This window comes from Melospiza melodia, chromosome 3 (genome assembly GCF_035770615.1).
Source record: "Melospiza melodia melodia isolate bMelMel2 chromosome 3, bMelMel2.pri, whole genome shotgun sequence".
In the NCBI taxonomy this organism is placed as follows: Eukaryota; Metazoa; Chordata; class Aves; order Passeriformes; family Passerellidae; genus Melospiza; species Melospiza melodia.
In genome coordinates, this window is record NC_086196.1 from 69,279,076 (window position 1) to 69,566,477 (window position 287,402).

At 42.5% G+C, this 287,402-nt stretch overlaps 6 protein-coding genes across 6 annotated transcripts in view; 4 read left to right on the plus strand and 2 right to left on the minus strand.

Annotated features, from left to right (window-relative positions):
* Positions 1-8,726, minus strand: part of NSL1 (NSL1 component of MIS12 kinetochore complex) — a 9,646-nt gene extending 920 nt beyond the window's left edge. Inside the window, exons 1-7 of the mRNA XM_063152159.1 lie at positions 8,587-8,726; positions 8,283-8,478; positions 7,999-8,083; positions 6,205-6,335; positions 3,795-3,849; positions 1,157-1,224; positions 1-593 (exon numbers count right to left, since the gene is read on the minus strand). The exon at positions 1-593 is cut by the window's left edge and continues 920 nt beyond it. Coding sequence (XP_063008229.1) covers positions 315-593; positions 1,157-1,224; positions 3,795-3,849; positions 6,205-6,335; positions 7,999-8,083; positions 8,283-8,478; positions 8,587-8,726 — 954 coding nt within the window. The 3' untranslated portion in view covers positions 1-314. The remainder of the gene's footprint in view (positions 594-1,156; positions 1,225-3,794; positions 3,850-6,204; positions 6,336-7,998; positions 8,084-8,282; positions 8,479-8,586) is intronic.
* On the plus strand, positions 8,725-13,955 carry TATDN3 (TatD DNase domain containing 3). The gene is made up of 10 exons (XM_063152160.1): positions 8,725-8,778; positions 8,863-8,895; positions 8,976-9,049; positions 9,234-9,318; positions 10,055-10,117; positions 11,130-11,239; positions 11,630-11,685; positions 12,499-12,611; positions 13,382-13,462; positions 13,740-13,955. Exons 1-10 carry the CDS (start codon positions 8,725-8,727, stop codon positions 13,881-13,883), a joined length of 813 nt encoding a protein of 270 aa, XP_063008230.1. The 3' UTR covers positions 13,884-13,955.
* A 17,727-nt stretch (positions 13,956-31,682) lies between these two features.
* Positions 31,683-45,753, plus strand: FLVCR1 (FLVCR choline and heme transporter 1). Its single transcript, XM_063152162.1, has 10 exons — positions 31,683-32,318; positions 35,307-35,451; positions 35,973-36,113; positions 36,410-36,477; positions 36,720-36,823; positions 37,942-38,052; positions 39,084-39,189; positions 39,409-39,520; positions 40,038-40,105; positions 41,455-45,753. The coding sequence occupies exons 1-10, from the start codon at positions 31,683-31,685 to the stop codon at positions 41,515-41,517; spliced, it is 1,554 nt and encodes a 517-aa protein (XP_063008232.1). The 3' UTR covers positions 41,518-45,753.
* Positions 45,754-55,834: 10,081 nt separating this feature from the next.
* Positions 55,835-90,604, plus strand: VASH2 (vasohibin 2). Its single transcript, XM_063152164.1, has 7 exons — positions 55,835-56,146; positions 61,218-61,306; positions 63,605-63,661; positions 72,713-72,787; positions 81,320-81,701; positions 83,571-83,686; positions 88,178-90,604. The coding sequence occupies exons 1-7, from the start codon at positions 55,835-55,837 to the stop codon at positions 88,245-88,247; spliced, it is 1,101 nt and encodes a 366-aa protein (XP_063008234.1). The 3' UTR covers positions 88,248-90,604.
* A 1,102-nt stretch (positions 90,605-91,706) lies between these two features.
* Positions 91,707-107,041, minus strand: ANGEL2 (angel homolog 2). The gene is made up of 9 exons (XM_063152163.1): positions 106,963-107,041; positions 105,008-105,468; positions 102,634-102,887; positions 101,353-101,422; positions 99,183-99,604; positions 98,075-98,201; positions 97,362-97,422; positions 95,332-95,495; positions 91,707-92,185 (listed from the first exon to the last, which is right to left on the minus strand). The coding sequence occupies exons 2-9, from the start codon at positions 105,459-105,461 to the stop codon at positions 92,031-92,033; spliced, it is 1,707 nt and encodes a 568-aa protein (XP_063008233.1). The 5' UTR covers positions 105,462-105,468; positions 106,963-107,041; the 3' UTR covers positions 91,707-92,030.
* A 3,854-nt stretch (positions 107,042-110,895) lies between these two features.
* Positions 110,896-196,053, plus strand: RPS6KC1 (ribosomal protein S6 kinase C1). Its single transcript, XM_063152165.1, has 16 exons — positions 110,896-111,016; positions 115,612-115,647; positions 119,884-120,004; positions 126,945-127,060; positions 129,031-129,124; positions 132,805-132,864; positions 133,656-134,018; positions 148,184-148,302; positions 155,690-155,782; positions 166,480-166,527; positions 168,081-168,213; positions 176,222-177,799; positions 178,071-178,160; positions 189,412-189,494; positions 190,210-190,305; positions 193,440-196,053. The coding sequence occupies exons 1-16, from the start codon at positions 110,912-110,914 to the stop codon at positions 193,548-193,550; spliced, it is 3,246 nt and encodes a 1,081-aa protein (XP_063008235.1). The 5' UTR covers positions 110,896-110,911; the 3' UTR covers positions 193,551-196,053.
* Positions 196,054-287,402: the final 91,349 nt, after the last annotated feature.

Consider the following 287,402-nt stretch of genomic DNA (forward strand, 5'->3'; position numbering starts at 1 on the left):
ACTGCCCACATACATAAAGCATGCATATGAACTCTGAGAAGCACAAGGACTCAAGCTAAAAACTGCAATATAAGAGCAAAAAATTAGTTAAATGGCAAATACACTTGCTGGATATTGGATGCTACTGGTACATGTACCATATATCATCACATATCATCATATGTCAGCAAAACAGAAATATTTAAGAGGTCAAAGACTCATTAAAGAAGCTCCCATGTATAGCACTGAGGGGAGATGAGTTCTAAGAAAAAAGATGGAACACATGGAACAAAAGTACAACTGAGATTCCAATGTGAAAGCACAAAATGAGAAATTCATGCACTGAGAGTGATCTTCCTCCGCCGCAGTGGGTAGCGCCTTCTTCCAGGGGAATCTGCAGCTTTTCTTCTTTTCAGCAAAACATAAGGATTTTTACTGCAAACAGTTCCTGTTGGTGTGACTTCTCCTGGTGGTACTGAATTTTGGACATTGTTTTCCTCCTTCACCTTGAAACCAGAAAAGACTTCTTGCCGTAGCTTGCAGAGTTCCAAGGTTGGTTGCATAGTCAATGCTTGGGAAAAACCTTCTGCTTTTTCTATGAGTGCTGGAATACACTGCAAAACCCGAGGAGCTCAAGTTACATGGGAAAAACAATGGTCATAAAGCATGCAATATGCTAATGAGATTCTGACAGGCACAAAAGCTTCAGTGTCTGCAGAGATGATGCTCAGGATGGCAAGTGAGGGCTGTGAATGCAGAGCTACCACCCCAATAGTGAGGTGTCTGCACCCAGAAACCATGCAAAGAGTGTGCCAAAGTGAAGTGTTCCCACATGGTATCTCTAAGCTCAGGCAGTATCACAGGAACACCACAGCTCCTAAGCAGGTACTGAAGTAACAAATGTCATACTCTAGGTGAAGCCATACAAGTCTTCAAAAGATGTTTTTCAGATGCTGCAGGTTCCAAAATCTCAATGGAAGCATTTCCTGGGTAATCTCCCTTACTACCACGAGGGAGAATGTTTTACACACACAATGCTTTACCTGCTTCCTCAGTACACACACAGGCTTTTTTCTACCAAACTATAAGAAAGATGAGTTAGAACTCCTGTTTTGTGACATATTACCAGATCAAGAAGATAAAACCATATTTCTCTTGGAGCACATGGAGGTCTCACCTTCATGGCTTCGCTGATCTGTTTGGATGCCACCTCTGCCGCCTGCTTCAGATCTGCGATGTAAGCATCTGTAGACAAACACAGCCAAATCAACTTCTGAAATATAACCCTTTCCCCCACTGCTCACTATTAGAAAATGGACAGAAAACCAGTAAAGTCCCATATAAAACCTAAACCTGCAGCACATCCCTCTCACTGTAACACTGAGAACAGCTGCATGGTATATCTCACTAGTAGTACTCTGTATCACTCAAATTGCAGAGGCTAGCAGTCCCAACTACAGAAAACCCCAAAGTTCTTACCTAAAAAACACAAAGCCAGTATTTGAAATAAGAGAACAGTTGTAAAGAAATAATTACACAGGAAGATTTGTTTTCAAAACTTTTAAGCTCATATTCCATTTGATAAAACCCACACAGAACACAGAGAACAGACACCACTGTGGGGAACAGGAGATTTAGAAAACCCATTTTCAGAAGGGCAAATACTATAAAGGCTGGGATTTTTTTCTTCTGGTTTAATTTATCAACACCAAAAAGAACCAAACATAAATAACATGAACTGTATTAATTCTGCTGTGCTAACAAGAAAAAATCCCCCAGCTTTCAGGAACACTGAAGCAGGCAGCAGGTGCAGAACACCAGCATATATTTGACTCTAGTAGCAATGTGATAAGATCACCAATACTTTAATTCTGTATTCAAGAGTTAAACTCTAGCCTATTATGAAACTGTTTTGCATGTTCTCCATCCACAAAACTTAAAATGAGCACACTATCATGCTTCTTGGAAGTAAGGAGCCTCACCTCCACTACTATTAGTTTTCTGTAGGGTTTCACCAGTGCCTGCAGTAGGACACAGTGTCAGGTGGTGCACACACCTCTAAACCCTGTCAGGGTTAAACACAACTCTCTGTTTTGAAGTCAATCTTATCTGTGCTGCTGAAGGCATTTATAAGTCAGTCACAGCATTCTAGCTCAGGGTTACAGTGATTCCCTGCTGAAAGGTGGTAACCACCAAGGGATGGTGCTTGTTGAACTGTCCATGTATCCAGTGTGCTGCTCAGAGCTGGTTTAGGAACACATGATCCCTACATGAACATAGACACTAAAACACACCATCACTCAGTTTGGAAGAATCAGCAGTCCAGAAGCAACTTCTTTAGACTCATCTCAGAGCCCTGTGGAAGGGTATTCTCTAAAAGAAGGATATCTCTACAATGAAGCATTCTTACAATAAAGTATTGGGATGAGGAGGCTGGTGACCTTATGAAATGGTAAGGATGGAGTTAAGTGAAAGAAGAAATAATTATCTGGATTATTGTACAGAAAGACTGACACACAGTTAAATGAAATTTGCCTGCAAGAGTTTGCCTTGACATAGATGGCATTATATTCCTCAGTGTTCAAGGCTTTCCAAAACATAGGGAAACGAAACAAGGAAATGAAAGGTATTGAGTAATCTAAACATTTTTGGTTTCTGGCCACTGTACTTGCTAAACTGGGATACATAAACTTCCCAAAGACTACATAATACCAAAATGCTCCATAAACTCCGTGGCATCTTTGCTACAACTTTGCTGTTACCAAACCCAAAACCACAGTATCATAGTGCAAGCTGCTACTAACTTGCAAGCAGTGGACTGACATGAGAAAAGCCTGGGTTTGGACACTAGAATCCAGAAGGAACTCCGATACAAAGTGACCACTGTACTGCTGCTACTGGCTGCTTTGCTGCTGGAAGCCATGTCTCACATCTTAAAGGAGGAAATGATGTTTAGAATGAAGTCAGATCAGCAGGGTGAGAACTGAAGACTCAGCTCAGCTCCTCAAACTCTAAGCACCGCTGCTTGTTACATCATGTGCAGTAATTCATAGTGAGGGTGCTCACTTTTCAAATTAGAACTGCACTGCTGATATCTGTCATTATTCAATACTTAACAACGGGTAACACACAACTCCCCATTTATTAAAGCCAGCCTCAAAAGAGGACATCCCAATCATCCGCTGCAAAATCCACCACCTTGTTCCAAGGAGTCTGCACAAGGCATCTTTCCAATCCATGCAGCAAACTTACAAGGTTGTCTGCAGCTCTGTTCCCTCATCAACCCTCACAAGTGACACAGGCAGGATGAAATCTCTGTCCTAGTTAGGAGAGTCAACACCGCCACCACTGAGTCCTGCACAACAGCTTTCAACTCCCTGAAGGAAATGACTGATTAGGAAGAGAGGCTGAAGCATTTCTAGTACTTGTGTAAAATGAACACAAGAACAGATGAAGTTCAATGGCAGTGATCCATCAGTTCCTCATCTGGCACCACCAGTGATGAAGGAAAGAAGTAAGGAAGCCTTCTGGGGTAGCTGTGTGACAATTTCTCCCCAACACACACACACACACAGAGCTTTTTGCCTTCAAGTACAGTGCCTAACTGCAGGCAGCACTCAGAATGAGAGAAATGCACACAGTAAAATTCAGGCAGCAATACATTCACTTATGACAAACTTCTAGCTTTTTTGTTAATTTATAAACAGCCAATTTTAAACAAGCTTAAAGAAAGAAAACGTGTCAAACATTTACAGTTAGCCAGTAAGCGAGGCAGTGTTTCCTCAGCACAGCTGCCCTCCCCACAAAGTCTTTACCTTGCGAAGGCTGAGGTCTTATGTCTGCTGGTTTTACCACAGGCTGGTAGAGCTTCTGCATATTTAAAAAAAAAAAAACCCAACAATTGTGAAATACTCATTTGGTTTAATAGATACCTAATATATATATATGGATATTGTGGTGAAATTATTTAGATCAAGAATGTATTAAAGGTACAGATTATAGATACTTAGTTACTGAAAATAGCATTCTGGTTAACACAGTTACACTCACTGTAAACACATCTCCAGAAATCTGCTTTAGTTGGCAGAATTCTAATTATTAAAGCATGAAAACTGACATCCAGGGCATTTTGGAAGAAGCATTGCCACCTGCTGCATGACTGAGGAAAAAGAGCTGCTCTAGCTTCTCAAGAGCCATTCACAGAACCAGCATGCTTTCCCAGAGCCACAAACTCCAACAAAAGGTGCATTAAGACAAAAAGCTAAGAAAATGAAAAGTACTTAAACAAGTACACTCTAGCCCTGCAATTACTTATACAGAACTAAGAACACTCTGCTTCACACACTGTGAGTCTTGTGCCTTACATCAGTTAACTGAGACATGAAGAGAACTAGTAATAACTGAATATAACCCATTCTCAGTTGCATTAAAGGTGCAATTAGAAGCAGCTAACAGGGAAGAAGGACACAAAGCAAGGCCAAGGGAACAGAAGTTAGATCATCTGCAAGTTAGTGTTCTCCACTTCAGGAGCTGTCCCTCAACCTTCTTCAGGCAACATCAAGTAGGGGAAAGCTAATTATTCCTTGCTGTAGTTTTGGGAGAAATTTTTTTCACAGTCCACACAACTTAGCAAGTTTGCAGTAACAGCTCCAAGCAGGAGAGCAAACATGGCTTGCATTAGCCTCAAACTCTACAGACCACATCGACTGGAAACCCACAGGACGATCTTGTGCTTTGGCAGTGACAAGGAAATCACCACAATAAATGACTGGTTCTCTCCAGATAAATCACATCTTCATGGCTGCTTTTATGCCTCAGAAAGCATAACTCATTTAGCTATGATGATGAAAGAACACAAGAAACACTCAACCAAAACCAAAGAAACCACTGGTACCTTTGCAGAAATAGCTGAGAGATGAAAAAAAAAGGACCACTTACAGAGATAAACTAAGCTTTCCATATTTCTTACATGTATTTTTACATATTCTTACAGAGATAAACTAAACTTTTGCAGAGAATTTTAATTAAAATTCATCTAGTTGTGGTGGTGTAAACTTTGAAGAGATCAGCAAGAGAAAAAAAGGAGCATGAGAGGCATTCCAAATAACTAATCCACTGTGGCACTCAGGTAGCAGAAAGATTAAAAGGTCTTGTTAAATCTTGGGGTTATTCAATAGCATATTTAATTTAAGTTGATTTTGTTTGTTTTACATACTTAATATACTGACAAAACAGAGAGATCACAAAAAGCAATACATATCAGAAAATATCTCAGGTGTAAGATGAAAGTGCACCCGTGCACTTTTCCTTGCTGTAAATCATCTCTGCCTGGCTAACCCAGAGAGTTAACATTTGTCAATTTTAGTCCTCAGAAATACAATGCAGGCTCCTACACAACTTTCTAAAACATTCCCTGTCTGCTTTTGTATAGAATAGCTGAAGTTGGAAAGGACCTCTAAACATCCTCCTGAAGTTAGGCCAACTAGGGCAGGTTGCTCAGAACCTCATCCATGAATCTCTCCAAGGATGAAGATGGCACAGCTGCACTGGGCAGCTTGTGCCAGTGTTTGACTCTGCCTCAGCCTCTTGTATTTTTGCCAAAGGAATCCTAATTAATCAGGAGGTAAGCAAAAGGGAGGAACAACTTCAGGGAGGAAATCCAGCAGGTAAGGACACAACTGGCTTGTTTAATGCCAGTAATTACTTTACACTGTGTGTCAAAAATCCCACAGAACTGACTGTGCTGATTCATTAATCCACACTGCCTTTTGCTTTACTGAAAGTCATTACTCCCAGTATTTACTAGCTCCAAGAAAGTGCTTAGGAAGCCACTGACATTTTTTAAGCGGTACACTGCATGTGATACTATCTATCTGTATGTAGTGTAAGTAACATTTAGCACCTCAACCTCAGCCAGTCCAGCCCTAGGGCAAGGACTTGAGGAACTCGAAGATAATAGGTGCCTACTGGCTTGTAAATCCTGAGTCACCAGGCTGAAGCAATCTGCTGCAGTTTCTTTGTGCCACAGACCCAATTCAGACACAGTCACAATGCTTTGTAGCAACCATCAGTAAACTTCCTAAGTTTAACCCTTAGTTAATGAAAAAAAAGCAATTTCATTTTATGATAAAGAATCCAAAGCAATCATGGGAAGGAGCTTAAAGGTCAAGACTGGATGATTGATTTCTTAATGCAAAGGTTTTCTGGAAGTCTTAGGTTACTCACCAACATCTCCTGCTCTGCTTTCATGGTTTCAATAGCATGCACCAGGATCTTTTTAGGCCACTGTTTACGCCTAGTTGCTGTCTCTACTATTAATTCATCAAATTCATCCTCCAGAATTTTAATATTGGAATCTGAAAGTGACAAACACACATAGTTACTGTGGAATTCTCATATTTTTTTTTGAGACAAACCTGTCAAGAAAAAGAAGTTTCAGATCTCAAATAAAAAAAAATCATGCATGATTATCAACACAGAAATAAACGTATGTCTTGAATCTCCTTGCTAAGAGAGTATAGAGATTGGAGCATAACTTGATGTTGGCCAGTTATTCTGAAGTAAATGATCTGGCGTGGGGAGAGGGAGAGAACCATCCAGGGGAAAAAATAACAAATGTATTTCCCTATGAACTCTGAATCTGTGAAGAAACTCTTATGAAGCAATGGCTATATTTTAAGAAGAAAAATTATTTATCTGTGTGATTTACAAGCATTAAACAAACTCCAACTGCACAAACAGTAATTGGAAGCCTAGCTGATTTTACATCACGCGGTGCACAAATAAGCAGTTTAAGATTAAAATTCACTGTTCCCACTAATGTGCTGAGTATAACTTGCAAGCCATGCAATGTTTTCAATCTAGTGGTAAACAATGGATTTTGAGCACCCCCTGTGGGTAACTCTGTGCAGAATCAAGTGATTACAAAACTCAGAAAGGAAAAGCCAAGGTTTTAGGAGACTCTGTGAGTTTGTTTTGGTTGTTTGTTTTAAGATCACCATGAAACCATTTAAATATTGACAAGAAAGACTTAAGCCACTGATCAACATAAATATGGAAGGCACAAACTGACAGATCTCTTGGTGACCCAAACTGGATCAGAGCTAGGCACATGAGTAAATCTATATGGAATTAAAAACACAATACAGTCCTTACACCTGCTTTATGCAGCTGTGGGCAGATGACAGTGTCTCAGTTTTGCATTTTGCATCATGAGTTCTGTGCATTTTTGACCTTGTAGTCCAAGTACCTGGAGTTTTATCATTCTAGAACTACAACAGCAGACACTTCACAGAATCAGAGAATAGTCTGGGTTGGAAGGGCCTTTAAAAGTGATCTAGCCCAAGCCCCCTGCAATGAGCAGGTACATAGGTTCAACTAGATCACACTGTTTAGAGCATCCCGACCAAAAAAACGGTTCAATGCTTTTGGTTCAACAGCTCCATAGTTAGCTCAATGTATCTGTATTCTCAGCTCTATGTAAATGCAAAAAGCATTAAACTACAGGCAAAGACCACCTAAAGCCAACACAGGTGAGTGAATGAACCACACTGAAATTTTCTTTCACCAGACTACCAGACTACCAAGTATCTCCACTACTATTATTCAAAAGACAGTAATTATAAATACATTGTTTCCATTACATATATTTATATAGCAATAACTTTCAACACTTGATCTGTATATTCAATAGCAGCACAAGACAGTCTCCTAGGGTCCTCTGACAGATCTTGGTCACTGCCCCCAACACTGAGGCTGGAGGGGCCCTCCAGAGCCTCCTGCTCACAGCAGAGTCAAAGCCCATTTCAAAACAGGTTGCTCCAGAGGGTTTGTGGAAGCCTCAAGTGCTGGAGACAAGCTCTGGGCAGCCTTTTCCAATGCTCCGTTATCCTAGGAATGAGTTTTTACTTCCGTACATCAAGTCAGAAGCTCCCCTTTCAAACGGGCTCCTTTTACCTCCGGACAAAACCAAACCAAACCCAGCCCGGGGAGCGGGAAGCGAATGGAAGCGAGGCCTACCGCTCTGCAGCCGGGAGTCATCCGAGGCCTCCTCCCAGGGCTCCCCGTTAATGGTGACGTTCTCCCGCACCGCTGTCTCGAAGTTCTGCAAGGCACGGAGCAGACTGAGAATCCATCGGTCCGTCCGTGAATCCATACATGCATCCCTCAGGAAGAGCCCGTCTCGCCTGACTGCCCTGCCCACCCCGGTGCAAGCCGCCCGTCACCCCGGCTGCCGAGCGCTGCCAGCGGGGCCCGCCGGGCCCTGTGCCGGGACGTTCCCGTTCCCGCTCCCCAGAGCTCACCCAGATCGCGTCCGCCTCGGCGGCGGCCCCGCCCGGCTGTCCCTCCGCCAGGGCCCGCACGAAGGGCGCGCACAGCTCCAGCACGGCGCCCAGCCCGCGCCGCGAGCAGCAGCGCACCCGCGGGTCCCGCCGCGCCTCCTCCGGCTCCGGCTCCGGCTCCGGCTCCCATTCCGGCTCCGGCTCCGGCTCCGGCTCCCACTCCCGCTCCGGCTCCGGCTCCGGCTCCGGCTCCCGCTCCGGCTCCGGCTCCCGCTCCCGCTCCCGCTCCGGCTCCCGCCCCGGCCCCGGCCCCGGCCCCGGCCCCGGCCCCGGCCCCGGCCCCGGCCCCGCGCCCGCCGCCTCCGGCTTCGGCGGCGCCTCCATTTCCCGCCCGGGACGCGGGGAAAATGCCGGCCCGGAAGCGGAACCCGCGGCCGCTCGGTGCCTTCCCGCCGGGCGCGGCATGGCGGGGCCGGTGGACTGTCACTGCCACCTGGCCGCGGCCTGCTTCCAGCCGGTGAGGGGCGGCGGGCGGGCGGCCGGGGGCAGTCCCGAGTGCCGGTCGCAGCCTTGGTGCTGAGGCGGTGCGTGTCTCTTGCAGGACGTGGCGGCCGTGGTGCGGGCGGCGGAGCAGGTGAGGCGGGGCGGCCTGAGGGGACCCTCTGCCCGCGGCTCCGCCGGTCTCAGCGGGCCGGGGGTCTCTGTGTGCCGCAGGCGGCCGTGTCGGCGCTGGTGGTGGTGTCGGAGCAGGCGAGCGAGTTCCGGAGCGTCGTGGAGCTGTCCGAGAGGTGCGAGGCCGGCGGGGATCCCGCGCCCACCCGGGTCCGCGCCTTGGGGACTGACGGGGGATGCGCTGCCCCCCTCAGTCAGGCCGGCCCTTCTTGGCTCTAAACCTGCGCTCTCTGCGGGCTCTTGGCGTTAAACTTGGTTCTCTGTGGTTTTTCACACTCTCGCTATCTGTTCCGTGCCTAGATTCCCAGGGTTTGTCTTGCCGTGCCTGGGAGTTCACCCCGTTCAAGAGATTTCTCCAGAGGAGCAGCGCAGTGTTACTTTGAAGGTAAAACGCGGCCTCTAAAATACTGCTGGGACTTTTCAGGACAGACGACAGGATGCTCCGATCTGCCTGATTTACCTTCAGTGGTTTTTCTGCCGTCTGTCATGCAAGGAGACCCAGTGCACCAAATCCCAGGCTCTCTCAGCACATCCATTTGTCCCTGTTAGCCCTTAAAGCAGAATTGTTTTCTGGAGTCATCTGGCTGTATCACTGCAGTGAAATGGTTTTAGAAATCCCAAGCGTGCTTTGCTTACAGCAAACAACATGTGCAGATGTTCCTTTGTTAACATGGGAACTGGAAGGCAACTGTTTATTGCCTTATCCTGAAAATCTCAGGGAGCTATCTGCAGCTATTTCAGGTTACCAAGTTATTTTTGGGCCTTGTTTTAATTATCTCTGCTGCTACTGTGAAAAGTTAGCTCAGGAGTATTTAGAATAAGGTTTTAAGATATATACACACACACACACACATATATATACACAGAGGGAGAGAGACAGGTAGATATAGGTATAGAATGTAATAACAATATGTAATGAATATATGTAATGAAATGGTTATTAAGTAAAGAAGATAAATCCTTCAGACTTCTAAAATCTGACTGCACAGCTCACAGTAATGACAAGTTGTGAAGTACAGAATTTCAGAACAGTGAAGGAAACACCAATTTTATCATAATGCTGGGTTCATAACCCTTTCCCCTTGTAAGGGCAGTGAGAGTTGCATCTTTTATTCTTGCAGGATCTGGATGCTGCACTGCCTCTTATAGAACGTTACAAAGACAAGTTGGTGGGGATTGGAGAAGTGAGTGGAATTCTATAACTTGTTTAAATCTCTCCAGCAGCAGCTGTCACTGGAATTACAAAAACTGAGTCAATGCTTGTTTTTCTGTGTGTGATAAGAATTGCTGTCAGCCTGAATAAGCACTAAGGCTGATTGGTAGTTCTCTTAATGTGCTTTCCATTACAGCTTTGCTTGATTCCTTCTTTTTCTTTGTTATTGCTATTAGAAAATAGATGGAATTTATGTTGCTGGAGTTGTTGGAAGATTACATACTTATGCTCTCTCATACCAAAGGCAGGTCCTTGCTGCCTTCTTCTCTGACAAAGTTAGGCTAAGCTGTGATTTCAGTGACTTGTACAGTTCTTTTTTTTAATCCTTCATCTATCTGTATCCATCTGTTGTCTGCTGTCTTACATTTGTTTATAAATGAATTGAGGCTTTAGGATGGAGTTTGTCTCAATTTGTTTGTTAGTACCAGAGGGACTTGCATCTGGTTCTGCACTGGCTACAGAAAAAGCAGGTTTTGGCAGAGTTTGTAGCTAAATATGCCATGTTGTACTGTGTATGAAGAACTTCTCTTCATCTAACTGTGAATGGGACTGCTTTGACAAACGTTTGAACATGTTTAGATCAAAAAAGTATAGAACTAATGGGTAATTTTTGCTAGGGATTGGACTAAAGCTATGGGTTCAGGACAGAAATTTTGCTTATACTGGGGATACATATTAGAGACTTAATCTGACATAATATTCAATAGAATGTAAACCCCCAGAAAACCAGTTACAGACTAAAATGTTAAATACCCTTGTTAGTAGCTGTCTGCCCACAAATGCTGTCATTGTTGAAAAGTTTATGGTTGAGAATGCATTTTTTTTTTAATTTAAGCTGCAGCTGAGCTCATTTTAATTGAAATCTCTATTCATATTTTGAAATGTTTTGCAGTTTTGAATCATGGTATGCCTTTGTATGTCTAATTATGGTTCTGTTAAGTGTTAGGTCTGTAAAACTTTTCCCTTCTCTTCTTGTTCTGTAGGTTGGACTAGATTTCACTCCCAGATTTGCCAGCACTGATGAACAGAAGGAAGGACAAAGACAGGTTTTGATCAAGCAGATTGAGCTGGCAAGAAGACTGGATTTGCCATTGTAGGTTTTGTTTGTACCAGGAGGATTTGCCAGGTCTCAGTAACATGTTGAAACACTTCCAGATTAAGTGCCCACAGAACTTTCCTTAGATGGATTAAACTGGCATAGTTTAATGTGTCCTGTCAGTCTCCAGTTTGAGATTTAATTGTAGAATTTTCCTTATGTTTGCATTTCTGTACAGACATCTTATGTACCCTGTCCATGCTATGTTGTTCCTATATCTTCACTGTAGCTGAAAGATTAATATATACAACCCTGGGTTTTTTCCTTGATAAAAGTTGTAGTATGGAGTCATTATTTTCATCCCAAGATACTGTTAGTTTGTTGGTATTTGCAAGAAAAGGGTATTTGGCTAAATTTCCTAATGCTGGGCCTCTCCTTGCTGTGCAGAAATGTTCATTCCCGCTCAGCTGGAAGACCAACCATCAATCTCCTGAAGGAACAAGGTAAGGTTTTCAGGCATTTCCTCTGCCGTGGCTTTGGCCAGCAGGATTTCTCCAGTTGTGCCATGTCCTCACATCAGTTTGTGTGTGTTTAATTCAGGACTGTGAAAAACGCCAGTCACTTGGTTTTAAATTTTTAAAAGTTTAATAGTAATAAAATGGTTATAAAAATAGTAACACAATTAGAGTAATAATAATTTGGACAATTTCAATTAGGACAATATGAGACAATAGAGACAAAGAGTTACGGATGTCCAGGTACGTTTTTCTGGGAAGGACACCCGTTAACAGAGGATTAACCCTTAAAAGCAATAGCCCATTGAATATTCATACATCTCATACATGATGCATAAATTCCATTCAAACACAGGATTCTGTCTGGTCAGTGTCAACTTCTTCCTCTGAATCCTGACAGTGCCTTCGAGGCAGGAAGAAGTTCATTTCTTCTGATAATGGGGCAATAAATTCTCTTTCTCTGAAAGATTTAAGTGTCCTGTGGCTGCTATCTCACTGCAAGTCCTTTCTTTAAAAAGAGTATCCTACATAGCATAGTTTCTATTTTAAGATTTTGTTATAATCTAAAACTATATTTAACACACTACTTAAGAGAATTAATACAGCATAACTTTCTAACATAACACATATAATATTCATTTTAATATTTGCGAGAAGCCAATCATAAAATATGCATTTTTCACAGGAGCAGTAGTGCAGAGTTTCTGTGTTAATTCTGTGTGGGACCAAGGTGCCATGGGAAGCTGGCATGGCAGCCCTGTGTAACCCTGCTGCTGATGTGGTTTGTTTTGTTTCTCCAAGGTGCTACCAAGGTGTTGCTCCATGCCTTTGATGGGAAGCCATCTGTAGCCATGGAAGGGGTGAGAGCTGGATACTACTTCTCCATTCCTCCTTCCATTGTAAGGAGTGAACAGGTAATGTTTCATTCCAGCTGGGGTCTGCTCCTTCTCCATGCATTGCACATTTTTACTTTGGCTGAATCGCTGCCTGGGGCTTTTGCCTTAGCTGTGCTTTGGAGGGGGAATTCTGGCTAAAGCAGCTCAGCTATTCCTGAGAAACAAGGGGGATTTTTCTCATTTTATTGTGGTTTCCGGTGAGCTCTTCTTCAGAAGATTCTGTCACTGGACTGTTTTACAGCAGGGACATGGCACGTAGAGAAGGAGTAGTTTTTGTGATAGCACTGCTTTCTGTGATAAGCTCGGGAAATATAAGAGAGGAAAAAGTTTGATTCAAGTGGAGGGAGCATGAGGGGTGGATATAAATTATATAAATGGGGATGAGGCTAGGTACTTAGGAGGAAGGGAAACAAACTGGGGTTGAGAGGTAAAGCAGAGAGGAGGAAAAAGTACACAAATATTATATGCACAGAAACCAGCAAATTAGAATTGCACTGGCAACTCTGTAACTGCAATATAACTGCATGATTAAATAAATTACAATGAATTCAGCTTTGAGATAATGGTATTTTGGACATTTAGAGAACAGGAGAACCTTAATTTGAAGGGACTTCTCAAGCAGCTCTTGGTGTTATTGCTTCCATCCAGAAATTGTTGATAAAATGTAAACAGTGGCACCAAAGTCTTTTGATGCTGTCTCTAAATGTAGGGAATATCCTCCCTTCATGTTTTTCCCCCCACAGTTTGAAGTTCATAAAGCATTTAATGGCTGTCTTATTTTCTTCAAGAAGCAGAAGCTTGTGAAACAGCTGCCACTAGAAAATATGTGCTTGGAAACTGATTCTCCTGCTCTGGGGCCTGAAAAACAGGTAGGTGATGGGAGGGAGGGACTTCTGTGTGTTTGCATCCAGACCTACACCTTGTGGAGGAGGTCAGCTGCTGGCACAGGGTAGTGAAGTAGTCTTGAGTGTAGTTACAAGAGAGGAAAGAGGCTACCAAGGGAACTTCATCCAAGAGGAATGGATACATGTGATTTTTCTGCCACACGTGCCACAGTGTGACTGAAGTTGTGTCAGAAAGCACTGAATCTGAAACACTCGTGATCTCTAGGGGTCTGTAATTTGATTGGTTTTGTTTGTTTTTCAGGTGAGAAATGAACCCAAAAACATTTACATTGCTGCTGAATACATTGCCAAAATTAAAGGAATTCCAGTTGGAGAAGTTATAGAAGTGACTACACAGAATGCACTAAAAGTATTCCCTAAACTTCAGCACTTTATTCGGATATAGATTCAGAAACTGAAATATATGATGTTGCAGAAAGTATTACTTGTGGTGTAATTAATAAAACCAATTATTGTACATCTTGTGTTAAAGCGGAGTTTTGCAGTTGGAAGCTCAAGAGGCAAGGAGTGTTTATATAGCTGGATAGGATGAAAATAGGGAATTTCTCAAAGGCCTTTGGTGTGTACCATAATAATCTCATTAACATGATAAAGGCATGTTGTTCCTTTGCATCTCTCATGTCTCTGAACAAATAGTTTATAAAGGAGGGCACCATAAAATTGTCAGTTTAGTTTCTCAGGCTTCTTGCCAGCTGCTCCTAGTCTGGGTGATGGCCACTGTACAGTGCTTGATGTCCCCTTCACTCCTTGTTTCTGCTGACTGAAAGTCACAAGTTGTGGACCCAGGCATGGTAAGAAATTTCCTATTAGAACTGGCAGCCTGCACATCCCTTTCTGAGCCATTAAAAAACCCAGCTGGATGGACATTCTCTGTATTCTGTGCTGACTGGACTGAGGGGTGCAGAAGCAATATCTTTTCAAAATACAGTTAGAAGAATTATAGCCCTTCTCCTTTTCCTTGGCTACTTTAAGATGGATTTTCTTGGGTTTTTAAAATACTTTATTTTTTGAGTTGTGTTCAAAGCAAAAAGCCTGGGTTTGGTCTTAGTTCAAGGACTCACTTTTCTGACTGCTCAGTACCAGGAGACACAGGATGTGAAAGGGAGACAAGCTCAGTTTTGTGATATCTTAGAGGTGGTCTCTGTGGATTCAGCTATGTTGTCCAGTGTCCTAAAGCTGAATCTGTTGCTCTCTCAGCACCTCTGTGGATGTGGGCCTGTGAAATGCTGATCAGAACTTTGTTGATTATAAACCAGCAATTGAATGGGGTGGGTTTTATATTTCACCCAACTGTTCTGAGGGCCACTAAGAAAGTGGAGCTTTTCTCTCACTATGGAGAGTCTTACCAGGTCAGTGAAGAAAATACACAAGCATTAACTTAGTTCATGACCACCTCAGAGAGGAGAAGGGGCCAAAGCTTGCAGTGTAAGTGATGCCCCATCCCAAAGTTTTGTTTTCCTGAGTTTCTTAAAACCACATTGTGAAGAGGTTTTTTTTGCTGCCTTTATCAGAACAGCTGTTCTGCCTTTTGATTAGAAGTAGCTTATTAAGTTTAAACATGTGTTCCTGAACAGTTTTCAGCCTGCACCAAACAACCAAACTTGCACAATTTGTGTTTTCAACGTGTATTTAGAGCAGTAGGTAATTGGATCTCTGCTAAGTATTTGGTCCAGAGGAGTCGGAGCCGTTCCTTACCCTGGATCTGCAGGCGCCGTTTCCGCTAAAAGGGGCGAAGGACGGGGTTTGCCTGCAGGTGGTGCTAGGGAACAGGTGTGCAATAGTCAGAATACTAGCGTGATTCACTTAATTAATAATCATGTCATTGGAGATGCTAAACGTGTGGTAGATACCAGGCAGCCTCACATGTGCTTCCTGCTGCCTATGTGTTGGGAAGTCTCCCAGTATTGCTTGGGAATGCAAAATTCCAATGCAATTGCAACGTGAGGAGGTGCTCTGGGTGAGAAGTCAGGCGGCATCCAGCTGTTTGCAAAGTTTTGACCTAATTATTTTTCTCTGTGGAATCCTTAGCATTGGGTGAAAACACTGGTTTTGCAAGAAGGGGGAATATTAAGGAGTCTCCTTGAAATCCCTGTTTCTGCAGGGGTGTGGCATTGCTCTGTTTCAGCCTTAGCCTTGCAGTAGGATGATTCCTGAGTGTTTGAATCCCTTTTGCTGTGGCAGAAGCCTCCAGCACACTCTCATGCTGGAGCTCCTGTGTGGGCAGGGTTCTGCCGAGGGTGGGCAGCCCCGGGGCCCTGGGGCTCTGGGACAGCCCAGTTCCTGGAGCTGCTGCTGGTGGTGCAGGAGCGTGGCTGAGCCTGGTGAAGGAGGCACAGAGTTGCTTCCCCTGGGCCAGGGAGAGCTGGCATTGCAACAGCCACAGCAGGGCGAGCCTGGCAGGGGGCCATGGCAAAACAAACCAGCTCTGTGCTCTCCTTAGACCTGTGGCGCCAGAGCTAAGTCATGGAGTAGGTGACCTGGAGTCCCAAAAAGGAAAATGCAGTGTCACTCCCACCCTGCCTTGGCATCCCTGACACAACAAAGGTCAGATGCAGCACCCTTTTCCCAGTGCTGCTGGTTGGCCTGTGCAAATTGTGCCCCAGTCCCTGGGGGTACTGCTGTGCAGTGAGAAGTGTGGTTTCTGAGCTGGAAAACGTCACTGAGCCTCAGCAGTTGTTCTGTAACTTTACCTCAAAAGGGGGATTTAACAGAAAGCTTGGATTTCTGCCTGCATTCCCACGCTAACACCTGGCCTGCAGAGGCAGGGGAGGGCAGGATGGCTTTGGGGGAGCTCTGTGGCTGTGCACTGTGAAGCCCTTCATGGCCACAGAGGTTGGCCTTAGCAACATTATGGTGTGTTCTAAACCCTGTTGCAAGCCTCTCAGGGTGTCTGGATGAACCAGGCCTTCCCCTACATAACACAGGAGACGGAAATGGCCTAGGATATATTGGAGGAAGGACACAGTGCAAATTCAGTTTTTGGGAAAGTTAGTGGTGACTTAAGTCGTCTTTTCAGCCATGCCACCACTTTTGAAGGACACACACAGCCCAGGTGCCCTCCATCTCAGAGAGGGGAATGGCACAGATTGTCTGCAGCAGTGTGGGAAGTGGTAGGTCTCAATCTCCATCAAACCTTCAGCTTTCCTTGGGATGCTACAAACAGTGGATCTGATTGCACTTTGCAAGACTCCCCATGTCATTTTACCTTGCAGGATGTACATGGAGTGATTAAAAACCAAGAAAGGGCTCTATCTGTGCTCACTGAAATAGTCTTTGGAGGGCTGCAGGTGGATCACCCTCCCAGGGCCTTTCTTCTGAAATTTGTTTTTAGCCATGGGTTAACAGGGCCTGAATCTCCTGAACTCTGGGGCAAAGGAGTTTTTCCAGAATATGACATGGGAGCAAGTGAGGAGATGGTAATGAGGCCAAGTTGATGAAATGCTGCTTATTCCTGCTGTTCATCATGATAAGGGTTTAGACAAATGGACTAAAGACTTTTACTGAGGTCCTTCCAACAGACTCCTATGCAATGCATAGATAGGCTCTTAAGAGGCAAAAGCAAATAAATGAATGGCTGGAAATGCAACTTTCATCACTTATGAAGTTCTGCTTTTGTTTGTTTTTTCATTAATGCAGGCTGGGGTTCAATCCTCTGTTCCCATTACAGAGCAGGAAAGTGAATTTGAGAAAGTCACTGGCTTAGCATAAAGCTTTATTGTTCTCCCATTTGCTTTCTATATGCAGTACTAAGACACTGCTGGGATCAAAGAAAGGATATGAATTGCCATATCACCCAGTTGTCTCAACATTTTCCTCTTCAGCAGGTGGTTATCCATCTGCTCATTTCCCTGCTGGGGTTGGCTTTTCTGTCAGTGTGAATCTCTTGGGGCATGGGCATGCAAACCCTGTGTGCACTGGGTGGTGGCCCCACCATGCAGTGAGTGCCAAGTGCCTCCTCCAGGAGCTGGTGGATTTTTATGCCCCTTTGAGCTCCTGTGAGTAACAAAACAAGGAGGAACCGTAGTGAGATCCAGGTCCTGCTGAACCCAGGGGCAGGGGCTGTGCCCATCTCCCCAAATTCTTGGTGCTGTGCTCAGAGGGATGCTGCTTGTGCAAGCACAGGAGATCAGTGCCACCACCCTGCTCAGGTCTGCTGATGAAAAGAGAGAAGGGGTTCCCTTGAGGAAGAAGAAGTGCTGAGGCACTAGAGGACGTCTGAGACATGGCACTGAGGACAAGGAGTCTGGAGGAGAGTATCTGATGTCCTACCAAAGTGGCAGAATCAGTATATATGGATTTTGTCTGCAGTGTGTGGGTGAGGTAATATGCCTTGTACCCTGCCTCTGAGGGCAGGTGATGCAGCTGTGTGGTGTCTGTGGGCAGTGATTCACATGAGCCCAGCCTGCCACAGCAGAGCCCTGGCTGTGCTGAGGCTGGGCAAGCCTTCAGTTGCCCATACAGGGGTGAGTGCAGCTGCCTGAATGACCACCAAGCAGCAGCAACATGTGGGGAAGCAGGGCCACATCCCCCTCTTCTGGAAGTGTAGACATGGAAAAGTGACAGTATGGGCAGTGTGATTGAGGCCCTGCTGCCCAGATATCAGCAGCAGACAGGCTGGGTCTGTGCCTGGCCTGGCTGTTAAAGCCTGCCTGCAGTGCAGGGAGAGCTCTCTGTGCTCCCCACCCTGTCAATCCCTCTCACCGAGCCCGTGGTGCCTGAGCAGCGGCAGAGCCCTCCCTCCCCGTGGCCGATCTCCTCTCTCCTGTCTCCTCTCTCCTCTCTCCTCTCCTCTCTCTCCATGTGCTGCGAGGTCCCCGTGGCTGCCTGCCTGCACTGCGCTGGGCTGCCCTGGCTGCAGGGAATAGCAGCTGACGTGTCTCTGCTCCCTCAGCCCTCCGAAGGCATCCTGACTCCATCCTGTGTGGAATGGGGTTCATCCCACTCAGAGCAGAGCAGATGGGCAGCGCCACAGTCCAGCCCACATATATTTTGTATTTCTGCAGCAGAGCATGGACACTGGGTTTAACTTGTTTCGTGTTCCCATATGGGCTTTGCATCTGCTCTTTTGGCTGTGCCAGGGCTGTGTGCTTTGTCACCAAGAGTGCAAATGGGTGCTGGGTTCCTTGTTGGTGCCCAATCACGCCTTAAAGTACATGATGCAACATTGATAGAAGTTGTTTCACAAGCAGCACAACCAATAATGCTTCTTTTTCCCCCAGGGATTTATGATCTCCTCACCACAGCGATCCCAATCTCCTACCCATGTCCTGTGATGCTCCCATTACAGCCCAGCAATCCCAGGGCTGCATTTCCTGCTCCCAGTGTTTCCCCCTAATCTCTGTCGTGATACAACCAGCTCCTCCATGTACCTTCTGGACTCTGCTTGTCACATCACCTTGGCTTTCTTCTGTGTCCCTGTCATCTCCTTGTAATTCCCATGTCTCTTCTGTGGTGCCTGCCCCAAGACTTAGATTGTCATTTAGGCAAGCTTAGTCTGGATATTAGTCATGTTTGGATAGTGCTGGCATCAGATTCAGCACGGGGTGTGTGACTCCTCTTGGTGGCCACAAGTGGGAATAGGGACAGTGTCACCTACCTGTCCACAAACTGCCACAAACCTTCTAGGGACTTTGTACCTCCAAGACGTTTGTCTCTCTGCCAGAATTTGTTGACCATTATAAAAAACCTCTGAGCTGTGGATGTGGACTAAGGGTCAGCATGTTAAATGAATTCCACAGAAATGTGTGTGCATGGGATGCTGCATCTCCTGGGTGGAATTGGACCTGTTGCTTGGAGCCTCCTAGGTCTGCTCAGCCTATGAGCACTGGTGAACCTGTGGAATGGACCTGGGGTTATCTAGCAGGAAGGTCTGTCTTTCTGAAGTGGAGAGGGCAGCTTTGAAGTGCTGCTTGGCACTGCCTTTATTGTTGTAACCATATAGAGAGAGTGTTTTTGTGCTCAGATCGTTTCTGGACACACAACAAAGGGTGAGGAAGCAAACAAATGGAGTGCTGTGGGAACAAGTTAAATGGAGCACCATGTGGGGAGCTCCAGTCACAACATCACCAGGTAATTTCCCGTTTCTCTAGGGTCATTATTCCTGCCTGGAAAAGTCAGGATGGAAACTCAGCTCTGTGCTACACAGGACTTCTGTGCTGGGTTGAAGCAATGGTGGGTGCACATGCTGTGGGCTAATGGGGTGTATAATGTGCACAAGCAGATGTCAGCACTGTCCAAAATAATCCCTCCTGTGCTCCTGGTGAGTGCAGCACATTCACTGACAATCCACATGTGTGACATTTATCCAAAGCTGGCATTTCTTGACCAGCACATGTAGGCTGCTGTTGTTCCAAAATGGTTTCCTACACTTTATTTCACCCTGCGTGCAAGAGGTCAATCCACACACAGAGTCGAGGTATTTGATTTATTTACAGCTCTGTGCAGAAAGCAAATCCAAAACACGGCCCTGTACCAGGCCATTTGAGGAAAGTTAACTCAAGCCCAGCCCAACCAGCACAACAGCCCACAGTGATGAAGGGCTGGCTGAAAAGGCAGTGATTTGTGGGGCTGGGCTGGAGGGGTGGCTCAGCAGGACCTGCTCCCTGGCACTGACCACTGCCTTTCCTCTGGAAAGGACACGGGACCAGCTGCCAGAGACCTTTTAAAAGGTTTCTCAGAGGTTTCTCAGCACTTATAAGATGAGGCTCAGTTCAGCCAAGTGACGAAGAATGGGGCCTTTCTTTGCTCACTAGCAGAGTTACCTGGACTAACATCCCTCCAACTTCCTTTGAATCCATCTTTTAATTCTGTTCTCAAAGGGCTGGGTAATTAGGTTATTTAGAAGCTGTCAGCAGCACAGGAGACTGGTAGCCTCTGTCCTGGACAGTCATTTTCATAGTCTGCTTTTCAAGTTGTGCCATAATACAGTTTTGTATTGTGGCCTTGTTTGCCACAGCTCAGCTGGTTTATTACAGGCCATGGAATCTGTCCTGCTCTTCAAGAAACACAAAGGTAAAGCTGGAGGCCATTGGTGAGGCAATCTGCTCTGATTTCTGCAGAACCAGAGGGTGCTTGATTCGGCTGTGTGGAAACTGTCTGAAGGTAACTCATTGTAACCTCTGACTGCTTACACCCCCCTGCATGGATAGATATGAAATGAGTTAAGATTAAACCCCAAAACTTCATTTTCTTGGCTAAACATCCATGCAGGAGTAAAATGAAAATTGCAAAATCCCACACAGGGAGCATATTGATAGATGTCTGAAATGCTAATGTCTTCCTGCAATGGAGACATTGTAGGGAAGCTACTGAAGCTGCTTTAATCTGTGCCAGGAGTGTTTTTGCAGCTGTTATCACATTTTCTTGATTTTTGTTATTTATGTGTTACTATATTTCAAGGTTTGTTGTCTTTTGAAGGATGCTGTCTGCTGCTCTGTTTATTCTCTGATAAAAGTTCCTGCCACTCTCCTGAGAAAATGAAGCTGGCAAAAGCTTTAGATCCCCCCATTTTGAAGTTCATCACATTTCACAAAGATGACTTTTAGATGACTTTTTGTGTGGATTGGGCTGGACTTCACTCCATGGGTTGTGTCCATGGCTCAGCAATGTGAGGAGCAGCAGAGAGCCCTGTGCAGCCCCTGGCACAGCAAAGCAGCTGGACTTGGGCTTGCCTGGAGGAGTCAGAACCTTTCAGGGTGTCTCCTTTGTACGTGGGACTTTAACGAGGCTCAACACCTGCTTCCTGCATCACAGCTCCACAGGCATCCCCTAAGGAGCACTGGTGATTGTTTTGAAGTTTATCTAAGTGTTCAGTGGTTTGAGATGAAAAGATAACCATACTTGTGAGCACTTACATCTAGGAGCATGCTGTCTTTGCCAAAAGCCAACTGGAAAACTGTCCCTTTCCAGCTGAGCTTCTGATGAGGACGTGGCAGACTTCCTAGCCCTTTCCTCAAGATTCTCTCTCCCAAAGGAGACTTCTTTTTATGGTTATTCATCTCAGAGGCTCAAGGGTGCTGGTTAGTACAGACCTAGTAACATAAGGAATCCCAAAATACACCTGAAAATTAGTGAAACCAGGACCAAGGAGAGCACTGTAACTTTGGGGGAGGAGTGGTGAAGGTAGTGGAGCCACTGCCACAGCATTACTCAGTATAGTGGATTTTTTTTTAATTATGGAAGAAAGTATTATTTTGTGAGGTATTTTTTCCCCCTATTCTATTTTAAGCAGATATGTATATGCCAACTTTTACTCATTTGATGGGGAAAAAGACATCCTTTCCACTCATTAAAAAAACAATATCTTAAAATGAAATGTGACAGAAGACAACAGGACAGAAAAAAGTGCCTTGGACCTGGAAGAGAGGCAGCTGAGCAATTGCAACAAAGACTTTTCCTGTATTTGCAAGTCCCATTTGGGACCAGGAAGGCGCTAAATGAGAAATGTGCCCATTGCCACTCCTCTGGTGGCTGGTAAGTCAATTTGGTTGTCCTTGCCCACCTACCAGTGGGTTGAGGGAATCTCAGCAGGCATTTCACCATGTGGAGGGCAGGGTTAACAAATCCAAGCTCTGCATTTTTCAGTGGCTGTAGTTCTGCTTAAAGTCTTCGGTATTCTCATCCTGCTATAAGGAAGTTTGAGACACAGGGTTTGGGCTGCTCAATTCTGCAGCCTGATCCCAGCTCCCTGGCTTTCATAGGTACACTGTGGGTGCTCAGGACATGCTGCTCCACAACTTTGGTGAGACACAGTCTGTCATCCTAGAAAAGGGACAAGCAGGTTATTATTTTTCTTTTATTATTTTATTATTATTATTTTCTTGCTAATTATTTTCCCTCTTGCCATTACAAGGCTTGATCAGGTTAATCCTTGCAGAGTTCCTGGAAGTTATTTTAGCAGGGTTATAATTAGATTGCATGAGCCTTCACCTTTTTCTCTCTCTTGCAAATATCGTTTTCCATTATCTGAATCAATGTAAAAGGAAAAGTAATACTAGCATGGATGAGGAATTGGCTGGGGCTGCCATTAAACATATCAATGCCCATGTTTCCCTTTGGAGTGATAATGAGACACTGGGATTTTTTTGATTTTGGAAGGAAAATCCCAATGAGAAAGATGAGTCGCGTATCAGTTTGAAGCTAAGCCTCCTATAAGCTGTTGTTTTGAAAAAAACCTGCCCACCTTGAAACTAGAGGCACATTTATTTTTCAGTATTCCCCAGATAAAAATGAACATTTCCACACTTCTAAAGGGAAGGCTCAGTATGACATTCTCAGTGAAACAGTTTGGTGTTTGTAAATAAATAAAATTTCCCAAACATGTGGGTATCTTCAGTTCCTCAACAAATGCAGCCCTTGTCAGGGAACAGTGGGAGCTCCACCTTCAGCACCGTCCATCCCAACATCTCCCAGCTCTGCTCTTGCCCCAGGCTCTGGCTGCTCCATCCCCTCCCAATGCTCTGAGGAAGGGGAACAAGGCTTTTGCTTCCAGCACTGACATTTATCCTGGCAGCAGCTGGGCTGACAGGAGTCACCAAGAATGCCAAATCTGCCTGGGTGAGGGAGGCAATCAGAGCTGTCCCCGTCCCTCCCCTTGGGCTGGGAGGAGGGATGCAGGGATGTCCCTGAGCACGGCACTCTGAGGGACAGGCTCTGTCCCTGAGCTCCTGGCTGTGATGGTCCTTCTCCAGGGTGTGAAGCTGCCCTGTGCCTCCCAGCAGCTCTGATTCTGCCTTCTGGCCCCCAACACCACGTCTGTCCTGAGCACAGCTCCCAGGGCTGCTGCACAGCCAGCAGAGAGGAGAGAGCACTCAGAGCACAGTTATTCCCAGGACCCAAGTTATTTCCACCTCATTCCCCTCCTAAGGTTTCTGAAAGCTTTGAACTGTTGGTACTGTCTGGGGTCTTAAGGGACACAAATACTCTGTTCACCCTGTGTTTGCAGTCCATTGGAGTTGTAGGATTATCTCCAAAGGCTTAAACAGTCTGAATGCCATTCTGGCAGAGCTGGGATGTATTTTGCATGTTGCTGTATGGATTGCTGTAGTGAGACTGCTTCTCATGGGCCATTCTCTCATGTTTATATCCCTGCCTGCGCTGGGGCAGATAAGAATAAATGGCCTCAATCTGCACCAGGGGAGGGTTTGATTGGATATTAAGAAAAACTTCTTTGCTGAAAGGATTTTTGAGTGTTGGAACAGGCAGCTCAGAGAAGTGCTGGAGTCACCATGCTGGAGGTATTTAAAAGACATGCAGATGTGGCACCAAGGGACATGGTTTAGTAGTGGACTTGGCAGTGCTGGGTTAACAGTTGCACTTGATGATCTCAAGGATCTTTTCCAAAATAAATTCTGTCATCCTACATTTAAGAGCCACAGGGTACTCACAAGAAAGATAAACAGTTTTTAGGTGGACACTATGTTGCCATGTTATTTTATGAAAAATCCTTTTGCTAGGATTTTTTTGCCTGAGAAGCTGAGAGGCCTCAGAAACAAAATGTCAACAATAATTATCTGCTACTGTGGAATGCAACAGGTGGATCTGTGATTGATCTCATGAGATTGTTTTTAATTAATGGCCAGTCACAGTCCAGCTGTCTCGGACTCTCTGGTCAGTCACAAGATTTTATTATTCATTCCATTCCATTCCTTTGCTTGCTAGCCTTCTGATGAAATCCTTTCTTCTATTCTTTTAGTATAGTTTTAATATATCATTTTCTTTTAATATGATATGTACAATAAAATAAAAAATCAGCCTTCTGAAACATGGAGTCAAGTCTTTCATCTCTTCCCTCATCCTGGGAGCCCTGTGAGCACCACCACAACACTGCAGCTGCTGGGCTGATACCCTCCGACTGCTGCTCCAGTGAAACACACTGATGAATGCATTTGTGGGCACTCAGGGGTGTCAGGAGCTGGGTGACTGCTGGAGGAGCTGAGTGCCCTCCATGCCCTGTGGTGCCACCAGGAGCTGGGCTTGGAGCTGAGCTGGGCTTGGTGCAGGCTGGAGGTGGGAGCAGAAGGCCAAGGTCTCTAAACGTCTGGATGGAGTAGGTGTTGTCACTCACATGCAAGAAATTCTGCCTGCTCTGGGGTTGTCCTGCCACAGGAGCTGCCCACTGATTGATGTGGGCACTAAGTTTGTCTCCCCTGGCAGTAAAAGAGAGAGAGTTTTCTGTGAAAGATTGTGGGTTTGCAGCTAATATGAAAGAGTTTATATCTTGTAGCTGTGATGCAAAAGGCTACTGTTCAAAAGGGTCTTTGGAGAACTCTTGGAGTGCTTTCCCAACACAGGAGATTCAACAAGGAGAGTCCCTGGTGTCTGTCTGTCTGACTTCCTTTTAGAATGATTAACCTTGCTGGAATATCAATGTATTTTCCATAATGTACTCTCACAGCCAGGGTCCTGGGCAGGAATCTTTTATTGTTACCCAGTCTAAACAAAGAAAAATCCTGCTGGTTTTTAGTGAAGCTGAGGTCAGCCAGACAGAATCTTCCCCATGGAATGCATGTAGACCTTTAAAGGCTCTCTTCCTGCTGATAACCTCTTCAGAGGGGAATTGGGAACTTCAAGCTGTTACTAAATATTTGGTTTTCCTCAACAGTAAAAGTAGCAGTGTTTCTCAAGCTTGGGTGAGCGATCTGCCTCTAAGACACATTTTCATACCAGGCTCTTTGCGGCTCCAAAATCACATGTCCCTTTCATTTAGTTTTCAAAGGATCTGTGTGCATGGACGGGCAGGTGAAGTGTAATGAATTAATGAATCAGGTAGTGAAGGAGAGTTACACCATGGGTTTTCAAGAGCAAGGTGCTTTTTTTTTTTTTTTTTTTGTAACTCTGAGACATCCTAGAAGTGAAGATTTTATTGTTGCTGCTCTGAAAGGTGGTTTCACCAGCTGCTTGCTCACCATTCCTATGCAGGTGTGCGCAGGAGCTCTCAGTGGACATTCTGCATCCACAGAGGGCTCCCTCTGACTTAGCCACCTGTGTTCCTGCTGCAGCCTACAGAGAAACTCCCACATTGCTGAGTTCTTGTAAGCTGAGTTGCTGAGTGGAGTGTGTTGGCGGAGTCCTACACATCTCCAGGTGTGTGTTTGGGGTGGGATGAGCTGCAGCCCAGCAGTTCCTCACTGTGGGAGCACACCCAGATGCCTCTGGCTGCATCTGCACAGCTTCTTCATCCCTCCTGTTCCACAGCCCTCTGATGATCCAGGCTGGTGTCACCTGTCAGCATTTTGGTGATCTTTTAGTAAGGAAAGGAACTCAAGGCATGAGGATTGCCTGAGAGCACGTTGCTGAGCTGGTGTATCAGTGGAGGGAATCTGTGATGCACCACTGAAAAGGCCTCCAAGCCTTTCCCCAGATTCAATAACCTCCCAGTGAATGAGTGCTGATCAAAAATGAGAATGTTCATCTAAGACAACCCTTCTACAGATCATGCATTTCATCAATATTTTTTAGTGGGCATTTACACTTTTCTTACTGTGCATAAAGAATTCAAATGAAAGTTACATTTTTTGTAATATATGAAGAGCCTGTTAATCTTGGAGAATAAGAACCCAATAAATTTTGCCAACTATATTTGTTGACATGATTATTTTTTTGCATTAAAAAATTATTTTGTGTCAGTAGTTTTTCCCCTGCTTGTTTTGCTAGGAAACTCAGGGGTAAAATTCCATTACATATATGAAATTGATAGCTAGCTACAAAAATAAAAGCAGATGGCAGCCAAGCAGAAGCGCCAGATGTACATTTCTGCATCTTTTGTATGGATCGAGATCAGGAACACAAATTTCTATTGTTTACGGTAGAGAAGTTAATTACCCATATTTTAAAATTCAGAACTTTTCTCTGCACTTATATATTCTTGTCAGTACATCAGAAATTGAACCCAGGTCATTGGCAAACATGCCTGCTGTGGGCAGTCATATTCCCAAACTGGGGTGGCCAGGCAAACTCCTGGAGCTACAACCAAATTTCAGGCAAATGCCTTGAGTTGCAAATGCTTTTTCTACAGTTGAGGGTTCTGGCTTTATCTTGTGGGAACACTTGGCAAATGTAGCTGGAATGAGGACAGCATAGGAGGAAAAGGATGTTTACATTTTCCCCTGAATTCTCTCTGAGCTTTCCACCAAGACATTTAGGCGTGTGACTCACCAACTCTTTATTTCAAGTCCAGCTTATTGAGCTTTGTTTAATATCCAGATAAAATTGTTCATTTCTAGCTCAGTTGGAACTTCAGATCTTTTTGTTGTGAAATCCCTTTTTTGAGCTGCTGTGATTTTCATTTTCAAACAACTCATCTGGGAGACAAGGACCTGGCGCTCTCCTGCCATGTAGGTTTTCTCTGCATGGAGAGATCAGCTTTTGCACTGACCATCACAACCAAGAAACAAATGCATTGTAAAATAAAGTTCATTTTTTTTCTTGCAGACTGATACATGGTTTGAAACATTAAAACCAGAAGATCTGGAACTTTTCACTGTGTGTCTGATGTAATAAAATTTCTTTAGGGTTTTTTTAGAATTGCTGGAATTTTTTGCAAGATTCTACAATCTCCATTTCAGACTCCTAACCTTGGCCTCATGTTTTCCAAAGATGGATGGACTTGTGGGGTTTTTATGGGGGGCTTAGATACCATTTTGAGGTTTGGAAGGAGGACATAACTAGGAATTGATATGACTGAGATAGGGGTGTCCAAAAGCTAATAACACCCTGAAAGCAGCACTCTACAGCTGAGTTTCTGTATTTTGTGAAATGCCCTGGATTGAATTTAAAAGGCTCCTTCTGAGCCATTTTTTTGCACAAACATGCAGTAGCTGCAAGATGAATTTTTAGTTTCAAAATAATTGTGAAGATACACTCCTCTTTCAATGGCACATATGCTACAGAAGGAACAAAATCACTACTGCAAGTAAGGATTTGGCATTTCTAATTGCTTTTGAACCTTCTCCAGCATAAAAATTTAAGTGTTAGGTCCCTGCCTGCCTTCTGGAATTTGGATACAAGGAAATAATTTTTGTGGAGTAAATTTGTATCACATACTTCCCAGTGACTGCCTGATACATAAGATGCATTTTGGCCTTTTCAGAGCATTCAGGAAAATAACTTTGTTACTGCTTGAGTGTACGTGAGAAATTTCTGGCTCTATCACCAATAGGAGTATTCAGGAGAGCCTAAGTTTTCAGTTAGAGGGTAAATTTAAAACAGATAGCAATTTTAAGCTAAACTGTGCTGTAAACCTTGATATCAGTGTTCTGTTTTTAGCTTTATAAATTGTCCATGAAATGCAGAAATCCAGGGACTCACATTTTAAGTGAAATGCTACAATGGATGTTTCTCCTGGGGTAACTCTCTTGCTGGGCAACTTTGTCCTTGGCCCTGCTTTTTGAACAAATGGCTATAAATCAGAAGTAATGCTCGTGAAACCTATGAAATACAGCAGGAGATAAATATCAAAGCTTTGCCACTATGAAAAAAGCCAATCACTTGTTTTTAAATTTTTAAATGTTTAATAGTAATAAAATTGTTATAAAAATAGGAATATAATTAGAGTAATAATAATTTTGGACAATTTGGATTAGGACAATATGAGACAACAGAAACAAAGAGTTACGGACATCTGGGTACCTTTTTCTGGGCAGCATAAGTCCAAAAAGTACATCACGTTAACAGAGGATTAACCCTTAAAAGCAATAGCCCGTTGAATATTCATACATCTCATACATGATGCATAAATTCCATTCAAACAAGGGATTCTCTCTGGTCAGTGCCAACTTCTTCCTCTGAATCCTAAATGGTGTCTTCATGGCTGAGCAAGGCGGGAAGAAGTTCGTTTCTTCTGATAATGAGGCAATAAATTCTCTTTCTCTGAAAGATTCAGGTGTCCTGTGGCTGCTATCTGGTGTGAATCCTTTCCTTTAAAAAACTATCTTACATAGCATAGTTTCTATTTTAACATTTTTTTTATAACCTAAAATTACATTTAACACAGTTTTAAAAAAATTAATACAGTATAACTTTCTAACATAACACATATAATATTCATTTTAATATTTGCAAAAATCCAGTCATAAAATATCCATTTTTCACAGCCATCATGTTGTAAATCTGCTTTGTCTTTTCTTTTCTTTCTTAGGAAGGTGCTGCTGGAGATAAATGTCCCCAGGATACAAAGGCATTGGTTGTGCCTCACCAAAATCAAACTCTGGGTTTGATTTCACTGAGACCAGCGCAGCGCAGCAAAGATGGATTTGCCTCTGTGTCCATCTGCTGTAAATAAACTTGCCTCTCTCTGGAAGAAGTCTCCTTCCCGGAGCTGGCTTGCATCCAGGGCCTCTTTCCTTGTCCCTGCAGTTCCCTGGTGTCTCATTGCTGCTTCTGTGCAGGAAGTGTGTGCCATGACAGCGAGTGTGCCGAGCAGTGGCTGGATAGCAAGGACAGACGATGCTCTGTGGGCATGGCAGTGGTGAAAGCCAAGATGTGCCGGCCATTCTTAGCACAGGAAGAGTTTGAGCCCTTCTCTGAGGTTGTTAGCTGGCAGCAGCTGAGAGCAGGCAAGGGCGCAACAGCAGGGAAAGGAAGAATCGGAGAACAGAGCCTATTTTCATCTGGTTTTAAGGAGTAAATGCTGTCTTTGGATGGACTTTGAGATCATCCAAATTTCGAGGGAAAAAAAATGTTAAATGAAGTCAGCTGTAGATCAGTGTTTGCACCTTCTTCCAAAAGAACAAGAATAGTTTAGGATGCTAACACTGCATCTATTCCACCAGCCAAAGTGTCCCAGACCTTTCCCTGACCCCAAGGGCAACCACAGCCTGTGCCAGAGCTCATGAAGGGCCAAGCACTGGCACTGACAGAGTCTCAGCTGCGTTTTCAGCCCACAATGTGCAATATGGATATACACTCCTAAAGTGAAACCCAGTTATTCTGTTGCTTTGACAATGTTTGTTTCAGTTCCCAATATACTTCTTCCTCTTGAGGTCCTGTTTAAAAAGAAAAAAGCTCTATTACTACAGTACTTAGAACAGGTCAGAGAGAGAAACTGAGAGAAATTTACCAAGCACCTGATCTTACAGAGGAAAACTAAAAATAAATCAGGCTTTTTTTTTTTTTTTTGGCAGGAATGAGAGAGGCAAAAAGGGCCTGAATCTGACATAGGTAGCTTTATTTTTAAGAGCAGATTTCTTGCACACACCTCCTGCCTGCAAATTCAGGACTACTTGCAGTAGTCTCTAAAATTCCATGGTGCCTGCAATCATCCGTGCTGTTGCTCAGCTACGTGCTCAGGGAAAGCAAACATAGGCAAATTAATAGTTTGAAGCACATGTTCATATTATTATCCATACTGTAAACAAGATTAGGAACTGTGGCTTACATAGGTCAACAGGTCTTGAGTAAAATACCAACTCCTAATTAGTGAGAGTACTTAGGACTGGTGGCTGAGTGTATCCACAGCCCAGACAGATCTGATTAGGCTCTGACCTACCCATGAACAATGTGCAGTGTGTTATTTGCTGAACATGTTCCAAACTATTTCCCACAGAAACCAGTAAAATACTATTAACATTGTTAGCAAACTAAAATATTTCTGTATTTTCTTATTATGCTTTGGAGAATAATCTGTCTCTTTATTAGGGGACACTGTCTGCAGCAGCAGAATTACCAGCAGTGACAGGGGCTGCCAGACACTGCTCCTGTGCAGACATGGACCGGGCAGGGTCTGGGGGAAGATTGCTTACTGAAGTGATATCCACATGAGCCAGAGGGCCAGTTTTCTGGGGTATGTGTCAAATCCAATTTCAGAGGTTGAGTGGAAACAAGGAATGTTTTGCCTGCGGCTCTGGAGGCAGTGAAGGACAGCGGTGGATGCACACGCCCTGATAATGCGCTGTACTGGCACCCTCTGCTGCAGTTTGGGCTCTGCCTCTACCCATCTGTCTCTTATCACTTCAGTACAATTCTCTGTATCACCACTGCAAAGAGACAAATCTTAACAGGGCAGGGAAGGCCCTGGATTTTCCCAGGATGTGCTGGAAGTGGTGTGGCCCATGTGTCCCTGCTCAGATGGAGCAGCAGCCGAGGTGCCCTGCCTGTGCCCAGGAGGAGAGGTGAGGGATGCGCCACAAAGTACCAGGCTGTGCCCACCCAGCACACCAGCCACCAAAAAGGTTACAGGAAGGAGGTGGCGCTGCTCCTTCCTTGGAGATGTTGTGGGGATGATTCACATCATTACTTGTCACCATAGGACACAAAACAACACGAGCATACACACCGCTGCTCTCAAGGTGAAGAAAAGGGAAGTTTTTTTTCTGACTCCAGCATTTGTAGTTTTCCAAAAGTGACAGTGGATTGGAGGGTTAAAGTGCCACCTCACAATGACACTGGACAAACTTACAGTCTATCAAATTTCTCTTCCTCCAAAAAAAAAACCCGCAAAACAATAAGTTATTTACAGAAAGTGAGTGAGAAAGTTTGCTACAAGAATATAAACATCAGAAGGCTTAAAAAAATCTTTAAAAAATCAGGGTGACATCTACTATCGCCCCATCATTCTCATGCGGCCAGCTAAAGTCACACAGTGTTTAAGTTCAGTTTAAAAGACTTCAAGAAGTGTGAGTCTGTGTGTGTGTGGGTGTGCACATACAGCACTCAGATGTTGGGATGTGGGGATTGAAGCAAAGCAGGAGTGCAGGGATTGTGCAGATAAGGAACCACGAGAAAGATGGACAAAGAAAATGGGAGCAGAGGTGTGAACAAAACATGTATCTTATCTGTCTGTCTATCTATCTATCTATCTATCTATCTATCTATCTATCTATCTATCTATCTATCTATCTATCTATCTATCTATCTATCTATCTATCTATCTATCTATCTATCTATCTATCTATCTATCTATCTATCTATCTATCTATCTAATCTCCACGCTCCCAGCACTCCCCAGCGGCCCGGACTGCCGTCCCTTCCTCCGGAGCCCCTCGCCCCGGAGCCCCCCGCCCCGGGCAGCGCTGCCGGTCCCGCCCTCCCGGGGCCTGCTCCCGCTCCCGCTCCCGCTCCGCCCGCCGGGCTCGGCTCTGGCCCGGCCCCGGGGCGGGGCGGCGATCGGAGCGGCGGCCAGGTGACCTTGGCGGGCAGAGCGGGGCTGCGCCCGCCGCCGGGGAAGCTGGGTGCGGAGACGGCCGAGATGGTGGAGGACGGCGGCGAGGAGGAGGCGGAGGGGGAGAGCGGGGAGGTGCCGGCGGCGCCGCAGCAGCAGCAGCGCTGCAATGGCTTCCTGCCCGGCAAGGAGGCGGCGGGCGGCGGGCAGCAGGCGGCCCCGGCGGCCCCGGAGGCCGAGGAGATGCTGGCGGCGGGCGGCGAGCGGCGGGAGGCGCGGCTGGAGACGCGGCTGTCGCGGCGGCGGCTGGCGGTGCTCGCCGTGTTCAGCTGCTACTCGCTGGTGAACGCCTTCCAGTGGATCCAGTACAGCATCCTCAGCAACGTCTTCGCCGGCTTCTACGGCGTGTCCTTCACGCAGATCGACTGGCTGTCCATGGTGTACATGGTGGCCTACGTGCCGCTGATCCTGCCGGCCACCTGGCTGCTGGACGCCCGCGGGCTGCGGCTCACGGCGCTGCTGGGCGCGGGGCTCAACGCGCTGGGCGCCTGGCTCAAGTGCGGCAGCCTGGCCCCGCAGCGCTACCCGCTCACGCTGGCCGCGCAGGCCGTGTGCGCCGTGGCACAGGTCTTCATCCTGGGGCTGCCCTCCCGCATCGCCTCCGTCTGGTTCGGCCCCACCGAGGTCTCCACCGCCTGCGCCGTGGCCGTGCTGGGCAACCAGGTAGGGCCGCAGGGGAGCGAGGGGGGCTTGGAGGAGTGGGCTGCCTTGGAGCTCGGCATCGAGTCGGAAACGTGGTGCTTGAGTGGGAGAAGCTTTCTGCAGGATGCGGTGTCGGGAGAGCGGCCGGGTGAGGAAGCGGGGCTGCCCCGGGCCGTGTGGCAGTTCCAGCAGCTGCCGGCAGCACAGCAGCCGAGAGAGAACCTTCTCACTCACATGTGGTCCTGCCCCACTTCCTCTGTCTCGTTTTGGCGCTTGGATTCATTTGACTGAATCCACCCCCGTTGGAGGTGAACTTTCATGAAGAGCCCCAGCGACATGTATTGGTTTCTACTTTTTAAAATATGGCCTCTAATTGCCAGGTGCCAGTAGTCAATACCCTGGTGACTCCTGAAGTTTTGTGTAACGCTGTGATAGTTCACATCACTGTTGGGAGCTGATAACTGAGTCACGGATTTCCTCAAGCTCCCTGGTCCTGGCCAGTTTCAGAGAGCTGGAACAGGTGCATCTGAAAGCACAGGTGCAGGTATGATACTTCTTCCTCCTATAGCCTAATTCTCACCTCCTGCCACTGTCCCAGCTTTTTTTTTTTTTCTTTTTTTTTCTTTTTTCTCCTGTGGCAAAAAAATAGCTGAGATTCAAATCAGCATCACTGATGCAGGCTGAGGTCATAGGTAGAGTTTGGTTAAGATAATGAGGAATTTGTTTTTTATCTTGTGAGTCTAATGATTTTATGTTTGTGCACTTTGGATTGTGACAGCAGTGGCATTCATTTTACATATTTACAGTGAGGGTGTACCTACACCTAGCCGATTCCTCATTAGCTGATACCTGGCTGTTCACAGTTCTTCAAAAACTTTTTTTTTTTTTGCATTGGAGGTTTCCAGTGGGCAAGTCAACTGTCTCTTTTGGACTGAAGATTTCAGAAATTGTTGGTGTTGTTTCAGCAGTGAGGCAAAAATTTTGGATCTGTATCCTGGTATGAGGTTAAAGGTTTCTTTGACATGCACCGATCCTCCCAGCAGCAAGGAGTTACTGGGTTTTCAGTTCTGCAGTAGAGTGTCAAGTATCCAGCTTGGAGCCCGAAACTGATGCTTCACTGGGATGCTGAGATGTGGGATTGAAGTGGTGCAGGACAGGAGCAGGAGGGCAGGACTGTGTGGATGGGAGCCACGAGAAGGATGGACAAGGGAAACAGGATCAGGATGTGAACAGAATAAGCCGTGGATATTTCTGGAGTGTATTCCTCTCCAGAAGCTAGGACTGATCTCAGTGTGCCTGTTGAAGTGTGTTAATAGAACAACAGAATTTCTCTATTCTCGCATTTTATTTCCTTAAAAAACCCCCTAAAACCTCTCAAAGGCTAGATTGAAAAAGTAGCAGGAATTTAGGCACTTGGAAGTTAGCAGTAATGTCTGTGTATCCCACTGCAGTTCCCTTCTGCATACACATTCCTGCTGGGTCTCCATGTCCTGATATCTGCACAGCATGAACTGTGTAACAGAACACTCACTGTACTGGGCAATTGCACAACCTGGACTGTGCCATAGAACACGTGTTTTTAACCCTCCCAGCTGCTGGTCATCCAATTCCTTATCAGATTGCTTATCACACAGCTTCAGACTGTGTGAAACTTCAGAGCTGCACCGGTCGGCAGGGACAGCGGGCAGGGGAGGAACAGAGCAGTTACCAAAATGTAGATCTCACTCCTTTGGGATGCTGATCGTTTGCAGCTGGAACACAAATCAGTGGGAATGCAGTGGTGTACCTGCAAAGGGTTGTTTGGAGTGCCCGATCTCCACAAGTATTTACCATCTTAAGTGAGGCATGCCAAACTCATTGGAACAATTTCTTCCGGCCCTAACCTCTCTAGATGTAAACGATGGGAAAAGGTATCACTCGACTTTCTTGGGACATTGTGGGTACTGCACCGGCTCCTCTTAGGGGAGGAAAAAATATACCTAAAGACAAAAAGTAACTGTGTGCTCAGTTCGTGTTTGTAGGGTTCATATAATGAAGAGTGAGGACAAAAAGAGACAAATTCTTCCAGTGACCTCTGGATACTGTGTCAATATGATGGCCTGGGAAGAAAAAAACTAGCAAAACTGTCATCAGGGTATGCGCAAAGGGGTGTTTTGTAAGCACAGTGGCACACCTCTAATGTGTGTGCTTTCTGATTGTTGGACTTGCCACTGTAACAGTCTTTGGTGCTCTTTTTTCATTTAATTTTACCTAAAATAAATGTTCCAACACTTTAAAATGCCGTTAAGTTTTGGGGGAGCAGAAGAGGGAAATAGGAGAATAGTCCAAGACTTGTTCCTTCATGTTTTAAAATGCTTTACATATGTACCCAAAATTTCAGTCTTTTTATGTCTCTTTAATGCAAAATCAGTTGTTATGTTGGCATTTACACCACACACAAACCCACTACTTCTTCATTCTGTGATTTTCATTTATTTCCTTAGCAATAATTGTTGAGTTTGCTCTTAATAAGGATATTCCTTTTCTCTGCTCTGTTGGTTCTTCAGTGAACCTTGCAGTCAGGCTTTGCTGTAGTGGAAGGAGCATGACATCAAATGAAGAGCATTTCTGCAAGAGTAGCTGTAATCTTGTGTCATCTGTAGCCCTTCAGCTGCAGGATGACTGATACAAATTTATGTTCATGCATGGTGTTTACACTTCCTGTGAAAGGTTCTTGTATGTGTATGAAGATTCTTGTACAAGTACTAAGTGTGGTGTAAATATATACACCAAGTGTGGTATTGTAGCTCAATTGAGAAGGGGAAAGGTTAAACCTGGGTTATGGAAGATCTGGTTGTAAAACAACATCGAGAGCAAGTGGCTCAGAAGTGTGATACTAAAGTTTTATCAATGCTTATTATGATAACAATTTTGAATTTTACCTGGTAAGACTTTTCACTTCTGTTGATTTGTATGTGCAGAGGGAAATTATTTTTGCCTTTTTTTTTTTTCTCTCTCCTTTCTTTACAGCTTGGTACTGCAATTGGCTTCTTGCTGCCACCTGTTTTGGTCCCAAATACACCGAATGACATTGATCTTATGGCACACAACATCAGCATCATGTTCTACGGAACAGCGATAGTGTCCACACTTCTGTTCTTCTTAGCAGGAGTCGGTAAGTGTTTAAATTACTGGGATTTATGTGCTGGCTACAGAGAGTGTTTACAATGTCTCGCTTTAAAGCAGCTGCCTGCTCAAAGTAGTTGAGGTCACAATTTTTCCAGTTTGTGTTCACTTAGGTGTTGTGCCAGGGTTAAGCAACAGCCAATTCACTGAATGTCATGCTTCACATGGGGTGATTTCTTTTAGAATATTTAGTTCTCTTAGTTTCTTTGCTGCAAGGACTTATGATATAATGTGAATTCACTCTGTTCATCTTACAATTTGTATACAAAGGTCCTGACATATTGCAGATTTTGGTAGCAATCAGATGTGACCACATAACACATCCTTTGTGGATGTGACTCAGTTCTTCCATGAGAAAATCTAGACTTTTTTTTTCATGGAGTTGTTAAAACTACAAGTCACTTTCCTGGAATTCATCAAGCTGAAACACTTCCAAAAACCTAAAAAAAAACCTTGCATATTAGTTTGGTAGAGATTAATCAAAAATTGTTCCTTCTTCTTTTTCCCCAGTGTTTGAAGAAAAGCCTAAATACCCTCCCAGTCACTCTCAAGCAGTCCTGCAAACTAAGCCTCCTGAGGATTACTCCTACAAGCAGTCCATTATTAACTTGTTCAGAAATATTCCATTTATACTTTTGCTAATCAGTTATGGTAAGTGGTGCTATCTGCTTGTATTCTGGCAGAAGGGTTCAAATGTGGGCCAGAAGCATGTAGAATTTTAGTTGTGGGGTTTTTTAAGGGGGAGGGAGTGTCAAACTTTCATTTACTCAGGTGCCAGTGCTGGAAAGTCCATAAGGATGCAAAATATCACTTATAAGTCCAGATTTTACCTGGCACATAAAAGGCTTTGTGTTGTGAGTCATAAATGTCAGAAGATGAATTCTTTAGGGTAACAAATCAGCATGTCTGCACCTGTAATGACTGAAGCTTTTTTCGTGGTACTGCAGGTATTATGACTGGGGCATTTTACTCTGTCTCCACATTATTAAACCAGATGATAGTAACTCATTATGAGGTAAGTTTCTTGGATCTTATCTTTCTCTTTTTCACTGTGCATTTGCAGAGGTGATATTTATTTTGTAGGTGCTATGTGTGCTCAGACACTTGGTTTCTTTTATACCTCTGTACAGTTTCTTGTGCCATACAGCTGTGGGAGTCATAGGAATGTTTGTTTGCACTTATGACTGCCAAGAGGTCTGAACTTGACTCTGAATGGAAGCAATTATTAATGAGCACCATATAAATATTTGTTGAAAGGGAGAAGAAGTGAACGCTGGGAGAATTGGCTTGACACTGGTGGTGGCAGGAATGGTGGGTTCGATTATTTGTGGTTTGTGGCTGGATTACACTAAAACATACAAGTAAGTGTGGGTAGGCATGTGTGGGGCTAGGGGTAGGAGAGTGGTGCAATTGCATTAGGAAAATACTCCAACATAAGGGCTAAAATGATTGGCTGATGAAATGCAGTTGGTCCCTGATCTTTTAGTGGTCTGCATGGAGAGAAGTTTCTGCAGCTACAGAGAAAGGTTGAGACTCTCACTGGTTATTGGCCAAAAGAAATGAAGGAGCACAATGCAAAGGGATTTGTCATCTACTCCTGTCTCTTCAGGAGTGTAAGGAAAGCGCTGTAGGTCCTACATACAGTGAACAGGTGGCCCAGTGGGCTGCTTCTCCTAGGAAAGCATAAAGTCTCAAAGCCTGCCCTGCATTGTTTTGTAAAATGGCCAGCTGATGGATTCTCCATTTTTTTATGCTACTCCTGATCCTATTAGTAAGTGTAATGTTTGCTTTAATTCAGGGGGTGACCATGGACCAGAGCTCTCTTCTGGGGCAGGAGCTCCTGGGTCTATCATCCATGGTGTGGTGCCCCCAGGAGTGAGCACTGCCCTGGAGCACTGTTTGTGATGGAATAGTTCTCCCCTGTGACTCAGTATATTATGTGCCTCTACAAGCCTAATGGATGTTAATGCTGTAGGTTGGCTTTGTTTCTGCGTGTGTTTTGGCTTACAAATATGTGCTTTAAGAATTTGGAAGAGATCCCTTCTTCCAGATTGAAAATAAATAGAACACTGCAATGAGATTTGTTTGACTTGCCTCTTGTAGGCTGACTTTTATTGCTAATAGTGTTGGACTCAGCTGCTCCTGTGTTGATGTATTGTGTAATGGGCAGCACTGCAGAATGGCCAAGAGGTACAGCATAGCAGAGAACTAAAATAGTCTTAAGCTGGTAATATGTGCTGTGATTGTCCATTCTTTGAGGGTTTGAGTCAGTGTCCCTAGCCTGGAGTGAAGCAGCCAGACAATGAAGGGTTCAGGAATGGGTATGTGCTCGCTGCATGCTGAGTTTGAGACAGGATTACATGAAGCAAATTTTATAGCTTTAGAATGGCTTATGTAATGTTCATGTTATCCTTCTATGCTTCAGCAGTGTGCTATGGCGTTCTATGAACTATGTTAATTTTTTGTTGTTGGGTTGCAGGCAAACTACTTTGATTGTTTACATTCTCTCTTTCATTGGGTTGCTGGTGTTTACCTTCACCCTGGACCTCGGATACCTTATAGTGGTGTTTGTGACTGGAGGAGTGCTTGGGTGAGCAATTAAAGAGCACTGCAAGACTTACTGCAGTTCTCTTCTGAAACAAATTTAAATGTTTTACCTAGATGATTCTGTGTATTCTGTCACCATGGTCTCAGCCTATGCCTTTAGCTCACAGTACAGATAGGGTTTCAGCTTCTGTTACATCAGAATAAAGCTAAAGTAAGTCACTTTTCAGTAAATTTCATTTACCATTTTATGGACCTGAGAGAGGTCCCTATGTGATCAGTTTGTCTGGTTCCTATTCAAAAAGCTGTCTGCAGTGAAGTTGAAGCTTTCTCTTGAGCAGTGTGTAGGTGATCAGAGTTTGAGCAGGTCTAGGAAGACTGCCTTCTCTGCATTTTCTATGTTCTCTGCATTAATCTGTGCTTTGACAGCCCAAGCAACATGCTGGTTCCTTTGTTTGCTGTGCTCATAGATACCCAATCTAAAAGCCTCAAGAGGGGCTGAGGGAATGTTGCTGTATTCAGACACAGAAGTCAAGATGAAACCAGAAATGTCTTGAGAGTTTCAGTCTAGAGACCAAACAACCTCAGCTGTATTTTAAGCTTTTTCTCTTTGGTCCTCTCAGCTTCTTCCACAGCATCTTCTAGCAGGTGTTCAAGTGTACAGCCTCACTCCCTACTCATGGCCTCCTTTTGTCCTCTACCATGGATATTTGGGCTGATCAAATGATGATGTTTCTGCATGGCTTTCATATGAAAGTAATCGGCTTCAAGTATGGAGTGGCTTGCAGACTCCTTTGCAAAGGTTGTTTCATATGTATGGTGGTTATGGGAAATAGGACAAACATGTTTTAGCAGCTTTGCCCTAAAGAGAAAGATGTGTGGCTAAAATTCTTGGACCATGCTGAGGGAATGAAGCAGTCACTATTGTTTGGAATTACTGAATTCTGTTAAGTCATGAACCCGTGACAATTCAGAATACCAGCTAATTCATAACACCGTGTGTGTATGTTAGGTTTTCTTAGCTGTAGTAACAGATGAAGGCCCCACCTATCATCCTCTTACTCTCTTCTTTAACAGGTTCTTCATGACTGGCTATCTTCCACTTGGGTTTGAATTTGCTGTGGAAATTACATATCCAGAGTCTGAAGGCACTTCCTCAGGTCTCCTCAATGCATCAGCACAGGTTACAGCATTTTATTTCTTCAAGTGAAGTAATGTTCAGGAATGCCACTATGCTCAAGTCTAGGAAGGCTTTCTTAGACTTTGCTAAGTCTCTGTTTTGTTGCTACAGTCCTGTTTTTTTTTTTTTTAATTTGATTTCTATAAGATGTGACCTGGAACTTTTAAAGGCAAAATTACTCTTTTCTGTGTGATCCTGATGCCATTACTTGTTTGTTTATAGATATTTGGAATTATCTTTACACTTGTTCAAGGAAAGCTCACAACAGACTACAGTCCTCGTGCAGGAAACATCTTTCTTTGTGCTTGGATTTTTGTGGGCATTATTTTAACAGGTAATTGCAAGTGCAAGTAATGGCTTTTATTTAATGTAAAAACATAGGTGCTTTTAGGATTATGTTGCTAATATATGCACAGCCATCTGACCACCATCTCTTGAGACGTGTCCTGAATTTGAGACAGATGTCCATCTCTAGAGTGGGGTGAGAAATTGAAACAAATGCACAAATGGAGGCAGTTTGCAGTTTTCCAAATGCAAGAAATTGCTGATGCACTCTGGAACTGTGCCAGTGTTTATACATGTTGACTCACAAATGTGCTGAAAGTGCTGAACTATTAAGCTTTTCTTTAAGTGCTTGTGGTTTAAAAGATTTTATTGTCATTGCCTTCTTTGTGTGCTTTGTGAGGAGCAAGTTCAAATTATCAGTGAGTTCAAATTGCAAAGAAAAAATAGGGGTATTTTGAAAATGTGCTGAAAGCAGCTTCTGTGTGCTTGCACCCTGCAAACATTTCCCTTGAATTGCATATCACTGCAAAGGTGTCAACCAGCTTTCCTTTTCCTTCTTTTCTCAGCCTTAATAAAATCAGATTTGCGAAGACACAATGTAAATTCAGGGATTATGAACTTGGACGTTAAAGCTGTAAGTGGTGACTCTTTTGCCATGATTGTATTACCTACTTGAATGCTTGACTTCTACTGGCAGAACAATACCAGCTGCAAAAGAGTACTTGACAAGGTCTTATGGCTGGTTCTATGTTCGTATTGAACAACAAAGCCACATGGCATGCTGCTCTCACATATCTGTTTTTCTCCTTAACTCCCGTGAAAAAAACTGAAAAAACTTCTGCTCTCAGATTTTTTTTTAATTTTTTGAATATTTGAGTTTTAAGTGGCAAATAATATTATTTTATTGCTTGAATCTTGCGTTTTCATAATAGCGGGGAAGCATTTTAAATTGTGAAGCCTTTTTGTTTATTGGGTTGTGAGGCCATCCTGTATACTATATATTTTATTTAAAATACCTGCAGTCTCTTCAGATGAAGTCAGTGTCTGATAAACAGAAGCCATGCTGGAGTTTCTATGCAGTGCTGCATAAAGAGCTGGGTTTGTTCTTCTGCTGACACTCTCAATTTAAAGGAAGAGTGAGCCTAGCATTTTCTGATCATCATAAGGCTCCATGTTTCAGCAGTTTTTCCAAGCTACTACAGTTACTAGTAGAAATAAAGCTCTCAGTAGAAAGCTTTTTCAATGCTGTGGGTATTTCATTGCTTGGATCAAGATATGAGACAGCTTTTTGGAGTCAGACATCACAGGATCCTCTGCCATGCTTATTTTTGTGTAGGTGTCTTGCATGCCCAACAGCTTTTGATCATCTGTGACCAATTTTAGTGTCTGTATGAGGTTCAGAAACTTTGAGCTGGTGCTGCCTGAGCCAACTTGAACCTGAAACCTGCTGGCAGCTGCGGGTGCTCAGTGTGGGTTTCCAGCCGGGGTTGGGGCTGTTCATCACTTATCTGCTTTCCATTATCACCTCGTTAATTAGCCTAGATCATCACCCGGCTTCATTCATATTAGCCAGGGTGTCAGAAAAGCTGCAGTCCTTGCCCTGATGTTGCCATGCATGATTGAGACCTGGCTGTGTTAATAGTATTCAGTATCACTTTGATGCTGAACCTTGATCAGGAATCTACTGTGGTTAAATGTAACAGAGAAAAAAAAGGGAAATTAATCTTCATGTGACAGATACTTATATGCAGTAAACAGATACTTCAGAGTTATACTAAGAAACTAATTTCTGTGTTTGGGCTCTCTTATTACAAAAAGAAAAGAAAATAGGGTTTCATATAATTTGCTTAACTGGGCTAATTAACTACATATACTGTTGGGGCCTAACCTAATAATTACCCAAGAATACTGAGTTTGAGAATAATTCTGTTCAATAACAGCCTAATTCCTGTTGTGTTTTTACTTTTTCATCTTCCTCTTCAGGTACCAGTTGACAGTCCTGTAGAACCTGAAAGCACTACATTAAAGATTCAGTCAGCCTTATGAAGCTGAAGGAAGGTGACTCAAAAATGCACAAGTTTGGTTAGATATGGAATGATATGAGCTAGTGTAATCACTGGATTTGTGTGTATGAGTAGTGACATGTGTTTGTTGATATTGGTGGTAGTTGTGTACTGGAAGCTATGAAAATGCTCAGTTCATTTTGCTCAAGATGCAAAGAATTCACCTTTGTATGGAATATTTATTTTAACATTTTCAAGTCTTGCAGTTTGATTAGTAAAGAACTGTGTGAGCACTCTCCAAAGTAGGGAGATGTGCATTCAGGATGCATACTTGAAAAAAATCAGGAGTCTTGAAGTACAGTTGTCATGATCAGAAGTATCTAATCATCTTTTATGCTTCATTCTTGCTGGTGCATTTGAAAAGTCAAAGAGTAGGGAAATGCACAGCAGGAGGATGTTCACGAGTTCATTTTTTTATTTTAAATGTATCTGTATTTGAATATAAGCCAATGATTCCTTCTGGGAAAGTGATAGCACAATACTGAAAACGAGAGATGACGAGTGTGTTTCATACTGGCATCTGACATTTCTTTTGCCTTGAAACTTCTTTATAGGTATCAAAAGGCAGATAAGAGAAAACACTGTTTTTGCTATAGCTTCATTGTAGCATTTCTGGGGAGATTCAAAAAGTTTCTCACTAGATAAGTTGGAGACAAAACATTTCTTATTAAATACAGTAAAAAGGAGGACAAAGGCCTTTGATATCTCTGCTATGAAATATTTATAAGCAATGGAACACTACCACACAAGTTTCCTCCACAGAATATTTTGAGTGCTTTCTCATTTAAAGAGAGAGAAGTACGTGTTTACAAAGAGCCAGTGCCTTTACTTTGTAAAGAAGATCCCTGCCTCATCTTGAGTTTAATCAGTGCTGCTGAAGAAATTCCATTTTGTGTGTTAAACCTCTGAATATTTGTGGAGTATCAGAAAATGTGTTCTGTCCTTTTTATGAATTGTATCACTTGTCTCGTGTGAAATTCTTGTGCTTGTGTAACTGAAATCATGTCTTTTACAGTTAGGTAAAAGCTGTAAGGATGACTGAAAAGAAAATAGTGATATTTTCACTATTTCTGATCAAATATTTTCTTTTATACCATTTTAGCTGCAAAATGAGCAGACATTATTAACAGTAACTTTTTGTTACTTCATTTTTCTGTATTTGGGATGGGGTTTTTTTCAGTTCAGTGCTTTTGAAAATTTTCTCCTTTACCTTGTGCTCTATCTACACACCCACAGAACTGATAGCACTACAATACTATTATTGCTGGGAAAGTCAGACCTGGGTCAGTGGACTTCTTGGAAACATTTCATTTTTAGCTCAGCACAGTGAGCCTGCAAGTTCAGTGGCATCAGTGCTGCTGTGTCTCCAAGTTCCCACAGATGCAGTGCCATCCAGAAGGTGCAATCCTGCTCCAAGTTTTCCACAGGTTGTTACAGCTGGGGATGGGGAATTATTTGACTCTGTGCTGGGCTAGTTGATTTTCTTCACAGTGGCTGGCAGGGGGCTGTGTTTTGGATTTGTGCTGAACACAGGGCTGATAATACAGAGATGTTTTATTCTTGCTGAGCAGGGCTTACGCAGAGCCGAGGCCTTTTCCGCTTTTCATAGGTCAGAAAAGGTGAGGAAGTTGGGAGTGCCTGGGATGCTGGGAGGAGACACAGCCAGGACAGGTGACCCCAGCTGACTGAAGGGAAATTCCAGACCATAGGACATCATGTTCAGTGATGTCTGGGGGGCAGAAGGAGGAAGGGAGGAATGTTTGGAGTGATGGTGTTTTCTTCCCAAGCAGCCGTTGCACTTGCTGGGGATGGCTGAGCACCTGCCTGCCCATGGGAAGCAGTGAATTAATTCCTTGTTTTTCTCTGCTTGTGTGTGGCTTCTGCTTCCCCCATGAAGCTCCTTTTTTTTTTCTGCCAAAGATACTTGGCTACCTTCTGAAAAGGTTGAAAGAAGATTTTAGCTGGCTGGAAACCCTGCTGGGTCCCTGAAAAGAAAATATTCCTAATAACGAAGGCTTAATTACATCCTGGATTTAATATTCCCCTTCTAAAAGAAGCTTGAAAGTTGGAAACCTATGAGCTATTTTCAGGCAATGATGAAGTATTTAAATGTAAGGCTCAGCAGCAGAATCAAGAGCAAATAAAGAACAAATCAGTATTTTTTATGCAATAGTCTTATTATCTTATCAAGAAATTAAAGTTCTAGATCATGGCAGAAATAAATTTGGAGTAGTTGAGGCTTTGTGGTTTTTGCTTTTAATTTTTGGATTTTAGCAGAAAACATCCACTCAATCAAACATAGAATCACAGAATGTTAAGAGGTTGGAAGGGACCTTAAAGACCATCTGGTCCCAACCCCCCTGCCATGGGCAGGGACACCTCCCACTGGACCAGGCTGCTCCAGGCTCTATCCAACCTGGACTTGGACACTGCCAGGGCTGGGGTGTCCACAACCTGCCTGGGCAGCCTGTTCCAGTGCCTCACCATCCTCACAGTAACAAATCTATTCCTGATACCTAAATTAAATTCCCGCTCTTTCCATTTGTACCCATTTCCTCTTGTCCCATCACTACAATTCCTGACACAGTCCCTCCCACTTCCCTGTAGTCTCTCTTCAGATAATGGAAGGTTGCTGTAAGTTCTCCATGCAACCTTCTTAGCCTCGAAATTCCACATGCATCTGGAATTGCAAATAGGGGTTCTGACTCTTAGCTTTCAGATCCTGGCTCAGCCCCCCAGCAAGAGTAGAGCTGGGGACTAAAAATCCTAATTGTTTAAAAAAGTAATTGTATCATGAATGGAATTGCACATCAGCTAGGAGAGGATGGTGCAAGAAACCAAGTGAGAACAGGCATCCCAGTCCCATGCATCAGCTTCTGCTTTTCAATTTGCTTTTTTTCTGAGTGTTTCAGGAGAGCTCTGGAGGATGCAAGAGAACACACACAAGGCACACAGTAGGGAGCATAAACAAGGGGACTGCCCCCCAGTAACATCTCTTTCTGTTGCTAAATGCCCATGGTTTATGAGGAAGAAAGAACAAGGGAGGAAGTAGCAACAATACATAGGAATAATTTCAGATTAATAGTGATGCCTTGAGAGGCTACCTAGAACAGAGGCTAGACAGTGTAAAAGGAATAAAGTAAATAAGTAGGTATTTGTTAAAAAGGCCTTCCAAGGAAGCACCTTGGGCAGTACAAGAGCCCAGCCAGGGCTACACCCAAGATGGGCGATGGGTCACACATTTTCACACTTTTGTAAGTTTTGGTCCATTTACATATTGGGGTTAATTGTCCAGTTACAGCTTCAGGTTATGAAGTCCCATCCTCCCAGATTGCTCTCCTCAGTTATCTCTTTTGGGCCCAAAACTGCAATGGTGTCCTGGGTTCTCAGGCTGGAAAAGGATTGTTTTGTCAAAGTAAACTGTGAAGAGAATTTGCTAACACTTCATATGAACTTCACAGTTATACACTAATGCAGTACAGAATCTGGAAAATATGAAAGTTAAAACTTAAGGCATCAATAGGGCTTTTCAAACTTCAGCCTCTTGGTTATCTCTTTTGTTCAAGGCAGTCTGTTGTTTCAGAGACAATCAGTGGAGTGTGTAATTAGAGCTGCCAACCTATGTTGCCTAATGAAAAAAAGTTTTTTTGAGAAATATTTGTACTACCTTGTGCATCTACAACCAAGTGAAATTTGGTTGAGATGTAAACATTTATTGTTTTCCTTTTCCATTTTGTGAACTCACTAGTTTTTCTGTGTGAATGGGAGTGTGTGACCTTTACAGTTGCTGTCTTTCAATACATGTATGTACAATCCCAAGTGTTACAGGCTATTGATGTTTCATGGAGCACAAGCTGTCATTGTACACAATAATGTGTGATTGCCCCAGCCCCACCATTCGGTCTGAATTCTGTGAAGAAGGAAGAAGTGATGTTAATGCAGGAACTGGAATGAATTAAGCAAAAAAATTTCCTAAGAGAAATGTATTTCTGTGTAAGACCCATGTTGTTTACTGCTTATGCCTTTGTTCTACTCATGAAGATAACAAATGTGTTTTACTGTAATATTTTGGTTTTGTTGATGTCCAATTCTTTATTTCAAGAGAAAATTAAAAGTTCTTAATGAATATTCTCTGATTGCAATACTGTATGTATGTGTATATGTGGATGGCATCATTCCTTCCCATTCTACGTTACTAATAAAGTGTATAATGCCTAAATTGATTGGAGCCAAGGGTAACATTTTTGACAGCTGGTAATACAGCTGCTAATCTGAAAGTGATTATTTTTTTTTCCTTAGAACCTGCCTTTTAATGTAGGAAATGTGTAAGTGTATGACTTACTGTGACATTAATAAACATACATGTACATGCAGAGTACATGCAGGGTATAGAAATTTATTTTGCACAAGAGTATTGGCATCCAGAGACATTTTCTTGGGGCACAGAATTAAAGTACTAGCATTGGTAGTCAAGTTGTACTGCTCTAGCACAGAGAATTCTCCTTGGCTTTGGAAGAGGTCTGTGAGGAAATCAAAGGGCGAGTTAACCCCTAAAGCAGAACAATCCAAAGGCAGCTTCTTGATGGTAGTGCAGACATTATTTTAATAAAGCACTTGGTTGCTGAGAGATTATCTGGGCGAGAGGGTAGGATAACTTCTGAGACAGGATAGAAGGGAGACATTACATTCAGTTATGGCTAGAATCAGAGGTGTCTTCAGTGGGAGCACTGCAGAACCCTTGTGAGCACTCTGCAAGGTTCTGTCACCTACCCTCAGGCAGTTAGCCCAGGTGTGAGCCAGGAAAATTTGAGGAACCTGCTTCAAAAAATGCAGAGTCATGGTAAGAAAATGTTTCTTTTCTTTTTTTTTTTTTTATCTCACTTTTCCACAAAGCTGGAATTCTCTCTCAGCTATTTTGGTATAGGAGATGCTTCACAGAAGGTGGCTGCAGGTGCTGCAGAGCACAGCAAACACAAGCCTTGTGTCATGAAGCAACACTGAGATGCAGTTCAACACTGGGTTGAACTTTCAGGTGAGTTCTTTGTTTTACAACCAGGACCACAAGGTCATGTTCCTCTTATGGTACCTCTATGAAAGCTGCAGGCAATATCCCCAGTTAGCACTGTAATTTAAACATTCCCACAGCTAGGAAGGAACAATCCCAGAAAATCATTATTGTCTAAAGTTTCTTTGGCATTGGAGTTTTGGGGTTGGTAATTTTATTTCTTTTTTCTGGTTAGATTCTCAGTCATTCAAAGAAAACACTAGAAACCTAATCAGGTAAATGGGAAATGTGAAGCCATCCTGCCTATTAGTCAGATAATTATTTCTATATCTAGGAGGAGGCTCTGTGATCCAAAGCTAACAATTATTACCTCTTCCAGAAAGTGATGTGGTTTGTGTATGGATAAAATAGGCAGATACCTAACAGTCCTGCTGCTTCCTGGGCTGGAAAGAAGCCCAGGAGAAGCCCCTTAGAAGTCTGCTGGATTTCCTTCTGCCTGTGCTTCACAATGAACTAACCCTATCTGACCATGCTCTAAATCAATATTTACAGCTCTATTAAACAACTTTTGAGAAAACAAAACAATAATATCCTGAACTTTGTAGAAAGGACTTCAGCAGATATGTCACAAAGGCTAAGTATTGGCACTGGTTAGGCATAATTACTGATTTGTGAGTAATTATATATTTGTGAGTAACCAGCTTATATCTGCTTAATGTCAGGGACAAAAATTCAGCCTCTAGGATGCTAACTTTCTGTGATTCCTCAATAAACTGCTTCTGCTTGTAACAGTGTTTAGACCATTAAAAAGGCAGTAAATCTAAAGGGCATTGTCAGTATTGTGGCCTTGTGTTACGAGTTTCCAGAAACAGAGACAAGATTCTACAAAAGCTACAAAATCCATGCAGATAGAAAAATCCTGGGGAAGTATTGAAGGCTTCAGAAGTTTTTCTAGCCTGCATTAGGCTGAACCAGAGAGGTTTCTTTTTCAGAATGGGGCAGTCCTAAGGCTTTTTAGATGTTGATCAGTAGCTTGGTTAAGGTAATAGAGGGACTGCAGCTGACTGCAGAATCAGTTATTCTTTTATAAATCAAATTGTCCAGCTTGCTGCCAAGAAAAAAAGAAGTTAAAATATAACAGTGCAGCTTCCAAGGCTCTGCATGGCATTTTCTCCACTAAATATTGGAAGGCAACTTGATTTTCTCAGAATAATTCATCAGCTGGTTCTGAACAACCCTGCAGGCATTAGACAGAATGTATATCCTGTGTGGAATGAAGAGGCTCTGTCCCACGGGAGTGAGAATGACTCACCCAGAGATCATTAGCTGGCTCCAGGGGACTTGAATTTGTGTTATCTTCTGCTCACAATTGAACAACTGAATTTTCTTCAGGCCCTCATGCTAAACAAAAAAAAAAAAAAAAAAAAAAAAATCACTTGGAGGCTACTGCCTAAAGTGCAGCCTTGTTTGATGAAATCATGATTTCTCATCTTGTCACTGCCCCACTGAAGCTTCAAAAGGGTAGAGAAGGCCTCAAAGGCTCAGAAGCTTGACAAAATTGTCCAAAGCAGCCTGTCACCAGGGGAGATACAGAGGTCCCCCAGCTTTTGGGGAACAGAAAGCCCCATGGTCAGTGTGATTTTTCTCTGACTTATTTCATCTGCTCTGAATGCGAGAATCTCATAAGAGTTGAAATGTCTGCATGCACTGAGAGCATTAAGGAGTCTACTCCAAGTCCACAGCTTGTGTGATTACACAGCATTCCTGAGTTTGATTCCAAAGACAGAAGGTGCTCTGTAGGCTTCAGTTTGCTCTGAAGATTACTATCACTCATGTCATGGCAAATAATGAAGATGGCTGAAATAAAGTAATTTTGCTCCAGATTACTGTATTTCCTCTAAGAGCTTTATTTTTAAAATGACTGTGATATTTGAATTTTACTGTAACCTTCAGGTGCTTCTGCAGCATTTTGATTACCCTTCAATCATTCTCTGGAGAGGGGAACTCAATCTGCAGAGCACTGTCTCCCAGGGATGCTTGAAGTGATGCTTCAGATCAAAAATTGTTTGATGAAGTCATCAGTGTCGTCATGACACCTTGCAGCACCATGGCATTGGGAACAGTAAATCACACATTTCTCTTTGCAGGTTTCATACAGCATCTCAATTCAAAGGCTTTTGGTGTTTGGGCTTGTGACACATTCTATTGCTAGGCTTAATAACTTTTCCAGTCTGCTTTTCTTCCTTCCTGGAAAGAAAATGCATTTGAGGAACTTTAATAATAAGGAAGAGATTTGGTCAGTGTTCCCTAACCAGCATCACACTGTTCCTAGAGGGCACAGGTTATCCCATAGCACAGCTAGACTGCTTAACTTATTTCTGATCAGCAACAACAACTGTGCTTCCAACCTCAAGCAGGCAGGGGTTTCTTGCAGTGCATTTCTCTCTCCAGGAAGGCAGGGATGACTCAGGTACTCACTTGGCAGCGGAGGTAAGTCCTGACTCTCACCTCTGGTGCCACCACTGGCAGCTCCTTTGTGACAAGGTCTGTGGGTGCTGATGATTGCTGAAAAGAAATCTCATTTCTAGGGAGCAGATTTTTTTCAGCTACTGCTGTTCTTTACTGCCTGTATTTTTATTATGCAGCTCCCCTGGGAAAAAAAAGAAAAAAGTGATTGTGCTGGGTAATTTACCCTGTGACTAAATGTTAAAGAAGTAATTAGTAAAAAAAAAAAAGAAGCCAATATTCATGGAAGGTTACATTAGTGTTTTCTTGTTTTTTGTAAGCAGAGCTTGCTGCAGAGAACAAATCATGTGATATGGTGTCAAGTAAGACATTCAGAGAAAACTGTATTGATGTAATTATTTTCCCAAGCTACTGCAATGTTTGAGACTGAGACTTTGGAACAAGACAGGAGTAAGGGAGGCTAATTGGGATGCTGATGTTGTACCACTCTGGAACAACAGTTTCACCAGTATCTGATGCCATCAGTTGTAGACCAGAGTGAGGTGACTGTAGGAAGTATGGAAAAGATTATTTCACCATCAGCAAGGGCTCAGTCAGGTTACTAGGACATGCTGATCTGCAATAGGGAGTGGAAAGTGAAAATTTGCAAACCAGTTTTGGGGAAGGTCTGATTTATGGGCTTTTCATGACACTTTGATTTTTTTTTTTTTAGTGCTTTTAAAAATCTTTTTTACTGCAAGAAAAGCTTGCCTGTTGGACTAGTCTGAGAACAACTGGAGTCCATCTAGCCCCATCCAAAATAAACACTGTAATGATTTGTTGCAGTAGGATTATTGCAGGAGATCCTGGACTTGCTCAGGCAGAAATCAAAACATGCTGCTGAAGTTCTTCATTGGGGCAGCCAAAGCAGCTGATGGCTGCTTTTTCTGCTAGACCATTGCAAAATAAACAGTGGCTTAAGAGTTCTCAGAAAGGGCTACCTTGGGGAAAGCTCCAAGGAAGGACACTCTCAGGCATTTCTTTTATAGCTTGCCTTTTTTTTGGTTTTTTTAAGTCTGCTTTAGATATTTATTTTCCCAGTGATCACAGGGAAATTCTATGAGTACAGAAAGTTTATTGGTTACGCAAATCGCTCCTGCAAACGTGTACCAACAGCCATGCCATTCCCATATTGCCATGGTTACATCCTTATCACAGTCTGACCTTTCATTTCATCACTGAAAAAATCCCATTCCAACATAATGTTCAATTTAGGAAAAAAGCCCCAAAGAAACAAATGTTATATTCCTTTCAAAGGATCAAATGAGGTCACTATGGTCTTTTCAGGAAATGGGCCAATATTTGCATTGCAATAATGCAATTTACTTAAAGCAGGCAAACTTTCTTGACCTGTGTTTCCTGCTGCCCTCTGCAAAGCTGAAGCATCCCTGTAGGATTATCCATTGTGGCCTGCAGCCGCTCTGCTGGCTGCTAAGTGCAGAGACAGCCATTGAGGTCACTTGGCCTGGCTTTGGCAGAACAGTGTGCCCAAGCTGGTGCCAGAAAAATCCATAAACACCAGAAGTTTATGTCCAAAAAGGAGGCAGAGGAGTCCTGCAAGTTTACTTGCATAAAGGAAGAGAGTCCACTGAAGCACAAGCCCACAAACCCTTCTCTCCCGAGGTTTTGGAGCGTGTAGCCTCCTTTTATCCTCAACTCCCGACTACATGTTTCTCCCTTCCTTTCCTTATTGGCTGAGGTACCAGGAAGGCACAGCCTTCACTAAATGCTTACCACATATTCCCCCCTTGAACCTACTATTTTACCCCAAAGTTCAGAAACTCCGGGGCCGGTGCAGACCCCACTTGTTTGGTTCAGTAGCTGAGCTGTCTGGGCTCTGCAAGGAACCTGCTGCCCACAGTTAGCAGAGACATTGAGCCCCTTTTCAAAGATGTTAGCATCCACACCTTCACCCATAGAATTGTTTGTAAGGACTCTTTCCTCTCACTGGGAAGGTATCCAGGCTTCAGGCTCTTGCACTGAGTGCTGCCAGCTGGAGGTGCTGGGCACATTTCCTGCTCCACCAGTAACTGATACTGGTACAGCGCTGGTGTCCACTTTTACTGACCTGGGAAACAGCCCAGGTCTGGATCTGTCCTGTTACCATCTGATGGAAGGAAGGAGTGTGAAAAATGTATATTTTATGATTGGCTTTTCACAAATATTAAAATGAATATTATATGTGTTATGTTAGAAAGTAATGCTGTATTAATTTTCTTAAGTAGTGTGTTAAATATAGTTTTAGGTTATAAAAAATGTTAAAATAGAAACTATGCTATGTAGGATGCTTTTTTTAAAGAAAGGACTTGCAGTGAGATAGCAGCCACAGAACACCTAAATCTTTCAGAGAAAGAGAATTTATTGCTCTCTTATCAGAAGAAACGAATTTCTTCCTGCCTCGAAGGTGCTGCTAGGATTCAGAGGAAGAAGCTGACGATGACCAGACAGAATCCTGTGTTTGAATGGAATTTATGCATCGTGTATGAAGTGTATGAATATGCAACAGGCTGTTGTTTTTAAGGGGGAAATCCTCTGTAAATGTGGTGCCCTTTTTCGGGCTGCACTGCCCAGAAGAAGGTACCCAGACATCCGTAACTCTTTGTCTCTATTTTCTCATATTGTCCTAATTGAAATTGTCCAAATTATTATTACTCTAATTGTATTACTATTTTTATAACCATTTTATTACCATTAAACTTTAAAAATTTTAAAAACAAGTGATTGGCATTTTTCACAGGAGGAAAAGATAAACAAGCTTTTGCTTCCCAGCACTGCCTTGGATGGCACCAGATTTGAACACTCCCTTCTTGCACAAAAGAAAACTTAATCTGTTCCTAGGAGGGTTGGAATAAAACGTGTCCTCTGCCCCTGCTGGCTGGGCTGGAGCATCTGCCCTCTGCCTGCCGGCAGAGGCATCCAAGCAAACGCACCAGGGCCAGCTGCGTGCTGTGGCTCTGAGAATGGTCCTGTTGTGGACTGGGACCCCGGGAATTGCTGCATGGCCTGGCTTGGAGGGCTCCAAGGTTGCAGAGCTGGGGCTGGTCAGGCAGGGCAGGGGCAAGGGCAATCTACTGACCAGCCCATGCTTTGCTGCAGTGCTGCTGCTAGTCTTGTTTCACTTCTGGGTTTGTTGCCCCCCTTGTGGCCCTGGTAGCACAGAGAGGCATTCCTGTTCACAGTGAGAAGAATTTTCACATTACAAGGTTTGTTGATAGTAGAGTCTGGACAAGGCATGACAAAGATCTTAGAAAAGGCTGGAGCTGTGCTGGCAAAAGATCTGCAGAGCAGAAAACCACTGAATATGCAAGCAGCAAAGCAGGAGCATGAGACCTCACAGGCCATGGGGCAGCAAATGACACCAGTCATCCCTCCCCAGCCTGGCTGCAGCTCCCTCTTCTGAGGCCAGGCCAGGCTGGAGCTGCTGCCCAGGAAAGCCTTCTCCTGCTGGCTCCTCGCACCAGAAGGGCTGTTTGGAAACAATGGGTAATAGAGGAAGCGCTTTCCCAGACAAGTCCAAATAAATACATGAATGAACTTCCTCTGCTCAACAGCACAGGGCGGTGAGGGTTTGCTGTGTGGCCAGGCTGAATTCACTTCTGTTTGCTCTCAGAGGGACAGGATAGTGGGACTCCTTGTGGGGGGGAGGGGGTGGGGTGGGGGGCACTTGGGAGAAGAAGCCTGCTTGGAAAAAGTGCCAATGCTGCTATCACCTTGCTGCCATGGTGCAAATTAAGAGCTATTAGGTTTCCTGCACTTGGTTGTGTAATTGCACTGCAGGGCCTTTTGAATGCTGCATTTAAATGAGTCTGCAATTGGAAATAATGAAGGTTAAAACCCTCTTACATTATGATTCTATGATCAAATTAGTTCCTTTGACCCAGAAAGCAGCTGTGGTAGCAATGAGCTCTGCACTAGGAGTAGGACTGTAGGTGGAAGTGCTGTTCAGAGCTAGCTTTAGAAAGGTACATCCATACAAAGGGACAGAATTTCAAAGTGAAATGGGTCTGGCACACTGGGACAGAGGCTGGGCAGGAGCCTGGTGTGAGAGGAAGACCTGCAAACAGAGCAGGGAGGAAGGCAGCTCTGCTTAGAGTCACGGTATCAAAATTAAGCGGCCCCACGAGGTGAAAGTTGGGGGCATGATGCATATCCCATCCTGCCCTTACTCATCTTGAGTATCTGTTCATAACTAATACCAGGGAGAGCTTTGGCTAATCCAAAGCAGCATTATTCTATTTTTACACCTCATTTATAGCTGGTGAGAGGGTTATTAAGACTCTCCCTTAGTTGTAGGGACTTAGGGACTCTACTTTTATTTCCTTAGGCTGTTGCTTTGAAGTCGCCTTTAGCTCCAGGACACCAGCTAACTTCTGCCCTGCCTGTCCAGCCCACAGCTGGCCTTGGACACACTGACTGACCTCTGGGAGTTCAACTTGTCACTCTTCACCTGAGCATCAGGGAGGAGCTGGTAAGAATTTTCTTTCTTTCAGTCCTGATTGGAAGTGGTCTGGATGCTGCACACTGCTGTGAGCAGAGCTGTGGTGTCCAAACCTTGCCAAGCCCCTGACCTGTCTGGCCAGGGCGAGTCCTTCCCTCTGGCATGGAGCAGGCCCTGACATGGTGGATGCAGGAGGCTTTGAACGACAAAGCATGTGGCATCACTCATCTTCACCCTCCCAGGGTGAAACATGATCTGAAGGTTCCTGGCTGCTCTGGGCAGCGAAGCAGCACTGAGCAGGGCTGTGACAGCCTCAGCATGGTTGCCTGTTCCAACAGGGAGCAAGGCTCTGGGATATACATGACAGCCAGCTTGTGTATGAGCATCCTTGAGGGTGACATTGTGCTGTGTAATCCCAGCACTCCAGGCTCTGGCACATGCAGTGTGCCCCTCAGCTGCTCACACATGGATGCCACCACCTGCACTGTCCCATTAGTTCTAAGATCCAGGTCTGAAGGACTTTTCAGGCTTTCCCCTGGCTCTGCTCCGGTGAACTCACAGGCTTTCTTGGCCTTCCTTCCCTTGCACTGTCTTGCCTGAGCCTCCCTTGGCTCCTTGAGAGCCCTCTCCTCTGTGTCTGCAGCCATCTGCAGCCTCTCCGGGTCTCTGTGTTTCATCACCTCCCATTGGGAACTCCTCTTGGTGCTCTCACATCTTGCTGATGTTCAGCATCATCTGTGCTCCAGAAGGAGAGACTGTGCTTCCCCTGGGATCCTGCTTCCAAACCCAGCAGGGTGTGGGTGTGTGTATCATCTCTGCCCAGCATGGATGCACATTTTCCCTCCATCTGCAGCGTTTGCTTGATGATTAGGGAAATGCAGGACATAGTGGAGAGGGTGAAGACTTCACAGCAGCTCTAAATCCACCCTGACCTTTGCCCCTTTCCCCCGGATTGTGTTGCCACTTACACACAGAGCCCCACATTCAGCTCTGGGGGTCTCTACACTGGGTTGAAAGCTGACACTGGGAGCCATGTAAGCTGAAGCCCTTGATTTGCTTTAGCTGATGGAGCAGCTTTTCGCTGTCCTCCCCTCTGTTAAAGCCCCTGGTGAGATTCTGGCATGCCATGTGGCTAGGAGACAGCAGGGAGGATTACTGCTAGGACTCAGAGACACCGGCTCCTGTGGAGAGTGATTAGCAACTCATCATGCACTCCTGGCTCCTGAGAGCCTTGGGAAGCTGATTAGGGACGGCAGAAATGTATTCCTGACTGGGAGCAGGGCAGATCAGAGCTGCAGCAGTGTCTTGAGCGCATGGTCAGGGGATGGGAGCAATGTTTTTCACACTATTTGTATCTGATGGGGGTCATTCACAGTTCTAGCAGATGCATTATTACACTGACACTGTTGTGCTTGACATGAAGAGCTGAAAATTCCCGTCCGAGGTCGGCCCCAGCCATCAGGGCACGGTGGGCGCCGGAGCGGGCAGCACGGCCAGGGCGGTCTGTGCCGGGCCGGGGGCTCCTCTGCCCTCCCCTCACAGGCGCTTTGCCTTCAGGATCTCACTGCCACCACCGCACCGCTGTGTGCTTAACAGGGATCTCCCAGCTCTGCTGGGAAGAGCGAACAGCCCGGCTCTCTCCGAGGCGGACTTCCATCCTCCGGCCTCCATCCCACACTGGGGACCGGGACACACGGCTGGGCTCGGGCTGCGCTGGGCTGGGTTTGGCTTCAGGGGATCGCCGCGCTCGGAGGGGCCGGGCTCGGCTCTGCTGGGTTCGGCTGCGCTGGGCTCGACCTGGCTCGGCTCGGCTCGGCTCGGCTCGACCTGGCACGAGCTACGGTTCGGTTCGGCCCGGCTCGGCTGAGGGCGAAAGCGCTCGGGCTGCGCCGCCCGGCTGTGGTGTCCCGCGCTGTCCAGCAGGGGGCGCCTCCCGGCGGCGTCTCGGCCAGTGGCGGCCCGCCCCGCCCCGCTGGCCCCGCCCCTCTTTGTTGCGGCGGCCAATGGGAGCGCGTCGCGGGCGGGCGGGCGGCCGGTCGCGCGGTAACGCGCGGCATGGCGCGCGGCGCGGGGCGCGCCCCCTGCGCGGCCGCGGCCGGTACCGGGGTCGGGACGGGGCGCCCGGAGCGAGCGGGCCGGCGTCGCTAGCGAGGGACCGCCCCCGCCCGGCCTCCTCCGCACGCCCCTCACAGGCGCACACACACACACACACACACACACACACATACATACAGACATACACACACACACACACACATACAAAGAGCGGCCGGGCGGCGGCGGCGAGGCCGTGGGGCGCATCCCGGCAGCGGTCCCAGTCCCGGTGCCGGTTCCGGGCATGGCCGCGGGGCCATGACGGGCGTGGCGGGCCGCGGCGGCGGCTGCCGCGGGAGCGGGCGGCGTGCGGCGGCCGGCAAGGAGGGCGGCCGGTCGCGGAGCGCTCAGCCGCGTGCGGCGGGCGGCGGCGGCAGCGGGAGCGGCGGGGGCTCGGAGGAGGAGGAGCAGGAGCAGCAGCGGGACGGCGGCTCGCTCTTCCTGGTGAACAAGAGCGGCTTCCCCATGGACGGGCAGACCTGGGAGCGCATGTGGGGCCACGTGGAGCGGGTGCACCCCGACGGCGGGGCCGTGGCCGCGGCCATCCGGAGCGCCGCCCGCCTGGCTCGGGTAAGGCGGAGCCGCCGTGCGTCCCTCGTGCGGGGCGGCGGGTGACAGCCAGCCCCGGGGCCGCGTCCTGCGGCTGCCGCCGTCCGCCGCTCCGGGGCCGGCTCGGAGGGGGTGACACCGCTGCCCGCAGGATGCTCTGGGACACTGCGGGGATGGACGGGGTATCCGCTGTCCCAAAGCGCCCGGAACGGGGAACGGGGCTGCGGGTGCTTAGGGGATGCGCTGGGTGTCCTGGGGAACAAGCAAGAAGAAAATTCCTCGTTTTAGCTTGGGGAGAAAAAACCAGAAAACAAAAGTTAAATCTTCAGGGACTGAGTGAAGCATTTTGTGCAATTTCAAGCAGGTTTTTGTTTTGCTTTTGGAACACAGGTGTTTCCTTAAACACAGCGTTGCTCCTCAAATGTAACAAGGGATTTGAAACTCAGACATTTCTTTTCCAGTATGTGGAAAGATTCCAAATGCTTTTGTCTGATATGTTCCTCAGTACAAGCCCCAAATAGCTCTGCCTCACCCAAGTCTTTTTCCTCCAGACAGCAAATAAAATGTTGATGTCTGCTGCTGTTCCAAGGCTTCTTGACACTGTGCTGCATTACTGCTCACAATGTCTTTAACACTCTCTGCTTTGGCAGATTTTGAGCTTGATTCACTGCTCACATCAGGCAGCATTAATGTGAGCTGACCGCTGGAGTCTGGCTTGGTTCATACCCCTGTGTGTGTTGGGGTGAGATGGTTGGGCTGCTGTTGTCATGGACCAAGCTGTCAGTGATACTGACATGAACCATATGCCTGTTCTATTCATGGAGTAGAAAGGAAATTCTGTGCACAGGGAAGTTGAAATCTTGTTGTGTAGGGCTGTATTGAGAAGGTGCTTGTCAAATAAGCTGCGGGCTGAGAAGGCCTTTCATCTCTCTTCTGCAATGTTCAGTCTAGTGTAGGTGCAGAAGGGACCATCTCTCTCCTCTCTGCTCTCCTTGTGCTGGAACCAGCCTTTGTTTGGCTGGGGGAGCACATCCAACTAAAGAATAATCAGGTTATGCTGAGTTTGTGGTTCCTTGCTGTGGTTCATCTTGTACTTACACAAGCACTTGAGGTGGAAATGAAGGGGCAGGGACTGGGCAGAACTTGTTCCAGCAGCCTGACCAGCTTATGCCAGTCCGGATGGCCTGCAAGCCCACTTGGTGTTAAGAGATGGCAAAGCACGTGCTAGACTTGACTTTCATCCTTTACTTCCCAGCTCCACAGCATGTAACTTTTACAGGAGACACCCTTGGTGACTGACAGAGCATCTGGTGAGGGACATGCCAGTGGCTCCAGTGTCTGGCCTGCACACTGCATTCCTGTGGGAATGTCCTAGAGAGTACTGCCCATGGCTTCTTTCTCAGTGCCACAGCTCTGGGATCACCTCTGTAGCATCTGTGTAAGCTGGGCAGAATAAAAATGTTTTGAAATCTGCCTTGCCACATCATTTGATGTTGATGCTCAGTGCCCAGTGCTGTAGGAGTTGTACTCCTCCAGCAGTGCCTGGATGCAAAATCTCTGTTACAGTGATTAGTTTCTTCAGGGGCAGGAGAACCTGGTGCCCTCTGTGACTAAGTAGCTGTTGCTGGCTGAGTGTGGCACCTCTGGGGTCAGAAAGTAGTTTGAGGACTGTCTGGTCCTTATTAGGGCAGACAGAGCTCGGGTGAGCAAATGAAGGTTAGGGGCAGGGGTTTTTTTGCCAAAGTGGTAGTGGATTACCAAAGTTGTGATGGTAATTTCTGGGTCAGAGTAGGAATGTGAGTGGAGACTTGTTCCTTAAATGGTGGTACAAATTATTTTAATTGGCTTGTGCTGCAGGGTGTGTGTCACCCTGCAAAAGACCAGGTGCTGCTGTTTGGGAGTTATGAGGGAAACTCGTGCCTGTGAGAAGATGATTTGTAATCTGCTTGCATGGGTAGTTGGTTCAGGCTGAGTGAGTGGCATGTGCAACTGCTCCATTTCTGCATCTGATCTGTTCCTAATCCCTAGTGATGGGAGAGAGTTTTCATCCCCTCTCCAAGAAGCTCCGCTTGATTGCTCTAATCATCTTGGCATTAGTCTCAGCAATCATACACGCAGGGTGTAAGTAGCTCCTGACTGTGTCTGTGAGGTTTGTCCTTACTGCAATGAATGCAAGCTGCAGAGGTGCAGGGCTGCATGTCTCTCAGAGGCAGAGTCCTTACACAAAGCTGGCTTGTCTGCAAGGGCACTTTTGGAACCTGTGGGCTCCCCACCTCTGGCTGTTGGCTTGAGGTCTGCAAATAGTGCAGGCTCATGGTTTGGAAGGGCTGTGCAATCCTTTACTTGTTCTGTGATCTTGGAGGTACTTGGAGATTGTAATAAATTAAACCTCTCAGCAGCTTTGAGAACTCATGCCTGTCAGCTTCATCTGTGCTGAGTAACAGAGTGCTTGCAGGGGGAGCTGGTAGAAAATTACTTTTTGGTCATTAAGTGAGACAGTGGATTTGGGCAAAAGGAGTTCCACACAGGATGTCTGTGGTAAAGTGAGACTACAGCATTTCCAGCCATGGGATGAGTCTCCAGCTCTGCCACGTGGTCTTGCACTGCAGCAGCTCCACTGTCTGGAGCTGCAATTCCTTGGAAAGACTGATATAAGGTCAAGGCTTTTCATCTGACTTGCCTCTGAATTTCACTTGCTTTTCCAATTCATGGCCTGTAGTGCTGTGTCTGCATTTCCTCTTGCCATCCATGACCTCTTGCCTGCTCCTTGCTGCTCTGGATGCATCCCAGGAGCTGGAGGGCTGCATCCTCAATGGAAACAGAGCTGTGCTTTTCTGCACTTGTATCGTGCAGCCCTGGCTTCTGCTCCGTGCAGAGTGGGTGCCCAGATCAGTCCTTCTGCAGCTGGGGCAGAATCAGGGAGGGAAACATGTTTGGAGGGAGTGGGAGTGGTGTGTGGCTCCCCAGTGCCTGGCCTGGCTGGCAGCATGGTGTGTGTCCTGCCTGCCCTGCGTGGAGAGAGGGGAGCAGTGCTGCCCTGTGTGGCATCAGGCTTATGGATGCTGCTCCCTTCTTGTCTGAGATCTGGAGGCGCTTGAGCCTTCTGGCCCAGCAGGCCTGCTGAGGTAACTGGAATGTGTTCTAGCCAGTGGGAAAACCCTGGTTCTCTTTTCTAGGCTGTGCTCTGGTATCTGACACCATCAACCTCCTTGGATAATGTGATCACCTACCTTGGAGATGGGGAGCACCTCACCTGGAGTGTGAACCTGTCCCCTTGGTGAGGGTGGCCTCTGTGGGTGTCAGGAAGGGCTATGTCTGTCCACACTGCTGCTGTCCCTGTGAGATGCTGTCCTGGCTCCCACAGCAGGGTGAGGGCTGGGAGAAGGATGGAATCCCCGCCTCTGCAGGCCCCTCTCTGGCTGGGGCTCCCATTGATCGGGTGTTGTGTAAGTGCAGGCATGCACCTAGAGCTTCTGTATCCTTGAAGCAAAGGACCGAGTGTATTGGAGCAGAAATGGCCCTCCCAGGGAGGTGTGACAGCCCTGCCAGAGTTACCTTTGTCAGCTCCTTGCTGCTTCTGGAACCTGAGCCTTATCTGGTGCGTTGAGGCCTTCGTGCTGGAAGGAACAGGTGAATAATTCATCCAGCCCAAAGGGGCTGGGTGGGAAAGGAACCTGTGGAACCAAAAGAAAATTCCTCTAATGAAGAGCTTAGGCATGAAAATCATGATTAAGAAGTGCTAATGAGTCTTGCTCATAACTCCCAGTGGTGAGAGGAGACAGCCCATGTGTGCAGCCACCATGTAGCACTGGGATGGCGGGGGCGAGCTGGAAGCCTTGCCATCTGCTTGCCACTTACAGTTTGTTTCTGTGTGCCAGGAGTGTAGGAGTCTCTGGTTTGGTGTTTTCTCCCTCCTTCTCCAAGATGTATTTACTGCTTTGCTGTAGTAACTTGCTGCGTGTAGTAAATTCTGGGTTTTGTTGCCTTGGGATTACCAGTGCTCATTCTCTGAAAGCAAACACACAATCTTAACAGAGATGGGAACTGGAGAGGACAGTCTTTGTGGCAAAGATGCCCCATACCACCTGAACTTGCTGTTCTTATCAGTAATTGCTGACTTGAAGTATATTAAGGACAGTGATATGTCACTTTATGAGCTTTAAACTGGTTACACCAGTGTGGTCCCACAGACACTTTTCTTTGCACCTTGTCACAGCTGCCCAAATTGCTGGTTCCTGAATTTGAGTCTGCATTAATATTCAAATTGCTTCCTCCACTGTGTTTGTGAGAATTGTGCTGACTTCTTTTTAGTCGTGCTGCCTACTTTAATATCTGCTGACCCCATATTTTGCAGTTTCACCCCTGAAATAAGTGGACTTGGGACAAGGCTGTGCCCCTTTCCTGCATGGCTGCAGGCTCAGGAGCCAAATAGCTGTGGGGATTAAACGTGGATTGAGGGCCTGCCTTCTTAAAATGCTTAGGCACAAGCAGATGTCTTATGAGATTTTGGAAAAATCCCATTATGTTGCCAGTCTATATCTTTAAGTGTCTTAATGTCATTAAATATTTGGGTCCCAGGTGGTCTTCTAGGTGTTGTGCTCTCCCTCCCCAGCAAGCTTGCTGCAGACATATGGCAGATGGGGAATTATGCAGCCCAGGATCCTTGTCTCCTTTTATCTTTCTCTTGTGGTAAAGGAGGCCAGAAATGAGACTTGAAATGGCTTCCAGGGGGAGGGAGCACAGCAGAGTCAGTACTGGGACTCTGCTCATCCAAACTGCCCTGTGCTGGGGGATGGGCATGGGAAGCAGAGGCTTTCTCTACTGCACTGCCTGCCTGCATAGGGGGTGTTTGAGGGATGCTCTGATGATCAGCCTGCCTGGTCTCTGTGCAGGGCAGGGCTGGCTCTGCTGCTGGGCAGCCCCCGTGGTCAGCAGGATGACTTTGCCTGATGCCTGAGCTCGCGTGGGGCTTAAGCCATCTGTGCTGCAGCGTGGTGTTGCACTGAGCACATGCCACTGCTCAGTAAATCACTTATCTGCTCTGCAGGGAGCCCTGCCTGTCTAACCTCTTCATCTTCTTTCTCGTGTCCAGCCCTCAGTGCCGCCAGTGCCAAACTACAAGCTCTCCATGTCAATCCCAGAATGGCTCCAGGCAATACAGACCTACATGAAGATGCTGCAGTATCCTTCTCCTATGTGTGTTCTCTGGAATGAAGGCTGACTTGTGCCTGGTGTGAATTAACAGAGCTCTACTGAAGCTTTAGCTGGTTGCGAGGGCTTGGGATCATTTGGGGGTAAAGGGATGCCTCCAGGGATTTGTGATAGCTCCAGCAGCACTGAGCTTGTCATAGCAGTCCTCTGGGAGATGTAATAGCTTTAAATTATACTGAAAAATTTAACTGGAGTGACATTGGTGGGAATAGAAGTGCTTATTTTGAAGTTGATGTATGAGGATATTATGATTGGATCATGATGCCTGGAGAAATAATATGGTATCTTGTCATAAAGCCACTAAGAGGGAGCCAGTGTTGTGTCAAACCCTCTCTCCTTGTGCCTGGGCAGCCCCTGGGGATTGCCTGTGTGCTCAGCCTGCAGGGAGTGCTTGTCACTGGGGTGGGGGGCACAAGCAGCTGTCCTGACCCCAAGGTGGGCAGGCTTGCCTGTGACACAGGAACTGACTAAAGGCATCTCCCTTCCACATGTTCCACCTTGCTTGGGGATTCATCAGGGATCTACACATCTGTCTAGCCTGTCTGTCACTGCCTCACGCCCAATTCCTGCCTTTCCATTGCTGACAGATAATTTCAGGGAAGGTTGCTGGCCCAGATGCTGCTCTTCTGTTTCCCTTTTTTCCTAAACTCTGCCTTTCTGTGTACGTGGGGAAACTGGGGGGATGAGGAATGAGTGTGAAGTGCTGGTAAGGATTAAGAAGGATATGGGAGGCAGCTGGAAGAGCATCCAGAAATAGCAGGCGTGGTGAGCTGGGGGCAGTCGTGGCTGGGATCAAGGCGGGCCTGGAGCTGCAGCAGCTGCCCTGGGCAGGGAGCCTGGGCCTGCCTGCTCTGCAGGGAGATGGTGCATTTCTCTTCTCTATGGCAGCCACTGGGCCAGGACAGGAGGCTTCTTGCTCCCTGGGATTGTGCCAGAGAGGATACCGTGCCATACAGAGCTCCAAAAATGACATTATCCCCTACCTCCCCCCACAGTGGATTTGAAATCCTGAATTCTGCTGTGTAGCAGGAGCAGGCCTTAGGCACAGGGTTTGGGTCTGTGTTCAGAAAAACTTCAAAGGGGGGCTGGGGAGCAGCGTCTGGGCTTCCTTTGAGGGCTGCAGGACGTGTGCTTTGTGCAGAGCACCCTGAGAGGGCCTCATGAGTTAGTTTTGAAGGCAGGAGGGAAGTAAAGCCTTGTTTGTGGAAAGCTCTGAACTCTAATTGAAGTCAGTTCAAGCATCCTGGTGAGAGCTGGAGTTTTTATTTAGGCTATGGTTATACATCCAGCAGCTGTGCTATTTATACCTTGCAAGCAACTCTCAGCTTCCATGGGGTCACCTGCTAGTGTCCTGGTAGCATCAGTTTTACTGGCATGAACATTCCGATGGGAATAGAATTTAGGTACTAGATACGAGGTTAGGAAGGAGATTCAACTGGAAAAGTAACCTATCAAAAATAAGGGCAGTGTGATTTTTTTTTTTTTTTACAAAACTTAATTGGGTTTTTTGTTTTGTTTTTGTTTTTACTGAACAGATTGTTTTCCTGGTCTGATTTATTGCATTGCTGTTTGGACAGAAATACACAAGGAGCAGGGAAGAGGCTGCTTCTGTTGATGCTGCTAGGAAGGTGGTGCTGAGATTTGGTTGACTGTCTGCTGGCATCATTTGTGATGAACTTTTCTGCAATTAGTGTTAACTAATGACCTTGGCTTGCACGTAGCTGGTTGTTTTCATTTCAAGAGCATCGTGTTTTTAGAGAATGGTTTCTATTTTTTAAGTGTGAAGGGATGCACCTGCAATGATTTTGGTTGACAGGTCACAGGTGAGCCATGAGGCTGATGGAGTTAAAAGACTTCTAAAGGAAATAAGTTTTTTCAGACCATGGATTATGTTGATTGGTTAGGGTAAGCTATGAAAGCTTTCTCTTGCCCATGTGGGAGACTTTTTTCCAAACTTGCAACCTAGTAGTGAGCAGGACCTAGTGCAAAAGAGAGTCTAAAACCTTCAAATGCTGAGTTTGAGTGTCATTTTAGATGGGCAACCTTAAAACATGATTCTGCACCTACTGCTGTTAATAAGTCATATAAAATGACAAGTGACAAGTTTTGCTTTATTTTACATGCCATATGTTTCATATCTGAGAGTCAACAGCTTTTACTGTCTGTTTTGTGTTTCAGCAGGACCTCAGAACTGAAATTCACCTTTTCAGCAGTGTTATTTTATTGCTTGGCTGTTCCAGTTCCTTTCCCTTAACAGGCAAAATGCAGATACAATCACACGGGAACACAGTTCTTCGAGATCAGAAAGAGCAGACCTCTGAGTGGGTAAGTGCCACTGGAATTGCTCTGGGGTCCTTGTCCCTGATCAGCTGGCATTGCAGCACATGGCATGGGAGGGCTGTGTCCTCTGTGCTCCTGTGGCAGGGCCAAAGCTGCCTCTGTTGCTGCCTTTGCAAGGAGTGTCCCAGCTTGCTGCGGGGTGCCAAAAGGACCATCGAGTGGAAGGGCTGCTCTTACTCAGCAGCTGTGTGGGAGCTGCTTGGCTGCAGGCCAGAGCTGCATGCACAGGGCTGGGAAAACTCTCTGCTTGTTGGTGTTGGGCTGGGAGGGCTGGGTGCTTTTCTGGAAACTGAGTAAGTCCTGATATTCTGGTTGTGCTGAAATGCCCTTTGCAGGTGTAGGAAGGGATTAGCTGTGTGAAGTGCAGCAGGAGTTTGGACATCCTGGGCACAGCAGTTTTCCCTGGAGGCTCACGATGGACTGTTTAAGTTGTGTCTGTGCTTCTGCCTTGCTGCTTATCTTGCTGTTTTGTCCATGTGGTGGGTTTGTGCTGGCTGGTGATGAGTTGTGCAGTGCAGCTATGAACATGTGCCCAGGGAGCCTGGCAGCAGAGAGCTGGGGTCTTTTGTGTGTTAGAACTGCATCATGCTTGGGACAGCTCTTTAACAGAACCTAATAAATTAGCAGGTTAGGGCAGGAAGGGTGTTGACAGCATTATGCTTTTATTTTAGGGTGAAATTAAGATAAGCAGAGTATAATTACTCCCATAGACTGCTCTGTCCCTAGCTCTTTCCATTTCTCTGTCAATAAACTAATGGTCCCTCACTCTAAAATTCCAGTTCCCATCTCAGCTTTGTGCTTCAGGTTTTCATCTTGCTGACAGCAATCTTTCTCACCTCCTTTATCTAATGTTCACTGGTCTGGTGGAACTTGTTTAAAACAAATCTTGTGCCTCGAATGATAGATGAGTTTACAGAAGCTTAAACCAATTTTCAAGCTGCTCACTCATTTTTAAATTTGTCCCATTACTTTTTTCAAAGGAAGTGAAGGATGAAAATGAATTATGCTCAGCACTTACCACTTAAAAGGTCGTTGTCTTCCTGGGCTGGATAAAAGCCTGGCTTAGAGGATGGTGCTCTTTCCTAGAAGGGAACAGATAGAGTGCTCACAGCTGGATATGTGCCTGTGGCTTTGAATCACCTCCCAAGTGGAGCCATTTCCTCTGTTTATCTGCCTTAGTGATTGCTTGGGGGCCAGTGTCTGACTCCTCTCTTGCTGCTGCTGGGAACTGCTTGGAATGGGGTGGCAGGACTTCTGTGGGGTTAAGGATGGTGCCCCTGGAAGTGTCCAACCCCTCAGGGGCTGCCAGCTCTCCAGGCACAGTTGCCTGAGCACGGTGTGTGCTGACTCAAACAGTGTTAAATCCTAAGAAGGGCTGTGCTGCTTTGCTCCTGGATTGGGTGGATGGGAGTGCTGGGAGGAGTGGAGCTGTCAGGAGCACGAGTTGCTGCCCAGATCTGCTGTTCTGCTGTAGGCTCTAACACTTGCCTGGGCTTGGTTTCTCCAGTTTTGAGGAGGAGAATGCATGCAAAGCTGCATGAAGTTCCTGTCATTTTTATGAAACCAAAATTCCAGTTGTTTTTATGAAACTTAGAGTTTCTGGTTTGGATTTCATATCTTTTAAAATTTACCTGGCCAAGTCAGGAGGATGGGACCAGACTATTTTTAGTGGTCCCCAGTGACAGGACAAGGAGCAATGGGCAGAAGCTGGAAGTTCCATCTAAGTGTGAGGAAGAAAATGTTCACTTTGAGGCTGACAGAGCACTTGAACAGACTGCCCATAGAGGTTATGGAGTTTCCTTTTGTGGGGATATTCAAAACCTACCTGTGCAACCTGCTCTAAATGAAACTGCTTTAGTAGGAGGGCTGGGCAGCTGGTCTCTGGAGCTCCCTTCCAACCCCAGCTTTGGTGTTTCTCTGTGAATAATGCATTGAGGTGTGCACAAAAGCTTCCCTTTCCTTCATCTGGCCAGTTTTCATCAAAGCTGAAAAATCACTCACACCTCCAAGTTATTTTTCCTGGGAGGTGTGTTCTGCTTTGCAAGAAATCTGCTCCCAGCGTGGCAATGACAGGTGTCCTGTGCTGAGGTGACAATTTTTGTGGTGTGAAAGGTCTCGCTTGCTGCAACACAGTGTTTGGGCAAGCTGATTGGGCAAGATGCTGAAGGCCTCCAATTGCCACTGGCTCTTGAAAAATGAGGCTGTTCCCAGGGCTTTATTGACACTAAACATATTGCTGATTTCATAATGTGAGGGCTCAAAGTGTTACGAAATCTTTGGCAGCCTCTCCTCAAGACAGCAGTGGTTGGACACAAAGAAGCTGAGTACTAGATGGAAATTGAATATTCATAAATTCATGTCAAAGTGTCCTAAAGCAGCTGGGGCATATTAATGAGTTTTCCTATTATGGAGGGAGGACTAGATATTGTAGAGATTTACTGCCAGCATCAATGTGATGTATGACAAAATAAAAATGTGTGGCTGAGCATAGGAAGAACAGCATAAATTATCTATGTGTGCTCATTAAGGGATATAGTCTTGCTATAACTCAGTATTTACAGTCTCTTTAAAGAAAGTTACTCTTATTATCAACTTGAATTTTAGAGTGCCAGACCACCACGTGGATTGTCTAGACTACAGATAGCACTTTTAGCAATGCTAGATTTCTGTTGGCGTAGCTGTGTGAGTCAGGGTGGCAGAGCTGTGAACCTGTAAACTTGGTGTGCTGTTCTTGTTGTGCTGGCAAACTGTGTCTGAAAATGTGCCTGGGTCTCACCTCTCCTGAGTTGGCTGTATTTGCATAAAATCCAAATTTATGGGTGTCGCTACATCCACTGTAGGAGTGCTTTGCTTACACAGTATCCTGGGAGTGCCCTTCACAGGCTTCATGATGTGCCTTTTTGTACTGAATAGGTAAAGGGCACCCTGTGAAGTTCAGCTCTGCTGATCTGTGTATGTATGCATGTGATATGAATGTTTCAGACACCAGTAGGACTGGTTCTCCTTTTCCCATGCAGGATTGTGCTGGCTAAACCTATATTAGACTTTTGTTGTTATGACCAGTCTGATCAAAAATGATACATTTGACTGACATAGTCCTTCTTTTAAAACTTCCAGGCTTGGATCATGTAAGAGCTTTAGGAAAAAAGTGAATGTGTGGATATCTAGTAATATCTGTAACTGTGAATTCAATGTCAACAAGCTGTTACTACTGGGTTTGCAAGGAGAGATAAGCCCTCTGGAAGCTTCTGTTCTAGGATGCAGGCATGAGGCACGATGAGGAGCAAATCCCTTTATCCTCCACAGAGGATCAGGGGAGGTGCAGTGTTGTTCTGTTCCCTCCAGTAAGTGCCAGCTGAACAGGGGGACCTGCAGCTGAGGCAGAAACTGGTGTTTGGGTGGGTTCTGTGCTCTGTGAGGAATTGGAGCCCAGAAGCTGCTCTGCGAGAAGGGAGAGCCCTTCAGTGGCAGCAGATATGATGTGTGATCAGTTGCAGGGAAGGAGCACGACAGGAGCTGTCACGTGGCAACAACGCAACCAAATAACAGGGAAGGGGACATGGGGGATAATACTGTTTCCACACACCATGTTATTAAGGAACACTGATGGGGCTGTAAAGAAAAATGGGCTCATAGCATTTCCAGACAAAAGGCTGCAGAAGGCATTTGAACATCTGCTTCTCTCTCTCACAAAGGGGATGTTACAGATACGGTGGGGTGTTCAGCATGTGGTGGAAATGCTTTTGCTGTTGCAACACTGTTTTTGAGAGGATTCACAAGATCCATATCTGCTCTGCTGTTTTATCTCCTTTTACTCCTGCTGGTGCCTTTCACTTCTCTCTCGGCTTCGTTATCATGAATGAAACTGTCAGGAGCCTTAAAATCTCCTTCTCCCGAGTTTTTCTATAGACCTCATGCAAATACATGGGTCTGTGCAAGGAGAATTTTGTGGAAAAATATACTGGAGGATCTCACTAATAAAAAAATTATTCAGTCTTGTAGGAGTCTTTCTGGTGAAGGTAATGGGGAGCCTCTCCTAAGCATGGTCATCCCTGAAGGGACTCCAGTGTGATCAGTGCCAGCTGGTGAGATCCTCCAGTTTTGGGCATGCTGAATGGTTTTAAGCTTTTTCTAACCTGTATATGAAATTGGGTGCCCCAAGAGAAAAATCTGGAAGCAAAAGGAATTAATGATTTGTGTGAGCTGTATTTAGGCGCTGCCATTTTGAACAGAAAGCATCCTGAAGAGGCAAAGTCAGCTCCTTTCAGGGCCTCTGTTACTGCAGGAAGCAAGGGAGATAGTCCTGCTTGGCTCCTGAAAACACTGAAAGAAATTTGAATCAATTAACAAGGAAGTATCACTATCTGCCAAGGACTAGGTTTGAGGGAGGAACAAGCAGCCTGTTCCTGTTGGCTACATTTGTTAAAAGGCAGAAGTGTTCCCTGTGGTCTGGAATAGAGATGTGCCTGGCAGACATCAAGAGAGTGGTGTCAATGCCACAAGGAGGGGAGCTGCAGGGTGCTGTCTTTGGCTGTAGCAGTCTCTCCTGGAAGAGATGGACTGCCCCCAGTGCTCACTGCAGTGTTGGGAAAGGGTAACTGTGGGCTAATTCCCAGCTGTCTGATGTATAAGACTAAAGAATAGCTATATATGGGGCTCTTTTCAGGTAACTGTCAAGATTTAAAGAAAACCCCAGAAGCAAACTCTCCTAAGGCAGGGAATTGAAATGCTTGATGCTGTTTTTTAAATTCTTTTCTGCCTTCCTTAAATCTCCTTTCACAAGTTTAACTCCAGAGTTTCTGGTCACTATTAATATCTGAGACAATGTGATAGGAATTTAGGAGTGAGGGAAAAGAGGGAAAGGACAAATCAAAGAGCACCTGAATTGTGCTGTTTTCACATGAGCTGAATGCTCTGTCATTTGCCATAAGTTGTTTGTCATAGATCCCTTAGAGAGCTGACATGCAGCCTTGACCATTAATATTTGTGTTAGAGAATGTGGGGAGGGTGGGTGCTGGGGAAGGCAAAGATAGCAGCCTTTAAAAAGAATAAGGGAAAAGATAAGTCTAGGAACTTTGAGTTTATCTGCAGTTCAAGGGAAGGGAAAGGCAACATTAATAGCGTTGCCACTGTTCGTTTCTGAGAATTTCCTTCTATGAGCTTTTGCAAACAAGGGAGAAGACGTGGATGTAATAACTCCTTGTTTTAGTGTGACTTTTGATAAGGCCACATCTTATCTCTGCAGATAAGGCAGGGACCTTGAGTCTAAATAAAACTATTTAATGGAAGGACCCAACTTGGTGGAAAGCAGCACGTAGGAAGTGGCACTTTACCAATCTTGCCTCAGAGATCTTGGTAAGGTGGCACTTTACAATCTCTCAGCTCAGAGATTGTCAGAGGTGTGCAGTGTCTGTCCCAGCTCAGTTTTTCCTTAATGGTATGGGTAGGACTAATTGTATCATGATTGCAGTCCAGGTTGGACAAGGTGACAAGGCTTTGACAAGTGGAACTGGGATATTCAGAGTGATCTCTTGGGCTGGAACAAATGGGAGATAATTTAGTGAGGACAAATGTAATAGGAGAGTTTGGGAGTAGCCAGCTGTGGAGAGCAAAAGTGGAGTTTGGCAAAGAAGAAGATGAGCTTAAAAAAATAAAAGAAACCAAATAAAATTTACCAAAAAAGCCCAGCCAAAAAATCCCCACCCCTAACAAAAAAACCTCCCAACCAACCAACAAAAAAACCCCACCAAAAACACCAACAAAAAAACCCAACAAAAAACCACCAGAACCCGATTCAGTGTGGGCCAACAGAGAAAAGCCAACACCATGCTGGCTTGGTTGCAAATATGCACTGAAAGATGGATTCAGAAGGAAATTGGTCTGTTTGTACTGTTGTGGGCTTAGCCAAAGGACTGTGAGAAGTGAGTTGGTTGAAGGGATTCCAAAATTGAAAGAAACAAACATTGTCCTAAAATCATAACCTCAGGGGGAGTGAAGGAGGAATTAAATAAAAATTGGTGTCTGCTTTCTTATTTTTACAGAGGAGAAGGTAGATTACAGTCTTTTGCATATACAAATGTCTGTAGCAAGAGGAGAGATGATGAATGGTCTCCATGCCCACTGTGGAGAGCCAAAACAGCTCCTCATTTGATTTGCAAAAAGGGAAGGATTTAGTTTAAACATTAGGGGACCTTCTTAGAGGCAAGATTAAGTATAGGATAGATTAGCTGGTGGGTTCCCAGGCTTTTGAGAAGCCAGTTGAAAGCAGACTGAAAAATAATCCGTGGGAAGTGATTTAGATTTGGCTTGTGCTACCTTGGGCCGAGCAGTGGCTTGGGGATCCTCCAGGGGCTCTGCTTCCAATGCAAACACAGGGTTCAAGGCCATGCTTTGACTCAAGCTTGTTAAAAGTGGAAGGAGAACTCTCAGTGGCTCTTGAACTGGGTCATGCACACAAACCCTGAGGTCTGTGCTGGAAATGCAGAGAGAAAGCAAACTGTTTGCAGAGTGCTCCCAGGGGTCCAGGGGGGCTGTGTGTGAGGGCACAGCCTGCCCAGACGAGCAGTGGCTGCTGCTTGGCTGACAGCTGGTGGTGCCTCCTGAGCAATGCTCCCTTCTCACAGACCCTCCCCACTTGTGGGAACCCAGGACATCCCTCTGGCTGTCCTGAGCAGCCAAGACCCCTGCCAGGGGGCTCAGAGACCCTGGCACAGAGCCCAGATCACCTGTGGTTTTGATTATGACCCATGGAGCAAGTTACCAACCTTGTATGAAGATCAGCAAGCCACAACAGTTTAAGTAGAATAATAGTGAAGTTATCATGGAGTAGAAAAGTAGATTTTAGGGTTTTTGGTATGAGAGTTCAAGAAGCAAGATGGAAGGGACTGGGTGTGTCCTGCCTTTCTCCTTCTTCTTGGCCTCCATCTTCTGCTGTGATGTTGGCACTTACAGATTGGTTTAGAGTAGAAGCTCACTGTCTAACATAGGTGATAGGTATTGGGAAGTAATTGTAGACATTGTATACGTAGTTTTAGTATAAAGACATAACACCACCCTGGGGGAAAACAGAGTGCCTCAAACCGTCTTGCTGAGCTGACCTCAGCAGAGCAAGAGGAAATTTTTTATAGACAAGAAACAATAAACAACCTTGAGACCAAGAAATGAAGAGCCCTGACTCCTTCTTCAAACGCTGAGCTAAGAAAAGAGACTTTCCAACTGTTCTCAGAGTCACTCTGACCAGCAGAGACCCTGACACCCACTGTCCTGCTCCACTGGTGTCTCTGAGCTGCCAAGTGCCCCTGCATCCCTGGATCCAGGTGCAGGCTGCTGGGTGTGCCTGAGGAGGGGATGCTGGCTCTGCCCCTGCCCCTCAGACTGTGTGAACCAGGCACAGGTCACACCAAGTGGCTTGCAGGTAAATGCTTTTACAACTCATGATGAACATTGATAATAATAATTTCTTTTTTTTTTTTTTTTTTTTCTTGTGACTCCCTTGTGGTTAGAAGATAGGAAATCCAGTGGATTATCTTGTTTATGGATACCTCCCGTGCCTCATCTGCACATAACAAATCTGAGACAGAGACAGGGCTTTGCAGTGTCCAGTGGGAGCCTCTGTGGGCGATGAAGGAGCCCCATTGTGTGCCCTCCCCAGGGCTGCTCTGTGCTCCCAGCAGTTCTCTGGGGTTCTGTGCCTGATTGTGAGTGTGGAGGAGGCAGGCAAACTCTAATTAGTCTTCTGAACAGCAGGCAATGTAAGGGGTGGTTGTTTACAAATGAAAAGATAATTTCTAACTTGGATAAATGGGACATGAAATGGCTGTGACAGGCTGTAATAGCAGTGGAAGCTCTGTTGTCACTTGCATTCAACACAAGGTTTTAAATGCATGAGGTGGGTGAATCAGAATGGGGGGGGAAACAGACTGATGTTTCAGATGCATATTTTCATAATCTTCTCTAATACAAATATTTTTGTCATTTGATCTTGTATTTCCTTAGAGTAGGGATCTGTTTACAAAGCTCTTCCCAGACAAAGGATATGGATAGAGAAAAAGAAAAGTTATCCTCTGGCTGAGTTTTCAGCTGTGCTTTTTTGGGGGGGCAGTTTTTTGGTGTGGCATTGAATGTGATTCTTCTGGCCTTTTTTAGGCTTTTCCGTTTTATTTTGTTTTTTTTCAAACTGTCCAGGATTTCAGGATCTGTTTGTGGAAGGGTATGGGTTACCTACTAGGTTAATAGTGCAGTGTCAGTCTGGCACAGCAGCTTTCTCAGCTGACCTTAGTTGGTTGTCACAGTGCTGTCCCTGTCAAATAATTGTACTCCAGAGATGGTGTCTAGATTGTGCCTAAACTTTGGGAACTTGCAAAATCCTGGGCATGTGTAGTTTCCTGCACTCCTGCAGGAAATTTTGTGGATTTTTCCACTTTCCCTGTCCGCAGGAGATGTGGGGCAGCAGCAAGACAATAACTCAGTTTGCAGGGATGTGAAGTGTCTGTGTTGGTAGAGCTTTCTGCATTGCAGGCTTTGATAAAAAGGCAATAAATTCTGGTCTGCAGCTGTAGCTATGGGATTATGGAGGCATTTGTAGCTCTTAGGGGGGCATGTAACCATCCTTTCTCTCTCCTGGTTTGTTTGTTTGTTTGTTTGTTTGTTTTTCCTGCAGAGGAGAGCCAGGATTATTTTGAAAGTAAGCTGAACTCAGTCCTGCTCTGGGATTTCCATGACTGCCAGCTCGTGCAGTTCAGTGGGCTTTGTGTTACAGTCTGAGGTGATGCTCAGGGAGTTGCTGCCAGATGCAGAGAGGACTGCATCCCTCCCATTCACCTTGAAATCTTTCTTTTTCTCTTTCTTTTTTTTCCCCCCAGTCATCCTCCAGAAGTTAACAGGACTCCAACAAGTCACTAAGGGGAGAATCAAGTTCCCCAGCTCTTGCTGAGATGAGAACTGGAGGTGCCTGGCTCTTGGTGTATGAGGGGACCTTTTGATTCCTGTCAATTGCTCCAGCCGGAAGGACTGAAAACTGTTTTGTTTTTGTTCTAGGTTAATGGAGACAGCAAGAGAAATGACCAGGGAGTCCTTACCTATCAAATGCCTTGAAGCAGTTATCCTGGGGATGTATCCTTTCTTGTGCCTGTGCCTTTTTCCACTGAAGCTCTGCTGAATGCATTGCCCCTCACAGATGGTGTTTGAGAGGGCTGCAGCCAGAGTTGAGTGCCAGCAGCTTGGGGAGCTGCCCTGGTAGTCATCACCAAGGTGCTGAGTTGCCTGGAATTGTAGGTGCGAGTTGGGATGCTGTGTGCCAGCTCATGAGTGTTGTGACTTGGCCATGCAGGCTTTGCCTCCTGCCCTGCTAATCTGCATAATGTCAGGATCTGACCCAAAGTGCCCAGATAAGTCCCTTTCTGCACAATCCTTGTTTTCTTTGTTAGCATTTCTCTGTTGGTTGTTGTTGGAGCTTGGTAGCACCCGAGGAGGTGGGTTCTGTTCTGTGTTTGTCTGATGTTGAGCTTTTGTCTCTGAACCTGCAGCTGTGCTTTGTGCAGAAACATGTGTGTGTTACAGTTAAACATTGGAGCTTCCCCTTCACATAATGCTTGCTTCCCACTCACTCTTCAGTCATTTAGACACTGATTGCTTCTCCACCCACTGGTGCTGTCACTGATAAATCAGCCTGCACCATCCTCAAACACTGGAGGAGGGCAAGGCAGGGCTGCAGGAACAGATTGCCAGACACATCTTGTCAGAAATGATCAAGTTTCACTTAAAACAAATCCCAACTGAAAATAAGCCCTGGAGCAAGCCATCTCCTGGGATGTCTCTGCAGTGTTGTGCTGGCTGCTGCTGCCCCCTCCCGTGGGACAGGGAGCTGGCAGAGCCTGGCAGGTGGTGCCTGTGAGAATCCATGGCTGCTAGGGCTGGGAAGGGCATGGGCTGGGCAGTGTGTGCCAGGGATAGGCCTTGGATTGCAGACTGAGAGGTGGCTCTGGCTCACAGGGTTTCCCTGGGAATGCTGACAGGCTCTGCATGAGCTGGAGGGATTGGGGTCCTGGGGGCTTGATGTCAACAAGAGACTCAAACCCCCTTCAAAGCCCTTCCAGAGGAGAAATCATAGAATTATAGAATATCCTGAGTTGGAAGGGACCCACAAAAACCATGGAGGTTCAGGCCCTGTGTTGTCCAAATGCTTTTTGAACTCTGTCAGGCTGCCTGGTGCTGTGACCACTTCCATGGGGAGCCTGTTCCAGTGCCCAGCCACCCTCTGGGTGAAGAACCCTTCCTTAATACCCAACCTAACCCTGACACAGCTTCAGGCCATTCCCTTGGTCCTGTCACTGGCACCACAGAGCACAGACCAGTGCCTGCCCCTCCTCTTCCCCTCAGGATGAAGGTGTGACTGCAGTGAGGTCTCCCCTCAGTCTCCTCCAAGCTATGCAAGCCAGGTGACCTCAGCCACTCCTTGTATGGCTTCCCCCCAAGGACCATCTTCATTGCCCCCTTTGGGATGCTCTCTAATAGATTTATATCTTTTTTATGTTGTGGCACCCAGAACTGCCCCAGCACCAGAGGTGAGGCTGCCCCAGGGCAGAGCAGAGCAGGACAATCCCCTCCCTTGCCTGGCTGGCCATGCTGTGCCTGATGCCCCCCAGGACATGGCTGGCTCTCCTGGCTGCCAGGGCACTGCTGGCTCATGTTCCCTCTCTGTGGTGCTGTTCTCCAGCCTCTCATTCCCAGTCTGTCCACACAACTGGGTGTGCCCTGTCCCAGATGCAGAATCTGGCACTTCCCTTGGTAAACTTCATAGGTTGGTGATCACCCAGCTTTCCATTTTGTCAAGATCTGTCTGCAGGACCTTTCTGCCCTTGAGGGAGTCAGCAGCTTTTCCCAATTTTGTGTCATCAGCACACTTACCAAGCATACCTTTGAGTCTTGCATCCAAGTAATTTGTGAAGATGTTGTACTGGCCTTAAAATGGAGCCCTGTTGAAGCCCACTAGTGAGTGGCTGCCAGCCTGGTGTGACCCCATTTGCTGTAAGCCTTGTATGTGACCCATGAGCCTGTTCCTTACCCATTGTGTTCTGTATTTCTCTAGCTGTATGCTGGATGTTTTGTCCAGGAGAATACTGGGAGTAACAATATTGAAAGCTTTCCTGAAGCCCAAAAAGTTTATATTAACTGATTTCCCTTGAAGTGATGTCAGTGGATCTGTTATACTTGCCCTAGTGTCAGGATTGTGTTCCAAACTATTGGAATGGGGGCAATAATCCCCAGGTGGAGTTGATGCTGCTCTGTAAGTCTGTATTTCTAGCAGTGAACTGATTATTCCACACATCACAGGAGCAAAGGGTGATTAATGGCCTATGGATAACCATGATAACCTGAAAGTGTTGTTGCTGGTTTTTTTGCTTGCCTCAAGCCTGACTTATGGGTTCAGTTTGGTGTTTTCGACATTGGTTTTTTTTTTGAGAAGTGAAGGAAGCAAAATAGTCAAAAGCTGTATTTTATACAATTTATTGTCATTTGAAGTTTCTTCAGACTTAAGATGTGTACGAATATTTCTGTCTCTAGATGCTAATTAAAAAACTCCAAACTTAGGGCAAACTTTTTTTTTTAATTTAGAAGGTTTAACCAGAGGAGTGTATGGGACAGGCTTGTCTTGCTAGGACTTCTGCATCCAGTCTTGGAAGTCTCTGTCTGAGAGCAGGGACTGTCTGCTGGCTGGTGGTGCAGTAACAGAAGCATGTAGGTTTACAAGATTCATGCACTATAAACCCCAGGTATTTTGCTTGAGATGTGGGTACACAAAGAGTGTAGCAGTGGTGAGGGGATGGGCCCCCTGAATTTGTGTGTCTGGGAAGTGGCTGGAACAGAGCCTGTGCCAGTATGGAACCCTGCAGTCCTGTGATGCACATGCAGCATGAGGGGTTTTGGGAGGCATCTTTGGCATGACAGGTCACAGACATATTTTATGAAAAGTCCTTTTGCTAGGATTTTTTCTCCTGAGAAGCTGAGAGGCCTCAGAAAGGAAATGTAAACATTGATTATCTGCTGCTGTGGAATGCAACAGGTGCATCTGTGATTGGTCTCATGTGGTTGTTTTTAATTAATGGCCAATCACTGTCCAACTGTCTCAGACTCTGGAGAAAAAATGCTACCGAAAGGATTTTTCATAAAATACATCTGTGACAGGGAAGTTTGCTGGTTTTTGGCAGCCATGAGATTTTGATGTTCAGCATTGCCCTCTGGATGCAGCCATGGTGAGGCCAGCAGCGTTCCAAGGTCAGGTCCTTTCCAGTGAAGATGTGCTTACCCTCTCCTGAGTTCCCAGCCAGTGCCTTCACACAGGCCTCAGCTGAGCAGCCCTGTGTGTGTGTGTGAACCTCTGGTTCCATTCCATGTGTCTGGAAGTGAGGTCCTGCTGTAATTTGTGCTGGCAGGCCCTGGGTGTTGCTTGGATACTGGAAAAGCTCAGCCCACTGAGCGACCCTCGGCGTGAGCCTTCCTTCAAAGGCCGCCTGGCGCAGAGCGGCTTAGCGAGATGTCGCTTTAATGGAGCTGCTCGCTGGCTTTTTTTAAAATTGCCTTTTACTGTGTGACTTCTAATAAAATGCTTCTATAATCCCTCTTGGTGCAGAATTAAGTTTTGCATAATTGCCTGTGCACTTGATCTTGGAGCGTTTTTATAGGGCACTGAGGTACCCTGTCTGCACACACCAAGGAAGCAGCTGCTCTGAGATGACTGAAAGCTCAAGCAGATCTTCCTGTATTATTTTGCAGCAGTCTGCACAACTCTTTTTCTCTGTGTAGCTGTCTGAACTGGGTTCATATCTCTCCTTACATGATCTGCTTGTCAGAGCCTAACCAGAAGCATTCCTCCTGCTGTCTTCCCCAGGGCATTGCTCAGTTCAGCTGTAAATCAGCTGAGTAATGGTGCATTCAGCCCACTCTTTCTGAGCAAAGATCCAATTGATTTGAGCTCATGAAAGGGAATAGTAAACCAGAAAGTGCCAAGGGAATTTTATCTGTGCTGCATTCACTTTATTAAAACATGGAGAGCAGAATATCAGAGGAGGAGAAGGAAGCTGCACACTGCATTCCTCCTCGGGGAGTCTTGCACAGTGTGTCCACATTGGCTGAGCATAAATCACAGAAATCACATCAATCACTCCCATTGCCTTCAGCATCCTTCTCCCAGTTCATGTGAGGTAACACTCAGACCCACACAGGGTATTAGAGCCCCTGGCCAATAATATCATTAAACAAGGAAGAGAAGAGCAAAAGTGTCTCAGGAGTGAGAAATCATTCAGTAGCTTCTGCAGTGTTCCTTCTGTGGATGCAGTCTGTGGAGGGTGTTTATCACCACTGGAGGCCTGGGTCCATCCATCTCCTCCAGGCCAGCAGGTACATCCCTGGGCTGGAAGTGAGGGTTTTCAGTAAGGGGGAGAATTTATTGCAGTCATTGCAGGCTATTGATGTCTGTGTAGTGCTCCTCTTTGCCTCCTGCATGCTTGTCTACAGCTTGACCCACTTGCTAACTGAAATATGGGAAAGAAAGATGGTGCTGAATGTCTGCAGCCCCTGTGGTGGCTGTGAAGAGCTGGGAGGGAGCTTTTAATTGCTTACATTGTCATGGTCTAATCTTTAGGTAGTCCCTCCTCTGACTGTAGCCAGGCACTGCAGAGCAGGTTTCTCAGTCTAAGGGATGTCACCCTGGCAGTCCTGCTTGGGGAAGCTGAACCAGCTGCTTGAGCCTTTCCTACATGGACCCTGGAGCTGCCAGGGGGAACTCTGGGCCCTCTGTAGACAGCATCCAGCTGTGGGCTCAGTAGCACTCTGCCTCACAGTAAGCAATCCCAAGCCCATGGGAAATGCTATCTGACTCCAGCTGGAAACCTCTCTGAGAGTTTATTGCTGGTGGTTGGGGGTCCTCTGAGCAGTTGCTTGGAAAACCCGTTCTTCTGGTTTTACTGAAGCCTTATTGATGGTTTTGAGATTTATTTTCCTCCTGCTCCACATGCTGCTCTGTGCTAGCAGCTTCAGCATTGCCAAGACCTAGAGCTGCTCCCTTCTCCCCAGCCTGCTGCCATCCCTCCAGCTCACTGCTGCTCAGTGGCACTTGCTCATGGCCCCAGCCCTTGGGAGTGGCAGGAGAGGGGGCAGCCAGGCACCCTGTAGTTTTCTGTGCTCATCTTGACCAGACTTCAGCAAAAACACCCTTGCTGGGCTCTTGAGGCATGAAGCACTGCCCCTTTTCAGGTCTGGATTCCAGCACTTGCTCTTGTTAAACCTTGTGTGGTTTGTGGTTGCCCATCTCTCCAATTTGCTGAGGTCTCTCTGCAGCACCTTTCTGCCCTTGAAGGAGTCAACAGCTCTTCTCAGTTTAGTGCTGTCCCCAAACTTCCTTTGAGTTCTGTGTCCATGTTATAATGAAGATGTTGAAGAGTCCTGGGAGCCCTGCAGACCCCCTCTGGTGACTGGACTCTGGGCTGATGTTACCAATTCTCCAGGACTTTCTTGTACCTGAGCTGTGAGCTTCTTGTGCTTCAGTTTCTGCCCCGTTGCCTCTTGTCCTGTTGGTTGGCACCACTGAGAAGAGCCCAGCTCCATCATCTTGACTGTCATGGAGACCCAGGATTAGGAGGCCACTGAGCTTTGCTGCAGCTGCTTTTGCCCTCTCCTGCTCTGCACTGCTTCTCTATTGTGACATGTAATTCACTCCCTGACTCTGGATCTGCAGTCACAGTCCCAGCTCAGAAGTGTGATTACAGCTGCAGCATTGCTGTGTGCTTGCCTTTTGTTTGCCACAATACAGCTCTCCTTGGGCAGAGCAGAAAGGAAAGCTGTAATAATGATGCAGGGACAGAGGGGAAGATCTGACATGCCTTTCCAGCCCATTTGCTGTGTATTTCATCTCGGGTGGGGACTCTCATTAACCAGTCCCTCAGCAGAAGCAACCCATACCTAAAGGTTAATTTCCACAGCAGTTGTTGCTGGGTTGTTTGATGGTGGGTAATTTTTGCCCTCAAAAGATTCTTTTACTCCTACTAAGTATTTAACGAGATTAAATTGCAACTTCTCTGAGCCCTTGTGGCAGAAGTGTGTATGTGTGGCAGGTGGCCACCAAAGCTTTGTATGGACTTAACAGAAAGGCACTTGGGGAGCAGAGTGAAAACCCTTTCATAATGAGGGGGGAAAATAGTGGTGGTGTTTGAAAGCTTCCTAGGTGTTAATAAAAGGTAGTGCTTTTTCAGTTACACAGAATGATAAATACAATGGGCTTTTGCAGGAATCAGTCTGTAGGACGCAAATGATTGTAACATGACTTTGATGTACACAGGATGCACCTTTTAAGGACCAAAGCAAGGTGACCTTTTAAATGAGGTGAGTGTGTGCTGAGTTTTCCAGTTGACATAATGGCGCTGGGCCCCATTCTGCCCTTGCAGTGTATTTATAATCTTTAATTATAAATCATCTACTGGTAGTGGGGTGAAGGTATTTTTCTTGGAGAAGCTAGTCCTAAGGCAGCAGTGATCCAGTGAGACCATCTAAGGCAAACAGAGCTGTTTCTGTTCTGTGTGGGTGATGTTGGGGTGGGCATTGATGCTGTAGGGTGTCTGTGTTTGGTGGCAGTGGGGCAGGAGGTGGGTGCACGTGGCCTTGCCTGGGTGACAGATGTGTCTGGCAGAGAGGTCTGTGCTCTGCTGTGCACAGTCTTCCAGACTCGTGGTCATACAGCCAGCATGAGCTGAGCCCACAGTGTTGTCTGTTCCTTTACCCTCTAATACGTTTTCTCCAGGCTGCTGAAGCTGATGACATCTAGCACTGAATACAGCTAAACATGTTGACATGGAACTGAAAATCTTCCCTGTGGCTGTTCCAAAAGTTCTGAGTCAATGTGGTTTTCTTGTCTGACTTTTTTTTTGTTTGTTTGTGAAACTCCTTGCTCTTGACTTCAGATTCTGGGCAGTTAATGGACCTCTTATTAGTTGGTTTGTGCATTTACCCAGAATCCAAAAGTTTGAATTTGTGAAATTCAACAAACACTGGGTGAAATATCCCCCTGAGAAAATGGTTTAGAGAGAGATGAGAGCCACTGGATACTTTTCATGCAACCCTATAGAAAGAAGAGGTGAAATGTGGGGTGCAGGCAGGGGTCAGCATCCCAGGGAGTCACACTGGTGGTGAGGTGGTGGCATGTCAAGCTGGGCAGAACCCAGAACAGAGTGCAAATTTTGTTTTACAGTCTTGATACAAAGGCTTTTTTGTGCTCTGTTTCCCAGCAGCTGTCTGGCAGCCGTGCTGTGCAGGCAGGGCAGGAAGGCTGGTCACAGTAACATCCCAGGATCTCTCAGCTGTGTGGTGGCTCTTGTTTCACTGCTGTTAAATACCTCCTTTTTGGGCATGAGGCATGGAGAAGAGGGGATGCTGGTGATGCCCAGAGCAGAATCCTGGACAAAGCAGGTTCCTGCAGCTTCAGTGGGAACTGAGCCCACTCCTCCATCTGTCAAGATGCCCTGACACTATCCTGGCAGTGCTGCCTTTTGGGTGGGGTATTTTGTAGTGGCAGCACCATGACCAGCTGACTCAAGGGATGGCTCCAGGGTCCCAGCAGGTGCCTCTGGCTGGAGTAGCCCCAGGCTGGAGCGTTTTGCTGCAGCCTTTTCTGGTCATCCCTGCTCCATCCCCAGGCGTGGGTGGGGGCCTCAGCTGTGGAGGGGAAGGCACCTGCTGTCCCAGGGCCAGGTGCCAGCACGTGGAGCCCGGCTGAGTTTCAGCTGTCCCAGGATTAGCAGCAGGGACCTGCGTGCGACGTAGGTGCTGACGCAGAGCTGCTCGTGAGGGATTCTCAGCCTGTCCTCTCCCTGGCACGGACCAGCAGCCTCCCTGGAGGTGACCTGCTCCCCTCCATGTAGCTCCCCTCTGAGCTCGCACACTGCACTGGCACAGAGCTTGGTCCTGGCCTCTGCACGTGGTGCCTTTGAAATGGTCAGTCCGTGATTCCAGGGACAGGGTTTGCTTTGTAAGAGTGTTTCTGACCATACCTCTGTGCTTATCTAATTAATTATTCATCTTGGACCTTTCCTTTGGTTCCTCTCAGCAAAGTGTTACAAGGGTAACATGCTGAAACACTCTGTATGAGGAGTGCAATGTCATTGGCCAGTTTACAGAAAGAAAGACAGACTGTCATCTTGGCGAGGAATAAATCCAAATTTCTTGATACTATTTGAAGACATGAGAAAATGAGGCTCAGTAAACTAAGTTGTATCAAACCCTCCAGAAAGGTTTTCCCTTTGGAAGTGTGGGAGTTTGATGTAGGTATCAAATGGGGAGCTTCCCCAGATCTAGGGAGGGTGGTCTGTCTTTGGTCGTGCTGACCTGAACAGTGTTGTGGTTTTATCTTTTTCCTCAGTGTGAATAAGAGTCATTTATTTTCCAAGCAGTGAAATGGGCTTTGGCAGCATTGGCTGTATCTGGGCACAGAGATGAATGTGAGATGAATGAATTCTCACACAGTGAGAATAAGTTTGTTTACAGGAAAGCGCTTTGCCTGGCAGTTAGAAACCCCAAACCTGCTGAAGAAGTCTCCCAGGTGTAATTGTAGCTGCTGCTCTCCCAGCACCGTTGTTGCCTTGATGCAGTGCACCCCAGCTACTTAACCAACGGGCAGCCCTCGGTGGAGCGATTCCCCATCAGCTTTAAAACCCACTTCTCAGGGAACTATTTCCATCACGTGGTGCTTGGCATTTACTGCAACGGCCGCTACGGCTCGCTGGGCATGAGCAGGCGCTCGGATCTCATGGACAAACCTCTCACGTACCGGACTCTGAGCGACCTCATCTTCGAATTCGAAGACTCCTATAAAAAGTACTTGCATTCGGTGAAAAAAGTGAAAATCGGCTTGTACGTGCCGCACGAGCCGCACAGCTTCCAGCCCATCGAGTGGAAACAGCTGGTCCTCAACGTCTCCAAGATGATGCGCACGGACGTCAGGAAGGAGCTGGAGAAGTTTGCCAGGGATATGAGGATGAAGGTAGGTCCGTGCACCTGGATGTTGGGCTCAGGAGGCAGCTGTGCCTTGTCCCATCCTGCATCCTTGTCCCCCTTGTCCCTTGCTGTGTGTCAGCCTGAGATCATGCAGGTGTGCTGAGGGGGTGCTTGCATCTCTCTTTTTGGTGTGCTTTCAAGCCCTTACAGCTATTTAGTTGAAGGATCTCCCCTTTAGCCTGGGAAACACTTGAACCCATACTTGTCCCTGGCTGTCAGGGAGCTGCTGCCCAGTTTGCTTTCCTCAATGACTTCAGAAGAAGGTGATTGGGAAGAATCAGCTTAGCTGGGGCTGGAACTGCTGGGAAGAGTGGCCTGGTTGCAGGTAGGGGGTCTGTGTTTTCCACCTGACCTGCAGGAGGTATCATGGGAAATCTGTTTCAGTAGTTGCCTCTTATAAATGGTGTTCAATTTGTGTTGAATCGGGGCTGGGTTCTTTTAATTATAACACTTGCAGGACATGCCAGAGGGCTGATGTCTACTACTCTCAGCTAAATCACAGAGTAGGTTATGTGGGACAGGCAAGTAAAGCAACTCCCTGATAGACTTCCCTGCTGGCTGGTTGGACTGAAGAGCTCATTGGGAAACAATGGGGAGACAAGGCAGGCTGCCAGGGGCCTGCAGGGTTTGGCTGCCCTTGGGCATGAGGGGTGTCCCTGACCGTGCCTCTGAGCCTGGCGTGGGCCAGGAGCTCTTTGTGGTCGTGGTGGAAGCAGATTTGGTGCCTGTCCAGCTGGCTGCCAGCAGCGAGAGCAGAGCAGGTGTGTTGCTAAGAATGGCTCTGGCTCTTGTGCAGAGGTATGTGGCATGGTGTCCAAGTTATTCTGGGTTCTCTCCCCTTCCCCACTAAAGGACGGCTCCTACGTGGCAGCCACGTGCCTTTTTGGCTGGGGCACCTGCCCCTTGCCCTGACCTTGGGGTGAGCCCTGCCAGTGGCATCGATGTTCTGCTGCCATCTCCCCTGCCCTGCCAAGGAGTTTTGAGGGCCACCTTGTACCATGCTTAAGCATATGGGCCTGATTACTGATGTAACCTCAAAACCCCTTACCCAAATGTAAGTTTGGGTTTTTTTGTCCTTCTCTATTCATGTGCTTTTAATGCTGTCCAGAGAGCAAACAGGCTTGAGTTGAAGAAGTCCACAGGGGTGGATGACTGAATTTTCTACTGTTTTTGATAGAGGGCCCAGCTCTCTGTGTGCACTGAGCTGTGACACTGGGTCTTGTCCCAGTGAGTGCCTCGGGGCCAGGACCACAGCCCTGAACCCTTGAAGGCTGAAAGCCCTGCATCTGAGCTTTCCCTCGAGTTACTACAGAATTCAGAGGGCTTCCATTGTGAGTGGGCTGGGTTTGGAGGATCAGGTCTTTAAAGCTGTCCAGAGTGTGAGTGTAATGCTGATTGCCCTCTGATGTTGGAGGGCCTGGAGGATGGGGACCTACTGAAAAGCCTCACTGTGAGAGTTCAGCTGCCAGCCTGAGAGATGGTCACCTCTGTTTGCTGAGAGAAAAGCTGAGAGGGTGATTTGGCTGCCTGAGTTTCTTTCAGCTGAGGCTCAAAGCCATTTTTCTTATCTCTTGCTGTTGCCAGCTCTGAAGAAAGCTGTGGATGAGACAGTATTCAGCTGGGAATTGAACTGGTGACACCAACTAATTCTTGCAGGGGGCCCCTGAACAGCTATCACATGATAACAGCTTTGAGTTCCTCTTAACCTGGGCAGGGTTTGAATAAGCCCCAAGGGACTGAAGGCTCTTTGTGTGCCATCCCTGCTACTGTATGAGGCCCTTTATTTTAAATTTTTATTTGCAGTGAATCATTGCCTTTATTGAAGGCACTTCCTTCCCTCCCCCATCTCCCACAGATTCTGAAGCCGTCCAGTGCCCATTCTCCGATGAAGGAGAGGCCCCGGGGAAAGTCGCTGTCGCCGCGCCGGAGGCAGGGCAGCCCTCAGAGACGGGCCTGCAGGAGGGACAAGTCGTGAGTATCCCTGCCACCATCCCTGCTGGCACAGGGGAGGCTGCTGCTGGTACTTTGCTGTACACAACTTCTGTGCTCACTGGCACAAACTGCACCAGGTGCCTTTGGTAGCAGAGGGGCTCCAGAAGCTGCTGGCACTGCTGATGTCCTGGCATTGCTTCCAGTGCTTCCTGCTGCCTGGTGGCCCCTCCGTGCAGGGTCCTTGCACTGTGCAGCTTACAGAGACAAGGGGAAATGTACACTTGTCTTTCCAAAGTGACAACATCACTTGAATTGTATTCTTTGATTTTAATCACCTCAGAAAAACCCCAGGCCTCTTTCCATGTGTGTCGTAGCCAGGAGTTGTTCTTCAGCTGTGTGGGGAAGGATGGATGCAATACCTCTAAATGGATAAAACTGTGCTTCCAGATCCACAGGCCTTTTACAGGCACTGGCAATTCAGACTCCCCTACCTTAGATGTGGAAGAGCTGAGTTCTAGCTGTGGTGCTCCATGCCAGGAAGCTGACAACTGTGAAAGCCTATACGTAACCCAGATTAGTCACATATTTATGATCATTGCTTTTTAAATAGACTCCCAGACTACTGTCTCAGCACTTATTTATTTATTTTAAAGCACCTAACAAAGACATTAGACTAACCTTCTAAAGATAACTTCAAGATACGTTAGCAGCAGATGATTTCACAGCAAGCTTTTATTTTTACACGTTCATTCACACGCAATCCACGATGCTGTGCTTTGGGCTTCGTCACTGAGAGCTCCTTGTTTAGTGCATAGATAATTATAGTTGTGATGGGCTCAGCTGCTTCAGGCTTCTCCTCCTAGATTCTCTTTGGGGAACAGTTTCATTTTTGAGTTTCTGATAGTGCTTCTGAGTTGCTGGAGTGGATCAAGTATTTCTGGAGAGGAATGAATGTCACTGGGCTTGGAGACTCTCCAGTTGAGGTGGTTTCCTGAAAAAGCTGCTGGGCATGTGGCTGCTCTGCAGTGACTGATCTCTCCTTGGCAGCTTTGCTTTTCCAGGACAGAAAGGCAGGGAGTGTACAGGTGGCCTTGCAGTGGCTTCAGCACCTGTTACTTGCTCAGTGGTTCTGCTCTGTTGCTCTGCATCAAGAGCAAATTATATGTAACTCTGAAATAAACCCTGGGTCACCCTGACAGAAGATGTAGGACTCAGACACAGTGTGATGAGCTGTGAGCCCTGAAGGGGGAATGGCATCCCCATGTCAGGGATGAGCTGAATGACAAATCTCAACACATGCAGCGGTTGACGTAAGGTGAGAAATAAAGGGGAGAAATGGGGTATTCTCTTCTCCATATTGGTGAATCTCTGAGAACCTGATGGAGTGAGAGGCCTTTGTGTTACACACAGAATAGGAAAGAGTCAGGTCGGCTAGGCTTTGGGCTGGGATCCAAGCTAAAGAATGGCTGTGCTTATCAACACTGTTTTGTTTCTTTGTGGATCTCTTACTCACATGCTGTAATTACAGCTTTCTTGAGCTGGCTGGGGAGGGGGAGAGAAGCCTTTTGCTCCAGTGTGAGCTGGCAGGGGCAGAATAACACATTCATTTGAAAGGCTTCACCTGCTGATGACAAGCTGTTATTACAGCTTGGGTTTTTTCAACAGTAAAATTATATGGGCCTGCTGGGAGAAATCTCCCACTGAAGGATATGGAGTGTGAACTAGAGTATCTTGGATGGATTGTTTCTGAAGAACAAAGGATGAAACTGTGCTTAAGGATGGAAGAGGATTTCACAGACACAAACATTTAACTTCTCATCCTTCCCCCTTCAGCTTTGTTAGGTAAATGTTAGTGGTGGCTGCCAGCAAGCCCAGGATAGCTTTTCAGCCTGGAAATGCAGCTGCAAGGCATGTGGGGCACATTGCAGGGCAGGTGGCAGTGCAGTACCCAGTGCATGCCTGCTAGGAGGCTGGTGTGTAGGCAAATTGCAGCTTATTAACTGAGCTGTGAGCAGTCCCTGTGCACTTAGCCCACAGCTGGTGTGATCCTGCATGGATACAGAGCATTAGATAGGGCAGTGTCAATCTCTCTGGTGAGTCTGAAGCTTTACTGTGTCCGCTTGCCCATCCTCTGAAATCCCAAAGCAGCAGGGTGCAGTAAATTGCATTCTTGTGCTGGAACAGGCAGTGAAGAGTTTCATCCTCACTAGGAGCTCCTGGAGCTGGAGGGGTTTGGGAGAGTTGCTATGAGTTTGGAAGGGAGGGTCATGCAGTAGTCTGGAGAATCTCTGCTCCTAAATGTGAGCTCACCAGATCCATTTCCTTTCAATTTCATGTTGAGCCTTAACATGCATGCTCTGTGACTGGCTGGCAACACTGGCCTTGTGTGCTTCCAGCCCAGTATAGCTGCTGAAAGGGAAGTTCTGCTAGTCTGTTTTATCAGGGTGTGCAAGGGGGCAGGAGTACATCAGGATGTATCAAATCAGGCAGCTCAGGTGCAGAGAGCTCATGAATGCTGTGTGCCCAGCAGCTGGGCACAGCTTGCTCACCTGCTTGTGGTCAGGGTGCCTTGGACAGGAGGTGTGATCTGATGGGCCAGTAAAGCAGAGGCCCCTGGCCTCTGCGGGCATGTCTGGCATAGTCATGTGGCACCAAGGAGAATGGGATCTGTGGTGCCTCTGGTCCAAGTCTTTGTCTTTTCCTGAAACTTATGGAGGACAGTCTGTTTGTAGCTAAAAGCTGCAGACAGTTGTGGATGGGTGGAAATATTCATGTCACCATGGGTGTACAGTGACTCCCCATCCCTCCTGGATAATCAGAGAAGGTACTACCATCCAGGCATGCTTTAATTAAAACCATATTGTGACCCTAATTAAAGGGAGGGAGAAAAAGGTGTGAAGAGAGTCCCTAAATTGGAATGAAGGGGAAAGGAAGGACACTGGAAGTCTCATACAGTGCATCTCTTGCTGGTCTCTGACTCCTACACAAGCTCTGAGGGATGCAGCTTGTAGCTTGTTTACTGGTTAGTCAAATCCCATCTGCTCTGAAGGAATAATGAGGAAAAATGCAAACTATCTTACAGTGATTTGTTGTAAGTGTGAACCCTTCCTGCAAATAAGAGAGACCAGTGAAGACTTCTTCTCTTTTGTGAATTACTTAAATTGAGACAAACACAAGGCATGGTGCAGGGCAGTACTGCAGTGAGGATGGTGAGGTTATTATGAAAGGTGCTTAGATAAATGGCAAAGCAACAGGTTTCATTCAATGTGCCACTAGGCAGAAGGGCATTAGATGCCTCAAATGCTGTGCAGATTCTCAGCAGGCATCTGGTGTTAACTCTTAAAAAGAAAAAAAAATCCTTGTTGAATTGAGCAATTAAAAAATATTTCAGAGGCTCTGTTGCACACATGCATGTGTGAGCTGTACACTCTCAGTTCTTGGGGCTGCAGCAGTACAGCTCTTCCCTGTGTGTGCCCAGCAGTGTGCCACGGCCAGGGCTGGGCTTTCCCTGGTTTCCAGCCTGCCTGTGGCACTGCTGCCGGCCCTGAGCTGCTCCAGTGGGAATGGGCTGGCAGCCTGCAGCAGGGAGATAAGGGCCAGCCTGGCTGAGCAAACTCAGGGGTCACATCTGCTGCAGAGGGAGCAGAGAGTAATAAGCACACAGAGCTGGAAAGCAGGGCTGAAGAGCTGAAAGCACTGGAGCAGCCTCCCATTGTACTGCTGGGGCTTTAGCTGTGTTTCTGCAGGGAAGCAGACATGCTATGGAGTACTAGAGAAATGTGTGCTTTAAACAATGTATGTCTTCAGAAAAGCAAACACATGGCTTAGTGTGAAAGCAGCCAAGAGCCTGCAATAGATTCTCAGATCAGACACTTCCAGACTATAAATCAGCTGAATAGTTTTGGTTTGACAACTTTGTTGCAGGACCTTTTCCATTGCTTGCTAAAATGAGAGACTGATAGCTCAAGGTTTCCTTTGGTTCAGGCTGTTGGAATACTGAAATGGTCCAACAGCATCCATGTGTGATTGCTCAGGTGAGTGGTATCAGAGTGCTGGATGCCAGGAGGCTGAAGGGAGTCCACCCTGTGTTTTCTGTTTGGTGGGCTCCAGCCCTTCACACAGAGCCAGCCAGGAGGAGGGGCAGGCTGGGGTTGAGCCAACATGCAGTGCCCGTGTGAGAGACCCTGCCTGTTTGCTCTCAGCTGTTTTGGCTTTGTTCTAAAAGCTGGAGTCCTGCTCCGGGGTGGATGACAGGTGGGGTGTGTCTAGTCTTAGCTACTCATTTAGGGCTCTCTCAAGTCAGGAGGAGGGGGTGCTTCAGGTTCGCATCCTAAATCCCAGGCACAGCTTGTCAGAGGCAACACACAGATAGCTCTATCACAGTAGCTCCTGCAGCAGATTGACCAGGATTGTGTTTAAGATGACAACATTGGCTCTATCCACCGTCCCTGTGGCTGCTGAGCCCTCCCCGGCTGCACGGCCGTGCGGGATCGCTGGTGAGCAGCGCCCTCTTCCCTCCCCTGTGCGCAGGCCGGCGGTGCTGGACAAGAAGGGAGACCTGGCTGCACTCAACGAGGTCGGCTACCAGCTCCGCATCTGACCCGTGCCACGGGCTCCTGAGGGCTTCCCGCTGCTGCCGCTGCACTTTACCTGCACCCCCTCGGAAGGAAAAAGGAATGGGACTGCTTTTTAATTTATGTACTCTCACAATAAAAGTTTGACCTAGAGAATAGGGGGTAATTGTTTTTGGTGGCAGTATTTATTTCAATTTACAGAAAAGGCATCAGTGAAGAGAACCTAAAATTAGATTTGCCAGGATATGAGATTTTTTTTTCTCTCCCATCATGTAGCAGGTGACTTCAGTGGTGTGAGTTTCTTCAAATATAATTTCCCTGTACAAGTATAAATTGAACTTGGCCTTGTGCTGGGTGGTTGCATTGGAGTAACTAACAAATCATATTCTTAGTATTAAGATGTGCTGGGGTGGAGTGCAATTAAAAAAAAATCATATTCACTATTAATCTTTAATTCAGCAATAAAAGCAAGCAGTGAAGAAGTGGCATAAGTTTTTAAAGTATCAGTATTACCTCACTAGACTTAATAGATATGCAAAACTGTCAGTATTATTGTTTTCTAACCGATTTGTACTGTTTCCCAGCATTACTGGGAGTATTAAAACAGCACTGGATGTTTTACTGCCACCTCTGTTGTTATTTTCTGTGCGTTGCCGAAAGATGTTAAGTAATAGTAATATGCAACTGTATTCTTAACACTGACATCTTGTTAGGCAAGATACAAGGGTTGAGGTTTTTTAAATGATGATAATTGATGAATAATGAATTTTTAAACTTTCATAATTTTTTTTATACTTCTGTCACAAGCTTTTAGTCTTTCTGAACTACACCGCTGAAGCACAAACATAGAGATTGGTGTTTTGTAGAGACAAGTCAGCTTTTTTCTCATATATGTAGTACCTGGAATAATGGAAAAACTGTCGGGAATTGCTAACCTGAGTCTATGTGCTTTTCTCTCCACATATTTATGTGCAAATTTGAACCTTGTCTTTGAAAGGCTGGGCAGTCTCTGATGGTGGTGCCTTGACACCTTGTATTAAATCAGGCATGGCGGGCTGAAGTCAAACCTGCCGTGCTGTGCAGGGAGTTTTCCTGCACATGTTGTAGTAACAACTGCTTAGTCAGACTTGAATAAGGAAGTATGACTGAAATAGATGAAAATCAAGCTTGTCTGCTTCCTCCCTGCTCAGCTGTATTGTTGTAAGACTTGGCTAAGGACCTGTGATGGACAGCAGTGTTCTCAAGTGACGCGGTAAGACTCGCTGGGGTCCACCATTCGACTTGGTGAAGTTCTCTGGAAGCATTTGAGTGCTGCATTCCTGGAATTGTTTCATTAGGTGCCTAAATATAAACTGGATTATTGTACATGTCCAGCCTCTACCCTTTGTGCTGTGCTCACAGATGATGCTGCCACGGGCCTGGTGTACCTCCCCTCCTGGGCACTTACTTTTTTGGGATCTCGATGAAGATGGACGCTGTTACAGACTGACAGTAATGCTTATTCAAATGGAATGATGTAAGCTCCTAGGACACTTCCATCAGCCAGAAAATGAAGGAATATAAAAGGAAAGAATTGCTTGTTCACAGACCTCATTGCTCAAAAAACTGTATTTCACCTGCCTAGGACAGGAAGAGAAAGCCAAGACCCAGCAACCTTCTACAGCCAATGAAAGGCTTTCTACTGATTAAGAGTTCAAAAGCTCTAGAAAAAGAACTTTTCAAAAGTGTGACACCTCTTTATCCAAGTTTACCATATCAATATCAGGAAGGCCTTTCCCATCCCTCTTTCTTTAAACTTTTCCACTCCTGTGTTCACAGCAAGGATTTTTTTGCTTAAGGAGTGAAGCTGAAGAGAGGGAAATACTCTTTTGGTAGAAATTCTTGTGTAATTTGACATCAGCTGCAGAGTTTTGGTTTCAAACTTTTTGCTGCCCAGTGTCTTGTGACCTAAATAATTTTTTTAATGACTTCTCATGGATAAAATGATGTCGAAAAACTTGATCAGCTGTATCCTATAGCACAATGTTACCTGATATGTTGCAACTTTTTTCTATGAAACCATGGTTTACTTCAGCTCAAATAATGGTTGTAATATAGTTTCTACCCTTGTCCAGCACACTTTATTTTCTCTTAACTGATACTGAAGCTTTTTAATGCTGTAGAGGTGTGTTGACAAATTGCTCTTGATCCTTGTTTAAAATTCTGCTGAAATATTCTCTTGAAACTTGCTTATGATGGCATTTGTCTTAAGTGTGGTTCAAGTGACAGCAAAGTGGTCAAATAGTATAGAAAAACATGCATGACTTTTTGGGCTTTTTCTCATCTCTTGTATATGCACAGCATGAAACTTCAATAAAAGTATCATGATAGTCTTTTTCTATGACTTATGTGTGGTTTCTTTTTTGTTTTTGCTCTTAGCAAGGGTTGCTACAACTGAGCAATGTTTTTACCTGTAATGTGGGTGTACCCAGAAATTTGTTGCCTCTAAGTATGCTGGCATCTATGAGGTTACTCAGATGCTTGAAGCCAGACAGTATCCAGGATCAAACAGATTGTCATCCTCAGCATCAATCTCACGGTTAACAGGCAGAAGAAAGATCTTCAGTCAGTTACAACTACCTCTGACTATAACAAAAGTAGCCCCCTCCAAATTCTCAGCAATGTAAGCTGAATGTTTTGGCAGGTGCTCATAGTTTGTAATGGACTGAGGAGCTTTAATTGCAGTTGTCTGTAGTCAGGGAAAGGCAACACAGATGAAAATTCCACAAGTGCTTCTGGGAGACAAATGTGTGTGAATGGGTGCAGGTTTTCCAGCACTACACTGAAAGACAATTCTCACTTCAAAGTTGGTTCTACATACACATCCATGTGTTGTTTGACCAAGTTACAAGATTTGTTTCCAGCCCCTCCACATTTCCTATTCAGGCAGTCTGGTTGTTTTTTAATTACTTTGTAAATTATATTTTATAGAGAATGTTTATGAGTGCATTGTGAGAGTAAATATAAAACCATGATAATTTAATAACCTCAGGATCTGTCATTTCAAGATACAACCAGACCTTTTTAATAACTAAATGGAAAAAAACCCCACCCTGTCACCAGTTCTTCAATAGGTAAGAAACCTTAAGATGTCAAGGGCTAATTTTTTTGCTCCTATATAGATCAGTTAAGTTTCCTGTGATGTGGTGTGCTCATTAAGCTTAGCTTTATTTCAGATATTTTTAAAAAGATTTCAGTGAATGCTACCTATATTTATGCCCTTAGAATTTTAAGCAGCAAATTCTTAAAGCATAAGTATTTGCCTTTCTTCCTTTGAAAGTTCAATCTTGCAGCCTCTGCACTGACAACACTGAGTAAATTCATTTGCAGAAGTGTTAAGATGGAAGTGACCACAAAGCACCTTTACAGTAAAACATTATTTTGAACTCATTTTAAAATGCTGCAGGCACAAAGACATGTTCACCTCTGCTTGAAGAAACACACAGTTCTCAGAATAGTCCTTTTTACTGTGATTTACAATAAAAATCATTTACAACATATTAATGAAAAATAATGCCATTTGGAGTCTGGCACAGATGTTTTCCTTTATCAAAGAGGAAGCTAATGTAAAATCCTTTTTCTCCCTAAAAGACTTGGTAAAGTAAATTAACCATCTTTTTTTTTTAAAAAAAGCAAGTCCCTTTAGAAAGTCTACTTCATACAACACTAATAAATCAGCATGCAGGCAAACTTATTTAAACTGGACCAGCAGTGCTTGAATTTTAAAAAAATAATAATAATCATCCCATGAGAGAGAAGTCCTTTGGATATTACCGTTCAATAAGCCTGAACTTTGCTAGCAGTGGCAGGTGGTCAGAAGAGTTCTTTTCATTGGGAAGACCATTAACAGTCCAAAGATCTTCCTCTGTTACAAGTGCCAGCCTGCCAAGAAGTTTCAGACCTCCACAAGAAGAATCCTCTGCTCCTGTTAGAAAAAACAAACCACAAGGCAATGTTAATCAGTGTGGGCTAAGTATCACATGTTCATACAGATGTAGAAGGAAGAAAGCAGTATGGCAGCAATAATGCACAGTTGGTACTGTTCCATGCAAAATCACCAATATGACAGTTCAGAAATTCTTTTATGATTCTCAAAATAGAGTTTCAGCAGTAGAGCTCAAAGGATTCCTAAGGACACTATTTTGTGGAAGGGTAAATAAAAATAAAAAGGAAAATGCATTTATTTGTTCATTGTAACTCCCCTGAAAAAGCCTCATATAATCCAGTCCATTACTTTAGACAACAGCATTGCTAAACAGAGCTGACACTTGTGAAGGTAAATATCTTTTTAGTTACTGGTCCACGTAACATTTTATTTCTGTATCCTCAAGCACACAGTTCCCCAGCAGGCAGGTCATACAGACACTTTTGCTCCTAAGGATGAAGGTATTCTAGCTTTCTATTCCCTTTCATCATAAGAAGGGATCTCCATTATCTCCTGCTACCTATTCCTGCAACTACCTAAGGAACTAATAATTATATTCCTATAATTCCTATAACCTAAGGAACCCACTCCCACCTCCTTCCCCAGATGGAACACCACACTGCTCATGCAAGAGGGAACACAACTCAAGCCTTGCAATCACTACACACTTACGTAGAATGGTTTGGCTTGGAAGGGATCTTAGGGACCATCAAGTTCCAATCCCCTTGCCATGGGCAAGGGACACTTTCCACTAGAGCAGGTTACTCAGAGCTCCATCCAGCCTGACCTTGGACACTTCCAGGGATGGGGCAGCATTGGTCCCAGTACTGATCCCTGAGGAATGAGGAACTGACCCCTGAGGAATGCCACTTGTCTCCACCTGGATATTGAGGCATTGATGGCAGCTGTTTGTTTCCAGCTAATTCATGTAGTGGTGCAGCCACCAAATCCATCTCTCCAGCTGCTGGGCAGGACCATGTCAGCTGCCTTGCACAAGCCCAGGGAGATGTTCAGTTGTTCTACCTTTTCCACAATTACTGTAACCCTGCCACTCAAGGCCACTGTATTTGTCAGTCATGATTTGCCCATCATCAAAGAGCAATCCGCTTCTCAGCTCAGGTGGAGAAATTTCACTGAAATCCTTCCATGATGTGTAAAATTTAGATTTCCTGAGCTATGTATTCAAGTTGGACAACTACTCAGCAACCCTGCCTATTGCTTTCAGAGTGCAGAGGTGATCCTGGGCGAGTTGAGTGCTTTCAGGACCAGTACAAACTGCAGCTGTAACTTGTGACAGAAATACTTTCTGTGTGAAAGTTCTCAGCAAATTCAGAGCTTCCTGGCTGACCCTGGTACTGGCTTCCCAAGAGATACTTTAAAGGACTATCCAGCAACTTCTGAACTCCTCAGAGAGTTCAACAGCTTCATCCTTTGCCATCTGCCAGCTTTCCAGCCCTTCAACAACCCAGCAGCTGTTTGCTGCTTTAAAGAAAAGCTTTTTTACTGTAAAGATTTCTTGGCAGCTCTAGAGCACATGTCCACCAGGTCTTGAGACAAATTTATCATTTATCAGCACCTGTATATCTACAAAGGAGCAGTTTGTTGCCACAGAGAACTTGGTCTGCATGCAGTGGTTAATGTCACTCAGAACACTCAGCAAAACTCAGCCCTGCAGGACTCAGGTAGATACTGAACCCTGATTACAGGAAATCCTGGCAGGTGGATTTTTTAATACCAAATATTTGGATAAACATGACAGAATAAAGCATGAATATTTTAAAATAAAACCCTTTAAATGGAAAAACCCAATCTGTGAGGCTAGACCACATTTAATATTCTTGTACAGACTTTGGCAGCTTTAAATATGGAGGCCCAGGTCATTAGAAAACTGAAAATCCAAACCATGGCTTAATTTCTAAGAGCTCATGAATAAAAACTATACTAGTTTAAAGTAGTTGGAAAATTCAAGTTTGGTTCCATTCTGTGCCCTGATGTGAAAACAATCTATTTGAAAAACAACTGCAAAAAGAAAAAAGTGCTGTATCTCTGCCGGAGCAATGATGGTGCTAATGATGCAAAAAATATGTAATGATGGTGCAAAAAATACAGAAACAGGTGAATCAGGATTAAATTCTGTGCAGAGATGCATTCTGCAATCACACAGCACTCCATTAAATTACATGGCATTCAGAAGTAATCTAAATACTTCCCATATTGTGGTTTTTCAGTCAAAGCTTTTGTATTTGCCATTTTATATTAAGGTAGCATTTACTGTGCACATTATGACAAGTGAGACTTCCGTGAATCGACTCAATGAATTTTAACAATTTAGTCTCAAGTTACAAGAGATGGAGGTGGTGTTTTCATGCCACATACTGAAAAGAATGTTAATTTATAAAAATCAGTGGCACTGTACTCTACAGCAATGGAATCCAGGTTTCTTTGCTCTAATGCAGAGTCATGAATGTGCAAGCACTGCACTGATGTTTGTTGATGGCATGACACACAGAACTCATGGGAACATGGAAAGCAAACTGCTCAGAAGCACCCACAGAACGAGTCCCAGGGCAGTAAAGCTTGGAGAAACACTGTGATACCCTTCACGAAATTCCCACAGAGGTACCGCGACTTTCTTGCACCATCTGGTGACTTTTAGCTGCAACTGCAAACCGGAGAGTGACAGCTGGGCCCGAGCCAGTGACCGTGCTCACAGCAAAGGCCTGTTACTTGGCACAAATTACTGCAAGACAAGCTGAGAAGTAAATTGCCAGGAAATGTTCGTTTATCAGTTTTAATGCACACCACAAATTGCTGTTCATTGTGTTGATCAGATGATTGGGAACACTGCCTTGCTGTAGGTCTGGCATGCATTACTGACAGCAGTACTTCCACTGCTGCTTTCCTGTACCTCCAGCTTGTCCCCATGCTGAGACAGGAACCACAGAAATGTTCACTCAGATGAAAAGGGTGGCCCTGTGTGGCACTACAAGTCCAGCTGTAGTGAGCTTACCATGTTTCTCAGGTAACAGCTGACATTCAAAGCACTACCACAAACCTCTGAGGAACTTCACATGGATGAAATCATCACTACAGCAAACAAATATTCTTGTTTAGCATTTATGAAAATGAAAAGTTGGTGTCTTTACCTGGCTGGTCAGCAGTATCATCTTTTGCTGCAGAATAGAAGATATAATCCACGGTGACAGCACTTCGGGAATGACAGGTTGTCACTTCTGGAATCCCAGTTTCAGGGAAGTAATGAGAATACACTGAAGACAATTTAAAATGGTGCCGCAATTTTGAAGACGACCTAAAGAGACATCAAAGAAAAGAATTTTATTTTCTTCCATTACCAAGAAGGAATAAGCAATGAAGAAATACCAAATAGTTCCTGGTTACGAACAAAATGAATTATCTGGACATGCAAACTAGTGTGTCTCTCCTGCAAGCCATCCTGTAGTCTTTTGTGTGAGAGGTCCAAAACTCTGAAGGCAAAATGCAGGCAGCATTTTCAAGTAAAATGCTGATCAGAACTGGTTTAGCTGACACTTTACTTAATAGATAGCTTTGAACTCCGTATACATTCTGTAAGCATTCACATGTCCCCACTCAGCAATCTCTCCCTGACACGTAGGCAGAAAGGTCCATGAAAGCAGCTCATATGAAAGCAACAAAACACAAACTCATCTAACCAGACCCTTCAGCATAAAGAGAAATTCAGATTTTTAGATGTTTTATCCTCCCCCAAGCAAAAGGTATCAAGTTCCAAGTTAGGCTATGCTTATGTCTTTCTTCCACTCAGGCTCCCATTTTCTGTCTCCCCATCATTTGTCTGTTCCTCTTCAGTTCAGCCCATCTTGTCTCACATGTCTTTTCAATCTTGAAAGAAAAATGCAAAACTGCACCTTTTAGCAAAAGAACTCCTGTCTCTCAGGAGTTTTGCTTCCATCATCTCTACAAGTCATCAATTCCTCAGCTGGTACCTGTCTCATCCTGCATTTTAAACCTAGGCTGCAATGTGTTCTGGTTGAAACACAAGCAATAAAAAAAAGAAAAAAAAAATCAGCATGTTACCTTGCCTGATTCAGAACAGAAACAAACATGCCAGTTGGTACAACAAAGGCAAGTAGTAATTTCTGGTTTTGTTACCTGACATCCCTTTTAAGATGAGGGGAAAAGCCCTGCAAGAAGCATTCAGCACGCTATGGATTTAAACCATAGCATAGGGCCTCCTGTTTGTTAAATACTTCTTCTCTCAGAAATGCCATGACATCTTTTTCATCACCAAGAATCACCGAGAGTTCTACTATGACCATCTGCAGTGATGCCAAGATCTCATTTCTGGTAAGAAATAGCTGACTTGGAGCCTACTATCCCATACATACATTTAGGGCAATTTTCTTCTTCTATGCCTTACTTTATATGCCTTTACCAGTTTGGTAAATGCAAATATATTCTTGCTTTCAAAAAGCAGTTACATTTTCCTCCTCAGCATTCTAGCCATGGCTTCCTCCTTCTGAGTGAAAGTTGCATTACCAAATCCATAATACTCCACATTTCTCAGACTCCAAGAACTTAAACACTCCCACAGAACTCATGACAAGGAAGATGTTATGACCTTTCCAGTTCCTTTCCCTCCTTCATCCCAGTTTCACACTGTATTTTAAGATTTTATACATCCATAAACCAGTGTATCAAAAACAATAAAAAGAGAGTGAAGTGCCAATACTTCAGCAGCTGGACAACACTGGCTTATTTTTTTTCTCTCCCTCTTTTAAAAACATGGCTTCTGCAACTGGACTCAAGTTCACATGTTTCTTGTAATGTCCCTACAGAGGACGATGTTCTGTTTATGTCAAGAAGTGATAAAAAATGCCAGAAGCATTCTTTTAATGAGCAGACAGAAAGTACCCTCTAGACAGCACTGACACCTGAGCCCTGCATTCTGAAAAAATATCTGCAAGTTCCTGGAAGATCACACATTCCATTATTGCCAGTTCTGGTCTTTTGCTGTCTGATCAGCCTTTTCATGTTTAAATGTACTGTTTTTGCCAAAAGGGCAGACTGGGTGATCATGAGGTACCCACAGCTGGAATCAGATATAAGTTTGGTCTAAAACCAAAACCAACCCCCAAGTAACCAGCCAAGGGCTTCCACTTTTTTCCCCAATACATACTTTTTAGATGCTATTACAATCTCCTGAGTGTTGTCTGGTTTTTCTGTTTCCAATTTTTCTTCTGCAAAATAAAAATAAATTCCATTTATATTTAAAATAGGATATAAGTGAGACCAATGCTGAAGAGCTACAGAAAATCTGCAGAAAAGCTACAGTAAAAAAAAATATCTTTAAGTACAGTTATTTTTTTACAGCAGACAAGATACAATTCACCCAGCAGAATTAAATTCTTCTGTTCCATTAGTAACATCCCCTCTAAAGACTCTTTTATATTATGTCCCATTCATTTAAGATTGTTTTTTCTGTCAAAGGAAAAAATAGTGGATGAAAGATGTAGCCATAATCTTGCTACATCACTTGTTCTTCCCAACTGTTCCATGAAGTGCCAACACTATAATTCACAAACACTGAGGCACAATGCAGGTCCACACTCTATGTCCATGTGCTGCATTCCTTCCTCCCTCACCCAGTCACAGCACAGCTGGCTTTCAGGATGCAAACACAGGAGTTTAAACATTACACACCAATTCCTGAAGGAAAATTTCAAACTATTATCTTATAAAGTTCAAATTTGCAAAGTTTATGTGAATAAATCACTTTACACTCTAATGAGCCCACTGTTCTTCCCCCACTAAAACAGAGTGTATGATTTTCAGTACTAGCTGAATGACACTTTCAAAGGCTCACAAAAATTCATTAATTCAAAAACTAACCTGCATTTTCTTCCTCTTGTTGCTGTTTTATTTCATATACACAGTTTTGTGAAATACCTAATTTTTTGGGCCAAATTGGAATAGATAATATTCTTTGTCCCCTTGGAAACTGTTCTTGTCCAGAGACCTGAGAAAGACAACAAGTTTTTTTTTCAGAAAAAAATCTGATTTAAAAAAAAAACAAGAAAAAAAAAAAAAAAAGAAAACCCACCAAACAAACCTGAAATAAGTGAACATTTTTTGTAAAGTTTAAAGAAAAAGGCCCAGCCCCTTGGAATAATTATAATGAGTCAAATCCCTGTAAAAATAACAGCCTTTATGTACATCCACTCTGTTTATCTGTGGCAAGTTCTTTGCAGGTACCCAATTTTTCTAGATGGTTCTTGTGACACTGACACACTTCCAAGGACACTTTCAGCAGTGTGACAGCCCTGGCTCAGCATACAGAGCTACCCAGATCAGCTGCAAGATGCTGATCCTTCTGGGAGCAGGTCAAGTCAAAGGGGGGCTTGAATCAAGTCCCCACTAGCAAACAACACCCAGCAGGGCTATTGTTTTGGTCATGTTTCCTCATTTTATGTAGTTCAGTCATCCTAATACATAGCATGTGACACATCCAACAGCTGCATACAAGAGCTCACAACAAGACATCTTTTATCATGAAACAGTTGAGACTCAGCATCTAATTGCAGCTTTGCTCTTACAATTACTGCAGCCACCAAGTTTATCTGCAGTAAGAGTTATCTTCCCACAGAGCACACAGGAGGTTTTTGATTAAGTGGTTATTTTACCCTACTTAAATACTAGGACACTTAAACAGTGATAAAATCATCCAAACACAGTGATCCAATTGTTCTGTGGATTAACTAAATTTCAGGAATGATTGTTCGTAAGTTTTTTCTTTCAGAATGCTGGGAGAGGACACAATATTCCCTAAGGCACAGCTAATATATCCAAGCTTATTTAACTGCAGTAACTTTTGCTTTGCAGGCTGCTGACAGGGCACTAAGAGAGGCACTGCAATGGAAACAATCACAGCACCACCCAAATACTTCTCTTTAATCAGCATTAACCAATTTTTTGGTGAGAAATGAGAAGCACAGCCTACCTTCCCTATAGCAAGTCCTTCATAATTTAACTTTCCTTCCTTTATAAATCTGTACAATGGAGAGCCAGGAACAGAATTGAAGTCCCCACAGATGATAATTGGGCAGAAAGAGCCATCCTTCTGAGGGGCAACACTGGCAATCTCTGCCAGGAGCATTGCAAGCTGGGTCAGTTTGATGTCCCCTCTCCTTGGGTTGTACAGCAGGTGTGTATTGGCAATACAAATGGCAGCACTGGCTTTGCAGTGAAATCTGGGCTGCAGCAGCAACACCAGTCCAACGTTGTCCCTGTCCAAGAGTGGGATATCACGGCGAAAAAATTCCACTGGGTTTGAGGAAATCAGGCTAAATTTGGAAGTTTTGAAGCAAATGGCACAGCCATCAGGTTTTCTGCCTGTCCTCATTTTATACTCACAGTGATACCCTGCAAGAAAGGCAATTAAGAACATAAAATACTATTGTATAAATAGAGATTTTAAAACAAACAAACAAACAAAAAAAAATCAGGAAGATCTCATGCTGCTTTCTCACATCAGAGTCAACCCCCAGTCTGAAGTACCAAAGTCTGTGTGAAGTTCACAGAGACTTGTGCTCTTTTCTTTCTGCCCTAATCTGAGCTGAGGCAAGGCAGGACAGCAAACATGGTCCAATACCTCATGCAATGTGCAAACATCTACATACTCTAAGATACCAGTCATGTTCTTATCTCCTCATCTGGAAAAAAACATAACCAAAACAACAAAGAAACTCCCACAAGGCACATAAAAGTGGTCTTGTGCATTGAAGTTTTTTCTGGATGCTACAAGAATGGCTTAGGAGTAATACCAGTGAAGCATTACCAATCAAAAGCCTTAATCATGCTAAGTCATTAGTCAATGTCTAAAATTATTCATGGAAAAAAGGTCTCAAATGTATTTACATAATTATGAATTATCCAGTGAGCAGCAAGTGGCAAGCTTTCACCAAGGAAACAGAGACACTTATCAAATGACAGCACTGGAGTTCAAACAAGTCCATCTAGAAATAGTGATTTGCCAATTTCTTCATTTTATGCAGAGGTGATTTAAACAAGACCTTATATAGATAAGGACAAAAATTAGATCTTGAAACAATATCTAGTTTTTGCCATTTTTAAATGTTCTCTGCCCTGCCCAGACCATATGAATTCATGAAGTACAGCACTAAGGTGAGCTGACCTGATCTCACACCAGTGCTGGACAGGGGATTCCCATTCCCCTGTCCCAGATTCAGGCCATGTTGCTCCTGCCACCTGTTGTGGCACTTAGTGCTAACTCAGTAAGCTAACAGAAAACTAACCCAGAAAAATAAAATTAGTCTGGAGAGTATTCTGCTGGACTGATGGATTTAACCAGTGAGTGCCAAAACTATCCCAAGATAAGGGGCAGGACATACATCTGGGAGCTAGGGATGGGGAAAGGAAGAGCTAAAGCAAGCTCCAGATCCTCCCCTACACTAGTTACAAGCACTCTTGCCCCCACAAGCCTGGCCTCACAATGTTGTTTCACATTTCAAGTGGATTTCAATCACTGCCATTACCCTCTTCTTTGCAAACACTCAATTCTGGGAGCTAGACTACCTCAGCCAACCAAAAAAGAAAAAAGTATCAGTCCAGGGCTGCTCCTTTACCATGTCCTCCTGGCATCAGACAAGAACAGTGCCAGGATGGAAGTGGGGCCCTGGGACTGGAAGGTGGTGCAGGGCATAAAAGATTCAGATCAGTTTAAACCACCATGGAATCAACCCTTAGCAACACATTCCTTGCATAAAATCACAAGGGATAGTGGCAGAACAGTCTATTCAGACTGACTGACAGCACTATAATGTTGTATATATTCATTAGGTATAAAAACCTCATGAGTATATACTGATCATGGGTAACATTTATTGCTAATATTTGGAAGGTTTCAAGGCAGAAAAAACATGCCCTTGAAGAGCTGCCCAACAAGAACACTGGTAAAAAGGATTAAGGTGGTTTCAAGAGAGCACTTGATGAATTTGAAAAAGAGGATACACAACATTGTTGCATATGATAGCAAAAGACTTGATTCTCTAAGAGTTTTTTTGAGGAAACTCGTACTGAGTTCTCAAAGGGTAACAAGTTATCCCTGCAGGGAAGAAGACAATATATTGGTCCTAAGAGTTTCATCATACCCAGGGATTCCAGACTTGACTTGATCTCTGTTCTATAGTGGTCTTCTTGGACTTCCTGTAAGCAGAGCACCTAAGGCAAAGTTAAAATGTATTAATAAGTACATCAAAATGTTATTACAGCATATCTCTGTTGGCCAGTCTGTACAGGTATTAAAAAAGCAAACTCAGAAGCATTTTGACTCCATAATCCCACAAAAGAATTCACTCTTCTATAGAAAATGCTCCCTAAGATTATGAAGAAGGCCTCAGTTCCTCCTTTTTCAGGCAGACATTTTCAGAGGTGAGATTCAATTTAATCACAATAGTAACTCGTTTCAACATTCTCAGCAGCTCAGGGGAAGGCTCAGGGAGAAGGGATGAGGAGGCAAATGGCACACTACAGGGTGGAAAATAGGCTTCCATATTATAAGAACCTGAACCAAAGCTGAAGCTCAAAATATTCATTTAAGAGAGTCACAGCATCACAGAGTACTTTGAGTTGGAATGGATCCACAAGGATCATGGAACTCCAGCTGTGAGTTCCTGTGAGCCTTCCCCCAGCAGGCTGCAGGAACACAGATCTACAGCCACCACTGGAATAAAGGACAGCTCCCAAAGGGGAAGAAGCTACCCCTGCTTGCTCAACTGCAGCAACACATCCCACCTGCCCAGCTGTCACCAGCTCAGTCAAGCTCTCAAGGGAGAGTCAAATCTCAAGCAACATTCCAAAATCTCTGCTTCTCTTAAGGTTACAGTTCCAACCAATGAAACAATTAAAAATCTATGTCCTTTAGCAAGAACTTTCTCCGTGGAAAGGACACCTGCACCTACCAGGGTGTGAGAGCAGCTGCTCCTCTCAGAAAGCTACCCAAGGCATCTCGTTGTAAAGATACATGCACACAGGATGTATAAATTTATTAGGAAGAAAGGAAAAGGTTTGAAGGGACTTTAATTTCCAGATTCCTGGCTACTACTAACATAACTAACATAAATGGCACAAGGTTGTTTTTCTGTGGCTTCCCCAATAGAACTATTTTTTTCAGTACTGTTTTTTGACACAAACAGGATGGATTCTATCACTGAACTTCTGCTGCTCTAAACAATGACTGAAGCAACATTTTACTGACTTGACTTCCTGATTAAGACTTACAATAATTTATGTGTCTTTAAAAACAAACAATAAACTCTACAACGAACCAAAACCACAGAGGTGTTTTTTCAGATCCCAGCACAGAGTAGCAGAATTTGCTATTTCAGTTTATCAGTTCTTAAGAAATATCCACATGCTCATTTTCTACTCACATCTGCATCCAGCTCTTTGATTTCTTGTAGGATGTTGGGAAATCTGTATGTCCAGAATAGCAATCGCTGCCTGCAGTGCCTGTACAGGTGAGAGTTGCCTTCCAACAAAGTCTGTGAGAGAATGTTGTAGGACATGACTGTAAAATCAAATGTTGCCTCACTTCCTGTGCTGCTTTGGTCAGATCCTTTATTTTTAGCTATTTTCATTGTTTTACTCTGCTGACAATAATATTCCCAGTGTCTTTTGATGGTTCCTGTTAAGAACATATGAAGCAGAAAAACATTATGTTATAGACCATATGGCATCTTACTGCTCTTGGAAATCATTCTACTGACAACTATTTGTCTTTCAAATCTCTTAAATAATTCTAAAAGTTTATTAAATTAGCAGTGATTCAGACCCTCTGTTTAAGATAGATAAGCATCAGTAAAAAAAAATAAAAATCAAACAAACCAAACCAAACAGCACAAAACCATTATATGCCCTGAATTCCATCTGCTTTGAAATTGGGGAACTGGCCTGTTCTAAGGAGATTGTTGCAACCAGACTGCACCCCCTGCTCCTGTAGAAAGGCTGCATAACTGGTGAGCCAAATCCAGTCTGTTGGGAGTCTCACACTGCCTTGTGCCACTGCCTCTTCAGCAGAGATGCTGTATGCCAGTCTGGATACACTCCTCGGGGCAGCGTATGGGACCCCGTTGATCTCTCTCTGCATGACTAACAAAGGGTTAGGAATCCAGCAATCACCTCTACCACGTGAACAGTCTGTAAAACTCAGCCAGAACCTGCAACAGGGCCTCGTACAGGAGTCCCAAAGCAAATAATGAACCCAATTTTCCTCAGTGAGTTGAGAAATCAAGAAATTATTAAGTTTCAGAATTACCAACAACTTCTGAAAAGACATCCTTCACCTTTCTGCCATTTTTAATTTCATACTTAGTATTAGTAGGAAAATTCATAATAACATATCTGCCCATCATTAAGCATCCAATTACTTTTTAAGAAATGTATTTCTCCACTTCAAAGCTCACAGAGACGCTTTTCACCCTTTATATCTGACCTCATCTGAGAGCAAGCTGAGGTCCAGTTATCTGTGCTAACAACCAGTGGCAGACTGCAGCTATAGCTGTCACCATCTGTCCTGTTTGGGGAGTCATCTTCATTGCTGTGCTTAGATTATTCAGGACTTTACAGTGTTTGCAATGAATTACAGCAAAGGTTTAAATTCTGTTTCTGTGGTGGGAGAGAAGTCACATTGCTCCTCAGCAGGTATCTTTAATTAGCATCACCTTCCAAAGGGTGACTGGGAAGGACCACAGTGCCAACCTCACACTCAGATAAAGCTATCTGATAAAAGGCAAGCTGGGTTAACAGAAGACTCTGTAATTAATGCACAAAGTCCCCTCCTTTGGCTCTTGAAGATGAATATGATGTTCTAAGCCTTATGGGTATTTGTGTCCAAAAATCCCTTTGGGATGCTGATAGCATCTGTTGCTCTTTTTAGTCATAATACAATTTCCAGTTTATTTTGCTAAGGAAGTGATTTATGCAAGAGGGCAACAATTTTGACTGTGTCCTCCTGTTTGTCTCACACAAGACACAACTGTAAATATACACAAGACTCAGTAAAATATTTGGATGCTATGTAGGAGATTGTATCTGTAACAAGCTAACACAGACACTTTGAAGTTTCATGGAAGTTTGTTACTAAGCCCAGTAGACAACTCTGCACTTCCTCCTGTATTTATCTGGATAAGCACATGTGCTGCCTGCTCTGTCAGACGTGATCTGACACAAAACTTGCTACCATGCCAGTGGCAGAATACAGCTGTAAGAACAAAATCACACTGGAAGTGTGCACCATTAAAACTCAGTGCATTCATTCTCAGTTTTCTAGGTCACAGATAACACAACTGGTCTGGAAACCAGTTCAGGTCCATGAGCTCAGGTAGAGCACAAGGAATGAAGCTACACAACTGCCAGTCCAGCTCAGCCCTACAGCAAGTCAGCCAAACCTTTTTGCTTTCCAGAGCTTCCAGGTTCCCAGACATGACCTGGTGACAGAGACATGAGACTGCAGTCTGAAGCAAGCTCAGGACTCCCCAGGTTGGGCAATCCCTCACACAACTGACTGTGTTCCACTGCCAAGTGCAGTGAACCTAGTTCTGGTACTGTTTGACAGCACAAAACACAAGTTTGCAGACTAAACAGCATTACAAAACTGGAGCATTTTAAAGACACGTTTTCCTGAGAGGGGTGCCAAGAAAAACAATAACTCAAAAGGAGCAGGCACCACTGCTCATGTCTCTAACCTTATTTGGTGTATTCAGCATTACAAATAAACACAGCAAATGAGCAAAGAGCATCTTTTACCTTTCTTGCTGCCATGCTTTTCTTCATTCTGTGCTACAGAAAGACAACATACTTCCTTCTGATTAGACAAGTCTGTTTGTGGCTCAGGAGTTGGAGTATCATCCTGGCCACTGAGTTTTCTCTTCTTTGTCAATGGTTCTTCTCCCTCAGATTTCATACTGGGGTTGGGGAGGTGAAAGCAACAACTTTGTGTGTAGTTATAGCAACAACTTTGTGTGTAGTTATCAAGATGCCAATGAGAGTTCTGAAATTGCCTCCAAGGTCCAAAAAATGGAGGGAATCTCCAGTTTGCTGAAAAATCAGCTGAAACAGGGAGTGGAAAGGAGGCCCAGGGAGGATAGTGTCCGGCCCATCTCGTACAGCTGGAAACTGGGCTGTTCAAGGCCAGGATCTGGGAGCCATTCCAGTGGGTGATCCAGTCTCTGCCCAGCCTCTGCACATGGCGGGGCAGCATGGAGTGTCTACCAAAAAAGCACAAGTGTCATTGCTAGCACACAGCTACATCTGCCTGTAGAGAGCTGTGGAGGCAAAGTCATCCTGGTCAGCACTTACAGAATATACTCTCTCTTCCACAAGTTAATGCATACAAGATACTAAAACACTTAAATACAAGGTGTTTAAACACTTGTCTAAATGATATGCAAAATGGGACTTTACAAAGTGATCTTGCATCCTTTTCCCCCCTCAGATTTACAAGTGCCATTTAGTGTCCAAACCCTATCTCTCTCAGTAACAATTTAAAATTTCTTTTCTGCCTTGTTGAATTCAAGTGTCAGATCTTTCAAGCGCTCAGAGGAATGACCTTTACAAAAGGTCATTTTTGCATGCTGCATTAACTTTATCATAAGGCTATTTGTAAGGAATGAGAGGACCACTTTCCTGCAAGCTGTTAGGACTTTGTTTGGAAAGCCATTGATTTGGCTCAAATCCCAATGCCAACACAACAGGGAAATGAAAGGTACAAAGTCTCAAGGCATCCCTAAGCTTAAGACTAAATTTGTATTCTTACTTCTTTTCCAGGAGAGCAAATCTCAGCTTAGCAACTAAAGCCATGAAAAAGGTGGGGGTTTTTTCTCTTTTTTTTTTTTTTCTTTAGAAGAAAGAAATCTGTCTCTCAACAAAATCACAGGAAGCTATGCTGAGTAACAATGATGTCTCAGATTCCTCACTGTTTAAATAAGGTGTATTTTGAGCCTATAAGCAAAAGATATCAAAGCTTGGTATGTTGAAGTTCGTTGAGTCCAAGCCCTCGCCCTGCACAGGACACCCTGAGAGTCACACCATGTGCCCGAGAGCTTTGTCCAAAGGCTCCCTGAACTCCGTCAGCCTGCCTGGTGCTGTTCCCTGGGGAAGCTGCTCCAGCGCCCAGCCACCCTCTGGGTGAGGAGCCTTTCTCTAATGCCCAGCCTAAGCCTGCCCTGACACAGCTTCAGGCCATTCCCTCGGGTCCTGTCCCTGTCACCACAGAGCACAGACCAGTGCCTGCCCCTCCTCCTCCCTTCCTAAGGAAGTTGCAGACTGCCATGAGGTCTCCCTCAGTCTCTTCCAGGCTGAAAATGACCTCGGCCGCTCCTCACACAGATTCCCCTCAAGGCCCTTCACCATCTTCGTAGCCCTCCTTTGGACACCCTCTAATCTCTAACACAACTTTCAGCAAAACCCGCTTGTCCTCAAATAACCTTTTCCGCCATAGCGCACCAGATGTAGTACGGCAGAGGCAAAAACAAAACACGCTCCCGGACACCACAGCATTACTGTGGGGCAAACAGAGGCATCGCTCCTTTACAGAAAACCCCTGAAACACATGTTTTACAGAAAAACACTGAGAAACTGCTCCCTCCCAACCCCGGCGCCCCCACCCCGGCAGCAGCACGCCCCACGCCGCGCTGTGTTTACCGCGGCCCTGCTCGGCCTAAGGGCGGGCATTGACCGCCAGCGCCCCCAGCCCCCGTTACCTCCCGGCGGGCCCGGGCCCCGCTGCCGGCCCCGCGCAGCCCCGGCGCCCCCCGAAGGGGTCAGCCCAGGGCAGCGCCAGCTCCGGCCGCCGCCGCGCTCCGGCCGCCCCGCCGCCGCCTCATCCTCCGCACGGGCTGCGGCCGCCCCGCGCCCTCCCGCTCGCTCCTGGGACTTGTAGTCCAGGGGCCGGGCCCGCGGCCATGTTTAGCGCGGGCAGCGACGCCAGGCCCCGCCGCCATGCCGGCCCCGGGCAGGTGACGCCCGCCCCCAGCCCGCGCTGCCCGCCCCGCCGGGGGCCGCGCCCGCTCCGGAGCGCCGATGAACCCGCCTGGGGCTTTGGAAGCGTTTAGATGGGGGTAACACGGGGTTCGTGCATGAGAAAAACGCCAATCACTTCTTTTTAAAATTGGTTAAAAGTTTAATAGCAATAAAATGGTTATAAAAATAGTAATGCAATAGTATACTATAGTATTGTATATAGTAATAGTAATAATAATTTGGACAATTAGAATTAGGACAATACGGGACAATAAAGACAAAGAGTTACGGACGTCGGAGTACCTTTTTCTGGGCAGCGCAGCCTGAAAAAGGACACACGATAACAGAGGATCAACCCTTAAAAACAATAGCCTGTTGCATATTCATACACTTCTTACACGATGCATAAATTCTATTCAAACAAAGGATTCGGTCTGGTCAGTGTCAACTTCTTCGGAATCCTAAGGTGCCTTCGATCTTTAGCTAGGCAGGAGGAATTCAGTTTCTTCTGATAAGAGAACAATAAATTCCTTTTTCTCTGAAAGATTTAGGTGTCTTGTGGCTGCTATCTGGTGCGAGTGCTTCATTCCTTTCTTAAAAAAACCACACATAGTTCTTATTTTAACTACAAAAGTTACCTTTTAAACTACAAGACTACATTTATCATATTACTAAAATGTTAATACAGCACTACTAATCAATACAGCTAAATACATATAGTAAATATCTGCAAAGAGCCATATAATATGCACTTTTCACAGTGCAGTAGTTTCTTCACCCAGAGGGTGGTCGGGCACTGGAAAAGTCTCCCTAGGAAAGTGGTCACAGCACCAGGTCTGGCAGAATTCAAGAGGCATTTGGACAACGCTCTCAGGCACGTGGTGTGACCCTCGAGGATGTCCTGTGCAGGGCCAGGGGTTGCACTTTGATGATCCTCGTGGATCCCTTCCAACTCAGCATATTCTGTGATAATTTCCATAAGTGGTCTTCTCCCTGGAACCACCGCGTGCTCCTGCAGGGTCAAAGGGGCCGGGAAAGAGCTGCCGTATATTTCAAGGTGCCACAGTAAATTTCAAGGGCAGCAGCATCATGCTTAGTGTTTGCAGAAAAACACCAAACCCCGTTCACCCAAGCGAGTATTTCAACATTGTCAGGTGTTAAAATGCAGCTGAAGGGGCTCTGCTGAGGAGAGCTGGCTTGAGAGAAGGGTGGGAGACCTGTCTGCCCTGCAGCCCCACTGACAGACCCACCGCTGCTTACCAGCTGCAGCAACAATCCTCTGCCTCTGCTGATGCTGCTTGAATAAGCACTCAGAACGCTTTCTGGAGGTCTTCTGAGGACAGGGGAAATGCTGGCCCTGTTTACTGTAAGGAAACGTAGCACAATGCATATGAAAAATTATAGTGCTGAATAGTGCAGATGCTGTGCAGGAACTGCAATCAAGTAAAATGCTGTTTCTCTGCATTCCTTTTATATCTGTCATAAAAGTGACTTTAAATAACAAAGTTTTCCCAGGAGTGGTAGGGAAGACTGGAATTGAAATAATGCAGTGATGAGCATGCTAGTTAGGCAACGTGTCAGATCCACTTTGGGTTTTCCATTTCTTGGACACAACTTTCTGGTGAGAGGTAAGAATACCCATCCATTTTCTGTTAGTTTCTTTACCATGTGAGAATGAAACTGCTAACACATGTGTAGTAAAGGATCTCCCAGCTGCATTTTCACGACCATCTTGTTTTGGTGGTTTGTTCTTTTCTGAATTTTTGTATTCTTATCTTTTAGATGTATTTTTAGGAGAGAAGACAGTAAGCCATAGCTATAGCAACAACAACTGCTGTTATTTCTAGGAGCAGAAGCTACACATAACATGCAGTTATTTTCTGTATTTTCTATATGTGACCTGCACAGGGACACCCAAATTGATCTGTCACTTCAAAGGTTTTTACATAGTAGTAGTCTCAGTAATGATGCTGATGATGGAAGCTTTGGGTTTTAATGAAAATGAAGATGTGCTGAAAAGTATGGAAGTTGTGTAATAGACAAAAGAGAAGAAAAAGATTAGCCTGCGAATATGATGCAAATTGTTTCTCACCTCGGTGTTGCTAGATTTTCTTGCCTTGACCTAGAAAAGTCTTAATAAGCCAGTAACACTTAATTGTGGGGTTTTTATTCCTGTCTAATTACTATTTTGTGTTGGCTATACCATGTGAAAAGATATTCTGCAGAATTAGATATCTCCAAATTCCGATTTGTAAGTAGAAGCCAAATTATTTTATGAGTCATTTGAGCTTTTGAAACTCCCCAGTGAATGGAGGCTACTGACTCACTGAGGGATGCTTTGATTGATTACTCTGCACATAAGAACAGCCACGATGGCTCAGATCAGTGGTCCACTGAGCTCAGTTTCCTGCTTTCTAAACGTTATTAGCAGCAGATGCCTAGAAATGTGCAGGGGCTGGGCACACTTCAAATGAACACTCTCCCTGCCTCTTGCTGTTTTCAGCTCCATGCATTTCCTAAGCCTGATGTGTTTGTCTCTTTAGTTACTCACTGACTTTCTCCCCCAAGTACTTGAATTTGCGAACTTTTGGTAACTTATAGAACATCCATGCAGTTCTGTGTACCAGCACAAGATGTAAAAGACATGTTCTTCCCCTCTCAGAAGATAAGGGAGAGTGACAAGTGAGCTGCTAAAAACCAATGTCCTCTTTTTTTCTCTTCCTTAAGAAAATGTTCCTCAAAGGAGAGGCACGTGCTTACTACGAACTTCAGTACAAGAGACTCTTATCTTTCACAAAGACACGTGGTTAAGTATTGTTAAACACTTTATGTCAAAAACCTGTATGAGAGCAGAGATATTAATAACCTGGTAAAGAAAAGCTGTTTTTTTAACATCTACAATTAAATGAATGAACACCCAGTGATTAAAAAAAATCGAGTTTCTATGATCTGAGGTGTGAGATCTACATTGGTACAGACCCCACTACAGGCAAGAAATTGAAGGTAATCTTACAAAAGGACAGGGTCCTGTGGCACAGAGTTATGCTCCTCAGAACTGCAGCAATGCCCCTCAAACCCTGGAGGGTTTCCTAACACCAAAGTGTCCCGCAGACCTGTGCACGCAGAGAGCCCATCCGCAGGGAGCAGTCCAGGTGCAGCCTAAAGAACCCGGAGGAGACACAACCCACAAAGCATGGTGACTCGGTAACAATCTAACTTGCCTTTCTGGTAGCATTCCTCTTTAAAATACGTGAGTCATTTCTGCGTTACGGGCCTATGGATTTAGGGCAGCATAGCCTAAAATAGCCCACGGCAGACGCTGGGAGCGGCGTACCGGGGGCTCGTTACGGATTTGTAGAGGCCACGGGCGCCTGTGTGAGCGAGGGGCTCGGCGGTCAGTCCAGCCGAGTGTAAATCCCCACGGCCGTGCCCTGCCGAGCCCCTGGAACGGGGCCGCACCGCCGCCGGGCCGCTCCTGCCGCGTCTGGGCCGCGCCACCTCGGCCTCATCCCGGCGGCGCGGGCTCCCAGCGCCGGGGACACACCGCGAGCGGGGATCCGAGCATCCCGCGGAGCCGGGCGGGGCTCCCCGGGCCGGGCCCCCGGCGCCGCCCGGGCGGGGCGGGGCGTTCCCGGGCGCCGCTTCCGCCTGTGCCGGGCGGGCGGGCGGCGCGGCGGGGGCAGCAGCAGGATGCTGAGCCCGCGGGAGCGCGGCGCCGACCTGGCCCGCTTCTACACCGTGACGGAGCCGCGCCGCCACCCCCGCGGCCACACCGTCTACAAGGTCACGGCGCGGGTGAGTCGGCGGCCGCCGCCCAGCCCCTCGCCCCCGCGGCTCCCCGCGCCCGGCCTGCAAAGCCGCCGCTGGGTGCGGAGCAGCGCCCGCGGCTGCCGTGCCAGCCCCTGTGAGGGACACGGGTGGGAGACAGGGAGGGAGGGCAGGTGGAACGCGGCGGCCCCTCCCGAGCCGAGCCCCGCTCGCCTCCTGCAAACTTGTAGCCTCGCAACGTTGTAATGGCCTCAGACGCGCTTTGCGATTAACTCTCCGTTCCCTCGCTGTGCGTGGCAGGGCGTGCGAGAGCAGCTTAAAAACAAACGGCTCCTTCTCTTTTCCCCGTTCTTCCGGCCCAGATGCGGTGTGTGGGTGGCGGTGGGGTTGCCCAGCGTTGCTGCAGCCCCGCAGCGCAGCGGCGCGCCCGGGAGGAGCCGGGAAGGAGCCGGGAGCGGGCGGGGTGCGGGGCTCTGCACGCCCACGGCGGCAGCACCGAGCGGCCCCAGCCGTGCACGGAGGCTCGGCCTGCCCGGGAGCGGCCAGCACGGCGGGCACAGCGCTCCGGGTCACTCGGGCCTAGCACCAGAGGCTGGGAAGCTGCTGCAGATGTTGGGAGAGCTGCTGTGGTGTTGCTGGCTTTGATGAAAGCTCCGCGTGTTCTCCCAGGGAAATCCCTTGCTTTCTCTTCCACTTTCCTATTGAACCAAAAAAGGGAGGCGAGAAAGTAAGTATGTGGAGATAGGTTGAAGAGGAGTGGCAGTTTAGCTCACAGATGTGGTGGGATATAGTGAGAGCATCAGTAGAGGTGTCACAGAGAGACAGAGTTCCCTTAAATGACCCGTGATCCTGTAGCTGCTGCAGCCGTAGGCATCCTGCCTGTGCGAGCAAGACATGCTTGTAAGCACCCTCCTCTTAATTCAAATACAACATCCTGGATATGTACAGAGATTGTAATGTCAGTTTGTTAGCCTATGATCAGTTTGTATGACTTGTAAAATTAAAAATTAAAAAAAAAAATTTTTGGTCAACTACCTACCTACCTACCTACCTATCTCTCCAAGTTCACCAAACACAAATATGTTTAAACCATTCTTTTTTGTCCAATACAATGTAGTATTTGTGAATAGGAAAAAAAGAGCTGCTTTTTCCTATGGTGCTGCAATTTAAAAAGACTCTCCTGAAATAGATGCAAAGAAGAAGATAATACTGTCACATTTTCTGCAGTTGTTCTTGATGGCCCAAGTGTGTGTGTGTGTGTGTGTGTGTACTAAAAAGTTGTGTCAGTGGAATAAGGACTAATAGGAATGAGCTAAGACTTCTTGCTGCTTATTTTGCTCTGGTGCTTTGTTCTTACCAGCCAAAGCCATTTAAATTTCTCTGTGATGTTTTGGTTTCTGTAGAATTGTTCAAAATCGAGTTGTGGCTGACTAGTTGGGGATGTCATTCTCGCTCCATGTCCCACAAACTGAGGGTACTCTGGTACCTTTCCAAGTGAGACAGTGCAGAATCAGCTGGTGTGCGTGATTTAGCTCAGAGCAAGGAGCTGATCAGTCTGTGAGCTGTCCAAATTCAACTGACTGAACCAGAGATCATTAGTTTTTTACTGTGTTTTGATAGCTAAAATCACCAAAGGGAAAAATTATTCCCTTTTTTTGCAGTAAAGGATGCTTTGGACTCCCAAGTGCAGAAATATGAATAACTTTTTTTTTCAGCAGGGCTCTGTCTGGTAATCTGTTGTATAGTACTTGAAGTGAGGATTTGGGAAATTGAATAAAATGATTTAAAAAGGATTCAGTGTACATATCAAGTACCCTTTGTGGTTCTTTCCTCCTGTTCCTGTGGTGATCTGGCTCCATGGTTGATATCACAGCACTCCAGCTGTATTTGCTGAGCATCAGCTCAGCAACTTTGGGGGACCGCCAGGAAAGAAGTGAGGTGGGCCTTCCTGTTGTGTTGAATATCATTCTGGCTGAGATCTAGGGTAGTCAGGATGTGTGAGTGGAGATTTGTGCCTCCTTAGTGTAGTATGTGAGAGAATCCTTTGTGAAATGAAGTTGAAGGAACTTTCTAAGTAATGTAGATAAATAATCAGGGATAAGAAACCACTTGTATTAGTGTGTCCTAAACATCTGGCCCAAGGCATAACTACCCATGCAGTCTCTGCTGAGTGCTAATATCATTATTGCAGCTTTTTTCTTAAAGGTTTTGTTTGTATAGCAAAGAATATGTATTTCTCATAAACTGTAGCATAATTTTAAATGCAGACAAGTTTAAAGGAATTTTAGCTTTTCAATACCCTTTTCCAAATGCAAAGAAACAGATAGATATTAGCAAGTTGTGATGAGGAGTGTTCTTTAACAATACCCGAAAATATAGGCCACTAATAAAAGTTTAGAGAATTTGGAAGATTAAAATCATTAATGATAATTAAAGTTCTAATGAGTTATGTTGGATACCTGCAGGTCAGATGAAGAATGGGGTAATCTGAAATGCTTTTCTCGATGTTGAGGGTCCTTGTAATATCTCTGTTTCCTGAGTCTGGTGCAGTAACTACACATTGCTTAGCTCATTAATGGGTATCCTGATGATATTTTTGAAAATAGGTTATAGATGTGTAAATAGGCTTGTGTTACAGATTTGCAGAAGGAACTGACTGCATGGATCCTTGGGGAAGGATTAAAAAAAGTACATGGAAAATTTAGGGGTTTGGGTCATCTTTGCCAAGTGTCTAGGTTGACTATAGATTGAGAGGAAGGGGCAGACCTCTTGTGAGATTGACCTTCAGAAAAGGATATGAAGAACAAAGTAGGACAACACATAAATTATTACATACTGACTTAAAGTTGGCATGGCTGGGAGATATAGAAGGCGATGTAACATAAGAACAAGTGTGAAACAGGGCCTCTGGGTTTTATTCCAGATTCTTACTAACTGGCTGGGTAATTACTCATCTCTCTGGGTCTCCTTCTGCCCATCTGGTAACTTCCCTAGCTGCCAAAACTGTTGCAAGGCTTTAACTAAAGGTGAACTGCAAAGCAGAGCAGTTGGTGTCTGCCCTTTGGTGTTCTCTGTGATGTGTAGCCATGCCTGTGATATTTTCTTCCCCCAGCTCTACAGACTCCTTGCATCAAGTATGCCAGCTATTAGAAAAGGAGGTTAGGATTATTTCACCAATTGTTCTTATAAACTGCCTGGTAGTGAATGAAAGAGCAACAGCCACCAAGGTTAGCATTTGGTAAAGTTACCAAATGTTAGATTACTCAAGAGTGAGGAAAAGTTGAGAAGGGTTTTGTCAATGTAGACTACGCTGGAAGAAGAGGACTTTGGTGTGCAAGGTGAGAGAGAGAGAACATGGAGCTGCGAAGGAAAACGTTTCATGTCTTTGGGAGATTGCTAGAGAAGGAAACACTTCTCTTTTCCATCTTGTCTCCTCCAAAATGTGAGAGATGAGCGGCTGGGCTGTAGTAAACGGATGGTACAAAATCTGGGAGGCTTTGGCAAGGATTCTTGCAAAATGGAAGTGAGGAAGAGAGCTGAGTTTGTGGGAGATGTAAGAGGTGTGCTATTGTCACTTAGCAAGAGGAGAGTGTGGATTCAGTGGTTTCCATCTCAGCAGCAGCTGCGTGGTGCCTGCGGAGCGGCGGGACGGTGTGTGAGTCTCTGGGGTGCCCGTGCCGTGGGCTCCCTGCGCTTCCCTGCACGCATCACCTCCTCAGGGCATCAATTATTCCAGGGTGTGGCGCTGGGGACAGTCCCAGTTGCATTGGGAATGCCCTATTTTGCTTTAGCTAACAATAGACTAATTATTTTGTTAAACAGCTTTGGCTCTTGTGATGAAGGATATAGTGACTTGCACAAGATAATTGCAGTTATGAATTAAAGATGTGTCTGATTGGTTTGTGTGTTTGTGGGGATACGCTCTTACTGCTCTTTATAGGACCAGAACAAAACTTGGATTACAAAGGCTTTTGTGATCGATATTTATTTAAAGAAGAAAAACAAATCTTGATGAAGTACAGGCTTCTTTATGGTGTGCAGCCAAGCCTGATTTTCACTGCAATTTTCCCCTGGACTAAGTCATTTATAATTAATTGGGCCAAGAGTTTTTAAGGAGAAACAAATACGCCAGGATAGTCAGAGGTGTTTGCGCTCTGGTGATTGTAAGTAAAGTGGAAATACTGTCTTACTAAATACAAATCCTCACATTCTCAGTGAGGTTGTTTGCAGCTTATATTAAGCCAAGTAGTCTTAGTGAGCTCTTCTTATTGGGAATAATGTGGCCATAATATGAATTAATAGGAAGAGACTGGAAAGATGATAGGAGATGTGCTCAGTGTAGCTTTGTTTTGAGAGATGCCTTTTGTGCCATTCTGCCTAGAATGTACGTCTGTCTTGATGTGTGATCACAACTGACTGCTGCTGAAATCCCTCACTGTGTTGTCTTTGGGTATTTGACTTCTATAAAACTAAATCAAAACTTCCTGAGTGCACAGGACCATGCAGCTGTTTGCCTTTTCCCAGACTTTTCTCTTCAGTAACAAATCATTGTATGTTACTCTTTAACTTCCAAACTGAAAATCCAAGGACTTACGTGGTTTCATTTTTGTTTTGCCTTTCAGATTGTTTCAAGAAAAAATCCAGAGGATGTCCAGGAGGTAACATTTTAAACTTGTGCAAATGTCTTTATGAATCACACTATCCTTTGAAGCATCTTTGATGTAATTTAGCAGTTTCTGTGTGTTTTGTCCTTGTAATTGAGCCAACAATTTTCATGTGTTTCCATTTGTCTTTAGCTTTCATAGTTAAAAACAGTAGCTAGTGTAACATGATGCATTTCATCCCTCAGTGATGAATGGTGACTTGAAACAAAGTCTTAGGGACTAAAGTGTCTTTTGATGACAAAACTGCTTTGATAACTTAACAAACTCTTTTCTTGGGGCTGGAATTGGCAAATTGATGGTTACTTAACTCCTACTGGTAAAATTAGAGATCAGTCCACAATTCAAGTCTTAGGTCTCAGCTGTAGGTACTCCTTTCCTCTTTAACCAATGCTTCACTGAAAAGCCTACACCATTACTGTCTGTTAGTGAAGAGGGAGAATGGAGGAGTCTAGGTGTTGTTGAGAGAGATTAGACTGCAAGTCATAAATGTTATGCCTATCTCTCTGAGGCTCCTTTAGTATTTTCCAGTGATATACTTTGACAAAACTTTAAAACTGCTTATTTGCCTCTTCTGACGAGTCTACGAATAAGGGTCTGATCTATTCTTGTGCATCTTAAATATCTCAAAAGTCTGTCACAGAAGTCATTTGTTGAGGGAGAAAAATACACCACATGTATGTGCATTGTAGATTTTTTTTCTTTTTAATTAGGAAATCTTCCCCCTCCCCCGCCTTGATTTTTTCCTGGACTAGTGACTTGACATGGTTACTATTATACTATGTACCTGCAAAATCTTCCCCTTATGGTTTTTCAGACACTGTGTAACACATGCATATGTTCAGTTTCTGGTCTAGTCTCTTACTGCAGCTGAGGAGAACCTGCATAGTTGATGAAAGAAGAGCTCATAACTGAATTTATTGCATCATTGAATTGGCTAATACATCTAACACCCCTTTATTGCATCTTTCTTTGAAATCTTGAGAATCAGGCAAGCATGAGCATTGGTACTTTTTGCATTTTTTTAATCTCTAGGAGATTAAAATAACCTATCAGAATCAGAGATGATCATGGATCTAGTTTAGAACTGCATTACTGTAGTTTGTAGCTTGATGTTCACCTTTTCCAGGGAGACTCCTGAATTGAACCTATCCATGAGCACATTCTGCCATTACCTTAATCATCATTTGTGAGGAAAAGCACTTTATAAGAGCTGTTGATGAGTCCATTCATCAGAAAAATATATTGTAAGTGTCTTTCAGCTAGAGTATTGCATGAATATGTGTTAAGTAGTTTTGACACAATAGCAAAACCATATCTTTTAGTTGTTGCTTTGATTTGTGGCTATAGGTTACCCATGCAGAGTTTCACATGCTCTCAACAATAAGAGGACATAAATATGAGATGAACTTTTAATAGTTGTCCTTTTCCACCTTGCATTGTACCTTATTAATTATTCTGCATGTGATAGCATGTTAGATGCAGGGTGAATCTGTTATAAGCATTATCTGAAAATAGTTGGTTATTGCAAGGAATATCCTAAATGCTAGTTGACATAAGGGGGAATTGTAGTCAGAAACCCTCATATGTTGAGACCTTTTCTGTTACATGGCCTCTTACAGTAAAAAAAAGAACTGTGGGCAGTCTTTGGAAGAAAAAGAATATGCCCTTAACCTGCTCCCACTGAAAATAAATTTACCTCAGTTTTCCAGAATGCTGAATGAGGAATTAAATAGGAAATTTTGTGCACAAGACCACCTCATGGCTTTAGGATGTGTCTCATGCAGCCTGCTTCCCACATCCATGTAGGACCAGTGAGCTGTGCCTGCCTCCTCCTCCAGGTGTCCCTTAGTGCCACTGCTGTGGTGTGAATGCATTCTTTACATAAGTGCAGCTGCTCGTAAGGCTGAGTGCTGTGACCTCAACTCCACTTGCCAGTTTTCTGTCACATCTTTTGGCTGCCCTTTGGGATACAAACCTTTACTACTGCAGCCAGTTAGAGCTCAGGGTAATCCCAGCTGTTGTTGTTGGGGCAGGAAGGAAGAGAACCTTGTAAGGGCTTTCCTCTAGAAAGAATGAAATAGATCAATGTGAAGTTTTGTGTGGGGATAGCAGATGGAGAAAGGCCAGTGGACCTAACTTTAATGTCCTTGCTTCTGGGGACTGATGGTGGCAATGTGGTGTGTAAGGCAATTGCATCTAGGGTAGTCCTGTGGTTCTTTTTTTCCTTTTCATTTAGGAGAAAGGCTTATTCATTGTGGAACAGATGAGTTGCATGAGTTAATAGAGATCTACTGGCTCTTGCTATGACAAGCACCTTATTGCATTACAAGTCTAACATATGTTTTATGATATACTTGCTGTGCTTCATTGGGCCTCAAAGTACAATGTGTCCTTCCTCCAAATCTAATGTCTAATGAGGATGGTAGAACTTTGCTAACTTTGCTGGGCCACATGCATGCAAAGGCATGTTTTCCATGAGCTTCTGGAAGGTTTTAGGATAACCTTGGCTGCCTTTGCTAAGCAAGTTACTTAGGGACATTTATCGTTGCAGTGAAAAATGATGCTTTTTAGTGGAATGAAATCTCATGCTCTTATTTTCTGGCAGCTTTTCATGTTGTTTCCAAGTACTGACAATACAGTAACTCAATGTTTAAAGAATTCACCATCTTAAGCAATTTTGTGTTCTATATGCACACTGCTCAAGAAGTGCTAATCATGCACTCTCTGGTTATTGGATTAGATAAAAGTACAGCATTGAAAAAATATTATTTCTGATAGCAAAATGACTGGTTTGCCTTCTTGAGATTCCTCACTTGTGTGTGAGGAGTACCAGCTGTAATTAAGTAATGAAAATGTGTGCCAATAAGGGAGTCAAAATCAGGACTGGTGGTTCCAATATAGCTAAATTTATAAGGTGGTTAATGTGTTGCCACACTAAAGCTTTGCATGTCCACTGTTGACAAACCTCTTACCTTATATCTGCATTGTTCTGGACGTAGGACTTGCATCTGCTGAAACTTAGAAGGCCTCTGATCGCAGTATTAAAAAAACCCAGAGAAACAACAACACAAAAATGTTCTAAATTGAAACCTTTTGCTTAGCTCGAAATCTGGTTTGCTTGAAAAAACATTCAACTTAATCAATTATGATGGCTCATGAGAAGGCAACCTGGTAAATCATTCAGAAATATTGTGGAATATTTAAAGCTGTGGTTAGTTGTATTAAGTTAATTGAGATATTTGACTGGTGCAACTGTGGAATCAACTGCTGAATGCATGCACTCTCCTTTTTTTTTCCCTTCTGTTCTACTTTAATCACTTTACATCAGTGTTGAGGTTTATTGTGATGGCTTAGTGAGTCTGACCAAAAATGAGGTCAGGATATAAAAAAATCTGTGTTAATATCTTTTCATCCTGATAACAAATCCAGTAGCAGTCAAGTGTAAATGTTATTGTTTACTTCTTTCATTGGTTTGATTTTCCTACTGGGTTCTCCTATTTTCTTGAATAGAAAGAATGGGATGGAAGAAGGATAGATACCTGAAGTAGATACCTGACTGAGAGATGACTACTTTCTGGAAAGGAGGCATCAGGAATAGCTGATCTTTATATTCCTAAAATGGAGTTTTTTGTCTAGATTACGAAAGGAACAAACTGTGGGGTTTCTTTTTGGTGTTATTACAAGAAAACTTTTAAGATGGAGGCTAGCATTTACATCTGGTCCCCTCTTTACATACACAATTTAGGAGCTGTTTTCTAGTCCTGGATGCTCAATATAGTGTCCCTAAAAATCCCTTGCTTGTATTGGGATTTCTCTTCCCTGGTTTTCTCTTTTGCTGTTGTCTCTTCTCCGCACCTGCAGCTGCACCAGGCACAGTGTGCTGTTGAATGTTGGATAGTGCAAAACTCCTGTTCAGCATTTTTTTCTCTCTTACTGGCTCCCTGTGTAGGTCTGGATCTCAGAATGACTGAAGCAGTGCTTCCTTTGCCCTCCTTTGAGATTTTACTCAGTTTTTCTTTATGCACTGAGGTGTTGCTAGCCACAATGTGGGTTGGGGACAGATAATGACCTTTTTTATGCTTGTTACACTTGGCAGTTCAGACTGTATATTTTTGTTAAACAAATTTGCTGGAGTTAGTGGTCTGATGTGATTAACCCAGTGGATTTGTGGTGTGATGTAATATGAACAATGAACCTCACTAATGCTTCTCTCTGGTTTTTCTGCTTCAGATAATTGTTTGGAAGAGATACAGTGACTTTAAGAAACTGCACAAAGATCTTTGGCAAATTCATAAAAACCTATGCAGACACACAGAGCTCTTTCCACCTTTTGCCAAAGCAATAGTGTTTGGTAAGCATAATTTCTTCCTGACCTGCTGACATTCTTTGATAACTCTATATCTATAAATACATCTTGTTTTGTAGCTGGATGAAAATTTTTCCTTGTGCTTTTCCTACTCGTAGGTGTGCTGGTATCATAACTTGATGCTTTTATTTATTTTTGTAATTTATAAGAGTTTATGTCCTTGCCTCCAAGTTAGACATAGTTGCTGAGATATTTATTGATGTATATGTTCTGTATCTTTACCAAATGCATTCCCTGTTTTCAAGAGCATAAAGTCTGTATTACCTTTGTGAACAGCACTTGAACAGCAAAAAAAACGTTTTAAATATGAGCTCTCTGATTTTGAGTGATGAGCTGTATTAAAGTATTGAATGGTTGTTACAGAAAAAAATATTATGGCAGTTTGATTGGAATTGTCAGTTTTATCTAGCTAGGCTTTTGAGATCAGTTTTACAGATTTCACCAAAATAATCTGCCAGAGAAACAGGTGACAAAAAGGAAATTAGCTCTTATAGGTCTTAACTTCATCCTGATGTGTATGTCCTCATGAATGAGCTGTAGATGGACTTCCAGTGAAGTGGTGTGAGTGTACAGAATTCCACCTGCCACACTTTTTTTAGCAGTGTTGTGTTTATAAGATCACCTTTTTTTAGTGTATGTTCTTCATGTTCAGCACAAACTGGAGCTATGTTTTTGTGTACATATATATCACACAATGTCCACTGTGTTTTTAAGTGTTTTTCAACAATTTTTTAGTATGTTCAGCATGTTTGGTATCTTTTTTGCTCTGCAGGCTCTGTGAGTGTTTCTGAGGCATTTCTAAAGTTTTGCTGACTGTTGCTATTGGTGTACATTTACCACCTGCTTTTGAAACCTTTTTCCCAAAAAATTTAAAGTTGTATTTTGAAAGTGTCTAAAAAGTGTTTGACATTTGTTTACACATTTGGTTTGGTTTTGCATGAGCTTTTTGGTTTCTAATGTGCTTTTGGGCTTAAAGGTTTCCAATGTGGACTATTTTTAGGTGTGGTTTTGGTCCCTCGGGCATGGCTAAGATGTTATTTCTGTCCAGGATTTCTTTAGTGGGTTCTTTTTGCATATATACACACACAGTATGGTTTTTCAGTGTGTTATTTTATGAGTTATCCAGTGGAATTTTTTCGGTGTATCCAGTATATTTGCTGGGCCTTTTTAGCATGAATTTGCCATGTGCAATTTACAATTAGGCATTTTAATGGTTTTTAATCTTTGAACATCTTTGGTGGTTTTTTTGGCTTGCATCCACCAGATCCTTTTTGGTGAGGTTTTCAGTTTCTGAGGTGTATTTTGGGTTTATTAAATCCTTTTCAGAACCTAAGGCGTTTTGGGCATATGAAATTCTTTTTATGGTGTTTACAAGTTGGTTTAGTTTGGTGTTTTTTTCCTTTGTTTTGTTTTGTTTTTTAATTAGCATTCATTTGTGTTCATGGTTTCTCTGTGCACCTTGTACGGGGTTTAGTGTCCAGGATGTTTGGCATTTTTTGAAATGCATCTGCCATATACTCTTGTTTCTGGTCTGGGATTTCTGTGTGTTTTTTGGGGTGGATTTTGGTTCTTACAGTGTTGCCCCAGTATGTTTGGCATTATTGCAGTGGTATTTCAGGTGTCCAGTATGTTTGGAATCTTTTGGCGTGAATTTCCAACGTGCTCTTTTTCTGCTAAGTTTTTGCACTTTTAAAAAATAGTCTTTTGTTTCTTAGGCATTGCTGCAGCGTTGCTTTCCATTGCCATGTGTTTTGGATATGTTTTGGTGTTTTTTTAAACATACAGCACACTTCAGCATGGATTTGCCTTTTTTTTTTCTTTTGCATTCTGCTACCACATCCTTTTCTTCCCTCTCCCATATTTTTAGCATTTTTAGTGTTGAGCTTGTTTGGCATTTTTTTACCACACCTCTAGGGCATGCTTTATGTGTATTTGCAGTTCCCATGTGTTGTGTCTGGTTTTTGTGTTTATTGCCATATATGTTTTTGCATGGTTTGGATGTATTGTGCACGTTTCAGCACCCAGACAGTATTTGGTGTTTTTTTGGTGCACATCTAGTGCTGCTTTTTGCAGGTTTTCTTTGTGTGGCATTTTTTAGCAGTGTTGGGCAGTCATCTAGAGGCTATTTTCCCAAATTTTCTGTGTGGCTTAGATTGGTATGTTTTAGCACCAGTATGTTTCACATTTGTTGGCCTGCATCTATGAAGCTGAATTCTGATGTAGATTTTGTGCCTCTCTGCTAGGTGAAATTCCTGGTTTAAATTGTATTTCACATAGCCAAATTGTATCCAAGTTTCATGTAATTTTATTTTTGCTTATTTAAGAAGTTGGATGTGGGGTAAGTTTTGGTGCTATGTCAGAGTGTGGGCAATAATTGTTAAATAAAGCTTATAGTATTAGTTTCATTCTGAGATTATTTTAAGTCTGATTTACCAAGTAGAGTTCTCACTGGACAAATTATTTACAAAGCTAGTATTTGCAGAGCATAATTTAACTTCAGGTAGAAGATATGATAGCTATTCATAGGGGAGAATAGGGGAGGGGTAAAACAAAATCAGGGTGGAAGAGAGTATAGGTGTCCTTAATAATGTCTTAAATAATTTAAAATTGCTATAAATGCAAATTAATTGTTTTTACACTAGCTCTGTAAGCAAGGGAAGAATTGAGTGAAATCCCTTCTGAAAAACATCCTTCTTCTATTGTATTTAGTGAACAAAAGTGACAGAAATGTACTTTGTGAGAGAAGGAAATACACAGAAACATTCAATGCAGTTATTTATTGAAAAGTGCTTTGAAATTAAAACTAAACGAAAACAAACCCCCCTACATTTAGATGAAGCTGAGACACAGAAGAATACAGAAAAGTGGAGTAATGTAAAAGCAAATTTTAAATGACTGGTACATATCTGAGAAGAACAGCCCTATTTGACTCTCTGATTTAAGAATTATTTTTGTATTTACAATATAAAATATATTGTGCATCCTTCCATTGCAATTCTGCACATAGTAGCTGCCATATGATTTATTTTTATTTAAAATAAAAATCCTAAGGTTTTTTTTGTACTAGAGGAAAAATACAATCTTTATAGATAACAAGGTTTTGAAAAACTCGTTTTCAGTCTCATTCTGTTAGGGATGACCTGCAAGGTCCATCTCTCTCAAGATCTTTTGTTTCCATGCTGCTTTGATGGACAATTTCTGTAGTATTGCTTCCCTGTGGCAATGTTACAATTGTTGCAGCTTTTAGACTAGTTTCTAATTAAACTTGTGAGTAGAATTGTTGGCAACTGGTGGGGGGTTTTTCTGTGATTTTTTTTGTCCCTTTTTTGTTTTGTTTTGATTGGTTGGGGTTTTTTTGGATGCCTGTGCTTTAAATAATGTATGTACCTGTTGTTTGCAGAGGGTGCAGTTTGCAAAATGTGCATTGGTGGCTCTGACAGTTGAATTTAGTTGTAGTAGAATTGTTAAAGCTGAGGAGCATCTCCAGTTCAGCATTGAGAGTTTCAGGAGATGGTGTGGAGAACTGAGATGTATTTAAAAACAAATATGTCATGCTGTGCTTCCATATTTCATGCAACTAAAGACTTGCCACAAAGTGTGTATGTTCTTATGTTGTTGTAGTAGAGCTGCTTGTATCAAAGTAGAAAAATCCTATGGATGGGAGAAATAAATCATCTGACTTTCTCTGTACTTCACTTGAACATTTTCCACTTGTTTTATAGGAAAAACCTCAGTGAACTTGATCATGGAAATCTAAAATGTTCTAACATAACCAGCTGCTAAAATTATGATACCTCTATCTGGGACATGATTACTGTCCTATCCTAGTATGCATTAACACAATGTTTTCCAGTACTTTCAAGCTACCTCTTTTTTGTTGTTGTTGGACATTGGTAGTAATTCCATATGTTGACCATACATGGCATTTTACCAAAATATGGGTAAATCTGTATGTATTGTATCTAGCAATTGCAGAAATGTACTCTAGTATAAAAAAAATGCTACACCCCCCCAACCCACCAAAAAGGAAACAGAAACTCCCCAGATATTGATAACTTGCTAGCAGTGAGTCAGAAAGATGATTTCCATTATAAAGCTCACATAAGGGTGCTCTGTGTATTTGAAGACACTGAATGAGGTAATGTGTTTGTGAGTTTGGTGCCATGTACAGTAGGAAGTCTTGTGAGAAGTTGATTGAAACATAAACACACACTTTGCTGGGTGTTTAGTTGCTCAGGTCTGCTCCACAAAATTAATTGTGGATTCTTTTAACAGGAACTTACGTTTAGTTTTTATGTAAATAGGAAATGTTGAATGGGTCATTGCTGGAGGAGTAAGAACTGTGTTATACGCTGAAGTTGCAGTTGACACTTCTTAAAAATATCAGAAAGATGTGATCCCTATAATGAAGTGTGTGTATGTCTGAGAATTGTAAAGACTAGCAGAAATAATGTTGATTTAGATGCAGAATGACATCCTGATAGAAATGTTGGAAGAGTCAGCTGGCTGTGTAAGCACCTTTGAGCATTTCCTTGAGAAGAGTGACAATGAAAGTGTTGAGCAATACAACATTGCTTGAAAGTACAAAAAAAGGAAAAGGAGGAAGGAGGTGGGCAGGGCTGCCTGGGAATTAAACTGCCAGCAAGATGCCAGGAGGTCTGTGAACTGAACCAGTACTGAATAATGTTCTTCCTTCCCCTAAAGCCCTCTAGTTCTAGAAACAGTTTTCCTGATGCTATCATGATGCTAATGGACTGGAAAATGCGACAGTGACTAATGTTTCAGCAGCTCTGTTCTAACATGTATTTCTATTTTTTTAGCTCAGTGTCCTAAGAAGCTAAGGCTTGTGTAATTGTGCCTTTAGAAAGTCAAACCCCTTACTGATGTGGCTAATATCAGCTAAATTTGAGAGTGAAGGGGTTGCAAATGTAGTTATACCTCTGCAAAGTCTGTGAAATGGCAGCTGAGTAAGGAGAGAGCATGTGTTTTGGTGCTGCTGAGGGCCAGGCAGGCTCAGCTCATACCGGTGAGGTTTGCAGCTGCCTGGCAATCAGTGAATGCACACTGTCCAGCCTGACAGGGCTGGTCCTGATGTGCCCTATCTGGTGCCCAGTGGAGATACTGAGAAGATGTAAATAAGCAAACTTTGTTTTTATTGAGCTTGATTAAATGAAACAGGGAGAGATTCTTGAGAAACGAGGAAAAATATCTTACAGAATTTTTTTCTTACAAAAGTTTTCTGGTTTTGGTATTGTTAGGTGTTTACTTCTTCACCATTGATTTCCTACTGCATTGTAACAGCGTTTGTGTGAATTTGTAGATTCATTTAGCTGGCTCATGCTGCTGTGCTTTGCTGAGGGAAGTTGTTTTCTTTCCATGACGTCCAGTTTTGCATGTAATGAGCCAAGAGCCCTAATGCACCCCCAGTGCTGCTCTGAAGACTTAGGAAGTTTGTGAGCAGTTTAATGGGGCCTGATTTCAATGTTCCCACTCACTGTGGTAGCATTGCTTTTGCCTTCTTTCTGCTTGCTTGTTGCTCACTCTTTTGTGCAGCTGCTCCTGTTTGTACAGCTGAAACGGCAGGGTGGGCAAGGCACGGAACCAGTCCAGCTGAAAATTAGCCCAATGATGTCTTTTCTTTTCTTTCATGGGAAAAATAAGCCCTAAAAGCTTTGTTTGTGATCTTGTGAGTATGTGTGTGTCTTTTTAGTTTTATTTTCTTTTTTCTGATACCGCATGGGCAGGAGCTATTTACTTGAAGAATTTCTGGAAAGAATCCTGCTTTGATACTTTCTTCTGGGATTATTTTTTTGCTTGCTCTAAGTATAAATGAATTTTGCTTTTGTATTCAATGTTTCTTTTGTCCTCTTCAAAGGTTAATGCCACAGAGCTGTCACAGGTGGTTCTTATTTTTCTGGTCATGCTGTTACAGCAGTACTGTTTCTTGAACTTGTCTTCCCAGTCCTTTTTTTCCCCTCTGTATAGCTGTTGCAATATCTGTTCTATTCTCCTCCAATTATTACTGTTAACCTCTACCCTTTTTCTTTTGTAAACTTGTAACTATTTCAACAACAAAGTGATGTTGATATAAAAAGCTAAAATAAGTTGTGCGCAATTGTGAAGGATGTGAATTTAAGGTAGCAACCCAAGGGTTTTCTCCTGAGAAGCAAATCTCTTCAGGTGAACTGTGGGATTGTTTTTAAGTATGTTTTTTCTAATTGGAATGTTTTGGGTGCTGAGTAGAGAAAAAGGAATGATCATACATTTTAGTAAATGAGCTGCTTCCTGCTCTGTTTACCTCTTGAATCCAGAAGGAGATGAGACCCTGTCTGCATGGAGTTACTTCAGAGGAAAGCTTCAGTGTCTGGTAGCAGGGCTTCACCATCTCCCCTACACTTTGTCTCCTCCATAAATGGCACCTTGGAATTGAAGATCTGTTTGGGGGCTTTTAGCAATACTTTGTTTACTACCCGCTCATATTGTGCGTTGTTCTTGAGAATACGTGAAGATTGCTCAGCTCCTTACAGGATTTGGGCCATAATCAAGGCTGACACTGACTGGCATATTGTCAAATTGTGCATGTATCATTTATTGTCAGATAACACTGGACATCCGTTAGTGTCTCTTGGCTAATCAAGAGTGTTGCCTCACATATTCTTACGATGAGAGGGCGAAGAATTCTTGTCGTAGCTGCCAGCTTTCATCATCCGAGCGGATTGCAGAAGATGGGACTCTAGGGACAATTGAGAATAGGAAGTTTGAAGATTTGCTATGTTCTCCTGAAGCGTTGGAGTGACTTTCATAGACTCAGGGCATTGTCTCCAGAAGGTTGCTTTTGTCTCGTTTGTTTTCTTTCGCTGTAGTTGTTATTGCAAAATAAATGTGTGGTTATTTCTAAAGCTGTCAATCTGTGTGTCTGTTCCAGGGCGATTTGATGAAACTGTGATTGAAGAAAGAAGGCAATGTGCTGAAGATCTCTTGCAGTTTTCTGCCAATATCCCTGCTCTCTATAACAGCAAACAGCTGGAAGAGTTTTTTAAGGTTGGTTAGTATTTGCAGAAGTATTTGCTTCTTACCGACATGACTGAAGTGCAGTGCTGATTCTGCTTTACTTTATAAACCACGGAATGGCAGTGAGCTGCTCTGACATGCTTTGGGATGGGACTGGGGCTTTTCCGCTCTCTCTGGAATTGTGGCTTTAAAAAAAACCCCATGCCACACCTCTACAAGGTGGAAAGTTTTACAGGAACTTCAGGTGAAGAGATTTAAATTTTTTTTTTATTGAATGATGAGCAGAACTTGTGATGATAAATTCCAGTGGGAAGTAATAAAAATATTGTCACTGTTCCTGTATTTTCAGTAGTTGTTTATAGTTTCAAACCAAAGGAGTGAAGACTGTTTACACTGTTTCCTTATGGTCTTTGTGGACTCAGGTCCAGAGCAACAAATTTGTCTTGTAACTAGTCCAATCTGCTGCTTGTACAGTGCTGTGAGAACCAGTCCCCATAACAAATTTTAGGACAGTACATTGATATGGACTTGCTCTTTATTACAGCTGAAGCAGTTTCTGTTCAATAGTTCCTTCAAACCTCTTTATTTTCAGTAGCTTAGCCTAATGTACTGCAAACTCATAAGCATAAATTTACATGGACCCATGATAGTAACTCTCTGGAATTAAGGAAATGTTTATCTGGCTGAGATGGGACTTAAACATATGAATGTGTTTAGTATATTTAAATGATATCTATATGCTAAAGCAAAATTTTATCAAAGCTTAAGATTCTTCACTTGTTTTCGTGATGAAGTTATTGCAGTGTTCTTTAAAATACTTAAAATAATATTTTTTAAGCTTTGGTGTCAATAAATGACTGGGAGACCGAGTTTAGACTATTTTACTTTTTGGTTTATTTGCATTTACATTTTTTCAGTTTTTTGGAAATACTTCTGTGGTTTTGGGTAGTTTTTCAGACCTCTCTTTCCTTCCTTTGCTTAATGAAAGTGTTAGTTTTAGTCTCCCAATGGATCTTTTCTGGCTTTGCAGGGAAATGAATAAAACTAGAAAACCAGTGGTTTTTTAGGACAAACTATGTCTTCAAGGGGGGTTATGCAAATGCAATAATTTAGGCTCATTTGTTAGCTGATGTCATGTCATGCTTTCCTGTAAGAGAGCCTTAGGTTTGGTCTGTCACCAGCTCAGCCTGTGTGCTTTTAGCTCTACCCATGGGTGGTTTTGTTCCTTTTCAGATTTTTGTGGCTGTAGAGAGAGAGACTTGGACAATGAATTCTTAGAAACATCTGAAGGGAGTGTTCTGATCATCTATGTGCTATAAACTCCAGAAGAACGAGCTGGCTTGTGTGAAAATGTGCTGGGCTGGTTCAAGACAGATTAGCAGTGCCTGTTTGTAATACGATTTTGAAAATGGTGCACTTTTTGTTAAAGTGGCATGGAAAGTATGCACCTGTATGTGAAGCAGAAATTTAAGAAAATACTGAAATATTTAGGTGGTTTCTAATGCTATTGTTACTTCTCTTAGCTTTGATTCCTTTCAGGCTTGGAGAGGAATGTCCTCCTTGTATCTTTGTAAATTCTCAGCTGTGACTGAACTCAAGATAGTGAGTCATGGGTGGGACATTAGTCTGATGGACAGTCCTGTGCTTGGGAGCACCACTGAAGGGCACAGACTATATGTGACACAATAGATCAGGAGCATTGTTATTCTCTCCCTGTTAGACTTGGGTGCGCAGGTCTGTGTGGTTCAAAATTCTGACACTGCAGTAGGCTAAATATTTAGATCTCTAGTCAGTCTGTGGCAACCAAACATAGCTTAACTGAAAGTTCTTGTTTAATTTTGCAGACTTATATGGTTTAATTCAATTCATTAACTCTAAAATAATGGAGCACTCACTGATAAGAAAAAAAAATATCATTTTGGCTATCACTTCTGTACAATGAGAATTTCCATAGAGCACAGCAGCTGAGTAATTCCTTTGCCTCTTTTTTTTTTTTTCAGGGTGGAGAGGTGCATGATGGCTCTGAGTTGATTGGTCCTGTTGAGCCTCTGTCTGACTCTCTGACTGACAACCTGTCTGACTGCAGCTCTGAAGGTTTGCTCTCTTTTCCCACATAACCTCATAGCATGATCTGTTTTAAAGCAGCTCATAAATGGCAAGTGGCAGATTTCTTCATGGAGCATTGGCCTCCAGTTTCTGTTTGCTTGTTGTGGCAAAAATGCTGAGCTGGGATTGGCAAGAGAGAAATTGGGCTCAGCAGAGCTGTCTGCACCTCTGGAAGTTTTATTCTAAAGGTGTACATGCTGACTTGGATACCACGTGTAGAGTAATTTTAGTGGCACTTTTAGGGACAGTTCACTTGCACTAAAAAATAGTAGAGCTGTAAGGAAGGGTCAGTCAGCCTAAATAAATACTGTACTGGAGCTTCTTGCCTGCCTCTAGGCTGAGTCAGTGAAGCATTTCTGTGTACCATGCAATCTTTTAGATATTTATGTATTTCTGAGTTATTCTTGGTCCTTGTGATTTCCATGAAATTCTTCTTCAACTCTTAAGTTTTCCTTTGGAATTGCTTAGCACTCATGTATAAATCCACATTATTATACAAACACTTCTTAAGCTTACTTAGGAGGGGATCTGATCATTCTGGCATAGAATTTGCTTTGATAAAGCAATCCTTGCAGGACAAAACATGGGTTTTGTCTTCTGACAGTGGTTGGTTAATTTTTTCACTTGAGGTTGTATGACTTGCACTGGGATCTCTGTATAAATAACTTTGGACTTAGTTGTACAATATATTCTACATAGGAAGTGAGTTTTGCATTTTATTTTGTAGTACCTTCTAAGATGTTAATGAACTAATGTCCCCACAATATTTTGTTCTGTGAAGGGAAAAGTATAGAAGTTGTTGTTGTTTATATAAAAAACCATTTAGGTTTATGTTTATATAAAAACCCATGTTTATATTAAAACATATATGTTTATATGTACTTGTTTAGTTGAAGAGGGCAGTTATGATAAATACCACTAACTAGTGTTAAAGGGTTTTAATGATTTCTGTGAAATTTAACATTTCAGATTCTGACAATGCACTCACTTTACACTGTGCCCTATAAAATAGACTGCTTCTAAAAGTGCTTAATGTGAACATTTCTATTCATTATTCACAAGGGCCTCATTTTTAGCAGAAGAAAACCACTTCCTTTATGTCAGATAAAATACTGAAAAGAAAAAAAATGCTGTAAAGTAGAAAAATTCTTTGATACCCTTCTGAATCGGCTGGAGGGCTTTTACGGGATCCTTGGAACAACTATGAGCACAGGAGTTGGATGTGCTGAATGTGAATTTTGTGGAGTTACATTTTCTAAAAACCTATGTGTCTTCCAGCTCACATTGTCTTATGCTTGAAAGCAGATTTTGGTGGGCAGGAGGCTGTGGACAGAAGGAACGTCTGTGTTTAAAACCTCTAGATGGCAGTGGCAACACTCGGCCCTGAGTCCTCTCCCTGACTCTCCTCACAGCTCCTGCCTGCAGCTGATTTTTCCCAGTCTGATTATGGCAATTAACTGTGCCTGGTTCACTCTGTCACCTTCTGTGGGCATGCAAGTGCCTCCAGGTGGGCACTGCTCCTTCAAGCTGTGGTGCTGAGAAGTAGCAAATCCATCCCTTAACAGGTGCTGCTGTTTGCTTTTGAGGGTGGGTTGTGTTTTCTCACTTTTATCTGTTCTTTCCAGACAAAGTTCATTTTGCAGAAGGTGTGCACATTAATGGTGGAAGATGCAAATTGACAGTAGTAGGAATGTTTTTGTACCAAAATAAGCAACAATTATCTTGCTTGTTAAAGGAGGTTGGCAGTTCATGCTTTTGTAGGAATCTGCTTTTCAAGAGGCCAGGTTACCCAGGCTTTCCACCAGTTTTTGGAAACTGTGTTGACTTTTCAGATACCTTTTTCAGACTAGTACAGAGATTTGTGTTCAATTTCAGCATCATTATTCTCATCTTATATTCCAGATAAACGGTCACTTTGTCTTCTCTGAGTACACTGGATGATGTTCAGATGTCCCACTTGCTCATCATAAATCTTTCTATATTAATTAACTTACCAGATTCTTTAGAGAACTTCATCAGGAAGTATATATTTTTTTTCATTCTCTTTTTTCCTCTCTCCTGTTTTACCATGTACACATTATCTTTCCAGAAATAATCCTGTGCACCTGAGATGCTTTCTACCCCATAAGCTGACTGGAAACCCCATGACTATAGTTGTGTGGTGCTAGCTCTGGACTCTAAACCTGACCTAAAGAAAAGTTTATTAGCTCAGGCTCTGTGCCATGCTAGCTGTGTTCATAGAGCTTTTGGTCCACTTGGCTACCAGACAAGAGCAAATGTGGTTTTGTTTGGCCTGTAGGGAAGGGAACTTGAGTCTCTGTGAAATCTGCTGTGTGGATGGGCTCTGATTCATCTCATCTGGATGACCAGAACACCCTTCCAAACCCCCCAGCTTTTCCTTTCATGGTTTCTCTCTGCACTCTTTGTCCATCAATCAGATCTGCTTTCATCACCTGGTACCTCTAAATGATGTTTAATAAATGCTCAGTTCTCCACCCCTAAATTTGATATTGCTGCCCCTAAATTGAGCAGGTGAATGGCCCATTATTATTATGCTAGTTAATGAATCTTCTGCCCTCCTCCAGCTTTTCTGTTGTGAGTTTTTCTTTTCTTGCAGGACTGGGGGCTACACAGTTTTCTTCTCTGCCTGTACACTTCCCTTTATGGCCCTTCCATGAGAAGATCAGGAACATTGTCTCCTGTGCACCCTGTCCCTTCCTCTCAAGTAGTATAGTGTCCTAAGTATCACTGTCCCTTGCTTTTCAGACAAAGAGTGGCTGGTAATTTGTTGTCCTTCATGTCTTTTTCCTCTCACTCATGTTAAGGACCTGCTGGCTTTTGGAAAAGCAGTATTTCTGCAGTGCCTTCTTACTCCTCTTCCATAAATTGTAAACTCCTGTAACTTTACAGCTGCAAAATGTAAAAGAAAGTTGGAGTTAGTTGCCTTTGAGTCAGCTTCTAGCTGCTGCCATATACTTTTTGAAAATAAGTCGGAATATGTTACTTGGAAATGTGGTTAAACTCATCACTCTGACAATAATATATAGGAGAAAGCAGACAGCAGGTTTGAGCTCAGAATTTACTTTCTGTGGGCATGCAAACAGCTAAATATCTTGACCTTGTTGCCTGTTTTATTGCCTCAGTGGGTACATGTGCCAAGGTGATAAAACAAACTGCTACTTGATATCCAGGTGGCACTGCCAAATTTGTGGCTTGCTCCATATGTCTCATGCAGAGTACTGTTCTGGAATGACGTTTTTGAGACTGAAAGCTGGCTTTTTTTTTTTTTCCCTTGTGTGTAGGTCCCAGCTTTGAAAACTTTCCTGTTTTACATCTCCTTAGCTGTAAATCGTCAGAGCAGTGAGAGATAGGGACTATAGTCTTGCTGTTGTTGAAATGAGGTGGCGTGTGAGGTTCAAATAATCCCCTGTTCAAGCAAGGACCTGTGTTTTATTTTTTAAATCTTGGAAGCAGTGAGAAATGGCAAACCTAATACCTATTTTTAATGGTGTGGTAGCAAATGGGTATCTCTGATAGCCAGTCAAAGAGCAGTTTCATATTATATACTTTTACTTATAGGAGGGTCATGTATTTTCATTCTGATGGCAAAGGAACTTGTAATCTGTTGTACACATGGGTGTCAGAAACATTTTTGTCCTTCTTTTCAGTTCGAAAGGATTTAAGTGGGCTTGATGATGTGACACTTACAAGCCAGTCGGAATGTGGAGGTGAGATCTAGAAGTTGTCTCCATTACATTTATGGAAATTAAATCATTAGAAAACCCTAATTGAATGAATGCCTTTTATGGATGATAATCCTTACAGAATGAAATGGTATATATGTAAAATAGCATTGTTGCCATTTATTCCCAAATAACCATGTGAAAAGTACCTGTGGTTTAGATACTGAAGGTCAGTTTGCAGTATGGGTGTAGTGACTTATGGCAAATGTAAAATAAAATGTCTTAGCTCAGATCTGAGTGATGAAAGAGGAGCTAAGTAATTTATTTTACCATGTGTTAGCAATGAAGGAAGATTATATGTATTAAATGTGAGCTGAGTGCTGCATGATGCATAAGCTGACAGTAACTCTGTGTTAATTCAAACTCCTAATTTACTGTTTTGAGGATGCTTCATCTTGCTGATTATAAACAGTATGTTGGGATTTCTTGCAACAGTAATTTGGCTCCTGTCACACGGGTTTAGTTTTGTAATTTCCTGGAGCCCAATGGTGAGCTGCTTTGGAAGTTTAAGTTGGGTGTTAGATGTTGGTCTCTTCATTCCCAGTACTGAAATGAAGACTGGTTGTTCTGCAGAGTTTGTCATTAATTTTTAAAGTTATGTTTCTATAGGTACAAAAATATTTTTAGAGGCAGCATTGCGATCAGGGAGTTTCTGTGGGTATTCTGAGGAAACTGCATAAGTGAAAAGAGCTAAATCTTTGCATGGGCTAAGGAATTTTGAAGGCTTCTAAGGTATGTGAGCAATCCAGAGTAATGGATGCCTTTCTGACTTCCAGGCTTCTCCAGTGACAGTGACCTGATCTCTCTGACAGTGGATGTAGATTCTCTCGCCGAGGTAGATGATGGAATGGCATCCAACCAAAGTTCTCCCAGTAGAGCTGCTGGCCTTTGTGTCACTTCTGAACCCCCAGTCCAAAGCACGCTGGCATCTGAGCAGGAGTGGAGCAAACCTGAAGGAGAAAAGGAAAGCCATGGTTTGTTTACTGGAAGCTTAAAATCCAAGCCAGGCAAACAAGATTACTTGGAGAAAGCAGGCGAGTTAATAAAACTGGCCTTGAAGAAGGAGGAAGAGGAAGATTATGAAACTGCCTTAAGCTTTTATAGAAAGGGGGTTGATCTGCTTCTGGAAGGTGTTCAAGGTATGGATCTTCTCATGCTGTTTGTCTTCTCCTTGGTTATGTTTGTTTATGACATTTCCATGGCTAACATCAGCTTACTGCATTGTAGAGAAGTGATCTGAAATGCAGAGTTACACGTGCCTGGCTTTCATGGGCTTGATAGCTGTGTTGATAGCGCGTGTGAGAGAGAGAGAGAAACTTTTCTCTCTAAGACTGAATGATAATTTAGGGTCTCATCTTCCAAGTGCCCAGTATCTCCTCTGTTAGAATTGCAGCACAACCTTCAACTTGCAGGTAAGTAGCAAAGTGCTCCACTTTTGCCTCTTTCCTTTTTATTGCCTAGCCATTAATTAATATGTGGCACTTGCAGCACTGTTGAAACATTATTTAATTTACATGGTTAAGTGAGGATTAATTATCCCCATTTTATGCTTGGGAAGAGGCAGACTCAGGTTAACTTCCCAATCACAAAAGGATTAGAATTGCTCTTGTCTCACAGCCTCTTGCTTCTTCCATTAAACTATTCTCCTTTTCTAGCTAAAGGATGCATAGAAACTTAAATGCTTGCATTGCTGGAGGAGAACAGGGTTTTTTTTTACCTTTTCAAAAGACTTTGGTCTGTCAATATATGTCTGCAAAAGCTGTTGTTAATAGACTGGATGCAACTACATGCAAACTTCTGCCTCCTTGCACCTTGTCAGTAAGGGAGAAAATTTTTTCCTTTCTCTCTCTTGAGAATCTCAAGTGATAACCTCATGTAATCTGTGTTTTGTCCAACAGTGGCTTAAAACTATAAAGTACAGGGAAAGATTTGTTATTTCCTGGAGTGAATTCAGGGTCTGTGTATTGTGCTTCTGTCCCACACAGATCAAATGAGTGAGATTAGAATTGTGCCTTTGTTTGACAGTGTACAGCACAGGTGCATTCTGCTCTTCCAGATCTGGACTTAGACATGAATGTACCAAACACACACAAGCAAGAAGCCTTTGCTGCATCCCAGTGGGATGCACAGCGGTGGTCCAGACCTTCTGAACAGTTCTAGCAATGGAAATTACCTGCTGAGCTGATTTAATGGGGCCTGGCAAAAAATAATGGGTAGGTTACTGATGAGAACTAGAGGTGTGAGCCAAGATACGTGCATAGCCTTTGCTTAAAGTGTCTTATACTTTTTGGCAAAAGTAAATCCACCTCTTTTCAAGTCTCAGTGATGTCAGTAGGGTTGCTGCTTTGCTGCTTGTTGTGACTTTTCAATAGCATCCTTCCTTTCCTTGCCTGTGTTGTCAAAATGTTTTTCATTCTTAGTGTTGAATATGCTGGCAGTCTTCTTTTGGAGAGCCCAGCTATTCTTTCTTTGCAAGTACACTTTTTCATAGACCTGTGGGCCATTCAGTTGTGATCTTCTGAAGGATATCCTATTTTGTCATAAACACTCTGTCTGCCAGCCATGATGCAAGGCTGCCATGATGCTGTTTTGAACTGACATTTCAAACTTCAACTTCAAAAGCTTTCTTTATTAAACAGTTTCAAACTGTTAGGGCATGAAAACAAGTCAGTCTATTGCCATCAGTTTTGCTGTGGTAATTACCGTGTATACTTGAGTTGTGGCAGTGGTTAAACATGTTGGCTTTGAATTCATGGTAATTGTTAGGGTAATACATTTGCTTTAAAGTTATGAAAGACTTTTTGCATGTAAGTGACTTGCTCATGCATATGAACTTGTTAAACCAGAGTAGGTTGAACTTTTTATTTATATTTACCAAAATTTCTGCCAAGGATTTTTTCTTCTTTGCTGTTGACTAGGCTCTCTTCCAGCTGCCTCAGAAAACTGTTAATCCATTACTATCACCCACTTATCCTTGCTTTTCAGGCTAGGAAGAAATTCAAGGAATCTTAGAAAATTGTGATATTTTGCTTGATTTTCTTGATGCCACTCAGTGCAGTGGGAGTTACTAATAAATTTTTAGTGATGGTTACTTGTGTGGTGTGTCAGCGTTCCTGAAGGATGAAGAAACATGTAACCAGCACCGGCACTTTTTTCTTTTCAGTCCCTGACATTGTATCTGTATTGCACACAAGAGGAAGTAATAGGAATGAGTTGCATTTTAGGTGGCATCTTATCCCTTGGGATAATTGTACACAGGGTGGTTCCTAGCAGCCAGCTATTTCTTCATTTCTCTATGTTCCCCTGCATGGTTGTGAAGGAATATTACTTCTCTTCTGGGCATTCACATTAGATTTGGGTAGATCCAGCTAATTTTGTCCCATTCTCCTTGAAGCTTATGAAGTCTGGCAGAGAGACACTGTTGCCCTCTTCATGATGGCAGGACTGGTCCAAACGTCTTCTTAAAAATGTGCCATCTCCTGATCTATGAGGGCAGTAAAAAACTCAAAAAAACCCCAAACAAAACTTTCTAATCTAGCTGCTTTGTGAAGGCAGTGTGTTTAGCATAAATATGTGAACATTTAATGTATATTTCAGTAAAAACCCACAAAGCTTCTACCTAATTACTTGTTATTTAAACACCCCTAGTTATGTATTTCACATGGCTAATCACATACTCCTTTCAAAGATAAGGATGGTGCAATTATTACAAAATGCTTCTGGTCGTCTGCCACTGATTATTTTGCACCTCTTCAGTGTAAATAAGACTTTGTAACAGCTGAGAGTGAAACACAGTGTTCATCCATCCTTACCCACCTGTGCAGTGCCGCTGTCTCTGTGCACAGCCTCTGCAGAACGGGCTGCAGGTGGCTTTTTCCCTGGAAATGCAGTGACACGGGAATACATACAGACCGTGGCCACGAGGTGGCGGCAAGGAAATAGAAATTGCCACCCGAGACCTGGAATCGGGCGGTTGTAGCAGCGCCCGGACATGGAAGGAATGCCACCCATCCTCTGTGCTTCCAGCTTGGCTTTTGAGCAGAGCACTCGCTCAGGTGCAGCGCCTGTTTCTGACGCCCATGTCTACAACGAATTACAAATTCCTTTGCTATCAGAATGAAAATTCATGACCCTCCTATAAGTAAAAGTATATAATGTGAGCTGCTTTGGTGGGTCTGAGGGGTGAGGCTGTGTCGGGCACCAGTCACTCCTTTAGGCTCAGCACAAGATCTTCTCGACAAAACCATGCACGGGAAGGTTCAATGCTGCACGTTTATAGACCTTGCTGGTTAGTTTGAGGTAGGTGCTTCCCTACAGGCAGTTGAGCACACTTGAGCCTGTTATATTCCCAATGCCTTTCCAGCTCTCTGAGCTGCTGGCACTAGTGTTGGGCGAGGCAGGTGTTGTGTATTTGAGAAATGGCCATCTTGACTTTGTTTTCAGCTCTGTGCACATGCTCTCAAATGTACAGTGGTGTTAATTATTCTGGGCAAGGTGCACAAGTATTTTCTTTTGCTAGTCTCTTGCAGAGTTTAGTACTAAATCCTTTCATGTCCTGTTTATAGTCCTGCCAAGAGACCCAATTTGTGTCCCTTGGTGAAAGACTGCGTGCTCAGAGACTGGCGCATACCTTGGACTCTGGGATCTGCTCCTTATACATGTCTGGCTTACTTCTGCTCCATACTCATCTTTAGTATTAACCAGTTGTCAGTGGGAAGAAGAATGAAATCTTGGACTGGCAGTGTAGCCCTGGAACTGCACCTTTTGTGCCTTCCTGTTTCATATATACCAGAGCTGCCTTGCTTGCAGTGACAGGGAGTAGCTGCCATAATTTCCTTTTTGTTCTGAATATGTACTAATGCTGCTGCTCCTCTTGTCTTTTCTGGGCATTGCTGCATGCTGGGTTTGGAAGCTCTTGCAAGACAGGTTGTGTAGCATGGTTCAACAATTCTCTAGGAGCTGAAACCTTCTAGAATTCAAGGTTTTCTGCCTTTTTAAGCATACTGAGTATGCTAACTAACAGAAACTTTGGCTGACAATTATAACTGTTCCTTTGTTTTGTTAGTATGTCAGAGCACTTTGAGGTCAGTGCATTGCTTCAGGCCTAGAGATGGAAAAAAATGCACTAATCAATAGCAAGCCACCAACTTCCAGCTGGAAGTTAACTCTGTTTTATGCAAAGCAGTGCATTCCCTGACTTTGGTATAGGGCATAGTTTATGATAGGAAGAAGCAGATCACGAGACTGAAATTATGTAGAGTTTTTTTTGTAATAAAGAAGGGAGTCCTGTTTGTATAGACTGCTTCTCTTTTTACAACAGCAGCCTTTCTTTAGATATATCCATTATGGATCTGGGCAGTCTGAGGTGTGTGATAAATGGAGTTAACACTGCTGCTTATTGCTGTGTTTCAGTAACACAGGCATGTGAAGAAGCAAGAATGCTGCACAACATGGCCAGCCTAATTCATGTAGAAAAGTACAGGATCTCTTCCATGTGTTTTAGAAACCAAATGTGTTTATTGCTGGTCTGTCCATGTGCACATTAACATCTGAAGGGAGACGACCCATTTACTCCGTCGGAGTTTTGGGATGTTTGTTTTCACGTGTGTAGCAGCTGTGGCTGGGCAGAATGAATATTGATTTAGTTCAGGCAGCATGAACCCTGTTGCATGAAGTATGTGATGCCTCTGGAGTGTCAGCAGCCACAAGCTGTTTTCAGGTATCTCTGTTTTGTGTTAGGGATCCACAAGTTCTGAATAAGCTGCTGGTGTCTTTGAAAGCAGGCTGTGAATGTCAGTTTTGCACTGCTCATTGCTATTTTAATGTTTATCCAGTAAACAGAGCTGGAACAAAAATTACACAAATTACTGGAACCTTGCTAAAATGACTTTGACTTTTAACCCAGAAATGCATGTACAATGAAATGCTGGGAATACTTTGGACAACTAGACGATATTTTTGGATATACTGAAAACAAACCAACTTGTGCCTAATTACTGGGATTATGATGGGCTATGATTTGAACTTGTGATGGAGCCAGGGATGCAAACAGGAGCATGCTTGACAGAATGCCAAGAAGACAGTACTTTATGAAAAGGCAAACAGTCATGGCCTTCCACCAGCGCATTTCTGGCTTCCTTTGCTTGTTTGTTGAATGGCACTTGTGAAGACAACTTCTGTTACCACAGTAGCTATTTTAAATTCCTTTCACTTGTGAAGGCCTCTGAGTAGTGTTCTTCATTGATTGTTAACAGTTTCTGAGCTGTCCAGCAGATGTGTCTGGTTGTGGCAGTGTCTTTAAGGAAACAACAGACCTGTTTTCTGAGAAGGTGAGTTGGGGTGTGAGCTGATGTCTGCAGGGAAACCCTCAGAGTTGTGCTGAACTCCACAGGGAAGGTTGGTGATGGGATGACTGATGCAAGTGTCATTCCCCCTGCCCTGACCTTAGGCTTCTGTGTTCCTATGGTGTGTTATCACTCAACCTGTTTGCTGTAGAGCTGTTTGGGCTGAGCTTTCTGAGCAATGCTACAAAGTGCTCCCTCCCTTCTAGTGCTTCATACAACCTTGAAATTACAGCTGCTGCTTCAGAAGAAAAGTGTGTGACAGGACTTGTCTGTTGATAAGCAGCTGGATTAAGAATGGATGCTGGAAATACTGTGGTTGGTTAAAAGAAAAAAAAGTCACATCTCACCATGCTACCAGTGATGCTGAAACACATGCTGGTATGGACCATGAACTGTTCATAATTGGAATGTGTTGTCTCCAAGCCCATTGCAGACCATACAGATCTTCAGAGCAGATCAGTGCTGTAGATCCTTCACTGTGCAGTAGGTGCTGCATGGACTACCCTGAGTGATGTCATTGCCTATGTGGAAGTGCTGGGTTTAGACACCTCGTTGTGGCAAAGCAGTAAAATACAATGTGTGCCAGTAAAGTATGGTTAATGTATGTAGTTAATGCCAGCAACTGGTTACTGTATAAATACAGCCAGATTTGGCTATGTAAAGGAACACTTAAGGCAGAGTTCCATTTAAACTGCAGGACTTGTCTGCACCAGGAGGCTGAAAAAGGTGTGAGGTTCAGTACATGCTGCAGAGCTTAGAGCCTTGCAATACATGTAAAAGTGAATTGTAGCAATACCTGCAAGCCAGTGTGTAGGGTGTGATGCAGAGATGACTCTGAATGTGGTTACTTAGCAGGTAACTGTTAAAGAATTAATAAATATGTGACCAGGTGAGCCTTAGAAATCTCATTTTCCTTCCCTCTTGGGACACAGCTAGCTCCACTGCCTTGGTGCTGTTCTGACCTTTCCAAGATTGGAGTCTTTCCTCATAGCAGTTCCTTGACAGGCTGCTGCCTGTGCCTGGCCTCTTTGACAGACATCTCTTCCAGCCTGCACTGCCTTTTATCTCAGCTGTTGTTAGCCACAACACTTAGCTGCAAAGTGCAGGAATCTTTTTTGACTGTAGCTGTGTGGGGTTTCTGCCTCCCATCAGAAGACGCAGTAGGGCTGCCACAGTTCTTGCAGCATGCAGGGTAGACAGGGCAGACTGATTAGGTTGCAGTGCCGCTGCTGTCCGCAGGTGAGAAATTTGAAGTCTCTGGCTGCAGAATTCAATGCCTTAGGCACTGTAGGTGAATTGAGGCAAATTACTGGAATAGAAAAATTGCATAGATAGGTTTAAGGGCATGATGCTGCATGATAATCAGTGCTCTGATTTTCTCCCAAACAGTTCTTGCATATACAGCTTCTCTCTTTTCGCATCCCCCTTTTCTCTTTTACTGTCCTCTTTTCCTCTTAACTTTTCAGTATCTTAAAATAGCCTCCTTAGCTTCAGAGCTGTCTAGGACTAGTATGGGTTTGATCTCTTTAAGGCCTGCTGCTGGGTCTTCTGTTTTAGAGATTCTTGTGAGTGCTCGGGGAAAAATACCATTTCCCATAGGAGTATATAAAAATACATATGAATTGCATTTAATTCGTAAATAGGAGTAATATTAGACTGTCAGGATTTATGAATCTCATAATTTTTAATCTGCCTTTTTTAATCTGCCTTTTTCTTTTTTTTCCCCTGCACTAAACTGTTCTTACTTGAAGGGATAGGTGTCTGTGTGCCTGGATTCCCTCTGCTCTGAAGCAAGGGAGTTTGTGGATGCTGATTCTAATTTGAACTTGTCCTTTTAGTCAAGAAGTGCAGAGAAGTTGGAAATTTCCTCTCTCTCGTGGTGGTGGCCTGGATAACATCTATCCTTGCCCTGGCTGTCAGTGTTCTTCCCCTGTTCCATTGGTGCTTGTGTTGGAGGACTTGCTGCTGCTGTCACCATTTTGTTCCCTCCTCTGTGCTAGAATGTCACTGCTTGTCCTTCTGTCTTGAAACACTTAGAGTGTAGTTCTATGGAAGAGCATTCAGGAATATTTGTCATATTAAGTCTTATTTGGGCGAAATACCCTACAGTTAAGACTACAAGTATTAGCAGATAGATGGGAAGTTAAGACTTTCCTCCCTGAAATGCTGCATGCTGTGACCATTAATTTTATTTTTCCCAGGTACATGAAAAGCTACCACCATCTTGTGGATTCAACATGAGAGTTTATCTAGAAGCAGATGTTTGTTGGTTAATATTTCTGGCAAGTTACAACATCTTCAGTGTTACTGACTCCTTTACTGGTCACTCAAACACATTTCACCCACACCATCTTCTGTGTAATTTTAACTTTGGCAAATGTGCCAACATTTTTTTTTTTTCCCTAGAGAGATGTTTACCTAGACATTTACATGACAGGTGTGTAGCCATAGGTTTTCTACAGGATGTAGAACTGGCAACTTCCTAGGAAATATAGATCTCTAGGGGTCTCAGGCTACCTGCAGTGAAGATGATGTAAGTAACATACGGACATAATAGTTACCAGCACACTGGAAAGTTGGAAGAAGAATTTGTAGGCATTCACTCACTGTCACAAATTTGTGCTTTAGTGTGAAAGGTTTAACTTCTAAGTGGCTTTTCTTCTTGGTTGATAGAGTGCAGTACTGTCCTGAATCTTCAGAAAAGCAAGAAAGAATGGTTCTGGTAAATGTGTTGCATCTTAATAAATTCTCTCTCAAAACATTAAGAAAAAATAAAAAGAAGAAAAAAGATCACTTCAAGCTGTTTTATCATAATGGGCTTAACCTTTGTCTTATTATTTAATATTTACAGGTTTTTTTCAGCAGCAGAATTTGATCAGCACCTCAAAGTAACTCGCTGTTAATATAATGTAAAGCATACTAGAGCTGATGAGGTAGTGGTCTTGTTTCACAATTCCAAGCCCCACCTGCTGCTCAAATCTATAGCTCTTTCCTTGATGCTGCAGTATCCGTCTACCCCAGCACCTGCCACATTTCACTTAAGTAATTGTTTGAGAATTAAAGGTTACCCTCCCTCCTGTGAAAGTTGGTGGAGACTCGTTCCAAAATCAGCAGCTTTCCCCCTTCCTGAAATAAATTTTGGGGTTATAAAACAGTGCCCAAAGTCATCACAAACCCGTGCTGGATTATGAGTCGCATTGTCACTTACGGTGTGCCTGAGCTTTTGTTTGGCTAATATGGACAAAGGAGTCTGCTTCACATGATGTAAGAAGTGTTTGCCCTAAGAAGAACAGAGGTCCTCTTGAACCAATTAGGCAAAAATAACAGCTGGGCTACCCACTAATAAGGAAGGTGCTGCTAAACCTCTTTTCATTGTGAGAAGAAATAAATCTTTTAAGGCTTACTCCCTTGCATTTTTATAGAGAGCAATTCTTTGAAAAATTCAGCAATCCAGCTGGGTGATATGTGCAGGAAGACTGTGAAGAAGATAAAGAAACTTTTAAAAATAAAAAATGGTATTATAGCTGTTAGATTTGGCAATTATAAATGTTTCATTGAAGATTTCAGTATTTAGAGAAAGTTTTACTGTTTAAATTGTTAAGAACGTGGAGTTTGGGGCTGGCACAACAGGCAGTCTCGTACAAGTTCCTTGTAGCTTGTTCTGCAAGAGGATATTCCTTCCTGGAGCAAATCTCTTCTGATATCTTCTTTAAAGGAAGGCAGCCCACATATATTTTTAGTAAGTCTGAGAGAAAAGCAGGAAGAGGAGGTCACAGAGGATTGGGACAAGTAATATTAACTTTATGGCCTTACTTTTTCTGTGAAAGTATTCCTGTCCTGACCACCCACCTACTCAAGTAGGGAGTGCACCTGTGTTGCCCTGACAATTTAACTCTTGCTGAGGAAAACCTCTTAACACCTTAAGGGGTATGATTTGGAACTGGTCAGGCACAAAGAACGGAAAGGATATCTAGAATTCCTGGGTGGGTGGCACATTTAATGATTTAATGATTTTTGGGTTTTTTTGTATATGTTAGTAGCAAGTGGCAACTAGAACTATCTTTGTCGTCCAGAGAGAAACAGATCTTCCCCATGACTTCATCCTGGATCATTGGAAGAGAATAGTTACACACCAGAGCAACTTTGACAGCACTTCTGTGTGTCTGAGATGTGTTCTCCTTGTAGTATCCCAGATTATTTGAGGAAAAGGGACAGATTTTTGTCCACAGTCTTTACTGACCCAGTTTTTTTTATTTGTCTAAGTTTATTGAATATGGCCCCCTTTCAATAGCTTTTTGCTGTTACTACCTAAGCATTGGTAGTTTTACTATATGATTGAATTACAGAAGATTTGATGTGTGAATGAGCAGTTACCTGAGCTCAACACTTGAGCATTGAGTTAGCTGATCTCTCCAAGTTGTGTCCTCTTCTGAGGTACTGTGAAGTGTGAGTGAGGATTCTGAGCAGAAGACAAACATAAATATTGCTGGTTTTCCAGATGCCACTGCTATACATTATGGAAGTGCTCCTTGTTTGTGTTTTTTATTCAAATCAGTGCACTATGGACAGACAATTAGAAAAGTCTCAGAAGAACTCAGTGGCACAATTATTCCAATATTTGTGGTTTTCCTCTGTCGAACCCTCAAAATATTTGAGTGTTGTTAGGAATATCTGTGTTTGTAAGTATATTGTAGCTGAGCTGTCTTTAGAAATATAAATTAAGGAACAAATTTTAAATCATTGGCTGCTGTCCTAATGTCCTGGCTTACTGTTACTTTGGTCAGCGGGTGGCCTGGTCAGCCTTTCCAAACCCAATTTTCATTTTAGGATATTTTTACTTTTTTGAAATAGGCAAAGCCTTTGGAAAATGAGGGAGCAGCCTGCTTGTGCTTCTGTGTGTGGATGAAGGCTTATATGTGTAACAAAGTAGCTGTAGAGTTTTTATATTCTGTTTGCAGTAATAGTAAACAGAGCATCTAAAATAACCACTTGCACATTGCAACAAACACATCATCATTTGCTTAAAAAGAGTTATAATTACAGTTGACGAAGCATGGACACCATAAAAAATGCATTAGTTTAGCTTGACACATTAATTACCTGTTTTTGCAGATGTTTTTATATATTGTTGTGTGAACAGTTTACAAAATAATTACAGGAAAGTCATATGGAAAATAAACTAAGTGGGTGGTTTCTTGCCTTAATATTTTCATTCATGTGAATCTGTGTGAGGCACAGCTGCTCTGTAGCAAAAGCAGAGAGAGAGAAATGGGGAATCTTGAGGGGTTTTTATTCTAAGGTCCCTATGATCAGCCTTGCTGCACTTTTATATCTTGCTTTAGCAGTGTAGTTTTTAAAAGTGTAAAATGACATTGGTGGTTTAATCCCAGTGTTCAGGAGGGGGGAGAAGCTTTGATCCTGATCAGATGAAACATAAATCTTCTAGTATCTAGGAAAATAAATGAAAAATCAATATTATTTTAAGCAGGATGAGCTTTTATGAGCAGTTGTAAAGATTCATCAAAGGCTTTGACACAGTTTAAACATTTCCTGTTTGCTGGCATTTTAAGAAAAATGCCTTTCAAGTTTAAATTGTAATTAGAGAGATACCTCTTTAGATTATTGTGAGCTAACCATAGAGTGGAAATAGGAGCTCAATATGCTCACACAATATTTAAATCAAAAGTTCTTAACGAGGAATAAATAATTATTCCTAATTTATTATAAAATTAAATTGATGCTTTTGAAAATACATTTTGCTTAACCAAAACCAATATTTCATGACAAAATGTAACATTGCATTTAGAAAAACCCATGGAGTCTGAATTGCAGCTTTGACATCTGTCAGATATAAGGATTTGTTCTAGTACTGTGTTTTAGTGATTTATTTGGTTTTAAGTGAACAGTTCTATGACCTCGAATTTGGCACAAATGCTAAAGATTATTTTTAGCTTAATGGGGTCTTTATTGTTACTGTCTGTATTTGAGGCTTTTTAAGTAGCATTTACTTGTTTATTAAATTTATATCCTGTATTTATTTACAGATTTTTGTGAGATATTGGCTGTTTAAATGGGAATTTGTATTGCAACATAGTTTTTTACATTTTCTTGGTTAAACTAATGCAAAAAAATAAAAAGCCAAAATCCTATTTCCATGAACCTAATTCTCAGTCATCCACCTGTTAAAGTATTCAGAGACTGAACTGTTAATGATCTTATCCACAAATACAATGTGAGAACTTGTTGAATAAATGTTATTTTTTGAATTCACACCCTTTTTTATGGCTGAAGATTTTAATGAGAGGAACAGCTTGCAAAGGTTATTTAACAAATTACTCGGGAAGGAAAAGTAGAAGGAAAACTGGAATCAATGTCTTGTGAAAGTAGGGAGAACAAAGACAGCTCTGAGGGGACATCCTAGCTGGTTTGCCTTAATTACTGTAAAATTACTGAAGCATTGGAAAAAAGCAAGAAACATCCAAACTAAATACACATAACTAACAATTAAGCAGTAAGCTTGACTTTTATGATAGCCTTAGACACTGACCTAGCAGTTTTCTAGCAGCTTGAAGGAAATGCTGGCTGCAGAGTTTATTGTTGCTGTGCAGATGTCTTGCTTTCCCCGAGCAGCTGCCACTTGGTGTGTCTGAGAGAACGTGGGTGCTCACCAGTGCAGCAGCACGAAGAAGTTTGGTGGTGCTTTCACACTACCTGCAGAGATGAAAGCCAGAGTTAGTCCTGTTTTAGGAAATTGCAACACAGGCTTATTGAAAAAAAATACTGTGTATCTATTCTCTTTTGATAATGCCAACTTCAACTTCAAAGAGTTGAGTGATGCTATTTTTTTGTTTTTATCCTAGGTGGGAATAAGACAGGCAGTCTTAGGAAGGGAATTTTTAACCAAGATTTCCCGAGGTCTTTAGAATGAGAGAAATTACTGAGATATTGATAAATAGCCATAATTTTGTATGCTGAAAGTGCACTGAATTTCTGTCTGTCTCAAACGAAGTGTAGACAAAGGTTTTAGCAGAGCAGTCTCATGTCTATATTCAGGGAGGGAACAATCACTTTTTCCCCCTGCTGTGAGGTGGATAGTAAAATATACAAGTGACCACTTATCTCAGAACTTGGAGTGGACCCAAAGTCTCTTCTGCTTACTCTTGATGGAGTCTGGGTGTGATGGTTCTGTGTGTTTGGGTAGTCTCTAGTTGTGATATGAAAGGAATGGGAGTCTCTATTTTAAAACAATCCACCTTGACCCCTGCCTTTAATTCTGTCCTTGAAAATCTCACAATGTCTTACACATTGCCACAATTGCCCCCTGAAAACCTCCTGCAGTAATTTCTGAATGCAGGCATTCACACAGTAAGTTCTCTATCAGAAGTTCCATAATAAGCTTGCCCTTTTTTATGAGACTCATTCTTGATAACCCACAATAATCCTGTTTTTTTTCTTATCAGTTACAAAGTTTCTAGTTGAACTCCTTCAAGGTTACACTCGGTTCCTTTCATGGCCCGGTGATCCGTGTCTTACGAGCTCCCGTCTTTGTTAATATCTGTTATCTGCTGTTGGTTGGGGTTTGTGTATCTGTGTGTTTAATTTATTGCCTCTCCCGTTCCTTGCCTTGTCTTTCATGTGGAGTAGCTGTTGGACAGATATCCTTGCAGTTCCTTGCCCTGTTGAGCATCGGTTTGAGAGGTGCTGCTTGCACCTGGCAGTGCAGAGCCTGTCACAGTCAAGGCTTTGTTTCTGCGAGTCTTGGATGGCCTCAGTTAGGGCTGGGAGAAACTGTCAGGGCCATATCAAGTCTCTGCTGTCCTTCAGTCTTCTTCTGGGACAGTTGTCTCTGTCTTTTTTCAGCATAATTATCTCATTTCTCTGTTATAACAATTGTGTCTCAGTCTCTTATCTTTGTTGGGTGGTTGAGGTTGGTTGGGTGTTGCCATCGCAGGTTGAGTCTGTTACAGCAATACATCGCTCAGGATGTGAATGCCTAAACCAAACTGAAAACTTCAGAGTGAATTCAGTGTTTGTGTGGTGCCATGTGGTTCTCACCAAGAGTTTGGCTAGATCAGAAATAATGCAGTGGTTGTTTAGCCATCTGGAAAGTGAAGTAGTTGGTGCAAGTGCTTATTGCTTTCTTCTCATGTTACCCCAAGACAAGAGGCAAGGAATGTCTAGCATAGAAAAGCTGAGAGCAGGAGTTCTTAGTGCCTCTCCTCAGTTGCCTTCTTGCTTTCAATAGCATTTCTAGGCTTCGTGTATAATTAGGAGAGTCCATACTGGACGCCTGATGTCGCAATATGACATGAAATGAATGACACTCACATGCTGGGATGTCTAAGGCAAAAAAGCATGTTTATTTTTGGACTTTGATATTTATAGAATTCTAAAAGTAACTATGGATTTGAGGATGAAATTGCTACTTCTCCAACCACACTGGTCAAACTAACAGTCTACTAATTCTCTCCTCTTCTAGAAAGTAATGCAAAATAATGATTATTTTGATGAAAAGTGTGTGAGAAACTCTATTACAAAAATGTAAACATCAGAAGGATTAGGAGAACTTTAGAAGAACAGGGTGACAGCCTGAGGAAAAAATTGTTGTTTTGTTGTAATCATCTTGTTCTGTCTTTCCTAATTGATTTTCCTTTTTGGAATGCAGGGTTTGGATCAGTGGTTTGTTTCAGTTCTTATCTATGTTACCATGGGAACATATACCAAATAACAGAAATATTTGGAAATGCTTTTTATTTACCATAGTCTATAGCAAGGCTTAAGTTGTTATTTTTGTAGAACTCTGAGATCGTAGTACTGGATTTTTAGAAGATGCATATCTTTAGGTTTGATTAGGAATAACCCAAAGTAAATCAAAAAGGTAGAATCAAAGTAGTCATGTGCTTTGATTACTTAGTACCTCTCTCTTTATAGAAAACATGACTTTTTTTTTCTTCATTGAGGTGAATCAAGTCCAACTCGTCGAGAAGCGGTGAAAAGGAAGACTGCAGAATACCTTATGCGTGCTGAAAAAATTTCCAGTCTCTACCATAAAACCTCTGAAGATACATCTGTTTCTATGGTAGGCTTTAATTAATTTTTTTCTGAATTCTTTTTTTTCCAGAATTTGTTATAATTAAGTAGCAAAGCATATTCTAGCTTAAAGTTCAAAAGCTGTCTAGAATTTCTCTTTTGGGAGGCTGGAGGAGTATTTTGATGTTGTGTTTCTGTTAAGTTGCCATTCTTTCTGATTCTTCATAATTGTACGAGGAGTGCTTGATTTAACACAGGACTACTTTTCATGTGCTTTCCTACTGCTCATGGTTGATGATGTAGACATTTTTCATCATGCTGAAGAATCTAAAGGTAAAGGAAAAAATCGCTCTAGAGTGTAACATTTCATTTGACTTTTCCATGAAAATGCTGGTTGGTCCTGTAGGGAGGGAGAAACCTGTTGATTTCTTTAGCCTGGCACATAGTGAGGTATCACAAGTGAGTCAAGCACAGAGTAGAGGGGATCAAATTAATTTTCTACAGAACAAGTCCTTAACAGAGCAAAGGTTCTTCCTGATCCTTTGAAATGTCTCTCTTGGATATGCTTGTGGGATCAGTTCCTTTTTGATTTTTGAGAAGTTTTTGTGCTAATTTCTTGAGCAGAACACCTTTATCTGTGCTTGTACAAAAGACAAACAAAGCTTGTTCTAAGACACCCTCCATAAATATCTAACTTGCCCTTCCTTAAACAGTTCCTTTAGGATTTATCTGTTTCTACTTTAGACTTTTACTGCAGTCATGTTAAACTGTGTTATTGTCAATGACTGCCCTATTGCAGTAAGTATAAAAGCTGCAAACTTCCTGACTCTCTAATATCAAGGGATGACAAAAGGGATAGAAGATTATTGCTTCTTACTTTGCACAGATCTAAAAATGTTTTAAGGAGACAACTGCTGCAAAAATTGGAAGCCTTCTAAAAGCTGTCTATCTAATAAGTAAATTTAAAAAGCAAAGACACTGATTTTTTAAGGGTAGATTATTTCATGTTGAGAGCCTACAAGTACAATTTTGAGGATGTTCCAAATGGGATATATTTTGTGAGGCTTGGAGTCTTGCTGTTGCTATGAACTGTACTTTGAACAATTTAATATTTTGGACAGATACGAACTCCTACTAGGTATTCTTTCTTTGGGTCAAACACCCCTGAAAATGGGGAAGAAGCTGTATTGAATGGAATCCTCAGTGTGTTTGGAAACTGAAGAACAAGAGAAAAAAATCCACGAACAACCTATTTTTGCCTTTTTATAAGTTTAAAAACTAACTGTGGTTGGGAAGGAGGAAGAAATAGGTTGCATTTTTCTGTGTGAGCTTGAGAGGTAAAGTATTTCCTCTTTTATGCTGTACTGAATAAGACACATGCCTTCTTTGCAGATCCAAAGAAAAGCAGATTTAATTGGCATAAGACAAGAAAAAATAAAGCAGACAGAATAAAAAACCATTCTCCTTTTGTGTTGAGACTCAAAATTGACAAATCATGGCAAATCTTGTTTTGTACAAAGTGTTGCACCTTGCTGATTCTCCTGTTTACAAAAAAGGCCATGCAGCCATGATTTAGCCTTGTTTTTTTCCCTAAGTTTGTACATGTATTGTAATGTCCTTTATTTGCTGCTCTTCATAATGAATGAATTTTACTTTTATCTTAGAATTTTGGAATTTGCTGAAATCGAGGGCAGAAGGTCTTTATGGGTCATGATAGTTGTGGTGAGAAACAGCTTGTCTTTTGTTGAAAGTTACCTGGGAGAAGAACTTAACTCCCAAAATTATGTGAGGGTAGTGGTAGGGACCACAAATAATTGGCATGCTCTGTGCTTTTGCTTAATGTCTTAAGGAAAATGAGGAATGTGACTGTTCCCATGTGTTGGCCGCTGAGCAGGCCTGAATTGTTGCACTTTAGTTACTGCTTATTATTTTTACTTCCCAAGATAGTTTATATTGGAGTTTGCATGAATTATTCCACTCCATATGGACAGTGATAAGTGCATTTGGGAGATACCAGTGGTAACTTGCACATACTTTGTGTCCTTCTCCTAAAGATATTAAGTGCATGATGGTCAAAGTTAGTGCAGTACCTGGGCCCCTGTTAGGAGTGGCAGAGTGCAGTTTTGCTATGGAAAGCATGGTTTTCTGCAGGGAATGTCATGGGCATTTGCACCTTGGAGGAAGAGGTCTGGCTAGTGAGTGGGTGTGGGCATTTAAGGCAAAGTGCTCTTGTTCATGACCTGGTGTCACAGGGCAAAACTGCTTTGTCACCCCTGTCTGCTGGGGGTGGCTTTGTGTTTCCTGTGGTGCCCTTAAAAGGAGCAGTCATGGGCATCAGGACTAGGCTGACCTTCCTTCTTACACATGGAATTTTACCTCCTTCTCCTCCACCAGGCCAGAGACCTGTCCAGCAAGGGAAGGGGCAAGCTCAGAAGTGCAGGTTCAGTTATTGTCCTGCACTTCTCAGCCTGTCAGATCTCCCAAAGGCCTGGGATGCCAGCTGTGTGCTGAGCCATGTGCTGAGCCCCCTGCAGCAGTCTCAAAAGACTGTGCCCACTAAATGTGCCCTTTGCCATCTGAGCACCTTGTGAAGATAAAGCACAGAGCCTGGCTTTTCTCTGGGAGCCCAGGCAAGGAGGAAGTGAGCCATTCTTTCGTGGCTGGAAATGCCAGGCCCTCGCCTCTTCCAAAACCAGATTTCCCTAAAGAGGCAAAAGTCTGGTATTTGAGAGCTGAGAAGCAAAATTTCCTTTGATGTCATGGAAACCAAATGAAGAACAACTACTTTGTTACTTTTCAGCAGTGCAGCTCTCAAGGATAGCACCCTTAGCAACCACCCTGCTGCTTGCAAGTTCAAGTGGTCTAGAGAGGAGCACAAGAAGATGGTATTTGGAGAATCCTTGGCATTGTTAAAGAAAGGTTTTGGGTAGAGGGCTTAAAAGAAACATAGGGAACTGACTCAGCTGTGCCCTTGAGCTGGGAGCTCATCTGAGTGTCTTGTAAACATTGAGAAAAGCCTTGCTGTGACCCATAAGAGTAAGAGATGTGGAGACAGCTTTTGGAGCTTTTAAACAGGCACGTGAACCTTCTGGAAAAACAACCTGCAGCAAATGCTGTCCTCTTCTTCTTCCTTTGGTGCAGCACAGCAGCCTCAAGGGCTGTCTCTTGGACAAGTGCTGCAGAGCACCGTGTGAGAGCCGCACTGGGTCATTTTGCAGATTCTCAAGCTGCATTTTCTCCTCTGCCCCTTTATTGATAGTGTTTCTGGGGAGCCATCTCCAAGCCTGAGTGGGAGCTGCAGCAACAGCCTCTAAATCCCACTGGCCTGACCATCAGAAAGCTGGAGTGTTGCATAGCTGTCAGCTGCAAAGCCCAGCACAGCTGCTGGTACAGGCTGTGGGGCAGTTTTAACTTTGGTAGTTTTTATAAAGCATATTTTTATTCCCTTTTTGAAATTAGTTCTGATTCTACTTACGCTAACTTCGCATATTCAGAGTTGTTTCTTTTTGCACCATTATGAAAGCTGTTGTCTTTCACAATGTCAATTATTTTTGATTTTTCAAAGCAATTTAGTAACAAGAGATACATGCAAGCCTGATGCCTGAACAGAAGAAGCAGTCTTTGTGGTTTCCATAAGATATCTTCCTAAAATTCTCATTAAATGTGCATGAAAATTACATGAAGTGTAAAGAAAATGCACTGCTGTAGTTCTGTGAGATATAAATTTAACATCAGAGATTCAGTCTCAACTTCTAGGATCACATCCAAGGTGTGTCCCAGCTTCAGGAAAAGTGCATTCCCCAGCTGGTGCTCACTGAGGGCCTCCTGAAGCACACTATAGTTCTGTCTGGTCCAGATGCAGAAATCCAACCTGGTTTTCTCCTGGTGCAGAGAGAGGAAGAAGCCAGGATGTTTGCCATACCAGGAGAGCTGGAAGCACTGTCACAGCCATGAGGCAGATTCTAGTGTATCTGCATCAAAACAAGGCATCTCCTTGCTGCAAGTGAAGATCTGGCTATGCTACATGTAGACAGATATTGAAATATCAGACTCAGATCTCTGAGTGGCAAAGGGAGATAGCATTTTGATGTGCAGGTCTGCACTGGTGTACATGAAAGTTCTCTTTTCTTATCCTGAGAATCTGTGGTGACTGATGTCAAAGGTGGCAGCATGAGCAGCTAAATTAGCAGAGCTTTCTGGAGGAAAGAATGAAAAGGGGAAAATAAAGATCAAATATTTAATTAGAGGGAAATCCAGGGAAAATAGCAGTTGTGTTGGGAAAGCTTTGAGAGACCAGTGCAAGGGGCATCACTGCTTGAGCACATGGATTGCTTTGAGCAGCCAAGGAAGGACCAGGACTTCACCATTCCTCATGTTTCACTGCATCCCAGGAGGAAAAGGGTGCAAGGAACCCCACCAGAGATGCTGGGGTGCCCCCAGCCTGGGATGTACACATGGTGTGGCTTTTGGGGTTTCCCTGTGCAAGGCCAGGAGCTGGATCCTTGTGAGTCCCTTCCAACTCAGGATATTCCATGATTTCCCATCAAATGGTGTTTGTGTCACTGGGCTAGGGATAGTGGTCTTGCCTTAAGTGAGGTTAACATGGAATGCCCTTTCTCTTACTTGGCTGGTGGAGTTCTCTGCCTCCCTCTGCTCTTCTCCTGCTGGCAGTGATGCCAAAGCTGAGGCAAGGGCTCTGCCCATGTTCCTTGTGTAGCTTACAGAACCAGAGCTTTCCAAAGGCAAGCAGTGGCCACAGGAGCATCACAATCAGCATCAGCCTTTTCCTCTTGAAATCTGCACATGGTGTAAAAGGTGATGGTGGGAGAGGATCTGGTGATGCCTGTCCTAAATCTGGATAAATCCAGCTGTGCAGCTCAGAGTGTAGCCTGGAAATAGAGAGGGCATGACCACAACAGAGAAGATCCAGGGATACCTGAGCAGCATGCTGAGCATTTGGCCAGGCTGCTGAAGGCCTTCTGCAGGCAGAGGTAGCCTGACAGTTTGTTCTGAATATTTGTCTCATTTCTAAAGGCAAATGAAGCTTTTTTTTTTTTTTTTTTTATCCTCCTTCCTATATTTTTTTTGTTCCTCTGTTTTTTGATGAGAGTGAGGGTTTTTAGTTATTTTTCTTCTTGCTGCCTAGATGCTGAGCTTGGATTTTTACTCTATTCAGAGGAGCAGGCTGTTTCATAGAGTGCTTAATTGCTGTAGTTTTAGGAATTGTTCTGGGAATTTAGAGTTTGCTTCCAGCCTGCTTCACAACAGAATGTGATGCCTTCCCATCATTGGGCTCTTCTGTTAGACTTTTGAAACAGTGAAACCAAAGTACTGTAAAGAGCAAAACTGATAAAAATGGAGAGCCTGCTGGGAGCTGTGGATGTGATTGTAAATCCCTTTAAGGTAAGAAGTAACTGTAGAGCACACTTATAAAAATCAGTGTGTATACACACTATTACCAACTGTGCCACCACTGGTCACATTTAGAGAAGGACCTAAAATATATATACTGGGGCTTTTTGGCTCTTTGCACAGGATGGGTGCAGAAATCTGATTGTATAGCATTATTAGACAACTATTAACTTCTGCAGAGATGTATGGACTTAATTCATGGTTGAAATGTTATTCATAAGAGAAAATATTAAAAGTGTGATTATTGAGGAATGGTTATAAAATGTAATAGCAAGCAGATAGAAGTGAAAGTCTTTTATAGTAGTCTAGGGGATTAGGAAATGTTCTCTTCCTTTAAATGTCTTCCTTAGAATGCTTTTGAAATCTTGTCATGAATAAACTGTGTTAGCACAACTCTTTGTTTCAAAGGAAGTTTTTCATTATTGCAGAAAAATTGCCTACTCTCAAAATACTTTCAACAGCTCACTGAAATGTGGAACTGGAATTAGGTTTGGAGAAAAAAGTTCATGTACAGTTTTCTTTTTTTTTAATTCTTCTTCCTGTTAAAGCCTTTAGTTTTAGATTGTAAAATCTGGGCTATTTTCTCTTAACTGGTATTGGTGTTCCTGCTTGGCAGGGTTTACGTGACAAAGCAATTACCAGATCCATACAAAAAAAATGAAGGTAACTAAGAAACTCCCAAACACTGAGCCCAGAAAAGTACATTTTTCTCCAAGCTTTTTGAACATGTATCTATGGTCCTTTCTTTTGGATTTTGTGGGCAATCAGTACTTAAATAAATACTGATTTTTAGGAAAGAATTTGGAAGGAAAGAGTGTTGTTCAGTGAATGGGGAAGGCTTCGAGGAGTTGCTTTGGCCTTGGAGGGTAGCGCAGTAAGGATGCCTGAGGGGGGAAAAATAGGGTGGCAGGAAATTGCCAGGATCTTGGAGTTTCTCATCACATGGGAAAAATTTTTGATTTTTCCTGATACTTAAGAATTTAATCCACAGTGTATTTGCTTACCAACCATTTTCCTTTGTGACATAGCAGTTAAATATTGCCTCAGAATTCTGACCTCCCTCTTCCTTTGCACCTTTGTGAGATAGAAATCTACTTGGGGAGGCCAGGTTATGCTTCAAAGGAGTTTGGCATTCAGCAGCTCTGCAAATGAAGTTACCTTATTTTTGAGGAAGAGATGCAGGTCTGCGGTTCTACTAGAAGCTACATGTTGAATTTTTGGAGGAAGATCTAATAAATTCTCTCAGTTGGCAACTAGAAACTGCTGAAAATATTTGTTCACATGCCAGAGGTATATGGGATGCTTAAAATGTTGATCTTTGTCCCAAAAGACTTCCGGTTGAAATGTTGTTTCCCCCTCTGGCATGCAAGCTTTGAATTTGCTCTGAGAAACTACAAAACATAGTATGGACAAATATCTATGTATGTTAGCATATTAACTACTTGAATAGTTAGCACCTGCCAATTTCCTTGCTGTGGTGTTAATTTCTAGATTAATGATCCAGAGTTAGTTACTTTTTTTCTAAGGCAGCTTTAGGAATCATTTCTGTTGTGCACCTTATTATTAAAAAGATTTCATACAGCTCACTAGAGAGCAAGAGAACCCCATTTATAATTCTGTATTTTATGTTCTTCAGGCTTAAAAAGCCTCTAATTTGCTTTCTCCTCCTCAGTGATCTCTGAATTATTTTGTACCCAGAATACCTGTAAGGCTTTGATTGATTATTATTATGTGGTAAGAACTAAGTAATCAATTTCTGGGTTCCATTAAGCATAGAAAATATAAAAATTCATTGCTTTTTTCTTTTTTAAATTTTTGTTTTCAGTGTTATCTTGACTTTTATTTACTTGCAAGTTGTTTTTTTTTTCCCCCCACTAAGGACAAACAGAAAACTTCTCCTTTCATCTTCAGTCTCTCTGATTTATGATAAATTTAGTTTCCTTCGGCCTGGCATTTGCTTCAGCAGGCAGTCTTCCTTCAAGTACCACCCTGATTGATGTATAATCTTTGATATCTTCCATTAGCCTCCAGGATCACTAAGTTCAAGGCCCTCTTGGAACCTAAGGAGCCCTGCCGAGGAACTGAAGACCTTCAGAGTCCTTGGGGTGATTGACAAGGTAATTCTTCAGTGTCTCTTCAAGAATTCAGTCATAAATCGACTGCATGCTGACATTTTGTCTTTGAAGCTGCGGATCTTAAGGATATGAAACAAAAGGGGAAAATGACTCAAATGCATCTGCACTTTAAAATAACAAAAGTAGAAGAAAAAAAGGCTTTTATCTAAGCAATTCATGTAAGGTCATGCAAAATGTATTTGAGCTAAAGGATGAGGTACATGTTTGGTAGCATTCAATAGGATGGGGCCTGTTTTTCAAAAATGCAGTCATGGTTGCTGTTCTGGGGTAAGGACACGTTGATGTGTTTTCAGTTGAACAGTCTGGTGGACACTGAAAATATAGAAGGGTAGAAATTGTTACTTTTGAACTCTTACTTGAAATGGGAGCTGGGGACACACACGACTGTTCTCCTTCCCTGAGAATTCAGAATTGAAATCCCTTGCCAAGACAGAGATGCAGCAATGAAGCCAAGCTTATTTTGGAGTCATGCAAATAATGTCTTCCAGAATCCCGGGATAATACCCATCTGTAAACAGTAAAGGACCATACGGATTTTTTTGCAAGCCTAATTAAGAGACCAGAAGAATTGTTGGGTTGTTTTGATAATGCTGATTAGTTACCACCTTACCAAATACTTTTAAGATGATGCATTATTCAGCAGTGTGACAGTGGCTAATGCAGACTGTAACGGCTCGTTTCCTTTTTGCTGTGCCAAATCCCTTGTGCCTTTTGATAGTTCCTCATGTAGTCCCTAGTTTGTGCATGAGCTACTGATGCATGGTCAATTTATGCATTTGTAACGTGCATCAAAAACCTGTGGCTCATCCCTTGAGGTCTGTATTTCTTGGTTGCTTTTTCTTGTTGGACTGAACCTAGCTATTGGGACTGGTTTTTGTTTTTCTTTGCCTGTTCCATTGTAATTGTGTGCATAAGTTGATAACTTCTCCTTAGGGGGCTGTATACATAGGTATTATGGTTGTTTTTATAGCACACAAGGTTTTCTAAGCTCTGACTTCATATTCATTGTATCTTCTTTCCTCAGTTGTAAGTACAGAATTTAGCCTGTATTCCACTCTGTACACATATCAAAGAGACATGTTGGAAAGACCACCTATCTGTAGCACCTGGTAGTAGGTGCTAACTAAGTTAGTAGCCACTAAATGGATGCAGTGTGCATGGATTTTGTGAATTATTCTGACAGAGTGAGCCTGCAGAAATGCTGGAAATGGATCAAGAAAGATTTTCTCAATATCTCCATTCTTGTGTAGTGCTAATGAACAGCTACTGGAAAAGATGCTTGACCAGAGTGAAGCTTTTGCAGTCCTTGGTGGTACCAGGTCTCCTTAGCTCTCTGAGCAGTTTCAGTAAGCATCCCAGGTGTGAGCTGAACATGTCCAGACCTTTGAAGGAGAACTGGGGAGAATCAGGGTTCTCATGATGACAAAAACACGGGATTGTCTGCGCTGAAGATGTATGCAAGGAGTAGCAGGCCTGTGCACACAGCTGGAATGCTCCTGTGTAAGCAGTATCATAGGGCTCAGAGTTCATGTTTAATTACTGTGTAGAAAAGGGAGCCAAATTCTTTCAGGTGTCTTTGTACTCTGCTTTCCTTCTTCCAGATTCTCACGTCACAATCTTAGCCTTATCTGAGTATGCTGCTTTTTAGCATATATTTTTAGGCGTCTGTAAAGTTGGGAGGCAAATGAAAACCCACTCTAAGCCCAGAGAATATTTTATTTGGTTTTATAATGCATACACAAAATGCATGTGAATATGAAACAAAAGTGTGCAGATGTGTCTGTGGGCTGGAGATGATGTCCCTGTCTTTGGTTTAAAGCACCATCTCCCTTCCTTCCTCACCATCACTGTCATTTCCCTCCTTCTCTGCTTCCATATGCCCTAAAGCTCTCATCATGGAGAAATCCAATCAATGTGTAAGTATCCTTGCTGCAGCCAAGTAGATGACATAGTGTGCTTGTTCCTGACAATGGCTTTTGGTTTTCAGGGCCAGCATTGAAGATGCCATGCTTTTGGGCACAAGGCTGTAACTGGTTCAGCACCATGCAGAGTTTTGCCTGAGAATAATCTTCCATTCTAACCCTAAGGTAGCTGCTTTGGTTTCAGCAGAAAATAGGTGTGGGTAGTAATGGGCCACTGGCATTGTAACTGCTGGCTTGACTAACCCTGTGCAAGACTGGCTTAAACACACCGACTTAAAATGGTGTTGGTTGGTTTGCAGACTTGTTCTCCCACTGCTGAAGCCCAGAGTGGTGTCTGCCTGCTGCAGCGCTGCCTCGAGAAAACCAGCTGTTAACCTTCCCTCATTCAAATGCTGAAAGGTTCAGTGCTTTCCCTTAGAGTAATGTCACTCTTTGTTCTTCTTTTGAAGCCTCTTCAAGTGTTTTGAATTGGCTTCATTTTCATGGACAAAATGCGTGTTGCTACCTGAAACTCTGGGTTTTTCAAACTGCTTTAGACTAGATATTTAATTTTAGCCTAGTTTATTCCCAATATGCAATCTTTCTTTCCCTGTCTGCCCTCTCACCTTCCTTGTCACCTCAATAATTTTTGTTGCTTTGCCCCTTTTCTGCTAAATGTGAGAGTTAGAGATCTTAGCATTATTAAGCTCCTTAAATTATTGTGAGAATTCAGGGAAGTATGCCCATATGTGCCTTGTCTCCCTTTCATGTAAAGGCTGTAGTATAAATCTAACTATTTTAGTAGACCAAAGTGGACTTATATTTTCCTTGAGGAAGCCATTCTTTTTTTTGAGTTCTGCTGCTGCTGTGTTTGCTCACTTCATGGTGTCAAAAGGTAATGAGGTGGTGTTTGCAGGTATTTTATATGTTTAATATGTAAAGAGCCTGCCGTGAATAGGTTTCTGAAAATGGAGGTGTAATCTAATTGTAAAGGTGGCTTTTGTCCTGCAAACCTTGTGAAATGTGAGGTGCTGTTGTTTGGGCAGCAAGGCTCTTATTAATGTTACAGAGGTACAGCATTGGAAACAAATAGCTAAATATTGTAGCTGTTGTTATCACCAACTACAAGTGATCAATTACTTTATCATCTCATGTACCTTAAAGTAGGAAACTTCTTTTTTTGGAATAGGGAAGAGTTTTGCTTTCAAAATTTGCCTAATTAAAAATCAAGGTTGCAGGTTCTGTGCTGAGTTTCTGCCCTAGGCAAATCTTTCCTTTGAAGCTACAACCGGCCCCTAAAGAAACGACTTTGTTATGGTGCTGCTGGATACCTTCACAATGCTGCTTCAAACCCAATTTCTTATTCTTTAGAACCCTCTGTTATTTAGATTCATTCAATTTAAAGATTCACCTTGAAAGCAGAGTGCATTAAGTAATAACTATGCCTCTGTAACCAATGGCTGTCTTTTATGTCTCTTCTATCCCCTCCCTGTTCCCCATCAAGGCACACTGTTGGTACTGGCACTGGCTGTGTTCAGTTCTTCCACAGCTGTCCATGCATCTCAGCTTGTTGTTCAATACACTGTTAAGCTTTATTATGAAACCTAATAAAATCACATACTCTCATCAGGGCCTTGTGGTAAAATTATTTTTGGAGTTTCTGAGATAGATAACATTTTTTAGAAAATGGAAGCAATTTTGTTAATTGTGGATATAGGGGTTTTTGTGTCTCCCATGCTGTCCTGAGTGCTCCTAATTCTGGTGGCTGTACATGTTGGTGAAGTGACTTAAAAAATACGCAAGAGAACCAAATTAATATTATTAATTATTTATGAAGTGTGATCACTACTTGTCTTGCTTAATGAGTGAAAGTGCCAAAAGGCAGAAATAGGTAGAATATATGTCAACTTCACAGGCATAATCTGCAGATCCAGGGTTGAGTTCAAACAGGTTATGGCTAGTTCTAATGAAATTTAATCAGAGGGGTAGGAGGAATAGTCCCTACTTATGGCAGCATGTGTGGTGTTGTGCCTGAGTAACAGACGTAGCTAACTATGTCCTGTTAGTGTTTGTTAGGAACTTAAATATTCAGCCTTTTATTGTCAGGTGAGATTAAAGACTGTTGCAGCTGTGAAACTGAGTTGACTGTAGCAGATGTTTTCTCTCCCCTGGCTCTCAGGTGCGCTCTGTGAGCACCTTTAGATCATCTTACAGATTTGACTGAGTGGCTGTGTGTGCCTAAGAGGTGTGGGGGAAAGGGAGCTGGAATATACATACAAACAGGGCAGAATGGAAAATAGCAGTAGAAAAACGTTGAAAATCTGAAACTGAGTAATAATAGTAACTATTCATACAAATAAACTTTTAAGAGCTGGTTTGATGTTTTGATAACCTTTTAGTTTCTTAAGGGCCTTGCCAAGTCCTACAAAATCAAACCAGCTACAGAGTTATTGTCGAAAGTGATTTCTTGGCTCACCACCTTCCTTTCCCTACTGCTGTGGGATTATTCCTAAGCTACTGTCAGATTTCAAGCCCCTACTAACAAAGCTTGCTCAACTTTAAAACCTAGTCTTTCTGCCAGCTAGAAATGGTTCTGTCCCTTCTTCCCTGCCCCCAAACACCTGCCACTTGTTTTCCTGAAATCCTGCCATTTACACAAATCTGAGCATTTCTCAGTGTTTGTGGTTGTGACCCTTGTTTCTTTCTAGCTTCTTTCCTGTTTGTTTCACTAAAATTTCTTTTGACTTGGGTGAGATTTGGTAGAGTAACGCAAATTTTGCCCTTGCCTTTAGAAAAAAGAAATTACATTGTTGAATGTTCTTCTACAGGCTGTACTGTATGTCTTCTGGCCTTCAGAAAGAAATAAATTATTGAGATATTTTCTTTTAAACCAAGATTATATAAGTTTGTCTTCCTAATTGTTACTGAGTTGCTTAATACATAATTTGTGCCAGGCAATTACTCTGGGATGCCAGTGGCATTTCATATTGTAAAATGCTTTCATTAGTAAAACCTGCCAGATATATTTTCTAGGTTATATTTCACCATTTGTAATTTATTGGCCAGTTTTTAGTTTACTTTAAGAAAATGGACTTTCCTCTCTGTTACCAACCGACTCAAAGTATTTAAAAATTGGAATTTGAATATTTGCTGCTTTCTTAGCATTTTCATTATTTAAAGCTGCACCATTTGTCTTATAAGTACACTATTATTCCAAGTCATAGAATATACAGGCTGTAAGTTCCTTAGAATAATGGTTTGAAAGGAGGAATAATTGCAAACTGAAGATAATTCATATTGCACAGGTACAAGGATAAGGAATAATCACATTTTTCATACATATTAGCCAAATGTAATCTCTTTCTGTAACGACAGAGGGAGATGAGTGAGAGTCTGGGTGGTGTAATCTGAAAAGTGACAAGAATAAATCTGTGTTAAGTAGATCTTTTAATCCTGGTAGCCTTGTGACAGCCGGCACAGCTGAGGAGAGCAGGAGGAATTGCACCCCTGCTCCTGCCCATCAACAGAGCTGTGTCCTGAGTGCAGCACCCAGCTGAGCTCCAGCCCCAGCTGAGGTTTTCTTGCAGTCCCAAATACTCGTGCTAGGGATCAGGTGGATGACTTGTCTCCTTCCTTGTCATCTCTCACTACAGCATTTTCCAGCTGGTGGGGTAAACACAAGCGAAGAAATCCTAGATGATCATCTGATACATATTCAAATTTGTAGGACTTTTGCTAGAGTATCTATCCTATGATAAGGGTACATTTGTTTACATAAGATAAGGACCAGAGTTCATAGGTGGCCCACTGGTGGCAACATTTACATGATGTGTTTTCAGTGTAAAGCAGCAATTTAATAACAAAATGGAGCTGGTTTTAAAGTAATCTCTTAGCTGTGATTTGTCTTGGAAACCTTTCTGCTGTCTGATTCTGCAGTAAGAGATCTTATTCAATTGTCTTTGATCAGGCATGAGCTATTTTTCACTTGTGTTAGTGAACCTAAAATCACATTTTTGTAAGCAAGTGTGTTGATGTGTTTGTTTTGATTAGTGTTAAAAGCTGGGGGTAAATAAAAAGCACACGTATGTTCTGTGCTATGGAAGAACAGAAACTAGGGAAAAAATCAGGCAGGGAAGGGAATAACAATTCCAGAAAAGGAGAGAGAACTGGGGAAGCAAATGTGTGTTGGGATTTGTGCGCTGGTGTTAGAGGCAGCGGCGGGAGAGCAGCGCTCAGAGCAGCCCTTCCTTCTCCAGAGCTGTCCCCCGTGACCTTGGCTGGCTGCTCGCTGGGTGACTGCTGCTTCACCATGTTCCCTTCTCCTGGTGCCTTGCCTGTTGCCTGCCCCTGGCTCTGTGCTCCCCCTTCTGCTGACTTGTGCAGTATTCCTTCAGCCTCTTATCTCAGGGCTTTGATGCATATGTTCTGAAGGTGGCCACCGTGACTTTGGGTGGCAGCAGATGGTAAACCTTCAGGCTGCCACCGGCTATACTGGTGTTAAGTTGGAAACTTAACGTTTGATGAAGAATCAGTAGTGCATATGAAAGAGCTTTTACTGCAGAAATATCTTTTAATTAAAAAAAAATTAGCATACCGAAACATTTGCTAATTTCTGTGCATTTAGAGGATCTTGAAATGAACTGTTTTCTTGAAGCTAGACTATGGTTATTTACCAAGCAGGTTTTATTTTATTTTTCTCCAACTAATTGGACCTACTATATTGAATTGAATTGAATTTATTTTCCTCTAAGCTGTTGGGTACACTGTAAATCAAATCTAAGAAGCTAATTTTTTTAAGTAGCTGCTGTCAGCATCAGAATTAACTCTTGACTTAGGAAAGGAAAAAAGATTCACAAGTAGGAAATCCTATTTGGCATCATGGAGGGGTTTTGCTGTCTGCACTTTACTGAGATGCTGTCATGCAGTGCTGCTGTGTTCACTTGTTTTTTGGGATGTTCCTGAGAGCTCCAGTACTTGTACAAAATTAGGATGTCTGTGCTGCTGAAGACACTTATTTACATTAGATATTTATTTGTGGTGATTGCTATTTGTGTGTCAGTGTTTTTGGCCATGTTGAGGTTGTCATTAGTGCAAAAAAATAGAGAAAGAATGAGTAAGCAACAGAGCTGTAAGAGCTAGCATGATATGTGGACCTTGACTCTGTTCATCCATTAGTATTACAAATAGGATTTTGCCTTGTCTCCTTTTGTGTCACAGTCTAGTTGCTCAGTGCCCAGGAGTGCCCTGCTGTGCCTTCTTCTCCCTCCTCTGAGACAGGATGCTGAATATTACAGCTGGCAGTTTGTTCTTAGGAGAAGTTAAATATTACAACTTAGATGGTGAAAGAGGTTCTGTCAGCTCTGTGAGCTGGAAGCAGCCTTGGCTAATGCCAGCATCTCTGTGTGATCTGCTCTGGAGAACAGCAGAGCTCTGTCCCAGGGAATGCTCTGTGGAATCCTGTTTTGTCCCATCCTGCCTTTAGGGTGAGGACTTGTCACTTTGCATTTTAAAAAGGAATCTTAGAATTACAAAAACACTTTTGCCACGGGAAGGAAGCGGGAAGGAATGCAAACAGGAGACTTGGTGCACTGCTGTCTATAAATTGGCTGTAAAGCATGAGGTGAGGAGAGTAAGTTGGCACCTGGGTCAGTTGTGCCCTTCTGCAGCACTGTTGCAATGCATCCAAGAGCTGCTGACCTTTCTCTGCTCTGGGTGAGGGATAAAAATTCAAGCAAATATACTTGTGACCTCTCTCTCCTGGACTTACCCCTTCCTGAAATAGCTTTCTGATTAGACTTCACCATTCATGTTGTCCTTTAATTATTTGGGAGAATCTGGTTAAACCACATCTTTGTAATAACGTGTGCAGGCTGCTTTCCCTTGAAACAAGTTTTTGATTTGTAAAGTCTGCAGTCTGCCAGGGCGAAGTGGACCATCACTACATGAATTTCTGAAGTTACTTCCAAGGCTCTTCATGGGCTTCTTGAAGTCCCTTTTGAAGTAAACAGCCTTGCCAAAGGTTGGTACTGAATCAACAAAGAAATAATTGTCCGTAAGATGAAGTGGAGCTGTAAATGAGGTGTTAGTCACTCGGGGAAGGGAGGATGCTTGATAGGAAGCAAAAAGAGAGGAGCTGGTCAGTTGGACTGGGTAGCCCATGCAGGTAGTTAACCTCAAAGGCACAGGGATATTAGTTGCAGTTATTGCAAGTATAAAAGTGTAGCTGCTGCAGTTGTGTTGATGCTGCAATATAGCAGCAGGTGAAGTTACCCTACAGGGAGCTGCTGCCTGCTTTATTGGCCTTGGTGGTGGTGGTGGTTCTGTACCTCAACTTACGGGGAGAGGGCTCAGTAATCTCTTCTGTTGCACCATATGCTAATACAGTGCTGATAAGCAAGTGTGAAAAATGAAAGGGAGGAATACATTAATTGTATTTGTGCAATAAGGTATGCTATCAAAGGTAATTATTTCATGACAGTTTTAGTTATAGCAGTTGTTTTATCATGGAATAAAAGATGGCTTTAGGAGGCTTTTATTGGAAAGACAATTGTATCAAATTAGTACCAAATTAGATTTTTGTCTTTATAAAGGTGAGCAAACCCATGAGCAGTTTTAAATTGGTGTCTTCTACTCTACAAATGAACAAATCCTGTTTGAGGGTTAAAGAAGCTATTATTCTGTCCTTTATGCTGACAGCTTCATTACTGATTGGCCTACTGTTGGTATTAAAAAAATGTTTGGCTCCTTATGATCTTTGTGTATGCAACTATAATATTAATACAGACCACGGAACTGTTCATTAAGAAATGACTTTAAATGAGGTTGATGCTTGTAAATCTGGAGAGATACAGATGTTAAATGCTGCCATTCCTTTTCATATACAGCCGTATGGCTAATAATTTCCAAGTGGCTAAAGCTCTTGTTAGCAAGAGTGCTGGTGTGTTAAGAATGGCCCTATAAATAACTTTAAGAACTGAAGTTGAAGGTGCTTCTTTTAAAGACTATTGTTAACTAAACATTATTGCCAAACAGATGGAAAGCATTCACCAGCCTGATGTTTTTAGGTCTAATTATATTATCGCCAGTCCTGTACGGCTCAGTTGAAGAGGTGTATCCAGAGGCCAATTTATAATCATTTAGCCAACACCTGTTTGGGAGATATTGACAGTCAAAGGGCACATTTAAAAAAAAAAATCACATATGTTCTCGTATTTATTGCCTCAATGTGAACAGTGTCTAGTTGCAAACAAACTTGGGAGAAGAGGAAGGAGAGTGATTGTAAACACATACATGTTTCCAAACCATTTTTATCTTCTTTTGGCATCTTCTTGTAAAGTGGCTTTTATATTTTCTCTTGTTCTGTTGATTTTCTTTGGTTGGTTGGTGTGGTTTTGTGTTTTTCTTAAATTTTAATTTTACACCTATTGGTTAAGCAAGGATAACAAAACCAGTTTTGCAGTTATTATTTATTGAGTTGGTTTCCTCTGTTTCTGGAAGCCCTATGTAAGAGGCCTAAAAAGTTGTTTGGCAAACTCAAAAGACTGGGAATATTTGCCTTTCCTTACCATGCCCTTGAAATGGAAACTGTGTGTCATTCCTTTGTTAAAAGAATCTCAGTAGCACCGACTTCTGTTGATATTTTTCCCCCCCAAAGATACAGAAAGCTTTTAAAATTGTCTGCAACCCTAGTAAACGAGGAGGTCTTTGAAATGGGGAGGAGTCTGTGACTTCGTTTACTTTGGTGAAATATCGTGAGAGTGAAATGATTAGAAAATACTTCAGTTCTCCTTCTGATGTTCGAGATGCAATGGGGAGAGAAGTAGGTTTTGGATGCTGCCATCCAGAGACAGCAGAGCATGGCTGCACTGCTGCCCCTTGCAGCAGGGAGCTCAGAGAGGCTGGGTGGATTCTCCTTCTGCCACCTGATGAAGCCTTGTTGCTCCTGGTGCGTCATTCCTCTGCAAGAAGTCTTTGACTCTCTGACTTGATCTTCACTGCTCCTTGTTCGTTCAACCCAGTGTTGGGTAACCCCAGTGCCAGCAAAGGAGAGAAGCCCTTTAGGAGTTTGATTTTACAGCCTAAATATTTTGCTATAACTGTATGTGAATATTTATACTGGAAGCTTACAATGTCTGCTGTAAATAAACTATGAGGGCACACTTGTTCCTAGAGGAGGGTTGAGCTTGTGCTTGTGCTGCTCGTGTGGCTGTCTTGCAGCTGGTGCTTTTCAAGCACATCTGTATTCTTAGGGTTTGAAAACACTTAATTCCTGAGCAGGGTGACTTGAAGGCAGAGGGTTCCAGCTTTCTAAAGATGCAGTTTCCTAAATTTATATACACATGTATCTTTTTTTTGTTTGTTTGTTTTCAACACATAACCAAATGGAGCTTGCTAGGAGTGTAGGTGCTATTTAGTGCTTCTCTCATTGTTGTGTTTAACGTGCTTTCAGTAGAGGTGATGCACTGCTAGAAGAGATGCTCTTTGCAGCTGTAGGTGTTCTTGTCTCTGCAGCAAACCCATCCACTATTTTCTCTCTAAATAAATCCTCTTTTTTGTTGTTGTTACCCTAATTTTAGAGACCTATATCCTCAGTCATTTTTTTTGCTAAAAAAAAAGAAGACTGGTTGTCAAGTCTGTATGCTGCAGGGGTTTAATTTTTAAATTGATTATATAATTTCTTTTTAAGAGTGTTCAGCATTAGATTTAGGAACTATAACTAGAAGTTTTGTTCGCTTACTCCTGTGAATCCTAAATAAATTCTGATTACTTTTTGCTTAGGTTTTGCTTGTAATGGACACTAGAACACAGCAGACTTTTATATTGAAGGTGAGTAAAATCTTCTATTTTATGGCCTCTGAAATTACACCACAACACAAAGATCAGTTTTTATGTAATTTATAGAGGTATCCCTGCAATATGTTGTTGTTATGGTAATACATTTTAAGTGCTCTGGAATTCTTTTTGTCAGTGTTTGGTTGCATTCCTTTCCTTTTCTTTCTAATATCCCTAGTGCTCAGATGTGCTGGTTTAGTCACCTGAGATGCTTCTGGTTATTGAGGCCAACACCTTTGCAGACTTTGGTAAAAAATCACACATTTCATGTGCTGCTTTAAAACATCTCTGAAGCCTTGGTGGCTCAGGACTTCTGACAAAGGTGAAAATTCTCCTTAATCCAAGCACATTCACTGCACTTTGTGTTTGGTCTTTTGTAGCTGAGGAATATCCTGCTGGCCTAAGTGGGTTCTGGATGAAATGTACAACTGGCCTTCTTCAAATTTGTTTCCTTATGTTTTACATCAATAGTCTGAGATAACTGAGATAACCCACTACATTTCTGTACAGTTATTTGGTCAGAATAAAATTTTTGCATTACTCTTTTATGTTTCAGTAAGTGTTCAGATCAAGACCCCAATGTACTCAAGAGCATCTGTGATGCTGAGAATTGGTTTAGTTATGAGTATTGTTTTTGTGGCCATTTACTTCAGGCTCCCCTTGACATGAATTCCACTGCTAATGGCAGGAAGGATGGAAAAAAAGCTATGTCCCAAACATGAAGCTTTAATTACTTGTTAACATTTTGTGACTTTGCTTCAGATCTGGCTTACAACCCACCTTAACTTCGTGCATCGGCCTTTGAAATTGTATGTGCAGGATACAGCAAACCTGTTTGTTTCTCATAAAGGTTCATTTGTGAATATTTTATATTAGAACCTCACATTATCTACTGGCAGATAGGGTAACATTGAATTTCCCATGTAACTGCCTATGTTTATCAATATTGTAATAGGTCACACTATTGACATAATTTTTTTTCTCTTTCTCTCTCCCCTCCCTTCCACCCTCCCACATCAATTTTTTCACTTCTGGCAACTTCATCCCTGCACTACCTCCCAAAAATCATTGCCTCTCAAGGAGACTAATCCTTTCCTTTCCTTTTTATTGAGGTGGTTGCTGTCTTTAGTAAAGTAAAATGGAAGTGTGAGGATTACCTGTGAGGCTAAGGCATTCTTTTGTCTTTAAGACTTGAATTGAATTTTTTAAATAGTGTCTTTTGGTCACGCGCAAAAATAAAATTTTAAAAAAAGGTCACAGGGAAATAACTGAGTGTCATCCTGATGACTTAGTTTGAGAGAGATTCTAATAAAAACATTGACCCATGTAATTGATTTTAATGGCAGCTTTGTGCCATCTTCTGTTCTCTGGAAACGCGCCAGATGCCATCAGCACAGCCTCGGGGGACTGAGGGGCATAGAGCAGCAGATGAGTGGTTTCTCTGAAGCCCAGAGTAACTCGGATAGATTAGTTTGGTTGATAAACACAGAGCACAGCAGGCTCCAAAGGCAACTGAGGGTACAACTGACCTTTTTGTTCTCTGTCAGGGTCTAAGGAAAAGTAGTGAGTGCAGCAGGAGCAGAACGACCATCATCCCCCGCTGCGTGCCCAACATGGTGTGTCTGCACAAGTACATCATCTCCGATGAGTCTGTCTTCCTTGTGCTGCAGCACGCAGAAGGTTTGTCTCTCCTTTAAGCATATCGTTGAAAAGAGTCAAAGGTTTTTAGTTTTAATCAATGGTGCACTTCATTGTCAAATGAATCTCTCATACATCCAGTTAAAATATTTTAGTGTGGCAGAGAGGTGTCATGTAAGACACCCTGCTCTGTTCCTCTGTCCCTCCCTTTTCGCCTGTCATTCTGCAGTGAATCTGATTCCTGCTTCAAATGGCCTCAAATCCTTGAATTGTAGCAGTATTGAAGGCTTCCAACTGTTTATTTTCTACAGGAGAGGGAGTGCTTTGACTGCAACAACGATCTGCATTATTTACAGTTAGCTCTCATAGATAAAGTCTTTGGCTACTTTCGTAAACTTTAACTAGTAAGCCTTTTTAGCATCTTCTAGTTAAAATGACAAGTATTTGCACAAGAATTTAATAGCTCTGCTAAAAACCATGAACATTTTCCTGTTGATTAATATTGCTCTGATCTAGATTTTTAAGAAAATAGCTAGTGGCATCACACAGGAGTTCAAAGCAGAACCACAGAGTTGTGCCTTCAAACTATTTATAAAATTCCTGTTAAATGTACAGGGAACAGGTGGCACAAAATAATTACATTTTGATTTTTTTGTCTAACACCTGGATTTAAATATTCCCTAAATGTAATTACCCATATTTGTTTAAAATGAGTACAGAATATAAATTTTGGGGTTGCTAATAGTTATTTTTTTGGGAAATGTTAATAACTCAGACAGAATGGATGATGTGAAGAAACTAAGCTGGCTGATAGAGAAGATAATTTTATTATATTGAATATTATTTCTTTTCCTCCTTAATAACTTAGATTTTGGCTTTTTCATGAACAATTTGTCTTATGAGGCCAGCTAAAGTTAGCTTTGCAACAGGAATGAATGTTTCTGCAATGTGTGACTTGGTTTTGCCATGAGCACTGATGCAGGAAGAAAAGCCTCGCATTGCAGTAGTGCCTGATGGTGATCTTGGGAATTTACAGTGCTGGTCTGTACAGTGCAGCAGTTTTTTTGAGGTGTGTATATAATAATAGACACAATAATTGGGAAATTCTCACCTGGGCTGCAATCTCCGTATAAGCTGTTATATTTTTTTAGAGAAAAAGTATTTTTAAAAACCCATAACCAAAGAAGCTCCAAACCAAACACAAAATCCCACCCATAACCTTTGTCAGATACCAGCTGCCCTTAAAACTAGCATAATTACATAACTTTAAAAAGCCTTCCTAATACTTCTGCAGTTTCTGAAGTCCTACAGTTTTGGTCTTCCCTTTAGGAAGAATGTTCTTCCTTGAGACAGATGGAAAAGTGAGTGGAGTAGTCGTGATATTTGTGGGAGAAGTGGTCAGATGTAAGAACAAGTTTTAAGGAAGGCCTAATGTGAGCAGCTTACAACAGCAATCTTCTGGAATTGTTAATTTAATTGTGATAACAATAAGAAAAATAGAGACATTGCACGAACAGAGCTCTTTCATTTTCAAGAACCTACTGTCTGGGCTCAGAACACACAAAGGGAATAGAAGAGTGATATATTCTACTGTAAAGAGTGGTAGCTGGGGTACACAGTGATGAGTAAATTGCCTGAGAATGTATTCTACAAGTGTATTGCAGATGTAGGGCCTGATTCCAAATCCCAAACTGGGGCAGTGGCCACTGCTCCTCACCCTGCTGTGACACTGATGCTGGGAAGAGATTCAGGAGAAAGGCTTCTAACTCGGTGTGAATAAAGGATCAATAAAAATAGGGCTGAAGTTATGCTGCACTATTTGCAGAGTAGTCTTGCTCATCCCAGTGATGATGGTCTTGATCCGATCAGTCTTATGTTAGTAGTACTCATTCTTTAAATTACAAGGATAATAACACCAGGAATCCCTATAGACAAACCTATCTTAAAATGTTGTCCATCTCAGAGTAGATATGAATAGAGAAGGTGCTTGTAGTTGATGTTGGGAAAAGATAAAAATTTCTAAGACAGTACTTTTTAAGTAATAGTCTCTTGAAATTTTATTTAATGACTTATGAACGCTCTAAATATTCATACTCCAAGTAATTCTTGTAAGCAATAAGATTGTGCCAGTCAGATTTGTAAGTGGTGCTGATTTATGATGTTAGGTATGTTAGCTCCACCACTGTGAGTTTGAAGGGTAAAATACCAAATGTGTATTTAGTATACCCATTATAATCAACTTTAAATGGGTAGTGGCTCGTGTCGTAGCAAATTCAAAGGTTTTAATGTTATGAATGGACAATATATGTTTGCTAAGGTGCTCACTGGTTCATAGTAGATTTTATCTATATTATTAAGAGCAGCACTGTTGGGTTTTGTGTGGAATTCTGCAAGCTTGACCACTGACTCAAGAGGAAGACCTTGGTTGGTTGGTTTGTAAATCATGATGGTGTAACGTGCCTAGAATTGGTGAGTGAGGTCTTGGGTTCTTTTAGAGATTTTTCTCCCCTCCACAGTGACAGGCTTCAAGGATGCATCAGAAGCACAAAAGTCCATAAAGTTATCTTGTAGCTTTTTTGGAAAGCACTTGCCAAGTTCTAGTGTGGGAGAGAGCCAATCTGATGTTAATAAGGCCTCGCTTCTTCCTGGCACTACTAACAACTGAAATTTTAGAAACAGATGCTTCAAAATAGGCTGGGGGGCTTCCATGGGACATCAAAGTTTAAGTGGCTGTTAGAAGCTGTCAAATCTCTTTAAGCATAAACAAGCTGGAGTTCCTATCAATCTGGAGAGCACTCAAGAAACTTCCTGCTGAAGAGGCTTGCCGCATGCAGCAATTGATAGACAACACCACGGCAGCGCTCTGGCTTGCAAAGCCGGGGATTTGTTGTTAGGAGAGGAGATAATGCTAGCTGTAAATATTTGAGAGCAATCAGAAAATGCAGGGAAGGTGATACGCTCCTTGGCAAGTGACTTTTTCAGGAGGCTGCTTTGGAATAGTAGCTTTTGCTCCAAGTGCATTGGAACTTTGCCTAAACTAGCAAACCTTGCAGCAGAGATTCACCAGCAGCACTGGAAGTACAGGACTGCAGATGCAGGACTCTGGTGCTTGTAACTACTGTCATGTTGGAGATTAGGCAGGAGCTCAGCTTCCTGCTCGTGTGGAGCTGCAGCTCCACTGTGCGTGCCTTCGGGATGCTGTGGAATATTGTTGTTGTGCCATGGCAGTGCCTGTGTGTCTGCTTTGCTTTTGGCCTAGGAACTGTGCAAGCCCCACTTTTTGTAGCTGTTGCGTTAAGATGGTGAAGTTTACCAGGGCATGTCTCTGTTCAAAAGGGGGACAGTGATTCTTTGAAAACTGTAAAATTGTTCCTTTCCCAGCAAGGAAGGCTAATAATTCTCATGAGGTGCATGGTTTAGGATTGAAAGTCCTGGCCATATACAAATCCTTATGCGGTGATGTAGAGACTTGGGCCCAGTTTTGGAGAATAATTCAGGCATATGTCTTTCAGTACTATTTTTCTTCCCATCACATCACAATTATTTGGAAGTTTGGGTTGTTCAATTTGACTTTGTTTGGGATTTCCTAAATACAGTGACTGCTACATTCTTAGCTGCATTCCGGTTCTGTGAGAATTGCAGAACATTATTCCCAATACTTATTGGGAATAATCTCATGGGCCAAGGTAGCAAAAGCGATTGATTTATTTTGGAATATTATCTCCTTAGTCAGCCAGTCTTTCAGGATGTGAAACTGAAATGGGAAGTGTCTGATAACTGGGTAAAGAAGAATCCAACTGGTCATGAATTTTTCTTGTCAGCTGGAACAAAAAACATGTTTAGGAGACAAATGTGCTGATCTGTTAGGTTTCATTTTATTCTGTCTTATGTACTATTACAGTCTCTGTATTTTCTTTTTGGTGTTCCTACATCAAGTGCTATTAATAAAAAAGCTGCAGAAATGTTTGAAAGAATATAAAAGATTTCTAGTCAGCTTCATCACTTGGTCACTTTATGCTGAATTTCCTGTTGCTTATTTTGGACACAAACTTTTTAGATTCTGCCTTTAGAAGCAAAGGTGTAAGCTCCAGAATACTGGAAATGTGGTTAAGTATAGCACTGCTGATAAGAAATTTCTCACTGAATAACTGCAGAAGAATGTGAAACTTGATGATTTTCATGTGCTTATAAAACCAGAAAGACTGAACTAGACTGACTGTAGAATCAGTTCATGGTAGAAGAAAACAGACATAATAATTAGTTATGCTAATAATAGAGTTCTGAAATTGCATTAAACACTAATAAACTTTAGCTTAATACTGTAGCTTTTATAGTTATTTAGTCTGTTGGACTATCTGACAGTGACTGAAGCTTACTTGTTTGGATTGATTTCTGTAATTTTAGTTTTTATAGATTCCTGATACTATATTAGCATGGTTTGCTAATGGGTTTTCTTGATCTTACACAACACATGGGGAGAGGGGGAAAGATTATTAGTATGTCATTCATAAAGGCATAATTACATACGCAGATACAAATATCACTTTTGTTTGACCCTGGATTGAATGTTTGCAAAAAGGAATGAAATTATTGTTTTTCACTATAGAACACAATTATTGCATGACATTTATTTACGTATTTCCACTTGACCAGGAGGCCAGTCTTGAAATATTTGTATGTTAACATATTTGGACATAATTTTTGTTTTGTTTTGTTTACTTGTGTTAACTCTTAAGTGAAGTTGCAGTAAGTAGTCATTTCCAGTGTGGTTTTTAAATACAAGTCATGAATAATGAACAACTTCTTTTTGAAAACCTAAGATAATAGATTTGCAAAAATAAATGAATTGTTGCAGTTCTCCCTGTTTTCACAAGTAGACAGTGGTGAATTCTTGAACACTGTAAAAATAAAGAGATTTCTTTTTTGTCTTTTGCAACTTCTGTGTTTACTGAACCTCTCAAATCTGCCAGTGATTTTTCCGTGGATTTTTGAAGTATTGATCCCAACATGTCTCTTTTTCCTTCCTTAATCTTTCTTGGGTCTCCTTTAAGCTGCAGTAATCCAAGTAGAAGTCCAAATCTAGTGGAGGTTTCATGAAATCTTCCATGAAGTGAGGCAGAGGGAGCAGCAGACAGGATTTGTCCTGAGAGCAGCTGAACTTCTCAATAGGTGAAAAACCTAAGTTGTGCACAGATAATTCTTGCATTCCTCATATTGTGGGCCGCCCAGCCCCTTCTTATCTTATTTTGTACCCCCTACCAGTGTAGGGGTACAAAACATTTGGGTCAGTGAGAGCCATTCAGGAGTCACATGTAAAAGCCCACCTGGTGTCCAGTAATGACACAGGAAAAAGATGTGACAAAAGAGCACAGGAAGACGGTTTTGAGCTTTGTCTCCCTAGGTCAAAGCTCAAGGCAGGCCTCTGTTAGAAAGACCTTTTACAACTTCCTTCAGGGGAAGCACTGATGATGCTCATACTTGAATTAAAGCCATACCTGGAGGCTGAGGTGGTGCCAGGTTGTGCCAGGCACTTCCCAAAACTCCAAATATCTTATGTGAGTCTTCATGGTCTATGAACCTGCTTTGACACCTGAGGTTTGTGTTTTCAGCATAAATTTGTGACTAAACACTAGTAATATGTAGATGAAAATATTTAGCTTGTACTAATTAATCATTAATTAAAGTGGGATGGGGAGACGATATAATTTTTTTATTAGATAGTGTGTTTTATTAAATGCAGTAGGTGGTTCTCAAATTAGATTTTATTGTTTTGTATGAAATGGACATGAATCATTACATGCCTAGTTAATAAACTGGGCAGTTATTTTATTAAAAATAAATTATAATAAAAATAGTTATTTTATTAAATTGGGTAAAGTACTTGAAGTAATTTAATTGAAATTTTAAAGGAAATTAATTCTTCTGGATAAAAGTGTGAAAAGAGGACAAACTCTCACATATGTAAAAATTATGTATGTTCTCACTCTCTTTCTCATTCACTTTTCTGTTTTTTTAATCTCCCTGCCGTTTTATAGCAAAAATATGAATAAATGTAGAAGTATAACATTAGAAAAGAACTGCTGGTGATTATGGGATGGACAACTCTTATTCACTAAATCAGCTGCAGTAATCCTGGAGTGCTGTGCAAGCTGCAGGGCTCCGAGGGCAGGCTGCCTTCGCCCTGCTGCGCTGCTGTGTGACCTGTTGTGTTTAAAGCAAGAGGCCTCACCTGAAGGGCCTGCAGGGGCTCCCTGCTTCTCACAGGGCTGAGATCCTCCTGTGAGGCAGCTCTGGCAGGGCCAGGGCCCTCGGTGTCACCAGCACAGGGCCTGGGGTCACTTGTGCCCAGGCAGGCTCGGAGCCAGTCCCTGCCCTGCAGCTGTGCTGGGAGGGACCCAGGGGCTGTGCTCGCTGCTGAGGCAGGGCACACTTTGGGTGCATGTTGTGAATGCACCTCGGGGTAAGAATTTAAAGTGCTTTTGTTTACAGTGGTCAGTATAGCAGTTCTTGTTCCTCTCTCTGTGAGCATTGCTTCCCTTTGCTCCTGTTGCTTTATCTGGCATCCTTTCTCATCGCATTCTAGAAGGTGGCAAGGGTCATCCTGACCTGGTGCTAGCTCTGTTTGTACTTTGGGCAGAAACCAGGGTGATTAACAGACCTAAATTTTCATTTTTACCATTGGACTCAAGCTGTTAGAATTCCCTTTTAGTGGTTTTAATATACTTACTTTTACCACAACCAGTGAGATATTTTTTTCCCCTTGAAAAACAAGTCTTGTCTTAGCCAGGGGGATGGAGGGCAGGAAAACTTCACATTATATTATTCAAATTAATTTTTTAAAGTGTCAAGGTTTTTCTGTCTTTGATAAGTTTTATTTGAAATACCTGGGAGTATAGAAAATCTGTTCCTAGGCAATGATAAATAGTTTCTTCTTTTATTGTACTTTTTAAAGGAATTTTGCCTTATAAAGAGAGTGTTAAAAACCCCAAGCTATTAAAGAATGTATTTTGCAAAAATATAAAACTCTGGTTTATCCAAATAAGTAACAAAAACCCAACAAAAACCCCACCAACTTTGCAGATGCCCAGTGGGATGGATACTTATTTTTTCTTTTACAAAGATTTTGTTCAAACTCCTGCATTTTCCAGAATTTCTGTAGAGTCTTTGAAGTTGAAATGTCTTGACATTGCATTTCTCCCTAAGTTATCAAAGGAGACTTGCTAGCTTTAAGCCAAATTCTTTGGCACATACAAGAGGTACAGTAACTTCCTGATTTATTTTGCTAAAATTACGTTTTGAAGTCTGTGAGCTTTTTTAATGTGTGCAGCATTTGGAAAGATGAAGAGTCCTGGTTTGTATTTTTTAAATGTAACTTATTTTTGGAGATACCACTTCCTTAGATGCTGTGAAGGAGCTTTTTGCCTGTGTACCTTAAAGTATTGATAAATTCTTGTCTGGTGCAGCCAAGCATAAAAACCTTTTTTTGAATTCTAAAGTAAATAGAAGAATTATATCAGTATTTAACTAAAATCCCCAACTTCTTCAAACAGAGACACAGACCCTTAAAATGTCCAGCTAATATGGTAATTTCCCTTACTGAACTTGCTGTTTAGTTTTCAGTCCATTTCCACTAATGCTGCTGATGAGTTTAGAGCTGGGGTACAGAATTATTCAGGGTAGATAGAGATGGTGATGAGCACTAAACAATTTGATCTTTCCTGGTTTTTGCTTCTTTTGAGGCAGCAGGTGGAGAGTAGGGACCACTTTGCAACTTGAGACATGCTCTGTAATGAGACTTTACTGAAGTTTAGAAGCAAAAAAGCAGCATCTGAATCTCAGATGCAGCTCTTTAAATATTTATGTAATAATACAAATCTACGTGAAAAGAAAGTTGTAGTCCCTGAAATTATTTGCTGCTGGGGTAGCAGATCCAAATAACTCTGTGGATGTAAGGGTACAGTGACAGTGAGGATATTTTCCTGTTTCATAAAAAAAAATAATTCTATTTTTGAGTGAAATTAACCCCTCCCTTTTTTCTTTTTTTTTTCAGGAGGGAAACTCTGGTCTTATGTCAGTAAGTTCCTGAACAGAAGTCCTGAAGAGAGCTTTGAAATTCCTGAATCCAGAACATCCAGTTCAACTAAAATTTACCTGGAGCAACCAACACCAACTCCTAAAGAAACTGGTAGCAGCACTGATTCCAGAGAAAGCTATGGAGAGAGCATGCTGAAGGTGGTGCCACTGAGGAGCAGCCTGACACCAAGCTCTCAGGATGACAGCAGCACCCAGGAAGATGGTCAGGAGAGTTCCAAGTGGATGGACTCGGCATCCAGCTCAGAAGAAGAGTGCACCACTAGTTATTTAACGTTGTGCAATGAATACGGGCAGGAAAAAATTGACTCTGGCTCCCTAAGTGAGGAACCAGTGGCTAAAGCAGAGAGTGAAGGGCTGCACACCAAAGAGAGGAGTTCCTTGCAGAGGTGCAGTGTTGTTGGCAGTGACAGCTTCACCTCCCAAGCTGCGCCTCAGGAACGAAGGCTGTTCATCAACAATGCCGAGTCAGAAATAGCCAGCCCTACTAGGATACTGGACTCGTTGACTAGATCCAAGAACAGCCCCATGGAGCTCTTCAGGATAGACAGCAAAGATAGCACTAGTGAGCTCCTGGGGCTTGAGTTTGGAGAAAAGTTGTATAACCTGAAATCAGAGCCTTTAAAGCCATTGTTTTCTGTTCCAGATCATGACAGAAGCTTGGATGCCCTGGAGAGCAAGATGGGTGTGAAAGCTCATGACACTGTGAGCAGGGGTTCAAATGACTCTGTGCCAGTCATCTCCTTTAAGGATGCTGCTTTTGATGATGTGAATAGCATTGATGAAGGAAGGCCTGATCTCCTAATAAACTTACCAGGCATGTCTGATGAAACAGAGGAGCCAGCCGTGTCAAGGCCGGCAAAGTTTACAAAATCTGATAGGGACGTGTCAGAAGTAAAGTTGTTGGAAACACCGGATGTCTTGCAATTAAATAATTCTGCAGAGCCATGCAAAGCATTTGATCAAGAGCCAAATCATGTGGCACCAGAAGTGGGTGATCCTGCCCACAAGGAAGCAAATGAGCAAAGTGGTGTCACTCAGGGAGCTCTTGGGACCCTCTTTTCATCTGACCAAGAGGTAGGTGCTTCAGAAGATGGGGCTCTGTTCCAAGAGCTTGGGGCCTGCTCCTTAAACATGGCAAGCAAAGAAGAAAGTTCATGTGTTTCCAACCCGCTCTCAGGTGCTCCAGAGGTTAGCTTGGACACAGACACGCTAAGGAATGAAGGAGTGTCGCTGTTTTCCAGTCAAACTGAAGACAGCAGAAAAGAGGAGGCAGACTCAGCTATGTCACCAGCAGCTGAAAGTAAAAAGACTGCACCAAAGAAGGAAGACAAAATAGCAGGAGCAGGGCAGAAGGAAATACATCAAATTTTTCAGGACCTCGACGAAAGATTAGCGCTAACCTCCAGGTTTAATATCCCAGAGGATTGCATTCAAAGATGGGCAGCTGAAATGGTGGTAGCCCTTGATGCTTTACATAGAGAAGGAATTGTGTGCCGCGATTTGAACCCAAACAACATCTTATTGAATGATAGAGGTCAGGAACTTTTGCAAATGCATTTCTTTTTATTCGCTGTTGCTTCCAATTAACTGAGTAGGCGTTTTATCTTGTAATTAGTATCTTCATTTCCTGTCTAGAGCTTCATTATCAGTGCAGCAAATTCACCCCCAGTAATAGCTTCTAGTACTTAATGATGCCATTATTCTTAATGATACTGTTTTTAGCTACAAAAGGAGTAATTACAGTTCACTTCTGCAGAAAATGGAAGGGAAAAATGTTTTGATTTCTCCTGTCGTTTTGTTTTTAGGACACATTCAGCTAACGTATTTTAGCAGGTGGAGGGAGGTTGAAGATTCCTGTGACAACGATGCCATAGAGAGAATGTACTGTGCCCCAGGTTAGAGCAATCACCTACAATGTTTCACTTGGAAAGTAGATTAGCAGCTTTCATTTTCTCTTGTAGTCTCTGTAGCATACAGCTTGAGATCACGCGATATCTGAGTTTTCTTTGTCTCTTTTCCTTAATGTTTTAAAAAGCTACAGGGCTCATAACTGCTTTATTGTTGAACTGTGGTGGTGTTTGTTATGTCATTTCCATAACGTGTAATTGTACTGAATGTCTTGTTTAAGCAAGTTAGGAATGTTCTGTTTTCTTCTAGTTATTTCCTGTGTGTGAGTACATCTTGGTAAATGAAAAGAGCAAATGAGGCTGAAAAAGTGGCACTAAGACCCTTAAAAATATAAAAATTTATACATGCAAAGGACATGGGTGGTGGGGGAGAACCACAGAGGTTTGAAAAATACAACCCTAATAGGCTCAGAGATGCCTCTGACATTTTTGATGAGCTACAGTGGGCTTTGAAATAGTTTAGAGAGCTCTTTCCTTAGAACTGCTTTCATCAATCATGAGGGTGATAAAATCAATATCTCTTGGGATCTTATAGCAAGGATGGCACTTGAAACAGAGCCCTCCCTCTTTTCCTTTTTCCAGTTTATTTTCTGCTAATACAGTGGTCGGTGATTTTTGGCAGTGACAGCCAAAAATCAGGTGTTTCATGTATAGCTTAATATTTTTAAAATTTCATAGTTAACTTATAAAAACTATGTTTAGACTCGAGATTACTACATTTTCATTCCAACCTTGAAATGCCAGCATGACTTTCTGAAGAGTGCATGGTCTGGCCAAGCATTGCAACTTGGCATGCAGGTAGTCCTCAAGCTCAAGGTCTGCAAATGTGTGTTTAGAAAAATTTAGAATAAGAGTTACCAGCCATGGAAGTTCTGAATTTAGTTTGGCATTAGGTGTTTCTTCTGTGTTTTTGTTCTTCAAGTGAAATGCTGCAAGGAACTGCCTCTGTGAATAAATGTGGTAGGGTCTCAACAAACTTTGAATGTCAGCTTCTTGAGATAAGTGAAAAATAAAATCTTTTCTATGCAAGTCAAAAGGGCAGGTATCACAGAAAATAATTCTTTTCACCTATCAAAGTAAATCCAACACCTTCGTTCTACCCTCAGGGCACTTTTATTAAAGAACAAGATAATTGGGGATCCCAGCAATTACTGTGTTTGTTAAATAGATGGCTGTCCTGGAGGCCAACATGTGTGACAACCTGTTAGAGAGGTGTTTTCCTGCCTCCCTAATGCAGCCACGAACAGAGCGCTCCCCAGTCGAGTTCCAGCAAAGATGGAAGTGCAGCCTTTTCCCACCCTGTCATCATTAATGAGCTGTGAAAGTCAAAGCTTAATTTTTCTGTACTTTAATGAGGATCCAAAGAGAGGTGCTTTTTGCCCCCTAAGCCCCAACCAGCCAACTCCTGCAGTAATTAAGTGTTTAGGGAGCAGTTGAAATAATATTTAGAAGTCCCCAAATGCAGGAATGAAGTTTTGCACACTGTCATTATTTCCACCTCACAGCACAGGTGTGGTACCCATCCGGGCTTTTTTTGCTGGAGTTGCCCTCCCCTCTCTGCCCTCTCTGCCCTACCCCAGGCTGCATTTGCTTTGTGTGTCTGCAAGGTGAGGATTTGCAAACGCAAGTATTAGATGTATTCAGGGTGGATGAATTGGTACTGCTCCGTGATTCTTGCCTTTCAGATTTCTTGATCTTAATGTTGCCTCTGTGAAGCATGCTGGTACTTTAGTGTAACTGTTACATGTTAATTTTTAGTAGGAGAGTAATAATTGGTATAATTTAGAAGCACAAAATATATTTTGAATTCAAGTGTAATTCTTTTATGAAGAATGATTCAGTAATGGTGTGTAGCTGTGTCCACAGTAGCTTTCTTAGGGCTACTGCTGCTGGTAAATGTTGTTTTAGAACTTTTGAGCAGTGTTAAAAGAAATAATCACGTTAATAACCTTTCTCTAGGTTCCAGTATTACTGGGGGCAAAAAAAACTTCATTTGAATGATAGTTTTTTTCATTTTGAGGAGTGCACTATGTCCCAGAACCCCTTTATCATGAAAGCATTTCTCCTCAAGCTGCTTCTTCCAATAAGGATTTTGAAATTATATTTGTCCTTCAGTTCAGTACACTAGGAACAAGTTTTGAGGTTTCAATATTATTTTTTAAGTTTCTTTTTAATAAGTGTTTTTCACAGCCTGGTTTTGCTTTTTTTTTTTTTTTTTTTTTTCCTGAAGGAAATGCTGTAGTTTTGTAGAAGTGAACAATTATCTTCACAAAATTTTATCACGTCTTATGATTTCTCACTGTAGTAAAACACAGTGTCTAAAATAAGTGACTCAAAGTGAGTCTTTATCTCGTTTTGAATTTTCCCGGTGTTTTCAGGATTATGTGCTGTGTTGCCCTGTCTCTGGATAGTCAGCCTTCCTTCTCCTTTTCTCTCCTGCTGAAGGATGCAGTGAAACTTGTCTTGTAAAAATTTTGTGTTTGGCTTGCTGTGTGCTTTTAACAGAGTTTGAGACAGAATAGGTTTGGATATGATAACTTGTATTCTACCTGATTTCAACAATTTAGTGCACTCTTTCATAGTATGCAAGAAAGGGAAGGTGTCTATCAATAAACTGTACTTTTTAGAGTTTGCTGTTGGAGACTGAGAACAGATGAGTTTAGGGCTGCAGTTTTTTTCTGCATTGATTTTTGAGGAGCAAATTTTGCAGGCAGAGAAAGGGGAGGATGAATATGAAATTTAAACACATTGCAGGATATCTTCAGTTTAAAAGAGGTAGAAAATTGTATTGAGAATTACATGAAAATTTTAAACGTATTTGAAACACTTGTGTCTTTTCAGTTGTTGAGGTTTCGGGTATTGTTTTTCTACAGTGTAAGTTATAAAATGATTTGCAGTGAAGTGCATGAAGATGTATTTAAATCTTAAGCTGTTTTATTTGTTGAAAAAAACCATGAAATCTAAATTCTGCAATTTATATATTGAAAACTAATTGCTAGATGGGCTAGGGATAGTAATGTATTAGTGATGAAGCTTTGCAGGGCCAAGGGATAATAGTCCACCTGTGTGAAACTTGCTTGTGGGATGTAGGATTTTGTGTTTAAGGCTTTCTGTGCACCAGAGTGTAACCTTGCATTGAGGTAAAGCAAAGCAGAGTGGGTACAGCAGCAGTGATCAGATCCCTGAAGAGCAGCGACTTGTTCAGCTCCTGTTGTCCTGGGAGAGGTGGAGAGGCAAAAAGACATTATGCAGTGCATATTTAAATGCAACGACTATAAATGCAGAAGTGTCAAAAAGACGAGGGAAGGGAAGGAACAGTTTGAAAAGCTGCGTCGCGCTCCCTGCGAGCAGTATGATTAGTTCTGTGTGAAATAGCGATGGTTATTTCGCACGGTGCCTCAGTGCGAGCGGGGCTGCGTGTGTTGCAGGAGCGGCACTTCCCCGCTGCCGACGGGAGGTGGCATTGTACCATTAATGGATGCTGCTGTCGCCCTGCCTGCCCCTCGTTTGCTTAACTTCTCCTAAGAACTGGAGACGGAAGATGCGGCTCATTTGTAATGATTTGCGCATCAAGAATTGTGCTCGTAAGCTGGTGGTGTGTTACGGTGCTGCCGGATCTGTTGGTGTGGCTGGGTTACTCTTTACTGCTGTACAGTTCTGCTCAATTTAAAAAAAACCCAAAAGTTCCTGAACCAGCTCTGGCACCAGCAAAGCTGTCTGCAGATGCTTCCAAGTAGTGTCTGTGCTATGCTTTGATTAATGCCCAAATCAAATCTTTGCTGTTCACCTATGATAAGTCAAATGTTGTTTCTCTAATTCACAAGGGAAATGTTAAATTATAAATCATACCGTATAAACTCAACACCACTTCAAGCAAAACTGTGGGAGGTTTGGCTAAGAATGACCTATTTGCTTTTAAAGAAGAAATTAAGCACTTGTAACTGAGAATTTCTGCTGTGTTAATATGGCTAAGGTGACTATAGTGAGGTTTATGTGTTTTGTTTCCTTTAACTTTCCCCCGCTTTGTAGTAATTTTGTTTTCTGAACATTTTAAAGTGCGCTGAGCAGCTGATGTCTGAATACAAAGTTATTAGCAGATCAGATGAGAATGATTCACTTCTGTTTAAACAGCCCTTTGCTCTCCATGCCCCCTGAGAACTCTTATCACATATTTGTCCAAAAAATCCCCACGAAAACTAACAAAAAATCCCTTGCTTTATCCACCTGCCTGGTGGCTGATAGTATCAGCAATGTATCTCTTTATCTCTTGGTTAATGTGCCTTGGTATTCTGAAGGGGGGAAAATTCCAGTAACAGATTCAATTTACATGGACAGAAACTTGAGCAAATGCCAGCCTAGCAGGGGGGCCATTATTCTGCTCTATAAATAAGTTTAAAAAAGAAACACACACACACTAACCTGTGAATCAACATGTTTTGGTCTAATTGAGAGAAAAGCAAGATAGATGAATTTTGAAATGCAAATTATCACCTTCTGTTATTTTAAGTATTGGTTTTGCCAACATTGTGATCTTAAATATAAAGAGTTGTTAACTTTTAAATACAATAATAATTGTATTCCATCCGTGACAGTCACAATTTAAAAAATAAAATTGGTAATTTTTTTTGTAAAAAGCCATTCTCAGTATGAGAATACCTGTGAGAAAGACAGAATTGTCTACAGCCGTTGCCTAGTCAAGGCTGTCTTCGGGTAAAGCAGATTTAAGTTGAGGATTTTCTCATGAAGAGAAATCTTTAAGGTACTTTTTCAGTCTAACCTGTGAACCTTGTAGAAGCAGCTTGCTGGTCTGACATCTTGTGTAAATATGATGTGTGAATGAGATGTTTTATTTACACTCCCCGAGTTCTTGTTCCAGCAGCGGGGATGCTTTCTGTTGCATCCCTGTAGTGTTTTTGGAGGACGAGGTTTCAGAACTGGGCTGCCTTTAGAGTCTTTTTTCTTTCTTGTTTAAACAAGTTTTCACCAGACTGTGTTTACTAAAAACTGGAGATTTGCTGCTTGAGATCCTAAAGCCAAAGGGAGCTTAGCCTCCTAGAAAATGTAAGTAGGAAACTGGCCATCAGTAATGCTTCGTATTATTCTGAGGCTTTCATAAGCTGTGTGCTATAATCAAGTCTTATTTACACAAAGTAGCATTCACAGAAGCCTACAAATAAATATATGGTAAATTTGGTTTTATGTAACCTGCTGTTACTTGTGCACAGTGCAAAACCTAAACAAAAAGAAGGAATTGTGTGTAAAGGATTTTGTTCCAAAAAAAAAAAGACAAAAATGTTTCAATGTACAACCTGATTTTTGTACTCCCAAATAAAGATGTCACTTTTGCTCTTAAACAATTGAATATACAGATGCAAAGTGCAGCTGGTCACCTAAAATAGATGGCATGAAAATAAAAATTGCTAGTTGATATTATTAGCCTGCATGCTATAATTTTTATTTACTGAATAAGGAAAAAGATTATTTGCCTCTGTTTACCAAACAGACATTTGATGCAGAAAAACCTGCATATTATTTGTGTATGTGTTTTTCAGTAGGAGTTTGCAGGCACTCATTAAATCTGCTATTCTGTATTATAGTAATTTAATTTGAGTAGATTGTTTAAGAAGCAAAATAACCGTGGTGGATTAAAGTGCCATTGACCCTGAGATGTGTCGAGGGGTGGGCTGGTCTCGTAGTTATAGTGTAAGACTGGACTTCCTGCTTTTTACCTCTAACTCTGTCCTAGATTTTTGTGTGACATTAATGTCTCAGGATTATCCAAAAAGGAAAAGAAAATATCTGGATAGGTGAAGGAGCTTTGGACATCAAAATCAGAAGGATGAGCTAGATTTGAAAAACCCTGGCAATAGGAAGCAGGATCAAACACAAACATGAAAAATAAATGGCTGGTGTGAATAAGGTCTGAATGTGCAGAAAAAATTCCTGTGAAGCTGGGAGTAGCAGTTTTTCAGCAACTATTTGGAGTGGGACAGCTCTCTAGAGACCCCAGAGTGTCCCGCAGAAAACAGTGACAACTGACTGCTCCCTGAATAGCAAAATGTCATGAACTTGGAGTTGGTAATTGAAGGCATAGGTCTGGGGAGAGCATCAGGTACTTTCTGAAAAAAGTCTGATCCCAGGCTTGTTGTAAGTACACAGTGTGTTTCAGGTGAAGCACATGGTCTTGTGGTTTTTCTTAGACTCTGTAACTAGAATAAGCAGTAAGATGTACCAAGCTGTTGATTTGTAAAAATTTGATATTTTAGTCTGGCTGTCATAAATGCCAGTTGTTAACTCCAGAAGAAACTGTACTTACCTGTGTTTATTTATGTCTGTTGTTATTAGTAGTATTAACATTACAGATGGGACTAAACCTTGAAGATAGCATACAAGATGCCTTGTGAAAATAAGCGGAGCTGGCTGTGAGGTTAATTAATGTTTGCTTTGTTTTGATAACAGAACAGTCATAAAACTTTGTCTCTTTCGTCATATGATTATTTTAGAGGAAGTTTTGATTCCATCTTGGGCCACTAAAAGAAAGAAAGAATACAATTCCCTCTATTTTTATTCTTTTTTTTTTCCCCCAAAGAAGAGCACAGATGCTTGTGTTTTTGAATAACTTTTAGATGAAACTTCCTATTTTCATACTCCATTTGATCTTAGCAAATGTTCATTGGACTTGCCTCACTACTTTATTGTTTAAATACCATGATAAACTTCTTATACTTAAATATTGATGGTTCAATACTGTGCTTTATAAATTGCTGAAGCATTTTAGGCAAAGCATTATGGCCAGATTGCTTGTGGGATGTTCTATTTAGTGAGTGTATCTTATGGTATCTTGGCTGACTGAGTCTGTTGCGAGTGAATTAGGTTGGAATTATTTTAGTTGATTCTCTGCAAATGTTTCTTTACATATATAGATATCAAAAGATGATAAAACAGTAATCTTTTAAAATTAAGTGAGTGTAAGGTAAATAGAATTTACAGAGTCTCTAATGGTTTTTCATGCAATGTTTATCTTAATGGCCGCAGAAGGGGAAAACATTGTATTTATTTTCAGGGTGTTGAACAAGTCCAATTCCTCATGAACAGTTTCAGACACCTGATGGTAGTTCAGATTTGCTCCCTATTTTCCTATCAGTGCAGAAATGATACTTGAGAGTATGCTGTTCCTGCTTGCAGTGTGGCGTAAGGGGAAAGCCTTTCCTGACTCCTGGGTGTCTGAGGATGCACTACATCCACCTAGCGCCAGTTTTTCTGTGAGCTGACTGGAGATGCTTTTTTTTAAATTTTTTTTTAATTACTGTTTGTCCTACAAAATTTTTGATGAAGTTTTTGTTCTTGGTGATCTGGCCTGAGTTGCACAGAGAATGTCTAAGGCCTCCTGTAAGCCTGGCTTCTTCCATGTTAACTACTGTTTGCCTGTGCTGGTCATGAGGCATTATTGTCAGCCCTGGAGGAAACTGTGTTTGGAAGAAAATGTGGCAGGTGTTGTAGTAACAGCCTTTGAAATCCTTCAGCAAGAGGGGTATATATAGGGTATAGATTTCAAGTTGCTGTGTAAAGAATGAGAAAAGCCTTGGTTTGCCCTCAATAGCTTTATTGAGAATGTGTGTTCAGGAGAAGGGAAGTTCTGCTTTTTCTTCAGAACTGGCACTTCTGTTTAAAATACAAAATGTTGTCAGCTATGTCTCCCTTATCAGGAAGTAAGGTATTGCTGTGTATAATGCAAATATTGAGATAAGTATGGAAACCATAAAGAAATGGCCTTTCAGTTGAGACCAGCTGCTCTGGAAGGAGGACAGTGCAGGGTAGTGAAGGTGTTTACCTGCACCATCTGTCTCTGTATAAACCTGATAGCATTTTACAAATCCCCTTCCCTTCAGTTATCCCAGTGGCTGCCGTTGGAATTGCTTTGTGCAGGAATTTAGCATTGCTGTTGACTTGTGCTTCGTGGTGCTGGATGTCATGGCCATGCTTTGGGAAGGAGAAAGAGGAAAGCTCTCTCTTTAATGAAATTGCAGTAGAGTTGAAAGAGCTATTAACTTTTTTTCACCCTACTTTATTATTTCTCTGATTTTCTATTTGAGGATGATAGGAATGTTTTTTTCTGCAAATGTTGTTCTGCCAGTCCTAGAAGCACCAACACCGTACATGTGTACACGTTTATTTTTGTACAAATCTGGGTAAGGTCCTTGACTTCAAGGTTCATGAAGGAAAGATTTGGCACAAATATCCCCATGTTATTCACTTAAGCTTATGTGTCACTACCATTTATTGTCTAAATTACTTTGCTGATGGATTGAGATGAAAATGTTTTCTTAGTGAAGGCAGATATTGTAGTTCAGATTTATTGCAATATTGAAGCTTTAAAAAAAGCATATGCCCTGTGTGTATATTACATTAGCCAGCTACTCTGTGTCCCTCAAAAGCACTTCATAATCTACAGTTTCTAAATTTTCCATGATGTTTAGTCAAGATAAAATGCAGTAATACTGATGTGGTATCCTGGACTTATTATGATCAGTATTGCATCAGAAATCATGAGACCTGTTTGAAGGAAGGAAATGTAAACAACATATGTTTATTTGTAGTGTACACAGTGATTTTTAAATTTTCTTTTTTTTTTTTTAAAGGAAAATGTTTATTTTAACATGAAATAAGGAAACTTCAGAACATAGGGAAAGCAGCTGGAAGGCAGACATTGCATAATAGGAAAAAAGTTGAGCTAAAATTTAGTTTTTGTAAAGAAGGGGACTCAGGTGTTGCCCTCAGCTGAGTCTTCCATTTTGTGTTCTGTGTTGGTTCAGATGACTTGTTATGCAACTTCTGCTTGTGCATGAGAACCCAGGCAGAGCCCTTCAGCCCTGGGAGAAATCCGTGTTACTTGCCTGTTCTTAATTTATTCCACTCATGTCATTTTGGTGATGGCCAAAAGTGGATGGACTAGTTCAGTGCTGCTCTTGTCAGAGAACTGCAGTGACATTTGTTTTGGCTTGGCATATATTGAAAGTGTTCTTCCAGTTGAAAATATGAGCTTGAATTTTGAGGAAGTGGACTCTGGTTTGCTTTTTGACTCTTATTCTATATATGTCCATTTTCATCAGTGCTGCTTCCTGTAACGAACAGTTCTGTGAAAGGAGGCACTTTGACTTTGGTTCTTTAGAGAACTGGATCAACATCTCTGATTGCCAGCATAAAGAGAAATAGCACCAAAACTGAGTAAAACTTGTCTTTTAGAATTTCTTTTCTCTGTACTCTGAATGATGTATTTTTTTCACATTTAGGTAATTTTTTTTTCAATTGGGCTGTAACTCATGAGGTCCATTCCCACTAAACACCTTTGGGAAAATTGAATTATTTCCTTCTGTGGCATTATTCTAAAATTTAAGGTGTGTCAATATGGGATAGTTAGTGGAACTGAGAATGTAGTAGTCAATCTTATTAATTCTTGGCTTTGTTGTCCTTATTCTGTAAGAAGTGTGTAATTTAATTTAAAAATAAAAATCTTCACTTGTTGGGAAGAAATCTTCCTTGAACTGAAAAGGCAATTCCATGTAGTAGGTTTCACTGAGAATTGCTCTGAATACCTTTCACCAGCTGGTTTGTGTAGAAAGGCCCAACGTTGGGGTTTCTTTCTTTCTCTTCTTCTAAAGGATAGTTACCTAGAAGGTTAGACTTTCTGAAGGACTTTAAAATTAAATTGCAAGAACACATTTTGATTTTTACACAAATTCTCTCAGTTTACTGTAACTTCAGCTTCATCCTGGTGCTCACATGGGATCTTAAAACATTTTAAAAATGGCTGTAACTATCCTGATACAGTTCCTCTTATAGTTGCTGTTCCATCTTTGTAAAAGTTTCTTGGTGCTGATAGGAGCATTAATCTGTAAGGAGAGGAATAAATTCTGCTGTGTGGCACCCTTACAGTGATGTATTGGTCGTTCCAAGGCCATTAAGTGTAGTAAACTTTTCAGTGTGAGGGATGTGCTACCTCAAGAGACAATGTCTGAGCCATCCCTCCTTGTTGCTCTTGCAACAGCAGCCTGAGCTTAGTTCTGGGAGGTGCTGAGCCTCTTCCAGCTGTGTGGCTGCTGCACGTCCCTGAGCTCAGTGTGGCTGTGCTTCCCTGCCTCTGGGGAGCTCCGGGGTGACACCTCCCTCTCCCTGACCCTGGGCTGGGACTCATCTGGAGCTCTTCTTGGCCATGCTCATGCTAAGCTCCATAAAATGATGAGCAGGATTTTTCTGCCCATGCTGCACTGCTTTTCACAGCAACAGCTATGTGACTGTATGCTAATTGTTGTCCTCTGCTGGGGAGCTGGTGTGGCTTTTGCCACCAAAGCTATTTTAGTGCAGCCTCTGCATTTTTTTGACAGTCATAATGAAGATTTCATCTTCATTGCAATCTGGTTTTCTGCCTGTTTTAGGGCAGACAGTGTGGTGTGTTTGTATTTAGTAATTTTTGCAGTTTAAAGCCTGAGTCAGTGAAGGCCAAGTTTTCTGCATGCATCATGCCACTGAATAGGTGTGTGTATATGGCCAGGGACTGTCACCCCCTTCTCCCCTCCCTGCTGTCCCTTGTGCCTGTGCAGCAATAGCACTGTTGGGTTGGATGCAAGGGGAAACAACTTTTTATACCAATGTACAGTTTGGGCTGGGTTGTAGCAATACACGGTTACTGGCTGTGGTTATGCTGTTTGAAGCAGATTTGATATCTCTCCATGAGACCATTGTGAAAAGCTCATGGGGATCTTCCATGGGGATCTCAGTAAATGGTGTGGGTTAGCCATGAGACAGATCCTACCCTCAAAGGCAAAACTAAGGTATGCAGTAAACTACTGCACCCTCCTTTGAGCTGCTTTTCTGGATTAGGCCATTCTGATGTGTCCAGCTCTTGTGGCCAGGGTAAATTCTCTAAATATGCTTTGTTTTACTGTCTGTCATTGTCCAGTTTTGTCCAGAATAGACAAATCATAACTGTAATGCCTACAAGTCTTGAAAGTGCCTATGTGTGCATGGAAAATACAAATTATGCATGAAATGTATGGTGTTGCTGTGCTTGAACAATGCAGTCTGTAGGTGGCTAAAGGGCTAACTAAATTGCAGGCATAATGAAAGCTCTGTGGTGTTTAGTATATGTTCTGTCAGCATTAAACAGTCACCTTGTAAATATATGTTAATTTTGAAGGTGTAACTGACCTTTTTAATATTAATTGAAATGTCTCATGTTTAGAGGTTGGTGCTATCCTAGAAGAGACAGAAGCCTGTGACTGGTGGAGCCTGGGTGCCATTCTTTTCGAACTCCTCACTGGGAAGGTAGGGCTGGGGGCAAGTGACTCCATAAAAGTGACTTCTTGGCCAGTAGTTTCTTACCAGTGATGTACCCAGGTGTGATTCCCTTGATTGTATTTCTCTGATGAGCTTTGCCAACCTGAGCACTCTCAATTTGCTTAGTCTGCATGGGACCAGAGAAACAAAACATGTTCAGCCTTCAGCAGAACAACTTAATAGAGCTGTACCAAACTAAGGACTGAAAAAATAACCAAAACCATGATGACCTCTTAGCTGCAGTGAAATCCAAATTCTCTAACATTCCATCTGTACATGTACAAAACTTTTGCCCTAATACTTCCAGTAGTATTTCCTGAGACTGTGTAGAAGCCATATATTGTTGTTACACATTAATTCAGTATTTTGAGGCAAAGAGTGATCGACCAAATCAAACTGGTGATTGGTTGACGGCTCTGCACAAAGAAAGCAAAGTCCACCAAATTCCCAGGCTCTTCAAATTTGAGCAATAGAACAGAAGCTTTAAGATGTAAATGTTCTAAAGCTCTAACTCAGGGAGCTCCTCAGCACCTGTAGACATTCTTCCCAGAACCAGTACTTCACACTAGGAAGCACTGAATTTTGGCTTTGTGTGTTAAATTTGCATGGATAGTAGGAGATAATCCAACACTGCAGTTTTGAAATCAATAAATATGCCTTCCTGCTTTGATTTATTTTATCCGTTTTTCCTTTTCTCCTCCAGTCTCTGGCCGAGTGCCATCCATCAGGAATAAACACTCATACTTCTTTGAATATACCAGACCATGTATCGAAGGAGGCCAGATCACTGATTCAGCAGGTAGGTGAGGGGAGAATTTGTTTTGTCTATGTGCATGTGTGGGTGGGACAAATACTTACCTACCTAATTTGTTCTAGTGAAGTAAATGTAAAACCAGTAAGCTGCTGGTAGGAACGTGGATGGCCCTTTTGTCAGCACTGATGAATTTTGCCCAGTTGTCTTGTTGCATTTGCAAACTTTGACTTCTGCTGCCAGCTGGGTCTGTAGAAAACTGGAGTGCTTTGCCATTTCTTCAAAGAACAAGTTTGGCAAATGCTTTGGAAACACCTGCTGGTGATGCACGTTTTAGGAATTCTGCCCTAAATGTTCGTGGAAACATTGTAGTGAAATAAAGTAAAAAATGCTGATGCCAATTCAGCAGAATAGCTCAAAGTGCTACGAAACCTGTAGCACACTGATTTGAAGTTATGACCTTGCTGTGGTTGAAAGTGTGTAGCTCTCCTCCAGGAAACCTTCTGGATGCCATTTTTAAAGAAAAGTACTTTAAATGGTGAATCCAATGACTTTTGTAGTCAGAAGATAAGTGGGTAGGTTGGACAAAAGGCAAAATTGTAAGATATAGACAAGCTTCCAGACTGATACACCATTTTAAAATTAATGGGAATAGTACTGTTTGATGGGTTTAGTTTACTCACACTTTAGGTAGTCATAACTGCACATATAGTTCAGGGTCTTGAAATTCAATTAATGCAATCTTCCTGCTAGTTAATTTTGACATAGCTGTGGAAGTGGTGCCTAGATCTGACCTGTTCCACTTGAGAAGAAGCAACAATATATGCAAATTGTGCTGTTTAGCTTTGAAGAGGATCTTGCTAGTGGGTGCATAAATAGTGGCATGACTTAGATGTAGTTTTCAACAGAGCAAAGTGGAAAAAGTATTTCTTGAAGAAAACAAAGGAAACAGAATTTGAAAATTCAGTGAGTGAGAAGATCCAGTGACAGATTGATTTCTGTGCTGTTACTGTGAAATGATTAGTGGAAATGGAACTGTATGTTTGGACACCACCTATTTTGACTAAGTGACATGAAGTCACTGAAGGTGAAAGTCCATGTCTGGCAAAGGTAGAAAGGGAAATGATTAAAGAAAAATCCATTTCTATATATTCTGCATTTATATAGTTGGACGGTAGCAAATTTTTACGCCATAAGAGACAAATAGCTGGAGGAAAGCAAAATCACATTTAATGAAGGGAATTCTCCCATTAAGACTAGAAGACAAATGAAGTCGTCCAGTCCATGTGTCCCTGCCATTGCAGGATTGTTTTTGGATGTAGACTAATACTAATTTATATAGTATTATAAGTACTAATAGTATTATTAGTACTACTATTAGTATAATTCTGATGTATTGCCTATTTTCACATATGCCAAAGAATGTCTCTTTTGCCACTGGTGGGTTTAAGTGGCAAATGTATTTCTGCCCCTCACAGCTGTGTTACAAGGCCATGTCTGTTCAGAGAACAGCTTCCCCAGTGCCTGTTAGATCAAGCTGTCTCATGTAGGGTGGTGACTTATCTGGTGGAGGTTTGGCTATACGAAGCAGTAAATCACATTTTTGTTGTGTGACTATCCAAGGAAGCTGCCATTCATTGTTAAGGAAGCCTTGTCAGGAAAAGGAAGAGAGCTCTCTTGGCATGGATAGCAATTTGTCATCGCGACTTTCCTTCCCCCCACTGCCAAGGGTAAACAGGTCAAAACATCACAGAGTAACTCTCCGGGATCAGTGTTCAGCTATACAGAAAATTGTGTCAGGAGTTGTCTCCTGCTGTGGCATCCAGTCCAGGTGACTTCATTGTAAACATCATCTTCATTTAGCCAGCATCTGAAAAACAGAGATCTGTTTATTTCTGCTGAAAGATCAAGTTGTTTTTTGATGTTCGTTAGGAATTTTGCACTCAGGTTTTTGTTTTCAGGAACCTTCAAGTTCTACTACCAACAAAACATGCAATGTGACTTTTCAATAGGTGTCTGTTTCAGTTTACATTTGTTTTGTGAAATTAAAGTTATTCTGGAAGGACAGACTCCAGAAAATAAGTGACCATGCGTGATTTTCCTGTGCTGGTGCTGCCTGTATTTCCAGGGAAGACTGATACACCCTGGCTGCATTTGTGGCTTGTGGGAGATACCAGAGCAGCGCCATTCACTGTCAGCAAGCTACTTTTACTGTGTGACACTGTGACTGCAAATAGCAGAGCCATCTTAAAATGTGTAAATTCCTATGTTTATGGATGTAGGCTCACTTCGATGTTGACTGCATCAAGATATGAATACACATTTTTCCAAGTGACAACTGGGAGAAGTTATCCTATTAGCTGTTGCAGAAAAAGCAAGCAAGAGATCATGCCTTTGTACTGGCTGTAATTGAATAGAGTATAAACACTTCTTGAAAACTGCAAAATATGTTTGTGTGTCTTTATTAGTCTCTTTGGAGTTTATCTTTGCATTCCCTTTTATATGGATTGGTATCTTTAAACAGATGTAAATATTGTGATTTCCTTCTCACATGAATTCAGCATGTGATGTACAACTAAAAAGCAAATGAGGTGCTGAGTTTCAGGAAATTTCCATGAAGCCATTAGGCTGTTTTGTTTCTTTCACTGGGGTTTTGACTTTTCAGTTTTAGGCCATTTGTAGGACTCTTTAAAACTTTTTTTTTCTTTTTAGGAAATGGAGAGCTGGCTATGTTATCCTGATATTTTAGGATCAGCTCAAAATTTATGAAACGGAAAGTTACAGACTGCTGTCCCTGATGTAGCCATAACACAGTGGTGTGAGCAAAGGTTAACATGAAGCAAACGCAGCGTCCAGAGTTCTACTGATGCAGGCTCTGGCTGCTGCTGTCTCTTTTTAAAATGAGGTTACACTTGAAATGAAGTCCCAGTGTGCAGTGCTTCAGGGAATTGCATGCTGTGATCAGTAGTCTCTGAAGACTGTAAGACTGATACTCAAGGAAAGGAGAGTCTTCTTCCATTTACTGGATTTTAGGAATTTCAAGTATGCTTTTGCACTCTTGAAAGTAATTCATAGAGCAGGAAAACAGTAGGATGTCCCTTACCTTAGACCTTTCTGGAACTTTTAAGCAGTTGTTTTTGTTCTTACTCACTGAATCATGTGTTTTTTTCTTTTATGTCAAGCTTTTGCAGTTTAATCCTGCGGAGCGTCTTGGTGCTGGCGTTGCTGGTGTTGAAGACATCAAATCTCATCCATTTTTTGCCCCTATAGAATGGGCAGATCTGCAGAGATGAGAGACACGCACCCTCTGAACAAACTCAGGTCAACTGGACAAGTTTCTCTGGCACAGGAGCGCCCTGACTCGCTTCCTTTGGATGTCTCAAACCACTTGGATGTAATGGCTAAAGGATGCTGGAGCAACAGAGCCAGAAGTGAACACTTTTAACAGGAATCACTGGTTGTACAGGGTGCTGGCTTATTTTTACCACAGCTGGTTGCTACGTGTGTGTGAGTCCTTTCATCAAAGGAAGGTTTGTGAGGCAACTCCTGGGCAGCATGTCTGGCACTGCCAGATAAGCAGGGGCAGGAATGTCCTCCTGGTGCTTTGTCTGGTGATGGAGGTGTCTATAGACTGTGCCAGTTGAAAGTATTTTTTTATTGTGTCAATAGACCATTTCCCTATGCTAAGTGCAGCTCTTGGGGGGGGCAGGGAAGGAAAAAGCAAATAATTTATTAACGGTATATGCTAAAGAAAATACTAAATAAAATACTAAAATGCTTTATGCAAAAGTTGACACATTAAAAATAATATATCCATTAAAAATTAAGAAAACTGTTGCATAATACTGCAGAATGTGTCTTGAAAATAGCATATCATTTCCCATTCTGGAAAGAGCATATGAAAGGCAAATAATGCTGTCAAATGTTGTACTTTGTTGGCTGGCAATGTCTGTTTAAAACTCTTGACTATTGTATTTGATGAGCTACATGTTAAAGTCACTACAGAAAGGGAAATCTTCTTTTCCTCAGCTGGATAAACACTGCTTTAGCACTCTAATAAGGAGCAAGAACACATAACACTAAATAAATATATAGATAAAAAAGGAAAAACTCTTCTTTCATCGCTGCAGCCACTGCTTTATCACTTAATGAACTTTACTTCCTCTAAGTGTCCTATTTTTAGCTGCTACTTCAGGAAAAAAACCTTTCTGCTCGTGTTCTTGTGCTTGAGGAAGCTTCTGAACTCCCCAGTTTGTTTGTTAATAGTCTTAATAAATCAAAGAAAGCCTTCACCCACTCTGCTGCTTGAACAGGAAGAAGCCTGGGATTTGCTCATGCCAAATGACTAAGTGACATCTCTGAGGAAACCCTAGTGGGTAAGACTTGGGTAGGAGCCAATTAGCTGACCTGTTTGTTTGCTAGAAATGTCTGGAGAATGGGAGAAGAATATAAGACATGCAGAATATTTTGCTGAGTGCTGCTAGTGCTGCTAAGCAGCCATGCCTGTATGGATTTCTGATGTATAAATGCTGTACACTGCAATGTACAGATTATGTATCCGTGGGTTTTTTCCTAAATATTCCCTTTGCTTGCACTCTTTTCCCCCCCTTTTTTCTTCTTCTGCCCAGCTTTATCCGGAGAACAAAGGGCAAATTCCTTTGGGAAAGTGAGGTGACAGCAACGATTACTGAATTTACAACTCTAAAAAAAAAGAGGTATCCTTCCATTTGTATTTTAGCAGTGTATTTTATGGGCACTCCCAAAAGTGCATCTGTACAGTCTCCATCTGTTAGACACCAGGTCGATGTATTCAAATAAAGTGGAAAAGGAAAATGCTTCACTTAAACAAAGGAAATCTGGAAACTTTTTCTTTTTCCTTTAAAAATTATTCCACTCCCCTCTTTTTTTTTTTTCTTCCCTTTCTTGTGATCACCAGGCCAGCAGAGGGGCTGTCACAACACTGCAGGTTGTAACCAGGTCACTGGTATCACTGCCTAGCCAGGGCTGTCCAAGATTACATCACCCGCAGAAGCTGCGTTTCAACCCGCCACCCTCTGGCTTCATAACAGGAACTCCCTCAGGTGAGCCACAGGAACAACTTCCTGTGTCGGAAATCTTTAATGCAGAGAGCAAACTGATCCCCAGCTTCCTCCCAGCACTGCCCTGGCTGGGACTCTGGAGAGGGCTCCTCGCTCAAGGAAAGCCTCCCTCCCCTCAGCCACCTGACTCCCTCCCTCCCTGGGGCTCTCCAGCCCAGCCACCAGATAATGCCCCTGCCTGTGTTGATCCTGTCCCATTGCATTTGCCTGGTGATAACTGTACAAAAAAGTATTTTCCATGTTACTTGGAAATGCGGTTGTGTTCAGGTTGTGCTCGTGTGCTGGCCGTAAGCAAAGGCAGGATAAGATAGCACAGGAGCACAAACTGGTTTCTGTGAGCAGCAGCAGGAGAACCCTGTTCTGGCAGAAACCAGATGATCAGTCACTCTCACTGCAAAGCATTCGGTTTAGTTAATGACATCAACATATTTTTTCAAGTATGTTAGTAGTGAGGAAATCTAGATCATGGAAAGTAGAAGGAATGGCAGTATGACTTGCCAGAAATGAGCTTTTGAGATGCTATAAGTATTTGTAACATTACCACTGACTCAGATAATTGTTTGTCAAGGGAAGCATGGTCTGGAGTTAATTGCACAAAACCAATCCTGCTTCTATTTTTATTTTTTCCTTGAACATGTATTATGTTGTATTGGTGTTTACATGTATTCCTTTAATAAACAAAACCTTTCAAACCTAATTCAGGCCTTGGCTTTCTGAACTTCACATTTTGTTCTTGAAGACTGACCTTACCTATCAGTGCTTTTTGTCCTTTGCTTTAATTGGTTGAAATGCTCTAGATACCTTCTTTTTGGTGCCTGTCACAAAGCCCTGTCATGCACACCTCCATTTGGATGAATGTTCATTCCCACTTCCTTCTGTTACACCTAGTAGCTAACAGCAAAACAAATCGGTGCCTTTTTTCCCCACAAGAATTAGCTACAGTCTATGTAAAACATGGTAAAATAAACCTATAGATTTTCCTATTCTCCTCTGGATGTTCAGGTACAGCAGATTACACACTTGGGGCACCTCAAAGTGGTAATTCTTTGCACCCTGTTGAACCCTGTAATATTCTTTGTGTCCTACTAAGAAAATCTGGGATACAAAATGTTCAAAGGCTTGCCCCAGGTAGAATTCCCGTGAGGTAAGCCTGGGCCCCTGCCCAGACCTATAGGAGAAAGTGCATCTCATGAAATACAAGGGACATAACTTTGAATGGCTGTATTCACAGCTTCTGTTCTTGTAGCACAGCTCCTGTGTCTCCTGTGAAAATCGCCTGGCAGACAGCAGTCACTGTCACGCTGACTGCGGGCGCACCTTTGGGATGCTGAGTTGGCAGGGTTACCCGTGCCGGAACATCCACCCCGCTCCTCTCGCCAGTGCTAACCTGTTCCTTGGTGTGTCCCTGCAGCGAAGGGCACTGGGAGGAAGAAGGCTGGGGAGGTCAGCTCTCTCTAAATGAAGCACTCAGCATAACAAGGTACAGGGAAGTGCGAAGTAAACCACTATAGGATTTTTTTTTTTTGAGTGTGGTATCATTTGTTTTCTCAAGGACACTGAGTAGGAAGCTGGAGAAACAGAAACTTCCTCTGTGGTGAGATTTATGGTAGGGATTTTAGCAATAAAATGAAAAAGTACAATTGTTGGTTTCTTTGGGTTTTTGCTTTCTTTGAGGGCTGTGCTGTGGGCTGAGTGCTCTGGCTCCTGGCTGCTGCCTGGTCCTGTGCTCCATGTAAGGGGTTGTTTCCTGGGCCCCGGCATGTGCCATCCTGTGGCTGGGCACCATCCCTTCCTCCAGTCAGCAGCACCTCTGGCAGCCAGCCCTCAGCTCTGTGCGTCAGCTGAGCCACCCGTGGCTTTCACATCAGAGCCCCACAGCTCTTTGCAGGCCCCGAGAGGTTTGGTTTGGTGTGCGGGATTGGTTTGCTGCAGCAGCGCCCTGCCGAGTGTTGCCCATTCCCTCCCTCAGTGGCTGTTCCCTGAGGAGTGCCGTCCTTGCTGCCTGGTGTCCTGAGGGGACTGTGGGAGACGCCACTGGAGAGGCCCTTGCGTGGCCGGGGCCTGTTGTTCCCCTCAGCCATGCTCCCGCCCTGTGAGCTCTGCCCTGCGGTAGTTTGTGGCACCACAGGCATTAATGGTGGCTGTTTGGCATGTGCCCCCAGCAAAGGGTAGCTTAGGGTGTAGTGCGGACCAGATCTGGGACTTTGGCCACCCCGAGGACCTTCTGTGTGGTTGTGCCTCTGGCCAGGCCCCTGTGGGTGTCACACCACAGCGCTGTGCGGGGACAGGGCTGTGGCAAGGTCACCGGGCTGGGGTGAGCTCCTGCTTAGGGGAGTGGGTCTGGGGCCAGGGGGGGAGTGAGGGACAGGGCCAAGCAGCAGCAGCAGGGATGCTGGCAGCCCCCGGGACAGGGTGCCTCGCGTGGCTCCAGCTGCCGTTTGGGAAGGGGTGGCAGAGCCAACTCCCAGAGGGGAAATGGGACTTGCTTAAAAGGTGCCGAGCAGCTGCTGCTGGCAGCAGGGGTTGAGACTGGCAGCGCAGGGCTGGCTGCTGCGCCGCGGGGCCGGTGGAGGGCTGGTTCCTGCCTGAGCCATCTGCATGAGCAGAGCTGGGCAGCCCTGGCCCAAAGGTTGCGTTGTCCTCAAGAAAATCCCAACTTGTGAGTGGCAAAGCGGTGGAAGTGATCCCACCGCTCGCTGGGGCTGTGCAGTGAAATCTCCTGCACCCCTGCTGCGGGGCAGAGGAGGCTAATCAGGGTACAGCAGAGAGGATGCTCCAGACTCCTGGCAGCGGGCGACAGCTTGATGTGCTGCCCCAACAGGACCTCACTGTCTCTTGGCAGATCAGAGGCTCTCCTTCTCCAAAGGCTGCTCTGTCTCCATCTTCTTGGCCCAGGGACCCATCAGGAGGGATTAGTGCTGCTGCCAGAGGACTGCAGTGGCTCTGTGATGTGTGGGAAGGCTGGGGACATGTGCAGCTCTGGGCAGTGAGGAATTGGTGTTGTCTTGGGTAGGCTGTGGGTGGTTACCTTGATGCTTTGCTGCTGAGATCCTAAGGGTGGCAAGTTTGAGAAAAGTCTTTTCAGGGTAATAAGCTAGACTGGGCTGTTGCCAAGTGGTGGAGCTGGATAAAGATGGACCAGATAAGGAACGAGCAGTTGTTGAGGTCAGTGGTCTTAGCAGAGCCTTGCTAACCTCTTTTTTCTTTGCCTTGGAGAAGAGACTTTTTGCTTTGATACAACCTCACTTGTGCCAGTTTCTCCCATCCCCTTCCATGAGCTGAGCCATTTATTTACAGGGTATTTTCTAGGTTTCCTTAGCTCTCTCCATCGGTGTCCTGTGTTACATCCTTCAGCCTTGGTCATAGATTTTCTTACCCTCTCTGTGCCCTTGATTCTGAAATGCTGCCCCAAAATGCTGGCACACAGGAGCAGATTATTAAATGCAGCTGTTATCCCCATGCACTGGTGAAGCAAAGAGAGAGGGTTACTCCCACAATATGAAAGTACAGGGACTGTAAAAGTGTTGGGAAATTGGTTCCCCCAGCAGTGTGTGAGTAACGAGAGCTTTACGGCACCTCGTGCAGCGCTGGGATAACAAGGAAGGAGCCTCCATGAGAGAGACCAGTGGTGTGCCATGATTTAGAGCATGGCTCTGGCCAGCCACGCTCCACTTGGGGTCTTGCTAGTGCTCTGTGGTCTGACATTTGCCAGCTCATAATCTTCCTTTACAAACCAGCATGGAGAAGAGCTACTTCAACAGCATGGATCATGAGCCAAGTGGCACATACCCTTTCTCCAGATTTTAAAATTTGCTACTCTGCTGCCTTGGTCTCCATCCTTTCCAGCTTCATGTCTTCTTTGGCCTCAGAGAACTCCCCTGCCATCTGCCCCTGCCAGGCCCAGCACACACAGCAGGGTGAGGTGAGAGGGGAGTTCCCCTGAGAAGGACCCTGGCTGCTCTGGCTCCTTGCAGGCCCTTGACAGGTGCTCTGGGATACTGCCGAGTCCTGAGTTAATCACCTTCCCAGGGTAAAGCAACCTCACAGTGTGAAGTCCCAGCCCCATTAACTTCACTGGGAGTTTTCCCATTGACTTTTCTGGGGTCAGGAGCTTACCCTTCAATTACAGAGAGAAGCCAATTTCATTGGAAACAGGTATAGAAAGCTTGTTTGCTTTCCTACTTTAAGCACACCCATGCAATTTCAGTCCTGGTGTTAGTGAAATAAGCGTGGGTGTTTTTTTTATCGTTTTTGAGGTTTTTTTTTTTTAATGCTGTTTTGGTTTCTTTGCTATTCTGGTGGGTGCAGTTAATATGGCAGTTCAGTTACTCTCCCTGGCTGGGGGGAGGTCTGCTAGTCTTCCCTCAGCCTTTGCTGTGCCTCTGATTTACTGTGGGGGCCTCCCTATAAAACAGGGAGGGCATTTTGCCTGGTGGCAGAGATGGGAAGAGTTACTGAGAGCCTGCCCTGCGTTTTAAGGCTGAGAAGTCTTTGATGAGCAGGGTTGCACAAGCCCCGTTAGGGTGACTGGAGCGCAGAGGGCTGAGAAAGGCAGGCATCTGGTTTCCTCATTATTTCTTTTCATAAATAATCCCTTGTCCTTGCACCCTGCACTCTGACAGCATTTAGAATATGCCGGGCGGGTTCTTTTTCTTCTCCTCTCCGAAACTTATTCATTTGGAGAGCGATGAAACAATAGGTTTTTGTCTAAATCTTTACCAGTGAAATTGTCAGGAGAGATTTCCGCCCCCCGCTCCCGTCTATCTTCCTTTTGTCTCCTTCAGTTGTCGGGGTCAGGATTGGCCGCCAAACGGAGCCCGCAGTTGCTTTTCCAGGCCCCAGATGCCAATATGTGGCAGCATCTGGCTGGTTGGCAGGCGCCGGGCAGTGGTGCTGGCCGCGCTGTCAGGCGGCCGTGGCGGCGCTTGGTGGGCGCCCTGCTTCTTTGAGGATGTGGTCCCAAGCAAGACCAGGGATGATAATTAAATCTGCTAAAGGAGGTGAATTATCGGCTGGGGCGGCTGCTGCTGGGAGCTGCGCCGGCTCCCGGCCCTGGGTTTTTTTGTCCTCGTCGGCAGCATCCCGCGTAACCTCACCTTCTTGTGCTGTGAGCGTTTCAGGTGCCTTAAGGCATGGAGCTCCTTGAAAGAGAAATACAAATCACTAAAAATGTAGAGATAAAACCCTCTCCTTAGAGGCCATGTGTTTGGCATGGGAAACACACGATAACAGCTTGCTTTAGAAAGGTGACATTTCCACTGAAGGCTGAATAATAAAAAATGCATTAGACTTTTGTAATGAAGACAGCTTCTGGGACCGGGGAATCTACTGCTTCCTTGAAATATATGCGTGGGAGCTCTCCCTGGCCCTAATGGGTGTCACATGTGGCTCTGGCTACATTAATGTTGCAAGCTCTATTAAAAGGGATTGTCAGTAGCCCTTCACGTGCGGTGAATCAAAGCTGTCTTTCCCTAACTTTGCTTTAGCTCAGGCTTGTGTGTGTAGACTGACTTGCCCAGGGTTAAGTCACTTTTAATATTAAGATGGGTAGAAAAGACTCCAATACTTTTTTTTCTTTCTTTTTTTTTTTCCCTTTCCCTTTTAATTCAGAGCTTGCTGGGGAAGGACTCTGGAGGGATGGAGAAGGAGGAGACAGCCAGGCAGCTTAAAGAGGCCTCTGAGGGTCATGTTGAGTCTGTGCTATTATGTTCCAGCGAGGAGAATAGCTTTATTGACAGACAGCTGTTTGACTCCTGCAGCCACACAGTATTTGCTGCAGAGCTGCATAAATACCGAGCCCGTGTTGACAAATTCCTCGTCAGTGCAAGATAGTTAAACCTGCTTGTTTAATCATTTGTGTGCTCTTACCTCTGCTGCTCTGAAAAGAACGAGCTGCTGTTTTACAATACAATGCATGAGAAACCTCTAAATGCTCAGAGCTGTTTCACGTGAGGTTTTCAGGGTGTGTTTTTATTCAGACTCTCTTGGAAACACAGTACTCTATTTTTTTTGTTATGTCAATTAGATTTTAGAAAAAATATTTTTCTCTCTCATTTTTTTTCCCTCTAGAAAGTGTATAATTTTTGGTTTTCAAATAAAAAATATCTGGCAAGCTGAATTTACAATGGAGGTAGCAGCTCTCTTGGCAGACCTTAGGTCCTGTGTGTGATGTGACACCAGCACTGGCACGGCCCCTTTAGGAGTCCCACACCTTGGTTTGCAGCACGTGTGCAAAGGCACGTGAGGATTTATGTTTTGGTTTGGCTTTTCTGGCACAGGGATATGGAACCTGTGCTACTGGTCACCTCCTGTCTGTAGCTCAGGGGTGGCTTTTTGACCTCCCACCCATTTCACAATAATATCCACCTTCATACCAGCATACTATCTTGTCACATTGTTGGCCTCATCTCTGGAAATGTAGTATCTAAAATTAAAGATTTGTTTCTGTTTTGGAAATTTTCTGTTGACCTTTGTCACTTGAACAGGTAGAGAGGTGTAAATCAGGGCTCCTGCCACACAGTCAATGGCAAAAAAGAGAGAGGTCTTTGGAGATTTTCTTTGGACCCTCTTTGCAGTGTGGCATCTCTTTAGTCCTTTCAAAATGTTTCTGGTGTGTAAGTGATTTTTGAATCAAAAGGTGTATTATTGAGGGGAGACCAAAAGAGAAGGCTTCACTGAAATGGGAACCTATTGCTCAGTTGTACAAAAAATGTAGAACTGTCAAGCTGGTTTTTAGAGAGATGGGTCACTATGTTTATGTGGCAGTGAAGGACATGTGCATTTCTTTCAGGATCACAAATAAAGCTGTGCATGCTTGAAGTGGTTGGTACAGGCAAGGTGTCTGTCCTACAGCTGTAACTGCTCATGGAGCTGAAGCCGGTGGTGCTCCCTGGGTTTTGAGACTTTTTATCAGTTTCCCGGCAAGTCCAGGCCAAGCCAACATTGTCTGATGTTTTCATTTTGGCTTAAGTCCTGGTGTTGGTGCAAGACATTGGTTATATTGAGATTTACACTTGTGTCATGATGCTTGTGCCCTGTGGAAGGACACTTCACCTGGCCAGCTGGGTCTGCTGAGGCTGCAGAGATCAGCATGCAAAGCAATCAGGTTTCAACTGATTTCAGAGAGTACAGGTAGGGGTTTTTTTTTTTCATTGATTTAACAAAACAAAACAAAACAAAACCAAACAAAACCAAACAAAACAGCATAAAATACAATCTTAAGAGTATGGCACAGCTTTGCTTATTGGCTAGACCAGGCACCCTCACTCAAAGCCTCAGGAGCCTGGACAGCTCCCACATTACTCCCAAGGGAATATCTCCTCCTCCTCTCTCCATATATGTGCCTCCTGAGGGGGTTCCATTTGCAACAAAGTTATTCATTGAATGTTGGTTTTTTCATTCACATGACAGCAGTTTTTACTTTCATTTATTTTTTAGTCTTTTTTCTAGATGGACTTGGTTCTGACTTGTGTCCTAGCCACCAAAAGGGTGGTTTGCTACAGAAATGCCGGCTTTCTTTCCATTCTAACATTTTAAAAGCATGTTCCCTTCTTTTTAGTACATCCTTACAGCTTGTATGTTGAGGCCAAGAGCAGTACAAGTTCATGTGGCTATTAAAATATTCCTATATGAATGAGAAATATTAAAAAAATCTCAATACTCTGAATGAGATTAGAAGCTTTGGAAGAATTAGAATCCCTTTTAGCTTAAAGCATAAGTCAACCTTCAGCTAGGCCTTTTTAAACAAAAGCTTTCTTTCTGTCCTTCATCTTTCATCATTTTAAGAGACTAACTGCAGAGCTCTGACAGTCAGTTGAATTCAGAGTCCACCTTCAGAGCTGGGTCAGTACAGTGTCCAGAAGATGACTGAAAGCAGAATGGGTTTCTTCAGGTTTCCATCTTTTAAGCCTGCTGTTGATAGTATGACTGTTGTTGCCACTGTTTTTTTGAACAGGATTTTTGGCTGGAGGCTAACTTTTTTTATTATGCAAAACCCCAAGCACTAAGAATTCCTGCCAGTAGTGGGGTTTGTATAGTCCCCATTCCAACTAAGTGTGAATTGGACCAGCTGGAGAAGGACACCAACCCAAAAGTCTGATAGATAAGAGAAAAACTCCTGTCTTCAGTGAGGTAGCACTATTTTGTCTTTATGCTACAATCTCATCCAACCCATGTGGAAGCCTGAAGGAGGGAACATTCTCAGCCCCAGAGAACTGACAGCTCTAATGGTCTCACATCAGAGGGCCTGAAAAAACACTGGGGCTGAAGCCACAGTGTTTGGTACCACTGATCCTGCTGGTACTGAGCTCTTCGGTCTCTCTTCAGGTCCCTGATATTTCCCAGATGTTCCCCAGCCCAGTGCCACCCTCACCCTAATAACAAAGGTGTAGATGATTTATATCCACCACAACTTTCTTGCTTGTTTTCCTTGCTCCTGAATGATAAGAACCTCCTGTGCTGGTGTCCAGGTGTTGCTGCCATAGGAGTCCCAGAGGATGATGTACAGTACATCCACCCTGAGCACTGGCCAGCTCTTCTACAGGAAGTCAGAGATTTTCTAGCATGGAATACAACAGGGCTTTTCTGCAGTCATCATGGAGAGAGTGTTTGCCCTGGATGTGTGCAGCTCATTTGTTACAAAGGAAGCTGTGTTCCGGGTGTGCCACTCTATGCACAATGCTTATTTATTCCAGCCCTTAATCAGAGCTGGGTCACATCCCTCTAAGGAAAACATAAAGGTCTTACAATGGCTTTTTTAGGAATTAAAGTTGTAACTCCTCCTCTGAAGTCTTGATTTAACAGCATTGATGTCACAATACTGTAAGAAATAGCCATTATCAACTGAACTCCAACCAGGTAAAACCCACTGAAGGAATTTTGTCTGGAGTGGTCAAATTTCAGTGCAAACACAGAGGGTCAACTTGTGACACTTGTCTCCTGTATTCAGTTCATAAGCATCCCAGTGTATTTGCTTTGCTCTCCCTGTCGTTTTCCTCCTCTGTTCCCCTGTCCATACATCAGTGTCAGGGAGTTCAGACATCACAAGGGCCGGTGGTTTTTTTTATTATTTTTGTAACACCTAATGTGGAATTTTGCATGAGCAACACTCCTTCCTGTCGGCTCTTGGAAACTCTTTTGTGTTACGTCCGTCCTTTCTCTGAAGTAATCGCTCAACTATTTCTAGCAATAAAATATTCCTCTGTAGTGCCATCAGGTATGTTAGAAAGATTAGTGCAAGATCTGAAGGCCCTATCCAGCTAAATTCAACAAAACTTCCATGGCTTTTAATGCTCTCCTTTTTTATTTCATTGCAGATATTGTCTGTGGACACGGAGTAGGTAAAAGGCTCCCAGATACTCCCTGATAGACACAAGCTACAGAGAGGCTGCACACTGTCTGAGTGACATGCCGAGGGGCAGGAACAGGAGTCTGTGCATATCTACAGCCTTCTTTTCTGGGGTTTTGGATATTTTTTAAAATTAACTTTAAAAACACTACACCAAATATTTGTCCAAAATTTGTTAGGCCACTGGGAATGGGACCTGCCTCTTCTGCTGGCTGAAAAGGCAGTGGGGTTTTCGTCTCTCCACAGCTGGGGAAGTGAGGAGAGAAACCATTCTCAATAAGGCCGTTTGAAAATCTTACTTGGTGCCTAAGATTCATTTGGGGGAGGAAAGGTTTTCCTAAGATATTTAAACATTCACCTGACTAACAATGGGAGAAATCACTTTGCTCTTCCCTCAGGATTTGACACTAGCTGAAATAGAGCTGAAACTCCTGACAATTATTAAGAAATCCTTAAGAATGGAGAAGCGACAGAATTGAGGGTCATACTGTTTCCCATGTCACCAGTTGGACCAGCTGGAAGTGCACATGGAAGCTGAACTTATTTGCAGTGGTTGCTTTGACCTGACTTTGGGAAGCATGGAGCTGGTCTGTCAGCACTTGTTTGTGGAAAAAACCAGCTCCTTTAGCTTTAACAGGGGAATCAGCTCCTCCATGAGTTACAGTGCTAGGGATGAAACAACTGCTTGGTTTTGGCTTTTCTTGGGTCTTTCTTCAGCTGGACTGTCTGGGGAGGCTTCCTCCCAAGTTCCAAAGTCTCTGCTCCCTAGGGAGGAGCCATGTGTGTGCAGCTGCCCCTGGCATGGCTGCCTGACTGCCCCCCTCACTGCCTTGCTCTACACTACTGTCTCCTGTGGCTTTTTATTATATATTTAAAAACAAAAGTTTACTTCAGATTGAGAGTATTTTTGTGCAGCACCTTTTTTTCTTTTTTTCTTTTTTTTTTTTTTTTGTTTTGTTTTTGTTTGACAGCCATGACAGCCTCTCCTCATTATTATGGAAAATATAGGGTTGGTGGTAATTACTATCTGAGTATGAATGGGAGCAGAAGTGGGCATAGACTGCACTGGCCTTTCTTTGACAAGGTATAACTTTCTTCTGAATTTCCGTGTTAATTAATGCTTATTTAAAAACCACTTTAATTGGCAGTAAACATCTCAACTTTTTGTACTCATTAAAATGCACCCATTGATGTGTGATGGATTTTTTAAAGCTTAATTAACTTTCTTCCTGTATATATAACCTATAATAATGACAAATACTGGAAACTGCGTCCCTTTCCCCCCCTCCCCTATTTTTTGCCCTCCCCTAGATATTTCTATCACTTGAGGAAAGGCTAAAAAAATGTATCCTGACTTGGCCAGCATGGGGGGGAGCTCCCTGGGCACAATAATTCAGCCCCTCTCAGAGACCCCACAGAGGCCAAGATTGGCCAGGAGCTACAGGCACCTGCCCTGCGAGCCCATGCCCTATCCTGTGCCTGCTCTTGCAGCCCAAGATGCCCACCATGCCTCACTCTTCTCCCTTGTGGGCAGGAATTGGATCCTTCCCCCACCTTTAATGTGGGTCATTCATCACCATTTTAAAAAAATAAAATCACCTGAGAAACTTTTTCTCAGGTAAGCTTACAGACCTTTACTTCCCTGAAAAAAACCAAAATCTTTCAGTGAAAATTGATTTTTCTAGTTGTTTTTTTTTGGGGGGGGGGAGGGGGTTGATGTGTTTATTTTGTTTTGTTTTTTTAATAGCTTGAGACAGCATGCACATGCGTGAATGCCAAGTCAAAAGAACCAAGGAGCCTCTGATAATGTGTCCTGGTTTAGGGCTTTCCTCTTCCTCCAATTTTCACCCCATATCTAAGCCACTGAGCAGGATTTAGTGCAAAACTTTCTAGTGCACTGAAGAGAACAATGATTTCAACTTTTAATTTTTAAGTGTCTCAGCATTTTGGACTATGAAATTAGACTCTTGAATCACATTTGAACATGACATGTTGGTACTTCTTGCAACTGTGATCCTTTGTACACAAGTGAAATTACAAGCAGAACACATTACAGTAATTCATGAAAATAGGCAAATTGCTTGGTTCAGCTATTACACACAGATCATTTCCCAGTCTTTCTTTGCAATTTATGGAATATTCTTGTTTAAGGTGGGTAGATCAGAAGTTTTAAAGTGGGCAGTCTGGTTGTGAAGGCACTTCTAGCAAGTAAATTTTAAATGCCTGAAGCAATGATTTTATTTCCACAAGTGCTTAATATCCAAAAACTCCGAATATCTTCATCCAAATGTAAACCTGTTTAAAATACCCTGTGAAATGCTCTTCAATCTCCTTTGTTCTGTGTGCTTCCTCTAACCCAGCTGATAATTGTGCTGCTGCCCAGTTCCTTTCTCTTTACCTGTCTCAAAGAGTGATTAGGGTGACTGTCAAAATTCCCCACTGTAATAACAAATATACCAAGATATTCCCTCCTGCTCTGTGAATGTTGTGTGGCCAAGCTAGCACTGATATTTACTGGCAATTACATCTTGTCTGCTTCACAGGAATCTTCCATTCCGTGGTGACCAACACAAATCTTTACAGACACAGCTCATCATTCACCTAAATTAAGCGCACACTTAAAACCATGGAGCTTGCTGAGTTTCTCCTGCTGGGTAGTTTTCCTGTACAGCTTGAGAACAGGACAAACAAGATTTGCATTGAATGGGAACTGGATTTCTCTCACCTGCTCAAGGTAACTTAATTAGGGTGTTAATATTTATTTATTATTTTAAAATATACCTTCATCTGGAAAAATGTGGATGGCATGCAGTATTCTGAACATTAATGCTAACTTTCTTCCTGGGCTGATTTCAAGGCTATCATTAAAAATAAATGCTGCTGCCTGTTAATTTGACCATGTCAATAAATAAAAATGTCCATAACATGTGTATGAGGCTAATTAGGATTTTATAGCTGTGTTGTTCTGGTTGATAGCTGTGCTGTTGGCTTGCTGGGTCTTTATGTTTCGGTGATGTACACCTCATTGATGCATAACATGTAACACCTGTTGATGCAGTAAATGTTTATTCCTGGCAATTGGCCCTCTCATCATTTCTGGTACAAGAGCTCTGTGTAGCAGACTCAGGTCTCATAATTAGGCTACCTCAGTTTAGAAGAGCTTTCCCTAAAGAAAACCTGAAAGCTTCTGTAATCCTGGTGCAGCCCCCTGGTTTGTACAAAAGGACAGCATGATTCTCTGTCTCAGAGGACAAGTTTGTAGCTGTGGGCTGGTTTGCTCCTTGCCTGTGAGGCAGAGCCACTCCTGTGACAGGATAGTGAAGGCTCCAGGCACAGCTGCTCTTTCTCCCCCTGCGTGTCCCAGCAAACACGCAGCACCAGCGATGCTGCAGCCTCCTCAGCTTTAGGTGGCATAGAGAAACATAGGCACTCTGAAATAAAATCACTGCTCACTGCCCTGAGTGCCTGCTCCTCACTCTTTTTCAGCACCAGGCCTGCCTGGGAATTGCATCTCTATAATAAAGAACCGTGACATAATTTTCTGTAGGTGGAGTTCCCTGCAAAGTCCAATTAGTTTCAGACTTGGCTTTGAAATGTGGAAGATTATACCCATCGTACCTTTGTTTACTTGAACAGCTTTAACTAGATCTGCTTGAACTGTTGTTAAAATTTATTGGGTTTTAAATATTTATTTATTGTTTTTAAAATCCCATTAATGTCTTGGTTTTAAGGGGATTTTGTGACAGTGGATTGCACAAGCCCATTTGATGCTGTGCTTAACTAGAAATGCTGTCTTTTGCCTGGAGTGCTGGCTCCCAGGCTCAGCTCCAAAGCAATTCCTGCATGGTAGGAGAGTCACCCCATGCTAATGAAGGGAGCAGAAGCACCTCCCAGCACAGCTGAGGACAACAAGAATTTCAGAGCAGTTGCAGCCACACACCTTGGAGGTTTGGCTTTGTGGAAATTCTGAGTGAACAGGATCCTTTGCTTCCTACATAGGAACATTAGAAATGTATTCTATTAATTCTGTTATTATATATTTAAAAACTATTAATCATAGCTTTAAAATAACTGGTAATTAACAGGACAACAGTGTTACTCATTAGAAAGAAAAAAGCAGGTGAGCAACCCAGCTCGGTATCAAATTCAATAAACGAGCACAGTACATAATTCCAGCAGTTTATTATCCCTGCCTCAATCCTGTCACCTACAACATTTTGAAACTTCATTTTTCAGAAAAAAGCATTGTTGCTAAATGAAAATGAAGCTGCTGTAGAAGGCTCCACCACTATATTCAGCACAGGAAAAACATGGAACTGTTGGAGGAGGTCCAGAGGAGAGTAATGAAAATTTTCACAGAGCTGCAACATCTCTGCTGTGCAGACAGCCTGAGAGAGTTGGGGCTCAGCCTGGAGAAGAGAAGGCTCTGGGGAGACCTTATAACACCTTCCAGTGCCTAAAAGGGCTACAAGAGAACTGGGGACAAACTTTCTAAAAAGACAGGTAGGTCAAGGGGTAGATGTTTTCAACTAAAAAAGCTTCAGATTAGGTAGAAGGAAGACTTTTTTACAACAAGAGAGGTGAAATACTGGAACAGGTTGCCTGGAGAGGTGGTGGGTGTCCCATCCCTGGAAACATTCAAGATCCCACTGGATCTGAGTAACCGGAGTAACCTCCAACCTCTGAGTAACCTGCTCTGGCTGAAGATGCCCCTGCTTATTGTAGGGCTGTTGGATTAGACGACCTTCAAAGGCCCCTTCTGACCCAAAGCATTCTATGATTCTGTGACATTTCTGTTGGGCACAATGGCAGAGATGTGTGAGAAAGCAATGACTAAAGCAGACAGGTGGGAGAAAGACTTAAATAATTGATTTCCATGAAAGGTAGGTGTATTCAGATTTTTCTTCTTTGCTTTTTGGCAAAAGTTCTCTCATAAAGGAAAGGCAATGCCTTTGACTGCAAAACAGCTTGAAGGGAAAAAATGGGATCTAGTTTCAAAAGCATCTTATGAAATGGTGGAAAGTGAGCAAATTTATCCCTGATCTGTGCTTGCTGTGGGTCACCCAGCACCTGCCATAGGAACTTGCCATTGGCCATGGGGGCAGTTTCTTGATAAGACTCTTCTCCTGCCAGAACCATCTCTCTTCTTAAAATGGGGTGTCTTCTCATCTACACATTTATCTGCACAGGTTATGCAGAGTCAGGTTGTGCTTGCCTGTGATTTACTCATGGCCAAGAGGTTAATGACTCAAATTCAGAGATAATTGTGTTGATTGCCCAATCAGCACCTGATATACCTGCAACCAATCCAAACCAAGTACCTGGGCTTATGGTTCAAAATATAAACCCTATAGTCCCCACTTTGCAACCCAACTTGGTGAGAAGAATTGCTGGATTGAATGGATCAGGATTGTTCAGGAACCCGTCTTGGCAATCTTGAGGCCACCAATGTCACTAATTTTTCTGGTATTTTGCCAAAGCAAATCAGTAAAAGTTTTGATTTTTGAAAAGTGGAAGATAATTGTTTCAAGATTATTTAAATAATCTCCTTAGAAAAACTCTCCTAGGCTAGGAAAACAAAAGCAGAAAACTAGAGTAGTGAAAGTTAAAAGCAAAACAGCTGGGATTTTTTACCAAGAAATCGGTAAAAATTTGTAAAATAAAATTTCACTTTATAGAAATAAAAGATTTCTTTAAAAAATATTTTGTTTAACAGGCCATTTTGATTTGATTATTGTTTTTATCTTTCAATGGCAAGTTATTTACTGTTTACTTTTCTCCCCATTGTGTGGCCCCAGGCCTTACTAAATGTGTTCTATTCAAACCCTGCTCTGAAGACAGAAATATTAATTTCCACATGGGCTTTTCTATAGAACTCATCACTATGGTAACTGAATGTTTCATAAACATTAATGAACTTATTTTCACTGCACTGCAGTGAGGCATTGGGTGGTAGTATTATCCCCATTTCATGATGAAGAACTGAGGCAGAAAGAGATTAAGTACAAAAGTATTCACTAATTTTAAGTTCCCCATCTGAGATGCATGGTCTGATTTTTCAGAGGACTTAGTTTGTTATCTGTTCAAAGCACAGCTCCCATTGCCTTCGGTTGCAGCTGCGAGTTCAAATTTCTTTGTGCTTTCTGTACTCGGATAGAGGCTGCTTTAATCTTGAACATACATGGCCTTTTTAATTTCTTTTTCTCAACATAATCACAAGGAATTGAAGCTTACTAGCTCCTGGCCACATATATTTTCTACATATTAACTGAAATGACAATGTTTTATATAATTTTATCCAAACACTATTTCATGGCTTTAATGTTACTACTAAAATAATTTATAAGATAGCAACTTAACTTCTCAAAGATTAGAAAAAATAATCTGCTCTGGTAGAGTTCAATTTTTGTTTTCATGAAAGAGAGCAAAACTCCTGGGAGGCACTTTTGGAGGATAACCTGGGGGCTACTGATGTAGCTACAAACAGTTAAACTGGAATCAGATTTTTATGCAGAGTCACAAATTTAAAAAAAATTAATCCTACCCTCTCTGAAAACCAAGATATCAAGCAAACTAAATGTATTAGTTATATTGTTCTATGGGATTTTTCCAGCAGGTGAATCAAGTATCTTGTTTCAAGCACACCTGGACTTTGCTGAAGTTTAGATTTGCTGTGATTCACCCACAGACATATCCTAGCATAGCAGGGAGTCTATTAAAATTGTTTTCTGTCTTTAGGCAGGAGGGCTTTATAGTGGCATGGAATATCTTGAAGAGCCAGCCCTTAATTTGCATCAGAATATGACACAGGATTTATGGATCCCCTCATAATTTTCCAGGCTCCTCTGCTATTCTTTTATTTTGACCTACAAGTTGCAAAAGTTTATAAATGCAAAGTCTACTTTCAGGTCCTTCCCGAGATACTGAATCCTGGAGCAAATTTTTGTAGATGTTTTTCTGAAGCATTGATTCAGAAAGCAAGCTCTGACCCCCTCTTAACCACAGAGGTGCAAACAGGCTGCTGCAATATCGTGTTGTTGAATTTTCCTTCCAGTGCCACATGAAAGAGAGCTTGCCCTTTTCCTCAAATCTCTCCCTGATCGAGAGATGAGTGAGCTGGTAGCTACAATATCCAACGGCTTCACCAAGTTGAGAATGTGATGTCTGTGTAATAATGCTCAATTTTGCACACTTCAAATCCATTAGTAGCAATTACCTTACCTGAGGTGTTTTGAGTTAGTTTCAGTACAGCATTCTTGCAGTTGGTAGATAATGAACATAATAATGTATACAGCATTTTCAAGTCTCTGTTTTTAGCTACAATAATGCCATTAGGATTCTATTTAGCAAATGTGTGCTTCACACTAAAAGTTAAGACTTTTTTTGTTCATGTTTTCCCTGCCATGATTTCAATTGCATCTCCTGTCCTATTCTGTGCAGCGCTGGCTTGCCTGAAAGAGCAGGGAAGTGTTTTACCCACTGCACCTGTGCAAAGGCAGTGAGGTCTGGCATGTTGAGAGCAAAACAAGGATGAGGCAGGGCAGGGCATTGCCTGAGCCCTGGTGCTGCACTCTGAGCACCCCTGGGCAAACTGTGTGCCTGCACTCTGCTGTGTCCTGTTTGCCCAAGGGGTGGGGATGCTGACACCCTCCCAGCACAGCACAGCAGCCATCCTGCTTGCCCCAGGAGGGGCTGTGACACTGCTGAAGCTGCTGGTCGACTCCATGGTGGTAAAGATGCAGGTGGGCTGCATGGTGCCGAGAGAAGCAGGTGTTGCAGCACATCTCACTCAGGAATGCCAGCTCAGACATTTGTGCTGGGGTCCTTAGGCACTGCAGATGTGTTGTGGCTCTCCTTCCCCTCAGAGCTTTTTTCTCTTCTCCAGAAAAAGAATGTGGAGTCCATATGAGGTGTTACAGCTGAGAAGAACTCATTTTGGACCTGGGTGATGGTAAAGCAGTGGTGTCTGCAGTGAATGTTGTCCCATGCCTGCTTGTTTCCACAAGTCCGTGATGTCAGACAGCTCTGGTGTCAGTGGGATAACCCTGCCTTTGCTCTGGGTTGAGGACTACCCCAGTACTCCACCCTTAAAAGATCCCTCTTCATCCCTTGTCCTTGTAGTGAGATAATTACTTGGATTGGGAGAACCAGTATTCTACCAGGCTTTCCTCTTCTCTGCCTACTGAAGGGAAAAATAAGAAATCTGGTTTGGGGCTATCGTTTGAACCAAGTGATACTGCTAAGCTAACACACAGAGTTTTCTAAGAAATAAGATTTCTTTGATTGCATCTTTCCAAAGAATTCCTTACTAAAGAATAAGAAAGGGATGAAGAGATATAATTGATGCCTCCTTTGTAGATGTCACTGCTAAGTTCTCTGAAATAGATAATATCAGCAACTAAAAATAGTTTCAAAATGTTACAGTGCTCCTTTCATATTAAATTGACCAAACTCAAGAATCAAGGAGTATTTGGGCAGCCACACAACGTGTTTTTGTTGTTGGTGTGTTTAGAAATGGACAGAGTAAGAGCTCAGAGAGCTTCCTCTGTCTTACATTGGAACATGTGAACCCATCTTTGTCAGACACACACCTTATCTCCAGTTCTTTTGCTCCTACTTAGATGATCTGTTGAAAAAGCAAACTGATTCTTCTGGCACTGAATTGATCTTTCTCACCTTTTAGTTCCTCTGGCACGCTGACCATGTGCTCGTCCTGTGCCACCTCCTGTCCTGTGAGCACACACATGTTCACTACATGGGAATCCAGTACTTGACGGAGAGTGATGGAGAGCTGTCCTAGTAATGCTCAGCAGGGAAAATTGAGCTGAATTTTAGCACCCCAGGGACAAGGACAAAATGATGGAAAAGCACTTGTCTGCATGAAGATTACAAAGTGCTGCTGGCCGTGGGGTAGGCGGGTTGAAGGGGAGCAGGGCCTGTGCCCCCTCCTCTGTTGCTGCCCCCTCCTCTGTTGCTGCCCCTTCTCCTTGCCTGCACCACCTCCTGCCCCCCTCAGCTGTGGGAGTGACTGTCACCTCCATCCGTCTGCTGCCCCGGACGTCTGCTTGCCTGACAGCCGAGCCCAAGGGCTGACCCCATCGGCGGGCTGCGCACTGAAGGGGAGCTGGGGAGGCAGATATCACCTCTCAGTCACAGCGTGCCCAGCCTGCTCCGGGGGCAGCGCGGCAAAGCGCTGGCCCTGATCTTCTTGCATTGCCATCACCTACCCTGAAATTAGTAACAGCACGTCCAAGGTTAGTGGCAAATTCAGATACCCAAGCTACACGGGGAGGGTGAATAAAGGACAGTGGTTGTGTACAGTATAAGCGGTTGCCTTAGACAATGCGTGACCTCTGAATTAAAAGACCAGGATTAGCAAAGAGCTTTTTTGCATTATTGGGCCCATTTACAAAAAGCTTTAGCCCTAATTGTATGGTACCGCAGAGCTTTAACTTGAGCACATATTGGTTTTGTAACCTGATCCCCACATAAATCATAGTTGGTGAGAGCAGAACAATTAGTGCCTTAATCTACTGGGACTACACAGTATCTTTAAATCTGAATTTTCCTGATCATTATGGGTATTACAAGAGTCAATTAATTTATATTTCACACAAAATGTAATTAAATCCCATGATAACCTGACTGTGAAATGAAGAAGGGGGGAGTGAGGAGAAGGGTGGGAAAATCCTTTCCTTACGGAGCTGCCATCAGACACCACGGTGTGTTATCAACAGAGGCAAACTACCTTCTCTTCAGTGCAGAAGTTTTGGGGTGAGGGGTGTTGTTTCCCAATTTTGTACTGAACGGCCGTGTGGTCACAAGAAGCGTTTGCTGCCATGTACTTCCAGCCCAGCCTGCAAGAAAAGCGATCCATGGTTGCTAACCCATATAAGTGCTCAGGAAAGGGGAAGGCCTTGATGTTCCAAAGAGCCTGATGCCTGTAGCTGGTCACCTAAGGGAATCCACTTATGACTCTATTACCCAGTAAATTAGCAGAGTGGTTCAGTCAGGTATATTTATCATGAAGAGAACTGAAGATAATTAATACACTGCATTGAATGCAAATTGCACCCACAGCACTTATCTCATTTTCAATTAGCACAAATGTTACAGCACTGCAGGCTTGTTATGGTTTTACCATGGGCTGGGTAATTAATTTCTGTGAGCTACATATCAGACACCTGATAATGCCGTTTATTAATAAATGTCACCCCAGGTATCTGTTAGGAGAGGTAAATAAATTAAATGTTCAGTTGTCTGCCCTGTGCAAATCTATTCTTACACCTCATTGCATCTTTTCACTTGTTTGTTTATCAAGGAGAATGACTGCTGAGATTACAATGGCAAACAAAGGAATACGAGGAACAATAATCCGCACCCTAAAGTGGTGTTCCTCTCACCACTGCTGACGGCAAGAGCCATGCCACTGTCACTTTCCTGCTTGGGGACATGGCTGTGGGTCACTGAAGTGACCTCACTTCAGGGCTGCCCAGGACCCATGAGAGCAGAAAAGCTGAAGTGCCCTGCAAATCCTCACTTTCAAGGAATTTGCCAACCGCTTTTTGGCATATATTTCTGTCTGTAAGTCTGTCCCTCAGAGTGTTTAACTGCCCCTGCCCTGGAGCCAAGCCCCGCCCAGCTGCCTCTGGTGATTCAGCAGATTCAGGTTTGTGTTTTTCCCTTTCCTTCCAAAACTTCAGAAAAGGGGGGCGGAGTTGGGTGAACCTGTTGGGTTGTCCCAACCCCAGCGGGGCCAAGGCCCCTGGTGGAGATGAGGGCTCCTCCAGCTGCCTCAGGGCCAGGGGTGGCAGGGCATGGAGTATCGTGTGGATTTTTGGAGATCTTTCCTCAGAGAAAAAAAAAAAAAAAACCACTAAGATTATAAGGAGACTGAAACAGCCATGTGGTCTTTGTTCTGTTCCAGGTTTTGAGAGAAGAGTGGAACAGGAGATGGTGGGATTCTGACAGCACAATGACAGATAAAACCAGGTAAGGCCCTTATGCAGGGATATCGGAAGGTCAGGAAGTGCCATCTCCCCCAGACCCTGAGGTCTCTTCTACTGAGTGGGTAGACCATATCTGCAAACTTTCTGGCCAAGTCCTGTTTTCCAAAGTTTCAACACAGGTCTCATCACCTCTGAGATGAAAGGCCCTTTGGTCTTTTTGTTTTCCCCCTCTCATTTGATTTTGAGATTTGGGCAAGCCACACTAACAAAAAGAGTTGGAAACGCTCCAGCCAATGTGAACTTTGGTGATCCTTCTCCCCAAGGAAGACCACAAGCAGGTAGCTGCGGTGACTTTAGCAAGCTTTGCATGATCTGTCTCAGATCGTGTTAGCCTGATTAAATTAACACAACCTCCATTGTGTGAGAGCAATTTAATTCATAGAAAGATGCTTTATGGTAGTGATTTCTTACTTACAACACAAGTAGATTTGTACTGTGTAAATACTCTATTTTGGTGTGCATTAGGAATTGTACCAGTTTTAATGCACCGGCAAAATAAATATGTCTAACTGACCATTACATTGGTAGAAATCTGAGTATGGAACAAGTATTAATCTTTCTTGAAGGTAAAGACTATTTACAGCAAAAAAAAGTAGGTGCAATACAGTACTCAGTTTCCCAGATAAAAACATATTAGGAAGAACCATATTATGAGTGACTTGCAAGTTAGCTGTGGGGAAGAAGCTTGTGGGAAGAACAAGAGACTGTTGCCACAATAATTTAATCAGTGTGAATTTCAGTGAAAAGTGCTTTTAAGCAAAATGCTTTCATCCCTTATGCAGGTCTTCATTATATTTACAAGTTCTCGTATTGTAAATAGTTTCCATGTGCTTCCTGGTAGTGTGACTGCCATCTCACCATCATCTGCTGTGATTTTTTTCAGATTTTGGGATTCAGAGATAACTCAGTATTTGAAATGGGATTTACAATAATGCTTTAAAAATACTGCAGCACTTGAAAAATCAATTTTAAAAAGCCTTATTTGGATTGAAGTTTATACTTCAGAGAAGAGCATATGATTTTAAAGGCCAGATGACCTGCTAACTTCCTTTAAAACCATGTTTAATATGCTGAGATGCATGTATAAACTCTCAGTTTAAACAATTATAATATCCATCCTAAGAAGCTGGCAAGGTATAGAATTAATGCAAACTCCTTATTTGAACTGGAACAATATTTCCAATAAAAACAGAAATGGTGAATGCAATGTGAGTGGGACAGATCTGGTTTCTTTCCAGTCAGATCTAGGCTAACTCCCAGGCACGATAGGTCCGACATGGACTCCTGACCCAAAGGTGTGCCCTGACACTGGTTCCCCCCGAGTGCCCACCCTTTCCCTGGGAGGGGTGGCACAGCTGGTGCCAGGGTCAGGCCAGCCAGCTGTACCAAGCTTTGGCATGGCTGGTGGGACTGCTGCTACCTGCAGAGAGAGTCTCATGGGAAACAGGCGCTGTGGAAAAGGCTTTTCTGGTGGAACCACGCTGCACAACAAGGACACTTTTACAGGGAGAGAGGCCTATGAAAGTGCTGTTGGTGGCTGAGGGCAGTAGTACTGGTGGGGAATGAGCTCATGTGGGTCATGCTCATAACAGCCAGCTCCCAGAACCATACAGTGAGCCTTGTGTCCATTCATCAGTCGCTCATTGATTCCCTCTCCCACCTTCCTGCCAAGGGAGAAGTGGATGTAATGGAGTATTGTGTTTCTGTGTTTCTGATGATGTTATTTATGCAAGTCAAATATGCCATGTGATGGAGGGGAAGTTTGGTGAAGGTTTGCATTCCCTGAAGGTGTTCAAGCTGAGGGCTCTGGACAGATGTGTGTGATTCTTTCTGCAGAGAGCTCATAGGGCTCACTCCACCGAGTGAATCTGTCAAATGTTTCCTTTGCTGCAGCTTCATGCAGTGTTAGATGTGATGAGGATTATAAGAATGAAGACCATGAACTCAATTAAAAATTCCACAGGAAGCTGGTCCCAGGCCCAATGCCAGGTTTGATATGCCTTTGTCACTGAAGAGATGCATTGCAGCAGTAAATGAAGTTTTCTAAGCATGAATGCTGCGTGTTTGCGTATTTCAAATGACTATAGTCCAGCTGAGAAGTGACATAGCCATGAATAACAGAGACAAGGTCATCACCTGCCAGGGTGGCACGGAGCCTCCTAACCAATGGAAAAGAAGTGTTTCTTGCAGTGGTTGCCATGGGAAAACCAATAGCAAATCCAAGAGCACACCTAAATTGCGAAACCAGCACACCACTTGGGGAAATACACCATCCAGCCATGCATAGTGCACTCAAGTGACAAGGTCTTAGAGAACCTTTCTTGTCTCCCATCTGTCTTACCCCTGTTTTGCTTGTATTTAACCAGCTGTTTTTCTTTCACTGCCGTGTTGTGGTAGCAGTGTGGGTATATACAGAGAAATTTAGGTATAGCTGTATTTCACCTGGCAATTCAGTCCATGTTGTATCACTCAGCATCTTCGTGTAGAAACAGGGAGGCACCACAACAAATACAGATCAGGAGCCCACAGGAGAGAGGAGTGTAGTGCTGGAGATAACACCTCTTCACAAGTCAGGAGGTGTCTATCAGCAGGAATGATTCAAAATAATTTTAGTACATTTCCCTGGACTTCTGCCACCCATCAGGCAAGACAGCAATATCTCATGGTTAATGCTGAAGTTAAGGAGGATGAGGATGGATGCCTGCCCTCTCTCCACTGACAGGAGGGTGTCATCCATCAATGCCACTTGAACAGCTCCAGTTCCATGTCCTGGCTTCAATCCAGACTGTGCCAGATTTAAAAGATTCACAATTAGCTGGTATAGTTCAAGCTGCCCTTTGGCTAGAAACTGTAGGAAATTTCCTGGTAGTTGGGAACCCTCTTGGATATTGGTTTGGAAGAACTCATGTCCGCAGGGTAGATTTTCTCAAGGCTAGGTGACAGTCAAATCCCAACGTGTCAGTAATTCCCCAGTTGGTGTTCCCTGTCTTCCCTCTTCAAGACTTGGACTTTCTGGGCTGGGCTCTGGAACAATCTTGCGCAGATGGCAGCATGAGGAATCCCGACAACATTGCCAGGTTAAATCCAGGACAAGAAGGAGTTCTGAGGTGTAGTCACTGCAGCCAGAAGCCCTGTCCTGTCAGCACACTGCTAAACACTTTTCCTTCTGATCAAATGGGTCAGAACACTTCCTAGGATTTTTAAATGAAGGTAGCTTTTGGCCATGTGTAAAAGGCCACTTGTCCACTCCACTGGGCCCCAGCTTGCAGCACACTGAGTTGTTCTGGCTTTGCTTGGTTGCTGTGGAAGCTGGGTGAGCCCAGAGCTCTTGCGCCTCTGTGCAGATCAGTGTGTGCTGAAGTGCCTCAAGGAGAGAATTACAGAAAGGAGAAAGTCTATTAGCTGTCTCATTTGAGCTCCCTGTGATTATTTGTGCCTATGTGTAAGATTTCTTCTGGCTTCTTGGTTCCTTCTGGCTGTCAGTATTTAATGGAAATCCATGGGGGTGGTTACTGTGTACCATCAGCTTGGGACCAAATGCACTTGGCACTGAACAAAAATAAACACAGAGAGCCTGAATATGCAACAACTTTTCCCTTCCTACCTTGTGGATCAATGTAAAAACCTTTAAGTCTTTATGTCTGAGTAGTTTTTTCTGCAGCTACATGTTAATTACGTGTTTATATTCTTATAAATGTGGATTTACATTTACCTGTGTTTCAAGATGATTAGTGGGTACCAAGCAACTGATTACACTTGCAGCCAATCCTGTGCCATTAACAGTGAAAAATGGCAGGCACTGTTGTTTCAAATCTCATTTGGTTTGGCAAGGGTATGATGGTAAAAAATAACAGCTAAATCAATTGCTTGAATATACAGGGTTTTTCACCTTCAGGCATCTTTATCAGCACAGCTTTGATTAATATCTGTACACTGACTGGCATTTTCCTATTGCCATTAGAGAAAATTTAATAGGTTGTTCACTATTTTTGTCCAATAGGTGGATTTTGGAATTAAAAAAAAAAAAAATCTAATGTTTATGTTTAGAGGAAGTCAGTCAATGCTGATGATCCTCATATTTGACCCAGAATCTGATGAATTATTTGAAAAGATCTGTGAGCTATTTAGTTTTCTAAATTACAATACTATATTTATTTATATTTAACAAACAAAAATTCCAGCAAAGTATTGTTTGCCCTATTACAAACAGGTCAGAGCTCAAAATAAGCACACATGTAATGAAGGTAAACTAATATTAGCGAGCAGAAGAGAGGGTCAAATGTTTAATCTGAAACTGATTTCTTGGTTAAAACATGCAGTTTTCTGTCAAACAAAGAGAGTAATGAATTTTTGCTGCTTGTAGGGAGTTGCTTCATTCTGGGGAAAAAAGTAAAAAAAATGGCCAAAAACCTGTTTCATTTCAGCATTTCTAAACATTCCAATATGTTCTACAATGAAACACTTTGATTTCACAACTCCAAATGTTATTTCATTTTCAAAATTTCTTCCGGTTTATTTAAAAAAGTAAAATGAAAGAGATTAAATAGAAATTAAACTTTTTTGAGTGAATAAATTTTTTGCTGGGATGGTATAATCCGCTCTTTTTTTTGCTAATGTTTATTTTTTAACAAAGGAAAACTTCTGGAAACTTATTTTAGGTCAAAGCAACTAATGATTGCATATTATCTTTTGATTTGGCTTTGATTAGTGTTGGCTGCTTATAGCCCCTTGAACAAAGCTTGAAGGAATAAACGTCAATTTCAAGTTTCCCACTTCCCAGAAACAGAAAAAATATTCCAACTATTGGAACCAGTTAGGAGAGTCAAGGGAATAGTGGGGACTTCACTTGCTCTGGGCTTAGGAGCTTTGGACTTTGAGCTGGCTACCATGGAAGTCAGTGGAAAAATGTGTGTGCAGGATCTGTCCTGTTGCAGCTAATCCTGGGAATCAAAAAGTCTGCAGACTGAGGTACTTCCCTGGGCTTGTTGCTGATGAATCTGTGGCATGAGAAAATTCCCTTGACCCTGTAGTGTGTGCACTTCTTTCCTATTGTCAACGCTTTTAAGGTCCTTGCAATCCCGCTCAGTGCTGTAGACACCACGCTTCACCACCTAAGGAGTATTTTTGGTAATCTTTGCTCTAACAAGGAAGCAAAGGTTGTTGTGAGTGAAGACAAGGGTGGGGGTGGGGAGGTTTTCAATCAGCAAGTGATCTGAGAATAAAGAAAGGTTACCTGTTTGTTTGTCAACAGGATGAAGTAAATAAGAGTTAAAAAAATCGGAGGCACCAGTCAAAGGCAATCAAATATGTATTTAATTAAAGCAAACATAAAAATTAAAGTTACATGTTGAATCAATAAACAGCACTTTTTTCTACATGCATTTTGAACAAGACAGATCAGAATCTTGCATGATGAAGACATAATGTGTCATAATAATTAGGAACACAGACAAAAGAACAGCTAATCAACATGCAAATTTATGCAGTTCTGGCGATTCAGATGAGGCAGATTTCTACCTCTTTTTTTGCTTGATTCATCTTCATTGCTAATCATCTGAAGGCTGCCAAATGTTCACTGACACTAATGTATTATAGGTCAAGAGAGGCAGGTCTTCACCTATTACCCCCACAAACAATATGCTTTCCTTCCCTGTTTCCTCTTCAGGATTTTCAGCAATTACTGCCAGATGCAATCAGACTCCTTGAATAGGAGCAACTGGGGCTTGTTTGTGGCTTGGATTCATTAGAATCAGGAGGATGAAGAAAGGAATAAATTACTTAATTGCACAAAAAAGTTGCAGCCAAAGTGATGGTGAGAGAAGCTGATTGTGTAGTTGCGTATTAGGCCACTCTTGGAATGGAGGATCTTAGAATAGCTGGTAGTTTGGCCTTCCTGATTCAGACAGATTTGGGTGTCCTCCAAAACAGATGGCTCCACACACCATCTATTCTTCTCTTTGTCAGGTTTTACCATTTATTTGATCTTGTTCATCTATGATGCTAGTTGTATTAGATGTAACACAAATATGCATTCAGATCATATCCATTTAGTCCTGCATCCCAACTTTTATTCTTTTAGCCTTGTTTGATGAGATGATCAAGTTGAACAAAGCCCTTGTTGTCCTGTTCCTGCACAATATCCATACATAAACCACCAAAACCCATGACTAAAGCCTTGCACAGACAAATAATCCTCCTGTGTCACAGGTTTTAAAGGTTTATTTCTCCCTGTTTTACCAAGCAGCTCCCAGCTCTGACAAATGATAACCAGACACAACAAATAGTTAATTTTTATTTGATCCCATAGAAGCAAACATTTGCATATGCCCAAGCAAAACTGCCCCCTCCCATCCTTATGCTGAGACCCCTGTTCAGATATTCTCTTCAGGTTCCAGGCCATGTGTTATGCTTGTGGGTGGTCTTAAGATCTTAAAGAAAAGCTTTGCTCTGTGAAGTCATGCAGCACTGTATGTAATTAAGAGGCTTTTTTTCCTTTTTTTTTTTTTTCTTTCCTAACCCCCTGAATGTTTCCTGGTTTCATTGTTGTTGCGAATGATTAACACTTTGTGGAAGAGCTGCCTTTCAGGTAATGGTTAGCATTAACTTTGTAAAAATGAGATGTGTGGTTAGGGACTCACTTCCCAGTGTCCTGCTGAGCACGGTGCTGCTCCGCTGCACTGCTCACTCGCAGGGGCTGGAGTGGGGTCACACCAGCTCCTGATGCCTGGCTCTCAAGTGTGTGCTGCTCTCTGTGCATTTACGGGGCAGCCTTGGCAGCTGCTACTGCTCTTTCAGCTGGGGCAGTTGGGGTATCCCTTGTTTGCCTGATGACTGTGGGCATCTGTGGGCAGAGAGGAGCAGGTCTTTATGTCATACGACATGGTCCTGGATTACAATGAACTTTCGGGGTCTGCAGTCATTTATCTTTTGGCCCAACATCTGCTGCAACCTGACAGATGCCCAGCAACAATACTTTACTCCGCAGTCGTGTTTGCATCTTGACTGCACAGCACAGGATTTTTGGGTACCTTTGAAGCCAAAATTGGAGATTGTGAAACTCTTTAACATTTCTTGAAGTAAAATGAAACACCCATGGCAATGGCAGTGTAGTTGCAGTGCTGGAGGGAGAGCTCAAGATCACAATTTCCAAGGAGATAAACTGAAGACACCTTTTGCCAAGGCTGGCATCTAACAACTGTTTGCAGTGCTCCTGTGGGGGCAGCTATTCCAAAGAACCTGTCTCCTGTAGTCCTTTTAGAGGCCATGTGTTGATACAGGTTCATGGAGATGGTGTGCCCTTCAGATGGCAACATTTGGGACTGAAGCTGATGGAATTTTTAGGCCAGAACCTCTGTTGTACAGCTGCCAATGTCCACCTTGTCCTCCTTGTCCTCCCCTCAGCCCTTCCACAGTGCCCATGGCCCACAGTTGCTTTGGTCCCAAGGTTTCCCCACTCCTCCCCCTGTGCAGAGGGGAAGGAGAATCATGCCCCAAGGAGAAGTGGGGCCCAACTGATGGCTCCCCTTGCCCTGGGCAGGGCAAATCCTGTGCCAGGATCATTTCCCCTTTCTGTCAGTGAAGACAGAGGGCTAGTTATGCTGAAAAAGCAAAAGTAATGCTCTGTTCCATGCACTGCTTTCATTCCCATGAGCACGTGTGATTTTTATTTGGGGTGTTTCATGGGGCACTGGTGAACACATTTTATTGCAAGTCTTGGAGGCTTAATTTTACTGCTGTGTCACTAGGGGGAGATTTTTGAAGGCACAAATGCATTTAAGTGCTTACTTTCTTTTGAAAGTCAACAGGAGTTACACATCTAAATGGCCTTTGTGTGTGAGGGAAATACTGTGAAATGGGTAGAGCCCACATATCTGTTGCAAGTGATAAAGAAAGCCAATGGGTGAGGCTACACTGAACTGGTTTTTTGTGGGTTTTTTTGGTCTTTTTTTTTTGTTTTGTTTTTTAAATTGCCTTCCTATCCTTCATTTCTCACAGGCTGGGAATTGGTTTGTTACAAAGCATTGAGATACCTCATCTCCTCAGTCGAAATCCTCCTAGATAGTTTTGTGATAAGAAGACTGAGAAAATCCACACAAGGAACTTGTCTTTGTACAGATGATACCTGGCTGCTTTTCTGTCTAAAGTTATAGAGATTCAAGAGCTGATGATGTCTTACAAAGGCTCCCTCTATCCGAGGGTCCCCTCAGAGAGGCGGGGGGAGATTTGCTTTGACAGGCTTTAAAGTCTGTGTAATCTCTTGCAGAATGGCCTCTGCTTTCACAGCTCCTCATGTTGCACCATGTCCTGATTTCTACACTTGTATTTGTCAATGCAACATTGCCTGAGCTTGGGTGAGCAGTTCTTAGTCTGAGTGAGGGCTGCTCACTTTGGGTATTTACCACTTACTCTTCTGTTGTGAAGGTATCCCAGTGCACAGAATATTAGCAATAACATCTGAGGCACTAAACTATTCTGAATGGAAACATGAAGGAAGATGAAGAATGCAAATAAATACTCTTGTGTGCCTGGGAGGCAAGAAGCACTGGCAAAACTTTGGGCAAATAAAAGGGTATTTGTGCCAACACTGGTGAAAAGGGTATGGACACAGTTGGAAGCAAAAGGCCTCAGCAATGTGCATGTTGTAAATGGTGCTTTAACTAGGTCCAAACACCTATGCTGGGCACCTGTGGCCATCTGTGTTTGCTGTTAGCAGTGCTCTTTAGATGCTACCATTTCCTATCAGAGGCACAGGCTCAGCAAATGGACCTTTCTGTGTGGAATGGGCATGTCTGTGGGCAGACCACCATCCTTCGTATGTGTTCAGAATGGAGGTTAAAAAGGTTGCTGTCCTGTTGTGTCAGGAGTGGCAGACGTCACCTGGCTGGTCTCTGAAGGCTCTTGAGGAACTTCTGCCGATTGCTGAACTCATTCGTTCTGACACTCTATTACCTCCTTTGTTTTGACATATTTTCACTCTCCTCTTAATGTTTCCTGTTTTCATGAATCGTGCCCTTCTGCTGCATTTTCCTGTGTGTGTGTTTTTTTTTCTCCCAGATGTTGTATGGCTGGCTATTTCAGTAACTCTTTGCGTACTGCAGAACTGAAAAAAAAAAGGCCAGTGGAAAAACCCCGCGTTGGAATGGTAGCGTATTTTCCATGCGCATGTCGCACGCTGGCTGCAACATGTTCAACTGATATGTTAAACATCTATCTAAAATACTGCTATACAAAGGGCTTAATTATTGTGTCCATTCAGGGTATGAGTTGGCATCTGCTATTTCGAAAAGCAAGAGGCTCTTTTAAAATAGCAACGATTTGCTGGCAATCATGGATTTAGTATTTGTTCAGTGCTTGAACCTGTTTAGGCACAGGTTTGTCTGATGTAGGTAGTTTAGGACTTATTAAATGGCCAAAATACACAGGCCTAGGGCAGGATATTTGAAGATGCACACAGCAGGTCTTATTCTGACTTCTGATGACTAACTATGTATTTCTACACTTGAAAATATCAGCCTGCCTCATAAAGCTCAGCCATGCCAACTCTTTGCTTACCAAAGTAATTATATCTGTATCCAAGCAGACTTACCGGGATCAGGTTTTCTTCCTGTATGGTGTAGTTTAGATGTGGTGTATCCTGGTGCTAGTATATAGAGACTGAGCCTGGAGCTGAAATGGGATGAGCTGCTCAGTTTTACATACCTGTAATACTTGTATTTGACAGCTCATTGCCGAAAACTTTGCAAAGGTAAGTACATATAAGCCTGGGTCCTAAGCTCCAGAGGTTTTGCCAATTTATCTTTGAGATTCAGTTGCCATGAATATGTGTCAAGTCAAATTTCACATTGGAAAGGGATAACTAATGTAAAACCCAGGTTATCTGGAACTGACAGCAACTATCTTTGTCACAGTTCTGTCAGCCTTCCCCTCAGTTCTGCAGGTGAACATCTTCTGAGTAAATGTCCTTGAAGCATGTTTCTTCCCCCACTTCACTCACTTGACGGGTGGATGTCACTTGCTGAAGCACTTGTAGTATCTACAAGTACACTTGGGAAAATTTTCTCTAAATCCCAACTGTTGGAGTAACTCTAACCGGTACATACATGCTTGGAAAATGTCTGTCATGAATACCTATTGTTCTTCAGATGACCCAGTGTGTAAAAAATGTGCTGCCTTTAAACCAGCTGAACATGGTTGAGTCCATTGCTACTAGAGGACATTGTAAGGCTTTTCATGTTCTTATTGCCAGCTAGATTCTCTGTGTGCAATGTATCCAAAGTTTGACCCATGGCTCTGCTACTTCCCTGTGCATCTACTCCTGGTTAGAGAAACTGTGTCTGGCCTAATCTCTCTGCCACTTCAGTAGCTTGGTAATGTCCTAAACTGGGCACAAATTACCCCTGAGAAAAACCTTGCTACAGAAAGAGGTCCCAGAATTTCTTCTTAATCTTCTCTGGTCACTACCTGGGCTGCCTAGGATGCTGAGGGTCAGAGGAATTAAATCTATAAATGCAGTTAAATTCTTCACAGCAGAAACTTTCCCTTCACATGTGTTGTTGGTTGATGGTGGCATTCAGTCCTTTCCCCATGGAGCTGGGCGCTGAATTCAAGAGAAGAGCCCCTAAGCTGTGGGACACTGCTAACTTGTGACATGCAAGGCACTTGAGAGTGGCTTGCAGTGTGCCAAGCACAGAGGTGGAGCACTTAGGAAAAAGGAATTCAAAGTTCTTGATTTAAACCAAGTCACGCCTGGTTTTGGAGTATAATGACAGCCTCCCAAAATCTTTTGTTACTTTTTTGTATTTTGAAAATGTCACCTAACACTGTCGAGTGATACGGGTGCTATCAAACAGTCACCTGATCCCTCTGCTAGATGGGCTTCTTGGATGAGTTAGAAGTCCAGGAGTTTGGACCCTTGATGGCAGCAAAGTCTTCTTCTCTTTAAATTTATGTATAACATGTTTTCTATGCCCTCTTAAAAGACAATGGTACCTGGGATTTCTTTCAGATCCAGATGGAAAGCTTTTGTTGAAAGGAGTGGTAATGAGGCTTAGTAAGATTTGTTTTTTGTTAAGAAAAGATCATCTGGCGCTTGCTTTTGGAGCTGGTTGCTCATGAAGGTTTCTAATTCAGGGTCTTAATTTTTGTAAAGAGTGAATTACAAGAAGTCAGAAGAATGATGCGAAGAGCATTTAATAATGCACATTCACAAAGAAGTGGTGTAACTACATTAATTAGGCAAGTCTTGCGTAAAGATGCAATGTAATTATATATTTGAGACAGTTAATTAGGGAGCTACTTGGAAATTTCAGTGAATATTAAGGTAATTATACATAAATACTATAACCATTAAGACTGCACCCATAATGAAAGCAATAACTAATTACATAAATAACAGCATACTTATGTTTTTACATTACCAATACCTAACAATACTTCCTCTCTTTCCCTGCTCTCTTTGCCATGCAAATGACAAAACTTCATTTTTTGATTCAGATATTCTTGCAAATTGTTGAGGAAACAATGAACTTTCCCCTTGTCCTCTTTCTCTAGAGAAGGCTGGACAACAGGAGTTATGCACACCTAGCAGGAACACAGTCAGGCATACTGCACAGGTCTGCAGGTTACATGCTGAATTTTTGGTGACTTGACTTGGATTTCATACAAGCCCAGGTCTGAGAAGTTTAATAAAGAAATTGTATAACTGTAAGGAAAATGTTTTAGACTGTTCAGGCAGCTTTGAGTGAATTAGTAGTGAGGGTTAGGTGAATGGCTGTCATAGAAACAGTGCCCTGCATTTCATAGTGTTGGGCCTGTAGGCAAATGCCAGACCTTTGCTAAAACATTTCCTACCATTTAGTTCTGTCAGGGTTTGAGGTATCTGTCTGCTGTCACCTTCATGTTCACCTACATCTACTGGCTTCCAGTGACAAGTGTGTCAACACTTGCTAGGTTGTGCACATTGCTGTTGTTTTTTCAAGCTACTTCAACAAGGCTGTAACTCAGGCTCTTTAAACCCTTAAGAAGTGCTGTACTGAGAGCTTCATATGAGGGGCAGCCTTATTGACTCAGCTGAAAATCAGAATTGTTACTTCTGAACATACTTACTGGGTCAATAATACTTTCTAGCTACTCTGACCTAAGGATCTAAAAGTCTCAGAATGAGGTCTGTGATTATGTGTGCTGTCATGATGGAGACTTTACATGGGGGGAAACTGAGGCATGAAGAGCTCAAATGACTTACCCAATGTAATGAAGGACATCCAGAATCGCACTGGAAGTCTCTCTGCTCTGTTTTAATCAAAGCCATCCTCTCTCCTGGCAGAAGGTTGTGGTTGGTACATGGTTTGGGGTGTAGTGATGGGACTTTTTCCTCTCTTTGTCAATCTTGTCTGAATAATTAAATTGACCTGGTGAGACAGAGGAGTTCACAAAGGAATGTAATCTTCAGCCAGTTGTCCATATTATTATGCTTCCATTAACATCCTGAGTAGCAGACTGAAAAGACACACAGCAGCATGGGCTCAGTGCATGTTTGTAATTTTGAAGTTACGTCCTGCAGAACACAAGGTCATAACTAGAGAGGGACTGGCACCTGGGAATTGCTGAGGCAAAGTTAGAGATTATTTAGGACAATACAGTAAATTTTGCTCTACTCTCTTTGCACACTCCAGGGTAAGTAGCTGTATGCAACTAAATGGTGTTTTCTTAGCTTAACAACAGTGGCCAATGATACTTCCTGTCATAAACTTCAAAACATATCTAAGGCTGGTGGGACATTTCAACTTATTTTGATTCTAAATAAATAATGTCATAATTTTGAGATGGTGAATCCTTTCAATTTCTATAAATTATTTTATTGTTATGGGCTTACATAATGGCTCATGTTCCAAGGCAGGTCAGCTCTTATATCTTTTTTTGCACAGAGTAATGTTACTAAGTTTTTAAGCTCTTTGTTTCTAGCAGAGTGAGATTAGGGGTAGCTGACCTTTTTTTTGGAAGTATAATACGTGGACACTGAACTTTGTGTAGATCTGTTGGAAGAAAGATTAATTAACAAATGATACAGCAATAGATACCTACCAAAGATAAATTTTGCTACATTGCTATGATAGATTTCCCTGAGTTTGTGACCAAGAGAAATAGAGTCAAAATTCTAGTTCATCAAGATTTCTATAAAATGTTTAATACAGTGGAATACAGAAGAAAACTATTTGGGCTGGAGAAGATATGGCACAATAAATGTAAAGAAATGGCTAAGGAAAGATTGCTGAAAACTGAACTAAAAGAACTGCCAAGGGACAAGAACAGTAACTAGCAAAGTTTATTAAATGATCAGTCTTTTGACCTATCTGAACATTTTTATTTGTAGTTGCAGCAGAAAATCTGTGCACATACCAAGTCTATAAAGAGACAGCTGAGAGGCCTTGACAGTTCAAGAGAAGGACTGACCCTGACAACAGGAGAAATGGAAAATGGATAAAATGAAGTACTAATAAACCACAAGGTCATGCAGATGTTTTTTTGCTTTGAGCAGGGGGCTCATCAGCTGGAAGTAAGAGAGAAGTGTTTTGCTGAATCTCCCAATGATTGACAAATGCTGGGGCTCTGCAACAGCAGGGAAGGGAAGTATTCCCTGAGATGTTCTCCTGGATGTTGCATCAGGGGAAGCATATCCAGGAAACATGTGGGATTCCTGACTACTTTTGTACAAGACACTGGGGACATCCAAAAAAAGACAGACTACAGAAGAAGGGAAATTAAATTGAGATAGGAAATGGGGGATAAAGGACTGTGTCTTTAGTTTAGCAAAACAAAAACTGAGTAGAGATATATTTCTCCCTATAGATATATTATCAGGGTAAGTGGTGAGAGAGAACTGGTTAAATTAAGGGTGTAGGAACATAGGAACAATTGATAGGAGCCAACTGAATAAATGTTCTTTGGAAAAGGGATGAAGGTTTTAATAACGTGAAGTTTTGGAGCAGTTTTCCAATAGGAGTCACAGGGGCAAGAAAACTACCTGGTTTCAAGAAAAAACTTGAGAAATTTATCAATGAGATTGTGATGTTGTGATATCAATGAGATATGATGTGTCAGATGTAGCAGGGGATGACCTGGGAGGACTCTTCCAGTCCTATTTCTTATGTAAAACTATTCAACAGAGCCCCTGGTCTCCAGAGTATTTTTTTTCTGTAAAAAGACTTCAATAGCAAGCTAGGGAAAATGGCCTTTGCTTTGGATTCTTTGTTTGCCCTTATCTATACAGGAGACATAGATCTGATCAAAGTGCCAATGAATCTTGTGGTAGATTGGATGCAGATCTCTATTATCTGTGTGACAATACCTTTTAGAGGTCCTGCTCATTACTGGGGCCCAGCTACTTTCCATGACCTGACATTTATGATCCCAGTTCATCTCTTAGCTAAATTCATCTGAAGCTGTTTCCTTGATAGCCCTTTCAATATTTTACAGGTTTCTTACAGTTCTTGTATTCTTGGAACCTTCTGAGGTCCTTCAAAGCAAGCCAAACAATCTTCTACCTTTCACAGTGCCATCAGCTAGCCAAGCCCATGAGTAGATCCCTAATTCTCTGAGATAAGATCAATAGCCCATCATCCTCTGCTATCCTAAAAAGATCTGGCAACTGAAGCCTAGGTGTAGCAACTGAAAGAACTGTTAATAATGGATGATGACTGACAAAACTCTTAGGTGTGAAAGGAGATTTACCAGGAGCATGGTGTTCATGCATAGTGCTCCCTGATTGACAGCCCCAGCAGGTTAGAGGTTACCCATGGAATACAGTCTTGATGGCCTAGGATGAAATGTTCCCCCTGACCCTTCTGTAAGCTGGTGATACAAAGCACTGGCTAACATATCATTAACTTGCGACACCATGATGATGGGATTAAGACCCAGAGGGCTTTATCTCTACCTTATTAATGGCAATTAAAAGCTGCGTGACAGCTTTAAAACTTGTTGATGTAAAGAAAGTTAGTGCCTGTCTTATAGCAGCACAGTAAATAATTGTCTGGCTGCTTGGCTTTTCGTAATCTGCCCATGCAGCTGGATATTATCATTATTTTGCTGCAAGTACAGCTTTTCGATTTATCAACAAAAGAGCAGGTAAGGCCCTATGTAAATAATTATGAAGGACACTTCCAAGTTGGATTTTTTCCCATTTAGATTGCTAAGCATGAAAGAAGCAGAGGATTTTCAAAACTAGTGGCAGTATCTGTTAGACCTGTTTTCCAAAGTCTAATTACCCTCAAAAAAATGTTAACCTCAATTTTAGTTACTGAAAACTTCACCTGGCTAATTCATAGGGCAAATATTAAAATCTCTCTCTATCCTTCTTTATATGGAAAGGGATTTTTATTCCTTCTTGGGTGTTTACCACTGTTGAAGGTGTACTGATTTGTGGCAAGAAGTTTCATATCGTTCGGCCTTCTGAATTCAAGGAAATGTGACTACTCCCAGAGCAATGTTGTGAGTGCTGTGAACTAGAAATAGCTCTCTTATGTGCTGCTCCTGTTAAAATCCCAATCTAAATTTGAAAGAAAGGATCAACCCCAAATATGTGCTCTACCTGGAAAGTCATGTTTCCCTCAAATATTTAGTGACTGTTCTTGTGCTCCTGCATATCCTGATTAACTTCTCTGGTTGTGGCATCTCACTTTTCAGGCTGTGTTTCTGAACTACTATTTTTCTGTGCAGATGTGCATTAGGTGCTTTTTCATGAGAACTGGGTGTTGGGGTTTTAAGGGGATCTTATATGCTGTGAATCTTTCTTGATCTTTTAGGAAGCATGGTTAGGTTTTGGCTTTCAAGTCAATCTCAGCTCTGGAGTGACAGAGTGGTGAAAAGATCATCAATGCAGCTCCCAAAGAGACTTCTCCCCACTTGCTCCCCATCAAGAAGAGGCAAAGACACCAGGTCTGCCTTTCTCTGTAATTTTACTGTTTTTTTTCCAGGGTTATAAGGGCTGGAGAGTCTTTATGCATTAGGTGTTCATTGCTTTTGAACTAGAGAGAAGGACTCTCAGCTTTTGCCCCTGCTGTAATTTCAGAGGTGTTGGTGGCTGTGGCAGCCTGCAGTGGCCTGTGTCTGGCTGAGCCACTCCAGCTGTGCCAGACCAGCTCCAGGACTCCTGCTGGGTCCTGCCTTCTCCCAGCTCTCCGGAAGCTGTGGGACTGGGGGACGTCGCCTGTCATTTTAGCCTCTTGCCACTCCAAGGCAGAGATTGCCTTACACTTGTAGTTTATACAGCCCCAAGCACAATGTCAGCATTACACATTAATTAATAATAGTGGCTTATATTGCTAATCACTTAATTATAAATTATGTCTGCTGGTTATGCCTGCCATCACATATTACTTTGTAGTTACATAGATATACACGTAGTGTATCTGGGCTTTTGTAAATCAGCTTGTAGTTGTTCAATGATACAAAGGCTATGCCAGCACATAAATCCGATGTAAACTGCTAATCATTTTTAAATGAAGACAAAGCAATCTGAGTTTTAAATCCATAATGCAACAGAATTACAGTGCATGTGCCTAAAATTTAGGAAGAGAACTTGCTTTGCAGACGTTTCAATTGTAACCAAAATTCTGACGTTATGCGCATTACATGGTATTTTACTGAAATCACACTCAGTGGCAGATTTGCATAAATGAATGTATTGTATTTTTTATAACTGTGAAAGCTTTAATTACCTAAACTCTAATTAGGCTTGCATTTTTTAGAAAACACAAGATATTAGCTTATTTTGTAGTTGGCTCAACTTTAATGTTTTCCCACATTTGTAACTCATACGTAATAAAATTCTATAAAAGCACAGGGAAAACAGAAAGATGAAGGCATTCCTGGAATTTCTGGAGCTGATTGGTTATTTCTCCTCTTGGTGCATTTAAGCCTCAATGCACTGAAATTTTCTTGAATGCTGCCCTAGGGCCAAAACCACACCTGATATAATTTTGTTGCTGACAGATCTGGTAGTGTTGCATCAAGGATGAATCTAAACAAGTGTATTTTGATAATTTCTAGATATAAAGGTGTTGTGTGAAAGGGAGTTATTGAGAGTTATTGATGATATTATATTATAGTGGAATTTATTTGGTGTTCTTGGAACTCTTGCAGAGTTCTACAATGGTTTTTTGTAGAGCAAGATGACAATACTGTCTGGGTACTTGAGCTGCTGGGATTGGGATTGCAACAAAGATTTAGCCGCACAACACAGATTAGAAAATGTTTATCCCAACAGGACTTTCACATGGCGCCCATGGCACTGTGGTGCCTTTCTTAAAGTGGGAAAATTTACCCAGATAAATCCAACTACCATTTATTGTTGTTGCCCCTTTTGCGTAACCTATGAAAGAACTGCTAATTCATCTTGTGTTAATTCTGCTGAATTTTCTCCTTTGCTTCCATGTGAACACACCTCTTGTCTCTCTGTTGGGTTGTTCAGATTTTGCCCTTTCCTGTGTCACGAGGTTGTGGCAGTTTCCTGTGTGTCTGTCACCATGTGGGCAGGCTGCTGTAATGTGCTCAAACAAAGCTATTTTTTCAGGAATTGAGAGGCCTGTGCTGGATCAGAGCATCCAGGCCAGCATTCACTGAGGATGTGCTGCTGGGAGCATGCAGCCACCTCTGTTCTCTCCTGCTGCTAAGGCAGGCCTACATGCTGTTGACATGCTTGTTGTGGTGTGTAGCCTTCCAGATGCTCAGGAGTGCTGCTTTTCTAAGTCAGAGTGAGGTGAAGATATCTCACCTCTTGAAGGACTGCTTTGAAAGAAATTACATAAATCCTCCAGTTTTATTCTATGTGCTTCTTGCAGTGCTTCTTTCAGGTAGAACCAGAGAGCACTGTGGCCCTACCATTGCCAGAAAAGAAAAAAATACTAATAATATCTCACCCATTATTACTATTGAGGGTTCCAGCTGTGTTTTGTTAGGAGGAATGAAAAAGAGGAAAGGAGCATCATATTTATTTCCGTAATTTCTCCTCCCTTACTGTTTTCAATCCTTTAACATCTTGCAGCAGAAAGATCTGAGGAGATGTTGATCTAAACAAATGAACGGTTTGGATGAAAAGTAAGAGATGTAAACATTAGCATCTAACCTGTAGATGCTAATGATGTAATCATTAGCATCTACAGGTTACATTTCTTGCTCTTTTCTCAAACCTCAAGACTCCCTTTTTAGAATGCTGACTGTGCTTTTCATTTTAGTAATTACAGTACTCTGGGAGATATTCTTTTCTGCAGCACTGGTAGGGATATATCACAGTTTGGGGTATGTTATTGCATTTGTGCTAACTAACATCAACTGGAGTGATGGAGGACACATCATTAAAAGTGCCTTTCTTCTTTCCTTACACATCATAACATTGTCCCAAACATTTTATTTTGAAGGCATGCAGATACCTGTGGTTGCAAGGCACCACTCAAACTTCTGTGCCAGGGCAGACTGTGAGTGGATTCAGTTATACCAGCCCTGCTTAGACCCTTCAGAAGTACTCCAGATTCAGAAACCTCTGTGGCCTATTCCCAGCCACCTGCATCATATCTGGATATTCTGCCGGCTGTGTGTGTTTGTGTGTGCAGATACCAGCTGGCTGAAGCTCCTGGTGTGCTCCTATGTAGAACCGCGTGTCCCTGCTTGAGCGCTGATAATTCTGGCCTTCAGATGATGCAGATAAAGCTATTGGGAAGGATGATCTTGGGGAGCATGTAGTGCACAACTGTATCCATATCCAGTTATTTCATGTGGGCTGTGGTCTTCTAAACTTGTCCTAAGGGTGAAGCCTACTGTGAATGGAGTCTCAGACCCACAAGAGGAGTTGTATCTGATTGTTATGAACCTGGACAGAATTAGTTATTCTCTGCTACAAGAGGCAAAACATCAGCAAACTCAAATAAAGGGTGGTATGTACCTGTCTACCTTTTAGGTTCTTAGTCCTTCTCAGCAAATGAGTTTTTCTGTGTTATATACTCCTGGATTAAGGTACTAAACAACATAGATAAAGCTGGGGAAAGAAAGCCAGGCCTTGTGGTATGTTATTTGACATAGATAGTGCTTTTGTTACTGTTTCCAGACATTTTCAGACAGAGAGAAGGAAAGGGATAGACCTTTTAATTGAGAATGCATGTAACATGTATGTTTTGAAGAAGAAGTAATACTGACATTTTTTGTGGAAAAATGGAATCTTTTTCTTGAAGCCAGAAATGAAATGGCACAGTCAGCTTGAAATCTGTATAAAAAAGTGAATTACAACAGGTTCAGTTCCAAGACCTGCTTCTTAGGCCTCTCGGTAACTTTTGGGTGTTACACTTTCCGACTCTTCTTGTCCTTAAGTAGTTTATTTTCTTTTTTGAAAAGCACCAAGGAAAATGTAGTTATATAATGAGAAAGCACTGAGTGGACCAGGAGCTAGTCCATCAAAAAGCAGACATGTTCAAGAAGATTGTATTAGAACAGAGGATTGTCCCACCCTTATTAGCAGAATTTTGTTTGCAACTGTGTGTACAAGAAAAATGAATAAGCTTCAAGAAGAAAAACTTGATCCAGTATTTATGTCTCAGCTATGGCACTGGACATTTTGGTTGATGTATTTTATCCCTCCAGAATATTTTCATTTTCTGTACTAGTTCTGGCAAGCCTTTTGGCCCCACGGCACAGATACAACACTGAGTGCCACTGTAGCAGGTGTCACAGCACCTTTCTCCAGTGGTGCAGTGCCCACGGAGAGATTGGCAGCCTGAAGGTAGGTGTGCAGGTTTGTTGTAAAATCTAGATGGAGTTCTGGAGCTGGTCAGGAGTGACCATTGCAAGGTGCTGCCCTCCAGGCACAGACTCTGTAACTGGCACTGTCACCCTGTGCCTGGGCTCAGCTCAGTGTCTGACCTTTCTCTCAAGAGCCAACAAGGTGACAGCAGTAATTTGTCTGATACTTTACTGGTTTGTAAATTCATCCAAAACATTGGAGTTCACTTTCCTTTTCTCCTGCCTTAATTCCTTCATCTCTTTTCTGGTAGGATTAGATCCTACACATTAAGCTAGTTGTAAGCAGGATGAGAGGAGAGGACACTCTTCATGCCTCTTCTTAAAACAATTCTTGTTGTAAAATTCAGGATTAATGGGGATAGAAAAAGGATGTGAGAATAACCTAACTCTGTAGCACATTAGTTAGCACACCTACTTAGGAAAGGAAGGTTGTGTGTCAGAGACTGTGAAACACATAATAGAAACCCAATGCTGCTATTACTGCTAGGTGTGCCTTCCTCCTGTAGCCCAGGTGTATAGAAAATGGAGAATTCTATGGAGATGGTTTTGTATGGAAGGCCCTTCCAGCACATGTTCCAAAGGTACCTATAAGACCAGGCTGATCTGATGTAGATGGGAGTGTGTGGATGCCTGCTGGGGCAAAAGTACTTGATCCCTTTTGAGTGACTGGGCCTTTTCAAGACAGCATTTTCTAGCCATGCATAGAATCAAAATTGTGGAAGCTGGGCAAAATGTAATGCAATTGACTCATGTGCCAAAAGACTTCTGGGTGTTGTGAGGCTTATATCTTTGCCATGCAGGCAGGTTATAGCTTTCCAAGCACTGTTGTGAGTCTGGTCCAGAAGCATTGAGTTTTCTACCAGTAAACTGCACAAAGTGTCCTTATCTCCCGAAGGAGTTCAGTTATTGTGCCCCATTATCAGATAAGTAGTTAACATAAAAAGGACAAAGAAAAGTTTAACAGTACTCCTTTCAGACTGCAAGCTGCTAGGAAAATATAATTCCGACTTGATGTGGGATGTTTTGACCGGCAGAGAGGAAAAAGGCAACATTTCAAAATTGTAGGTAATTTGTGAGGAGATGAATTTGTGATTTTTCCAAACTTGGTTCTGAATGGCCTTGAGAAGCCAAAAACTACTGGTTCCCAAGCTTTCTGAGACACGACCCTAGGAGCTGCACCTGAGTCCCCTAAAAATGGAAGATTCTGAGATCAGTGTGAGAAAAAATTTTGGCGGAGTACCCTATGTCACACAGCGGGCTTGTGCCGAAGCCAGGGCCCAGCATCCTTTCTCCAAGTTCTCCTAACAATAAGTACAACCTCCTCAGCAATTGCCTTACAAAAGGTTTGAACATCAGGTTACCCAGAGACATGAGCAGATAGTAGAGCAGTGATGTACAAATGAAAGTCCTACACTTTGACCTCCAACCACATGAAGCCCCATTACAATAAATATCCAACAACACATCCCTTTCCACACCACATGGATGCTGCCTTAGGTACAAAGGTACTAAAATGACTGTTCCATGTAATAAAACATGGTGGGAGAAATTATGAAGTATAAAGTGAGGTTATTGCCTTCACTGCTAATTAAAGTTTACTGTATCTTCTTGCAGCTTTGTTTAATGGGCTCCTACATATCATGGGGTGTTTCTTTAAAGAAATAAAAGAAAGCTCTTTTTAAGGTCACTCACTTGACCTCAATTCATTGTGTTGTGAATGCGGTATTGTAGTAGCACATATTGTGTGGGGTACAACACCATGTGCTGCTCCAAGACTCCTGTGGTAGCTAAGCACAAAGGGCTGCGTTAACGATGATGTGTCAGCCTTAGCTTTGAATTTCCTTGCTTGAGTGCTAGTTTTCATTACTGACACATAATACATGGTGTTAACCATTTCAGCGCTGAACGGTGCACAGGGGCACACCACCGTTTGTGCTTGGAAATGGCCATTTCTGAAGTGCCAATGATCTGAGGTACAATTATTATTTTATTACTTAATGGCCCCAATTAGGGCAAGCATTGTCAACTAACATACAATGATCTCAGCACCACAGTGTGATATAACTATTACAATGAGTATCATAGCCTGATACTTATGTCATATAGGGAATAAAAACCTTCAGGCTTTTTTTTTTCTCTGATTTGGCAAAAAAAAAAAAATCTGTATTCTGAGGTTTTCATTTTTTTTTCTTTGTGCCTTCATTTCCTCATCAGATAAATTCTGTAAAGCTCTTTAAATATTGCTCATACTTTATGTAACATTTCCTACCACAAAAAAAAATTCTTAGTAGTAACCCATACAGCTCTGTTCTTTGATGGCTAAATCCTTGCTTATTTTCTGCTTTCTCTTCAGTCCTTTTCCCAGTCTGCTAGCTGAGTCTAGATCCGTGTTTACATCATGCATCTCAAGCTGCAGCTGCTGTGGACTCTCTTGTTTGGTGGAACTCTGTTACTTTGGTATCTTGGCTCTTTATCTGGCTCGGGTTGCTTCCTCCTCAATACATGTTCCACTCATGAGGCGGGTGATCCAAAGCCCATTGAAGTAAATGGAAAAATTGCTGTTGATTAAATTATTTCACATCTGCACTCCCTGGCTCTACCAGCTTCTTCTATTGTCCACACATCCTGATTCACAAATGTTTTAAATGACAGCTTTAGGAACATGAAAGCCTTTGGGGCAATGGCCTAAAGAGACAGCAGAGGGTAAAATTTGTGAGCATTATAATGCTAGAGCTGTAGTGCTTCCATTAGTCAGTGCTGAGCACCAACTGAAAAGCCTGCTTCAGTCAGGCAAGTAAGGCTTGCATTTCACACACAGGCACACAGTCAGCCCCTATCTGAGAGAGTAGCTCATCAGGAGGATTATTTCTTTCCAAGTGCAAACTGAGCATCAACTATGCTTGTCCTCCAACCCTGGAAAATCACTGGGGGAAAAGCTGGGAACATGTGGAGGGAGAAAACCAGTTCCTGTATACCTGACCTGCTGTCAGGATCACAGATTCATAACAGCAGGGTGCCCATGCTCTTCATTTAGGTGCTGCCCCCATTACTTCTTTAAAGTGAGTCCTTGTGGGGACCCTATATAGGACAGGTGTAATTTATACTGGAATTTCAATGGACTTCTCAAAATGGTTAAAATGGCAGTGACAGATATCAGTAGACCTCATTTTCAGATGACAGTAGTGAAAATTCAAGTGCATTTTCAAAAGGAAGGGGCTGTTTACCAACATAATGTTCGGAAGCAGTCAGGAATGCCATGTATAATTATGGCAATATTTGGTAAAGGTCACATGCACTTAACTGCTTGACAACTCAAATATCATTCCCAAGGTTTTCTCATTTGTATTTTTCCCCTCTTTTTCTCCTGTGCCCCTATGCTTGCTGTCTTTTGAACTGGGGTGTTATTCCAGGCACAAAGATCATGAGGTAATTACATATAGCCAGACCTGGGTGTGGGGATAGAAATTCAACACTATGAGCTCACCTGTCTTGAGGAGAAAGTTTATAAACATTTGGAAGCTGTTTAAAAGCATTTATAAATCTTTTGATGTGCCTTGTCTTGTGTTAAGGCATGGATTCAGCTTTACCAATGGAACAGATGCTGGTTTGTATGCCTGAATTATATAACTTTGTACCAAACCTTTCTGTTCATTGCTAAAAGAATAGCAACATCATTAGAGTTATAAATATAGTTACCAAGGAAACCAGTTTATCATAATTGGTTATCCTTCATTCTTTATCCCAGTCTCTTTCTGTTCTCTATCCCATGGCACCTGACTGTGTTTTTCCCCCCCAGTTAAAAGATATGATAACCTGCTATCAGACTGGCTAACTTGTTGATCTGCATCTTAATAGAGATGGATAAACCTTGCCTGCAAAATTTAAATCAGGTTTTCTTTCCTTTTCCACTTTAGTTTTGGGGGTTCTCAGGGGCATCGGTCAGTTTATTGTGCCCAAGCTATTGAGAAGTGACTAGGATTTCTAGTATTTCCAAATTCATGTGCTGCCACTAAAAACACAATCAAGGAAAAGAGGAAGCAATTAATGGCTAACAGTTGGAATTATCTCCCCTGAAATGTTTAAAATAATCAAGGAAAAGAAGATGCAATATCCTGTGGCAGAGGAAGGAAAGGACTTGGCTTTCTTTGCCAGGACCTTGAGGCATTTATTTTCTACAGCAATTGTCTGGGGTGATTTTGTTGGGTGTCTTTGGTCCTCATTTCCTATCCATGTAGCAGGTGTAAGCCATGCCATTGATGAGATCAATGACATTATTTGCACAAACGGAGTGAAACACTTTGTTCTGTGAGGGCTGATGGAAAGGCTCCCTTTCCTTGAATTCCCCTGCATTGTCATTTTATTAAGATAGGTGAAAGCTTAAGCTTTAACTGAATGTCACATCAATTTTATTATGTCTGTAGGCGTCTTTGTTTTTAAAATTCATGACAAGTTCCTTGCAATACATTTTTACTACATTACAGCCACCTGTTCTACCCTGGTGGGTGGCTGTAAATCTGGGACTGTCCTTTCGTGTGTGTGCACATGAATGATTGTTTCTTTACGTAGCATATTAGGAGCTTCCAAAATATATTCATAGCCTGGACCATTCTGGGGGCACATGTGCATATTTATGGATTGGCTTTCCTTTCCTGCTACGGCAAAAGGATCACCTGGGGTCCCAAAGAAAAACTTCTTGTCCTTCCCATGGGCCACCACATGCATTTTATCCATTCCTAGCCGCAGTCAGTTCAGTTGTCTGTATGTTGCTATTAAAACAGTTTGCTCCTAGATCAGCTTCAAATAAATAATTCAGATTGGTGTGATTCTTGACATGCCTTTTCATTTTATTGTCAATATCTGGCTTACCCAAGGAATGTCCAGTATAGATACTATGCATTAGGAAAACATGCAGACACTTCCTTAGTGTCCCTTTGGTGTTTCTGGGGTTGGATTCAGCAAAAGGCCTCAGCTTCCATGGGGCTGCAGGCAGACTGGGGCAGGACTCCACTTCTTCCTAAAGGGAAGCCCTTTTCACTCTGTTGTTCAGGGGTGCAATTGGCTTGTGGGGGTGAGGTGTTGAATGGGAACTCAGGATGACCAACCTTCTGCCCTTCTTGTCTGGGTCAGGCTGGGACCAGTCTCACATCCATGCTCTGTAGTTTCCTAATTTTCAAATGGAGATTTTGATATTTGCTCTCTGCATTTTTTCCTCCTGTCAGCTTAATTGCTATTTTTTGTTGGTGTGTTACACCTGAAAATTCTTTTAAAGCTGCTCGTTTCAATACTGTAGCTTTTTGACGCTGTTCAAGTGCCAGAGGCCTAAAAGATAAGTGCATTTATTTAAGGGGATGAATTACAAATAAACTAACTCATACATTATTAGAACCCTGGGCTGATTTCAGGTAGAGGCTTATGGGCTTGTTTTGTTCATGGCCAATGGAAGCTCCTGGGGGCAGAATCTTCTCCCTCTGTATATTTGTTTTTAAGAGCCACAAAATAATATCATTATGCAGAGGCTGTCCAGTCCCATGTACAATATTGTAACCCAAATTCGTGGGCCACAGAGAAGGCTCGTGATGATAGAAAGCAGTCTCAAGAGTCAACGCTGCAGGCTAGTCTTTTATTAATCTCCTGCAAAATGAGGTCCCACAGCAGCAAATCAGCCAGTGCTGACACATTTAGTGCTTGTCTTCCCTAGTTCACATAAGGGGAAGAGCTCTGCATCCCCATTTCTGAGAGAACGAGGTGCAGCATGCGCTGTGTCTAAGGAAGAGGTTGGGTTTGCCAAGAGCACCAGATGAGACATTGATGAAATCCTGGGAGCGCCTGTGTACTTCTGGTGGTGTGGATTGTAAATCACAGTAAGGGATGTCGATGCTTTAATTATGTGTATGTGATGGTCTATGTGTTTGTGCTTGTGGGTTTTTTATAAGTACGGTAAATGGAGAAGAGAATCTGGCCTGGCTCTGAGGCTGCTGCTGCTACTGGCGAGGCAGGAGAACATTTTGGCAAAGCAGTATATTTATTTTTTTTAAACCTCCCTCCACAGCCCCTCCTGCTGTACTATATTTTTCTTTTTTTTTTCAGGGTTTTTTGTGTTCCTTATCTGAGGTGCTGCTGGGACTGGCCGTGTGCTGCAGCTTAGTGTGCTCTTTCCCATTTATCTGGTGTGGTTCCCAACCTATGATTTAACCGTGGTGTGTGCAACAGAAAGAGAAAAACAATGTTTGATCTGCTAAAACGTACCTTAAGAGCAAACACACACACATTGATGAAGGTATCAGCTGGGTTCTGCCCACAGTTATGTCAAACAAAGTATGCTAGGAAGTGCCAACTTTCCTTTTGTGCTGTGACACCGAGCGCTGCCAAAAGATATTAAAAAGCTTGCGTGAACTAGGTGATGGCAGCTGTAACTATCTAAGTTATTGCCTGGCAGCTGTAATGCTTCTTCAGTGCTGCTGGCTGCTTTTTATATTTGGTTCCCCATTTGTTTGCCCTTATTCTAGCAACCGATACCACCAAAGCAGGCAATCAGTGTGTTACAGCACATGGCCACTTGCTACTGCAAAATAGGCAGCTTAGTAGTGGCAATTGAGAGACTCTCATGCAGCAGCTGATATAAGTCATATTTCTTTTGGAAGAGAACCAACCTAGTTTTTTTTTTTTTTTTTTGTTATGTGTCAGTGTGAATCCAAGAAACCTTAGATGAGCTGATGGCAAAAGGCAAACACACACACATGCACGTACACACAGACATTCACATGCATACACACAAAAAAATGCAGCTTTCCGTGTTCTTTCCGTGTTGGCTCTAAATGTGCTAGAACAATATAGCCAGCTCCCAGCCCCTGCCAATCCTACATCTGCTCTCTAAAACCTCCAGCAAATAAGAATTACTGTGGGGTTGTTTAACCAACGCTTACAATATACACACTTTTCATTTTTCCGCCACTTCTATCTGTACACTGGTGGCAAAGGTTTGAGGGATAATGGAGAATGATACCCACTGGGCACTTGCTTTTTCAGTGCTCTGAGGTGGGCAGTAGCCACCTAGATCTCTCTGCTGGCATGATTTGGGACAATATAAAATGCTTTTCATTGCTGTGAGCTTTTGGGAAATTGTCTGTACAGTGGGGAGTGGGTTTCTGCTGCTTTTAGGTTTGTTTTTTTTCCTGAGGGGAGGGCTTTATATCTTTATATTATGCGTTCTTCTTTTGAGTTTCCTCTTTTCAGTCATCTCTTAAATAATTCCTACCATCCATGGATGCAATATTTCTGGGAGACATGTTATTTTTTTTTATGCTTTCTCAGACTGGTTTTGAAAGTCCTGCAACATGATAATATTTTCACAGCGTGATCAACCTCAGAGCAATTTCTTCAGCATGGAAAATGGACTGAAGTAGTAGTTGCATCTTGCAGAGGATAGGGCAGAAGATCTCAGTGGAGCTTTTAGATTTTTCTTCCTTTTCTGTTTAGGCTCAGCTGTTACAGAGACCTGAGACAATTGCATGTTGTCTCACAGTAATAAGACACCATAATAATTCTTTCCACCAAAGAGTCCCAAAGCATTCATGAGTGTTTAATTACCTATTCCATTTCACAGATGAGGATGCTGAAATGCAGAGCAGTTAAGTGATGTGACAAAAGACACCTAGGTATTTGATAATGTAACTTGAAAAAGAAACATCATGTTATTAATCCATTTTGAATCACAGAGACTGGACTGTGCCTACCATGATTGTGACTAAAGAAATCTGCATTGCTTCAGAGCCTTGCCTCCAAATTAATTGCTTAACAGTTTTTTTTACCCTCCTAGTATGCTGTGAGTTTGAAAATCTCCAGTTAACTCTAAATCTCTTTTGTCTCTGTATTTTGCAAGACAAATCATTGGTATTACTTCAAAATGCTGGAGAGATTTGCAGAAAGTGCTGTAAATGGTAGGGTGTTGGTATGACTAGGGGGAGACACATCTGGTGTTACAGATTATACCAATCCTATAGTGAACACTCTGGTGCTAGGAAAGACCTGTATTGACCCTCTAAATTTTCTGTTAATTTCTCTCTGTAAGAAGAGATATCTGGAAAAACATAATTCCCACCTCCTGTTGCAGAAGTCGTACCTGCCTGCAGTAGTGAAGCATGCCAAAGAAGAGGGCATTTATTTTGAGAATTCAGATGAGTTCTGCTAGTTCAAAGTTCTCTTGGACTAGGTGGAAACCTGCCCAAGCATAATCATCTCACATGGAAAGTCTGGCATAGCCTGAGGAGAGAAATCACCTGTGGGATCTGTGAAGCAGCCCTAAGTGGCTCAAGCCTATCATCTTCCAGAGGGTTTCTTTGCTGCCATAAGTTGACCTGTTCTCTAATTGCCCCAGCACTTGCTTTTTTCCTGTTCCTTTTGTGGATAGAAAGCCATGCTCATGAGTCAGATGTGTGTGTGGGCAACAGCTCCCACAAAGCACCAGTGGGATGAGCCTGTGTCTTGCAGACTGCAGAAATCATTACCCTTTATATCCCACACATATCAGAGAGGCTGGGAACAGCCACCTATGGTTCTCAAACCACTCCTGGCAATGGGAGATTTTTTTACCTCTTGGTTTTTTTGACTGCCTGCAGAAAACATGTTCTTCTTGTTCTGTCCCCTTACTCCACTCTGGTGAGACCCCACCTGGAGTACTGAGTCCAGTCCTGGGGTTCTCAGCCCAAGAAAGACATGGATCTGTTGGAGCAAGTCCAGAGGAGGCCACCAAACTGATTAGAGCTATGGAGCACCTCTCCTGTGAGCAAAGGCTGAGAGAATTTGGTTTGTTCAGCCTAGAGAAGAGAAGGCTTTGGGGTGACCTAACTGTGGCCTTTCAGTACCTGGACAGAGCCTACGTGGAAGATGGAGAAGGACGTTTTACAAGAGCCTTAGTGACAGGATAAGGGGGAATGGCTTCAAGCTGAAAGGCAGTAGGTTCAGATTAGATAGTAGAGGAAGTTTTTTGCTGTGAGGGTGGTGAGGAACTGGAACAGGTTGCCCAGAGCAGCAGTGAATACCCCATTCCTGTAAGTGTTCAAGGCCAGACTGGATGGAGCTCTTGGTTTAGTGGAAGGTGTCCCTGCCCATGGCAGGAGGGTTGGAACAAGACAGTCTTTAAGGTCACTTCCAACCCAAACCATTCTATGACTCTGTGATTACCGCTCTCAACTTGGAGATCTGAGGCTCCTGTTATGTATTTAGAGTTGGTCACCCACAATTGCTGATCTGTTCATCAAATCTTGTCTGAGATGCTTTTAAAGTAGTATTCTGTCATCTAAATTAATTACCTAAAAGCAGGTTCTTGGTAGAGAACAATTACCTTATTTAGATTTTGTTCCTTGTCTTTTTTTTTGGCATTGTTGCTTTCTATGTGCTTATAGAATAATCCAAATCAACTTTCACCATTATTTGCCATTGCTAAATGCCAAACAGGTTACTTGGAGCCTCTCGTATCTCCATTTCTTTTTCTCAAATAATACCACAAAATCAAACATACAAATGCTTCTTTTCTGACACACTCATACCATTGTCAACCCCAATGCATTCAGTATTTTTTTTTCCTGGAGGCTGATTTGAGCCATTCCTTTCCTCAAGAAATGTGTGTGTGTGTGTGTGTGTGTGTGTGTGTGTGTGTGTGTGTGTGTGTGTGTAATGGAAATGCTGACAGACCCTTAACTATAACAGCACGAAAGGCGCCACTAAAATAACAGTGGAACAGATGCTGTCACCACTGCCCCTGGTGGGGAAAGAAGATGAAACAGAAGGGCATTAGAGTTGGTGGATGGCAAATTAATCCTATTGTACTAGCAGCTGCAGCCACCAAGATGCTCGCATTCATGCTTAGACACTTCCAGTACACCAAGCTCTAGTAGGGGTGGTTGGAAAGGATGAGGCAATGAAAGGTCACTGGAACTGTTTATATCTGAACAAGAACAACAATAATAATCATAAAAAATGTTGGTGTATGTTCTCTACTGTGACTAGGCTCTTTTTGCTGTGGCAACCCAATCTATCAATCTGGTATTTTGAGACACTCAGTATTTCTCAAATGCTGAAGTATAATGCCAATGTAATTTTTGTTTTCTTTTTACCCCTGCACCCAAGCTTCCATATGCTCAAAATCTGATTTTAGATCTTTTTTTTAATGCTTATATTAGCAGGAAAAAAAAATCACTGTTATTTTTAAACACTGAGTAAGAAAGTCATAATTTTAATTCCTAAGACAATCTGGTTAATTTTGTGGGGGTGTTGTGGAAGCTGAAACTCTGAAAGACCTGTGACCTTAAATCGTTGGATTAAAAAAAGGAATCTTGTTTCCAATGAAGTAGATAATGTAAATCAGAATTTTAGGGGCTGGATTTATCTCTACAGGATTTTTTTTTTTTTTGGTGAAAACTTGTTGAAGGGAGCTGTGCAAACAATAGCTTGTGTAAGCCAAAGCTGGCATCTAGCAATTCTTAATGTCTGAATGAAAGTGCTTTTTTTCCCCCCCCTTCACAGTACGTGTTGCCAAGAAAACAAGGAGTAGTTGCTTTAAGCATTTACAAATGGTAATGCACCAACAGCTGGTCTCAATCCAACTGAGCTATTGTGGGGGTATTAAAAAGACAGGCCAGAGTTTGAGATCTACTGCCAACCTCCCTTGTGGAGTTAGGGAACATTTTACTTGGGAAAAAAGGTCTTCTCTTCCTGCAGAGATCCACGTCTGTATTCTCCTGCAGAGCCTGAGCCCTGCCTGGCAGAGTAGGCAAAAATACATCGGTAGGCCAAATGCTTCATTGACATGAAAGTGTAGAATCTAATAGGTCTCCAGCTAGATTATTTATCTCAGTCTAGTATTATAGTCTTCATCTGTGTTTTACACATTTTTGTTTTTTAGATGAATAATTCTTTCCTGTGAGTATATTTTTATAAATTTTCTTGCTGTCCTAGAAAAATCTTTGAATTTAGTGAATATAATACCAGTATTAAGGAAATAAAGTTAATTCTTCTGAATTGAAGGATTGTTCTAAAGGGCATTTAACCTGAAAGACTCTTCTGCTTTCTGCAAAAAGCACTTACAATCTTTTCTCCATCCAGCAGGAATTGTAAAATATTATTTGCCTTCTAAGTTTGCAGGTAACTATAATACTTTTTTTGGGAATATAATTACAGATGAAATATGTTTACAGGAAATGTCCAAAAGAGAGCAATAAAAATTATTATTTTTCATGCTAAAGGCCTCTGCTATTAGCAGTACATTTTATATATGCTACATTTTCTGAACAGAAATGCAATGTTTGGCTTTCCCTGGAAAGATAAATGAATCCATTTGTTGATGTGGCACACTTGAGCTGGACATTTATGTGAAATAAAAGGGGCCAAATTAATTGTAAAGCAAAACACCCCCCTCCAACGAAAACAGGCAAACAAACCATCACATGAGCAAATGTGAAAAATACACCTTTTTCTTTCTTTCTAGAGATATTTGCATTTCAGGGGTGTTCACAGAGAGTGGCACAATGCCCACTTGTTTAGATTTGCGTGTGTGTGTGTATTTATTTATTTTTTTACAATCATATGGCTTGGTTCTGTTTTCCAGATCTTGTCCGAGAGCTGCTATTCGAAATAAAAATGTTTGTATCCATTTCCTCATTAATCATTGTAATACAACCTGCTGCAGCTAAATGACAAAACAGATGCAACGATGAAAATTAAAAGTGATGGATACTTATCTTTGGCTATAAAAGCTGCTAACAATTTAGAGAACCAGAGTGCCTTTTGGAGCTAGAATGTGGCAAATGAGAGAACAATAATAGGGCTAAAGAGTTTACTGTTTGTAAACCAAATAACTGTGGGGAGGCTGCATTGGTCTCTAGCACCTGTTTTATGTGGTTTGTCTTTTCTACTGAGTAAGATCAAGTGAGGTATTGTTTTAAAGTCTGATATGTATAGCATCGCTGGAACTGGATGTAACCTAACCCCACCAAAACTACTGGAAACATGACCTTGCTTTTGTGTGGTGTTTTGAACTCGAAAATAGGCCTCTTTCTTTTTCTCTACCGCACACACCAGCTTGGCTTGTGAGCTTTTCCCTGCAAAAAGGGGTCCTTTTCCCTAATGACTTCAGACCTATCGTGATATGAAATATGCTTTTGAAATGTCACACTCTAAATCTCAATTCTTTATGGGTTTTTTGCAGAAATGCTATTTTTTCAGTGCACTTTGTGGGGATATTTTGTGGGGTGTAAAAATACAAGGGTCAGAGTCTTACAGTGAAAATATTTATGGCAGCTCTCTTGGGAACACCATTCTTGTATGCAGTAAGAAGTATTTTCTTATCCATCTCTATCTGCTCTCCTGCTGCAGCTGGGACTCTTAGAGGTTGCTCTATGCTGTGCTGTGCCTGTGATTTGGCTGTATGCTTCCAAAATGCTTATATACAACTCGGAAACTGCAATCAAAACCTTCAGGTGCATGCAGTGATTGTCCTGCATGAATATTTTTAAATGCAGAAGGAGGCGTGTTCATGTGCAAGGAAGACATGCAAATACTTCACATTCACCTATATTTGACAGAGTTGAAAAGAGGGTCTCTGGGATCACAGAATCACAGAATATTCTGAGTTGGAAGGATCCACTTGGATCATCAAATTCCAACTCCTGAACCTGCCCAGGACACCCCAAAGATTGACACCAAATGCCTGAGAGTGTTGTCCAAACACCTCTCGGGCTTGGTGCGGTGACCACTGCCCTGGGGAGCTGTTCCAGTGCCCAAACACTCTCTGGGTGAAGAGCTTTGTCCTGACATCCATCCTAAACCTGCCCTGACACAGCTTCAGGCCATTCCCTTGGGTCCTGTCACTGGTGCCTGTCGGTGCCAGAAATCGGTGCCTGTCCCTCTTCTTCCCCTCATGAGGAGTTGTAGCTGCGGTGAGGTCTCTCCTCAGTCTCCTCCACACTGAACAAGCTAAGTGTGGCTTCCCCTCTAGATCCTTCACCCTGTTCATTGCCCTTTGGACACTCGAATAGCTTTACATCCTTCTTACCTTGTGGCACTCAAACCCCTACACAGGACTCTGGGTGAGGCTGCACGTTTTTTCTCTTAGGAGACACTCTGTGCTGACAGAGATGAAAAGCATTGTAACCATACAAGTTCTGTTCATTGCTCATGTCTGCTTCAGATGCAACTTCTCTCAAAATCTTACTTTAATCCATATGATCTCAAGTTTTTCTTGAAAATGTAAATGGAACAAAGATTGTGATTTCTCCATTTTCTACTATCATGATTTATTTGTTTACTGCCTTTAATGATTTCCTTCTTCAGAAATAGAAATGTTGCCTTGCAATGCAGACAAGCTAAAGTGAGGAAGGGCAAAGCCTCTTAGGGCATTTTTAACAGGCATGGAAACCATTTTCTCCAGATAGCTACTTGGAATCCACCTTGGGGAATCTAAGGTGGTGAGTATCTACTTGTCAGTGAGGAAGAAGTGATATCAGTTACTGAGCAGGATAGAAGAGAATGATGTGCAAGGGAAATTATTAATAGGAAGTGGCAAAAGATAACAGAAGCAGAAAGCTTCTTTTATTTCCTCATCTGTCACTAGGCATCTTACACTATTTTGATTATTTTCAGATCAATCCTGAAATTGCTTATTTCTCCATGCATCACCTGTTTGAAACATGCTGATGGTCTTACTCCTGGCTGCAAAACCAGAAAATCCTTCCTGGAAGCAAGGAAGAGAGCGTCCCTCTGGATATGCAGCAGCTGTACCTTTGAATGAAAAGTGAAACAGGCCCTCATGTTTGATTTTAACTCCAGTGGATATCCTACCTGCCCTGGCAAGCTGCAGCAAGAGAGGTCACAACAGCAGATTTCTTTCCCATTCCTGTTGTGTCAAATCATGCCTGCAGCCTTCTGGTGCTATAGGCCAGGGTACACTTGGCTCCAATATCTCTCTGGGAAAAGAGTGCCTGCTTTTATCCTTAGCAGCACAGCCTTCACTTGGTGTAGTCAGAGAGCAAATCCCAATGCTCAGTGAAGCCTGTCAGTGTTAGCTGATGGTGGGTAGAAGTGTCCCTGCTGGAAGCTGCTGCACTCAGAGCCTGCTCCATGAACTGAGAGCTAATGGCTTTGCATGGTATTCCCATGCATAACAGAAGGAGCATCTAAGTCACACCATGGTGTCCTTAAATCTTGGTGTATTTATCACAGCTGAGTCCACTTTGTGCACTAAGCCGTGGTTCACTTGCCATCAGCCAGTCCTGATCTGAGCTGGTTTCTTCATTCACACTGTTGAACTACAAATCTGCTAACTCAGGTATTATGGTGTGAAGCATTTATATGGGTTGATTATTTATCTTAGTTCTTAAAGTAAGTCCAAACTAAATGTGTCTTACTGGCACTCTTACTGGCACTCTCAAGAACCACGCCGTTGACAACATCTTGCTATTCTTTATCTCATCTCATGATTTCTGATTACCTAGTACAAGCAATGACACTTGTTTGGAAAAAAAATTCCAGAGTTTCTCAGATTCAGCAGCAAATTGAAGCTGAGTGTCCTGACTTTTGGAGCTTTTCTCCCCACAAAGGATATACTTTTGAGGACAGAGAACATGTCTGTTATGTGACTCCATGCTTTGCATAAGAGACACCCTAGATTTCCTGGTCAGCTTTGAAGGAGAGCCATAATATAAAGCAGTAACAGCATCACCTTCTGAAAATTTAGAGGCAACCCAAAGATTTACCTGCCAAGATATCGTCAATCAGGACTTTAGAAACTTTCTAAGCTTCTCACTGCATTGTATTTAATAGTCCCTCACAGATTTATTTCTCCATTCATTTTTCTAGAACCCATTTATACTTCTGGCTTTCACAACACCACGTGACAGCAAATATCAGAATTTGTGTTGCATGAAGAATAATTAAAAAAAAAAAAGTTTTTCTATCTGATAATTTCATTGAGTGCCCCAACTCTTTGTATTAACATAATCATTCCATGTTCACCTTCTTACTACCATTCATGCTTTTGTAAACTTTATCACATCCCTCTTTTGCTGTATATTTTTTCCAGTCTGATGAGCTACAGCCTCATTTCTTACTGCAAAAAAAAGCTCTCCTGTGCCTGTGGTCAGCTATTCCACTCCTCTTCATAACATTCCTATGCATTCTGTGCTCTGAGATAGAGACTGGAAGTATTCAAGATGCAGGTGCACTGTGGATTTATGCAGCAAGATGGATTTTTTTTTTTTCATTCTGTTTTTCTCTCGTTTTCTTTCCTGGCAATTCCTAAAAACCCCTGTGGGCATTTCTGACAGCAGTTGGCACTGAGGTGACCTTTTATAATTATTCAAAGTGACTCCAAGATCTCTCTCCTGGGCAGTGCTGATCACTGTGTACCTATAACTTGTGTTATATTTCCCCACATGTGTTAGTTGCCATTTCCCACCACTGAGTTTCATCTTAGCTCATGACATCCTTCAGCAGCTCTTCACAATTAGCTTCAGCTCTGGCTCTTCTGAGCAATGCTGTATTGTCAGCACACTTTGTCACCTCACTTGTGCTGCTTCCCCAGGTTGTTTATGAGAATAGTGAAGAACATGCTTGAAACCTTTTTCCATTGGGAAAATTAATTGTTCAGTTTGACTTCTGCTATTAATTTCTTATTCTGGGGATGCTTGGCTTCACTGCAAGTGGAGATGTTCACACTGTTTTGACGTGGTACTGTCTCAGTCCATATGCTCATTGAATACTTAAAAAGAAATGTGAGGGATGACTCCTTTTTGTAGAAACTGTTGGATCTTTCCCCAGAACATCATATTTATATGTGTTTACTAATTTTATTCATTATATTGGTTTCTAGCAATTTATCTGCTGTAGAGGTCAGGTTTCCTAATCTCTCATTCTCTCAGTCTTCTATGGAGCCCTTAGGAAACATCCCAATATTTTCATTTTTTGCTTATTCTTTCTTCAGATACTGAGGCAGAATTGAGGTCTTGGTTACAGGCCTCCATCAGTAACTTAGTAACATCTTTGTTTTGGAGCTCTTGAATATGTATTTTCTATTCCAAGTGACTGTTTAATATTCATTTATTGATTTATTCTAAGGACTCTTCAACTCACCTTTTATTTCCAGTTTAATCTTTTTTTTCACTGTCTTTAATAATTTTACATGAGTTTGGCTGTGATAGCAGCTACTGGGGGCCCTCTGAAAGCCTGGAAAACAGGAGGTGTTGTCCCATTAAATTGGGAATGTTCTGGACTCTTTCTGCACATCTGGGCTTTTAAGGGTAGTGATTACTGCAAATAATTCATTGCTCTCAGCAAGGTCTCCTGTCAGCCTTTCTGTATTTCTAGGGGGATTTTGTAACCTCACATTCTGCTTGTGCTTTTCACGAGAAATTATGTGTATCACTAAGTTCTGTTTTGTCTGTTTTCTATACACTTCAGCTGGGGCTAGAGCATAATCTCTTACTTTTTGCTTACTTTTTCATTGTGGATATTGCTTTTAATTTTAATGCCTGTGTCTTGTTCCAACATTGCTGGAGAAACCTGTATATTTTTTCATTAAACACTTCTCCAATAGGTGATGAGTATATCCTGTTTAGGGGTTTCATTCTGTTCTTTCTCTAGGCTGTCTTTGCAGAATTATTAACTATCTCTTCTCTCTGTGGTTTGGAATAGAGCTCCTTTAAATAAACAAGAGATCTGCTCCGTTATGTCTTTTATATTTGTTTACATTGCATTGGTGTGAGATGGATCCCTCTCCAAATGTGCAAGGGGATTTTTACACCCACTGGTATTCCACTCTTGGACTGTATCTTTGCAATGGTAACATTATATGATGAAAAGTAAATTTTTGAAACAAACTCCCCATTAGTTTCAACTTGGCTTCTACAGTTATTTTCACTCCTAAGCAAATGCTGCTAGGATTCAAATCAGCTGTATACAATTTCCAGCATGATCATCCTTATCTTCCTGCTTCATTTAGGAGCCTTAAAGAAAATGCAGTTGGCTGCTCCTCGTGCATATAGGCAGGACCTAATCATCCTGAAGACACAACTTTTGGCAGAGCAGCTGATCTAAGTAAATCAGGATGTCTCTGATGCTGGTGGACTGATGATCCATGTTTTTGCATTGATCAAATATCTGCTATTAGCTGTACTTTACATCAAGCAAAGTCACTTTGTAACATACCCTTAAAAAGTGATGAATCTTGCCAAATGACTTTATGTTACTAAGAATTTCTAAAAATTCCCCTTGCATTTGACTTATTTTGATTACCAGTTCAGACATTCTGTACTGAGTACATCAGGTACATTATCACATTTATTGGGTTGGTCTCTCAGTAGATAAAAATGGATGGTGAAATGCTTGAATATTTTTTAAATTATTAATTTTTTTAAAATCTGCAAGTATTTGATCTTAAATTAAGCTTGCACAGCTTGCAATATCATAGCCCATGCAGTGACTCCTTGTAATACCCTATGGGAGTTAAATACTAAAAGAATATTGCCTGATATCGACCCCCATTTTGTTTTTCTGTTCTGCATTAGTGCCTATGTAAATAAGTGAAACATTTCTGTTTCTTAGGATGTCTTTACTAAATGTTTCTTATGTTTCTCAGTGCTGAAAGGAATGTTTTGACTGTCAAATGTGAAATTTTTCATGCAACATTTTTCCACTCCCAAATGACAGAAAGAAAATGCCTCCAACTGTGGTCCAGTGCTACGTAAACAACACAAATTTGAGGTCAGTAAGAAAATAACTTCTCTACCTACAAGATCAATCTTGAACATGTTTGGGCTTCCCCAAATCTTCTTCAGAGCCTGTAAACAGGTCCTCTTTTGCCTTGATATTGCTCTTTCTAATCTTGGTAATTTACACATTCAACTCCTGACAAGCGGTCAAGAATCAAGTCTGACTTTGGCCTAAAGGATTCTCTGCCAGTAACTTTGAGACTTATTTAAAAGTAGGCAAGTCTGTCTGTCTTCAGCCAGACATAGGAATGAGGAGGCATTGAAATTAAGTGATTTACAAGGGAAAATTCTGGTGATAATACTGATATTCACAGTTTCCTGGCTTTCAGTCCTGTAATTGGATCCATAAGCAATTCTTCCTCTATCCTGTAGTTGTGCTTTCCTGGCTAAAAAAAGAGGCCAAACCATGAGCCTGAAGCTCAACATCCCCAGAAGTCGGGAAGTAGCCTGTAGATTCTCTCTTAAATACCTTCAGTGTGAAGTAAAATATGCACAGATCTCTGAAGAGTAGTTTGAGTTTTTATTTTCTCTACTAGTTTTTATTCATACTATTTTTCCTGATCTACATCTGAACTGTTTGATGTTTGTGAGTCTGGAGAGGGGCTGGAAGAAGTGAATAGCAGGTTGGTCACCAACCAATGACTGACAGTTGTGATGAGAAAAATGCTGATGATAACTCTTCAGCTGGGCAGCCTTGGAGGAAAAACAGATGAAATCATTTTGGCTAAAATAGATGTCTGTAGCTTCATTAAATCTCTCACAAAGAAACAAACCCTTGCCTGATAGTTTTTACAAAGGCAGGAACAGCCAGAATGCCAAGAGAAAGCCCAGTCCAGACCTACACTTCAATGGCATTTCAGTGCAAAATTGCTGATTTCCTCCATGTGCTGCAAGAATCAAGAGCAATGCAAAGTCTCAGGCTTAGAATATTTTTTAAAGATATTTTCCCCCTGTAACAGTCAACTTAAACTCAAACATGAGGCGAATGGTGGATTTGAAAGTGCAGTTTTCGGTGAGCAGTGAGTCTGGCATCCACACAGGGCATTGTGCTGCCAGTCCTTTCTGATGGAGCAACTCATGTGCTTCCTCCTGCCTTTTGAGCTGGGGCTCTCTGTGCTGTGATGTTGCTGTTGTGACAATGGTGTCACCAGTCACTTGCACCATCACATCCTTTTTGATTTGGAGTTACAAGAAACAGCAGATTGGAAAAGAAAAAGTAAATGTCAACTCTCTGGACTTAAAACTAATTCTTTCTCCTGAGGATCTCATAGCACTTTGTATACCTAGGCCAATATTCCTGGCAATTATAGAATTAAATGTTCTTATCTCACAGGTATGAGGAACCACAAGTTGAGCAGCTTGCCTGGGAGAATACCTAAAATGTTTTGACTCCAAGAACAGATTCACCCATACTGTGTGCTAGCCAAATAACTGTTCTTGTCCAGAAGTTCTCTGAGCTGGGGCTTGATGAGTCCAAATTATGTTTCCAATGAAATAACTTTTACTGTTGCAGGATGCCTTTTTAGGACCTTTGAAAATGAGGACATCTACTAGTATATAACATCCTGTGCTCAAATACAGATAACACTGGCTTGGGATCTCCACCTCAGCTGTGGAACAATTCTCGTGTATTCTAAGTGATAGATGTTCTAACAAGGAAATAGAAAAATACATCTACTGTATATCCTTTGCAGTTGTCTTTCTGAAACTGGACAGCTCATTTGTCTCTTTGGTTCCTCTGGTTCCTCATGGATTCAACCATTCCATCATGCTATTTCTTTGTCCTGTTGTTTGCAGACTTTGTTCTTTCCTAAGCTGCTGGTTACCCACCATTACACATGATCTACCTGTTCAGCTTTGGGTTTCTGTTTTTCTTCTTCTCTGATAATTCCTCTGCCTCCCTCTTTCTCCTGTGCAGTTTTCCTTGTCTGGTCCTTCCTTTGCTTTCATATCTTTCCACCTCTTTTTTTTTTTTTTTTTTTTTTTGTGCTGTGCATCTCTTCAGACCTCCCTGCCTTCATCCTGGATATATCCTGTGCCTTCAGCCTTTCTCCTGAAGAGGGTTGAACTGTGATGATGGCACATTCCTTACAGAACCTCACAGTTACTCAGATGTCTGTCAAAGTCTCCTCAAGTGAGCTGGGAAAGCTGAGGAAGTTACTGGAGCAGGAGGAGATCTCTTTGAGCAGAAAGTTGGAGGTAAACTAACTAATGTCTGTAGTTGTGTGGTACCAGAGATCTGCAAGCTCTGTGCCTTGTGAGAGCACCCACTGAACCCCACCTAAAGTGTTTTGGATTCTCACACTTCTAATGTGCAGCAGCCCAGCAAGTGGGTTAGGCAGAGTATTTTGCACAATGCTTTGAATAAATGAACTTGTATAATTAGCAAATAAACTTTTCCACCAACTTGCTAATAACCCATTTCATTTCCCTGCAGTGGTTTCCGAGGTCAGCTGCAAAAGTAGTAATTTCACTTGAACCTGCTTCGATTAAGCTTTTTCCTCTGATTAATATTATGGTCTTTTCTCTGGTCCCTGGTCAGTGTCGTTTCTCAGCACAGCCTCTTGGCTTGGATGGTATTTGCAGGGCTGCATGAAAACACCTGAGCTAAGCCATTAGCTTAGGTAGTAAAAGCAGTTTTTACAGATCACTATGTTACCTTTCCAGGGCTAATGGATCCTCTCTCTCTCCCTTCTTTGTTCTTTTACAGGGCTGTTAACCTGGGAAACTGTTTCTTGTACCTGTGCTTGATCACCGAGAGTTATCTTGAGTATTTCTCCTTACGGAACTACTGTGCCCCATCCTTGTCTCCATTTCTGAAGCTTCTTTCAGGCTATTCTAATGGCTGGCTTCATATTTCTCTTCCCTCAAAACTCTTCTGAGAATTCACTTCAAAGACTCTTATAAATGACAGCTTCAGTGACAAGTAAAGTAATTAACCTATTAATAAAAGTAATTAATAAAAGACCTGAAACCATGTTTTATACTCTGAAAACTGGCCATAATCAGAATAACCATTTGCTGATTCTTCCTGTATTTCTATGTTGTCCCTTCTTGTCTCATCTAATCTACATCATGGCTGAATCCATGCTTCCTTCTGTGTATTTTTGTGTATTATTAATGCACATGGGAGTCCTGATAATACAGCATGTACATGTGATTTGGAAAATATATGCATGTGAATATTGCCTTCCAACTGAACTAGATCCAGAGAGAGAGACATGGGAGGCAGATCTTCTGCTCTCGCAGCTAGTGTGTATATGCAAAGCACCAGACTGAAGGAGCATCTATATTACTGCTTGCTCAAAGCAGCAGAGACTCTGTCATACATAATACAGAGACATCATTACTAATATAAAACACTGCTGGGGAGAAGGGACACATGGGCGGGCCAAGATGGCAGATGGCTTTTAGTGGCATGCTGCTTTCAGTTCTTCTACCTTTGTAATTTGTGCAGTTTAAAGCTTTGGTTACTGTTTTTAGTCTGCTGTCCATTGGCCCTTGTGGGAGTTTTTGTTGTTGTGTGAGAATGCAGTGTATTTTAGTGAGGGCCACAGCCAATCCTAAGTGCTGTGTTCTCCTGGTGACTGGTGTTACAAAGGCAGCATAGTCAAGAATGGCTTTTATGATCAGCTGGTTTGCTGAAGAATTGATGAAAAGAGCAGTTGTCCCAGCCATAGAAGCTCAGCTCTGTTGTACTGCAGGGTTTTGTGGTTGCTCTGTAAGGCACTAGTGCTGAGGTGGAAAGCTCTTTGGCAGCTAAAGAGGGATGGTAGACATAAAATATAGCTCTAAGAGAGGCAGTTTGTAAGTGGGGAGAGGGATGTATGGGAGCATCTTCCCTCATTTGCATAGTGATGGAAAAATTCTTTGAGGGAACAGGAACATGAAGGAGCCAAGGGGCCCTTCCTCTGCCTTAGGAATGGTGTTTAGGAAATTTGGGGTTCCTCCTGCCCCTGTTGTGTGACTTGACTCAATAGTGGAAGCACAGAAGTGCTTTTAATGAACTCACTGCAGAAAGGAGAAGCAGAAAATGGTGGAAATCTTGTGTGTGAGACACCCTCTCTTCTGATCTAATTTCTAGACTGAAGAAATTAACAAAAGCTTGGGGAAGGTTTCATGGATGGTTCTGAACTGGAAAGAAGCCCAAGATGCAAAGCTTGCTATTTGGATCTCTCTCGCCTTTTTTTTTTTTTTTTTGCAACCTTTCTGAATTTTCTGATACTTTTCTTCCACCTCTGATTTTTATCTTTTATTTATGTGAGGCCCTCTCTAATTACAGCAGGTAAAATCAGCTCAGCTAAGCATGAGCTTTATTGTACTGCAGTGTGGTTTTAACCTTTACACAGTGTGCATTTTCAAGGCAGTTTTAATACCAAACTGTATTTGCACAAGTAAAATTCTTATGCATGTTACCAAGTGTAGGACTCCTTATACTGAAAAGCCAATGCTCAAGCAATCTTGCCAAGGACTTTGGTTGCATTTCTGTTGCTGAGTGGGGTCAAACCATGAGAAATAACAAGAACTTTTGTTCAGACTCACAGCTCAGAGGAATTTTGAAATATCCTTTCATATGTATGTTAGTTCTTTTGAGCTCAGATGGTTTTTCCACCTGGAGCCTAGATACCAGATGAATTGCTCAAATTAGTCTAAGAATTTTTTAGGCATGCTGTTGGATTAATTTTTAGATTCCAGCTTATTATATTTTTATCCATTTCTTATGCTCTCAACATACATTATAAGTGAATTTTTTTTCAATCAAAATTTGAGTGAACATGAAGCAGGAACGTAACAGCCTGTTTTCAACTCTATTTTCAGGAGTTGTTATAATTCACAATGCATACAGTAGCTATAAAAAGACACATTATATTTTCAAGGTCTGTCACATTATTTACAATGTGAGAACATAAAAACTCCCTGATGTTTCTTGATAAACAGTCAGACCCAGTAGCACTGCTGAACAACGGGTTAGGTACCTCAGGTGCACAACCAGCTTCAGGTGGAGTAAGAAGCCAAGGGTATGGAAACATACTCTTTTTAGAGGACAAGAGGGTACTTCAATATCTGCAGTTTCAAATGCTGGAGTATATGGGTTAACAGAAACATTTCTGGTATTATGTGGTCTACCACTGCTACCTTCCAGGCAGTCAGTCATCTAAGCAAAATTTCCACATGAGTGGTTGCTGAAAAACACAATGCCCCTTACCCTAGGGTGAATCCTAGTTTTGTTAAAGTCAATGACAAAACTGCCTTTGACTTCAATTGGGGTCACAACTGGTGATGTCTGATTTCCACTTGAGTTTAGGACTGGAGGTATCTTGCAGGAAAACAACTTGGTCTTTCACTTAACAATTTGCAGGTTTTTCACCTTTATGGCCAAAGAAAGTTTATCCCCCTCTGAATCTAGATGCACCCATAGAAGATATTACTGCCCTCCTCTTCAAAGGTCACTGTTCCTCACTCTTTAAATTGTTTTAGGGTTAGTTACACAACTGGAAATTGTGGTTTCAGCTAGGATATTTGACCTGGAGTGAAGTGGGGAGTGCTCACATATACTGCATAGACCATGGATAAAGCAAAAACCAGGAGGTGCAGATTTGGCTGTTAAACGCTGTGTTTAACAGGAGAAGGACATGTGCCCGTAGTTTAGGTCCTTGGAAGAGTGCCACCAGCTTGTGGCTCCTTCATGTGCTGAAGGCCACCACTTAGCAGAGTTGTGCGTACGGCTAATTCCTGTCAGGAAGAACCCTACATGGATAGAAGGCTGTGTGGGGTGTGACAGCTTGCCTGAACCAAATCTTTTTCTTCAGGCTAGTTGAGAACGTTGACCTCAGGTTTTACATTCATGTTGGAAAAGCTTTTCTTGTGCTTCTTCTCTGCTGGTCCTGGTATTGCCCCAGAGCTGCTGCCACAGGCTGAGGCTGCTGGTGGGATGAGCTGTGATATGTTCTTGTGCTGCATGCTTCAGAGGGCAGGAGGTATCTCACAACACTGCAACAGCCACATCTGGCTTTTTCTACCTTAATGCAGTTTTTGTTGTCTGCTTGGTTTTGGTAGTACTCCAAAATGGCATTTCAAACAGCAAACTTCCCGACTTTTGATACAGCCTTTCTGTACTTCTGTACTTACTCAGGCCTACTAGGTGCTCACGGAAAAACATGTGTGGTTACACACACACACACAATAGAAACAGAATCAGCACTTACAATGAGGTGTTTTCCACAGGTACGTGCAAGGCCCTGGTGGGCACAGCTGTGCTCAGGTGCTGGTGAATGCTGTGGTGTATGGAACTGGACTGGTGTTTGGTATCTGCCTTTTCAATGCCCCTGCAGTGTTTTGTTTATCTCTAAAATGGAAGCTGTTGGGCTCAAACACTGGAGAATGGTATAAATCAGACTAAAACAGAACAAATGGAAAACATAACAAAATTGCTGGAAAAATACAAAAGGACTCTTTCAGCAGGCCTCAGAGCTTTAATTCCTTTCAAGAAAAATGACTGATTTGAGCAGTGGCTGCTCTGATCCCTCACATGTGCAAATGGCTGACAAAGGCAGGCTTCTAGATTTGCAAGTGACAGAAATAGTTTTGTTGTGCAGTATGTGTTGCAGGACTGCAGGCTCAGATGTGTTTTATAAAAAGAGAAGGTTTCCCCTCATTTTTATGATATAGTTCTTCCACACTAGAATGTCCTCTTTTTGTTATCTGCTGCATAGCTGTGTATCAAGTAAACAGTTCCTAGGCTGACCATAAACAGTTTTGGTGTCTCTGATCTGTATCTCCCCCTCTGTGGAAGAAATCTATTCTTATTAACATGAACATTTATGTAGCATACAATTTACTTTCAAAATCATTCCATAACTCCATAATTCACAAGACTGCACCACTTTGGTGGCAGCATTTCTTTTGCATCTTGTTTGTTTGAAAGAAGATTCTTCTGGCACTGTTTGAATTATAAGTTGGCAAACAAGAATTTTTTTCCTCTTGACTTCAAAGCAAACACAACAATAAAGACTTTACAGGTAGATCCTTGTGGGAAGCCTGCTGACACCTTATTTAGTGTCTGATTTTAAATTAGGAAAAGAAGAGTGAACTTGTTCAATGTACTTTGTGCCATTCAAATTCTGACTGCAAGGTGCCGTATCCTATTAGAGCAATGAAACCGTGGCCCTTGTGCAATGCAAGGCAGCCAGGATCTTGAGGCTGGGCTTGTGGTAAGTGTGCCGCAGCTGCACAGTGGGAAGCTGCTGACCCCTGCTCACCCAGGAAGGTCCTAGGGCTTAGAGGGAGCAGTGTGCTCAGACCAGAGGCTGGCAGGGAGCGCAGAAGCAATGCTTCATTTTGTGGTTGCTTTTGTGCTGAGTGGGTAGGAGTGCATGCTTATTTCCAGGAAAAAACAATTGAAACAGCAAACTCACAAGGGATGTTTTGCACTCTTCTGTCAAGGCTTTTAAGTCCAAATTCAGCAGCTATAGGTAGGTAGTTGATCTTTTCTTGCTGCAAGGAACTGGACTAGCAGATCTCTTAAGGTTCCTTTTGGCTGTAAACTTGCCTAATTTTATTTTTATAATGATAAAATTTGGGGTGAGAGCATCTGAAAGGGAGACAAGAAATTCTACTAGGTGAGCAATAACAGAAAATGGAAATGCTTCTCATTTTTCCTTTCTCTGTCAGGTGATTGCTTTTAAAATGAGCACTTACTGTAATACTGTCATCCTTTCCATTTAAATTTCCTTTGTGATTTATTTGTGTTGGGTCAAAAGGTGACCCAAAAGATTGGTAAAAACTGGTGATTTACAGCTGGCTGCACCAGGGACTCAACTTCTCAGCCTCAGAAAATTCAAGAGTGTTTTGTATGACTGGTTATATTTGCAGCTGTGATCGAAGTGCATCAGAGGGCTTGGCAGCACATCCTTGAAGTGATCAGCTTGTGGGCTGTTCTGTGCTATTGCACTAGGTTGTTGCTCATTTTTGGTAGAGAAAGTTTTATTGCCTAATTCTGGGCAATTTTGATTGTCAGGTGCAGGTGACACAGTTTCACTGTGTTGAAGGTTGTGGCTGGAGATGCCACAGCTGAAGTGTCAGTCAGGATCCTGCCTGCTTGTTGGTGCAGAGGGTCAGAACCTGGTTTGAATGTTGCTAATGTGATGGGCTGAGCTTTGCCTGGGGAGTGCCCTGAAGCTCTCAAGGAGCAGCAGGCACAAGGCACACCAGCATCCGACCTGCCTGGCATGGCTGTTTCACATGAAAGGGGAAAAACAGCTCCTAGAAGGAGGTGTTTCCACCCTCATATGGACACAAGGTCAGCCTGACCTATTATCTATCTCTGTCTGAGATAAACAAAACCACTTATTACCAAATGGCAGCATCCACACAGGTGATCAATATGGGGATGTCTGCAGCTCGTTCCTTTTGTGAATGCAATAGTCTTCTCTGTTTTCTTTCCTTTGATATTTTCATCAGAATAATGCAGTCTGACAATGTTTCTAAGTTACTGAGAACAACCAAGGGATAAACAGTTCAGTCACCTTGGCCTCTTTCTTCTCCTAGTATTAAAAGCGAGGCTAGCAGTTACTATGATATAGTATTTTACTCATTGACTTTCTTTTGAAGGTTCATAATGTGGAAGCTATTAAAAAATCAATTTGCATAAATTCTTTTTAACAACAACAAAAAAAGTTTACTCTTCCTTGACTTATTAATTTTTTTTGCATAGCAATTAGATACAAAATCTTGTGTGCTTGTGCAGATATATGCATATATATTCACACACACATGCACATATGTATGCACAAAATTTGTCTCCTGTAGCTGGAAGCAGTTCAACTGAGAAAAATTATGTGCACACCAAAACAATTGTGATTTTTCAACAAGATCCCAGTGTTTTCTTTGTAAAAAAACTAGGATTGGAAAAACATGAGGTTTTCCTGCCAGATTCCATTCATTTTCAGCAGGAACAATCTGCTCCTCTCAGCTGAACGTTTTACAGCAAGAATGGCTGGAACTGAGGAACCAGCTCCTGTTTGGAAATAGTAATTGTTTTTAATGAAAATGCCTGCCTACCATTTGGAGCTAATACCAGAACCATGATTCCACTAGGACAAAGCATCAGCTGGACAGAAATGTGCAGTGCAAGAGGGCAAGATGTCACATTACCAGGAAAGCAAAGGAGAAGGTCTTTCTTTTTTTCCCGCTTTTTCTTTTTCTCTCCTTTTCTATTGGTTTCATCTGCAGTTCCCTAAGAGATACCAGATAATAAAAAGGGCAAGGGCCAAAAATCACCTGGTGGTGACTGGAGTCATGCCAAACCATTGTGTGTTTGAAAACAAAACTGATGGTAAAGGAACAGTGTGTTGGACCTCCCTGATAGTTAGGGTTTGCTTGGAAAAAAATACAGCCAGCTTGGCAGAAATAATCTGATGTACAAGAAGATGGGATGTGACTGAAAAAGCCTGGGAGTTCAGCTTTGTACAATCCTGTCCACTCATTGCACAAGCCAACATCTTAAGATACCGTACAGTGTTTCAAGCAGAGATAGAGATTCAATGATTTCTTCTGTATCTCTATTTAGAGCCAGGTTTTGCTGCAGTTCTTATGACTGGATACAGATTGGGAAATCACAGAAGCAGAGTATGTTTGACTACATTTAAAGCCAGATGAATATTTAAAAGAACAATGACTCCCCAAATCAAAAATCTATGGTTGGACAAGCCCATTAATGGAAATAATGGCTTTTACATAACATGCTTTCCTTGTCCATCTCAGCTTTCTACCCTCTAAAGTGATGGGCTCTGGCAAGGTTTCTAATGCACTGCGTCTCTTCCCGTGTTTTCAGTGGTGTGACTCACCAGCACTACTATTAAAGACATCTCCCAATTAACAACAGAAAGTTAAAGCTTTCAGCCACCCTTGCTGTTTACAAGCTTTTCAGCATTTACTTGTTTTGCTGGCTCAAGCTTGGCTGTGAAGACCAGGTTTCTCTTTTTTACCCTTATATAACTTTTCTGCAATTCAATTTATACCAAATAGCTAACAAGCTCAGAATATGGTCTATTAGCACGCGAGCAGCTTACTTTCTATTACTTATTTAGGTTTTGTTTTAAATGGAAGGAGTATATTAGTTAAAAGGACACAAAGTATAGAATTATATCCATGATAGTCTGAGAATATTAGAGAAGACAGAAAGATCTGAAGGGACAGGTCTTACCTTTTTCAGGTGAGCTGATACAATACAAAATAGGCTATAATAGAAATTACAATACATAATATTTTATATAAAAATAATTTATTAGTTATAATTATACTAAAAATAGTGTTATAATAGGTTATAACAGAAATATGATATAATTTAAAAGTTACATTTTCAGACAGATAGAACTTGCTGTTTTACCAAATCAGTGAAATGGACTACCTAGAACTTAGGCTATGATTCCATCTGTTAGGTAAAAATATCTATTTGGATACATCTCAACAGTGCCTAATACAATGATGACACCATCTATTTTCACAGCACATGCAGGATGGCTTTTGATATCAATGACCATAGGGAACAAAGGCAAACAGAAGTGTGAACTCACTCTCACCCCAATAATTCCACTGTGATAACACAGGTTAATGCTGAAAATAATTCAGGTCACTGTGTGAATCTACTAGACCACAGCAGGTTCTTTGCAGGCATTTCAGTTTATCATGCTGTATTTTGAGAAATCAAAAAATGCCCCTTAATTTGTGGCTGTAACAGAAGCCGTCCAACTGAGAAATTGGAGTTTCACTTACAAATCTTTGAGTTGTCTTCCTATATGTTCAGTGTGTTTTGGAATAGAAAAAAAGGAAATAAAGGTTTGTAGCCAGCTTTGAGACAGCACAAATGTGGTAGCACGAAGTGTCAGTCTGGTCTTGTGAGAACTCTTGTGATGTTCCAGAATAGCCAGCTTGGATGACTGTAACCCAGGCTTCAGCCTCCTTCTTGGAGGTATGAATGGCTGCATGTACTGGGGTATTAGAAATGTATTCTAAATGGTTACTTTTACTGGAGTATTAGAAATGCATTCTCAGGTGCCTGATTTGCTTAGCAGTTGGCTATCTTTTAGCCATTGCAATGAAAACCTTAATACCTTTTTTTAAAGTTTGCTGCTGGGTAATAAAGCATTAGCAGTACTCAGAGAAAAATTCTGAAATTAGTTAAAAAAACATTAGTTAAATTAAATTAGTTAAAAAAATTCTGAAATTAGGAAGACAAGCTAATGCCTTGTAGAAATAAGACAGAAATCCTTTCAAGATCAGTCTCTTCTATTTCTGAGTTTACTGGCAACACAGAAAAGAATTGTAGGGGTAAGAGTAGATATCCTTAATTTGTGACTGCTTTTTGAGAGGGACTTACAGAGCAAACTGCATTAAAGTATGGTGCTTATATTTGCTTACAAATCTGATCTGTTGATTTAGGATCCAGATTTTGCTATTTAACCCCAAAGCCACAGAAAGCTGCTCCCAGAAACCTCTAGCTGAACATACTGATGGGCCAGATGTAGTGACTTGGCAGGAAGGGCTCAGATGAGCAGAACAGTGTCTTGGATTGAACTGCTGTCTTGGATTCAGCAGGAAGACTTTTCAGCCTGGATTGCATCTGCAGCCCGCTACATTTGGCAGCTGATGAATTTTTGCTGTAAAACCTTGGTCCTGTGTTTAGATAGGTTGTGGCATTATGGAATATATATTTTGGTTCAGATGCTTGAGGTAGATCCCTCAGTTTGAGTATCTGAATACCATAAGACTGCAATCTTGCAGCCTATCTTGTGGGCAAGCAGTAGATAATAATTTTATTTTTGTTTTGGTGCATGCTATTCATCTGGAAAGAAGTTGTTTTGCTGCTCATACCTGAGTCAGCCATATAAGAAGGATGAATAAATAAGGGTTTTCAAACATTATCCTGTATGTTTTGTTAATAAATCCCAGTTTATTAGTTATTTCCTGTTTTGCCCTAGAAAAAGCCAAAAGAATCTATTAAGAACCTATCCATTGATTTCTAAGTGGGAATTAGAAGATGATAAACTGTGCAACTGCTTCTATGAATTGAAGGAATTAGATCTGATGCTATTTTCTTGTTTGCTGGGCTTGCTGTAAATGGGTATTTCTGTACTGAGCACTTAGAGATCTGACATTACTGAGCATGTCCAGATCCATTAACAATAATAACTTTGTGTACGGAACAGGCTTATTATGTTAGATGCAGTAAACTTATGCTTTGAAAGCTTGTAGTAGATTTTAAAGAAAACAGTGGTGCAATATTGGATGCTTTTATGCATAATTTCCATGGGTGTTCTTTGAGTTTTATTTCCTTCTGACTCTTTCACACCAGTTTTCACCAACATTTATCATAAGAAAATACCTTTAGATAATTAGTAGTCAGTATTAGTAGTTTTCCTATGACTTATTGGAATTGAAATTTTAATTTCTATTTAAAAGGTACATTTTTCATAGTTTGCCATTTTCTTTATTTCTCCTCACTTCTTTTTGATATTTTTTAAAATTTTAAAATGGAAAAGACAAAATAGAATCAAAACTTTTAAAAAAATTAGAGGTAATTGTGGAATACTAGAGTTCACTCCTTTAGATGGCCTTCAGAAGAGCCTGTCACCTATCTCTATTGATTATATAGGGTCTTAGTGTGGGTACCTGAAGTTAGACTTTTAAGTTAGACAGTGTAAATTCCTCACATATTCTTTCACATTTATGCTGAATTCATTTGTGGATCAAAGCGTATGGCCATGGCCCTTAGTTAGACAACTTTAAAAAAGTTTCTGTAGAATAGCAGGCAAAAGAGAGGATATTGTACTTTTAGAAATATGGTTATGAAGTCTCAGACATCATGGGAAGGCTAAAATAGAAAATCCTGGACACAGTCTATTATGCTGCCATTAAATTATGAGAACATTTTCTCAGGTTCGAGTTCATATGGATAGTTCTACCTTTATACATTAGGTATTGTGAGCCCCAGTGCCCTTCTCTAGGCTGCTTTCACTACTGAATTTGCTGTCTGTGGAGTAAATTTGGATTCATGCTGAGGGTTAGGATGACAAAGTCCTTTGTTTTCCAAATGGCTCTTTGTGGATGGTACAACTGTTTTGCAGTTTTTCCCTTTGCATTGTAATTGAGTCTTCTCATTGACACTGTCTCTATATCTTGACCCCCTATGGGTCAAGACATGCTTCTGAAGTTTGCTTAATAAAAAATGTACACAGCCAAGAAACAACGAAGACAACGTAGACAATAATTCCCATACCTTTAGGACTATGATAAAGCAACGTGCTTGAACATAACTGTAAAATATTTGGGAAAACATGGAATATAGGTTGTTATCCAGCTGTTTGGCTGAATGGGAGTATTAACCTTCAAATCAGCTGAAAGTCCTGAAATGCTCAGTGCTATTGCATAAATGTCCTATGAAAGGGCACTTGTACATGGGTGCTCTTTTCTGGGCACTGCAAGTCCTGCAGCTTTCTTACCCCTGTAGGAAAATCAGCCAACCCTCCTTTAATGTCTTTGGCCCTGGGCAAGTGCAAAGTCGCAGGGTAGGTGAGGGGTTAATGACATGCATGCAGCTGCTGATACTTAACTTCTGAGGCAATATGGTCTTCAGGGGTGATTTCCAGGCTGGCTCTGACATGTCACATTTACCATCAAACACAGCTAGGGCCATTGCACATTTTCTTAGGGCTATTGGGAGCTCCTGTTGGCCTTCTTCCTTTTTACCCGCTGTAGAGATTTTCATTAACCACTTGGACTCTCTCTATTCCTACACCTACTTCTGCTGAGTGTCTCTGTACATGTGGTAACTCCAAGTTTCCCAGAGTGACTAGACATGGATTTTGTTACTTGATGGGTTATCAAAGAGTATTGAGTCTTATTTCCCCAAGATGAAGTGGGTCAGAAGAAGTAGTTGTGAGAGAAGGTGTCAGCAACAAAATATGGAAGGTTAGATAGCACTAATAGTAAGGGAAGCTCAGGACATACTTGAAAGTTCAAATATATGCCTGGAAAAACAATTAGAAACTTTTTGAAATTAATTAGAAGGTACAAAGAGATATTGACTGAAGTGGCTCTGTGGAGCAGGGAAATACAGCCCCAAACACATGCCAGGGCTGTGCCTCTGCTGTGGGTTGAGGTGGGCAGATGCACTTGCCTTGCTACTCTAGCCTGGGGTGTAGCTGGTTTGGGTGAAATTCCCAGGAAGGCAGGGGCCTCATTTGCAGGTGCCAGAGCTCTGGCATTCTTCTCTGGGCTGTGTTGACACCTGGACAGTACACACATGAAGAGGAAGGCAGGAAGGTCCTGCAGTCATCACGCCCCTGACCGCAATGCAGATACATCTTCCCCTGTGCCACTATCTGCTCTATCAGCTCTGCTCTCTGTTACTGTGAGGATAAACCCACAAGGACTCTGACATGCAGTTTGTCACTCAGACCAAGAATAAAAAAAAATAAAATGAATTAGAATAAAGGGAAGCAAGGTAATTACACTCATCTTCACAATATTCAATTCAGCTCCATCCACATCTCTAATTTAAGGTCAGCCCAATAATTCAGTGAACAAAATAGAAGTGGATGCCATTAAAAACTGAATATTTACCAGGCTTCAATGCTCACTGAACATAGCCGTTCTTTACCATGGTAATTTACTTTCTTATTTGCCAGGCTAAAAACTGAAAAATTCTCCAAATACTACACAAAATATAACTACAATTTGGATTTGAATGGCACCAGTGCTAGTTTTTATTGATTTTCACACACAAGCTAATAATTTCTGCTTAATTCTAAAGGGGAATATTCACACCTATGCAAAGAATTTTCTCAGTACCCGGATAGTCAGGGATGGATTATGGAACCATACCTTCTTGTGAGCCTGAAATTTGTTACACTGTATGACGGTTAGTCATTGAGGCAGGTGACTGAATGGGTGGTCTCTGTTTGTTTTTTAATCTGCACATTACTTTAGCTGCTGTCTTTGATGATATTCTCACCAGGGAGGCCAGGGGCTAAGCAGGTAATGCAGCAGAGCAGAATTTTCCTACGTTAAAATTTCCGATTGTTACCAAATAGGTCCAAGTGCAGGTCCCTGAAGTAAAAGTGATGAATAAGCAAAGCAATGTCATCCAGCCTGGAAAACAGAAAGACTAAAATACATAATCATAAAAATGTTGGAAGTGATGAGTGTCTTGTGTACATTAGAGTTCCCTTCAGCAGTAACAGCAATGGGAAATTTTTAGGAAAATCTCAGTGATATGGAGCCATTAAAGTTGGTTCCTGTTGCTCAGGACCAAGGAATGTTTCTGCAAGGCAGTTTCAGACAGGACTGTTTTGTTTCTGGATTATCTATCTTCTGGATAAATCAGATACTGATTTGCTTTGGTTCTATTTAAGCATTCATCTACATGAATCCATCTATAAATCCATCACAGCATTAATTTATAAAGAGTTTAAAGCTGTTTATTCACTGAGGCATGCCTCCTCTTCCTACAGGTGTGTCTGTGAACCTCCAGTGCTACCTGGCTCTGAGGTTTAAGGGGGCTCTGCCAACACGTGGTTCTGTGGCACAGGCAAGACTCTGGCCATCACTGAGAGATCTAAATGATGGAAGGGGAGGCTGAAAGGAAGCAGGAACATACTCAGGTATTGGCATCAGTAATTAGCAAACAGTAAAGAGAAAGCAATATAGAACAATAGGTCATATGTGAGGCCTTTTATTTCAGAACTCTCTCTGTTTCAGGACTTGTTGCGCAATGTGAAAGTTGAGCCTTTGAAAGCCCTGCCCGAGGAGTTTCCCTGGTGAGACATGGTGTGTCAGACAAACAGGACATAGGAGGCTGGCTATGGTCTCAGGTGCTGCTGAGCAGATGATGCCAGCAGGTTTGGGGACTTCTGTCTGTAGCAAGGAAGCTCCTTGTCCCTGCAGCTGCAAGTGCTGATCAGAGGTTGGTGCTCAGAGCTGGTGTCCAAGTGCTGTGCCACTAAGTTCTGGGAGGAAAATCATGAGGCAGCCCATTTAAATGTAATCATCTGTTGTAAACACAGACATTTGGATTTTAGAGGGGTGAAGGAACCTGTTTTCTGACTCCCTGGAAAAAAAGGGAGGAAAATGTTTTTTTTTTTTCCCACTGTGGTAAATTCATGGCATTCTGAATCTGAGTGAATGGTGCCTATATATTTCCTCTGAGAACCAAACCCACACTCCTGTTCCCTTGAATATCAGGGCCAAACACAGATGAAGAATTGGTTTTGTGGGATGGGAGGCTGGGGGCGATTCTCTTCTCTAAGGGGTATGCCTGTGTATATATTTAGCAGAGACAGGGCTAATATTTCTGTTGTTCCTGATTGTTATGAGTCTGTAGAAAGACCTTAGGACATCCCCTATCAGTCCCTAGGTCTGCAACAGTAGATACTGAAATAGTTTAAATTGTTTGAAACTATAATTTTGGCTACAAAACCACTGCAGTATTAAATTATTCCAACTTTCTGGGATTGGCACTTTTTTTTTTCTTTGTTATTAGCATCAGGCAAAGATAAAGCAAGAGTGTAAACAGACAACTGAGTGTTCTTTGGGCCATGCCTGCTGATGAGACACTTGTATTTCTCTCTGTATCTCTTTCAAGATGCTGAAAGCAACCCAGTAGTTGCTCTCAATGTGGGTGAAGTTGTACATATGGCAAGCAGAAAACAGTGTTGGACAAACTTTCACACATAGCTATTGCAGTGCTTTCCTTGCTAAATGAGGATTTTCTTCCTTAAGTCCAAAATTTCACACTCAGATCTCTGGGGTGATGCATTAAACCACAAACAAGGCTGAAGTGTTTGCATCAGCCTGTTGTAATGCCTAGGAGAAATCCACCTTCTCCTTCTCTTTTGTGCTGTGGGGGTGTTTTGTTGGAACCTGTCTGGTCCAATTGATACGGAAGCTGGGGGAAGGAAGAACTCCGTTAGATTTGGTGTTAAAACTACACCAGGTTCATCAACAACTTTGTTGCCAGTATGTTCTCTTAGCGTTGTCCCTGAGGGATTCCTCTGAATCTTCCCTCAGATTTGCTTGCAAAAGTTCATTATGCTACTGTAAGTTTTAGATTAATTTTTCCATTTCTCAGATCTAAATTTTTCCATTTCACAGATCTATGTGTTCCTCTAAAGCACCTGTTTCAGCCAAAGCATCTGTTTGAGTGTGATTGTGTGTACATGTTTGCCTTGTATGACTTAGCTTGTCATATTTCTTTCAATCTCTCTGTGGTATCTATCCATCCATGTGTCAAGCTGCAAAGCAATATTGATTTCAGAGACCATATGTTATCCTGATGTCTACAAGCATTTCTCCTCGTAGTAGCAATGGGAGTTCTTCCCGTGGAGTCAGAGCTTTCCAAGCTTGGATGCTGCTCTTCATACTTCTTGTGTTGGCTTATGAACTTTTCTTCATGACAGACAGAAATTTAGGTGCAAGCCAATGTAAAACTTGCTTAGTCAAATAGGTACTTTTTTGTTGTGAATCACAGTTCCCCTTTTAGCAACATTTAACTGCAAACTTTATGAACAAAACGTTGTACTATGAATATGCCATAGGAGTTAACATAAATAACATCAGTATACATCTTTTGGCCTGTCTGTGTTATGGTGCCTGATTCAAAGCTGCTGAAGTCAACAGAAAGATGAACGTGTTTTACAAGAAGTCAGGTTTATAGTTACCTAAATCTTCCAGTTAGAGGAGCAGGGTATTTGGAAGCAGTGCTTCTTCACCACAACAATTAGGAAGTCTGTGCTGCCTTAATCTGAGTCTGGCTCTCCTTCCGTGGCCCCACTAGATACAGGTGTGTCTCAGGCTTTAGGGCAGCCCTCTGACCCTGCTGGGAGGGATGGAGCATGTGAGATGGTGTATGGACAGCACATTCTCCTCTAGGGAGTTCAGGGACTATTCAGTAGGACTGACTCTCCAGCAGTTTTTGGGTTGTTTTTCTAAGAAGCTCAGCCATGTGGGCTTCCCTCATTATTCAGCCATGAATTTGAACTGTATTGAAGGTCACAAATTAATTAGGCTCTCTAATGTAGCACCCTCCTCAATTAAAGAGTATATTAGAGTGCCATCTTCCACTGTGAGTGCCTTTGTGCTAAAAGATGAGTGGGACCCTTCCAGTCCTGTCAAAAAGGTCCTCCAGCTACCCTGTATTTCCTGTGTTTTTTGTTTTGGTTTGGTTGGTTTTGGTTCTGTTTTTTAAATTTTTTTTAATTTTTATTTTTTCACATGAAATGCCATGGTCTTCAGTCCTGCACTTCCGTAGGATCTGCCTAATTTTTAATGTGGTTTTTATCAAATAAATGTCAAGAAATTAAAAAAAATAGGTATTTCTCCTGACACAGACCTTTAATTCACTGTTTTTTAGAGACAGTTCTTTCTCAAGAGAGATTCTGGAATGCAGGCAAAAATCTACCACCTGCAAGTGCTGGCTGGGGGATTGCAGGCCATATCATAGAACCATGGAATATCTCAAATTGGAAGGCACTGATAAGAATCATATATTTAATAACCAAATACATGTTCAAGCACAGACACAAGACCCCAGTGTAAAACTTTGGAAAGAATTATGCTTCCCTTAGCCCAGAAGAGGAAAATGTTGGGGGAAGTATATTGGTTCTAGCCTATCTTTTCAACAGGGCAGAAAATCTAGTGCTGAATAATTGTACCCATGCAGCTCATGGTCATACCTAGCTCTTGGTCATAGCTACTATTGCAGCTGTAAAAGAATACAGGGGCTGGAAACACTGGGATGAATCCACCTTTTATGATGGAAGTCTGTTCAGTCTCAATTTGTTGGACTATTGGGGAAAATTCCTCCCAGACTCTTGCAGAATATTGAACTGATACTTCTTCATAGCACACAAATGGGCATCTAGAGGTGTTAGTCATTAACTTCAGGTGTGCACAGGCCTGTATGCAAAAGACTGTAAAACAAATCTTTAAAAGAGAAGAAATCCTAAAGTGTTTCTTTTTGGGTTTCATCACCTGGTCAGCATTAAGCTGTTAACTTGTAGTCTTTTGTTGATTGCATTTGTACTCTGCACATTTCTGTGGTGGGCAAGTATTCTATACAATAATGTAAGAATGTTATATAAGTTCCTCTAACAAGAAACACATGCAACTTGCTTAGTTTATTTCAGAACATCTCTCAGGTTTACCCACTGTATCTGAGGTGATGAAATGAAGCTCAGATGAAACAAAATATCTGTAAAAGGTAACACAAGTCCTGGGTACCTCTGAGTGAATATGATGAAAATACTGTCCTGCTTTTGCTTATCTTTGCTACCATTTTCATTTCTTCATCTGGTTAAAGAAAGAGTGCTGGTGGAGGAGGAGGTTGGGGTGGGTTTGGGAGATGGGGGCAGGGAGCAGACCTACTGAATAACATGCTCAAGAGCTCTCCTGCACAATGAGATTAGCACGATGTGATCATTTTGGTGCCAAGGTGCTAACACAATAATACAAGCGAGTTTGCCAACTTTTCAAATTGAATGTATTTGATTATTTGCTTTTAATTAGTGTGAGTTTTGGAGTATGTACAGGATTGTTAGAGATACATGAAAAGCCTCCTATTGCAGGAGAGTGTATTCTCAGTAAAGACGGTACAGCATTGTTCTTTTTTAGCTGTGGAGAATGAGATTTAACAGCTATGTTAAATGTTTTAGCCTGTTTCTATTGTGCCTCCGTTTCAACCTATTGGCAAGCCCAAGTGATGGGTGAAAATAAACCTCTCATTTGATCTGAATGTTGAGCACTTTGCTATAAGAAGAATTTCCAGCCTAATTTCAGGATACAGAAAATATCACTATTTTATTTACAGGAGGCTCCTACATTTTCCCCCCTTAACAAGATCTTGAGTAAATTCATGCTGTCATTTTTTTCCTATGCAGTACTCTCCTTTATGTTCATTTATCTTGAATGTTGTGGTCAAGATTGTAGATATTTAAAAATCCTTTTAAATGGCAGAAAGAGATTGCTCTTTAAGAAATATAAGCTCTGTAAGAAATATAAGAGGACAAAATATTTATTTTGACCTCTTTCTCTTTTGAAGAAGGAAGGCAGAGCAAAGGTGTCTCAGGGTTTGTTTGGCTGATTTAGCACTGGCTCACTTCATAACTTGCCAGTCTCTGGGAGTAACTCACCTCCCTGGATCAGAAGATGTGTCAGCAAATGGCAAAGTAACTCCTTGTTCAGCACAGATTGTAGCTCAATGTCCATTTCTCAGTTTTCAGCATTACCTGCCTTAACCGAGTTCAGACTCTTGGGGTTCCAACATCCAAAGAACAGGAATAAGAAAGACTCAACACATTCTGTGTGTAGTAGCAGAACCTTCTACCTATACTGTTCTTCAGACAATTATGCACTGTTATATATGCACACACATATATATATTTTAAATACTCTCCCCTTAAACAATAGAGAAAAACAAATGGTTGACAATAACAATGGCAGCAGCTCTCCAACAAAAGCATGCAATTATTACAATTACACTATCCTTGATTAGGCTCCCATGCATTGCATTTCAATGTAATTGATGTTGTAGGTTGACACATTGGACACCAAATATTCTCGCCTGTCCCTTCACTCTTTTGTTTCAGAGCCTGATTTGCATTTTCTATGCTTTTAGTAATGAAGACTTAGCACTTTTCCTCCATTAGAAAAAAAAAGAGAGACACAATAATCTGCAACTCGGCACTTGTTTAAGGATTCTGACCCTCAAAAATACCACTTTGCTTCACACATTAGCTGCTTACAAAGAAGGAAGCTAATGTATCATCTAATTGGGCAAACCACTGCATCTGATTTCTCTCAATCAGACTATTAGCTTCGTAATTACCCATCTGCCTCATGTGGAAAAACGGCAAGGCGAACACCCAGCTAATAACATTCTCAAGAGCTCTCTACCACAATGAGATGAGCATGATGTTGTGGGATATAGTCCCTAACCATTTAAATGCCAAGGTGGTCTCACAATACAGTGGGAGTCTGCCAACCTTCACAGTCTGAATGTGCTTAATTATTTGTCTTTAATTAGTCTGAGTTTTGGGGTCTGTTCAGGATTGGTGATGAAAAATGAATGTCAGGAAATAAAGCCTCTTGAGCTCCCTGGCAGTCTGTTTTTCATCCTCCTGTCTGGTAAAATAGTGGTATGGATAGTAGGATTTATCTCCTGACCAAGTCAAGTTTCCTCTCACTTTACTTTTTATGGATTAGAAAAAGTTTTCTGGGAACCTAAGCTAGTTAACTTTTTCAAAATTTAGATAGAGGATGCTCAAACAAAATTCAGCCTTGAATATCTTATTTCCTGTAGTTTTGCACTCTTGACCTTTATGGAGTTATTGTCAAATGACACTAATTTAAGTGAGGAGATGCCCAATCTCTCTTCAGCAGAAAGAGGTGCCGTTTTCTACTTCCAGTCCTGGTTCTGCCCCTCCTGGATAGTTCACAGTATCTCTGAGCACGTCTCCCGCTCGGTCAGCTCGCAGATTGCAAAAGGCTAGAATGCCCTTGCTACCTGACTCCAAGGTTGAAACCATATGGTCAAGTCACAGGTGATTCTCTGAGAAGGGCCCTTGGCTCTGTTTTCACTCCCACATGTGGTTTAGTAAAGCCCGCATCTGGTTGCAGGTAGAGTGCAGAGCAAGATACATCTGCCTAATCTGTGTTCTTTTCATTGGTTTGGAAGCTTAGTGGAGATTCGTTAAGGAGAAATCAAATATTGATCCATATTGGCTAATTACAAAAAATTGAGTTTCCTTCATGTGTCCTACCAAAAGCATACAGCATTCCTCATTTTATTGTAATTGTATTCTTTTGTCTTGTACCTAGAATGCTGGTTATGGCTTGATCATACAAGTACTGATGATCCCAGCAAGGGAATTAAGAACTACAGACAATCTTACAGGAAAGGGAAAAACACTCACCCATTAAATAATGCTTAAAATTTCTTATAAGAAAACTGTCACATGTACCAAATTATTTTGCATATTGATATATTTCCATTCAAAAACATTCATGCTTTGGCCTTTCCAGAAATCAGTATTCAAAATGCTGCCACAACTAGTGATATAATAATATATAATGGTATATGAGGTATAAGTGCAACTATTCATTAGTAACTCGATATTCCAACAACCCTCTCTGCCTTTCTAGCGGCAGGACTAGCAAGATGTGTACACAGCAAATGGAAACAACCAGATGGTCTTGCAGTTATGACCCTCACTCTCTTCTCTCCCATTGTTTACTGTTATCATTCATTGTACTACGTCCAAACTCCTTTACAGGTCTGCCAGCATGGATTGCTGGATGGAGGCCCTAAACTGCAAACTCTTCACATGCCTATTTCTGATACTGCATAAACACAGCTTGGGCCATCACAGATGATCTGGAAACTTGATCCTATAATGCTTAGGCCAAGCAGTAGTTTTTTACCATGCGATCAAAGTATTTACTGCAATGGTTGGGTCATGCGAATAACTTTGTTGACGTAGGACATTATTACATGTAATTTTGATTCAAGGTTTCTCAGCAATGCAGGTACCACTGAATATGAATACCCATAATGTGACAGCCAGGAGAGGCCACCTCTGCCCCCAGAGGGAATGAGGCATGAGAAGTGGCCAGGCAGGGTTGATTCCAGTGATTCACAATAGGTTTGGGAGAAGTGGTGACTCTTCCTGAGGGGAGAACCTTCTTCCTCTCCTCAGCAGTGGAAAATGCCCTGAGCCCTGAGATACTTCTCTTGGACACAGAAAAAGCTGGTCTGGCTTTCTGGACAATTTTTGTAGCGAAGTCCTTGTTTGCCTGTTTTGCTGACCCTGGCAGTTTGTTGCCACAGACAATTGCTTGCATTGCCTCTACACAGAAACGGCTCTGGTAATTTTGTGAGGTCCTCTGTTTTTTTTTTGCTGCTTGGTAATTGTGTCATATTAAATAATACTTTTCAGTTGAAAGGCACATAGAATTTTAGCCACCCAAAACCTTCACCAGATATCATTAAGGGATTCCCAGCTGCATCTCTGTGAAATAGTGTCCCTGTTTTATTGACTGCAAAACTGACATGAGGCCTTGGGCAATGCTGTGTAGTCCTGTGAACATGCTGTGAACAGCCTGAGTGTTTACCTGTTTATCAGAATGAGTACAGGGCATTAAATAACTTCAGCTCTCTTACCTATGCATGTTGCCAGGTGGCATTCTGATTTTCAGGATATGGCTTGCCTGAGTAAGGACTGTGAGCCTGTTACTTCAAATGCCTGTGGTCTCTGTGTTTTACCTTCACCTTCTCCCTAGAGATCTCTTTAGGGAAAGATGTGCAATCTTTGATGAGGCATGTCACCTTAATTGAGGTGTTGACTCACTTATGTCTTCAGATTAAACTGGTATGCTTCAAGTGTTGGTGCCCGACCAGTTGCCCTCCCCCTGTGCTTCCTTCTCCTACAACTGCTGGCTCCAGAGGGGATGTCCCAGCAGCTCTTGGATTCATACTATTTATCATCCAGAATATGACAACAAATTCACATTGGCTCCAGTTTTCTTTCATATATAGGCCTGGAAAATGCAGCAGTTCAAGAACTGACTTTTCTGCTCTGAGGTTATTATTCTCAGCCACAGACTGGCTAATCCCAGGATAAAGGTGCCAGGCCCATGTCCCAGGGCGGGATCCACCACGCCATCCCTGCTGAAGGTGACAGCAAGTGCAGTTCTTATTAACTTGATCTGTTTGTTGTGCCATGGATGAGTTAAGTGTATACCAGTGACAGTGGTTACTTATGCACAGAACTGTTGCTTGGAAAGATTCAAGACTGAGTTAAGAAACATGACAAAACCATCCTGTTGGACCAACAAAACGTTTCTTCTGAGTCACTCTCCAGAATTTGCTGCTGAATATGACTCCTGTTTTCAAACATGCATGCATATTAACTGGCACTAATTCAGAGGGAAAGCTGATGATGGGAGCTGTCTTTAGTGTCTTGAACTGCATGAATGGCCTGTGTTGTGGCTGTTGTGAGTGGAGAATCATTGATGAGGTAGAAGAAAAAAATATTCTAGAGCCTTAAAGGATGACTGAGAGACCCTAGGAACATATCTTAAGCACAAAGATGCTTAGGTTTTTCAGAAAAATTCTCTAAGATTTCAGTTTAAATATTTTTCTTGGACATATGTTTGCTATCAGGAGGACTTTCTTGCTAGAGTAGGATTGATTCCTTCCAATCTAGATATTCATTGCACTCATAAGCAACAGTTTATCTTTCACTAAAAAATGACTTTTTTCTCCTGCTTTCTTGTCTCCAGGAAATGAATTTTTCTCTCCTTTTACTGAATGAATGATGGATGGGCTGGCATTTATAATTGTTTCTTAGCAAGTCAAGGCAGTAGTTAATCTTCTCTTCTGGCTCTGAACTGCCCTATTAGTTTTGCTCTCCATTGGCCATCAGTGTTTCAGCCCTGTATGACCTGTTCCCTAAATCTCTGCAAAGTTACACCGCTGGTAGTTTGCTTCAGTTGCCTGTTTACCCATGGTGTTTCAGGGCTGTCTTGAGGTCCCCACTGAACTCTTGGTGCATAATAGTGCTTGTACTTTCTTGGGATATTACATGTTTCATGTAGTTGTGAGATATTGCTGAGGTAAAAAGGACTCTTTTATATGCCTGGGACAGGTGAAAATGAGCTCCCTTCAGAGGTAATAAATGTACAGGTCATAATCTGAAAGGGATTCTATTATGGTGTATGTGTTCCTGGAATCCCTTGTCTCTGCTGCTTTCTGTGAGTTTCTGCAGGATTTGAGCACATTTTGTAACTCTGGACCATCGCTCTAGCCCACCTTAGAAGATGAAACACCCTTATAGGCCCCAAATTTTCAGGGAACAACACATCAGCAGATCCAGTGATGTTCTTGATTAATTTAACTCCCACAGCACACAAGTGCAGTAAGGATCTCAGTCAAATGAAAGTCTTTTTCATCATTCCTTTTCCCTCTTACAACAAAGCTGCCAGGGCAACTGCCCAGCACATATGAATCAATGTATTCATACTTCTGGGAAGTAGTGTCTTCCTTTTATTATTTTAGTCATTAGAAGCTGTTGGTTAACTAGGCTGAAATACAAAGTAGACAAAGGAGCCAGAAGGGTGTGTTTTGACTTTGGGCAGAGTAATCCAGGTGCTCTTCCCAGGGAGGGATTAGTAGCTCTCTTGCTGAGAGATTCTGGTGCACAGCCAGCTCTGAACAGCCAGTACTGCATGCAGCCACCTCCAGGGTAGAGAGAAAGTGAATTTAGGAGAGGAGGCCAGGACAAGTCTCTGTTCTTTTAACTTGGGCTGTAATGCCAGACACTACTTCCCTGTGGTGCCTTATCTAATTCAAGAAAAAATATAAAAAAAAGTTACCAAATGTTTGCTAAGATTTGAACCTTAATAAGGGTATTAGAAATATCAGACTGAAACAACAGAAGAAGCCTTCTTTGCATCATTTGAAAGAAATTCTTCCTTCCATGATTTAGTTTTTCTAAAAACTGCCAATACCCAAACAGTTTTGTCTGAATACACAGGTTCCAGTTTATTCCACTAAGTTCATGTTTGGTGCCAGGCTACAAGGTCACTTCACAAAAAGAGGGCACTGTCTCTATCATAATCTAGACCTATTTGCAATTCACCCCTTTCACCTTGGCAGCAAAGCTGTTTGTTCTCGTCAGGACATAGGCTGAATATTTATAATAATAAGCTTTTATTGAACGGTGGTGTCCAAGCTCATGGTATTACTTGCAGCAACACTTGGGGTAATGAAGAGTTCAGTATTATCAGCCACAGACTGGGTTTTGATAGCAGTGTACTGACTTCTGCTATGTGGAGAGACTAATGTAGCTGGACTGAAAAGGACTTCATAAACAGCAGTTTTGCTTAGGGCATCAGCTGTCAATCATTTTCTGTGAGAGCTTCCAAATGAGGTTAGTGTGCTGGATAGGCATGTTGTCTGTTGTTTAATAAAGTCCTTGATGCAATCTTCATGGTCCTTCTAGATTCCTGGAGGAGACTCTGGACAGGGATCTAAAACAATTGTCAAAAAGTGCACCTGGAATGACAAAGAATGACAGAAAACTCCAGTCAGATGACATCCTCAGAGAGGTTAGCAAACTTAACTTGGTGACAGATGAACTGGAGGGTGATGTCTGATTTCAAAGAGAATGACTTTTACATTTTTTGTCTGACAAAGTGAAGCTGAATGGACTGGAAATTATGAAAGATAATATTGATAAAGTTATTTTAATCAGTAATGAAGTTTCCCATTCCATTAAGTAATAATTCCAAGTTTACCCTGCAAATGGGCTGCTATTCAAACTTCACTGCTGGGTCATTAATTAAAGTGTGAATAACTTTTATGGTAGCTAAATTAAAGAGACCTATGTCTGCCCATATTCCAGTGGCAGCTATTCCCTTCTTGGCCATGAAGATCAGTTGATGGTTTTATGATCAATCCCATGTTTTGTACCAGCTTGCTCAAGCTGGTCCATCTCCTGGTGAGGGAGGAGCCTTCCTGTAGCCCTCTCTCTTTTACTAACAGGTCAGGTAGCTGCTGTCCTGCTGAAGACCAAGGAAGCACACAAGAAATTTGCCAATTAGGTCTTGTGAGGAGGCAAAGAGCCCAACAGGAACATTGCATTTCCTCTCTGCTTAATAAAACAGGCTGAAGCCATATTTCTTCATCTCCTTCTGCCCTGGTGCAAGTTCTTGATAGGATTTTATTTGGTTGCACAGCAAAAGTACCTTTTGATCTTCATGCAGGCTCCAGGATATTGAATAGCAAGAATCAGTTTTTAAAATGAAATCTTTAACAAGAGGCTACTATTTTAAATCAGAAAGGACTACTTGTTGGGAAAGGAAAATGCTTTTGGTCCCCCTTGGCCAACAAGATGGAGCTGCTGCCTGCCTGGTGCAAGGGGAGTAGGCAGGAGCAGTAACCCTTGCAGGGGATGCACAGTGGCTGGCTCCTGGGAATTGAAGGGTCTCTGCCCAGTTTCACTGGACAGGTGTCATTTCCACACAGTCAAAAAAGCCATCCTGTGAAGCAGGCACTAATTGGCCCCCTTGTTGGCAATCTCAGCAGAGATGCCAGAGAGAATGGGCATGAAATCCCACTCAAACCCTTTGTGGTTTTCTCCTCAGGTCAAGGTTGAGGTGCTTTGGCAGACAAGTGTGAGGAAAGCTGACACTGCTGCTGTCAGTCTCCAGGTCTGTCAAGCTGCCACCTTTTCTAAGCACTGGAACACAGGGGCTTGGGCTTTTAAGATGTGTTTTTATTACTGTGTTAAACTTTGTGCTCTCGGAAGGGTTGTCCTTTGTGGGGGTTGTCAATGCCAATGAACAAGGGAGATTTCTAACCTGCTCCTAAGGCAATATATACAGCAATTTATTGCTTACCTAGACCCTGCCTTCCCTAATAATCCAAATACACTGCATCACAGCCTGCCACCATCTTTTATACAGAGTAAGGGAGACCCCACTCCTTTAAAAGCAGTCTGTGTGACCCAAAATATTTCAGGCCAATAAGTTACACTTGTTCAATAGATGCTTCATAATGCCTGAGAATTTATCTTCTAAATAAAACTTTCATTAAATACATTACTTTAGCACCAAATATATCAAGTGTAGAAGCTTTTTAAGACAGTATCATGATTTTAGGGAATGTAATTCAAGATTCTTGATAATATACAGCATACAAGGACACATGTAAAAAAGACTGACTGATTCTTTAAGACACACAAGTGGTTTGTGAGGCATATAGACATTTAAAACTCCTCCAAAAGGCTGTGTTATACTGCACAAAGGCTTTGGTTTGGTTCTGCCAGGGAGTCTGTGGGGACAACACACAGAGCAGTCAGGAAGACCTCTGACACCAGCTTTTGCAGGGCTTGGATTCATCCCTGCAAGTTATTTCTTAGAAAAGACAAACAATCCATTAAAATTGTAAGCATCTTGAGTACTTTTCTGTTTTCTGAAACCTTCTTAGAGAGGCTTACAGTCACTACTAATGCTGTTTTAGTATGAATTTCTGGCCCAGACCCTGAAGGCTCTTTACGTGCTGTTGGATTTTTTTTTTTTTGTTATTTCTTTTTCACTAATGCCTTGCAAAACCACGGAGGGTATTAGCCCATCTGAGTGCAGGTAATGTTGCAGAGGGAACCATTTTTTGTGTCATTTTCCTCCTTAATGTTCTTTAAAGCTTTTGTGCTGCAACTAGCTGAAATAAGCCCTGTGCTCTAGAATTTGTGCCAGATAACAGGTTTCCCCAAACTTAGTGCTCCTGTTACAAGAGCTGCACATTATCTATATCGAATGTTTCCCTGCAGATTTTGATCATATGTTTTTTTATGCTTCTAATCCAAGGGAACAAGTGAGAGGGAAGGGCTGCCTAAGGAGATGCTGCCTGTGCTCAGATTTTGGTGCTTGCAGGTCTGCTGAGGCTTCTCCCAGTGCAGCAATACAAATGAAATAAGCCTCAAAGCTGCAGAAAGCCACTTATGAGCTGCACCTGTGCAGGGCTGAATTCAGGGCAGCAGTGGAAACAAACCAAGTGCACAGACGTGCCTTTCTTAACAACTTTCCTTTCTGGTTCCTTTCACCTGGCTCTTCTAGCAGCCAAGTCACTTTGTGTGATACTGGGAATCTGCTGAGGCTCCAGCAGAGAAATTCTGGATTACAGCTGAACATGGCCAGAAGGACAAATCCCTCGACTTGGAGAGAGGAAAAAAACTTTGAGGAGAAGCAGCTGCTACCATGTCTGCTCCAAGGGCCACACTTTACAAGGAAGTTAAAAAGCTTAGAGTCCAGGGAAGAGTGGCAGAAAGAATTACCTGAAAGGAAACTTGGTTTGGAATGAGGGAGCAAAGGAATTTAATATATTTTATTCATCAAAGAGAAGATTATACAGAGGTTAATATATCTACAGAGGGAAAAAAATACAAGTACTGATGGGAACAAGAAATTGTAAAAGAGTCCAGGGTTGGAAGGTGAGGCTTGACTTATTTAGACTAGATATAAGGCACATTTCTATCATGAGGATCATTAACTGTTGGAACAACTTAAGAGATGAAGTGGTTTCTCTGTCACTGGAAAATATTGCTCTGTTGTGCTGTAAGATGTGCTGCAGTTTAATCATGGCTTTTGGATTCAAAATGGGAGATAATAGAGATTCAGTCAGAATGGAAGAGGTGAAAATAATAACATTGATGCTTGCCTACTGTTCATGCAGTTTATCAAGCCTCATTTGCAGAGTATGTATTTTTTCTTTCAAAATTATTAGCAGAAATAAACATTTCCTTTGGTCATATCTTTGTATTTTAAAATTTTGTTCTGTGACATACACAGCGCTTATGTTAATTTAGATAAACAACTTCCTGAAAAAGAATTAGCAAAGAGCTTACCTGGTTTAGTGTCAAACAGTTTTAAGGCCCTAAAACTGGAGAGAAGATTCTATTCCAGGAGCAACTGGCTCAATCTTTTTACAGTGAAGTGCAAACTCCACCAAGTATAAATCTGTAGTTGTATGTATATGCACTGTAAATATTGACATGTTAGAGAAAATAAGAATGCAATTCTGAAATTAGGCTCTTCCTAATTTTATTAAAACTAAATTGTGCTTTTTTTTTGTAATATGAGACTTTCACCAATATCCATTTCTTTTTTTTTTTTCTGTTTGCATTGAGATGAGTATGGTTTTTGGAATACCTATATACACTATATACACTATTATACACTATAATTTGGAATACTTGTAAGTGTTTTCTTTTCTTGCATTTGGAAGAATGTGATCTGCATTCTTGCTTAGGTTTGTCAATTTTTGAATCAAATTAACATCAGTTTTGAAAGAGAGAAAAAAAAAGAAGTGAAAAGATGAAAAGCTAGAAGATACAAGACAGAGGCTGGAAACTATGATTGTAAGGCTGTAGCCAGGTAAACTTAAATAAAGGCCAATTAGGCAGCCCCAGGGAAAGGATTTGAGGGAATTTTTATGATCCTGCTTGGTCACAAGATAACCAATGATGGTTCAAATGCTCCAGGGTGGGATCCATTAAATGAGTGCTCTTGTAGGGGTATAACTGCCTCATCCTCAAAGTAGTATTCCTCTGAAATTTATCTTTTAAGTATTAATGTAATTTACACGGGGGTTCAAAGTCTTTCTCTGTTCTTTTCCTTGGGCTCAGATGTATGGTTAGTTTGCCATATATTAGATGGGCTGTGGTCATCACTTCCCTTTGGTTTTAGTTGATGTGTTTTCACCTTTTTTCCCATGCCAGAGGTACCTCTCTGGCCAGGTACCATGGAGCAGCAGTACTAAAGATCATTTACTCCTATTCTAAGTTATGCAGCAGAGTGGTACACTGCAAAACTTCCATAATCTTTATTTTGGTCAGAAGCATCCAAGGATATTGTCTCAAAGGTCAGTGAGAGGGGTTTAAAAGTAGGTCTGACTGACAGTTACTTGAACTGTGAAACTGCGTGAGTACAGCTCTGTATTAGCTCTATAAAACAAACAATTCAGGTTAAAAGAGAAAAAAAAAAGAAAGCAAAGGTTTTACTGGTGATCAGTAAGCATTTAAATAAAATTAAATTTCTATTGATTTAAACAGATTTAAACATAGAAATGATATGAATTACATAAGGAAGTATAATAGGAATTACACAGCTGCATTAATTTTATGTACTGGTAAATGTAGGAAATATAATTTTATTATACAGTGCTGCTGGGTATAGCACCATGAACAAACTCTCTTCTGCTGCAATCTTAAAAGACTGTGCCAGTCTATCTATATTTTGAGTTTGTTTGTTTGTTTGCCTTTAATTGTTACCTCATTCTCTCTTGTCTTTCACCTTCCCTCATTTGCATTTTGCCCCTATTGGATCTGGTTTGGACCTGGATTGTAAATTATCTGATGTAAGAGGCCTTCCACTTAGGAACTGTGTGTGCTCAGAGAGTGGAGTACCACAGCAATAATGCTTCACCAGGAGGGCAGGGAGGTGCTGCAACAGCTTGTCCAGAGATGTTGTGTCTGCCCCATCCCTGGGACATATTCCAGGCCAGGCTGGGCAGGGCTGGGAATTGCCTGGTCTGGTGGGAGGTGTCCCTGCCTGTGGCAGGGGAATTGGAGCCAGATGGTCTTAAGAGCTCTTCCAACTCAAACCAGTCTATGGTTTTATGAATAATTATATAGGTTTGTTGGAGTTCAAAGAATTGCTAAGGGAGCTCTGCCCAGGGACAAAGGTTTGTAGGACTGAGTTGCTAACATCTAACAGAATCCGCAGCATTTGGGAAGGAGGAGCAGATCTATGACAAGCATTGCCCAGAGCATAGAGTGTTGGCTGAAAAGGTCAAGGTGGGGAAGGGTAGGTGTGCAGGGCGTCTTGTTAATCTCATCACTTCAGCAATCCCACTTGGGGAAGGAAATGGCTTTCCTTGAGGTAAAGGATGGATTTGAAAAGACATGTAGCGAGATGTAGAGATGTAGAGAATAAGATGAGAATAAGATAAGATCTAATTCTCTGTGCTTCTAACCCTATACAACTGGAATCTGGAATATTTACCTCTAGTGTCCACAGGATTTTATGGATCTGGTCCCAGGGAAGGAGAGCTGCTCATCACTCCTCCCTCTGCGGCTGCTGACAGACAATCACAGCTCCTGCACACTGAGATCACATGGCATAATTCCTTTAGATAGCAAAAGGGCCACAGAGGTAGCCTTCAGTGGGAAAATATAACTGCTGCAAAACTGTGAAATAAGTTGGGAACTTGGAACATTTCCTCATTTAAGGAACCATGAGAAAGAACAGGGCAGGGAATGAGCAAAGTCACTGGCCTAAATATTGAGAGAGAGAACTTCTGAAGTAGGGGAAAATCTCAAGATAAAAATATCCTTGCATTTACAGCACAGGGTGGGGCAAGAAAATAAAGGTGGAGGAAGTTTCTAGATAAAGCATCCTTTAAAAGTACTCCAATTTTTGATGTGATAAACATCATTCAAAGCAAACAGAACAGCTGCAAAATATGATAAAAATCACTTGAAAGTTCATTGATTTTGCAGCAAAACTGTAAGTACTTCACTTTATAATAATTGTTCCTCTCATGCTTTCAAATCTTGTACTTGAGCTACAAGAGTATTCAGGTCAGGGCTGCATTCAGAAAATAGGCACAAAAAGACAATGAAGCTCAACTAGAGAGATACTTTAATCATGAGCTAATTTACAAACCAAAGCAAAACAAAATAATTTTTGTCTAAGATTATTAGAAGATGCTAATTTGCTGCCTAAAATTATCTTTTTCTGTAACCTAAAAAAAAAAAATTAAAATCCAACTCTTATCTTCCTAATTAAATTTCGTGACTTGGCTTACATGGTTGGTTAGATTTTTTTTTCTTGTCTAAGGACAATATGCATGTGTTATTCAAATATGAGCTCCTCTGTAGTATAAACTCATATAAACACTGTCCTGATGGTGCCAAACTAGTGATAGTGCTTTTTCTAATAATTTTCTCTTGGCTTGTAGCTATATTTAAAGTAAGTGAGCAGCTTTTATGGAAGAGAGACACATGTGAAAATGGAGCTCTGCTAAGTGTATGTAGCCTTGTAAAATTTGTGAGACCTAAAACCACCCAACACAAAAGCAACAAACACCCACCACACCCAGCTGTCCTCCTCCCCCAAACCCAGCAATTTAAAGCAATGTTGGGTAGCAGGAACATTTCTGTGATCATATGATAAGGACACTCAGCATCAGAGCTAGGCAAGGTAAGAATAGAGAATATTCACTTTAATTAAAAAAGTGAATACATCCTTTTTTATCTATAATAATTTTTATTTTCTGAAAACATTTATGAGAGCATTTTTTCCTTTTTTTTATTTTTTAAAAACATGACAGTGATTCTGTGTGATTCTGTGCACACAAAAAAATGTACACACAGTTTTGCTTTCAAATTTTTTATATGACTAAATGTAAGTATTTTTATGCCCATTTGTAATGTAAAATATTTCTGTTTTCTTCAGATATGATTGCATAGCCATCTTAAAGCCTCTCTAGGGCCTTTAGGCACATCTTGTAGCTCATTAGTAATCTGTCTAGTAAATAAGTGCATGGCTCCAGAGTCTACTCCTTTACCTAGGTTAGACACAGGCTTAATAACTTGACTGAATTTGGTGTTGTAGGGGTGGATACCATCCAGCCTGGGACAGTAATGACATGATCCACTCTAGGAGACCCTTATGCACTGTGAGCAATGGGGTATGGGGAGTTAGTAGGCTACCTGAATGTGCTGTGTATAGGAAGAAATATTTTGCATGAACTATCGGCCAAATCTGCAGCACTTCACCCCTCCCAGTTCATGAGCACCTGAGTGTGCTGGCAGGCAGAGGAGAGGAGAGGATGGGTGAAATGACTGCCAGAAGCGATTTGGTTTCTGAGTGCTTTCAAGTTTTTTAAATGACAAAGCCTGAGAGCCACGTGGGGTTTTTTATGATTTAAATGCTTGATGGTGTTCAGTTCTGTCCCAAGTATGTAGCTATACAAAGCAATAATATACACTTCAAGCCTTTCATATTAGTAAAGTTCAAACATTCATAATACAGCCCTTAATTTCAAAAGACTGTGCTTGCACAAAGGCAAATGTCAGCAAAGGTACAAGCCCATTATTTTTATTTTCTTTTTTTTTTGATACCTCATGGCATCTTCTGTGAAGCAGCTCATCTTGTTTTGTCCTGCTCTTTGTTTACAGGCTGTGCAGGCAGTGCCTGCCGCAGCCCTGGTGCTCTCAGCGCGGCATCGCCACCTTCCCACCGCGCAGGACAGAGATGGACCCAGACCTTGTGCCAGCTGCCGGAGTGTGGGTCCTGGGGACTCCTCCAGCTTTGTCTTGTCTGATTTGTTGTGACTGCTGTGCTGCCAGCCAGGCCTCTGGGTGCCCTGAACCGATGCCCCCCTTGATGACTTGCCCGTTCTCCTTTAGTTTGTTTGTTAATTAGTGCTCTCTGGATGTTCTTGTTTAAGCAACTGCTCCCTAAGTCGTTGATTGCTTCCCTTCCCACATTTGTGGTCAGTCCTTTTAACTGTATACATCTGATCACC

Coding starts and splice junctions, on each gene's coding strand:
- TATDN3 (XM_063152160.1), top strand. CDS start 8,725: ATGGCGGGGCCGGTGGACTGTCACTGCCACCTGGCCGCGGCCTGCTTC. Junction 9,050..9,233: donor GTCGTGGAGCTGTCCGAGAG/GTGCGAGGCCGG, acceptor TTCCGTGCCTAG/ATTCCCAGGGTTTGTCTTGC. Junction 11,686..12,498: donor CAATCTCCTGAAGGAACAAG/GTAAGGTTTTCA, acceptor TGTTTCTCCAAG/GTGCTACCAAGGTGTTGCTC.
- ANGEL2 (XM_063152163.1), bottom strand. CDS start 105,461: ATGCTGCCCCGCCATGTGCAGAGGCTGGGCAGAGACTGGATCACCCAC. Junction 99,605..101,352: donor GTCAAGTCTGGAATCCCTGG/GTATGATGAAAC, acceptor CCTTTCTTGCAG/GGTATCACTGTGAGTATAAA. Junction 97,423..98,074: donor ACAAGAGGAAGAAAATGCAG/GTTAGTTTTTGA, acceptor TTTATTTTGCAG/AAGAAAAATTGGAAACAGAA.
- FLVCR1 (XM_063152162.1), top strand. CDS start 31,683: ATGGTGGAGGACGGCGGCGAGGAGGAGGCGGAGGGGGAGAGCGGGGAG. Junction 38,053..39,083: donor GTGACTGGAGGAGTGCTTGG/GTGAGCAATTAA, acceptor CTTCTTTAACAG/GTTCTTCATGACTGGCTATC. Junction 39,521..40,037: donor TGTGGGCATTATTTTAACAG/GTAATTGCAAGT, acceptor TTCTTTTCTCAG/CCTTAATAAAATCAGATTTG.
- VASH2 (XM_063152164.1), top strand. CDS start 55,835: ATGACGGGCGTGGCGGGCCGCGGCGGCGGCTGCCGCGGGAGCGGGCGG. Junction 81,702..83,570: donor CCAGGGATATGAGGATGAAG/GTAGGTCCGTGC, acceptor CATCTCCCACAG/ATTCTGAAGCCGTCCAGTGC. Junction 83,687..88,177: donor GCCTGCAGGAGGGACAAGTC/GTGAGTATCCCT, acceptor CCCTGTGCGCAG/GCCGGCGGTGCTGGACAAGA.
- RPS6KC1 (XM_063152165.1), top strand. CDS start 110,912: ATGCTGAGCCCGCGGGAGCGCGGCGCCGACCTGGCCCGCTTCTACACC. Junction 166,528..168,080: donor AGCAGACTTTTATATTGAAG/GTGAGTAAAATC, acceptor GTTCTCTGTCAG/GGTCTAAGGAAAAGTAGTGA. Junction 189,495..190,209: donor TCGAACTCCTCACTGGGAAG/GTAGGGCTGGGG, acceptor TTTCTCCTCCAG/TCTCTGGCCGAGTGCCATCC.